General features: G+C 41.7%; 2 protein-coding genes across 6 annotated transcripts in view; both read right to left on the bottom strand.

Annotated features, from left to right (window-relative positions):
- LOC124613056 (multiple PDZ domain protein-like) overlaps positions 1–68972 on the bottom strand; it is a 1056684-nt gene extending 987712 nt beyond the window's left edge. For 2 of the 5 annotated variants that reach the window (XR_006979603.1, XM_047141640.1), the window contains exon 1: positions 68809–68963. Coding sequence is in view for 4 of the 5 variants with exons in the window: in XM_047141640.1 (XP_046997596.1) it covers positions 68809–68851 (43 nt within the window). In the remaining variant the exon portion in view is untranslated. Of the gene's footprint in view, positions 1–68808 lie in introns of all 5 variants that reach the window. The other 3 variants (XM_047141637.1, XM_047141635.1, XM_047141636.1) reach the window with 3 other exon arrangements.
- A 40099-nt stretch (positions 68973–109071) lies between these two features.
- LOC124613057 (multiple PDZ domain protein-like) lies at positions 109072–240190 on the bottom strand. The gene is made up of 11 exons (XM_047141641.1): positions 240110–240190; positions 219178–219270; positions 205871–206045; positions 190837–191038; positions 164029–164133; positions 149632–150112; positions 146363–146467; positions 146152–146277; positions 145582–145764; positions 132932–133096; positions 109072–109185 (listed from the first exon to the last, which is right to left on the bottom strand). The coding sequence occupies exons 3-11, from the start codon at positions 206040–206042 to the stop codon at positions 109087–109089; spliced, it is 1638 nt and encodes a 545-aa protein (XP_046997597.1). The 5' UTR covers positions 206043–206045; positions 219178–219270; positions 240110–240190; the 3' UTR covers positions 109072–109086.
- Between the last annotated feature and the right edge of the window lie 42424 nt (positions 240191–282614).

Here is a 282614-nt window from a genome sequence, read left to right on the forward strand (position 1 = left end):
CTGTCACAGCGGCGTGGAGGTGGCCACTGACAGCTGCTCAGGCGCAACACAGGCGCACGCCTTCCATCATCCGCAAAAAAGACGAGCGCAGCTGCGGCTCTGCGTTCCGCGCGTCATCCACCTGCCAAGGATGCGGCCTGGGGCGATCCGCGCGCACGTGAGTCTGTGACAGCACGCGTAGCCAGCTGACGTTGTGGCACGGAGGGGGGAGATCACGAAGCCCTGTCTCAAATCCCTCAAGCACTCGAAGTCTTGCGTGGAGTTTCCAGTTGCATGATGATTTTAAGAGAAAATGCACAATGGGGAATTTTGGAGCAATATCTCTGTTTCCCCGACCGGAAATTTCTTCTACCCTCAGAATTCGAACCGACTACCTCCGGATCGTCCGCCACCGTACTTGTTTGTGTTACGGGACTGGCCTATAGAATTGGACAGCATCGTTACCACCACTTGTGAAACAAGTTAGTTTCGCTGCTGATAAAAAGAGTCATGGACTTGCAAAGCTCTATGATTTTTCTGCGCTGTTGATTGCGGAATGCTTCGTCATTCTGCCTGTCTGAACTGATTCACAGTGCATACGTTGCCTACTCAAAAAGCGCCATCCATCACCATGTGCATCCCAGTAGGTGAATGTAACTTCTCTCAGAAGTGGGTTGTTTAACATATAACAGCAATCCTTTATTTGATGGCCAATGCCGTGAATCCTACAAACGTCTCCGGCAGAATGCCATTACTTGTGAGTCCCTACAATCGAGCTCTTTCGAACCTACTCAATACTTTCCGTGGACGCATTCTGACAGCAAACATATATAAACGTTGACACGATGAACATGAATTTATAAAACCTCGGATGCATAAGCTGGCATTATGCAGGTAGTGGAGCACTAGGTATCATCATCAGTCCGTGTTACAGACGTTTCCAGTAGCATCTTTCCCGTTTTTTTACACATGGAGCGATGACTGTCTTATGAAGATTGTTGTGAAGACTCGGGCACAAACGAAAATAATAATAGCACTCATACAAAATGCCATAGAAAAAAAAGTAGCCTCTTGTACAGAAAGAAGTCACTTATGCAGCCATAAAAAATATTTCACCGCCTCCCTTAAGAATTAAATGGGCTGCAAAATAATGAAACTTTTAAAAACACATTGAAATCATTTCTGCTTGACATCATCATCTACGCTACAGACAAAATTCGGTGTAGATTGTATGCAGGTGGCACCGTTATAATTACCCAGTTTTTGTTGTAGTCTAAGATTCCTGCTAAAGTAAACTGTTCATTTCCTCGTGTTTAACAGTAATTTTTGCGTTACAAATTACCAGTGTTGTTGGAGTGTGTTACCGCTGAGGAGAGCATGGGATGAGCGATGGTTTCGTCTAGAAGGTACAGTTTAATAGGCTCGCCGTTCATCAGACCTTATACTTTACATCTCTCTTTGTCAGACCCACCGTCAACGTGCCCATCTTGCGGAAGTTATTGGCGGGCACTGCTGTCTTTTGCCTTATCTCATGTTGGTGTGCAGCAATATACATTTCTTGAATTTAAATACGGTACAGTTTAGCACCCAAGAATTGTGTAGTGCTACAAACATGAGATTAGGCAAAAAAACAACAGTGTTAAACGCATATGGTGATAGAAACGCGCACTTCCTTGTAGTTGAAAGACGAATTGTAGATGAAGATCTAACTACGGACACAGTGTGCACAAACGAGGAAGTACATATTTGTAATTTTCGGAGAAGGATGTGTAAGAATTGGGATGGTAACTACATGGAACACACCGTGTGGTGTTAGTGTCAACTCAAAGATGGCTGTCATCGAAGAGAATGAAACATATACTACACTACTGACCATTAAATTTGCTACACCAAGAAGAAATGCAGATGATAAAAGGGTATTCATTGGACAAATATATTATACTAGAACTGACATGTGATTACATTTTCACGCAATTTGGGTGCATAGATCCTAAGAAATCAGTACCCAGAACAACCATTTCTGGTCGTAATAACGGCCTTGATACGACTGGGTATTGAGTCAAACAGAGCTTGGATGGCGTGTATAGGTAACAGCTGCCCATGCACCTTCAACACGATATCACAGTTCATCGAGAGTAGTGACTGGCATATTGTGACGAGCCAGTTCCTCGGCCGCCATTGACGAGAGGTTTTCAATTGGTGAGAGATCTGGAGAATGTGCTGGCCAGGGCAGCAGTCGAACATTTTCTGTATCCAGAAAGGCCCGTACAGGACCTGCAACATGCGGTCGTGCACTATCCTGCTGAAATGTAGGATTTCGCAGGGATCGAATGAAGGGTACAGCCACGGGTCATAACACATCTGAAATGTAACGTCCACTGTACAAAGTGCCGTCAATGCGAACAAGAGATGACCGAAACGTGTAACCAATGGCACCCCATACCATCACGCCGCGTGATACGCCAGTATGGCGATGACGAATACACGCTTCCAATGTGTGCTCACCGCGATGTCGCCAAACACGGATGTGACCATCATGATGCTGTAAACAGAATATGGATTCATGCGAAAAAATGACGTTTTGCCATTCGTGCACCCAGGTTCTTCGTTGAGGACAGCATCGCAGGCGCTCCTGTCTGTGATGCAGCGTCAAGGGAAACCGCAGCCATGGTCTCCGAGCTGATAGTCCATGCTGCTGCAAACGTCGTCGAACAGCTCGTGCAGATGGTGGTTGTCTTGCAAACGTCCCAATCTGTTGACTCAGGGATCGAGACGTGGCTGCACGATCCGTTACAGCCAAGCGGATAAGACGCCTGTCATCTCGACGGCTAGTGATACGAGGCCGTTGGGATCCAGCACGGCGTTCCATATTACCCTCCTGAATCCACCGATTCCATATTCTGCTAACAGTCATTGGATCTCGACCAACGCGAGCAGCAATGTCGCGATACGATAAACCGAAATCGCGATAGGCTGCAATCCGACCTATATCAATGTCGGAAACGTGATGGTACGCATTTCTCCTCCATACACGAGGCATCACAACAACGTTTCACCAGGCGACGCCGGTCAACTGCTGTTTTTGTATGAGATATCGGTTGGAAACTTTCCTCATGTCAGCACGTTGTAGGTGTCGCCACCGGCGCCAACCTTGTGTGAATGCTCTGAAAAGTTAATCATTTGCATATCACAGCATCTTCTTCCCGTCGGTTAAATTTCGCGTCTGTAGCACGTCATCTTCGTGGTGTAGCAATTTTAATGGTCAGTAGTGTAATAATCTATCCTTTCTGTACATATAGGCTTTTTCTAGTTTTAACCAGTACTATCTCCTGTATTAATATCGACCTCTATTGCCCCAACTATCTCAAATCGTAAGCGACGTGTCTCTAGGTGAGTGGCAGGTGCTAATTCCCGTGGTAGATGGAAGAGTAACAACTACAGACTACGACTGTAACAAACTACTGGCTTATTCATAGTAAAGTAAGAAAACCATCTCACTTCAGTATTTTTCTAAGAATCTCGAACTTACCATTTAAAGAGAAAAGTAGCTACTTCAAATTATAACATCTACACGTTATTGCTGTAAGCCCCGTGGTTCCACACGCTTTTTATATAACGACAACTAGCTCTAAATACTGAATACACAGCCAAGAAAATTCCAAGTGAATGCATCTAAGGGAAACCTTTCAATACGACTCTTTCGCGGATTTTGCTTTATTTATGGTCGCACGTCTGCATTTAGATTACCAGTCGACTCTCTATTCAGTAATAGTACATGACAACAGTTCCCATACTTTATATTAAGTAACAGTACTTGCGAACTGGTCCGGAGCTCATAGTCTTGCGGTAGCGTTGTCGCTTCCCGCGCACGGTGTCCCGGGTTCGATTACCGGCGGGATCAGGGATTTTCCCTGCTTCGAGCTGACTGGGTGTTCTTGTGTCGTCTTCATCATCATCATTCATCCCCATTACGGTCGGAGGAAGGTAATGGCAAACCACCTCCTTTAGAACCTTCCCTAGTCGGCGGTACGGGTCTCCCGCATCGTCCCCTACGCTCCTCGGAGCATGGAACCTCATCATCATCGTCACTTAAGAACTCACGGTCTTTACGCCACTGCTCCGCTACTGTTCAGAAGAGTAATTGCTCTTTGTCCTGACTCTCAATGGCGCCGAGAATGATGGTCAGTAAGCTGCGCGCAGTAAAGAGAGCTTTATCTCAGTGACAGTTATAACGCAAGAGCATCTCAAAACCATCTGTTACACAACTCTGAGTGGAACTTACCGAGTTACTAAGAGGTTAAAAAAAAAGTTGGGATGTGCGAACGGAAATTACTGTTAGGGTAACACCAAGCGATTTACGGCAGAAATAGCTGACAAGGCAGCAGGCTCATATTCGGGACGAAAGCGGTCGAAATTTCCACCTGTCCACGCAAACATGTCCATGTTTCGACTTTAGTAACGTGCATATCTACATACAATGGCGCGTGGATGGCGTGCTAATCTATAGGACGCTAAATCAATAGCTTTCCAATGTAATTAAGACTGAAACATAAAGAATTTCTGAACATTTCATTAACAACAGGCTCTCAAGTGATTACAATAAAATAAAACACGTATACCCAAATTAATACTATGAAAACTATTTAAATAACGTAACATAAAAGTGCGCCCTTACCTTTAGGTGGACAGATGAATACGGACGAGGGATAGGAGGCAGTTCATGCCTCAACTATTTTTGTAGTTGAAAATCGAAAATTACAGAAACGATAACTGTAGAACAATTACAGTGGCAATGTACAATTTTATCTTGACAGTTTCAGAAAAAATTAATTAATTACAACAGACAAATCACTGAGCTCTCAGATGGAGACTCCTCTCGATAGCATGTGAACAGTACATTATTCCGTCACTCTCGGGAACGTGGTTAAACCTGCCTCAGTGGCATGGGACACGAAAGCAAAAGCAATAGGTAATGCAATATTCAATTTACTGAAAGCACTTACGCATCCGCAGGGATCGTTAGATAGCTGAAAATTTGCAAACTGATTTTTTTAGGCATATTTGGTTCTCAAGATTTCGAGGTGACCTTACTCTCTCGCATTTCTCATTATTAAAGCTGACTGTGTAGCATTTTTCGCGCTACTGTTGAAAGCGTATCCAAATGGGCTGTCACAGCAAACAGTAGCAGCTTCTCAGACTCACAGCTTTTACAAAAAGCTAAGTGTCTGAATGACTAAATTCTTGCAGTGCAAATAATGAAAACGTATTAAACATCTACATCTATATATATACTCCGCAAGCCACTGTACAGCGCATGGAAGAGCGTACATTACACCAAAATTGTCAGTTTTCTTTCCTATTCTATTCAAGTATTGAGCGAGGATGAAATGTCTAATTAACTGACTCTGTACGCGCACGAATCTCCCTTATCTTTTCCTCGTGATCCTACGCGAGATATACGATGGTGGCAATAGAACGGCCACACAGTCATCTTCGAATAGAGGTTCTCTATACTTACTCAACAGGGTTTCACTAGAGCTACGTTGTCTTTCTTCCAAGAATCCAACTCTAATTCTCGGAGCATTTCTGTCACTCTTTCGTTTGTGTTATATCGAGCTATTACGATCCCAGCAGCGCGTCGCTGATTTCGTTCGATGTCTGCTGTCATGTCTACTTGATAAGAACACCAAACACTGGAACAAAATACCAGAATTGGTCGCACTAATGTCTTGTGTGAGAGCTCCTTCCAGGTGCACCGCACTTTCACAGACCCTCCCAACAAACCTAATTCTTTCATTCGCCTTCCCTAATACTCATTTTACGTGTTCCTCACAGTGTTATAGGCTTTACCTTGTATTTAACCACATTTAAATAGAGCTGCCGTTCATTACACCGTACGGAAATTCTGTGCAAGTCGTTTGGCAGTTCCTTAAGAACGTCCAACGACTATACGTTGCTGTACACACCAGCACAGTCAGCGAACAATCGTATATGCTGCTAATCTTATCTGATAAATCTTTCATATGTACTGAAACATTATAGGTCCTATTACGATTCCTTGGTGCAGACCCAATGTTACTTTCGTTTCTGTGTCTAGTATATCGTACTGTGTTGTATTAGTCCAATATGACTGCAACCAATCACATAGCTGCGAAGATACTCCGTATGATCACTGTCGAACGAAACCTAAGAAGAGGTACTCTAGCTGTTCACCTGCATCTATTGTTTGCAAGATGCCGTGTATAATAAAGCAACCTGTACAAAATCGTAGAGGCTTTGGTGGCCACTCGCTGACCTATTGCCTGTTAGTTTTCGTCTCGGTTCTTCGGCTGACGTTTGTTTAGCGATTTTTCCGATGTTTCGCCAGCACGAGTGGGTGGCATTGTCAAAGACTTTCCATACGCTGCTGTTGGTGGCCACCAACAACAGGGGGCGAATCTTTGACAAGGCCACCAGTCACTCGCGCAAGTGAAACATCGGAAAAAAATCATTAAAAAATCGTCGGCCGGAGAACACGAGACGAAAGCCAACAGGAAATGCGTTGAAGAATCTTGTTTCTGACACGAGTAGTTTTTTTCTGAATCCGTGCTGATTTTGTGAAAGGAGATAGTTTTCCTCGAGGAACGTCGTAATATCTGGGCTTAGTACATGCTCTAGGATCCTGAAATTGACATGCTTTATCGATATTGGTTTATAATGCTATGCATTCTATCTATTACCGCAATTTGTGAGCAGAGAATCTCGTGCCATAGGTAGTCTGTTAATAGACAGTGCAATAGATAAGCAGAGGACGCCTAGGTGTCATCTTGCCTTGCTCTGGTAAAAAACAAAACGCCATTAACAATGAGCCTCTCATTACGGAATCGGAACACTTGTGCCAGCCAGCCTTTCAAGAGGGCTGTGACTTGCAGCTCTCTGCGCCTAATTTCTGCGGAGTACGAAGAAACTTGGAACAGAGGCAATCGCCGCAAGAGGGTGAGCAGGCGCTAAACAGGCGGCAGATGAAAGGCGGCGGTTTATTTCCGAGGCCGTTAAACCGCTGCCCGTGGCCGCCTCAGCTGGCACACAGGTAGCTTAGCGGCCGACTCCGTCTTGCCGCGCCGCCTCCGTCCTTGCCTTCATCTCTTCTAAACGCATGACGCTTTCTGACACTCAGCAGATCACAGTTACTTTACGGCAGTACACAGGGATATTCGAAAGTACTTATACAAACATCGGGACTTCACCGTCACCAAACAAGGAAGGAAATTCCATGTAAACTGTCAAAAAATCCATCGGTTTCGATTTATTAATGAGAACTTACGGAGGAGACAAATTTGAAAGACAGGGAATAACAAATTTCCACAACCAGCACATATGGACCTATTTAATCTTTGTGCTAAAGTCCAAGTTAATCATCAGTTTAAGATTAATGTGTGTGCTGGAACTGTAGATGACTCTGCTAGGTCCATACGCTCTCCTAGCACGAATTAAGAACACCCTTCAAGATTGACTACAAGAAGTGCCCTGAAAATAAGAAAAAAAAAACAAGTATTTTCATGTAATTCCAACACTGTGTTGATATCAGAAACAGCAACGCACTATATTTATAATTTATTAATTCATGTTACCGTCAGAGTTGCATACAATAATTTTTATTAGGGATTATTTCCGAACATTTTCGTTCATTCTCAAACGAGTACCTACCTCAAAAGTACAGTGCTATTAACAAAACATGAAATACAAAATATTTTAATTTTATAACATTTTGTGTGCACAGATTACAGTAGTGCAATAAATCTTTTATGACATACCAATATTTGTAATGTTTGACTGTACACAATAGATTTGTTTATACCTCAGATCAATCTAACAAATATTATCTGACTGTATTATAAATGTCTTGATACATTCGAAATTCGATAGGCAGATTCAGTTGTGTATTATGTGTTTATGTGCTCTGTCGTTCCAGAGATCATAATGCTAAAGCTAAGGAAGCAAGATTAGAGTTTAACGTCCGTCGACGGCAAGGTCATCATAGACGGAGCACAAGCTAGAATCACAAAAGGACGAGTTAAGGCAATCGGCCGTGCCCTTTTCAAACGAATCATCCCCGTATTTTCCAACAGAGATTTTAGGGAAATCACAGAAAACCTAAATCAGGATGGTCGGATGCGGATTTGGACCGTTGCCCGCCCGTCCTGTGTGCTAGCCGCTACACCACTTCGCTCGGTGCGTTACGCAGATATTGTATTGGTAAGGGTCTCAGACACAGTCGCAGTTAGCCAATGACCGTGCAGATCAGTAATTTATAAAATAATACGACAATGTCTGAGATCTTCCTCAGTACAGTATCTATGTACTTAGATTTAATATTACGACCTGTGGAAACACAGATCATACGAACACATAATAAACAACTGAAGACAACTACCAACATAAGATCAGTATAATATGTATTATTTGACTGTGCTATGATTGTCTTATACACTCAAAATTTTGTAGGCCTCTTCAGTTGTTCACTTGTTTATTCATGAAATAAACGACTGAAGACGCCTATAAAATTTTGAATGTATAAGACAATCATAGTACAGTCAAATAATACATGTTATACTGATCTTATGTAAGAACAAATCCATTATGTTCAGTCAAACTTTACAAATGCAGATATCTCATAAAAATTTGTTCTATTACTGCAATGTGCACACTCAAATGATAGGAAATTATTTATACTACCGTAACATTTTGTATTTCATGTTCTGTTAATAACTTCGTACCATCTAACGTAGGTAATTGTTTGAGAGCACTTGTAACTTGTCATTAATGAAAGTATCATATGCAACTCTGGCGGGAATCTTTTTCACCGAGAGTGCGATCTCCGTTCTAAGGGAGCCCTTTGTGCTAAGTCTGAACGGTGCTTTGCGCGTGCATAAACCAGAGAGACGACAGAGAAGCGATTCTGGCTGTTGGAGAAAGCCAGTGGCGGGAAACCAAATCGTCACCCCAGAACTATGCAAATGAGCATCGTCAGATTGGCTACGAATACGAAAAGTAGAGCCCACGCCCGGTTGGCCGTTTTCTCCGAAACCCGAGGTTTTTACATAATTCCCACAGCAAGAGCTCTGCCTCACACGGCCACGAGTTCTTCTGGTGTCACGATGTTTACCCGTATGAACAGTGACCAGAACACAAGGCCTACCGTTTAGGCGCCCTCATGAGACAGTTTAACCGCATGCTACTGGCACAAGATGGTCGATAGAAGATGCTACCACTTAGATTAAGTAGTGTGTAGGCTTAGGGACCGATGACCGTAGTAGTCGGAGGAACAGTTAATGATCTTGTTGCTCGCTATTTTTGACAGATCATCCAGAATTACGATGGCAGATCCTAATTCCTGTCGCGTCTGGCCACCGACGCCTCCTCGTTGCTGCTAAGGTAATCTGCCATGTGCTATCACTATGCAGTATCTCTCTCGCTCGCTCTCGATTACTTGTTTTATTTCATTGTTTTGTGTATGTACTCTGATTACTTATGTCTTGAATAGGTTAACACGGTCTTTTGGGACTGTAATAAAAGTCTTATTTACCACCAAACACGTGTCGCATTATTTTAAAGCAACTTCAGTGGTCAGATAATTTTATTTCTTGTATCATTCTTAACGTTAGTCTTCACATATGCGTTAGACTTTTGCACACACCACTTTTACTGACACACACAATACGTTTTCAGTTTTTTGTCTTGCAGGTCCATTGCCATTTCACCATTTCGTGCATTTTCACGAAAAATTTTGTGACAATACCCTATAGAAAAAAAAATGGTCACTTCCTGTTGTAAAAATTTTGACAATACAGTACTTCTTCGAGTACTCTCCATCAGCACAAAAGTAAGAGCAACCTGCTTTTCTACGGGCAGGGAAGTTCGGACAGGGGGATTAGTGGACCTTTTCCAGACCGACCATTCCTAGCGCAAGTTCAGCCTTTTCACTAGAAAACTACACCTTTTTATGTATTCCAAAAGACACTGCACCGTGTATGGCGAAGGCTACAGTGTATTAACATTACCGATTTTCTGTTCTGCTCCGTTCCGTTCACGTATGTAACGGGAGAACAATAAGTCTCTATCTACGGTAAGTGCCCTTTCTTTCCTCTCTTATCCTCATGGCCGCACGTGAATTATAAGGTGGAAGATCAGAGTTGTAGATAGTTCACTTGGGTTACTGATTCTCTAAATTTGTGAGAACAGCGCCACCTTTCTTTCAAATACTGTCATTTATACTCCACCGACCGAAGTAGCGTAGTGACAATACAGTAGACTCGTATTCACGATGACGGCTGTTCAAGGCCCCGTCCTGTCATGCAGATGTGGGTTTCCCGTGACTTCCCTAAATCGCTTAAACTTCTTCCTTTGAAAGCGTGCGGCCCATATTATTCCCAGTATTTCTGCAACTGGAGTGGTGCCCCGTGTTCTTCTCGGATGACAGCAGATTCAGACTGAGTAGTCATTCTGGACCTACTTTGATATGGCGAAAGGGTTCAAGTGTTAGGGTGTGGGCAAGCATAATGTTGCATGGGCACACTCGCCTCCTAATATCTGAGCGTGGTACACTCATCGGTCAACGGTATTGCGGCACGGTACTCTTTCCCCATGTGCTTCTTTTCGGAGGCGCATTCTGCCCTGTCTTTATTTTTATAGACCGTATCGTACAGTGCCGGTGGAGTAGTTCTTGGAATGAGAGGATATTCTGTTAATGTACTGGCCTACACGTTCCCCCCATTGTAGCACGTGATACGCAGCATCGACCATCCAGCAGCTGGTGGAGAAATGTAACTCCCTATCTCAAGGTCTCCTTACCAACAACGTACCCAGCACGGGAGCACGCCGGTCGGTGTGGCCGTGCGGTTCTAGGCGCTGCAGTCTGGAACCGCGTGACCGCTACGGTCGCACGTTCGAATCCTGCCTCGGGCATGGATGTGTGTGATGCCCTTAGGTTAGTTAGGTTTAAGTAGTTATAAGTTCTAGGGGACTGATAACCTCAGCAGTTAAGTCCCATAGTACTCAGAGCCATTTTGAACCATGGGAGCACGTTGCAGTGCATGCACTGCCGTCCGTGGTGATCGCAACCCTATTATGAACCATGTCCCGCATGTTTTAATGTCCAGAAGACCATCGTAAATCACAGTGACTTCATTCTAATTACTGTCTTTGAACAGAGGTGTTTTTTCTGCTCGTCTCACAGCGTACTTCTTTCAGTTACCTTACTATACAGTAGCAGTGCTTTCCATGTATGGTCCAAGTTTTATCGAGCCGTTTTACTTGGCAGTGATACGTCATCTGAAAATTACTTTCGTCCTTAAGTTTCGCAACATCAGTGCATTTCAGACTCCACTGGCATTAGGCAGCGACATCAACAGTATCTTCTCCAAAATATTTGCTAATCGGTCAGCAGAATGTCTCCAACGACATCGTCTGAGACACTGATTGTACGATCCTTACGGAAGTAATGCGCTCAACATGGTCTTTTTTCCGTAGCGTTGAAAAGCTTGGTCCTCGCCGTTAATGTCCAGTTAGTCCGCTGTCGTGTGACACGCGGCGGCGGCGGCGGCGGCGGCGGCGGCAGCAGCAAAACAATATATCACAGCGGGTCTGACATGAAGGTGGTCTGTCGTACAGAAGGCGGCCACTAAAGTCATCCATCACGTTTAAAAAAGAAACGAGAAGTGCTATCCGTCGACTTTTTCTTCGAGACTTGGACATAGGAAGATTCTGTCCAAAGAGCTGATTTGTAGCTGTGACCGCTGCTGTAATGAAGTAGTGAAATAATTTAGTGTACCGGGAGTCACAGCGCAGATGCCCGCCTTTACTCTCGTATGTTTAGTTTAGACTTTTTTATTTCAGTGTAAAACCTCCTGCACGGATTAAAACTCCAGACCAGGACTGGAACCTAAAATCATGCTTTTGGCAAGCAGTTATCTTACGACTAAACTATCCAATCTCAGCTCACGACGTCTTCTATGAAGAATAGAAATGGAAATTTGCGGTATGGTCTTACGGGACCAAACTACTAAGGTCGTCGGTCCATAAGCCTACACACTACTTAATCTAACTTTAATTTAAGCTATGGACAACACACTCACCCATGCCCGAGGGAGGACTCGAACCTCGGACGGGGGTTGAAGAATAGAAACTGTGAACGCGATTTGTTAGTTGTATCTGGATAGCTCATTCGATACGACAATTTTCTGTGAAAGGCAATATTCTGGGTTCGAGTCCCGGTTTGGCACACAGTTTTAATCTACCAGGAACTTTAAGCTCGCTTTTACTCCGCTGCAGAGTATAAGTAAAAAATAGATTATTTATAACAGCCTTGTTGTTGCAGCCACCTTAAATCTCTGTAGGCGGATACTTTTTGATAGTTGTGAGTGGTTCCAGTGAGTGATCAATTCTGAATATGAGGAACTGAGCATTGATCAATAAAAAATCTTCAGTTCAGTCCAATCCTTGTTCTAACATTCCGTAACTATTTATTTAATTTTTCGATGCTACAGTGCGGAATCGAAGCTTTCCGGAATTGTTCACCACGGCGTCAACTAACGAGTAGATACTCTTTATCTGCAGAATTCTGGATTACATGCATGAATTAAATATCACCTCGAATAAATCAGTCAGCTACTATGAAAGATGGTGATGGCCATAGTCCTTCTCTGCACATTAACCCTTCAATGCGACATAATTATTTTCTACTGCGATGGATCACTATGGTGGAGAGTTTGGTTGGCTTCTAAGTGTGCATGGTAGCTGTTCAGGAAACGTCCCACACAGAAAATAACCTCGTCGTCATTCTGGAAATGCTTGCCACGAAATCGTTCCGTCACCCAGGGAAGGTAGAAATCATTGGACGCCAATTCGAGAGGATATTGGCGCTGAGGCGAAACAAGATACCGCGAAGAAACAGCACATATCACTGTGTACTATATAGAATAAACCGCGACGTTGTCGTGGGCCGCGCGGTGTAGCCGAACGGTTTAAGGCGCCTTGTCACGGTCGGCGCGGCTCCCTCCGTCGAAGGTTCGAGTTCTCCCTCGGGCATGGGTGTGTGTGTGTTGTCCTTAGCGTAAGTTAGTTTGAGTTAGATTAAGTAGTGTGTAAAGCTTAGGGACCGATGACCGTAACAGTTTGGTCCTATAAGACCTTACCACGAATTTCCAAAATTTCCGTTGTCGTGGAATAAAAACAACCCCTTGAGCAGTTTAAGGCGCCCCTTCGCCTTGACAGCCTCCCTTAACCTCGTCAGGAGATTTCGGTATAACGCTCCTGTTGTCCGATACGATCACAATCTATTGGCACCACACCATTCAAAACAATTAAGCATAACAACATTAGCCACTGATGGGTGGATCCTCGCCTTTTTCGACGGTGGTGAGCCCACAACTCACCGTTACTTTCTTAGTTCCTGTGTCTCTACATCTACATCTACATGGATACTCTGCAAATCACATTTAAGTGCCTGGCAGAGGGTTCATCGAACCACCTTCGCCGGACGGTGTGGCCGAGCGGTTCTAGGCGCTTCAGTCTGGAACTGCGCGACCGCTACCGTCGCAGGTTCGAATCCTGCCTCGGGCATGGATGTGTGTGATGTCCTTAGGTTAGTTAGGTTTAAGTAGTTCTAAGTTCTAGGGGACTGATGACCTCAGATGTTAAGTCCCATAGTGCTCAGAGCCATTTGAACCGTTTTTTTTTAACCACCTTCGCAATTCTCTATTATTCCACTCTCGTATAGCGCGCGGAAAGAACGAACACCTGTATCTTGCCATGTGAGCTCTGATTTCCCTTATTTTATCGCGATGATCGTTTCTCCCTCTGTAGGTCGGTGTCAACAAAATATTTTCACATTCGGAGGAGAAAATTGGTGACTGGAATTTCGTGAGAAGATCCGTCGCAACGAAAAACGCCTTTCTTTTAATGATGTCCAGCCCAAATCCTGTACCATTTCAGTGACACTCTCTCCCATATTTCGCGACAATACTGAGTCACAGTGCGACGGCAAGACCTCGTCCAAGGCGATTGGACGGCGAAAAAAAGTCAACTGGATTGATATGACATAGCTGAAACATTTCCGCTGATGCCTCGATCTGGCGGGCATTTTGAATGGTTATGAACAGTTGCGGAACCCAACGCAAGGCGACTTTAGTCACATAAGAAAAATCGTGAATGATGTTGAAAAACAGATCCATGAATGGTTCAAATGGCTCTGAGCACTATGGGACTCAACTGCTGAGGTCATTAGTCCCCTAGAACTTAGAACTAGTTAAACCTAACTAACCTAAGGACATCACAAACATCCATGCCCGAGGCAGGATTCGAACCTGCGACCGTAGCGGTCTTGCGGTTCCAGACTGCAGCGCCCTTAACCGCACGGCCACTTCGGCCGGCACAGATCCATGACTGACTGACTTTGTCCACTAGCGACAAAATTGTGATGCGTCTGTCTTCGAGCACCAAGACCTCCACTTCTCTTCAGATTCCCAGTTCTTTGGCAGAAAGATAAGTTGCTACTTCGTTCGTCGTCGTTTACACTTGTCTGGTCGCACTGAAAGTGTCTGCACCACCTGACCACGATGTCATATAAAGGTGCATAGTTGCCGTTCATATACACTAGCTCAGTATGGATTGTTACTGCGTCGTTCCCCATCAAATCGAGAAAACTATTTACCGCACGGTACTTCACTTTATTAATGGGGTGTAACATCTTGTTTAATAAAACACGATTGTTTCCGGTAACGGCTGTCTTTTTTTATTTCTTATGGCTGTAATTTCAGATATCACCATTAATCATCAGAAAGAAGTTTGAAATACAAATATCTATACAGCTCCTAGTCCTAACATCAAGGGAGTACGAACGATGTCCAGCTCACAAGATACACGAATAATCGCAAAACCAGACATATACCTCAATAACTACACACGGGGTGTGGCTGGAAAGTAATACGTCCGAATTTTTTATTGAAAAACTCTTAAAGATTTTCAAATAACACAAACGTTATTAACATTCTACATTTTTATTCTTCAGGACCAGATATTGATTTCTCAAAATAGTCACCCTGGTGACGAACACATTTCTCCCAGCGAAACAACCAGTTTCTAGATATCGTCACTATAAAATGTTTGACATTACTGGTGGAGCCAGAGCCCCACCTCTGCTTGCACGGCTTCACCACTATCAAAGTACTGTCCTCGAAGTTGTTTTTTAACTTTTGGAAACAGATGAAAATCAGATGGAGACAAGTGGGGGCTGTACGGAAGATGATCGATGACAGTGAACTCAAGGCCTCGGACTGTTGCAGATGTTGCAGCGCTTGTGTGGGGTCTGCTGAAGGAAGGAGCGCTCCATATGTGGACGAACTCTTTGAAACTCGATTGCTGTTTATCACACACCGAATAGTTATGTTACACACCGACATGTTACACGCTACAATTCGGTGCCCTCTAGCGGCAGATGGGTGTAAATGTGTGGACATGAAGAAGTAAGATGCAGGACGTTAATAACGTTTGTTTTATTTAAAAAGCATAGAGTTTTCACACACAAAAAATTTCGGAGGCATTAATTCTCAGCACGCCCTCGTCATTTCTCAGGTTCGTACGGTACCGCTTTTTTCTTTATTGTTATTTAATTCCCTCATCCCAGAGAATTGAGAGTGAATTGCCATCAGAAAAACATCCGCTCTTCAGCCACAAGAAGTTAAAAGATACGAAGATGTAATAAAAATTTAAAGTACGAACTATTAACAGATGCTTTAAAATATATAAAAGGAGCATTTATCTGGAAATATTTAAAAACACACATGACATTTAAAAAGAATGATTTGCGATAAAGTTAAAGTAAATATTGCACGTATTACGCTTTAGTACAATTTCATGGGAGGGACCTTCATTTCAGAGGATAATGGGGAGGTGAATTGGATCATTGGGGTAGGCGAAAGTGTTTACGGTGCTGCTTTGTTCAGGCAGACTGGGTTGTAGGCAATGATTCTTGGGAGAACACGGAATTCCGGATACAGATAACTAGGATGAGGTCCTGGTGAAGGCCAAGAGGAGGAAAGAAAAGGAAGGGACGGGAAGGGAGCGGAGTCCTGAAATCGGAAGGAACGCGTTAATCTGATAGGAAGGGTGGTTTAGGCATGAAGCAGTGTACATGATATAGAGGAGCAGTAGAGAGAGAACAAAGTCTCGTGGTACACCTTCAGCAGAATAAAATATAGGGACGTTGGTGTTGTTAACAGTGACAAATGATGTACGGTTACACCGAAAGGGACCAATTGGCCAGACATAGTTAACAGGAGGTGCGTATGTCTGGAGTTTGGAGAGGAGAGCCAGAATCGCATATAGCCACAGGTTTTTTTTTTTTTTTGTGTCACGGGATACAAAAATGACGGACTTACAACTATCAGGCAGATGGGGAAGAAGAGGAGTTAGGTACCGGAGTTTCTCATCGGAAGAAAATTTGGGGTGGAAGACACACTGGTTTATAGGGAGGAGTAGGTGCCAGCTTAAGTGGTTACGGATGGTTGAGAGACAGTGGTACCGAAAACCGTGCCAAACTCTGGCGGTTTCATTATGGGGTTTACAAGGTTATATGAAAAGTAGGTTTCTAGATGTTATCCACGATTCAGTATAATATAATACCCTGTATAGACGACATGTTGTGAAGAGTTGCAAGGGTTGCTAGGAAGGAAGAGGGAGCATTCGTTTAGACGTCTATAGGCAACGTAACCGTGATAGTGAGCAGCGCTGCTTATCTCGTGGAGAGTTTGTTTAATGTCGCATGTGGCCATTAGTGTGCTCAGTTCTGTCTGTGTTATGTTGTTCAAGTAGGCCTACTGGAAACTGGGGGCAAAGGACGCGACAAAGGTCCCTGCAAGTTCATGGGCTATAAGGAATAGGAAGTAATAGAAGAAAGGATCATCAGGAACTGAGAAGATATCGGAGAGATAGGATACGAAGCTTTACTCATGTTGACAGATATGCGGTTGTTATTGTGGAAGAGAGGGTAGTAGGGTTGCTGATGGAAAGCTTTCCAATATACCAAGGAATTTATAAGGAGTGTAGAGTTAATTCTGGTACATGTTTGGTGCCAGCCCCGGAGTTTCTTAGCGTTTAATAGGTTTCTAATATATATCTGTCGTTGTCGGTGGAGTGTTAGTGTCTCCCCGTCACGGGTGTGTAGGAAGAACCAATATAATCGACGAGTTTCCTTGAGGAGGAGTACAGTTCGTGGAGAGATAATGCGATAGTTAGGACAGACAGGTTTGGTTCAGATATGGAAGGATATGACGCCTAAGAAGCTCTACTCTAGAAAGGAAGCGGTATAGGAGACATCACGTGGGCGGTAGAAGGTCATTGGGTGTCTTCCGATACGGGCTCGACTGATTCTCGGTGGCATTCTAGTTGTTGTGGGAGAAGTCTTGAATATCCTTAGAATGGACGTGGAGATTTGGTGTGTGGGGTTGGGATAGTGCGTAGGGAATAGTGAGATGGAGTTCAGTTCGGAAATGACTATGGATGTTAAGGTCGGCGGAAACACAGGGTACTGCCTTTTTTCTTTATTTATATTTCATCTCCTCGTCCCACACTGGCGGAGGAAGGTCTGTCAGCGGTTACAGCTCGCCGCTCATCAGCCAAACGATTTGAAAAACTTCACACTCATTAAAAATTTTATAGCTCTTTAATAATCGATGTTTTCACAAAGCAGAACGCAGTTGGTTAGTTGCGTTGGTTAAAATATAAAAAGTAGATTTGTTGATTTTTTTTAAGATACGTTTACAGAGATGTATGAAAGGATGACTTTACATAGACCGTCCGGGGTAAGGCACTGTGGGATTTGTAGGTTTTTGGGTAGTGTGTAAAATTGGTTTTATGTGGGAGGATGTTAGGTTGAAGGATTTTGGAGGGTGATAACGGAAGAGATTCTGAACAAAGTCTTAAGGAGTGGGTGAAGAGCGTTGGTGAGGACGGGAGTACAGTTTAGATGTATATATATCTGGGCGAATTTCATGGTCGGTTAAGGTGAGGTTATAAAAGTTTTCATACGGGAAGATGTGGTGAGTGTGTAGTTGTAGTGTTGGGAGAATGTGATGATACAGTCGTGGCAGGGTACGAAGATCAGAGAGAAGAAAGGAAACTAGACGTTGGTTAATGTCAAGATGGCGGGTAATGTTAGATATTGGAAGGTGTTGAATAAAGAGACAGGTGGAGAATTTCATTAGTTGATATAAGATTCGTGTAGGGAAGGGTAAGCCGATCCGAAAGGCTTGGCGGAGTGCGTGGTGTTGAGACTTCTGCCTGATGATGAATAGTACTAAGTATACAACTTTGCTTCCGCCGTTTTTTCTCGAAGTTCGGGGCATTATTGTGAAAAACTTACAAATAAATTATGAGTCATAGTATTTCCCATCGCTGGCCACTACATTCTCCCATCTTTCGGACAACATACGAATCCCGTGGCGGAAGAAGTGGGCGTCTTTTGTGGGGGATCCATGAATCGATTCAATTTTCCACTTGTTCATGTGATCGGAAGTGCTGGTCAGCCAGACTGTATGCCACTGATCGAAAAAGGTGGTAGTCGGAGACAGCAACATATGGAGAATACGGTGGGAGGGATAGGACTTCTCATTTCAACGTTTCCATGTATATTTTGACGGGTTTTGTGACATGGGGTCGATCACTGACCTGCTGCAAAATTACCTTTACGTGTCTATCGCTGTATTGTGGCCGTTTGTGTTTCAGTTCTGAGCTCGAACGCATCAATGACTTTCGATAATGATGTCCTGTGACTGTGTTCGTCTGGTTCAGTACCTACGAAAACTTCGTCTTCCCCCACCATGCCGGTCTTCGACATCAAAATCACCATTCTTAAGGAGTTGAAAACATTATCTGCACGTTCTTCCACTAATAGTTCCCTCACCATTGGTCTTACCCAGTATTTTAAGAGCCAGAGCCGCAGATTTCTTCATGTTAAAGCAGAAAATTAAAACTTCCCGCAAAATGGCGAGAAATGGGTATAAGTTGACGAACTTAATCGAGAATAACCTTATGATGCAATCAGAAATCGACTAATATTTTATGGCATTATGTTTTCAGATGCCTGAGCTTATTGTATTACACCTATGACCAACCACCTGAGCCCCACTTTCCGCTACTGGCGTATATTGCAAAACGGCGGAATGAAAGTGGTAAACCTAATAACATTCGAAACTGAATCGCGTTAAAGGAAATATTACTAGACGTAAGCGGAAACAACCATGTTTAACAGTTACATGAAGACTGAGAACCCATTCCGCATCAGACCATTTTATTTTGGATCCACCAGCGGCGTGTTACGATACTGATGCGCGGGAATTTCAATGTGTACCAGAACTACAGATGTGTGCGTGCAAGTACACGAAACCTTAATTACGTGAACTTTATTTTGTCAATATGATATACAGGGTGGTGGAAAACGTCTGAAAATCTTGCAAGGGTGTTGCAGGATAGGTTGCGCTCAGAAATAATTGTTAGAAAAAAAATTCGATACGTTGTGCCGTTTCCGAGTTAGGCACTTTCGCAAATTCAAGCGGCACGCTTCGCCAAACGTGTTCTTCGATAGGTTTCCTAAAGCTGAAACAAGGGAGCGATACAAAAACTGGACATGGGACGGTAGCAAGGACAGAACGCGAGCCAAAGGCTAAGCAGTCTCGTGCACCATCATCTACGCTATGAGAACAACTGAGGGCCTTTTGGATTTGCGCGCGCAGCGGCCTAACCGGCTAACTCCAATGCTGATTGACTCGGAAACGGCGCAACATCGTTTTCTTAACAGTTACATCTCAGCAAAACCTATCCTGTAATATCTTCAAAAGCTATTCAGCCTCTTTCTGTCCACCCTGTATAAGGTTACGACTACCCCTCGCTGATATTTGGTCTCCAAAACTTATCATACCTCTAAATTCGTATTCCATAATTCTGTTGTACTATGCTTGTCGTGTATGCTGCGTTTCCCACCAAAAATATATCTTACAGAGCGCCCATCGTAAGAATGGCCGCCATTGTCCGAAGCAGTAACTAACGAAATATAGTACGGCACTTGCCGGCGTAAAGTGTCACAGCGACGGGATTTATGACTTCCGAAATAGCTACTTGGATAGGAGTGGGAATGCGCAAGGCGAAAATCCAACTTCGTGACCCAGCCGTTGGTATAGTACGTGGCGGCATTCATCGAGCGGTGGGCCGAGCTTAATAATACATTCCGCTGCAGACAGCGTGCAATAATTGTGAAACGTGTTTTACGACTTTCCTCTGCAACGACTATTCCTTGGCTTAAACGGCACTGAGGATTAGAAAAGGGAAAGGAAAGACGGGACGGGGAAAGGGGGGGGGGCGTGGGGAGGGGGCCGGGGGGGGGCGTGGGGAGGGGGCGGGGGGGGGGGGGGAGGGGAGGAAGGGTGAGGCTGCCTCAGTAGCGCTTTTTTACATCTTGCAGAACTGTAGCGACAGGAAATTACCGACGTAGGTATTCAATACGGTAGGAGATAAATTCCACTGGTGGCCATTAAAGCTGCAACTTCAGGAAGACAGCAAATAACGAAATTTCATTTCCAGTGCGTGTGCAGTTGTTGTTGTTGTTGTTGTTGTTGTGGTGGTGGACTTCAGTCCTGAGGCTGGTTTGATGCAGCTCTTCCTGCTACTCTATCCTGTGCAAGCTTCTTCATCTCCCAGTACCTACTGCAGCCTACATTCTTCTGAATCTGCATAATGTATTCATATCTTGGTATCCTTCTACGATTTTTACCCTCCACGCTGCCCTCCAATACTAAATTGGTGATCCCTTGATGCCCCAGAACATGTCCTACCAACCAATCCCTTCTTCTGGTCAAAACTCTTCTTCTCCCCAATTCTATTCAATACCTCCTCATTAGTTATGTGATCTACCCATCTAATCTTCAGCATTCTTCTGTAGCATCACATTTCGAGAGCTTCAACTCTCTTCTTGTCGCCGTGCGGTTCTAGGCGCTACAGTCTGGTACCGCGAGACCGCTACGGTCGCAGGTTCGAATCCTGCCTCGGGCATGGATGTGTGTGTTGTCCTTATGTTAGTTAGGTTTAAGTAGTTCTAAGTTCTAGGGGACTGATGACCTCATAAGTTGAGTCCCATAGTGCTCACAGCCATTTGAACCATCTCTTCTTGTCCAAACTATTTATCGTCCATGTTTCACTTCCATACATGGCTACACTCCATACAAATACTTTCAGAAACGACTTCCTGACATTTAAATCTATACTCGATGTTAACAAATTTTTCTTCTTCAGAAACGCTTTTCTTGCCATTGCCTGTCTACATTTTATATCCTCTCTACTTCGACCATCATCAGTTACTTTGCTCCCCAAATAGCAAAACTCCTTTACTACTTTAAGTGTCTCATTTCCTAATCTAATTCCCTCAGCATCAGTTAGGTAGGAAGAATACATTTGTAGATGTATTTGGGGAGAGTTGAGGATGCGAAATTTAGTACACACTATTGTCACATATGGCTACAACAACGGCTGTAACCAGGCAGGACAGTGAGTCGAACTCGAGATACGGGTAATTCATAACGTGCTGCTTCAGTTCAGATGAGGCAGTAGTTAAGACACTGGACTCCGTTTGGGAGGAGTTGTGTTTAATTTCCACCCATCCACCCAAATTCAAAGTTTCTTGTCGTTTTTCTTAGTTGCTTAATGCGAATGTTGAAATAATTCCTTCGAAAAGGCGGATTTCCTATACCGTGTGCTTAGACTCTTAATAACAGTGCCATCGGCGGGGAGGTTAAGCTCTACCGTTCCTTTCCCTGTCAATACCGTGTATATAGCCGTAGACGACGGTGACACGGGGTTGTCGTTCCGGGCGGTAGAGTTTACTCGCAGCACACGGGTCTCGCCGGTGTACAATGCACGAGTAACGAGCGACGCGTGACAAACAATGGACGGCTGATGGCCGACGGCTCAGCTTTGTTCGGCGCGAGGGCGACACGGGAGTCTATGCGCCCACGGCGTATCCATCACGGTCCGCGCGGGGACCGGTAAACGCACACCGCGCCGTAGTCTTTTTCTCAGGCGTTGTGGGGAAAACAGGCCGAACAGTGCAGGAGCTGCGTATCTGTCCACTCGGCAAACAGGGCTCTGTGGCTTTAGGACCCAAATCACTGTCGCACTACTGACATCACTGGAGATCAAATACACACATTTGTCAACCTTATTTCGATTTTATTTGCGCGCACTTTTAACACTTTCCGATAAGGTTCCTCACGTATCTCGACACAAGATTCCTTTATATTCACTGTCTTAGGACAATTTTTCCCTCCTTATTCTATACTAATAATAAAACAGTAAAACCAATGTGTCTGTCTATCTGAACACACCTAATCTCTGAAACTGACCATTTTCCTGGGGTTTTCACAGGAATCTTGAACGTAGCTTAGGGCATCGTTGTTGTTGTTGTTGTTGTTGTTCTTGTTGTTGTTGTGGTCTTCAGTCCTGAGACTGGTTTGATGCAGCTCTCCATGACACTCTATCCTGTGCAAGCTTCCTCATCTCCCAGTACCTACTGCAGCCTACATCCTTCTGAATCTGCATAATGTATTCATCTCTTGGTCTCCCTCTATGATTTTTACCCTCCACGCTGCCCTCCAATACTAAATTGGTGATCCCGTGATGCCTCAGAATATCCCTACCAACCGGTTCCTTCTTCTTGTCAATTTGTGCCACATACTCCTCTTCTCCCCAGTTCTATTCAATACCTCCTCATTAGTATGTGATCTACCCATCTAATCTCCAGCATTCTTCTGTAGCACCACATTTCGAAAGCTTCTATTCCCTTCTTGTACAAACTATTTATCGTCCATGTTTCACTTCCATACATGGTTACACTTCATACAAATACTTTCAGAAACGAGTTCCCGACACGTAAATCAACACTCGATGTTAACAAATTTCTCTTCTTCAGAAACGCTTTCCTTGCCATTGCCAGTCTACATTTTATATCCTCTCTACTTCGACCATCATCAGTTATTTTGCTCCCCAAATAGCAAAACTCTTTTACTACTTGAAGTGTCTCATTTCCTAATCTAGTTCCCTCAGCATCACACGACTTAATTCGACTACATTCCATTATCCTCGTTTTGCTTTTGTTGATGTTCATCTTATACCCTCCTTTCAAGAAACTGTTTATTCCGTTCAACTGCTCTTCCAAGTCCTTTGCTGCCTCTGACAGAATTACAATGTCATCGGCGAACCTCAAAGTTTTTATTTCTTCTCCATGGATTTTAATACCTACTCCGAATTTTTCTTTTGTTTCCTTTACTGCTTGCTCAATATACAGATTGAATAACATCAGGGATAGGCTACAACCCTGTCTCACTCCCTTCCCAACCACTGCTTCCCTTTCATGCCCCTCGACTTTTGTAACTGCCATCTGGTTTCTGTACAAATTGTAAATAGCCTTTCTCTCCCTGTATTTTACTCCTGCCACCTTTAGAATTTGAAAGAGAGTATTCCAGTCAACATTGTCAAAAGCTTTCTCTAAATCTACAAATGCTAGAAACGTAGGTATGCCTTTCTTTAATCTTTCTTCTAAGATAAGTCGTAAGGTCAGTATTGCCTCACGTGTTCCTACATTTCTACGGAATCCAAACTGATCTTCCCCGAGGTCGGCTTCTACCAGTTTTTCCATTCGTCTGTAAAGAATTCGCGTTAGTATTTTGCAGCTGTGATTTATTAAACTGATAGTTCGGTAATTTTGACATCTGTCAACACCTACTTTCTTTGGGATTGGAATTATTATATTCTTCTTGAAGTGTGAGGGTATTTCGCCTGTCTCACATACATCTTGCTCACCAGATGGTAGAGTTTTGATCAGGACTGGCTTGCCCAAGGCCGTCAGTAGTCCTAATGGAATGTTGTCTACTCCCGGGGCCTTGTTTCGACTCAGGTACTAATAATAAAACAGTAAAACCAACGTGTCTGTCTATCTGAACACGCCTAATCCCTGAAACTGACAAATTTTCATGGGGTTTTCACAGGAATCTTGAACGTAGCTTAGGGCATCAAAATCGGAAAACGGAAAAAAAGATACCGTAATTTAGAGTTTCACATAAAATTGTCTGTTCAGCTTAGTAGTTTGGATATTTAATCAAGGCACAGTACAGCGAAGAACCAATACATGGTGTTGCTAGTTTCTAGTACAACAAAGAATCAATACATGGCGCTGTTAGTTTTTTTTTTTTTAACACAGTGACGCATTTATTTTCGGAAGTTTACGTCAGTGACAGAATTTGGACTTCAATCTTACCTTTACGGATACAAACTAACAATGTATTAACTTAGCTAGGATATTCGGATGTACTGATTTCGTTTGGTGTTTTAAAAGCTTAACGACATTGCTTTGCATCTTTCGAGAAGTTTTAGTGACATTCTCTGTCAGGGAAAAATAATTTATTAAGATTGCTTTGTTTTGGTACCTAAACAATAGCCGGCCGTAGTGCCCGAGCGGTTCTAGGCGCTTCAGCCTGGAACCGCGCGACCGCTACGGTAGCAGGTTCGAATCCTGTCTCCTGCATGGATGTGTGTGATGTCCTTAGGTTAGTTAGGTTTAATTAGTTCTAAGTCTAGGAGACTGATGACCTCAGATGTTAAGTCTCATAGTGCTCAGAGCCATTTGAACCTACACAATACATTTGGTCTTCGTTTTCTTTATGAATAAAAATGTCTAGAAAACGGTTGAGACTTTCTGAATACACCAGAACGGCTAAAGGACTGAGGACTATGATGATCGTGGGGCGAGACTCGCTACTGCCCGAAAACACCAAGCTTTATCTCACCTTCCGGAAGCTAGGTGCGATGTTACTCTGACCGAGAGAGTCATGCTTTATCTCGCTCCTAATTACCATTCATTCACAGACGTTTAAAGTTACTTCTCTCCAAAGTTACATCATAGAAGCGGAAATATTGACGGACATCGTGCAGGTGAGCGAGTTTTTATACCCTGAAACCGCTTATTCCTGAAAAATTCACCATTTCGATTCAAACCTGAACAATTCCCAGTGAGCTTATGTTATGCCACGACTACAAACAAAGAATAAGGCGGGACACTACGCGTTGGGAGCGTGGACCTCGGTTTCGGTACCAAGCTCTACAAGACTCTATCCCGCGCTAGCCAAGCAAACAAGCACTTTGTTCACGCCCCTTAATCGTATTGTTTTAAACGTTGCATATGAAGAAGCTCTATAACCCAAAAATGACTTCAAAGTATGCGAAGTATTGGGCGCAGCTATAAATAAATATCTGGGCAACGCCAGATTTCTCAGCGTACGAAATATTAGTCACCCCCTCCAAAGAGTATACAGGTTGCTTTGGAACACTGTTGACGGTCTACAGCTGATAGCAGGCGAACATGTACTCACACCTACAACCGGTTGGCAGACAGCGAGTACAAGGGGTAGACAAAGATATGAAACACAGCACATTACCATTCGTAATGCGGTGTAGGAAAACCGTTGTCTTTCAGAATAGCTCCCAGTCCTCTCGGAATGGAGAAATACAGGCCCTGTATGGCTTTTAATAGAATCTTATACAGTTGTTATTGCGAAACAGAGGCAAGTTAATGATGTCAGAGTTGGACAGTGCTCAATCGTGCACCGTTTCTTCAAGGTAGACCACAAATGCTTACTAATATTGAGCTCTGGTGAGCATGGCGGAAGGGGGAGGTGCGACTATTCATCCCCGTGCGCACACAATTATTCCTGAGCAATGTGAGATCGCCAGTGGTGAACAAACACTGTACCATGGGATCTACCTGATTACCGAAAATGCTCACATAATCCCTGGCAATAATGTCACCTTGAATAGTAAACATGTGGCAATACCAAGATACGGTTGCCCAAATCATAGCTGAAACCCCACCATGTTTCACTCTTGGGACGTAAAATGCGCAAGATATTGGAAACAGTATGAAACGAGACTTATCCGACGAAATGACTGCCTTCCATCGCTCCAGCAGCACATTTTCCCGTAACGGGTATTTGTACCACTAATGAGTAGTTTTGAATTCCCAACTGCCCTGACGTTCCCTGATTATGGAGCTTCCTGATTTCGTCCACAGGGCTGGCGAGTCCGACTTTCAGTTCAGCAATGACTTTTACGCCTGTCGTCCCCTTCTATTTCGTCACAATCCTCTTCCATAACCGTCTGTCTCGACCACCCAACGCACTCTTCCGGCCGCGTTGAGACCTAGCGGATGACGTTTTCCCGCTTACCGCTTCTGTGGTACAAGTCTTCGATGCGGTGCCTCTTGAAATGCCGAACACTTCGGCTCCCTTGGTTACGGAACCACCTAACATACACACGCCAACAATTTGCCAACGTTCGAACTGATTTAACTCCGACAAAATGCTCTCACAACCACACAAGACACTGTTCTGACTAACACTTGCATCACATCGAGGACATTACATAGGTGTCGTTCGTGATCAGGCACGTCAGCGCAACCAGCAGGCTTGGCCAGCATCTGCATTTGTGTTCAAGTATTCGTTTCTTACGGTGTTTCCGTATTTTTGTCCAACTCTACACAGAAACGGGTCGGAGTCACGCCTTCAGTCGCCACGACATCTGAAGTGGCGCGAACCCGTGGTCTCCGGAGCGGAACAAAGCTGCTCGCATACCGACAGCAACTCAGCCTTCTTTTCATCCGCGCATGTTTACCAGATACGCTTGGCTAGCACTCTGCTTGGACTTTCGTCTGGGTCCTTCAGTATTTCACAGTGTTCTTTCTTGCCGTAACCACCGCGAGGCAGAAGCTTGCGTTGTGCGAGTGTAAAGAACTTGTATCTAGTGTTCGCATTCACATAAAGGAGCACGCGCCGGCCGTGGTGGCCGTGCGGTTCTAGGGACTTCAGTCCGGAACCGCATGACTGCTACGGTCGCAGGTTCGAATCCTGCCTCGGGCATGGATGTGTGTGATGTCCTTCGGTTAGTTAGGTTTAAGTAGTTCTAAGTTCTTGGGGACTGATGACCTCAGACGTTGAGTCCCATAGTGCTCAGAGCCATTTGTACCATTTTTTGAAAGGAGCCCGCCCAGCTACCGGGCAGTCTAACGCGCTGCTTCCCGAGCGGGAAGGCGTGCCGGTCCGCAGCACGAATCCGCACGATTAGTATCGAGGTCCGGTGTACCGGCCAGCCTGTGGATGGCTTTTAAGGAGGTTTTCCATCTACCTCGGCGAATGCGGGCTGGTTCCCCTAGTTCCGCCTCTGTTACAGTCTCTGCGCAAACAGTCTCCACGTACGCGTACACCATAATTACTCTACCACGCAAACATTTGGGGTTACACTCGTCTGTTATGAGACGTTTCCAGGGAGAGAGGGGGTGGGGGGTGGGGTTGCTCGCCGAACCGCACAATAACCCTGGGTTCGGTATGGGGCGGCGGTGGCCAGTGGGGTGAGTGGACTGCTGTAGCCTGTTGTGGGGTTGTGAACTACTGAGGGTACGGCGTCGAAGCCTCTCCGTCATTTATAGGTCTCCGGTTCCATACACAATTCAACAAAGTGAACGGCAACTCCGTTCATGTGTGTCAAATTGGTTCAAATGGATCTGAGCACTATGGGACTTAACTGCTGAGGTCATCAGTCCCCTAGAACTTATAACTACTTAAACCTAACTAACCTAAGAACATCACACACATCCATGTCCGAGGCAGGATTCGAACCTGCGACCGTAGCGGTCGCGCGGTTCCACACTGTAGCGCCTAGAACCGCTCGGCCACTCTGGCCGGCTCATGTGTGTCCGTCAGTTTTATGGAATCTATGCAGTAAGACGAGTCGACGCAATAGAATATCAGACAGGAGTTGTCGCGTTTGAACGTGCCCATGACCACACAGTGACTGAAATCGCCCTATTTGCGGAGTATCCAAGCATACTGTCCAACTTGTCAACAAGGAATGCAGTATCACTCACAAATAAGAATAGTTGTAAAAAGATCCTAACAGGACAGGAGATGAGTTGTCACGCCTTGACAATGACGCTCGGTTTCAAATTCGACAGAAATTAAAAATTTTATTTCAGGCAGTTGTCAACAGCATCGATATACTTGGAGAAATGCATGATAAACATTGTGCTGTCATAATACTTTTCTTTACTGCCGGTTTCGATTATGGACCGTCTTCACAGTGCTAGCACAAAAATGGAGACAAAGTGAACACTGTGACTCTTAAAACGCATTACACTTTCATGAGAATTATTAATCGGAAAAATTAAGTGTACTGTACTTACGAAAAATACCAATATCATATGGTATACATGTTTTATGCTTGGTTAATCCTGTATTTCGACGTGAAGTATCAAATTTATTATGCTTATACATGTTATTTAACCAGGAAAGTATACGCCATTGCTGACCTGAAAACACAATAAATTTGATACTCCACGCTGTAATACAGGCTTAATCAGTCAGAAAACAACGTTGAAAACATGAAACCCTGTAATAGCAGTAAGTGCGCAGCACCACTGCCCAGGCACAAGAAGACCCAGCAGGCTAGCCGGCCGTAGTGGCCGTGCGGTTCTAGGCGCTACAGTCCGGAACCGAGCGACCGCTACGGTCGCAGGTTCGAATCCTGCCTCGGGCATGGAAGTGTGTGATGTCCTTAGGTTAGTTAGGTTTAATTAGTTCTAAGTTCTAGGCGACTGATGACCTGAGAAGTTAAGTCGCATAGTGCTCAGAGCCATTTGAACCCAGCAGGCTAACACACAAGCGTTGATCAAAGAAGCTATTAGCGAAAGTTAAAGATTATATGTTAAAGAACGATATGTGTACACTACAGTACAGTCACAGAGTGATACACATGCACTAGAATTACAATAAAAGAAGATACAGTCGTCAACGATTTTTTAAAGATTCCATACAATATTACGTAATGTAATAGTCACATAATACTATTATAATGTCACGTGATACAAACAAACCGACCATTTCGTAAGAACTAAAACATATGAAAAAATACATAGATATGTAATGTTGAACAATTGTATGAGGCAATCCAACAACTACAAATCATTCAGACTAGCAGCAACAAAACATCTCGAACGCCAAATCCATATAGAGATTCGTGGTAGCTGGACTGCGTCATTTAAGTGTTCAACATTACATGTCTATGTATATTTTCAGATGGTTTTTGCCAAACGGTCGATTTATTTTTATCACGTGACATTATAACATCATGTTACATTACAATTGCAACATGTGACTGTCAGATTACATAATATTGTACATCTCTATGTATATTATGATATGCGATAGTTTTCATCAAATGGATCGTTTGTTTTTATCATGTGACATCATAATAGTATCATGTGACTATTACATTAGATAATAATGTACGGAATTTTAAAAAATCGTACACAACTGTATCTTCTTTTATTGTAATTTGAATACATGTGTATCACTCTGTAACTCTACTACAGTGTACATATATTACGTAACTTGTTATTTGATCTAAAATCATTGACTTTCCCTTATAGCTTCTTTCATCAACTCTTGCGTGTTAGCCTACTGGGTCTCCTTGTGTCTGAGAAATGATGTTGTGCACTTACCGCTGTACAGGTTTCCATGTTTTCAACGTTGTTTTCTGCTTTGTTAAGTCTGTATTTCGACGTGAAGTATCAAATTTATTATGTTTTCAAGTCAGCAATGGCGTATACTTTCCTCATTAAGCAGCGTGTATGCCATGCGAAATTGTTACGATGTATATTTTTCGTGAGTACACTTAATTTTTCTGCCTAATAATTCTCAAGAAAATGTAATACGTTTTGAGATTCACAATTATGCATTTCTCCAGGTCGACAGAAATTGCTGCGATCAGTGAACGCAGGTCAATCTCGACCGGACTCCGAGCGAAAATTGTGAAGATACCCGCAGACAATGGATATTCGGGGTCGACCACCTCGCAAAGGCCATTCCTCACACAAAGCTGCATGTCTTCAATGGCCAGACAACACAGAAACCGGACAGTATCTGACGCAAGGCGTGTAGTGTGATCCGACGAGCTGTGATTTTGTGTATTTTGGAACGGTGCAAGGCACCGTGTGGACCGTCGGCACGAGGAGGCGTTTAGCTCGCACTGTGTGGCGGGCGTAGTTCAGGCAGGAGGTGGTTGGTTCTATGATGTTTCCCGTACTGTGCCACTTATTCATATTAGTATGAGCATCAACCAGGATGTTTATTTCAACGTTCTCGGTATCAAAGTGTTGCCTCTTCTTGTACTTCGTAATAATAAGTTGCTGTATACACTTCCGCCTTCCAAGATGACAACAGCATTGTCCACAGAGCTGCATGCATACGTTCCTGTTTTGATGAACACTGAAGAATCCTACTGCACTTCGACTGGTCCGTTAAACCACAATATATTAACCTAAACAAAGTGACTTCAGCATACTTGAAGAAACTTGTGGACTCTCTTCCCCGATGAACTGAGGCCATTCTCAAGGCCAGATGCGGTGTTAAGCGGTAGTAGTGTGATGTCTCCCGGGAATGACTAATTTTTTGGGCGGTGTTCTCACATAATACGATCTTACCGAGTGTCGGACCTCATTTTTGGACTCCATATTAGCTCAATGCTTTGTTCTCACGGGTCGAAATTGTCGTGTGTAAAAGAACTTCGGGGTTAGCTTAAGGGAATGTCACAGGGTGATTACTGCTTACAATAGATATGAATGGTCTAAAGGATAACCTCAGAAACCACGAGAAGCAGGCTACTTTCGAAGATGTTGCCAATAGGAAGGTTGCGACACCAGACGATTGCAGCAAAGTACAGAATGATCCTACTGAGCGTCTAAGATTGTTGCAGGAGCTCTCAGTTGACACTGAACGTTAATAAATGTGGCGTGTTAGGCATTAACAGGAAATTAATCCACTACTATGAATACATGGCCAGGATTCGAAACTGTGTCTCCTCCTCATTAGGCATATGCGCCAACATCTACGCCACAGTGACATAGGCACAACTGTGCGGACTCCCATAGCACATCTCCCTCCTCAGTCTCAATTCCCATTCACGCCTCAGCCCACTTGGTATTTCCTCCAAAATCGTTCGATTCCAATACAGTTAGAGAGACTCTGCACTGCTGTTCAAGTTTAGGGGGAATACCAAGTAGACTGAGACGTGACTGGGAATTTGGACTGAGGAGGTAGGGGTGCTACGATAGTCCGTGCAGTGTGGTGCAGTGGTTAGCGCGTCAGTCTACTGACAACGAGACCTGCGTTCAAATTCTAGCCTTGGTACAAATTTTCATTCGTTGCTTCAGTCTGCCTATTAAAATACCAAGGAGTTATGGTCCGGGGAAACATGAAATTAACTGGAGGAAAAGCAGCTGCCAGGCTGAGCTTCATTGCAAGAATCCTAAGGAAATGTAATTCTTCCACGAAAGACCGGGCTTCGGAATTTCTGTTCGACCGCTTCAAGCGTATTGCTCGTCAGTCTGAGGCGTTGCCACGTTGTTTCAATGTGAGACACAGAAAAGATCTAAAATTGGCGCTTTTCGTTGTTGGTTTGTTTTGTATACGCGAGAACGTTATCGTAGATGCTCATCAAACTCCAGTGGTAAATGATACAAAAGACACATTGTGCGTCATTGAGATGTTTTCCATGTACATTTCGTGGAATGGCCAAGACGGGATAATCAGAGAAATTCTAATTAACGTAAAGTGTCTTATCGACAGTCGTTCTTCCCGGTAACATTCGTGAACAGAAAAAGAGACGGTGAGGGGAGGGAGGAAGGGGAGGAGTGGAAGGCGAAAATGTTAGTTTTCTGCCACACACAGCGCCGTAGCTTGCAGAGTGTTAAAGTGGGAAAGAGACGAACGAGAGATATATCTACGTGCTATATCTGAGCAATTATTTTGTTGTTAAGATCACGACAACGCGAACTCTCTTCTGCACCCAGAAGAAAAATTTGCAGCAGGGCTATTCCAGGGACACGGGCTGCCAGAACCGAGCAGCGTCAAACTTTTAATGGATTTCGTCAGAGGGACGGCTTTTTCGAACTCTCTACGTGTTTCCGAATGTATTTTCTTCCACCGTCCAAACAGATTGTGGTTTTTCAATGTAGCATTGGAAAGTTTAATTTTCCTTGATTAGTCCGAACCTCCATTAGCAAAAATTACCCCAATTCCGGTTTCTTACATACTTCAAAAGAACTTTTGTGTTTTGCACCCATGCCTCCACCTGTAATCCATTTCTTTGAATGCAAAACGCTTCTCTTGTAGCGTCTACGACTGTAGTTTCAAGAAGCGATCAAACAAGTGTTCTGGAAATCATCTCTTTGTGGGTGTATTACATTTTATTAGCATTCTTCCAATGAATCACAATCTGGCATCTGCTTTTCCTACAATTATTTTTATGTGATTCTTCCATTTTTCATCGCTTCGAACGGTTACGTACAGATATTTTACGTAGAGTTACCTGGGAGTCACAGTTCAACCTTGGTGGAAAGGTCAAAGAATGCGCTTAGCATTTGGCATATTTTTTCCTGCTTGAACTCTACTTCATGGTCGATCTGTGAGCCCATTCTGCGTGGCGACGTATCGAATAAGAAGCACATCTCAAAATACTGTCTTAGAAGCAAATGATGACTGAGATAACAATAGCAATCTAGTCTGTTGATTTATGCTCGTAGTCTTTCGTAACCTGAATCAGTTTCCACAAAACTTCTGACTAGATAACATCGTGTCGTGTGTGAATTCCTAAGGGAACAAACTGCGCCGGCCACTGTGGCCGAGCGTCTCTAGGGGCTTGAGTCCAGAACCGCGCATGAACGTGTGTGATGTCCTTAGATTAGTTAGGTTTAAGCAGTTCTAAGTCTAGGGGACTGATGACCTCAGATGGTTCAAATGGCTCTGAGCACTATGCGACTTAACTTCTGAGGTCATTATTCGCCTAGAACTTAAAACTAATTAAACCTAACTAACCTAAGGACATCACACACATCCATGCCCGAGGCAGGATTCGAACCTGCGACCGTAGCGGTCACGCGGTTGCAGACTGAAGCGCCTAGACGCGCACGGCCACACAAGCCGGGACCTCAGATGTTAAGTCCCACAGCGCTTAGAGCCGTTTGAACCATTTTTGAACAAACTGCTGAGGTCATCGGCCCCTAGACTTACACACTACTTAAACTAACTTACGCTAAGAACAACACACACACACACACACCCATGCCCGAGGCAGGACTCGAACCTCCGGCGGGGGTGATTAGGTAACACCTCATGTCGTAAAACGTAGAGGAAACAAGCAGATCCCTCTAGATTCGTCAGTGCGGGGCAATTAAAGTGAATCCTTAACGTCTGTCAACACAGGACATCGGCTCCCTTTCTCTCCAACCTCAACATTCAATCACTTATTTGCATCCTTTTGAAGAATTACAAGGGAAGACGGGTATGTCTAAGTTACACTGCACTGATCCAGTAGTTTTACATGACCTGACGAATGTTGCTGCCAACAGTGCAAACTACACTAGCAACGTATCTAATCAAAGTAAACAGTTTTAACATAAAATTTAATGAAATGGTGTGGACATCTCAAGGCACAAAAATTACGCTCAACAGAGGAACAACCTGCCACAAAGATGATGCGACTAGTAAGAAAGAGTGGGAGGGCGCCTGCAACGCTCTTCCTACAACGCCCCACCTGCCAGCCCCTCTCCAAAAAGGCAAGCCACACTCACGAATGTAGTTTTAAGCCGCGTGTGAGGGTTATTATATTCTAATGCATGCTATTAAACGACTAAAACATGAACGTAACTATTTCCTATGATATTTTTCCCATTTCATTATGTACATATGTATCTTCAAGACATAATTGTTAAACATGTCCCCTATATCTCTTGATGATATATACTGATTATATGTAATTATGAGTGTTGCAGTATTAGAATACGACTTCTTGTCTGTTTTAATACAGGCACTGCCTAATTACGATCGTGAGATCATAAATTGTTATGGAATAAAAGTTTTTCAAGAGCGGCTGCAGTAAATATGAATTATATTGCACAGGTTTCCACTTGTGTCAGACTGTTTTCTTTATGGTCGATGAAATACTTTAAAAAATCTCTATTCCGTCGCTCTTTTATCGGATAGTAATAAGCTTTCCACACTTTTCTATAAAAAGCAAGAGAGAATAACGCATAATTTGCGACTTGCTACCATGAGGTATTAATTACATTTACAGTCATTCCTGTTCGCGGATTCAAACAATCAAGCCAGTGATTGCCCCCTCCCTCCCCCTCCACACCTCCGCCAACGCGAAAAATGACTATCTTGCGTAATCGAAGATGGAGATAGTACCGCAAGATCGCTGCTTCAATTACTTGTCCTTTATTTTTCAATGTTTAACAAGGCCTGTTCTAACACAAACGAGCTGGCATCCGGTGGAGAAATCTGTTTTGAAAACAGAGATACGAGTTTCATAATTAGTTAACTGAGAGTTCGATGTACAGTTTAAACTAGAGGCTAAATTAAGTGAACCACGCGACACCACAGAAGATTAATCGCCCGTCAGATGCGGCCTCAGCCGTCTCTTCGGTGTCTCTGGAGAGTTTTGGGCCACGTGCCAGCACTCCCTCTCAGCCTCTGCACTATGCCGAATCGCGAGCGGATTGCATTAATGACGCAAATAAGGCGTCAATGATACGGGAGTGTGGTGCAGATCCGGAAGTTTCTTTCTATTCCCCCCCTTCTGTTAACTATATTGCAATAGCGGTTGCTACTAGGCTGTATCTGTAGGGGGTAAGGGGTGGTTTTCTGGTGTGAGGAGGGCAGTAGGGGCAGGGGGACCGATTGTAAAGTGATCAATGGGGGCGGGGAGGGAGGGAGGGAGGGGCTCTGGATGGGGAGGAGTGGGGGAGCGCAGAAAAGGGAGAGGAAGAAAGAGATGAAAAAGCGCTGAGCGTGCAACTGTGTGGCAATATCGAATGATCTGCTATCGGGATGTTTGTTTATATTCAATGTTTTCGGTTAATTTAAAAAAGTGCGCCGCTTGCTATACTGACATGCCCGTTAAGGAGAATATGCTTCTCCGGTTACTCAAGCGTGCCTGCACACACACACACACACACACACACACACACACACACACACAGAGGCACGCGCTTACACGCATATGCGCACGTACTGTCAGACAGACACAAGTACAGATACACACACATTACAACGCACCTGCTACCTCCTTCTCTCTCTCACACACACACACACACACACACACACACACACACACACACACACAGAGAGAGAGAGAGAGAGAGAGAGAGAGAGAGAGAGAGAGAGAGAGAATTATTAAAGACGGTGGCACTTCTAGACACGATTCACAGGTGAAACAGTCGACAGACGAAAAATACTTAGGGTGGCGAGCACCAACCAAGAATAAGTGAAACTAAAGTAGTAAGTTATTAAGAGAGAAGGAAATCGGCGGCTTCCAGTCGACAGTACTGAACTAAAGGAGTAAATTACTCAAACAGAAAATTTTTCATTTACTTCCGAAGTAAATTTATGTACTCCATTACTGGTGGGGAGCACCATTGAAGAATACGCTACTACATTAGTAAATTAAGAAGGAAATAAGGCCAAAATTTACTCCTAGGCAGTAGTAGGAGTAAAATAAGAGAGCAAGGTGCCATCTTTGAGTTCTGCGTTTTAAGTGTCGAATTCTATGGATTATCTGGACTACGAAGAATATATGTAGATGGAGGATTCCCAAATGTCTTAGGGGCCACAGATTTATCCGTACTTTGTCCTTCTGGAGCACAAGCAGAACTACACAGAAATGGCAAGAATTTCTTTTCTATCAATACACAAATAATCTGTGATGCCAAAATGAAGATTTTGAACGTGGTAAGCCGTTGGCCGGGTTCCACGCATGATGCACGCGTTTGGGACGATAGTAGAGTTACTGCAAAATTTGAAAATGGACAATATGATGGGTTGCTTGTTGGAGACAGTGAATATTATCTCTTCAAACATTTCTCGACGCCTGTGTTCTGAGCCCACACAGGAGCCGAACGGCGCTACAATAGAGCCCTTATTGCTACCAGATGTGTAATAGAGCGACATTTCGGTGTTTGGAAGAAACGTTTCCAAATTCTCACTAAAATAATTCGATTTAAACGAGACAAGCGTGGGAATGTTATTGCAGCTGTTGCAGTTTTACACAACTTTGAAATAGAAGTCAGAGATGTGTTTCATCCTGATGCTGTGCAGGTGAATGACATCGAACAGTATGCGTTTCAGCCAAAATCAGAAGCTACAGACCAAGCTGTCAGAAGGTCTATTATACTTAATCACCTTAGTTAAAATTGCTAGTAAAATTAGAAGTTAGTGTAAAGACTTTTCCATCTTAAATAAATGAGTAAGCCACGCCATTGTCACTACCGCAGTGCTTTATTTATGTGTAATTTTATAGCTATGTTCTCTTTTCCTTTCTTATTTTTTTGTTAGGGGATTAACATTCTCATTTCATTTATTAATTGAGTACACAAAGCCATACAATGTTTCGATTATTCCTAAAAAAAGACTTATTTTATAATATTGCAAATTCTGATAAATATTAGAATGTAGTGTTAACAAAAAGTAATACCGATGCTGAAATAATAAACACAAGAACCCATTTGAAAAAATATCAAGGAAATAAAAGATATTTTATACATATGAATATTTTTTCTTATTCATTCTCAAAAGTCCAAATTTCTCGAGCACATTGGCTAAAGAACTAGAACCTGAAGTTTGCTCCATTGCCTTCTAGAACTTATTCGTAATTTCCATTTTAAGGTTATGCTCTTCTTCCATGGTTTCTCTTTGTCTTTCTATTAATAACATTTTTGCATTGTATTCCTCTCGTATTAGATGCACTTTTACGAAAGGAAGCTCATCTACATTTTTCGACACTTCTCCATTCTTCACTACAACCGCATATTCTCTCCCTCTTCCGCTGGGCGCATCTTCTGATACGCTCCCACCAGAGAATGAAGGCCGAGGTTCACGACTATGGGATAAAGTTCCACCCAGTAGTGTCATTGCTACCTTCTGAGCAATTCATCATCGAACTTGCTTGAAAGTATCATATTATCTTCAGGCGTGTCATTGTCGTTAACGCCAACTACCCCTCGAAATCTTGTGGGTTCATATCAACAACTATTTGACTTATATCGTCGATATTCGTCTCACCTACTCCACAGCCAGTTTGAAATTGTTCTCGATTACATTTAGCTTTCATTTTCTTTGCTTTCGCTTTCATGTCCTTCCAAATTACTTTAAGCTGCTCTTGTGATCTTTGTGCAGGAGCTTCTGCGTTGTATTCAAAGTGCATTTTTTCCCAAGCATCCTTTTTCCTTTTTAACATGTTGACATTGTGCTTTTTATATTCAATGGTAGTTAAGCACTTTTTCATTATTCCAGAAAAACGCTCTTTTTCATTTTCTGGTATGTTTTTTGAACGTTTCTTGGCTACCTCCATGTTGCTGCTAGCACGCAAACTGGCGCTTAAATTAACGTGTCACCAACCAATGGACGTTGGTAGCTGCAGATGGCGGGGCTAACAATAAATTCATACATTAAGAGCACATTTCTTTTTCATAATACACAGATCTTACCATTAATTAGTACAATAGCATTTAGATTATCGAATTTTAAAAATTCAATTTAATAATCCTTTCTAGCTTCTAAACTTATAGCGATGAACATAAATTACGCAATAATGTCTGCCGACAATCAATATTTTCCAAGAAGGAACGTAATTCACGTGCCAGCAGTGTGCAGAAATGGCTTACTTCTTTAGTAAAAGGCGTTACTGCTTTAGTTACAACTAAAGAAGTAAACAGAAATTGAGCTCTCCAAGAGTTACTAAAAAGTATATTACAACAGAAGCAATTTACTAAAGTAGTTCAAATGGCTCTAAGCACTATGGGACTTAACACCTGAGGTCATCAGTCCCCTAGACTTACAAACTATTTAAACCTAACTAACCTAAGGACAGCACACACATCCATGCCAGAGACAGGATTCGAACCTGCGGCCGTAGCGGTCGCGCGGTTCCAGACTGAAGCGCCTAGAACCGCACCAAAGTAGTCCAGACTAAAGAAGTAAGAGTTCCGACAAGAGTAATTTATACTAGTTTGGTGCTCGCCACCTTTAGAATTTCTCGCAAAGTGAAAGCGGTTGTGTGAGTTGATATTAATACCAAGTGTTACATGCTGCAGTAACGAGATCCATGAAAACGAAAATCAGCACGAATACGTAAAGACAGCGTGAAATTCAGTGGTATTATTATTTTCAAAGCGAGCTGGCGCGGCTAAACACCGTGAAAGGCAAAGGAGCTCTATTTAAATGAAAGGAAGTGTATCTTACCGTTCAAAGCACGAAAAATTTGATCAGACGGTTATTACTCCACAGACATTACAGTAAAACAAAACAAAAACATGCCACAATACGGCAAGAATACTGTAAATGCTTTTTTAAAATATAAAGCGAAACGTATCCGGATAACATGGAATTATCAAACTGCCGCTCGAAAAACTGCGTTTGTTTCACTTTTGAAAACAAAAACGTGGTCGTCAGCGACGAAGCACAAGTTTATTTTCAGGAAAAATAGGGAATGAAAACGGTGGCTTTCTTTCAAAGGAATTACCCTGACGTTCACCTTGAGCGATTTAGGGAAGTCACAGAAGCGTAAGTTTAATATATATACTGTGTAACGGAACTGCATAATCAGTCATGCATAATTACGTACTTCTCCTCTCCTCTTCCATACATCAATGACAGAATGCACGCGGGGTACGCTGATGAGCGTCTTTGTCTGGGAACATAAACGGATAACAACGTGAGCTGATGAGAGAAACTGAGATGTCAAGTACGGATGACCCGCTGGCAGCAGCTTCCCACGGCTCTTTCTCAGAGCTCTCTTACAGCCGCTTTATCGAGAACGTAATGGGAGACAGAAGAATAACTAAAACGGATTTAGGACTACTCTTTTTTGCAAAAGATAATCAGTTTGCTTACATGATACAATCCAAGACGTATCTCTACGCTTCCCGTCTTACCGTAAAAGATACACGGGCACAAGGACACTATATTTAAGTTGCATCTATGTTCCTGTGTCTTGGTAAGCTGCCATCAGTTTCTAAAACTACCAGAGAATAAAGCTATGGATTCGTTCTTTGCCATTCTCCTTGCAGCGCGAACAGCAAATAGTGTGCAAATAATCGTGTACTCAATGAGATATGCCCAAGTCAGGAGAGGAACAGCAAAAATACATCCGAGCGCGTTGCGCGTAGTAATGGCAACAGTTGTTCTGCTTCTCTGATAACGTCCTGTGGCAGCGAGGTCGAGAGATAGAGCGCACTGTCACTCCGATTCGATAACCTCTGGGGAAGTCGATCTGATTCGAGAAAACGATTGTTCTGGAACGTGTAGCTACGGGCACTGGTTTTCTGCCAGCTGTAAACGTTTCCAAACGTTTTGCAGAAGCCACTGTACGGTGCGTCACGGAGAGAACTGTGTATCGGTATTTTTCTTCCCTTTCTTGTCCCACCAGAGAACACCAAAAATTACTTCATTACTCCTTATTGCATCGTAATCTTGTTGATCTTGATCTCATAGTTCTTACGCATTGTAAATGAGTGGACAATAGAAATGCCTAACAATCTGTCCACTATGTTTTCTTCTCTTTTTAAATGTCCCATAGCGTTCCACGAAAAGAACGTTGTCTTCCACGGATTCTCATGCAAAATCCCTGGGCATCTCCTGTAACATTCTTGAAGACGTCTGTAACACTCTCGTACAGTACGGAACAGATGATTAGCATCAAGGCTCTGAATTAATTCGATCTCTCTCATTAATCCGACCTGCAGACGATTTAACAGTTGTCGCAATGACACCAGTGCAATACGGTTAACGACTGGAATTTTGTTTCCAGTTAGGATGAAAGGAGGATGAGTACCATTTAAGATCCTGTCGATGACGAGGTCATTAGAGAAAAAACACGAATTCGGATGAGGGAAAGATGAGAAATGAAATTTGCCGAGACCTTTTCAAAGGATCCGAGCCGACATTTCCCTCAAGTTACTGAAAGAAACAATGAAAAAGCTACTAAATATGGAGAGACGGACGGTGATTGAACGGCCGTCGTCCATAAGACGAGACCAGTCAGTATCTTGCCGTTGCGCCACCTTGTTCGGCTTCCGGTGGCGTATTCCGCACGCCAAAACAAGGAAAAAGGGCATTAAATATAATACCAATTCTGCGTTTTGGAGTTATTGATGAAAGGATAGTTTAAAGAGTTGTCAAGTCATTAACTCCTATCAAATAAAAGAAAATTTAAAACTTTCTCAGGTCATTAACTCTAACTGAATATTCAAAATGTTCTTCGCTTCATTCTTCAAACGCATGCACTTAACGTATCATGAACGTCGCATTCCTTCGTACCCTCCCGGGCGGTGTCAAACGATTTCTCACACTTTCTTGACATGTGCATGAAAGTTCTGTTTAATAGTAATGCATGTTGCAGAAAACACACATTTTACGTGGACCTACGGAATGATAATCGAAGGCTTGAGGTCTGTGGAACGTACAGACCATGAAATTGGGCCGCCCCCCATCAGTTCATTCAAAATGGTAGATAACATCCATTGTGATCGCACAAATGTATGTTAAAAATTCGCAATTACATCTTTTCCAAATGTTTCATCACTTGTAAAAAAGATAGAAGATATAGTTTACGCAACAAATCAATGGTAACAGTTCCCATTTGGTGGGTGTTCTGCTAGTGTACTGTCTTGCAAGCGTCGACTCCCGTATGGACCTTGTTGAACAGCCTGCTGACCGCGTTCTCCCTAGTCCGATGTCCACGTCAATTTCGGTCTACCTGGATTCATCACTGACTCGGCTGCCTTCTGTATGGAAATGCATTTTCATACAGATGTGTAGTCTCATGTTTATTACGAGTCGGCCAGCCGTCGTTAAACGGAACTCTAATTAGTAACTCACCACTATTGGTTATATTAATACTTCTGCTACACTACACACGGTAATTTAGTGCTTAGTAAAGGGTTTAAAGAAGCACTTTCAGGCTATTTCTCGTCCAACTCTCGAATAGCACGTGGAAAGAATGAACACCTAAATCTTTCCGTGCCGAGCTCGGATTTCTTTTATTTTATTACGATAATCATCTTATTTTATTATTTTAAACCTCCGTCGATCTTATCTGATACGCATCCATTACCACACTGCGATACTCCAGAAGAGAACGGACAAGCGTAGTGTACGCAGTTCTTTAGTAGACCTGTTGCACTTTTGTAAGTGACCTGGAACCCTTTTTGGGGAACCTACGGTATCATTTCCGTTTCTCTCGATGACTTCCACCAGTTACTAAGAACTGTTACGTTGATGACATGAAATACGAACCAAGATGCACATATGACTGTGAGAGCCGGCCGCTGTGGTCGAGCGGTTCTAGGCGCTTCCGTCCGGAACCGCGCTGCTGCTACGGTCGCAGGTTCGAATCCTGCCTCGGGCATGGATGTGTGTGATGTCCTTAGGTTAGTTAGGTTTAAGTAGTTCAAGTCTAGGGGACTGATGACCTCAGATGTTAAGTCCCATAGGGCTTAGAGCCATCTGAACCCTTTGACTGTGAGACGATATTCCATAGGCACGCACTTTGATTAAGTGCCGTTTGTAAGGAGCAGTGTCACTAGCCTTCTGGAGATACAGAACTGATTCGAGATCGCCAGTCGCTAACACTCATCACTTTGTATGGACGCTTTGAAAGCAAATTTTCATTATTAATCCAAAAACAAAAGATTTTAGGTCACATGTTACTACAGACTTTATTTTGGTGTGAAGGTTTCATTCAAAATGTTTGTATGAGTATTTTTTATACATCCCTTACGTGTTGCGCCTCTCATCGATACCTTACAGTTACTAAGTGACGCAGTCATCCAAAACGCTCGACCCGCTCTGCGAAACCGCGGGGTTCAAACCATCGTCCTGCCGTCCGGACGAGGATTCCTCATTGTTTTCCTAAAACATTCCAGACAAGTGTCAAGATCTTGTCCGATGCGAGCTTGTACTCTGCCCCTAATTACCTCGAAAAGCGTAAATAACATGGATGTCGAGCGGCCCAAACACAGACAATATTCTAGCAACCTCATGATGGACAAGAGGTTAATCATTTATTTTCCTTTCTAACTGTTACCCTTAAAAATTTGTGTATGGCGATTAGGTCACGTAGTATACGCTACATTTAATGATGCTCAAATACACACTGTCGATTCACATTACGGGGACCAGTATGGTGTATACAGGGTGTTACAAAAAGGTACGGCCAAACTTTCAGGAAACATTCCTCACACACAAAGAAAGAAAATATGTTATGTGGACATGTGTCCGGAAACGCTTACTTTCCATGTTAGAGCTCATTTTATTACTTCTCTTCAAATCACATTAATCATGGAATGGAAACACACAGCAACAGAACGTACCAGCGTGACTTCAAACACTTTGTTACAGGAAATGTTCAAAATGTCCTCCGTTAGCGAGGATACATGCATCCACCCTCCGTCGCATGGAATCCCTGATGCGCTGATGCAGCCCTGGAGAATGGCGTATTGTATCACAGCCGTCCACAATACGAGCACGAAGAGTCTCTACATTTGGTACCAAGCCTGCGTAGACAAGAGCTTTCAAATGCCCCCATAAATGAAAGTCAAGAGGGTTGAGGTCAGGAGAGCGTGGAGGCCATGGAATTGGTCCGCCTCTACCAATCCCATCGGTCACCGAATCTGTTGTTGAGAAGCGTACGAACACTTCGACTGAAATGTGCAGGAGCTCCATCGTGCATGAACCACATGTTGTGTCGTACTTGTAAAGGCACATGCTCTAGCAGCACAGGTAGAGTATCCCGTATGAAATCATGATAACGTGCTCCATTGAGCGTAGGTGGAAGAACATACTGACGAAACTAAAATGAGCTCTAACATGGAAATTAAGCGTTTCCGCACATATGTCCACATAACATCTTTTCTTTATTTGTGTGTGAGGAATGTTTCCTGAAAGTTTGGCCGCACCATTTTGTAACACCGTGTATAGGTTATGAGGAACAGTGGCGAAATACTGTCCGTTAACACTCGGTACAGTAACCGATGGGAGCGATCATATAGGCATTTCCCACTAACGGTCGCTCCCATTAGCCACTCCGCCGTGTGTCAACTTGCAAGGAGACCGTGCCTTCTCGTCATCAACGGTTTCGTCAAAATTTATGGTATATTCAGGGCTTGATCAGAAATGTGAGTGACAGAAGATGGCCAGGCGTTAAGAGAAATAACATTTTTGGCGCGCGTCGTATGATACTCGAGTTATCTATGACAGCGTAGTTTTCAGGCAGCGGTTGACGCAAGCCGAAAGTCGTAGTGTCGAATACCTACGTAGTAATCTTTCTTTTATTCATTTTCAATTTTTGCGTTACGTATAGTGCCAACAAACAGAAATAATGCTCGATATGTGGTATTTATTAATATTTTCCTAACAGGCACGAAAACAAAAGGCAAAATGGAAACTTGTGATTACAAATAAATTTCTACAACGAGAACTTCGTATATAAAAATAGAGACTTTCATTATTTTACAGTTGTTGATGTACACTTTCTGGGGTGTTATTCATCGTAATTTATTTGCAATCTCAGGTTTTTCTTTTGCCTTTCCTTGCCATGCCCTTTATGAAACTATTAATAAATACAATATACTGAGCATTATTTCGGTTTATTTGCTTCATTAGTAGCGTAAAAACTGAAAAAATTAAAAAAACGTTTCCACGTAGGTACTCGATCCGAAGACCCTTCAGATTACCGTTCTGTACTCTTACCGCTGCGCCAACCGCTTTCTGCAAAGTACGCTACCATAGATGGCTCATGCCTCGCCCGATCCGCGTCGAAAATGCTATCTTTTCTGAACGCTTAGCCACCTGGAGCTCCCATTTCTGTCACTTTCATTTCTGGCCAAGCTCTGCATCTATCATAAATGTGGACAAAATCGGTGATGACGAGAATACGCTGACCCCCCTGTTAGATTGCGTGGACCCCATATACCTTGATAAGTTGACTGACGAACTATGTACTACGCTCACTGTTGTCATGCGATTCAAAAGGAGGTGAAATCGTTGGTATCGACAATTGAGAGGTACAACATAATATCGTCCGCCATACGCTAAGCACATGTTTGTCCAAGCGACAAATAACTCTTTCGTGCTACTGTAGCAACATCAAGATTTTTATGGAATACTCTCGTATTCTATCCTTTTATATTCCAGCTGATTGTACACTTTCTAATGGAATTTCTGTGGAGATGCAGTGTCGCAACATTAAAGAGACGAGGCCTCAACTTATACGGGCACTCCAAATTTCATCAATGCCATTTTTATTTCACAAATACGATCATATTTATCATTTACATGGCTGGTGCCTAAATATCGCGTTAGACCGATTTTCGGATCGAAATACGAAAATGGAATTTCGTTGAAAAAGTAATCACTCAAAATATGTTAATTTACGAGGCAAAAAACAGAGGAAAGCACGGCAAATAATTTCTATAAACTTTTATGTTCACAAAAATAGAATGGGCAAGAAATACCTAAAGAAAAAGATTCTGAACCTTCTCCTATTAATGAAAACTCGCAGCTGGCCAACTGAAAGTAAAGAAGATCTAAACGACGCTAATAACTATAGAAAAATCGTTTGAAATACATCGAAATGTAGGCCCATAATTCCGATACACAAAAACAAATTCCCCAAGTAACACGCCCGACAAGATGGACTGAAGAACGTAAGAAGTAACAAAATGAACAGATGATGAGATATTGCGAGGAATACATGAAGGGCACTAAATAAGTTCACTCGCGGTCTCCTGTGTGGCACAGCGTATCAAATTACATGTAATCAAAGGACATCAGTTCACTGAAGCACAAATATTAAATACAATAAACTTTCCAAACATCACTGAAGCGTATTTAGCGGCTCATTCACCCTTTGAGTACCAATAATGTAAAGAAAACCTTAACTATAAAAATTGTCACAAAATTGACTTACCCTAATAGTATGCAAAGAATAAAAGAAGAAACTGGCAAAAAGTAAACAATAATTTCAATAATTTTCAGGAGATAGTTTCACTTTGAAACCAATGGGACATCCAGTTTTAACCACGAAACATTTTTTGATATTTATTTGAAACCGGTTTCGCATTTTTCTAGACATAATCCCACGTCTCGAAACTTCCATGAGCTGATAAGCCTACAGCAAATTACAGTTCTCAATAACAAGCAAAAAAGTTCTAAAATTTAATAAATGTACATCAAAAGTACATATTGCCTCAGTTGTTTCATATCGAAATCGTTCATAAAAGCAATAGTAGAAACTCAAATTTTCACTGTCAATGATCTCCTCAATATGATCACAATTTTTTTTTTTTTTTTAAAAAAAAGCCATAGTCTGCTCCAACTACCTTCGCACCAACTGTTGTTTCGAGCGCTGTTACGTGCCTGTTCCAATGCACTATTTTCATAGAAGCACCTCAGTGTACCACTACATATCTGTCTTGCAATAGCATTATCAGAGCTTTCATGCGAAAGACACTAGCACTTTTCAGGCAGGAACCAGTGGTACTCAAATTGTTAAAACGTATAGAGTTACAAAGTACAGTGTACACATCCTTTTAATATTTTCAGTTATTTATTTACATAAATATGTCATACATCAAGACTACCGAAAATTGATGAATATTGCAACTACAGGAGCACAAAAACACTGCCGTTTGATAACAAAAATATTTACGGATATCTTGAGGTTCCTCCTGGTAGTCGTGGAATAGCACAAAAGCAGTCACACAAATCGAGAGCTTGGAAATCGAAGACCACTTACAAGTCCAAATGAAACAATTAGACTGTGCAAAACGAAGTGATGCTCACAGCACTTGCGCAACCGGTGTTTTGCGTTAAACGAATCGAACGCTATACACGTAGCCGGCCGAAGTGGCCGTGCGGTTAAAGGCGCTGCAGTCTGGAACCGCAAGACCGCTACGGTCGCAGGTTCGAATCCTGCCTCGGGCATGGATGTTTGTGATGTCCTTAGGTTAGTTAGGTTTAACTAGTTCAAAGTTCTAGAGGACTCATGACCTCAGCAGTTGAGTCCCATAGTGCTCAGAGCCATTTTTGAGCTATACACGTTCCTTTATGCTATGTCTGTTAAAAAGTTCAATAATGTAATTATTTCATTGTTAAATGACAGTACTAGAACAGATCGTATACTTTCTTGGATCACGTGGTAGCCTGTGATGTAATGTTCCGAAAATAAGGCCGCCCTTTGACATTAGGCTGCCAATTACAGCAAATTTGTTAGTGGTATTGATGTCCTTATACATGTATTTTTGTCAGTTTCAAGTAAAAAATGAACAAAGATGCTTTCTACAGTGCCTCGGTTGCTTTGTAATCAGACAAATATTAGACTGGTGTGATCTTATGTTAATAATGTCCTAAATTTCTACCGTAAGTATTTTACAAAGAAAAAAGAGAGAGAGAGAGAAATTCAGGGGCGCGGCGTTGACCTCTTGATCGCTTCTGGAAATATTCCAAGATGGCAGATACGGAACCGCGCAGAAAGTCGGGGGTGGCTGGAGCGAACACAGGAGAAAGGAGTCGCAGCGCGCCCGAAGCCCAGCGTTTCGTCTATTTAATCCTATTAGCGGAAGTGGCGGCTGGAGTGGGCGTCCAGATTGTAGCGAATTCCGCGAGGGGGAAGGCGGACTCTGCCAGTGTTGGGACGCAACTTTTAAAAACCCCTTTTGGAAGTCGGAGATGTGCACACAGGCGTCGTCAGTGGATTCGGACGCATTTAGAATGTGTTCATAGAACTTGGGTGAGTCGGTTTGTTCTAGCATTTCAACCATACTCGATAAACATACAGGCTGCTACAGGGATAAGAATATCACACCTTTAGAAACCTTTGGGGGTTGATGGCGGGAACTATGGATAGCCTGTAGTAATCTCAAGCAAACGCAGTACCCCCCCCCCCCCCCTTTACAGTTCCTGTGGTCGGCCGGAGTGGCCGAGCGGTTCTAGGCGCTACAGTCTGGAACCGCGCGACCGCTACGGTCGCAGGTTCGAATCCTGCCTCGGGCACGGATGTGTATGATGTCCTTAGGTTAGTTAGGTTCAAGTAGTTCTAAGTTCTAGGGGACTGATGACCTCAGCAGTTAAGTCCCATAGTGCTCAGAGCCATTTGAACCATTTGAGTTCCTGTCTAGAAAAAAATTCTGTGCGGAGGACGCGTAAGGCACAACTTTCCTGCATTTATAGCATATAAAATACTACTTACGCTAACTTTTAGAATATTTAGAGGTGACAAAAAAATACTTTTTGTGACAAATGTCACACGTACACCGTTTTCCCTCTAGACGTCCATTAACGATTTGATGCTAGTGATGCTGAGAGGCGGTGTTGAAACTGCTGTGTGATGAATATTGTTTTACAGAGGTTGCTGAAAATGTCATCCGTTTACATTAATAGAACACTGGCATCTTGGTGCTAATAACTGTATAATACGTTCAGCGAGTAAAAGTTTCGTAAAAGTTTGAAACTGTTTGTTAAATTTGTTGCAAATCACAAAGTGTTTTTTTTCTCAAACACTGGATTAATAAAATCTGGGTATTTGGACGTCATAGGCTACACTTCTTTTTCGCCTTCACCCTGAACCCTTGATACGTAGATGGTTCTCATCCGCAAACGATAACTTCAGACAGTGATATGTGCATCAAGTTTGTTTGAAATCGGTTCAGTGATTTCGGAAGAGTTGTGGAACATAAAGGCATATGTACACACACACACACATTTTTACAAAACGTATAAAATCTTTTTTGTGACCCGATTTTGAAGAAATATAGTCTATACCGTGCTCTTAGCTGCGCTGAAGTTACCAATGAAAACCTCATAAGATCCTTCTGGTAGTTTTGGAGATTAGCGTGTTCACACAGACAGACAAAGTTTTATTAAAACTTTTAAATCACGACAAATTTTTTTTCGTTGTCTGGTTTTGATGAACTAAATCCTGTACGGTGCCGCAACCTATTCTCAAATTACCTGCAGAAACACCATGTAAATTCGTCTAACAGTTTTGGGGATTAGCGTGTTCAAAGACAGACGGACAGACACGACGGGTTTTACAGATTTATTATTATCACAGATAAAATAGCTGCATACTTAAAATGTACCTGTCTTCACTATCTTTAGTAAGCAGTTGTAACTGCTGCACTGTTTCGGGAAAAAAGGTCACTAAAAATTAAATTTCGAAAAAAGCAAAACTCTGGAACACCTGGAGCAGTTCAACGGAAACGTGATATCCGTAAACACTTGGAGAAAAAGACAATCGTAACACCCCTAATGCTGGGGTGGGGTGACAACATAGCAGAAACAATCAAAATCAACCGATATTGCATCGAATTAACTGCTTTCGCCATCACTAACCTGACTGGCGAGAGTCTCGATGACAATTTCATGATACAACTTCCTAAAACTTTCAAAAATGTTTGGTCAACTTTTTTGTTTACTTCTATTTCAGAGGAATCACTCGTCTTCCTAAACACACAAATACGTAATTACTCATTTACACATACAGTCTGAAAGGGTCAACAATAAGGTTGCGTTTATAATCAGGTAGCGTCGTCAGTTGCTCAAGACGACCTACAGTTATGCTAAACAAATAGGTACACATCCGTTTTTGTACTTGCAATAATATGTTCACTCGCAGTCCTGCAACGATAGCTAGACAAGCTTTTTGTAATCAAGGCTTTTGTTCATCAATACCTTAGAGAATTTCAAAAATACATTTTTATACTACTTAAAATGATAAATCTGTCCTCAACCCGATTACTGAACATGGCAATGCTTTGTTGGGCATGGTGGAGTTGGAGGTGGTATTTCCTTCCATTCCTGTGGCCGCTGAACTGACTGACTCAGCTGGTTTAGGGTGTTCTACACTGTACTGTGGACTCAGAATCATTGGTACATGTGAAAAATAGAGCGTACACAATCATTTAAAAGTCTAGGATCAGGTGAAAATTGAACCTCTACGTTCGGATTTGTAGTATGACGCTTATCTACTCAGCCATCCTGTAACGCATTTCTAAACATGCAAATAATATAATTTTGATTTTATTCTGAACATACATTTTATTCACGTCCTATCTGCTAGAAGATTACGATAACTGTTAATGCCGGCTATCTGTTAGTTTGTAATAAAACTTGTGAGTACCTATAGCAGTGTAACCACAATCTTCGAGTAATACGGAAACGCTGTCTTAATCTGTGGTGCATTTATTTCCTCATTTACAATTTGACTATCATAGGTAGATTTAATATGTACCAGAAACGAATGACAAGTGTTTACAGCTGCCGTGGAAAAATGTTTAATTAAAGCCAGCTGCAGCTTGGAGAGTGGCTGTTGATTTGATCCCAACGAGAGGGTATCAATGCAACTGTTTTTCGTATTTCATTTTATTCTTTTTCAGTTCTTTTGGTTCTGTTTAGAAGTTACAATACATCAGTCACGTACCTAAGACTGGTTTCAACCCGACAACCTATTACTAGGTACGATTAAATCAGATGTGGTATTCCTTTACCTTTTCTCCGTGTGAGAACCGGCCATCGAGCTAGTTGTAGGGGTGTAGGAACCGAAAAATTTTACAACTTTATATTTTTCACAGACAAAACGCAGTTCCCCAGGTAGGTAAGTTTCTATAGAAACGCCTTAAGAAAAAAGATAAAATTCAGAACTCACAGGGCGATCGGAGCCGGTTGACTGAATCACAAATTGAACACCCTCAAGTGAAAAATTAATTGAAATTCTATATAATAAGCCGGCCGCAGTGGCCGTGCGGTTCTAGGCGCTGCAGTCTGGAGCCGAGCGACCGCTACGGTCGCATGTTCGAATCCTATCTCGGGCATGGATGTGTGTGATGTCCTTAGGTTAGTTAGGTTTAATTAGTTCTAAGTTCTAGGCGACTGATGACCTCAGAAGATAAGTCGCATAGTGCTCAGAGCCATTTGAATCATAGCCATTCAATATAATACAGTCATCTAGGGTAAATAAAGATCGCTGTATATCGAAACTGTACATGTGCCCATTGCATTATCTGCGGAAAAGGAAGTACACACACACGCACACACGAGATGAACATAGTACTATAGTTCAATTGGCGAACTTTTAAGCTATAACGATTACAACATGCTCACATCTTGAGGATCGCTTCTGATGGGTTTTATAAAATAAATAAATAAACGTGAAATGAAACTATATTAATAAAGCTCAGGTCTCAAACGTTATATCGTCAACAAACCGCTACAAGTATCTACTTGATAAAAATATTGATCTCTCTGTCAATAAATAAGCACACTGCACCCATACACAAGGAGAAGCGTAGTACATACTAAATTACTGCGTATTAAAAGCTTGTCTGAGAAGACTGTGACTCACTTAGGTTTGGTTTTCCATTACGAGTGTCTCAGTGCCCTTCAGCTGTGAGAATGAAGTTTCATTAATGGGTGCTTCTCCCCCGTACAGATGACGCAGACCGTGGGCTACTACAACGTGCGACATGTGGCTGCCCAATGTGCTAAAGTGACCACTTAGGAGTATTTTTACGTAGGTCCTAAACGGAGGTCGCTAATGGATGCTGGGATGCAAGTGACTCTTAATATCTGTCGTGGCTTTGTACTTCTCGGTGTTAGAGTTTGGCTAGCGTACTTCACACTCTTCTATTATTTTTAGAGAACTTGCCATCCATAGAAATTTCTCACTTCAGAGTACGCGATTGCGCTGCAGAGTTGCCGTTTGATGGCGGAACGTTAGGTTCACCACCTAAACACTAAATATCAAACAACACAAACTTACTTCTGCGTTCTAATAGAGGTTAGAGGAAAGTGAAAACGCAATACAACGGCTTTCCATTGAGGATGTCAAAGATACCGTGGTTAAATGAATATACGTATAATTGCATTTTTGCTAGGAACAATAGAGTTCTTATCCGAGTTAGTGAACACATTTAAATCTCAAGTACATGGTTATTTTATGTTGTCCTGACTGGTTATGGTTGTAATAGTTATGTGATAGTTTCGCTGTCAGGCTCGCCGGACAGGTAGTACATGACGCTTGTGACTTGTTACGTTGTCAAACGTTATCAGGTCATTTCGCCATTTACGCGAATTTTTTAATATTTATTCATGTTGGGTATCAGGTGCTAGTGTCAGAAGTGACAAACAAAAATATTAAAGTGATGGAGAGTAGCTGAACTGAGAACAGATACCTGTTAGATTCCTATATCAGGAAAGAGGCAACAGCGAAAGTGTAAGCTGTCAGTTTCACAGGAAGAAGGACTGCAAAAAATGTGCGGGAAAAAGTTATAGACATAATGCAGATCGGCACAAAGAGCCCTTTTTGCGCGACATATTGACACGGAATCGGGAGCAATGTTTACTCAACGGTGCGTCTAGGACATAGCGCTGTATGGAGAGTGAGACACAGCATGATTAACAATCGGTGACACCGAATGAAAGCGACACGTGGCATTACAGAAGAACGTTAAAATGAACTGGGCGGATAATATGGGAAACGAAGATATACATGGTTTTTCAAAAGTATTCATCAGATTTCAGAGGACTATATCATCCACACTAATAAAGAGAGAAAATCAGGTACATTTTAACTTGCGTACTGAAACGTTACCTGGTTGGGCAGTGTAAATTGTTGGTTAATGTGTTTCCCGGTAAGTGTCTACTTGGTGCAACTAGCTCTCTCGTTCACTTGCCCATTCATTATCCAATGAATGTAGAGTCAGGAACGAGAGGCATGTTGAATCCTCCTTTCGGATTATTGCAATTCATTTACATATGTGCGCGAGATTTCCGTCGACAGTACAACACAGCACCTCCTATAGGGCAAAGAATCTTGCATTGCACCGCTGATCTAATGGTATGTCATTTTTTTGTGGTGGTTTGACTCCGTCTATGTGCTTCCCCATCCAAAAACCTTCAGTTAAATGCAACGTCGAATAGCAGCAGCAGCAGCAGCGAACGCAGTAGCTCCAGACAGCAAAACTACGAGACGAATTTCACTCTCGTCTAGATGTTCGTCGTGCATCCGGTGGAGGCCACACCGAACATTTGTGGAAGCTAAATAAAAACCTTTATCCTAAACATCATCATAGCATTAACGTACCACAAGAATTTATGTACATGGACGTAAAAGATATACCCTTGTACAATCATCAGGTTCTTTTGATAATAAAAACTTGCAGTCCTACTTGTAAATTAAGATGCACCCCAATGTTCTGTCTTCATTTGCATAGAAGTCGTTGTCTTGTGAAATCGGATAAATCTTTTCTTAACACCCTGTGCTATAAAAAGATGGAAAAAGTCTGGAAGATCGTTACCAGAAGCTACGCTGCACGCACTAGATTTGTAGAGATGAAAAAGTATCAGTCAAGTGAAGTGAAGTGAAGTGGAATGTAAGGGAAGAAAGGACATTTGTGGTGCTCTCCACGATGCATTGAAGCCGAAGTCATTAGAGAGGTGGCTGCAGACTAGTTAAGCGATTCATTCATACCGGCGTCCATCTGAAATGATTTAAGAATACATTAATGTGCATGACGCGACGAGCATTTTAAGACGAGTACAGTGTCTTAACCACTGCAACATGTCGCTCGGTTAAGTCTGTGGAATATAAATCCTGGTGCCGGGGTGTACCAACGCATGTTACACGAGTGATTTTTTCGTCTAAATTGTAACTCGTGGTGGGTGCGTCATGTTGCTTGTAATTTAGTGACGTCAATAGTCAACTGACTGCGCCGACTGTGGAATTGTAAAACACAGAGTACAGTAAGCTCTAGACAGTGCACGCGAAGGAACAGGGGAATGTGGCATCGTCTAACAACGGAAGTTAACGAAATCTAGCCGTGCTCTCTCATGTTATAGTAATGAACTGTGTGTCTTCTTAAGGTTTATTTTATTGTTTGCTTTATTTTCGTGAGGAACTGCAAGAGGTACAAGGGGACCTAATACTGTTCTCCCACAAGAGAGACCAAATATCTGACAGAAAAATCGTATTTAGGTTTTAACGGTACCTGGATAAAGAAGAAGCTTATAGTGGGCAGAAATAAGAACATAAATAGATAAGAAATGCTTTTAAATGAAAACTGCTTCAACAGTGAAATAATCAGATATATTTGACGAGAAAGTAAGTATCGATTCCATTAAACCTTAGAAAGAAAATAAAACACAAATGACACAGTAAAAAGGCGTTACCTACCGCCTTGTAAATATTGTTCGATGTGCTTGTATGTCTCTGTTTTCTCGAACACATAAATGTCGACATTTCGGAATGTTTGGACGATACTTCTCCTATTCTTTCAGTGTTCTACAGTATAGACGATTTACCACAGGGCCTTTGCCAGGAACATCCACTACAAATTTTCCTTTGGTCATAATGAAACTCTTGCGTAAATGTTTCTCGATTTTATTACGGTACACTGTATTGTAAAGTTTCCAGTGAATTCCTCTGTCATCATTGTTGGATTTAACTATTGTACTAATAAGCAATGTGGGACTTTCGTTGTGTACTTGGCTGAATTATATCACATAGACGTTACGACACTTCCACGCGTTACAGAGATGTTTTCGATTTCTGTGATGGAAGAACATTACTAGCGGCGCTGATTCCGTTAAGATGGTGGATAAAGCAACTTATTTCTCTATAGATGATCAGCTTACAGGACTCAATTTCTTCGGAACTACAACAAATAAAATAAACAGAACTTTGGACAGAAATGGTATTCAATACATTTTCTGGTCACCAAAGAAAAATAACCCTAGATTACTAAACCCTCGTAATATTTATAATCGCTGTACGGTATAAAACAGGACATTTTGTACTAAATTTGATAATAAGGAACATGCCACTGGAGATATAGTAATTGTAATTAGCTCATTCATAACCCTTTGAATAAATGGTGGAATGGTGGAAGATAATCTTGGTCTCAGTGTTTCCGGTTTATACTCGTGTAAAATTTCTTTGATTGTGGTAGCAGTTACAATGGTCAAGTCACACGTACAATTTCAGAACGGTGCACACAGCACCGATGACACATTAAATATGTCGATTTTGACAAATATGCTTTTGCCGAACGTAGCCTCATGTACAAGCATGTGTTTTTGTTCGATGAAACGAAAATCTTATCTGACGTATCTACCAACAGGGACTCAGTCATCACAGAAGCCATTGAGATCAGAACGTGCAAGAACGACTTTAACCAGTACAGCAGTTATACCCTGAGTGATGAGGGAAACTGACGCTCGATGCTAAGAGGATACAGAGAAATGCGCTGAGATTCCTAACGGCCAGCCGCGGTGGCCGAGCGGTTCTACGCGCTTAAGTCCGGAACCGCGCGACTGCTACGGTCCTGCCTCGGGCATGGATGTTTGTGATGTCCTTAGGTCAGTTAGGTTTAAGTAGTTCTAAGTTCTAGGGGACTGATGACCTCAGATGTTAAGTCCCATAGTGCTCAGAGCCATTTGAACCATTAGATTCCTAACCTGTAACGGAATCAGCATAACTGGTAATGATCCTCCATCACGTAATTCGAAATAATCTCTGGTAGTGTATAGAAGTTTCGCAACGTTTACATGACATAATTCAGCAAAAACGTAACGGAAGTACCGCACTGCCTGTACCCTGCGCGTAAATACGACTCTAGTTATGAGAGATCGTCCATGCAGAACATCGAAAAATTTTAACAGAATTAGGGAACTAGCAATATAAAACAATTTTTCCTATGAGAACCTAGTTTTTCGCGGTATCATTATTGTATGATCTGACGACGCCCTCCCCTGTCCGCAATAACGGTGAACCAGGCAGCAGCTGCGTCCAGGAAGTAACGGCAGAGCGAGGGGAGCGAGAAGTGTGAGACCGCAGCGAGCTGCTAATTAGCAGCCGCGGTGTCACAGGGTACGCGGAGGAAAGCGCTTCCATCTCCACAATATCCTACGCAGCCGGTCTCGGCACCCCACTCTCGCTTAGGAACACGCTACAGCGGGCCGAAGCGATGTGCGGTGGACACCTCCGGGACTGCGCGTTCACTGGGTCGCACAGCACAAATTCCAGCGTCGTATTCTCCGCTCCGTTTGTGTGTTTGCTACGGGAGTGCGTTCACTACGCCGTGTCGTACGAGTCAACCAGCGCAAAATCCGGGCCAGCATTAGCGAGGGGGCAATGCATTCTACGCTTGCGGCTGGCTCGGCTAACGCCACGGGTGAATTATGATTAGCGAATAGTGCTACTGGGTACACGTCTATTCGTTACCGAGTAACAAGTATTCGCCGTCCGCTGTGGCCGAGCGGTTCTTACGGCTTCAGTCCGGAACCGCGCTGCTGTCGTAGGTTCGAATCCTGCCTCGGTCATGGTTGTGTGTGATGTCCTTAGGTTAGTTAGGCTTAATTAGTTCTAAGTCTAGGGGACTGATGACCTCAGATGTCCCATAGTGCTTAGAGCCATTTGAACACGTATTCCCGATCATAAGTGCCGTTTCGTTACCCGGGTTCCCGGGTTCGATTCCCGGCGGGGTCAGGGATTTTCTCTACCTCGTGATGGCTGGGTGTTGTGTGCTGTCCTTAGGTTAGTTAGGTTTAAGTATTTCTAAGTTCTAGGGGACTGATGACCATAGATGTTAAGTCCCATAGTGCTCAGAGCCATTTGAACCATTTGAACCGTTTCGTTAATGCCTGAAACTTTTCGTATGTTTTCTTCACAGCAAACATTTCATCCTGCTTTCGCTGTCCTCTCCAAGCTCTCTACCTCAGCGGACTGGAGTAACGGAAATATTTTGATACTCAACTGTCTTTTTTGCCTTACTTTCATACCGACTAGGTAATTCTCGTATCCCACCATTTTCATATTCTCAGCGAAGCAAGTCATTACCGACGCGGAGTATCGTATACATTTTGTCATTTGCCATATTTTCTTTCCCGCACACAATTGGTGTCCGACTCGGGCGGAGTCGGTAGTGTTCGTAATCCTCCAATTCCTTCTTTCCGTAGGCTACGGTTTCCACCATGCGGAAAATCACCGGATTTTCGATGGCCCATAGCGTAAAACGAGAGTTTTAATAAATAGGGCCACGACAAGTGGGCGGAGCTAGGGACCCCTGCCGCTGTGCAGCAGAACTGCCGCCGTCTGCTGTTACTGGTCTACTCGAGATAGTCGCGTGGTGATATAATTTGAAATTATTTTGATATGACAATGAATTCAATTCTTGCAACTTCATCTGTTACCATTAGTTCCAGCACAGCCATGGTCATTATTCTTCAGTCCGAAGCGGAAAAAATAAAATAAATAAAATCTGATCAGGAAAGAGGACCCACTCAAAAGGTAGGTTAAAGAACAAAGTTATACCCTCAACATACTAGGTAATAAAAAAAAAAAGTATTTACGTATAACTCATATACACTCCTGGAAATTGAAATAAGAACACCGTGAATTCATTGTCCCAGGAAGGGGAAACTTTATTGACACATTCCTGGGGTCAGATACATCACATGATCACACTGACAGAACCACAGGCACATAGACACAGGCAACAGAGCATGCACAATGTCGGCACTAGTACAGTGTATATCCACCTTTCGCAGCAATGCAGGCTGCTATTCTCCCATGGAGAAGATCGTAGAGATGCTGGATGTAGTCCTGTGGAACGGCTTGCCATGCCATTTCCACCTGGCGCCTCAGTTGGACCAGCGTTCGTGCTGGACGTGCAGACCGCGTGAGACGACGCTTCATCCAGTCCCAAACATGCTCAATGGGGGACAGATCCGGAGATCTTGCTGGCCAGGGTAGTTGACTTACACCTTCTAGAGCACGTTGGGTGGCACGGGATACATGCGGACGTGCATTGTCCTGTTGGAACAGCAAGTTCCCTTGCCGGTCTAGGAATGGTAGAACGATGGGTTCGATGACGGTTTGGATGTACCGTGCACTATTCAGTGTCCCCTCGACGATCACCAGTGGTGTACGGCCAGTGTAGGAGATCGCTCCCCACACCATGATGCCGGGTGTTGGCCCTGTGTGCCTCGGTCGTATGCAGTCCTGATTGTGGCGCTCACCTGCACGGCGCCAAACACGCATACGACCATCATTGGCACCAAGGCAGAAGCGACTCTCATCGCTGAAGACGACACGTCTCCATTCGTCCCTCCATTCACGCCTGTCGCGACACCACTGGAGGTGAGCTGCATGATGTTGGGGCGTGAGCGGAAGACGGCCTAACGGTGTGCGGGACCGTAGCCCAGCTTCATGGAGACGGTTGCGAATGGTCCTCGCCGATACCCCAGGAGCAACAGTGTCCCTAATTTGCTGGGAAGTGGCGGTGCGGTCCCCTACGGCACTGCGTAGGATCCTACGGTCTTGGCGTGCATCCGTGCGTCGCTGCGGTCCGGTCCCAGGTCGACGGGCACGTGCACCTTCCGCCGACCACTGGCGACAACATCGATGTACTGTGGAGACCTCACGCCCCACGTGTTGAGCAATTCGGCGGTACGTCCACCCGGCCTCCCGCATGCCCACTATACGCCCTCGCTCAAAGTCCGTCAACTGCACATACGGTTCACGTCCACGCTGTCGCGGCATGCTACCAGTGTTAAAGACTGCGATGGAGCTCCGTATGCCACGGCAAACTGGCTGACACTGACGGCGGCGGTGCACAAATGCTGCGCAGCTAGCGCCATTCGACGGCCAACACCGCGGTTCCTGGTGTGTCCGCTGTGCCGTGCGTGTGATCATTGCTTGTACAGCCCTCTCGCAGTGTCCGGAGCAAGTATGGTGGGTCTGACACACCGGTGTCAATGTGTTCTTTTTTCCATTTCCAGGAGTGTATATCAGTAATCATGTTCAGTAGCGAAAGTAACGAGTAACAAATACTTTGTGTCGGCATGTGTCTCGACAAACCGAGTACACACTGCATAAAATTTACTCGTTGCTTTTACTGCCCTATCAGTCAACGAAACGTCGCGTATCGAACGTCCGCATTTACGAGGGGGCGCAGGCATTTAGTGGTCGCATTTATGGTCGCAGGTTCGAATTCTGCCTCGGGCATGGCTGTGTGTGATGTCCTTAGGTTAGTTAGGTTTAAGTAGTTCTAAGTTCTAGCGGACTGATGACCGCAGAAGTTAAGTCGCATAGTGCTCAGAGCCATTTGAACCATTTTTTTCTAAAAACAATTAGATAATAACAAGCTTTCACTTTCCGAGATAAAAAACTATTAGTTTAGTCTCGTTATTGCACGATGAATGTGCACGTCATTCAGATGTATACGGTCGCCTTTTTTCCAACCTCTGCACACAATAATTCAGAAATGTAGTAAGGCTTTTATATTCTTTTGAAGACGGCGATTCTACTACATCATTACTTCATGTTGCAATACTCCAGGCAATACAAAGCCCCACAACATGTAAAAACTGAAGGTAATGACGACCATTCCACAGGTGCTGTTCTTCGAGATTTAGAAAGTAAAAAGAATGAGAGATTAAAAAATGCCGGTTTTCAAATAAATTACTTCTTCAAAATGGCTCAAATGTCAAACAGTTCTCATTACAAGGCTAAACTGAAATCGAAATAAAGGTACTAGTACTTCCAAGACAAACGAGAACTGCTAACGAATCTCCACAATCCGTTCTGTGCAAGTGACATCACGAGTAAACACAATCTCAAGATTTTATAAAATAAAATCGTCTCTATAGCAGCACCTGTACTGAATGCCGACAATGACTTATTTAAATGAAAAATATATAAAACGGAAATGCTGTGTGGCTAGGGCCTCCCGTCGGGTAGACCGTTCGCCTGGAGCAAGTCTTTCGAGTTGACGCCACTTCGTGTCGATGGGGATGAAATGATGATGATGATGATGATGATGATGATGATGATGATGACAACACAGCTCTCAGACCCTGAGCGAAGAAAATCTTCTACCCAGCCGGGAATGGAACCCGGGCCGTCAGGTACGACATTCCGTCGCGGTGACCACTCAGTTACCAGGGGCAGACGTGAAAAATAATTATAATGAATCTTTAATATCCACCACAGGCTACTGGATTCGTGGGAACGCACTCGTTTTTATAATAATACACAGCACAGTCACATTAATGTGACCAACGACTAAGTTGACGTCAACGTGCAATAACCACTTACAGACGGCAAGTGGCAACACGAGAAGTGGAGGGCATATAAAGCCTGTCGGTGGGAAGCGGAAAACAATACAATCGTTGTCATAATGCGAAAATGGAACGATTTACCTGTCGTCCAATAGGGCATTAGCATTCGATTTCTGGCCAAGGGTGGAAGAATTTCCTAAACGGCTACATTTGTGAACTGTTAGCGTGCCGCAGTGATTAAAGTGTACCGTGCATGGCAAAATGGTGCTGTCCAAAACCGGCGCAGAGGCATTTGTGGTGCTACACGGGCTATAGATAACAGGTGTGAACGACGGCTACAGGGCGAATGCATGTGCAACTGTTGACCAAGTGACTGGCCTGATGAACCGAGGGACTACCAAAAGTGTCTCCTCTGAGACTGTTCATCGAACGCGAGGCCTACGAGAAAGACAGGCCGCGGCGCGTACGTCGCAAAGGTAGGCCGAGTTCGCTCACTCGTTCGCTCAACACAGCAGAACTACTGCGTTTCTACACCTGTTAACTCGTAAATGAGTGTGTATGTAAAAACGAGAATTGCATCTTCTACTGGAATACACTATTATGGAATCTTACTGCTATTAATCCTACAATGGTAGAAAGTGCATAGGCCTACTAATAATTTGTTACAGCTGTACTAGGGTACAATAAAATTAAAATCATGTCAAAATGATTATCAGTTGTATAAGGTACCACATCCTGCACGAAATTAGGACTGTTACGCAGAAGAGATTAAATGCTACAAACAAGCCGTTATACCATTTATGTCGAGAATTGTTTATAAATTTTGTTGTACGAGTAGTAATCAGTAAGACTTTGTAATACCAGATTCCAGTAGAAGATGCAATTCTCGTATGTACACACACACACACATTTACGAGTTAACAGGTGTAGAAACGCTTTCTGTGTACCGAGTTAAGAGAGCGAGCTAGCTTTTTTTTTTTTTTTTTTTTTTTTTCCTCTCGTTGCATCTGCTCGGGGCGGACGTCGTAAGACATCCGTTTAAGTTCGTTGTCGATCAATTAACTCAGTTTTTTTTATTATAGAGGGCAGCTAACCCTTTGACCGAACACGCTGAGCTACCGTGCCGGCGGCTTAGGCCTACCCTGGTGACGTACGCGCCGCGGCCTGTCTATCTCGTGGGCCTCGAGCGAACGTCGCTGCTTATGACCCTTCGCAGCAGGTGCCTGATTCATTCAGCCATCCTGACTGCTGCTAATCGGTGACAAAGGCTGGAATTTGCACGCCAGTACCGCAAATGAACGTCCATTGTGTGGCGAAAGGTGGCCTTTTCGGATGAATCACGTTGTAAGGTAGTCACATTTATGTACGTCATCGATGTGCACGTCAGAAAGAGAGAGCACGTTACGTTACTGTTAAACATTTGGTCTTGTCGTGGCCAGTGTTTGCCTCTGCGCAGTCTGATACGTTCTTAGTTGAAGTGTGGTAGATAAGGGACGTATTTAGGGCTGCTGTGTGGGCTTGTAATTGTATCTGTTAGATGAAGAAAGGACAGCAAGGATGAATATGTTGAAAGGTGAAAGGAATATAAATTTTTAATAATGAGATTGGTTTTGAAGAGGAAAAGTTTGAGGTAAGACTGCAGCACTGCGCACCTAATTTATCGGAATGATTATTGTCAGCTAGCTAAGTTGCTCAGAGCTGATAGAAAGACCATCCCACTTCCCTGAATCATGGATTAAGATATTAATAGATTAAACTGTTTGATTTTTATAGAAATTCTCTGTTAACTTTATAGAGGAAGGCGGGGCAAGACGGGGAGGTGGGGTAAGACATGGAAGGGCTATGAGCTAAAGTTAGAGTGCTGCCATCTGTGGATAGCTACGTCAACATCACCAATACACAGGTCCCAGTGTGTTGACATTGCTGAACCTTACTTTCGCGGCGGTTTCTGTGAACTTTGCAAGGTATGTACAATTGTTATACTGATTTGCAATGTTTTACACCATTCGAGGTCCTAAAACATGTGTTTCGTGAACATTTGTCCAGACTGTATATATATAGCACTGAATAGTACGTCTTATTAACAGTAAACTGCTGTGTCAGTAGTCAATGTTCACTAAATAGTGTTCATGTAGGCGTAACATAACCTGACAGCATGGTAGGGGGCAAGACGGGGTGGGGCAAGATGGGGAGCCCCTACTATTTGTCCGACCATTACGTTCTTATCGTCTCATGTGTTTACCTCGCTGCGGGTTTTGAACAAACATTATACGTTGAATACAATTGTAAATCGCCTCTGAAGAAGGCTGAATACAGTGTATTAGCTGCGGACGCTGGGCCCACGAGACTGTGCCGGGATAGAAATTGATGATGACGAGGCTGTCCACACTTGTGCACTATGTGAAAGTAAGAGGCCTAAATGAAACGTAATACCTGATTCGACAATTCGCAGAACCATGTTTCGAAACCTTATCGTCACATGATTTCACTATTCCAGTCCTTATTTAAGCTTTAGAGATGAATTCATGCTAGTTCCCCATCTTACCGCGCATATGGGGCTAGACGGGGAATTGGTAGTTTATGTTTCAAATCCAGATATTCCTAACTAAATGTAACAAGTTTGCAGGTTTCTTTGTATGCTATTGTAATTCAATGGTTAGGTAAACAAATGATAATCAGACCTACTTGAATTTGTTTATTTTTGTCCCTTTTGTAAGGGTAGATTGTTAGCTTCCCCATCTCGCCCCGCCTTCCCCTACCTTTTTAAAATCATTGCTCACTTTGTTAGGCATAATATTGTTCAGACAAATGTTACGTGTGGAGATCACTCGAAGTCTTAAAAAATGGCTCTGAGCACTATGGGACTCAACTGCTGAGGTCATTAGTCCCCTAGAACTTAGAACTAGTTAAATCTCACTAACCTAAGGACATCACAAACATCCATGCCCGAGGCAGGATTCGAACCTGCGACCGTAGCGGTCTTGCGGTTCCAGACTGCAGCGCCTTTAACCGCACGGCCACTTCGGCACTCGAAGTCTTACTCTGTCTTTAGAATATATACTTTGTTCTAAAATCGTTGTCTTGGAATATCATTTCATAGGAACAGTTACTCTCACCGGGCGTGAAACGTATGAAAACATACATCCTGCAACACTCGTCGGAAGGGTCCAAGTCGAAGGGCATTCCCTTGATGATCGCGTCATTCTGGAAGGCACAATAGAGCAACTCAGCAATGCATGAATCCTTGGCACCATGTCCACACCTACATGCAGTTTGTTTATCCTCGGCACGATGGTATCTACCAGCATGACAAAGCAATGGGTAATTTCCAAAATTGTATACGTCATACATATATAACGTAACAATATTTATCGTTAAGTATACATTCATGGTATCCAGTGTCAAGGTTAGCTTAGGGTTCTTGTGCTGTAATCAATATATATATACGGGAGGACGACAGATCAAAATTCCCTTAAGACCTTTGATTTAGATTTCCCATATTCTCCATAAAAGGCTTAAAGCGACCACCGAAATGGTTCCTTTGAAACGACACGGTCGATTTCGTTCCCAAATTCGAGTTTGTGCTCGGTCTCTAATGACCTCGTCGTCAACGGGACGTTAAACTTCAAAAAATTCTATACGTTCCGCCAATTACGAATTAATTAGCACTGAAGTTAGTCAACCACGCTGTTGCGCGCAAATTCAAGCGGCCCGCCAGATACAGTTAGTGTCCGTTGTTCTCACAGCGTAGATAAAATGAAATGAAATGTCGTGTGGCTAGGGCCTCCCGTCGGGTAGACCGTTCGCCAGATGCAGGTGTTAGCTCGGAGACTGCTCAGCCTTTGGCTTGGGTTCCATCCTTGCTGTAACGCTCGCTTGTTCGGTTTTAGTAACGCAGGCGAAGAAAAAGTCTGACGACACCGTCTCTGGCTTCAATTTGCACGCGCAGCTGCCTGACTGGTTAACTTCAGTGGCAGTTAACTCGAAACAGGTGCGACGTCTCGAATGCTCCTCTTAACAATTATTTCGCGGCACAACCCACCCTGCGAGACAGTTAGAAGCTTTTTTGACAATTTCTGAGCAACCTTTATATCTACCTGCAGAAAATATTGTTAAAAAACCTCTACCACGCCTTGTTGATAATTCATGCGCGAACAAAGACTGACCTGATTTGAGTAAAATAGCAGCTGTTAAAGAGATAATCATCAAGGTTATTAGCCTTGTAAGCATTGGATTGTAGTGTCTTTTCTCAACTGATGATTTATATTTTTCGAATTCAAGACTCATTTAAATTACTCGTATAATTTGAAGCTTTTCAAACCAAGATCGAAAATGGAATAATCATATTAAAATTGTGTTATATTTCCAGAATGAGATTTCCACTCTGCAGCGGAGTGTGCGCTGATATGAAACTTCCTGGCAGATTAAAACTGTGTGCCCGACCGAGACTCGAACTCGGGACCTTTGCCTTTCGCGGGCAAGTGCTCTACCATCTGAGCTACCGAAGCACGACTCACGCCTGGTCCTCACAGCTTTACTTCTGCCAGTATCTCGTCTCCTACCTTCCAAACTTTACAGAAGCTCTCCTGCGAACCTTGCAGAATTAGCACTCCTGAAAGAAAGGATACTGCGGAGACATGGCTTAGCCACAGCCTGGGGGATGTTTCCAGAATGAAATTTCCACTCCTTTCTTTCAGGAGTGCTAGTTCTGCAAGGTTCGCAGGAGAGCTTCTTTAAAGTTTGGAAGGAAGGAGACGAGATACTGGCAGAAGTAAAGATGTGAGGACCGGGCGTGAGTCGTGCTTCGGTAGCTCAGATGGTAGAGAGCACTTGTCCGCGAAAGGCAAAGGTCCCGAGTTCGAGTCTCGGTCGGGCACACAGTTTTAATCTGCCAGGAAGTTTTGTGTTATATTGTTTGCAAACTACTTCGCCGAGGAACATTTGAAAGTTCATGCTCGATACCATGGGAAAAGATCAGGAGACGAGGTCCCGGCTGAAAGTAACATATTTGACAACGTTCATGAACACGACAGATCTTAGAGTAGTGGTGTATTGTTAAGGGACCTATAGAATTTGCTCTATTGAGGAATGTATGTATTTAATAACTGCAAATAGCTCGTGACAAAGACGATGAAGTTAACTGTCAAAATCTCGAGTTCTTTTGTTAATTTGACACGTCAAGGAGCCCGAGAACACGGGTGTATCGATTTCCTGTGATCATTTAACTGAAAAACTCCGCCGTTACTATAGAACATAATGTTGTCCCTGAAATATCTTCAGATATTTTGTTACATTTCTTCTTTTCCCCTATGATTTGTAATTTAGAAATTCTGTTACTTATTATCAGACATAGTTCCTTGTCCGTATGTTCAAGCAAAATTTATTGTACTCCCAAGTTATCGTAATGTATACAGTATGAAGCTCAATCACATTCAAGTCTGAATTTCTGGAAACACACACACACACACACACACACACACACACACACACACACACACTCGCTTCCAAGGTATTATTTTTATAACAGTTTTGTGGCGTTTATTCTACTTCTATACATGCAATCTTCCAGTTTCCCCTCAATAAATGGCACAATTAACTCGTACCAAAATTGACGGATCCATTTTCCTTTTCATTGGAGGGAAGGAAAAATAGTCGTATATCTTTTTCCGGGGCCGTAATATTCTTTACCTCGTCCGAGTGTACCTATGCTCTATTTTAATATCAAGGCATCAGAATCACTGTGCAGTCTATATAGAATAGATATTATCTAAATTTACCCAACATCCTTTCCGAAGAAGTAAAACGGAAGGAAAGTAGAACGCTTAGAATCCAAGGTTCCGCAGAGACAAAGCATCTGCGGAAAAACTGCAATCACAGTGGTTGGATGGTAATTCGAGCACTCAGAATCTCAATAGAATTCTCGTAATTGACTCAGAAGTAACTCTTTAGTTCCTTTCACCTCCTCCTTTAGCCATTCATTTCCAAAGCCGTCTATGTGTTCCACAGATGTGTGACGACTGTTGTTTTTCCCCACAAAAGTGAGACAATTAGTTAGACAAACTTGTCTCGTAACTAGACAAGATAAACGTTATTTGTCACGGCAGTCAGCATTTGCATCGACTGTGGCAAAATCAGAGTAGATTGACTACGTTTTTTACATCATTGGTAGGGAGACATCCCCTAACACATTTCAAGTAGTAAGTGATAGATCCCCGCTGTAACTGATCAATGCAAATAACTGACCACTCCAACATGAAAATATTGTGAATAACGAAAAGCTTCGAATCAATCGTTACTGTCAACGACTTGCCCTGCCACATACAAAAACGTTACTACAGAAATAAAACGAATGAAACTTGGGAGTTACAATATACATTTTGTTACCGGTATATAATGTTTGATATCGCTAAAACCGACATCGAGGCGACCGTTTAATACCGTATCGCCGTGACATCTCTTTCGTTAAAACAGACATAGTCTAACACGAGCTGAAAGTACTGGATTATCTGACGGAAACGACATGTATGTCACGAGTCATATATTGAACACAGATTTTAAACTGCATTCGATCACGCCGTTCTTCCGAGTGGAGCGAGAAGCATATTGTAACAAATCAGTTATTAACTGGTTGTTTTAGTGTCACAACAGTGTAGTAAATCGGAAAGTATAATATTTCTTCAGTTCAGCAAGGGAGCTACAGAACTTCCTTCACGCGATTCCAACTTTGTTGTAATTGAGGCTTCGAATTAGCAAACGTTCAGCAACGAAGTTAAGCAGCATCACGCACTATATATTCCTGGAAGCAAAGAAATTAGATGTAGAATCGATTAAAGTGGGTACATTCCACAGAATTTCGGTAGGAAAAAACTGATACTAAGGGAAAGCGTCTTATTTCGGTTTTCAGGAAGTCAGTCATCCACTACCTCAACAGAATTCTTTCTTTTTATTCATTTGTTGTCGTAGTCAGCCTCATTAACATTTCATAACCATAATGATATAGCCTTAAAAATAAAAGAAATCAACAAAATATGGAAATGAAGGCCGAAACTACATGTCCTGGTTGAAATCAAACTACAAGTTGTCATTATACTACCCGTCATATGCAGGAATCGGATCACAGCTATTAGAACGAGCACATGTGACTTCAGCCATCATTCCATATTTTGTGGCCTGTTAGCGACTGTTGTGGCTACATAATGACAATGAGCATTTGATAATGAGGCTTTAGCCTAGAGAGTGGATACTATTATTATTATTATTTTATTATTTGTTGTTGTACTCAAGCCGAAGAGTCGTTTGATGAGCTCTCCACACAAAATCTTTTCACCTCTGCCAAACTACAACTATCAACGTCGTTTTGAACCTGCTTACTGTATTCAAATCTTGGCCTCCCTTAGCGTTTTACTCCACACTTCCATCCCTTTCCAAACTGACAATTCCTTGATGACTCAGCATGTGTCCTACGAAACGATCCCTTACTATGGTCAAGTAGTGGCACAAATTCCTTCTCTCTCCGATTACATTCGGCATCTCACCGTTAGTTACTAGATGGTCCAATATAATCTTCAGCATTCTTCCTAACAAGGGAACCTCCCCATCGCACCCCCCTCAGATTTAGTTAAAAGTTGGCACAGTGGACAGGCCTTGAAAAACTGAACACAGATCAATCGAGAAAACAGGAAGAAGTAGTGTGGAACTATGAAAAAAATGAGCAAAATATACAAAATGAGTACTCCATGTGCAAGATAGGCCACATTTAGGATAGTTTGAGTTAAGGAGCGCCGTGGTCCCGTGGTTAGGGTGAGCAGCTGCGGAGTGAGAGGTCCTTGGTTCAAGTCTTCCCTCGAGTGAAAAGTTTAATTTTTTATTTTCAGTTCATAAGACAAACTCTTATGTTTTCATCACTTTTTGGGAGTGATTATCATATCCACAAGAAAACCTAAATCGGGCAAGGTAGAAGAATTTTTTTTAGCCATTCGCCAAGTGTACAAGTTAGGTGGGTCGACGACATATTCCTGTCCTGTGACGCACATGCCGTCACCAATGTCGTATAGAATATATCAGACGTGTTTTCCTGTGGAGGAATCGGTTGACCTATGACCTTGCGATCAAATGTTTTCGGTTCCCATTGGAGAGGCACGTCCTTTCGTCTACTAATCGCACGGTTTTACGGTGCGGTCGCATAACACAGACACCAAACTTATTACAGCGAACAGAGACGTCAATGAACGAACGGACAGGTCATAACTATGTGAAAATAAAGAAAGTAAACTTTTCACTCGAGGGAAGACTTCAACCAAGGACCTCCCGTTCCGGAGCTGCCCACGCTGGACACGGGACCACGGCGCTCCTGAGCTCGCATTATCCTTGATGCTGCCTATCTTGCACATGCAGTACTCATTTTGTATATTTTGCTCATTTTTTTCATAGTTCCACACAACTTCTTCCTGTTTTCTCGATTGATCTGTGTTCAGTTTTTCAAGGCCTATCCACTGTGCCAACCTATAACTAAATCTGAGGGGTGTGCGATGGGGAGGTTCCCTTGTAAGAACCACATTTCTAACGTTTCTACTCTCATCTTGTCGGAATTGTTTAACATCCGCGTTTCACTTCTACACGAAGTTACTCTTCAGGAAACATCTAACATTTACATTTATATTAGGTGTCACGAAATATCTCTTTTTCAGAAATGCTCTTCTTGCTAGCGCCAGTCTGCTTTTTATATGCTCCTTACTTCGGCTATCGTCGATTATTTTGCTGCCCAAACAGGAAATCTCGTGGACTGCTTTTAGTATTTCATTTCCTAATACTGTCCCTCGGCATCGTCTAATTTAATTGGACTTTATTAGTGGACAGACTGGTTATGACAGAATAAATAAATAAACAAATCGAATGTGGCTGTGGAGGATTTATTTCCTGAAATATTAGTATTAGTTATGGATCCACATTGGTTTTTCCTATAATAGTGGAAAGCACAAAGAAAGGTCTCCGCTTGTTCCAGTAGTGTCCATGTTTTCAATGAACCATTACGTGCAGAGTTCCGTAAGTAATATATTAGTAGTGCAATGCGGTAACGCATAAGGAAACAAAATTAATACAGCTGAAACGGAGTGAAACTGTGACGGTCGACAAGAGCAGTTTGCATGCTGTACGATTCAGGCACGCATGTGTGAAGTATACGTTTTCTTTCAATGTTTGTCCTTTCCTTTAAAAAAGACATGTTGTAAAAAGACACATGTTACATTCTCACTATCGTCAAGACTATAGCTAAGCAGCGGTTAAAGCGACTCGTGCTTTACTCGAAGCGGCATGCAGCTTATTTCCTGCTTGGCATCAACGAGAGGCCACAGGCACGCCCCCTTTCGCCGCGCCCACGCTCGGCGGACCTGGATTTTCTCCTCGGCCAGAGAAGCAATTATCTCTCAGTACTTCTGTCGCCGGCAAAAGCAACAGCATTCACACGCAGAAGCAACAAACAAACAGAAAGAAGTTCTGTCCCGCGTGAGGAGGTTAAGCCTTAAGCGTCCAGTACCGAGCTCATAGTCGGCCTCGGCGTCCTCGGCTATGGTCTCCATGGCGAGCGCATGGCAGCCTGCGGCGCCAGGCGGGGGCGGGAGCAGGAGCGGGGGCGGTCCCAGCGCGGCAGTCGCTGTCTGCACCGGCAGGCAGCGCGGCTCTCACATGACGCGACGCTTCCGCCGCGCGCGCCGGCCACTCACTGGCGCTACTCGCCACGCGACGCGGCGCGCAGCCCCGGTGCCCGGACGCCGGCAGCGCCGCCTCGCGGCCGAGCCCAGAAGCGCCGGGGCCCATTCAGCGGCCGGCCGACGCACTCCGCGGAGGACGCCAGGAAGCCGCGGTACGCCGCCTCGCCACGTTAGGACGCGCGCCGATGCACGGAGTCCGAGCACAGACCAACTTAACGATATACTCTCTAAATTGCTGCTAGTCCCCGATTATAAGAATGCGGATTCACTGGACTGCTTATTATCCGCGTGTTGTTGTTGTGGTCTTCAGTTCTGAGACTGGTTTCATGCAGCTCTCCATGCTACTTTATCCTGTGCAAGTTTCTTCATCTCCCAGTACCTACTGCAGCCTACATCCTTCTGAATCTGTTTAGTGTATTCATCTCTTGGTCTCCCTCTACGATTTTTACCCTCCACGCTGCCCTCCAATGCTAAATTTGTGACCCCTTGATGCCTCAGAACATGTCCTACCAACCGATCCCTTCTTCTAGTCAAGTTGTGCCACAAACTTCTCTTCTCCCCAATCCTATTCAATACCTCCCCATTAGTTACGTCATCTACCCACCTAATCTCCAACATTCTTCTGTAGCAGCACATTTCGAAAGCTTCTATTCTCCTCTTGTCCTAACTATTTATTGTCCACGTTTCACTTCCATACATGCCTACACTCCATACAAATACTTTCAGAAACGACTTCCTGACACTTAAATCTGTACTCGATGTTAACAAATTTCTCTTCTTCAGAAATGCTTTCCTTGCCATCGCCAGTCTACATTTTATATCCTCTCTACTTCGACCATCATCAGTTATTTTGCTCCCCAATAACAAAACTCCTTCACTACCTTAAATTGCCTCATTTCCTAATCTAATTCCCTCAGCATCACCCGACTTAATTCGACTACATTCCATTATACTCGTTTTGCTTTTGTTGATGTTCATCTTATATCCTCCAAGACACTATCCATTCCGTTCAACTGCTATTCCAAGTCCTTCGCTGTCTCTGACAGAATTACAATGTCATCCGCGAACCTCAAAGTTTTTATTTCTTCCCCATGGATTTTAATACTTACTCCGAATTTTACTTTTGTTTCCTTTACTGCTTGCTCAATATACAGATTGAATAACGTCGGGGAGAGGCTACAACCCTGTCTCACTCCCTTCCCAACCACTGCTTCCCTTTCTTGTCCCTCGACTCTTATGACTGCCATCTGGTTTCTGTACAAATTGTAAATAGCCTTCCGCTACCTGTATTTTACCCCTGCCACCTTTAGAATTTGAAAGAGAGTATTCCAGTCAACATTGTCAAAAGCTTTCTCTAAGTGTACAAATGCTAGAAACGTAGGTTTGCCTTTCCTTAATCTTTCTTCTAAGGTAAGTCGTAAGGTCAGTATTGCCTCACGTGTTCCAACATTTCTACGGAATCCAAACTGATCTTCCCCGAGGTCGGCCTCTACCAGTTTTTCCATTCGTCTGCAAATAATTCGCGTTAGTATTTTGCAGCTGTGATTTACTAAACTGATAGTTCGGTAATTTTCACATCTGTCAACACCTGCTATCTTTGGGATTGCAATTATTATATTCTTCTTGAAGTCTGAGGGTATTTCGCCTGTAGTCTGGCGATTTTTGAGAAAATCGTCCCCGGGCGCCCCAAAAAGAAAAAGCTAAGGCGTATCTGTGAAATCCTACACGACAAATTTATGGACGCCAATGCTAAATCAGCCTTATGGAACAGCAGAGAGCCGGATTCCCGTGGCCTCGAGTTACAAGACGTGATAACGGAGCTTCAGCTTCACGTGCAAAATCTGCCCTGCTATCTAAGGAGGACGGGCTAGGGCACCGTCAAATACTGACATTATCATGACGCTTAGCCCTGTCTGTAGATCTGCACAAAACTGGCACGTGACTCAGCGTTTATTTCCAGGTGCCCACGAATTGATTCATTTCGCCCTAAACGAGGAGCCAATAGCTGGAATTAAGTTTCAAAAGGCAGAAGGAAACTGACGTGGCTGTTTACAGTAAGTACGGCCCCTTTAATTTGCGTCATGCAGTGCAAGTAATGCCCTCTATTTTACAAACAAACCAGTCTTGTTTCTTTCATATGTAATAATTTGAAACCCTCTTAAGAAAATGAAATCAACATATACAGTTGCATATCACCTTCATAATAAATCAAGAAATGCCGACATACAATGTGTTTGTTCATGTACAGGTGGTGAAGCGATCCACCAAATATTATGTAAAATGTATGTATGTATTATGTATGTAAAAATAGGCTCATACAACTGTCCTATACAGAGCTGTTCCATCACAATCAAAATAACAATTTTTGAAGACCATATTGAGGAAATATAGTTACATATCGATTCAAAAATCTTCACGAAGATTTAATCTAACTTACAGTCGCTCTTACTATAGTTGTTAAGTGATCCACTAAATAATCTATATTAAAGAAATATAAAAGTTCATACGTATTGTTTTATGAAGATCTGTTAACATCACAGTAAAATATCGAAATCGACATTAGACCAGGTACAATTAATAAAAACATACTAACTTCTCTGCTGACGTAAATTTTTTACGTAACGTATGGTGTAGCTCCAATTGCGCTGCCCTGTTTGCAAAGAACGATATAACAAATTGCCTTATACCTAGCTCCTAAGGCTATTAGAGGGATAGCGTTTTAAAAAATGGTTCAAATGGCTCTGAGCACTATGGGACTTAACTGCTGAGGTCATCAGTCCCCTATAACTTAGAACTACTTAAACCTAACCAACCTAAGGACATCACACACATCCATGCCCGAGGCAGGATTCGAACCTCCGACCGTAGCGATCGCGTGGTTCCAAACTGTAGAGCCTAGAACCGCTCGGCCACACCGCCCGGCGATAGCGTTTTATTTGTTTGATGGTAAAACTGGTATAGGACTGAATAGTACCAAAAAGAAAAAAATGGAAGACAAATCGATCCAATGATAATACTATCACGCCTACTGTTGTCATGTTATACTGAAGGTAGGTCATACGTGTTTTTTTGTTTTTTTTGTTTTTTTTTTTAACGCAATCGAACAACCTTCGTTTTGCAGCTGTCATTGTAATATTTGGCCGGCCGGAGTGGCCGAGCGGTTCTAGGCGCTTCAGTCTGGAACCGCGCGACCGCCACGGTCGCAGGTTCGAATCCTGCCTCGGGCATGGATGTGTGTGATGTCCTTAGGTTCGTTAGGTTTAAGTAGTTCTAAGTTCTAGGGGACTGATGACATCAGAAGTTAAGTCCCATAGTGCTCAGAGCCATTTGAACCATTTTGTAATATTTGATCTGTAATGGGGATGGTTTGCAGTGATTGCCCTGGTTGTAACTGGATTGCTGAGCCTTTTTTTCTGTAGTTTTGCATATGATTTGAACATTGATCAACGTATGAGTGATTCCTTTCTGTTGTAGTGTCACTGCCCATATCTTCAAGATGACATGGGAACCATTGTCAGAGACTGACTTTTTCTGCTTGCCACATACAGGGATACATTCTCGAACAAATGCTTTTACGGCGGCTGTGGCCTTTCCGCGTCGTAATGAGACTAATTTCACGAACTTCGAAAGTCCTTCTGCTATTATAAGCAGATGAATATGGCTGGAAGTTAGGGGGCCAAAGAAATCAACTGCCGTTCTTCCTCATACGCACTATGCAACACTGTTACACATGACGGGTATGTTTGCTATCGTCACGATTTTAGCCTTTCGGCAGTCCTTGCATGTTCTCAGTATCTTCCTAACCCTTCTCGCCATATTTGCAACAGTTGTTATGTGTGGGACGCATTTCGTGCCCCATGATGCATCAAACGCAGATGAGCATAACGAATGAGCTTATTCACCCTGCTTTTCGGAGTGTACACTTTTCATTCCACTTCTTCGCTCGCTGTTCGCTTGAACAAGACTCCATATCTAATCAGGAACTGATGCCTTATGGGTGCGTGTTTGCCACTTTCCCATTGGTCGATGGGATTTTTAAGCACTTCATCCTGACGTTTTGTCTTTGGCAAGTCATGTAACTTTTCCTATAAATAATTATCAAAAGGCACTCGTTTCAGATTTATGACTATAACTTGTCGACTTTCATTTGTTATCCCTAACTATTCTCACTCCCTACAAATAATCCAGAGAGAGCATCAGCCACTACTTTCTACTCTCCAGATAGTAACATATTTGAAACTTACGGTATTCTAGCAACAACACCCACCTCATTAGCCGTCCATGAGTGAGAAATGTCCCCAAACCAAATCTTGAGAGTATGGCGATCGATCCACATCGTCTTTTGTTTCCTTAGCAAACAGTGCTGAAGTGCTCTATGGCCAGTGCTCAACAGTTTCGCTCATGTTTAGTGAGCACTCTTCTGGCAAACACTATAAGTCCTTCTAATAATAATTTCCGGGCATGCAGCCGGATCCCGTCGACATTCTGCCACGATATTTCGGCCCAGAGACGTCCGGCATCATCAGGTGAGACGACCTCCCACACTACCACAGGTGAGGGATCAGCCTCAATGCGGGCAGTATCCCGGGCAAGTTCAGAAGTCACTATAAGTCCTACTGACAGTTTTCCAATTCCACTCCTCTAGTTGGAACACATGGGCGCCAGTACCATAGGATAAGTTATCTGAGGTCTGGTGAAATGGCAGCGCCAGATCAGTATGGTACAGTATCAAAGCAAAACACTATTCCTGCTTGACACGTTCAATTTCCACTTAACAATACCCATTCCAGGCCCGAACTGCTTTGGTATCCGTTAACGTGAGCAGGCAAGGTGTGCTTAAGGCTTGTCTCTTCGGAAACCTACGATAAAATCCCACCCAGACCATGTGCCAGTGCTCCCTGCCGCCGTTGGATAAGCAGCTGCAGCAGCAAGTCGTATACTCCTAGCTCACTCATTTGTTATATAGTTTAATTCTTAATTTCTTTGCGTGTTTTTGGTACTTGCATTGTTTAATTCATGAATTTCGGGCGTATTATAGTATTTGAGAGTTGTAGCATCGCGTTTTAGTACCTGAATAGTGTAAAATCGCTTAGTCTCCTTCCGCCGCCGAGCAGTGTGTCAGCAGTGCGCAAGTAGCAGCATTACTGCATTTACTAGGCAATCTTGTATTTCAATAACCGTTAAAATTTGTGTCGATTTGTTTGCGCTCTCTGTAGATTAGTTCAGACGTTCTTTGCACAACAGTTTTTAGCATGGATAGGGACTGCAACTGCTGTGTTCGGATGCAGGCTGAGTTGGCATCCCTTCGCTCCCAGCTTCAGGCAGTGTTAGCTTCGGTCACACAGCTTGAGGCTGTTGCCAATGGACATCACTGTGGGGATCCGGAAGGGGGTTTGTCGGGGACGGCCAGCTCGTCCCACGCATCCCCCGATCGGACTACGACTGTGGTTGCCCGGGATACTGCCCGCATTGAGGCTGATCCTCACCTGTGGTAGAGTGGGAGGTCGTCTCAAGGTGTGGCAGGGGGCGAAAGACATTCCGGAGGGCTGGACGGAAGGCCTCTCCAGTTTGTCTGACGAACCGGTTTCAGGCTCTGTCTCAGGCTGACATGGCTGCTTGTACAGTTCCAGAGGTTGCCCCTCAGTCTGCAAGATCCGGGCGGTCGCAGAGGGTGGGCTTACTGGTAGTTGGGAGCTCCAACGTCAGGCGCGTAATGGGGCCCCTTAGGGAAATGGCAGCAAGAGAGGGGAAGAAAACCAATGTGCACTCCGTGTGCATACCGGGGGGAGTCATTCCAGATGTGGAAAGGGTCCTTCCGGATGCCATGAAGGGTACAGGGTGCACCCATCTGCAGGTGGTCGCTCATGTCGGCACCAATGATGTGTGTCGCTATGGATCCGAGGAAATCCTCTCTGGCTTCCGGCGGCTATCTGATTTGGTGAAGGCTGCCAGTCTCGCTAGCGGGATGAAAGCAGAGCTCACCATCTGCAGCATCGTCGACAGGACTGACTGCGGACCTTTGGTACAGAGCCGAGTGGAGGGTCTGAATCAGAGGCTGAGACGGTTCTGCGACCGTGCGGCTACACAGGTAGCAGGGGTTGTGTGGCGTGGGCTGGGCGGTTTTTTAGGTTAGATGGCCTTGGGCAAGTACAGAAAGGGCAACAGCCTCAACGGGTGCGGGGCAAAGTCAGGACATGCGGGGACCAAGCAGCAATCGGTATTGTAATTGTAAACTGTCGAAGCTGCGTTGGTAAAGTACCGGAACTTCAAGCGCTGATAGAAAGCACCGAAGCTGAAATAGTTATAGGTACAGAAAGCTGGCTGAAGCCAGAGATAAATTCTCCCGAAATTTTTACAAAGGCACAGACGGTGTTTAGAAAGGATAGATTGCATGCAACCGGTGGTGGCGTGTTTGTCGCTGTTAGTAGTAGTTTATCCTGTAGTGAAGCAGAAGTGGATAGTTCCTGTGAATTATTATGGGTGGATGTTACACTCAACAACCGAGCTAGGTTAATAATTGGCTCCTTTTACCGACCTCCCGACTCAGCAGCATTAGTGGCAGAACAACTGAGAGAAAATTTGGAATACATTTTACATAAATTTTCTCAGCATGTTATAGTCTTAGGTGGAGATTTCAATATACCAGATATAGACTGGGACACTCAGATGTTTAGGACGGGTGGTAGGGACAGAGCATCGAGTGACATTATACTGAGTGCACTATCCGAAAATTACCTCGAGCATTTAAACAGAGAACCGACTCGGGGAGATAACATCTTGGACCTACTGATAACAAACAGACCCGAGCTTTTCGACTCTGTATGTGCAGAACAGGGAATCAGTGATCATAAGGCCGTTGCAGCATCCCTGAATATGGAAGTTAATAGGAATATAAAAAAAGGGAGGAAGGTTTATCTGTTTAGCAAGAGTAATAGAAGGTAGATTTCAGACTACCTAACAGATCAAAATGAAAATTTCTGTTCCGACACTGACAATGTTGAGTGTTTATGGAAAAAGTTCAAGGCAATCGTAAAATGCGTTTTAGACAGGTACGTGCCGAGTAAAGCTGTGAGGGACGGGAAAAACCCACCGTGGTACAACAACAAAGTTAGGAAACTACTGCGAAAGCAAAGAGAGCTTCACTCCAAGTTTAAACGCAGCCAAAACCTCTCAGACAAACAGAAGCTAAACGATGTCAAAGTTAGCGTAAGGAGAGCTATGCGTGCAGCGTTCAGTGAATTCGAAAATAAAATTCTATGTAGCGACTTTACAGAAAATCCTAGGAAGTTCTGGTCTTACGTTAAATCAGTAAGTGGCTCGAAACAGCATATCCAGACACTCCGGGATGGTGATGGCATTGAAACAGAGGATGACACGCGTAAAGCTGAAATACTAAACACCTTTTTCCAAAGCTGTTTCACAGAGGAAGACCGCACTGCAGTTCCTTCTCTAAATCCTCGCACAAACGAAAAAATGGCTGACATCGAAATAAGTGTCCAAGGAATAGAAAAGCAACTGGAATCACTCAACAGAGGAAAGTCCACTGGACCTGACGGGATACCAATTCGATTCTACACAGATTACGCGAAAGAACTTGCCCCCCTTCTAACAGCCGTCTACCGCAAGTCTCTAGAGGAACGGAAGGTTCCAAATGATTGGAAAAGAACACAGGTAGTCCCAGTCTTCAAGAAGGGTCGTCGAGCAGATGCGCAAAACTATAGACCTATATCACTGACGTCGATTTGTTGTAGAATTTTAGAACATGTTTTTTGCTCGAGTATCATGTCGTTTTTGGAAACCCAGAATCTACTATGTAGGAATCAACATGGATTCCGGAAACAGCGATCGTGTGAGACCCAACTCGCTTTATTTGTTCATGAGACCCAGAAAATATTAGATACAGGCTCCCAGGTAGATGCTATTTTTCTTGACTTCCGGAAGGCGTTCGATACAGTTCCGCACTGTCGCCTGATAAACAAAGTAAGAGCCTACGGAATATCAGACCAGCTGTGTGGCTGGATTGAAGAGTTTTTAGCAAACAGAACACAGCATGTTGTTATCAATGGAGAGACGTCTACAGACGTTAAAGTAACCTCTGGCGTGCCACAGGGGAGTGTTATGGGACCATTGCTTTTCACAATATATATATAAATGACCTAGTAGATAGTGTTGGAAGTTCCATGCGGCTTTTCACGGATGATGCTGTAGTATACAGAGAAGTTGCAGCATTAGAAAATTGTAGCGAAATGCAGGAAGATCTGCAGCGGATAGGCACTTGGTGCAGGGAGTGGCAACTGACCCTTAACATAGACAAATGTAATGTATTGCGAATACATAGAAAGAAGGATCCTTTATTGTATGATTATATGATAGCGGAACAAACACTGGTAGCAGTTACTTCTGTATAATATCTGGGAGTATGCGTGCGGAAAGATTTGAAGTGGAATGATCATATAAAATTAATTGTTGGTAAGGTGGGTACCAGGTTGAGATTCATTGGGAGAGTTCTTAGAAAATGTAGTCTATCAACGAAGGAGGTGGCTTACAAAACACTCGTTCGACCTATACTTGAGTATTGCTCATCAGTGTGGGATCCGTACCAGATCGGGTTGACGGAGGAGATAGAGAAGATCCAAAGAAGAGCGGCGCGTTTCGTCACAGGGTTATTTGGTAACCGTGATAGCGTTACGGAGATGTTTAACAAACTCAAGTGGCAGACTCTGCAAGAGAGGCGCTCTGCATCGCGGTGTAGCTTGCTCGCCAGGTTTCGAGAGGGTGAGTTTCTGGATGAAGTATCGAATATATTGCTTCCCCTTACTTATACCTCCCGAGGAGATCACGAATGTAAAATTAGAGAGATTAGAGCGCGCACGGAGGCTTTCAGACAGTCGTTCTTCCCGCGAACCATACGCGACTGGAACAGGAAATGGAGGTAATGACAGTGGCACGTAACGTCCCCTCCGCCACACACCGTTGGGTGGCTTGCGGAGTATAAATGTAGATGTAGATGAAGGCAAGTAGCTGTTTGGCGATTTTTGGTGTGGGTATCTCTACGATTCCTCCGCATTTCGTCAGGTCCGGCAGGACGCCCGCTCAGTTGATGATGTGCCACATAAATTTCATTTCTTCTTGACTGAACACCGACTTTCTCGGAATGCAAGTGAGATCACTCTCTTTGTACAGGACTGAGTTATGTTCATGACAGCTCACCGCAGCGAATTTCTCTGATAAGTTTGGACCCAGGAAACGCCGCAGGGCATGCACAAAAGCAGATGTGCTCACGTTAAGTCCTAATAACAGTCTCGTTAATTGATAACTCAGTCTGCTATGCAGGAATGCGGTGTACTGACAACATCTAGCATGCAACATAATCTGCCAATACCTTGCTATTAGATCGAAACTAGTCATCATTCTAACCCCGTGAAATTTTTGTAACAAATGTTTCATCATTTCAGGTCCATCTCTCTCATCCACCAGTATCTTATTTAACTTCCTGGCATCTAATATTAGCTGGACACTCCCATCTTTTTTAGCTATCGGCACTATAGTGTTATTGCAGACTATTGGCTTGGTGCAGGTTCAGTTACTCTATCAACTAACATACGTCCAATCTCCTCTACTGTTGCAATTTTGGCTAAAGGTATCAGCTATGCTCATGTAGAATATGGTTGGTGTGGAAGCACCAAAAACTTCTAAATAATATCCTCAATTTCCCCTGGAGGGCTGGAGGACACAACCCTGTAATTGTGCAGGGTATTAGCAATCTCTCGTCTACCTCCTTCCCCAATATCTGCCACCCAAGCAAATTTCACAGCTGTCTGCTTTCCGAGAAGTGTACAAGCCTTTTATACACAATTCGGTTCCGTTGCCTATTTTTTCTCGACGAATATGTGTGCTATCTGCGTATGGCCCATGGCGTTGGTGACATATCCAAACATAATAATTATGCATCCTTGCCCTTGTCCTTTTGCATACAAGTGTGTAACAACTCGGTAAAAACCATTGTGTCGGATTTCGTTTGTCTGTCACAAGTTTGGCTTGCATCTTACTTAGAAAATCCAACCCCAGCAAAATGCAAGCATGGAGCTGTGGTATCACTTGCACTGGATGCTATACGCGGTGACCATTAATGCTAAACTCTATGCAAGCCTGCTTCCTACTTAACGACATTTTCTTTCCAACTGCGTCTGTCACTCGGACTCCTTACATCGGCAGCACTGACAACGTCCTGACGCATAACTGCTTCTATGATGTTTTTTTGCAACCACATAAATATCACCGCTAGAGAACAGAATCACTGGAAATTCTCTCTCCTTTGTTATAATTTGTATCACCGGCTGATAACTCTCCCGTGTATCGGTTGCTTGCTCTTGCATAAGACCCTCACGAATTTCCGTTCAGAATTCGATACCCAAATGGTTCAAATGGCTCTGAGCACTATGGGACTTAACATCTTAGGTCATCAGTCCCCTAGAACTTAGAACTAGTTAAACCTAACTAACCTAAGGACATCACACACATCCATGCCCGAGGCAGGATTCGAACCTGCGACCGTAGCAGTCGCGTGGTTCCGGACTGCGCGCCTAGAACCGCGAGACCACCGCGGCCGGCAATTCGATACCCCTAACCATTAAGGGCCGTATGGTGTCCTCAGCTTCCGCAAGGCCCACCCAAGCGCAAAAACTGGTCTTCAAGCTAAAATATGATACAATCCCACTGAGGCTCCCATATAGAGGTAATACTGGGAGTTTCAGAGAGAGAGAATTTCACCCTGAAAGGCTCTCCGAGTTAATGGATTCTATTGTCTGTTACTGAGGAGACCATTGCTGCTGTCAGGAAGAGACTTGTTGCCAAGAAGTTTGTGAATCTGCGCCAAACACAGCAGCGTGCAGAAGCGAGTTGTACAACCTTCAAGATTTTGAGTGCAGATCTTCGACGAGCAAGCGGCTGTATATGATAGCTAAAATAGAGCTATTTATTCCGATTATTCTGAAAGAAACCTCACCAGTACACAGTGTGGGTCAGAAAACTTTCTTTTACTAAGTAGCGTAAAGTTTCTTGGCCATACCAAGGGCCTCTACTCTTAAATTATTTCTGAATACTGTTGTCCTTGTTTAAAATTCTGCAATATTTACTGGTTAAAGAATTTGGGAAGTCAGCCATAGTGGTGCTGTCGTCTGTAACACTATCATTTCTAACACAGAGTGAATGTGCTAATTTTCTATTGCTACTCATCTATGTTACATACGATCAGAACTTCTTTACATTTTCTGGTACACTTCCAGATAGGATTTCCTTGCGGAAATTGTTAAAAGCATATCGAAATGAAGTCCCCATTAAATTTCGAAATTCTGTGATCCGTAGACAATCTTGGACATGGTGCGGTCTCTAGTATGCTTACTCGCTGCTTCTGAAACAGTGTCCTAACATTTATTTTTTGTGTATCATCTCTTATTAATGTACCTGGTATAAAACTTTTGACTGCAGTCATCACTATTTATTCGAATTTGAGCCACTCATGGTCGACGCTTAAGCAGTTAAAATTAATGGAACACGCATTCTTTCACAGAAATGTATAAAAGCAAATTTTTATATGCTCTTGGGGTTTTTTTGGTGAATTTTTGATACTCCGATACTTAATCTCGTTACGGCGAAAATTTAGTCATTAATACCTGCATCTGCTATGACGCTAACTATTTGCTTCAGATTGTTAGACGCTAAGAGGTGTAACACGTTATGACAACCGCTTGCATTTCGTGTAGGCTCCAGAACTAATTGTAAATAATCGTCGATTACACTCCGCTACGAGTAAATAATGTGCTCTCAATGTGGTAACGTCGGTGATTAACATTTGATTTACCCGTATGCGACATGCGACGAGCGCAAAACGCATGCAAAGTGGTGCTCAAGTACACTTCTTTGTGGTAGTTTAATCCTTATGCTCTAAACAGTTGAGTCGTCACTCGTTAGGTAAGACATGGTCGATTTTATAGCTGCATATGACATCACAGTTCAGTTTGTAAATATCACAAAAATCGTTAAAGTCTATGGGCATAACCAATGCACCTCAAAAAACGGCTCATTTACTCAGTTCGTCGCAGCATACATGAGCTCAAGTCTTCGAAAGAACTCTGTCTTCCACGCAATAAATTCAACTTATAAAACTAATTGGATTAGCTGACTAAGTCACACTGGAAGTATGTACTACCGACTATTTCTAGACATAAAATTTTACGACTTGTTTAATCGCTTCGTCCTGATTGGCTTGGCCGCTGTAAAAAGCTCGTGTCGTCGCAGACAGCGACTCCGACATCGACCCTGCGGCCCCGAGTCACGTGTCCACGTCTAGAGGCAGGCAACACAGAGTTTCGTTGTGTTTCTGAATGACACAGATAAAAGAAGGCATTTAACTTCTGAAGTTTTCCCAGCGTGAATGGTTGATGGTATAGTTCCTGGTGTTCAGTCATGCCCATTTTTCGACTGCTGACCTAGTCTTCTTCAGCTGGTTCTCTCTCTCAAGGCTATCTCTTTCCTCGGTGGCGACAATATGGACAAAACAACGCAACTGGGAAGCGTAGCCCGTTATTACTTACTGTAGGGAATTTGGGGACAGAGGCTAAGTGTATGTTTATACCGACACGTGAATAATAGGTTTGTGGTTTGAAATAATTACACTCTATCCGTCATAACACAAATTATACGACGGAATCTGGAAAACCAAAGCAGTGAACTTTCTTTCAAGTGTTGCTTAAGAAGAGAGGAGATGAATCGTTAGACCATGGGATGTACAGAAAATCTACTAAAGAGTACCTATACTAAAGAGTGCAGCTCTTAAGTGTATCTTCTCTATCTCTTATGTTACTTCAACCTAGTAACGGTACCAGAATGATTAGAAATCCCAAGAATCACTCTTACAAGTAGCTTGTGAGCCACTTCTTTCGTAGATGAATTACATATCATTAAGATTCTTACATTGCAGCCTCGCATATATTTATCGTCAATTTAGTTTTAAGGGGTCATTTCACTTTACGTTAATGCTGGGCATTTTAGGGTTGTTACTCTTGATTCTCGTTACAGGATTTTAGTTGTAGCTTTTAGATTTGTTGGTTGGTTGGATGGTTGTGGTTGATTTGGGGGAGGGGACCAAACAACGAGGTCATCGATCCGAACGGATTAGGGACGGATGGGGAAGGAAGTCGGCCGTGCCCTTTCAGAGAAACCGTCCCGGCATTTGCCAGGAGCGATTTAGGGAAATCATGGAAATCCTAAATCAGGATGGCCGGACACGGTTTTGAATCGTCATTCTTCTGAATGCAAGTCCAGTGCGCAAACCAACTGCGCCATGTCGCTTGGTAGTTTCATTCGTAAAGTGCTGGGAAGGTTTATTTAACATCCATCATTCCGGAACCCTATTTTCACATCCTTCGCGAGTTCTACTTTTAGACCTCAGCTTGTAAAATCCAAAATTCTCTTTTTGTGGCTACGTAGCGTGAAAGTTTTGCCCTTTCACGTCGGCTAGATGCGCTACCAACATTAAAGTTTTAATTAACCAATAAAAATAATACCTCAAGGTGACACACAGAAATAGCACTGATTCTTTTTATTAAGCTGTATTGTAAGATACAGTACGACCGCTATTATCCACTGTCAGAAATGAAGAAACTATCCTGTAGCTTGTGTCACGCGCGAATTATTATCTCAGAAGTGAGAATGTGCCGGCCGCTGTGGACGAGCGGTTCTAGGCGCTTCAGTCCGGATCCGCGATGCAGCTACGGCCGCAGGTTCGAATCATGCCTCAGGCACGCATCTGTGTGATGTCCTTAGGTTAGTTAGGTTTAAGTAGTTTTAAGTCTAGGGGACTGATGATCGCTGATGTTAAATCCCCTAGCGCTTAGAGCCATGTGAACCATTTTTAAGTGAGAATATGGAAGAGACAACAGCTCCAACGAGTAAGCTAATCAACAGAAATATGGAAAACAAGTACGGCGAAAAGAAGGAAAAAGGTCCTAGAAGAACAATAATGCGGCACTAACTGGTTGTGTTACACCGAAACCGGAAGGAATGAGCTAAATACGATCTAACAGGACTTCCAAATTCGTTCCTAGTCGTAGCCTGCTGTTACTAGGTACTAGGAGATCATCAGCATATGCAATTACGACGAACGACTCGGGTTTTTGCTGTAGGCTGTTCGAAAGTTATTCGAGACTGATTTCCCAATCTGCCCTGCAGCTTCTTTTTCGTCCTGCTAAGGACTAGCAGTGTAATTCATGAGAGAATGGATTGCAATATCCATCTGGGGTTTCGCAGTTTAGTAGATAAAAAACGATTTTCTTTCAGGCTCCCAGTATATGCGGACTTCTGCCGCAAGCGACGTATTACTACTGCGTAACGAGATTCGATAAACCAAAGCCATAGCTCGACAGGCAAATCGCGCTTTGTTCAGAATGCTAGCATCCGAAACCGGACATCCTATTTCGTTTGCCGGCCGGCTACCAATCTTAATCTCCCAGTAACGGCTCCGAAGCACACGCGTCCCTCACGAGTGAAAACTTCTGCATTCGATTCACTCGGCAGCCGCCCGCCCGCCAGGCTACGCACGCGGCTCCACCGCAAAACACGCTTGCGCAACGCGGCCAGTGCGATCGGAGCAGGGCAGCGCCTCCCCGCCATACTCAGAAACAAACACGGGACGATGCGCTGTTGTTTGTGGACGCCGTCATTGCTGCCGGAGTGCCCTCCACTTTATTTTCGCCAGCGCCGTATTTTCCTGGCATCTCCATTTGTTTTGGCGACGGCTGATGGAATTATTTTCCAACCGGAGCGCCGGGGATTGTTTACCTAGAACGAAACAGACCTGGAAGGCGGCAAGTAAAGGTCGCTAAACATCGTAAATAATCCGACTACATTAACAACTGCTCGTCTTCCGCAAAGCGCGCCTTCAGGAAGGCGGTCTCGAATATCCCGCGATTCCCGTCGAAAGAAACATAAGGGTTTAGCGCCGCGTCGGTGACGGGGTCATTACAGACGGAGTTCACACTCAAACTGGTAAGAGGTGCAGGAGGAAATCCTTAATAGTCCGATTTAAATTACTTGCCATATGGCGTTTAAAGTCCAAAGCAGCGGCGTATGCGTAACGCGACTTGTTTGCAGGCAGCCGCAAAAATCAAATGGCTCTAAGCTCTATGGGACATAACATCTGAGGTCATCAGTCCCCTAGACATAGAACTACTTAAACCTAACTAAGGACATCACACACATCCATGCCCCAGGCAGGATTCGAACCTGCGACCGTAACAGCCACGTGGTTCTGGACTGAAGCGCTTAGAACCGCTCGGCCACAGCCGCCGGCGCAGGCAGCCGCACCAACAATTCTCTCTCCGCGGTAGTGGAAAATTGCTTTAAAAGCAACCCTCTACGAAAATCACGAAAAAAACCCTGATAGTCATATGGTACAGACTTCAACAGTATCTCTACGCATGTGGAATTTTCCCGTCCGAAGAATAACTTCAAAGTTATATCATATCTGGAACACCATTAAAATCAGTGTATAACTCGTATTTGTCGCTGATTAACAAAACATCCCTCTCTTCAACCGGATCTAAGTTGCATGGTGCTTTGCGTTTGATGTACTGGGAGATCAGAATCACCTGATAAGCTTTGCAGGGGAGGTTGTGCTGAAAAATAACTATTGAAAAAATATGTTCCGTTGCGCGGTTTACGAGTTATTTAGCACTGCAGTTAGCCAATCAAGTCCCTGCGCGCGCAAATTCGAGCACTTAAACGCGCTAAAATGCGATAAAGCACGAAGTGAGTTACCACTTGTTCAAATGCAATGAGCAAAAGCTACATTTGTTCGGTTTGAGGAAACCAAATGAAGAATAAGTTTGACGATACTGTCTCAGGCAGGCTGGTTGAATTTGAGCATGCGACTTCCTGATTGGCTGCTACCATGATCGCTAAGCAACTTGCGAAACGGGGTAACTATCGAATTTTTTCCTTAACAATTATTCCTCAATACAACCTCCTCTGTAAATCCCTTATTTGCTTTTCTGACGGCTTGTGATTTTATATACAGGGTGGTCTATTGATCGTGACCGGGCCAAATATCTCACGAAAGAAGCGTCAAACGAAAAAAATACAAAGAACGATAATTGTCTAGCTTGAAGGGGGGAAACCAGATGGCGCTATGGTTGGCCCGCTAGATGGCGCTGCCATTGGTCAAATGGATTTCAACTGCGTTTTTTAAAATAGGAACCCCCATTTTTTATTACGTATTCGTGGAGTACGTAAAGAAATATGAATGTTTTACTTGGACCACTTTTTCGCTTTGTGATAGGTGGCGCTGTAATAGTCACAAACATATGGCTCACAATTTTAGACGAACAGTAACAGGTAGGTTTTTTAAATTAAAATACAGAACGTAGGTACGTTTGAACATTTTTTTTCGGTTGTTCCAATGTGATACATGTACCTTAGTGAATTTATCATTTCTGAGAACGCACGCTGTTACAGCGTGATTGCCTGTAAATACCACATAAATGCAATAAATGCTCAAAATGATGTCCTTCAACCTCAATGCATTTTGCAGTACGTGTAACGACATTCCTCTCAACAACGAGTAGTACGCCTTCCATAATGTTAGCGCGTGCATTGACAAAGCTCTGACGCATGTTGTCAGGCGTTGTCGGTGGATCACGATGGCATATATCCTTCAACTTTCCCCACAGAATGAAATCCGGGGACGTCAGATCCGGTGAACGTGCGGGCCATGGTATAGTGCTTGACGACCAATCCACCTGTCATGAAATATGCCATTCAATGCCGCTTCAACCGCACGCGAGCTATGTGCCGGACATCCATCATGTTGGAAGTACATCGCCATTCTGTCATGCAGTGAAACATCTTGTAGTAACATTGGTTGAACATTACGTAGGAAATCAGCATAAATTGCACCATTTAGATTGCCATCGATAAAATGGGGGCCAATTATCCTTCCTCCCATAATGCCGCACCATACATTAACCTGGCAAGGTCGCAGATGTTCCACTTGTCGCAGCCATCGTGGATTTTCCGTTGCCCAATAGTGCGTATTATGCCGGTTTCGTTACCGCTCTTGGTGAATGACGCTTCGTCGCTAAATAGAACGCGTGCAAAAAATCTGTCATAGTCCAGTAATTTCTCTTGTGCCCAGTGGCAGAACTGTACACGACGTTCAAAGTCGTCGCCATGCAATTCCTGGTGCATAGAAATATGGTACAGGTGCAATCGATGTTGATGTAGCATTCTCAACACCGACGATTTTGAGATTCCCGATTCTCGGGAAATTTGTCTGCTACTGCTGCGCGGATTAGCCGCGACAGCAGCTAAAACACCCACTTGGGCGTAATCATTTGTTGTAGGTCGTGGTTGACGTTTCACATGAGGCTGAACACTTCCTGTTTCCTTAAATAACGTAACTATCCGGCGAATGGTCCGGGCACTTGATGATTTCGTCCAGGATACCGAGCAGCATACATAGCACACGCCCGTTGGGCATTTTGATCACAATAGCCATACATGAACACGATATCGACCTTTTCCGCAATTGGTAAACGGTCCATTTTAACACGAGTAATGTATCACGAAGCAAATACAGTCCGCACTGGCGGAATGTTACGTGATACCACGTACTTATACGTTTGTGACTATTACAGCGCCATCTGTCACAAAGCGAAAAAAGTGGTCCAACTAAAACATTCATATTTCTTTACGTACTACACGAATACCTAATAAAAATGGGGCTTCCTATTAAAAAAAAAACGCAGCTGATATCCGTTTGGCCTATGGCAGCGCCATCTAGCGGGCCAACCATAGCGCCATCTGGTTTATCCCTTCAAGCTAGATGAGTTTCGTTCTTTGTAGTTTTTTCGTTGATGCTTATTTCATGAGATATTTGGCCCAGTCACTATCAATGGACAACGGTTAATTTCATGTGATTATATATAATCACACGCTATTAGCCGTTATGCGAATCTCCTACTGGAACGGCTCACTGAGGCTTGGCAAACACACTGGTCTGCGCAGCGGCATCGCAATAGTACCCAGTAATTCCAATGGGGCTAAGTAAGAAATTCGTCAGTTGTATGCAGTTTTATGTGGCTGTGAACTACGGACAGTCAAAAAGAAAGAGGAAAAATAATTGGTTAGTCCGGTCGTGGAGAAAAATGATTAAAGTGAATCGCACTGACAGAATGGGGCCTGAAGAGTACTTCGGAAGACGGGAGAGTAAAGAAGAAAAACGGAAATAATAAGCGTGAGGCAAACATCTTGGTTAGGACAAGTATAGCGTAGAAATTGCCTGTAACAAAGAGTCATCGGAGGAAAAATTGTTACGAGACGGAGAAAAAAAGGCTTGTAATGTTGGATGACATTAAAAATTGAGGAAGTTAGCAGATTTAGGAAAAGGCACGGTAAAGCAAAAGTGGAGAGCTTCCGGTCGATAACCGTCTTTAAGATTTATCAAAGAAGAAGAAAGAAATGAAGAAAATCGGTCATGTCCATTTTACATGAACCATACCTGTGATTACTTTAAGCGATTGAGAGAAACCGCGGAATATGGATTGAAGGTGATCTGAAATTGGCTTCTCCTTGATATGAGCACAATGTCCAACCACTGTGAAACTCCGTTCGGTCGATAGGTCGTTCAACAACCTCTTCCTGCCAGAAACGCAAAGTGCGTGTGTTTGTGGTGAGTTGAGGTAATATTTATCACACATATAACAAGGTTTTTTTGGCCATATGTAAGATTAAATACACGAATTTTAGAAATCTGCTTACTTTGGTAATAAATTCCCTCAACAGGCAGAGTGAGTTTAATCGCCAATACTTCCAGAATGTCTAAGGCTTTCAAAAAGAACTTTATAGCTAAATTGGAAAGTTTAAATTAAAAGAAATGATTACGCGGAATAATTCGTTGCTTGCTCGTGAATTTTTATCCAAAACGATACTGTAATTATGCTCCAGTCTACATATTCTACGGGCATGGCCCCATTTGACTCTTTTTCTGTCCGCGAAGGTAAAGAAAGTATTAAAAGACGTTGTTTTACAAGCGTAGATGAGATTAACAACGGATCGCTGACAGAGCCACATACTATCCTACACATCGAGCTACATAAATACCGGGTGATCAAAAAGTCTGTATTAATTTGAAAACTGAATAAATCACGGAATAGCCGGCCGGAGTGGCCGAGCGGTTCTAGGCGCTTCAGTCTGGAACCGCGCGACCGCTACGGTCGCAGGTTCGAATCCTGCCTCGGGCACGGTGGTGGTGGTGGTTAGTGTTTAACGTCCCGTCGACAACGAGGTCATTAGAGACGGAGCTCATGCTCTGGTTAGGGAAGGATTGGGTAGGAAATCGGCCGTGCCCTTTCAAAGGAACCATCCCGGCATTTGCCTGAAGCGATTTAGGGAAATCACGGAAAACCTAAATCAGGATGGCTGGAGACGGGATTGAACCGTCGTCCTTCCGAATGCCCTCGGGCACGGATGTGCGTGATGTCCTTAGGTTAAGTTAGGTTTAAGTAGTTCTAAGTTCTAGGGGACTGGTGATCTCAGATGTTAAGTCCCATAGTGCTCAGAGCCATTTGAACCATTTGAAATCACGGAATAATGTTGATAGAGAGGTACAAATTGACACACATGCTTGGAATGACGTGGGGTTTTATTAGAACCAAAAAAATACAAAAGTTCAAAAAATGTCCGATAGATGACGCTACATCTGATCAGAATAGCAATAATTAGCATAACAAAGTAAGACAAAGCAAAGATGATGTTCTTTACAGGAAATGCTCAATATGTCCTCCATCATTCCTCAACAATAGCTGTAGTCGAGGAATAATGTTGTGAACAGCACCGTAAAGCATGTCCGGAGTTATGGTGCATTGGCGTCGGATGTTGTCTTTCAGCATCCCTAGAGATGTCGGTCGATCACGATACACTTGGCGACTTCAGGTAACCCCAAAGCCAATAATCGCACGAACTGAGGTCTTTGGACCTGGGAGGCCAAGCATGACGATTGTCATGCGCAGTCACTGACGTTTTGCTGTCCAGCGCCATCTGTCGGACCTTTTATGAACTTCGTTTTTTTTTGTTCTAATTAAACCCTATGTCATTCCAAGCATGTGTGTCAATTTTTACCTCTCTATCTACATTACTCCGTGGTTTATTAAGTTTTCAAATTTATACTGACTTTTTGATCACCCGGTATTTGGGGAATTACAAAAACCGTTGGCGTAAGCGTTCGATATCTAATGAGGACGGTTTAGAAACGGATAACACCTATGTAGACGATTAAATAAGTTTATCTTTTAAAAATCTAAAATCAATTATTTTTTGAACTGTTTTTTTTTTTTGTAGGACTCTTGATAACGATTACTCTCGAAACCGGCTTAGCTACTAAATAATTTTGTTAGGCTTAACTAGAATTAAGTTTCTAGTGAAAAGTAATGTGCTCACTGATTCTCTCAGTCAATAAAACGGCAAATATGATCTACTTTTCCGTGCAACTGTTCTTTCAAGCAGCTTGCCGAATTACAGATTCTTCGGCAAACATCATCAAAGTTCTTATTTTTTCCCCCTGAACTTTAACCCTAGAAACACTAACGCATTTTCAATTATGTGCTCTACCAACAGCGGAATACTTGATGACCACCACAATTTTCTTTAAAAAAAGAACAAATTACGTTAATTGTTGTTGCCTTTTATTAACATCGCACTTTTAAAGCGTAGGTGATGTGTAAGTAGGGTCCATAACCTGGAAATATCGAATATGAGATTCATTATGAAAAGTTACATCTACTACTATGACTTAAATGTTTGGATTAAGTTTAAGTGAAAAATTTAGAACAATTATTGACTGTTGTAAAAGAAGCCATTAAAAACAATAATTTCTTTATCAAAATTTTTGTATGTAAAGTACACGACTAGATCAAAATATTTCAAAAAAAGGGCATAAAGTCAATTCGTTTTCCAAATTTCTGCTCGGTTCCCTTCCTAACTTGAGGTAGGTGGGCACTTTTGACGTCTGGCTTCCCTATGCACAATTAGACAGAGCGCAACTGACGCCTGGGTAAGCTGCGACCGCCTAAGTGCAGTGCGTGACAAAGGAAGCGGGCGGGCCGTTGTCCGGTGCTCGGCCGCTGCCGCTGGCTGAGGCACGGCGTCGCGACGCCGCAACACGCATCGATCCGCCGCTGCCGGCGGCGCCCGACGCCGGACGCCACAAAAGATTGCGGCGTCGGGCCGAGGCGTCGAGCGACGGCCGGCCTGCCAGCCCTGCCGTGTCCGTCACCGGCCGCAGCTCCGCACACAAGACACGCCGGCCGCTGTTTACTTCCTCCAGGCGTTAGCCGCCGGCTTCCTTTGTAACAATGCCCGGCAAACAGCCTTCCGAGTGACCGCCGACTTTCCGTTCCTTGCCCCGGCGTGTGACTAACGCGAAGGGAGACTATTTTAAAATCGCATAGGCTCCAGCTCGTCGAACAGACATATCGTCGTCAGACCGTCACACTAACTCCTGCACGGAGGACAATTCTCCCTGATGGAGAGCAGCTGAAAGTTGAGTCACCAATCCAGGTGGAGGCACAATTTGGTTTTACAGACACTGTTCGTCGATATTGGTCCCTCATTCTGTTTGCAATTCTCTCGCTCAGCGCTAAGTCCCAGGCAATTGGAAAAAAACGCAAGTAACAATCGTCGTAAAAAAAAGGGGGAGGGGGGTTTAGAACTGACCCGCAAAATTACAGACCAATGTTCTCAACGTCGATTTGCTTCAAAATTCTTGGGCACGTTCTTAGTTCGAACATAGTTCAAATGGTTCAAAGCACTATGAGACTTAAACACCTGAGGTCATCAGTCCCCTAGACTTAGAAATACTTAAACCTCACTAACCTAAAGGCATCACACACATCCATTCCCGAGGCAGGATTCGAACCTGCGACCGCAGCAGCAGCACGGTTCCGGAATGAAGCGACTAGAACCGCTCGGCCACAGCGGCCGGCTCGAATACAGTAAATTTCCTTGAAACAGAAAGTTTTTACTAATCGACACGGATTTAGAAAGTGCTGCTCGTTCGAAACTCAGCTTTCTCTTTTCTCTCACGATATCTTGCGAAACCTTGGATGAATGGCAACAGGCAGATTCCAGCCGGCCGACCGCTACGGTCGCAGGTTCGAATCCTGTCTCGGGCATGGGTTAGTCAGGTTTAAGTAGTTCTAAGTTCTAGCGGACTGATGACCTCAGCTGTTAAGTCCCATAGTGAAAAAAAAAGACAGATTCCATATTCCTAGATTTCCCGAAAGCGTCCGACAAAGCGCTCCACTGCTGACTGTTAACGAACACCCGAACATACTGAATGGGTTCCCACGTATGTGAACGGCTAGAAGGCTTCTAAAGAAATAGAACCCAGTGTGTTGTTCTCTACGGCGAGTGTTCATCAGAGACAAAAATATCGCCAGGAGCGACCGCAGGAAGTGTGATACGACTGCTCTTTTCCTCTGTATACATAAATGATCTGGCAGCTACGGTGAGCAGCAACGTGCGACTGTTTGCTGGCAACGCTGTAGTGTTCAAAAATGTTCAAATGTGTGTGAAATCTTATGGGACTAAACTGCTAAGATCGTCAGTCCCTAAGCTTACACACTACTTAACCAAAATTATCCTAAGGACAAACACACACACCCATGCCCGAGGGCGGACTCGAACCTCCGCCGGGACCAGCCGCACAGTCCATGACTGTAGCGCAATACACCGCTCGGCTAATCCCGCGCGGCCGCTGTAGTGTATAGAAAAGTATTGTCGCTTGGGAGAGGATAGAGGATGACTTAGACAGAATTTCTATTTGATGTGATGAATGGTTTAAATGTAGAAAACAGTGAGGTAAAACAGGTGAGTCCGAAAAACGACTCTGTAATGGTCGAATACAGTATTATTGGTGTGCTGTTTGACACATTCATGCCAGTTAAATACTAGCCGCAAAGTTACAAAGCGACAGAAAATGGAACGAGCACGTAGGTTCCGTAGTAAGGAAGGGGAATGAACGACTTCGGTTTATTGGGAGTATTTTAGGAACGCGCAGCTCATGTCGTATAGGATATAGTAAATTCGTAGACTACTTCGCTAATGATGGTTCTTGAAACTTAAAGTTCTTGTCAGTTCAGGTCTTTTTTTTTTAGGATTCCCTTGGTGGTCTCCTATGAGTCAAAGAAACCTTTTACCATTCGCACAACCCTTTTTTGTATCCGTTCATTGCCCACTGTTTTATTTCATATGGGTTTCGGTCCATACAATATTCTAGGATGATCGGCAGGGGTTTTTGTAAGCAGTCTCCTTTGTAAATTGACTGCATTTTCCCAGTATCTTACCAGTGAAACGAAGTCAGCCACCTGCTTTACCTACGACCGAGCCTACGTCATAATTCCACTGCATGCCCTACCAATTATTACGTCCGTCTCTGTAGCTGAGCGGTCAGCGCGGCTGACTGCCACGCGGAGGACACAGGTTCGATTACCACTACTGCCAGGGTGGGCTGGAACGGGTGCACTTGGCATCGAGAAGCCAACTGAAGTGCTACTTGGCCTAGTAGTAGCGGCTCCATGACACGAAAACTGTCATCGGTCGGGAGAGAGGGTTTCTGACCCACACCCGGACATTTCGCATCCAATTACACCATTCACAGAGGATGACACAGTGGTCGCTCGGTACAGATGGATCCGCCAGTGCTTGTGGACGGAGTTTATATTCACTACTTACTACGTCCAAGTAGTTATATTAGTTGATTGAATCAAACTGTGACTCACTGATGTTGCAGTCATAAGCTACTACGGTTGTACGAGCTGTGTAGTGCACAATTTTAAAAATGTCAACATTTAAGGTAAGTTGTCCATCTTTGTACCACTCTGAAATCTGAACAACATCTGTCTGAATACTTGCGCACCTTTTCTTTATTTTATTTTGTTTACTTTATTATGTACCGCTGTATCACCTGCAAAAAGAAAAATACAAAGATTTCATTAATATCATTAACCAGGCCATTAATATACAGTACGAACTGTGAGGGCGCCAAATACAGTTCACTGGGGGACCCCTGAAATAGCTTCAGTCAGTGACTCTCCACCCAAGATAACATACTGTATAATGGCTCTGAGCACTATGCGACTTAACTTCTAAGGTCATCAGTCGCCTAGAACTTAGAACTAATTAAACCTAACTAACCTAAGGACATCACCTCCATCCATGCCCGAGGCAGGATTCGAACCTGCGACCGTAGCGGTCACTCGGTTCCAGACTGTGGCGCCTAGAACCGCACGGCCACTCCAACCGGCACATACTGTATACTTCCTACCAAAACCTTCAGTCCATTCGCAAATTTCGTTTCTTACACCACAGGACTGCACATTTCTTTTCTTAATACGCGTTGGTGTCGTCAAATGATTCCCAGGAATAAGGAATACCGCACCAACCTGACTGCTTTGACTCGGAAGGTCTTCTGGTACTCAGTCGAGCCAACGTGTTTGCGGTCGACAGATAGGTAGCGGGTTCAAAAAGGAAAAGAAGACAGCGATTTAATATCCGGTCGATAACCACGTCGCTCGACACTGTGCACAAGCTCGAAGTAACGAAGGAGACTGAAAGCGTCATTTTCAACCATTCTGGCATTCGCCTTAAGCGATTACAAGATAATCCGTTTAACTAAGAAAAATAACCAGATAGGATTCGATTGTAACATTTGTGGTGAACAATTGGGAGACATCCTATATCTCGAATATTTAAGGACAATACTAAAAAACCGTGAAATGTGATCAATACGTATCGTCATTATTAGAGAAGTCGAATGGAAGACAGATTCGTTCTGAAAACGGCGGTGACTTGGTAAAGAACATCGCGTGTAAAACGCCCTTTGCGACGAATTCTGAAGTACTGTCCCAGCGTTCGGAGTCCTTATGAAGTAGAAATGACATCGGGCTCGAAAGAATTCACTGACTCTCTTCTGCGATCATGAAAGGAAGCCACGTACTGTAAAACGGCCAGTAAAGTACATACCTGGTTGTACATGAAGAATCAATTAAGAGAAGGTGCGGAAAAACCAAAATTTTGGAGGCCGCATGGGATTTTGAATCACAGTCCTCTCGAATGCGAGTCCATTGTCTTAATCAATGGGCTACGTCGCTCGGTAGTAACCAGTTCCAATCGCAGCAGTGGAAAAAATTTCTTGTTGGCTCACAAGGAAGGAGAGATGGAGCCATACAATAACTGACGAGAAGAATTATGTACCAGCGTCCTCACCAGACTGTACTGAAATGACACGAAATGAAATGATCGTGGGGCATTGTTGGCCGGGAGGCCCCAACCGGGGAAGTTCGGCCGCCGGGTTGCAGGTCTTTTATTTCAGGTGACGCCACATTGGGCGAATTGCGCGTCGGTGATGATGAAATAATTATGAGTACAACACGACACCCAGTCCACGAGCGGAGAAAATCTCCAGCCGGGAATCGAACCCGGGCCCGCTGCATGGTAGACAAGCATGTAACCACTCGGCAAGGCAGGCGGCTACTGTATTGAAATTTGGGGGTAGTTTTGCGTTGCTCTTGAAACACACAGGTATTTGTGAGTCGCATCACATGTGAGGAGATTCAGGAGAAATATAAACGAACATACACTGATGAGCCAAAATATTATGAACACTTGCATAATACTGTGTTGGTCGTTCTTTGGAACGCAATACAGAAGCGCTTCTGCGCTACGTGGATTCGACAAGTCCTTGCTAGGTTTCCAGAGGTACCTGGCACCAGATATATACGCACATGTCATGCAATTCCAGCAAATTACGGATATTTTGTGGGCGCGGAGCTGGCGCTCAAGAGCGTTCCAGATTTGTTCTGTCGACTTCAGATGAGACGGATTTGGGGGCCAAGATATTGACATGACCACTATCACTTTCCTCAAACCACTGTAGCACTTTTATAGCCTTGCGACACGAAAAGTTGTCCTTATGGAAGATACCACCGGTGAAGACATCAAACATGAAGGGATGCAGCTGGTAAGCAATAATGCTCAGCCTGCGATTACCACCAAAGGTTCCATGGAGACCCAGGTGAGTATCCCCAATAGAATAACGCTGCGCTCATCCGCATACCTCCGCGCGCCGTGCATGTTTGGAGCAGTTACTCGCTTGGATGACTCCTTATCAGATCATGACCATCGACATGATGTAATAAGAAACGTGATTCAACCGACTAGGTGACAAGTTTCTACTGATCCACGACCCGATCTCCATGACACCGTCCCCAATAAAATCGCAACAAACGGTTTCGTTGGGTACACGTAGGGGTCATCTGCTGCGGAGCCACCTGGCCCATAATGTTCTCTGAACAGTGTGCCCTAAGCAGTGATCTTTATACTACCTGGATGTATAACTCTGATCTGAGACCATGGAACTTCGGCGTGCCTGGAGATTATAGTCATCCGCATGGTCTGCCATATTGTTGTTAGGCAAAAACGTTTCTTGTACGTGAAAAGAGATCTTTACTTATATCAACATGTGATATAGTAGGCTGATGAGCTGATGTGGGAATAGAGAAGAATTTCCATTTCGCATTCTCGTGCCATTTCGTGGCAGCCATATTGTAATTAGGCAAGACACGAAATACGAGCATCTTTGGTCAGCACGCTCAGGCAGCTGGAGTTCGACATCCAGATAGTACAGAGATCACTAGCTCTTACATTTGACCTGTACCAGCATTACTCAGTCGTCAGATCTGTCACAAATGCCGCTTATCCAGCTTCACACAGCGGACAAACCTCCGAACCCCACGATTTGTGATGAACCGCGAATGACCAACACCTTACTGCTTACTCATTGTTTCACCGTCCTTCAACCCCTTTCCATATATGTTCATGATGGTAGAACGCGAACAACGACCAGATAGGCCCGTTATCTAGGTGTAGTCATCGACGGGAGGTGGAACTATGCCTCACACATTGATACTGTATCACAAAGATCCCTGGTAATGCTAAATAACCTTATCGGAATTGGTCACAAACGTTTCCATCTGTCCTAATCAAACTATACCACAATAGCATCCTAACATCAATAGTAGGATACGGATCAGGGGTCTGGGCACACAGGCTCACGAGGGTTATGCCTGCCATGGCCGTAAGAAGGGTGCAGTGAAATATCCTCCTGCGTTTAGTAGGAGCATACAGAACAACTCCAGGGGAGAGGGGGGGGGGGCGCTTCTAGTGCTAATGGGGACCTGTCCACTGGACCTCAAAATTAGGGAACAGGCTGCCCGGTATTGGGTGAAGAAAGAGAGGAGGGAGAAAATAATGTAAATAATGGGGGTTTATGTCGGGGACAAGCTTGGAATAAAAAGAAGAGGGATAGAACTATGGCAGGATCAATGGACTAATGAGGAAACGGGGCGCAGAACTTATGGGCTGCTGCCGAACATAGAGGGATGTTTAAAACTCACATACTTGAAACCAACCAGAGGACTGCTGCACTTCCTTGTTGGACATGGGCCCTACCTGACATACTTGTGTCGGTTTGGGAAGCGGGCTGCACCGAAGTGTGACTGTGGTGCTGTGCAAGGCACTCCAGAGCATGAGTGCCCCCTCTTCGACGATGTTACAAATCAGCTTAGACAACAACTCCCTAACAACGACACGCACCACCTGCTCAGGCAAGAGGACACATTCAACGTCCTAAACAAACTTTCGGATTAGATCTCTAGAAAAGTCCTTAGGGAATTTTTGAGGAACAACCAGTAAATCATCACACTGACTTAGACTCCGTGCACCTTCCTCGTTCCGCCGGGGCCTGAACTTGGCCAGCCGCATCACGGCTTGGATCCGCCTCGTCTTGGATTAGGGGGGAGGGTGTTCACCACCACTGATTAAGACACGCACCAATTATGACGATAGATATTAGAAATAGGTTAGTTGTACAAAGAAAGGATAAAATTTTGGTATAGTACTGCAGTGCCAGGGGCATGCCCACTGGGGTTAGCTCGGTGGGCAAGGCCAACAATAACTAGGTTTATAGATTACTGGCACACCTGTAACGCCGCAGGTAGTGTAGTCAGTAGGATAAAGGTAGCTGTAATTAATAACAATAAAGTTCTGAAAAAGATAAAAAACAATAACTTGCACTCAGCCATATGTAGAAATAGAGTAACGTAGATTAGAGTTCCTTGTAGTGTTGAACGAATAAAATGTATTTACCTGTAGTGTAGAAATAATAGCTGCAGAAATGTAAAACATAACATTAGGACCCACTAATTTACTTAGGTAGTGGGTTAATATATACGATTATAATAATTTGAATAAAGAATATTTTTCAAAAAAAAAGAAGCGACCAGTTTCGGCTTTTACGAAATGCTCATTCACAGGCGACAGATCATAACCATCTGATTTTGTCAAAGTGATTTGTGTGAATAGACTTCTTCATTTACGACCCCTATCGTTGTTGGAACGATTCCCCTGTTGTCTCTGCTCCTATTATCCACAATGAGACGACAAATATCATGGGATAGCCATATGCACATGTACTGATGGCGGTAGTATCGCGTACACAAGTACAAACGGCCAGTGCATTGAGCGGCGCTGGAGCTGTCATTTTTACTCAGATGATTCATGTGATTATGGGCGTACGACGGGAATTAACAGACTTTGAGCGCGGAATAGTAGTTGGAGCTAGACGCATGGAACGTTCCATTTCGGAAATCGTTGGGGCATTCAATACTGTGAATTTTACAGTGTTGAAAGTGTGGCAAGAATACCAAATTTCAGGCATTACCTATCACCATAAACAACAGTGGCTGATGGCCTTCACTTAAAGACCACGAGCAGCAGCGTTTGCGTATAGTTGCCAGTCCTACAAGACAAGCAACACTGCGTGAAATAACCGCAGAAGTCGATGTCGGAGGTACGACTAATGTATGCATTAGGGCAGTGCTGCGAAATTTGGCGTTAGTGGGCTATGGCAGCAGACGATGAACGCCAAGTGGCTTTGCCAACGCCATGATATCGCCTGCAGCGCCTCTCCTGGGCTCGTGACCATATCGCTTGAACCCTAAATGACTGGAAAACAGTAGCCTGCTCAGATGAGGCCCAATTTCAGTAGGTAAGAGATGATGGAAGGTTTGGAATGTGGCACAGACCCCACGAAGTCAAGGACCCAAGTCGTCGACAAGGCATTGTCCAAGGTGGTGGTGGCTCCGACGACTTGCTGACTCCACGCCACGTCGAGCTGCTGCACTACCCCGGGCAAAGGAGGGTCCAGCACAACATTAGGAGGTGTCCCATGACTTTGCCACCTCAGTGTATTCTCCTTACCTCGTCACGGGCCAGTAACGCCGTCAAGCGGCATTCAGTTCGCCGTGGGCAGTTGTCATAATGTTTTGGGACAGCAGTGTATGTAGTGACAAATGAAAATTTGTGCCGGACGGAGGTTGGAACCCGGATCTAACCCAGATCTCAACGTACGGGAGCAGTTGCTTCAACTATTTAGGCTTGGCTTCTGATCACGCCACCACAACTGACTCAAAATTTCTTCGTCACTGGTGTTTTCTTCCTATTATTTCCATACATCAAAAGCAACACGGGAACCCGGCGTTCATCTCTTGAGTCAATTAGTGAGCAAATGATACCGCTTTCCCACGACAGTTCCGATATAATGGGAGACTACAGGCAAACTTCGAATCGCTTCCTAAAATATAACTCGTAATCATTTGCACAGTAAAAAACTTGTAATGCATTTGTTGCCTTCACTTTCAATTTATTATACACAGTTAGAAGCTACAATAAAAAAGGGCCGTAGCATGTGAAGGATGCGCCAAGATCAGTTAGAAGCTACAATAAAAAAGGGCCGTAGCATGTGAAGGAAGCGCCAAGATCTGCCGGTATAAAACAAAGCGCAGCGCGCTAGCTTGCGAGACGGGTAGGTGTTGTGCAGGATTGGAATCTAAATTCGCGCGGCGCATTACCAACCGCCGCTGCTGCGCTGGACAGCTTGAATGTAGTTTTATGGCGGTTTCGCACGCTCCTTTAGGCAAATGCTAGGCTGTTCTCCAATTTCCGCCACGAACAATTAAAATGTCAACACAAACAGCACAAAGTTTACACAAGTCATGGATAGGTGGCGCACCGGCTTTCCCTCCGTTAGGTAACTAAGGACTGTAGCGACAAGAATGTTATTCGTTCGCACAGTTAAATGAAATAAACTTGCCAAAACTTCAGCGCAACGCATCCCCTACTAATAACGAGAATAACTCTAGATAAAAGAACAAGATGAAAGTTGTAAGAGTTGTAAATGGCACGGAGCGGCCTTAGAGGTACTTCGGTGAGTTGCTATTCACAACGATTGTCACACAAAATGAAAGCAGGGCAAATACATTTAGACGCCGGCTCTAAGTGCCTCATTGCTGCTTATAACGATAACTGATGACTAAAACGACGAGACGCCTCTTTGTCTTCTGTGTCTATGCGAGAGAAAGGTAGTTTGTGAAAAACAGCTAATTGCTTCATTAAGAAAACGAGGCCAGATACTCTCCGGTTTACAGAAACGGATTTAATTAACGCGAAATTCGACACAGAGGCGGAAAAATCAAGCGTCTCAGCCACGACGCTCTACTTCCCGACCTGTATTCCTGAATGAGAAAGTTTAGAATAAGCAATGGGAAAAAGAGGTAATGGCTGAAAAGATATATATACTGGGAATACTTTTTCAGTTTTGAATTACAAATTGGTTGTTAGGACACCGGCTAAGCGGGCGGAGGTGTAGGGTCCCGCTACTCTTCCGCACTATATTTTTGCATTCTCGCAGTTTATTATTAAAACGTACGCTACAGTTCACCATGGCCTATGATTTTTTTTTCATAGCACATGGACATATACTGCGTGCTTGTACTGAAATAACGATTTCGGAAACAGTTTTTGTTTTGAGATATAACGTTTCATGAAAATGTGGAAACTTATACATTTCAAAATACGTTTGTCTCTGTGGAGCGACAGGATGCGAGTTCTGAAGGAGGGGGGATCTTGACTGAGAGGCCAAGCATTTTAATATTGTACTTCTGTATGCACACGACAGGCATATTTACTTTGTAACAAACATCGCGAATTTTCTAGCTGTTACTATTTTGAGAGTGACTTTCAAAAATTCCATTTTGAAGAACTACATTCAATCCTCAAATCTCCTTGGTTAACTGTATTATGTATCGATAATCAATATTTACAATTTTGTTTTTCGCGTTGATCATGGAAGTTGTTAGTGACGTCATTGTTTCCCCAACAGGATTGGGTCTTTGCTTTTGCGTGTGGATGAAACACGCAAGAACTTCGTTTCGCGCATTACGCAGTGAGATAAACACCCTGATTATGTAATTTAATTATTAATCTGTTGACATCCAAGTAAATATGTCACTTCTTTGGAGGAAAACAAGAGTAAAGAAAAAGAGACTATAAATTTTCAGTTGAACTACAACAGAAACATACGTCTAAGGGAAGCAAAATTCGTGATTTTTTGCGCATACATCAGTGTGGTCCCTAAATGTGTCAGCGAATTAGAAAGACATACGGTGGGTCATTTCAAAAATCCTCCACACAGCGCATGCGCGACCATTATGGTGGCGTATTCAAGTTGAAATTCATGTCAGTTGTGAGCGAGACTTTAGGCATGACGGTCATACACGAGTTTGCTGATTCGCGTGGCTATGTCGTGAGTAACTCAGCTTTAAAATGGAAGCTGAACTCAAGACAGGTCTGATTAAACAAAATGACGAGCGTTTCTACCCAACTGAAATTAACAATGCTTTGAGAGGGGAGTATGGGAATAGTGTAGAATAGTGAAGTGGATAGTGGCACAGTGTCACGGTGGTCGGCTCGTTTCCGTGAGGGTCGGGTAAGCACTGATGACAGCCCAAGAAGTGTCAGGCCATCAACTGCAACAGACTATACCTCTCAGGTTATTATTAAGACATTTTGAGGGAGGATTGACGATAAACATGTGAGAAAATAGCATATGAGGCCAGTATGTCTGTCACTTCAATTTACAGAATCATAACTGAAAAATGAAAGATATGAAATAACGCTGCCAGATAGGTTCCGCATGATCTAAGTGTAGATCAGAAAGCAGGTCGCAGAAAAATCGCAGAAGAATTGCCTCAACGTTATCGGACGAAGGAGAACAGTTTACGAGAAGAACTGTTGCGCCTTATGAAACACGGATACCAGGTTTTGAGCCAGAACTGAAGTCTCAGTCGTCCGATTCTCCACGCCCGAAAAAAATCCGTCAACAATCAAAGGTGAAACCTACGATAATCTTTGCGAATGACATGGAGTCATAGCTACAAATAGAGTGCCGCAGGGGACGTCTGTAATAGGCGCGTACTACAAGCTGTTTCTGCACAATTTTTACGCTCGAAAATTCGTCAAAGAAGGCCTGACATGCTTCCAACTGCTGTCGTTATTTTGCACGATAAAGCAAGACGGATTGCTGCCCTACCGGTGAGAGAAACGCTCGACAAGTACGCATGGGAAATACTTCCGCACCCACCATGCAATCCTGACATGAGCCTCCCAGACTTTGTTTCCCAAATCGAAGGAACAACACTGTGAAAAAGTTTTGATGCAATTGATGGCGCTTCCATTGATGCAAAAACAATGAAGGTGTCTTATCCGGAATATAGAAGTTGCCACAATGTTGGGAAGCAGTTGCAAGCAACGATGGAGATTATATTGAAGGCCTGTAAAGATACTATGTAACATTAATCATTTTTTTTTCAATTATGTCTTACAGCGTACAGAACTTTTGAAATGAGCCTCGTATCAGCACTGAGAAATACAATAAGGCTGCAAGAAGTGAGTGAAATGATATTCAAGCTTCTTTTCATTCCAAAATTCTTAGCTGTGAATAAAATGCTTCAGCCTAAACAAGCTGCAACACCATTTCATGTTGACGCCGATCATTCATACAAGAATATGGACTGTAGATCGAACGTGAATAAAACACGTTTTGAAGGATGTGATACAGCTAAAATGTTAAATGACAAAAAACCAAACACTGTTCTAAACAAAATTACTGCACCACACTAAAAATTGTGGCTGGAATGCTTCATCAGAGAATACTGTATTTTGGTTTAGGACCTGAAGCAGGCTATCATAGTATGATTAAAATGTGCCCTGTTATGAAAACGAGACAAATGCGAAAAACTAAGTAAACTGTTTATTAATTCAGGTGTAATCGCCATAGCTGTTAATCCATTTACCCGACTGTGACGTAAAACGGTCAGTGCCTTCGTGGAGAAGTATTTGGGTTGCCTACGGAATCACGATTGTACCGAGGCGCGCACTTCTTCGTACGAAGCAAATCGACGGCAACGAATGTTATCATTCATGGCTCCGAAAATATGGGGAGCGATCGGTGGTGGTGGTGGTTAGTGTTTAACGTCCCGTCGACAACGAGGTCATTAGAGACGGAGCGCAAGCTCGGGTTAGGGAAGGATTGGGAAGGAAATCGGCCGTGCCCTTTCAAAGGAACCATCCCGGCATTTGCCTGAAACGATTTAGGGAAATCACGGAAAACCTAAATCAGGATGGCCGGAGACGGGATTGAACCGTCGTCCTCCCGAATGCGAGTCCAGTGTGGGGAGCGATCGGGATTGTATGGAGGACGTGTAAGTGGTTCCAGCGGAACTTCTGCAGTGTAGTAGAAACAAACTTGACAACATGTGAATCTGCCCTGAAGAAAGCCTGGGTAAAGCATGGTTCCGTAGGCAAACATTTTTCCATGAAGGGATTGACCGTCCTGACTTACAGTGGGAGTCCATTTCCGGACACATGTTCATAGGTTCCTCCATTACCAGTCAGGAATCCAACCCTGTAGTTTGTCGGTTTTATTAATGTTCGCCCTGTACTGACAAGTACACAAACAACACTTATTATACTGAGAAGTGTAGCACCTTAATACGATTTAGTAAATTTGATAAATGAACTGTGCAACTAATTTTAAACGGGATACAGTATGTGCCGAAAACTTGTAACATGACGTCGCATTGAGGGAATGTTCCGCAGTAAATTTCACAAAAACTGTTTGAGCAATTACGAGAGACAGTAGTAACTTGCAGAATGAACCAAGAATGTCAAGATATTTTGTATTAAAATGTGGTCATGACCGGCCTCTACGTTACTGGTCTATACACTGTAGAACAGAAATTACATGTCTGACGTCAGCAGATGCAAATTAGGGCCAGTGGCAATCCTACTGTCAGTGCTCCGGCGCACCGAACGGCTTAAAATGGTTTACAAAATGTTTATATCCTCGTCGGAATGGCGGTTATCGCTGAAACAACCGGTTTTCGATTATATCGTTTTTTTAACGGCATTCAAAGCTCAGTCTTAAAACCGCTCAAAATAACCGATTTCGGTTATTTATTACTATTATTTCCTGGAACAGACGTAGCAATCGAATAAATACTGAAAAAGTTGACTCATTGAATTAGAAGATACATAGAATCAAAATATTAAATTAAATAGGCAAATAAAACTTAGTCCGTCCAGCATTCCCTGCTTCTCTCGAGTAATTAGTGGATGAATACTACAAAAAATCCCCAGTTTTCTAATTTTTTTATACTCTGCTCAAAAATAATGTAATCGAGGATCATACGACTATTTGGGTATTGTGAATAGTCCGCGTTAAATGGAGAAAAGCCGGCCGAAGTGGCCGTGCGGTTAAAGGCGCTGCAGTCTGGAACCGCAAGACCGCTACGGTCGCAGGTTCGAATCCTGCTTCGGGCATGGATGTTTGTGATGCCCTTAGGTTAGTTAGGTTTAACTAGTTCTAAGTTCTAGGGGACTAATGACCTCAGCAGTTGAGTCCCATAGTGCTCAGAGCCATTTGAACCATTTTTGAAATGGAGAAAACTGAGGTTGTAGAACTCTATTTTTATGTTAATTTGTCCAGTTTTAAAAATTACAAACAGATTAAGACATATTACGCAAAGACCAGCTACTTTCTGGTTTTATTGTTAAGTGGGAATGAATTGTTAAGTTTCTAGTTTACGCCTTATATGATGTCGCAGCTTTGTTGTGGCTCCTCCAGATCTCAATCTTTTAAAACAAGTAGGGCATTGAATTTCATTGATACCACACTACATAAAATACTTCCAGAATGAGGATCGTGCCAGTCTGTAATGTAACTAATATCCGACACCAACAGCGCGGAACTACCATACAAACCACATAGGTCAAGTCTCGCACACGCTATTATAGCTTATTTAGCCTGAACCTTCTTTTATCTGGGAGTAGGCATTAGGAGTGATTTAAAATGGAATGATCATATAAAGTTGATCGTCGGTAAAGCAGATGCCAGACTGAGATTCATTGGAAGAATCCTAAGGAAATGCAATCCGAAAACAAAGGAAGTAGGTTACAGTACACTTGTTCGCCCACTGCTTGAATACTGCTCACCAGTATGGGATCCGTACCAGATAGGGTTGATAGAAGATAGAGAAGATCCAACGGAGAGCAGCGCGCTTCGTTACAGGATCATTTAGTAATCGCGAAAGCGTTACGGAGATGACATAAACTACAGTGGAAGACTCTGCAAGAGAGACGCTCAGTAGCTCGGTACGGACTTTTGTTGAAGTTTCGAGAACATACCTCCACCGAGGAGTCAAGCAGTATATTGCTTCCTCCTACGTATATCTCGCGAAGAGACCATGAGGATAAAATCAGAGAGATTAGAGCCCACACAGAGGCGTACCGACAATCTTTCTTTCCACGAACAATACGAGACTGGAATAGAAGGGAAAACCGAGAGAGGTACTCAAGGTACCGTCCGCCACACACCGTCAGGTGGCTTGCGGAGTATGGATGTAGATGTAGATGTAGATTCACAGCCGAGATTTTGGGATGGAAAGAAGCTATAAGATCCTTCCAATAGGCCATGCCACAAGGTAACTGGGACGTTATTGTCTCAGCAACGCTGTACCAATTCTTAAGCCATTTGCTTGTTGTTTGTTTCTGTCGGCATTGTTACTAAAGTACCACTGATCAGTTTTCCCAGTTTCTACAATAGCACAATATTTCAAAGCAATGGGAATTTTACGAATAATAGTTACTCGTTCTTAAAAAAGCTTTATTTGAAAACCAAAAAATTTAGCGCTGCGTCTATGGCTAATTGATATTTCGTTTTTTCTTCGTTATCAGTCTTCTTTCTTTTAGTGTTCAACCCTGAGGTTGGTTTGCAGCAGAGCGCCATTCCTCTCTTCTGTCTGCCTTCCTCTTCCATTTCCACGTAATGTGTTACATCCAACGTCATTCATGATCTGTTGCATGTATGATATCCTCGGTCGCCCCCTCCGATTCCTTCCCTCAATAGCTCCTTCTGCTATTGTTCCAGGATGTAGGATGTGCCCTACAAGTTTGTCTCTTCTTGTTTGGATGTGCCTCTACAAGATCTGGTTTCCTGTTCTTGTCTAAGCACCTCTTCATTTGTTACTTTGTCTCTCCAGCTGATCATCATCACACTTCTATAGCACTACATCTCCAGGGCCTGTAGCCGTCTTCTCTCTTCTCTTCCAACTGTCCAAGTTTCACATCCGTATAGGGCCACACTCCAAGTGCAGACTGATGTTGTTGCTGGTAAGTTCCTTCTCCGATTAAATGCTATTTTGGCCTTTTGTATTCTGGTCGCAATTTCTTTCTGGCTTCTACCATCTCTTGTGATTTTGTTTCCCAGGTAAGTAAATTCCTCTATCAATTGCCAGTAAAAAATAAAACAACCGAGATCAAACAAATGCCGAAAAATACCGGTCACTCAGAACTAAATTACCGGTATCGGTTCTAACCGGTCGGTTTTTCCCATTCTCTTATCGCTTTCAACGGCGCAGACCTCCAATTATGGAGCGCCAAATTATGTGGAGCGGGCACTGGGGAGAGCTGTTTGAGGCGCGGGGCAGTACAGCGGCCGCTGACTCAGGCCCTCGTGGCCGCAGACGGCATCGATCCGCAGCTGCAGAGGGCCGCCGCCGCCGCGCCATCCTACCTGCTGGCCCTAACACCCGACACTGCCGCAAAGCCTCCGCAGCTGTGGCCTAGATATGGGCAAACTCGTTCATCCTTGGGAACTAGTTCACTGCTGATCGTTCTTTTTTGGGAATCGTTCATTTTTACTCGTTCACCGTTCATTTGTGCTTGGTATATGGTTCTTATGAAAAACTGAAAACTAGTAGTGTAGGTGACTGAAGGATGGAGGACACCAAGAGGGGGCTTGCCTCCCCCCTGGAGTATAGAGTTTTTATTCATTACAGAATTCTTACACACTTTTAGCAGTAATTTCTTTGATTCTGGAGAACCTCTCGTTTAGCCAACTGTAGCCTTGTGTGGCTGATCGCAGGGAAATAATATAGGGTGGCGCACGGAAAACCGGCCCCGAGTACAGACTGCTCGGCCAATTACGGGCGATGTGTTGCCCGTTACGAGCAGATACAACAAACAGACAAACATGTAATAATTAGGCAGTGAAGAAATAACAAGCTAATGCAAGCAACAATTGCGAAACCATCGATGACGATGTGTAGAGAGCTGGAGAAGAGAACATGAAAATCTCACGCGACGCGCGTGGGCTATAGCTCATGTAGTCTTGTAAACCTGTTGGTGGCTGTTTCCCAACTTAATAGACCACAAGTGTCTTGTATAAAATTCTTCGTTTCGACTCCCACTACATAGCTATGCTACGTTGTTAACAATAATCGTTTACACCCTATATATACTTCTCGTTGTCTCTGAGTTCGTAGGCGAAGTAGAGACTTTATGGATGCATAAAATAAAATGTGGCTTTGTCATCATACTCGCGTCACACGCTTAGTAAAAATTAGGTTTTTATGTTGCATTATTAAAGTTAATGCAGCAATATTAATAATATTTAAGTTTTCAGTAATAAAGTTTTTGGTTTGAAAGCTCCTTCTGAACAAATGTTTTTGAGATGATAAGTAAATACGATTTTATGGCAATCTACGTCTTTTCAAATGGAGAGGCACAGCTTTTCTTACTGAGCCAAAATGACCCACAACCCACTTTTTTCAAAGAAACCAAACTAGCAGATAATGCAAATTGGAAACAACCAAACTTAAAAATAATTAGAGCCTTCCTAAATGTAACGTTTTGTATATAAAAGATACACGAAAATCGTTTTATACGAATTTTCTTACACTAAAAATTAAGCAAATTATTGAAAGTTAGTTGCTAAATCAAGTCGATGAAACCAAAAAATATATGAATTAAAAAAAAACTTGCGTTGTTATAAGTATGTCTTCTGCTGTTCATCGATATAATGAAGTGAGCTGATATGCCCTTTTGTTACCTGAAAAGACGTACCTATTACACACGACGTAATTTTTATGTAATTTACGTAACTACAAAATACTTTTTGATTACCGGTCGTGGACGCTGAATAGCCAAAACCAAGTGCAAGTACAGTTTGAACACATGTAAAATGGGCGAGCGCAGTGAACGAAACGAACTACTGGATACTGAACTAACTAGGAGCAGTCGGCAGTGGAACTAAGATAGGTGGTCGGTCATTCGAAGAACGACGAGTGCGGCCGAGGGAGACCGAGACTGAGACGAGCACGCGACCGAGGCTGGAACGAAAACTGCCGAAGTGACCGCCGCGACGGAAGTGAACTAGTAAACTATGAACCGATCGTTCCTTGGAATTCGTTCCTCGGTCCTTTCGTTCATCTTGATGAACCGTTCCTTAGCACCCATTCGTTCGCGAACTACCCATCTCTACTGTGGCCCCAGCACTCTCCTGTGCGGTCCGTTTCAAACTTGCCCGGCAGCCGTCTCAAACTCATCTAATCAAACGGTACTGTGTTCACTGCATGCCGCCGAGGCAAGATTTCACGTTATTCGGCTGTTGTCCAGTGCATACACCAGGCTGCAGCTCCCTGCATTTCATTCCTTCCCAGTCTCTCAGCACATTCTCAGGAAAATGGAATCTGAACAAATGATACCGCGGGTTTTAGATTATCTTCGTTTATAAAGATACTCGCATTCGAACTACTCCGAGTACACGCCGCAGAACTCGACCCTACTGAAAGAGGAACAACAAATACCCTGCAAGAGGAACAACAAACTAACCACTACAAACTGTAGCTCCGCTTAAAATTCATGAATTTCGTAAAAAAAGGGAGGAAATACTGCTACATCCGTACAAAGTCATACTGTATTTGAAGAAATTTGCAATAAGAGTTTTCATAAGTATGAGTATACAAACATTTATGGCGATTTTTAAGTAAGGCTGACAGTCAGAGGCGAAAATGTACTTCAGAAAGTACCAAATGCCTATGAGGCCTGCACAAGAAGACATAATATCTAATTTAATTATTAGAGGCCGTTGGAGTACATACGACAGTGACACTGATAATATTTCTGTACAACGGATAACTGTGCAACTATGAATATGATCTGAAGGTGAACGACAGTGCCTGAAACTTTTACTGCAATACTGACATAATACACAGCGATCGACAGACTGAAAATAAGTGTTTTTCGTATAAATAAGCACCGCAGATCACTCCCTACTGAAAAGTATGTCTTATTTCGAAAAGAACGATATTTAAGAAAAAGCAGTTTTCAGTAAATGCTATCTGTCATGGTCGCAACACAATATTTTAAACTGTTGTACCAATATGATGAAAATGGCGCTGTCTTCTGAAATACAATAAATAATCCATTGTTTTCAGAATTAAGGTTTAAACTAAAATTAGTCAACACAATACTGCTCTTCATATTTAGCAGTACATACTTTCAGCAACATTCCGTGCCTATATTGGTGAATGGTCTTCATTTGCCACGTGGAAAACATTTCGAAGACAAATCGAAAGAAAAGACTGTTGTTAGCTATAGTCACCCTCATGCCCAATGTTAAAGAGGACTGAAAAGTGGTTATCTCCCGTAAATTCCTGAGAGCTTATTTTCAGATAGACTTAAGTGATACTTTATTTTGGGTCACATATAATTACAACAAAATAAACTGAGTGTAATGCTGTCATTTCGCGTTACTCACTAGTTGTGTATCCAAACTCATCTTCCTCCTCAGGATCTGCTTCAATCTCCTCTTTACTCCTTTTGACATTTCCTGCACTAGCTCGGTGAATCTGTCAGGAAAAAAAATAAATAAAATATGTCAAAACCGGGATTATTCACTAGCGGCCAAATGATCAGGTTTATCATATATATCCGAACCACAACCACAGAAAACTAAAGAATGAATGACGTGACAGTAAAAGCGCGCTACAAATTATTTAGCTACACTACTGGCCATTAAAATTGCTACACCAAGAAGAAACGCAGATGATAAACGGATACTCATTGGACAAATATATTATACTAGAACTGACATGTGATTACATTTTCACGCAATTTGGGTGCATAGATCCTGAGAAATCAGTACCCAGAAGAACCACCTCTGGCCGCAATAACGGACTTGATACGCCTGGGCATTGAGTCAAACAGAGCTTGGATGGTGTGTACAGATACAGCTGCCCATGCAGTTTCAATACGATACCACAGTTCATTAAGAGTAGAGACTGGCGTATTGTGACGAGCCAGTTGCTCGGCCACCATTGACCAGACGTTTTCAATTGGTGAGAGATCTGGAGAATGTGCTGGCCAGGGCAGCAGTCGAACATTTTCTGTATCCCGAAAGGCCCGTACAGGACCTGCAACATGCGGTAATGCATTATCCTGCTGAAATGTAGGGTTTCGCAGGGATCGAATGAAGGGTAGAGCCACGGGTCGTAACACATCTGAAATGTAACGTCCACTGTTCAAACTGCCGTCAATGCGAACAAGAAGTGACCGAGACGTTAACCAATTGCATCACATACCATCAGGCCGGGTGAGACGCCAGTATGGCGATGACGAATACACGCTTCCAATGTGCGTTCACCGCGATGTCGCCAAACACGGATGCGACCATCATGATGCTGTAAACAGAACCTGGATTAATCCGAAAAAATGACGTTTTACCATTCGTGCACCCAGGTTCGTTGTTGAATACACCATTGCAGGCGCTCCTGTCTGTGATGCAGCGTCAAGGGTAACCGCAGCCATGGTCTCCGAGCTGATTGTCCATGCTGCTGCAAACGTCGTCGAACTGTTGGTGCAGATGGTTGTTGTCTTGCAAACGTCCCCGTCTGTTGACTCAGGGATCGAGACGTGGCTGCACGATCCGTTACAGCTATGCGGATAAGATGCCTGTCATCTCGGCTGCTAGTGATACGAGGCCGTTGGGATCCAGCACGGCGTTCCGTATTACCCTCCTGAACCCACCGATTCCATATTCTGCTAACAGTCATTGGATCTCGACCAACGCGAGCAGCAATGTCGCGATACGATAAACCGCAATCGCGATAGGCTACAATCCGACCTTAATCAAAGTCGGAAACGCGATGGTACGCATTTCTCCTCCTTACACGAGGCATCACAACAACGTTTCACCAGGCAACACCGGTCAACTGCTGTTTGTGTATGAGAAATCGGTTGTAAACTTTCCTCGTGTCAGCACGTTGTAGGTGTCGCCAACGGCGCCAACCTTGTGTGAATGCTCTGAAAAGCTAATCATTTGCATATCACAGCATCTTCTTCCTGTCGGTTAAATTTCATGTCTATAGTACGTCATCTTCGTGGTGTAGCAATTTTAATGGCCAGTAGTGTGTATATAGGTGCAAAGTCCAGTATCTGTTCCTTTATTTTTCGATAAAAATTTATCAGTAAATGAAATAAATACAATGTCCACTCTCGTATGCCGGCCCGGAGACTTCGAGAGGCCGCCGGAGAGTATAGTGCTCGCTCTCGGTCGCTAGGCGGAGCTGTTACCACCGAGGGCACCTGCATTGCCTCCCGCGGAGAGACAGACCATTCCGTCGGCCAATTACAATTCGTGGCCGCCCTGGTAAGCTCTGCCGCAGAGCGACACGCATCTCGATCATTTCAAGCTGACTGTGGGATGGAGAAGTCGGCGGACAGACGAGATGGAGCGAAAGGAGTGACTGATCGCTCTCCGGTGCGGCCTGCGCAAATTGCCGCAGCAAAGGCAATCCCCACTGCAAGCTGGCTTCAGCAGTTGGTGGAGGAACAGAAGCCGGTCGAGCAAGCTGTCGCAAATCTATCAGACACGATGCGGATGCAACTCGCCAACTGTGAAGACTATCGGGCGGTGACGAGTGAGGCGGAAGCACGCTAGTTTTCTTTCTACACATACGCCGCTATTTAGAAGAGGTTCGACAAGGAAATGTTTAAGGATTTCCCGCGTTGTGCGGACACTGACGTCCTGAAAGAAGAGCTGGAGGAACTTTGATTTAGCGTGAGTTCGGCGACACGCATAGAGTCATCTCAGACACAGAAAGTCTCTCTCTCTCCTCGTTATTGCAACCGATAACCAGAAGAATAAGAACCTCTTCCATGCGACGTGTGTGGCCACACAGTAATCACAGTAGAACCACATCGCACAACAGCGACCTACCTAAGTGCTTCTGCTGTCAACGGATAGGGTATGTGACACGCTACTGCTCCTTCAGAGACGTACGTAAAGTGTGCAGGCGACCATGCGAGCACAAAATGCCCATATCTCAAGGCGCACGCATCAAGATTCAAGGACTGTGGCGGCTAGCAATTCGCAAGCTACCTAGGTTGTGGAAGCTTATAACGCAGCGGCAGTTCGCCAGCGTGGCGTGCCCTTAAAGCAGTAGGCTGATAGCTGCGCTCGACATCCGCATCCACTGATCCACTGATAACGATGATTGATGATGATTATGTGTTTAAAGAGAGTAAACTACTGGGTGTTCAGTCTCTCCTTATCATGAGAGAAACATGTAAAAAGGTTGAGCCATGGTAAAAATTGCTGTTTTAAAGAGCGCGCCGCAGCGCGTAGTGTGAAGCAGTCGCCCTCCGTTTCTGGCGGTGGCGCCGCTGTGGCAATCGCAGCTCTGGAGTCTCCCTCTGGTGGGAAAGGGGAAAGGTTGCCTGTTCACGTGCATTTAAGCGGCTCTATGAGCTCGCCAGAGGGTCAGTCTTGGCGAGTCTAGAGTCAGTCTGGGGTCAGTCTCTCGTCCGAATTTGTGGGGCAGTTAGTGTCTGTCTGTCGTCTTGAGTGTTAGTATGTCTTTCGTTCGGATCCATCTTTAAAGCCGGATAAATGAGAGTCTTTCCACTCCGCCAGTAAGAGAACTCAGCGAGTGGTAGTTCGGTCGGGGCTTAGTTCCTGCATCTGAGTCTGTGCGTTAGGCCGCTAGTCTGCTCGAGTTGCTCAGGCAATGGTCACTGGCGGTTGGTCGATCGCGCACTGAGAGACGAGATGACTTGTCCGCCTTGAGCGTCGGCACATGTGAGGTCGTCACGTGAGTCCAGTGGGATGCGCCGTATAGCGAGGGTTAGTGGCTTCGCGGCCGACACGAGAGCAACAGGAGTCAACCCACGACATCAGTCTGGCCGGTGCGAGCTGCGACGCCGTGGTGTAACTGGTCCTCCGAGCGCTTCTGGGCCCCTTCAGTTACCATCTTGTGGAGCTTGGCTCGGTCCTTTCCTGGTGCAGGGATGTCGTTTTCCCAGTGGGCGTGTTTCCTCTCCATGGTTGGGTCCGAGCCAGTATTTCCGCCGTCGTGTGTCTGGAAATGAATGGGAGACGCACCAGCAGTGCAGTCGCGACGGGGCAGTGGGCAGTCGGTCGGTTGGTGCGGACCAGGAAAGACGGGACATTGGCGCGCCTTCCTGCGCCTGTTGAAGAGGCTGGCAGCGGACGGTTGGGGAGAGCGATTTATGGGTGCTGCTCCAGGTCTTCTCCAGAAATCGCAGTTTATTAGAAGTTAAGTGATTGGTGATATGTGGTTTCATTTACTTGTTTGTTTTCTTGGTCAGTCTCTCGTCCCCAGCTTGCTCGTCTGTCTCTCGTCCGCATTTGTTAGGCGGTTAGTGTCTGTCGGTCATTCGGAGCTGCCTCTGTCATGTTTGTCGGATTTGGTGTGTTAATGAATTTATTGTTTGGAGTGAAACGGCCTAATTCCTGAAATATGTTTTGATCTTGCCTATCATCTTGAGAGGCGGTATCTTTGTACTGTAGAGCATCTTGACTTGTAGAATTTTATATAAGATTGCATTTTATGGGCTTTTATTTAAATGGTCATTTTAGTATATAAAGTTGCCACCCTTCCACCGTAAGAAGTTAAAATCACCTTCGGTGGCAAAGTTAATTTTTTTAATTTTAGTGTTTTGTACCATTTCCATCCCTCCTACAGGGTGCATAATTTGTGTGCTTGTGTGAATTGTTAAAACTTTTAGTTTAAAGTAATCTGGTGTGTTGCAGATTTGCACCAGTGTAGTCTTTCAGAGGTTGTTGTGAGCGGTCGTAACTACAGTCGTGTCAAAAAGGGAGTGGCAAGGTTCTCAGCCCGAAAGCTCATACAGTCAAAAATTGTTTCTTTCTGCCTCTGAATAAATTGTAACTTGATATTTAGAGGGTGCTTTTTGATTATAATTTTAAATCTGTTTCTTTTAAAGTGAATGAAATTCCCATTTGTTAAAGGCATTTGATTATGATTTCATCAGTTACTCCCTAGCAACACACTCACACAGTGTGATTAAATGTGTTAATGTTCTTGATGAATCACTAGTAAATAAAGTAAATTCTTAAGAATATTTTTTGAAAATAAATCCACAGTTCAAAGGTAAAAAGTGAAAAAATTGGGACTTGATTGCTCAAACTATATAAGCAAGTTAAGAGTTTAAAAGGGCATGACAGTAGTTGTAACATGATAGGTGAAAGAAAGTAGAGATGACACAGGCAGCATCTCGCACAAGAGGATATAAAGGCACAACAAGAGGAGAGGGGAAGAAAGTAACCTGCAGTCGCTTGATGGGAACCCACCACAGAGGGAGGGTCTCGCCCCCACAACCACCCCTAACAAAGGAAGCAGAGGAATATTATAGGTTATAGTAAAATCCACTCTCCATCATGAAATCTAACACTTCGGTTGTGGCTGTCACGTCATTCGCAAGCACCTGAGATAGTGAGGTAGGCAAGTTGAGAGAGTGCCATAGATAGACCAGCAGGGTGCACTCGACAAGAACGTGTGCTGTTGTCAGTGGACTACCACAGCTGCAGTGAGGAGGATCCTCCTGATGCAGAAGAAACTCGTGGGTGAGTCTTGTGTGGCCAATGCGTAGCTGCCACAACACAATGTCTTCTTTCCAAGAGGGCCAGTAAGATGTATGCCACACCTTAGAGGACCCTTTAATTGCTCTCAACTTGTTTTGAGTCATATTAGCCTGCCATTCCAATTCCCAGAGACTCAAAATATTGCGCTTAAGTCCTAATCTTAATTCTGTGCACGGCATCCTGACATCAACCTGGTCTCCTGTAGTTGCTTCTTCAGCTAAACAGTCAACGAGTTCATTTCCTGGAATGCCTATGTGGTGCAGTGTTCACAAGGTCACTGTCTTTCCAGACCTGTAGAGGTCAACCAGTAGGCCTGGATGTCAGTGACCAAGAGCTTTTCAGGACAGCACAGGGTTATGACTTTTAAGCAAATCATGGAATCACTACAGATCAGAAAGCTCATTGAGGCCTGGGATTTGACGTACCACAAAGTCTGTGAGATGGCAACAAACTCTGTAGTGTATACACTGCAGGCATTTGGCAGAGAGTGCTTCTCGTGCCCCCTTGCACGTGCAGAAGTGTATCTGACCCTGTCGTTGACTTTTGATCCACCTTTGCAGATGCATATTGGGTTAGAATAATCGTGAAGGACTGAAAGAAGCAAGTGTCAGAGAAGGGTAGGATCAGCATCCTTTTTGCAGCTACAAAAGAGGTCCACCCATTTCGAAGGGCAAGGTACAGGCCACGGGGAGGGGGAACTGTCGAGAGGGAGCTCTGCACTTTCGCCGGGAGTCTCTTGGATGCTATTGAAGTATCCACTGAAGGATGGCACTTGTGCCATTAAAGCACCCTGCAGCATTCTCTGAGAGCTGTGGCTATATCTTCAGACCACCGTGGCACTAGTGGTCGTAGGGATGAGCTGGAGGAGTAGGGTATCATTGCTGCTACAGCATGAGTAATAGTATAAATAGTATTCTGTACCAATTTGTCAATATCTGTCACATGACTGGTTGCAAAAATTGGCTGCAGAGGTGAAAACCTATCAATTAGCTTTCCAAAGCGACCAATGTAGAGCACATTCTAGATATTTTTTAGTGGAGAGGGTGAGAACAATAGGAAAATGGTCGCTCTCACAAAAAACACCATGGACGCACTACTGAATCAGGGGTAATATACTCAGGCTGCAAACTGCAAGATCAGTAGCTGAAAATGTTCTGAGAGTCACACTGAAATCGGTTGCAGCTCCAGTGTTGAGTAGACAGACATCCAATTCTCAAAGGAGGTATTCTAGTACTCAGCCACTGTGAGACAATGTCGCTGCCCCAGAGATGATTATGAGCATTAAAGTCCCCCAATAAGAGAAAGGGGGCAGTGGAGAGGTAATGCACCACAGTACGGCATTTTCCCCAAATGGTCCACACTTTGGGAAGTGGAGGTCAAATCCAAAAAGGGGATCAGTATTTAAAAAGCCAAAAAATGTGAGGGAAAAAGTGTTAAAGCAAAGTGAAAAGAGCAAAAACCTTCAAAATTCTGAAGAACGGTCACAAGAACAAGATAAAAAACTTGACCCACTAAAAAAGACTCCTATTAGTCGCCTCTTACGATAGGCAAGAAAGGGCTGCAGGTCTATTCTAGCCTCCAGCACTGCAGGGAGGGGGAGGAGGGTGTTGGTTGATAACAAAATACATCTGACACCAAACTGTAGCAACCTGGGGTGAATGGGGCCACTATTGTGTAGAGGTGGTAGAGTGACAAGGTGTTGAGGCAGTTGTGCTGGCCAGTGATGACCAGGAAAACTCAATGCAAGTCTTGCGCTACAATGATTGTAGTGCTGGAATGACACAGACATACACCCCTGCAGGCATACGGTCTGCCGACTGCATTGTCAGCTGCAGAAGCCTGGGGTGGTGTGATGGACATTTGACATCTGTGTCCTGCTTTGCTGGCACTGTTCTCTTCAATCAGCAGTGCATGCCCCTGTTAGCACTGTGCAGTTGTGAGTGAGAAGTGTCAGCGACACAAATGTCTGTCCAGAGTCTGGTAGAGATCCGTTGCTATGGGAAGAGAAGCTTGCACCTGTACTGGTGGATGGCAGTCACACTTCCCAGGCCACAAACTGGTGCCAACCAAGGCAGAAGTTCAGATGTTGCTACAGAGCCTGAACATGGTTCATGCATTGTACTGCTCCCCCACGGGTGCAGAATTAACTGTGTGGCCTGGTGTGGTGGAGATGGCTGCAGAGACTGGCATTGGCTGCTCATTCATCCATAATATAGTGGAGACTTAAGTGGCCCTGGTGTTGCGGAGGGTGTTTCCAGACTGTGCTAACTGTGCTAGAATCCAAGGGTATTTGTTGTGGTTAATGGCGCATTTGTTGAGCCAATACACCACTTCCAGGCACCTACAAACCAAAACCTTCATGGCAAAATGGTGTGGAAAGTTCTCTCAGGCTGGTTTGTAGTTGCACTACTTTTCTGCGATGTCATCAAAATTACATGCCTTGGTCTGGCACCTTGTAGTAGGTAAATAGGCTTGTTTATGAACTCACATACTAGTCCTCCATGCCTGCCTGCTCACCTTGTGCACTGCTGCAGTGAAGCTGCTTTTCTACCATTAAATTAGCGATGTTGTTACAAATAGAATATTACTTTTCACACAGTCAAACACCTTGAATAAGTCAGAGAAGACTCCAACTGTTGATTTTTTTGTTTATTTAAAGATTTTATTATGCACTTAGAAAATGTATACACAGCAGATGAAGTAGAGGAGCCCTTTTGAAACTCGAACTCTGTTTGATTAAGTATCCTATACTACACAGGGGGGTGACAACAGCAGAGTACGTCACCTTTTCAAAAATTTTAGAAAGTGATGTAAGAAGTGACACTGGGTGCTATTTCTAAAGGGGATCAAAAAGTTTCCATTCAAAGGCCATACAGTCCAGAACTGGTGTGCCAATCAGGCAAAACTGCCTTGAGCATTGAGGCAATCATCCTACCAATGCAATAGCTTGAAGATACCCATTTGGTAATACCATGTCCTGCTGTATGAATAAGTCTGTAATTGTCTACTACACATCCTCACAATTTAAGGCTTTTTTAAGGGACCAAAGGTGTGATATTTATTTATTTATTTATTTATTTATTTATTGTTCCGTGGGACCAAATTAAGGAGAAGTCTCCATGGTCATGGAACGAGTCAATACATGAAATTATAACATGATATTAGAAACAGATAAAATGAAATATACATAAAAAAAACATATTCAGGTGACAACCTGAGAGAGATCACGAATACACAATGTGTGGTCTCCCACTTGAGTTATCTTAGCTTCTGCATTACAGCATTTGTGATAGGGGGTGAGTGCTTTATGATGAAGCAGCAGTACCCTTTGCCACAGTTTACTCAGATGGCTGTCTGCTGGTGTTTGCCCTTTGGCAGACAAGAAAAAAATAAAACAGGTTGGTCTTGTTTTGATGCACTTGGTAATAACATCAGCATTTTTCATGTTTCCACATTTACCACACACATAATGGAAAGACATGAATGCCATACTGTTCCCTTGTCTACATGTTGGAGTTAATATACTTGCACCAGTCATGCTACATTGCATATATGCTGCAGCAATGCCCTCAGGTGAAAACTTTTTTATCACTCCTTATATTTTTATGATGTCTGATCAACACTGTAGAATTGCTGCAGAAACTGAAACTGAGTATTTATATGTGGTAAATTTAATTTGTAGTAATAAAGTTTCTTGTTTTTCCTATGTTTGTTTTAATTATTATACATATGACAAGTAATGACAATATTATGGAAAGGATAGTGGAGATGTTGAGTCGCAGATAGGTGAAACAAAATATCTGTCAAACAAGTAAGCTTTTGGCCAAAAAGACCCTCTTCCGAATTAAACAACATACACATATATACACTTCCACAAATGCAGCCCACACACATATGGCTACTGTCTCTGGCTACCATGGCCAGACTCTGTGAATTGCGTTCATGGAGAGAGAGAGAGAGAGAGAGAGAGAGAGAGAGAGAGAGAGAGAGAGAGAGAGAATATGTGTGTGTGTGTGTGTGTGTGTGTGTGTGTGTGTGTGTGTGTATGTGTGTTTGTTGTTGTTGTGGTCTTCAGTCCTGAGACTGGTTTGATGCAGCTCTCCATGCTACTCTATCTTGTGCAAGCTTCTTCATCTCCCAGTACCTACTGCAGCCTACATCCTTCTGAATCTGTTTAGTGTATTCATCTCTTGGTCTCCCTCTACGATTTTTACCCTCCACACTGCCCTCCAGTACTAAATTGGTGATCCCTTGATGCCTCAGAACATGTCCTACCAACCGATCCCTTCTTCTAGTCAAGTTGTGCCACAAACTCCTCTTCCCCCCAATTCTATTCAATAGCTCCTCGTTAGTTATGTGATCTACCCATCTAATCTTCAGCATTCTTCTGTAGCACCACATTTCGAAAGCTTCTATTCTCTTCTTGTCTAAACTACACTCCTGGAAATTGAAATAAGAACACCGTGAATTCATTGTCCCAGGAGGGGGAAACTTTATTGACACATTCCTAGGGTCAGATACATCACATGATCACACTGACAGAACCACTGGCACATAGACACAGGCAACAGAGCATGCACAATGTCGGCACTAGTACAGTGTATATCCACCTTTCGCAGCAATGCAGGCTGCTATTCTCCCATGGAGACGATCGTAGAGATGCTGGACGTAGTCCTGTGGAACGGCTTGCCATGCCATTTCCACCTGGCGCCTCAGTTGGACCAGCGTTCATGCTGGACGTGCAGACCGCGTGAGACGACGCTTCATCCAGTCCCAAACATGCTCAATGGGGGACAGATCCGGAGATCTTGCTGGCCAGGGTAGTTGACTTACACCTTCTAGAGCACGTTGGGTGGCACGGGATACACGCGGACGTGCATTGTCCTGTTGGAACAGCAAGTTCCCTTGCCGGTCTAGGAATGGTAGAACGATGGGTTTGATGACGGTTTGGATGTACCGTGCACTATTCAGTGTCCCCTCGACGATCACCAGTGGTGTACGGCCAGTGTAGGAGATCACTCCCCACACCATGATGCCGGGTGTTGGCCCTGTGTGCCTCGGTCATATGCAGTCCTGATTGTGGCGCTCACCTGCACGGTGCCAAACACGCATACGACCATCATTGGCACCAAGGCAGAAGCGACTCTCATCGCTGAAGACGACACATCTCCATTCGTCCCTCCATTCACGCCTGTCGCGACACCACTGGAGGCGGGCTGCACGATGTTGGGGCGTGAGCGGAAGACGGCCTAACGGTGTGTGGGACCGTAGCCCAGCTTCATGGAGACGGTTGCGAATGGTCCTCGCCGATACCCCAGGAGCAACAGTGTCCCTAATTTGCTGGGAAGTGGCGGTGCGGTCCCCTACGGCACTGTGTAGGATCCTACAGTCTTGGCGTGCATCCGTGCGTCGCTGCGGTCTGGTCCCAGGTCGACGGGCACGTGCACCTCCTGCCAACCACTGGCGACAACATCGATGTACTGTGGAGACCTCACGCCCCACGTGTTGAGCAATTCGGCGGTACGTCCACCCGGCCTCCCGCATGCCCACTATACGCCCTCGCTCAAAGTCCGTCAACTGCACATACGGTTCACGTCCACGCTGTCGCGGCATGCTACCAGTGTTAAAGACTGCGATGGAGCTCCGTATGCCACGGCAAACTGGCTGACACTGACGGCGGCGGTGCACAAATGCTGCACAGCTAGCGCCATTTGACGGCCAACACCGCGGTTCCTGGTGTGTCCGCTGTGCCGTGCGTGTGATCATTGCTTGTACAGCCCTCTCGCAGTGTCCGGAGCAAGTATGGTGGGTCTGACACACCGGTGTCAATGTGTTCTATTTTCCATTTCCAGGAGTGTATTTATCGTCCATGTTTCACTTCCATACAAGGCTACACTCCATACAAATACTTTCAGAAACGACTTCCTGACACTCAAATCAATACTCGATGTTAACAAATTTCTCTTCTTCAGAAACGCTTTCCTTGCCATTGCCAGTCTACATTTTATATCCTCTCTACTTTGACCATCATCAGTTATTTTGCTCCCAAATAGCAAAACTCCTTTACTACTTTAAGTGTCTCATTTCCTAATCTAATTCCCTCAGCATCACCTGACTTAATTCAACTACATTCCATTATCCTCGTTTTGCTTTTGTTGATGTTCACCTTATACCCTCCTTTCAAGACACTGTCCATTCCGTTCAACTGCTCTTCCAAGTCCTTTGCTGTCTCTGACAGAATTACAATGTCATCGGCGAACCTCAAAGTTTTTATTTCTTCTCCATGGATTTTAATACCTAATCCCAACTTTTCTTTTGTTTCCTTTACTGCTTGCACAGTATACAGATTGAATAGCATCGGCAAGAGGCTACAGCCCTGTCTCACTCCCTTCCCAACCGTTGCTTCCCTTTCATGCCCCTCGACTCTTATAACTGCCATCTGGTTTCTGTACAAATTGTAAATAGCCTTTCGCTCCCTGTATTTTACCCCTGCCACCTTCAGAATTTGAAAGAGAGTATTCCAGTCAACATTGTCAAATGCTTTCTCTAAGTCTACAAATGCTAGAAACGTAGGTTTGCCTTTCCTTAATCTTTCTTCTAAGATAAGTCGTAGGGTCAGTATTGCCTCACGTGTTCCTACATTTCTACGGAATCCAAACTGATCTTCCCCAAGGTCGGCTTCTACCAGTTTTTCCATTCGTCTGTAAAGAATTCTTGTTAGTATTTTGCAGCTGTGACTTATTAAACTGATAGTTCGGTAATTTTCACATCTGTCAACACCTGCTTTCTTTGGGATTGTAATTATTATATTCTTCTTGAAGTCTGAGGGAATTTCGCCTGTCTCATACATCTTGCTCACAAGATGGTAGAGTTTTGTCAGGACTGGCTCTCCCAAGGCTGTCTGTAGTTCTAATGGAATGTTGTCTACTCCTGGAGCCTTGTTTCGACTCAGGTCTTTCAGTGCTCTGTCAAACTCTTCACGCAGTATCATATCTCCCATTTCATCTTCATCTACCTCCTCTTCCATTTCCATAATATTGTCCTCAATAACATCGCCCCTATACAGAACCTCTGTATACTCCTTCCATCTTTCTGCTTTCCCTTCTTTGCTTAGAACTGGGTTTCCATCTGAGCTCTTGATATTCATACAAGTGGCTCTCTTTTCTCCAAAGGTCTCTTTAATTTTCCTGTAGGCCGTATCTATATTACCCCTCGTGAGATAAGCCTCTACATCCTTACATTTGTCCTCTAGCCATCCCTGCTTAGCCATTTTGCACTTCCTGTCGATCTCATTTTTGAGACGTTTGTATTCCTTTTTGCCTGCATCACTTACTGCATTTTTATGCTTTCTCCTTTCATCAATTAAATTCAGTATCTCTTCCGTTACCCAAGGATTTCTACTAGCCCTCTTCTTTTTACCTACTTAATCCTCTGCTGCCTTCACTATTTATTCCTCAAAGCTACCCATTCTTCTTCTACTGTATCTCTTTCCCCCATTCCTGTCAATTGTTCCCTTATGCTCTCTCTGAAACTCTGTACAACCTCTGGTTCTTTCAGTTTATCCAGGTCCCATCTCCTTAAATTCCCACCTTTTTGCAGTTTCTTCAGTTTTAACCATGGTTTTAATCTACAGTTCATAACCAATAGATTGTGGTCAGGTCCACATCTGCCCCTGGAAATGTCTTAAAATTTAAAATGTGGTTCCTGAATCTCTGTCTTACCATTATATAATCTATCTGAAACCTTCTTGTATCTCCAGGGTTCTTCCATGTATACAGCCTTCTTTCATGATTCTTGAACCAAGTGTTAGCTATGATTAAGTTATGCTCTGTGCAAAATTCTACCAGGCGGCTTCCTCTTTCATTTCTTAGTCCCAATCCATATTCACCTACTACGTTTCCTTCTCTTCCTTTTCCTACTGTCGAATTCCAGTCACCAATGATTATTAAATTTTCGTCTCCCTTCACTACCTGAATAATTTCTTTTATCTCATCATACATTTCATCAATTTCTTTATCATCTACAGAGCTAGTTGGCATATAAACTTGTACTACTGTAGTAGGCGTGGGCTTCGTGTCTATCTTGGCTACAATAATGCGTTCACAATGCTGTTTGTAGTAGCTTACCCGCACTCCTATTTTCCTATTCATTATTAAACCTACTCCTGCATTACCCCTATTTGATTTTGTATTTATAACCCTGTATTCACCTGACCAAAAGTCTTGTTCCTCCTGCCACCGAACTTCACTAATTCCCACTATATCTAACTTTAACCTATCCATTTCCGTTTTTAAATTTTCTAACCTACCTGCCCGATTAAGGGATCTGACATTCCACGCTCCGATCCGTAGAACGCCAGTTTTCTTTCTCCTGATAACGACGTTCTCTTGAGTAGTCCCCACCCGGAGATCCGAATGGGGGACTATTTTACCTCCGGAATATTTTACCCAAGAGGACGCCATCATCATTAACCATACAGTAAAGCTGCATGCCCTCGGGAAAAATAACGGCTGTAGTTTCCCCTTGCTTTCAACCGTTCGCAGTACCAGCACAGCGAGGCTGTTTTGGTTAGTGTTACAAGGCCAGATCAGTCAATCACCCAGACTGTTGCTCCTGCAACCACTGAAAAGGCTGCCTCTCTTAAAGAACCACACGTTTGTCTGGCCTCTCAACAGATACCCCTCGGTTTTGGTTGCACCTATGGTACGGCTATCTGTACCGCTGAGGCACGCAAGCCTCCCCACCAACGGCAAGGTCCATGGTTCATGGGGGGAGGTGTGTGTGTTTATATTGTCTAATTCAGAAGAAGGCCTTTTATGCACAAAGCTTACTTGCATGATGGTCTTTTTGTTGTGCCTATCTGCAACTCAACATTTCCGCTATATGATGAGTAGCAAACTATCCTTTCCATAATATTGCCATTATTCCATCCTGGATTTTCTTTTGTTTGACATATGACAAGAAAGTTTATTGTAAAATACTATACAGGATGCGCTCAAACTGCAATTTATCCTGTACCTGTAATTGTAAAAGTATGTTGACGTATCCAATATCGCTCTGAACAACCTTCCAAGAATGAATGAATGAATAAGCATCTTTGGAGTCACCCTTCATGTGGAGAGGCCTAACAACAGCACATTTCAATCTGTCTGGGAATTACACATTACATAATTGACTAAGAACATTAAATATTAAGAAGCCAGAACTGTTTAGTGTCCTATTGGAGATATTATCCACCCCATACGAACTTTTACTTGTTAAAGTCATTATGATCTTTCTTATTTCAAACTGGGATGTAAGATTAATTTATATGTCCTCTGCCTTGCTTCTTTGGTGTACTGCGTTGCTTTCTTTTTTAAACTATTCATACCAATTTTCTTAACTATTTTTAAAACATATTTATTAAAAATTATTGCTCCACGTAAACTTTTTCACAGTGCTCCTGTTCTCTTCTTAATAGAAATAATGCTTTGTTCTGTGGCTGCTTTCTATATCTCTCTTTTAACAATATTCCATACTTGCTTGTTTCTATTGTATGATCTGTCAATTTCAGTCAAGATGTGCATACCTCTGGACATTTTTTTCTTAATATGTTGCAGTACTGCTTATAATATGGAAGTATTTCTGGATCATTGCTTGTTCTGGCTATTTTGTACATGTCCCTTTTCCATTGTGAAAATAGTGTGATACATGTTGTCATCCAATATTTCTTTAATAGTTTCCCATTGTAGCATTTAATTATCTTTTTAGTAAATTTACTGTCAAAAATTGGCACAAACTTAAATTTAAAGCAAACATTAGAATCTTTGCAAACTCTCCCACAGTCAACATTTTTTAAGCTTTCTTTAAAATCTTTAGTAGTTCTGTCATCAGTCACCTCACTGAACTGTACATGGAACTAAGTTATGCACTGTGATTAACTGCAACATGATCTGACAATCTATTTTTTTTTTAAGCATGCATTTCTTTATCATCTGCTCATTATATGAGTACACTACCTATCTTAAGCAATGTATACTACCTATCTTAAGTAATATCGGCAGGCAAATGTATTACTGATACTAAATTACAAGTGGTGAACTTCCACTCTTGGTCACTTTTCCTGTCAGATTCCTTCAAGAAATTTACATTGCAACAATCACATATCAACACCTTCTTTCTGCCTGAGGGATACCAAAATAAACTTTCACAATTTTTCATTAGTATTTCCTAGTTACACTTGAAGATTTGTATTAGGTAACAATCACAAGTATTAGGTTCCCTATAATTGATTTACAACCACATGCTTTTACATCTTGATATGTACAGAACTTACTTATTTCTATTCCTTTTTTGTGACAGTGGGAATTCCTCCTTGATCCGCATTGGATATACATGAAGAGGCAGCTAATTTATAACCACTTACATTAAGATTTTCTAGCCATGTGGTTACCTGGTTTTTAGTTAGACAAATGATATCTATTTCTTTCCAACTACTAAAATCTTCCAAACAGATTAAGAACTCATTCATTTTTTCTTTACCCCAACCTCCACCCCCCCCCCCCCCCCCCCACACACACACACACTTTCCTGTAATATTCCCATGAATCAGGTTGATTTCACCTTTCTCCCTGTCACTATAAGATGAGCTGGGAGTCTCTGTCAGTTTAATTTCCTTTAATACTGTCAGTCTGAACTATGAATTTGACCCAAAGTCAGTGTCTCATCTCAACCCAATAACCATACATGACTTTGTTTCTATGAGCTGTTGGCCCCCCTTACATTTTCCACTAGTAATAGATTTGCTAACTTGTGCAAACAGAGTTAGGGAATCCCTAAAAGCTCAAAAGAAAATTAAAAACATGTGTTCTTTTTCACTCCTACAAATTTTCTAATTAACAGCATTCAACCCAATGATTAACATGGGTGACACTGACATGAATAATAAATTTAATTTCACCTGGGCTCATCTGGATAGATTATGACATTTTATAACAACTTAGGAGTTTCTCTGGAAATTAATGTCACACTGTATAGTACATTTTTACATATATTCTATTTCTTGTGTAAAAGATGGAAAATCTTTTGGGCAGAGGAATGGAAATTTGTGAAAATCTTTTGGGCAGAGGAATGGAAATTTGTGAACCTGTGCTGTATTTTAGAGATAAAGCTATAAAGGACTCTAGTGATTAGAAATAAAGTTAAACTATTTTCATTTTCATCCTGTTTCATGCACAAAGTGTTGAATTGTAGACGAGAGAAGTCTGTCTTGAAATATTTTATTACCCACACTGGTATCAGTTTGGTCACCAAGCATAATATTAAAATGTTTCCTTGATTGGTTCTATACTCTGTCTTTCAGCAGACATTCATAGTAGCATGAATTAAAGACAACTTCATGTAACATATCCCATACAAAATATTCCTCTTACCTTTTAAACACAGTATTCACTCATGGAACCCATGGTTATATTGGAGTTCTTTAAAATTTTGTCTGTGATACATGTTATACCATTTTATAATACTCCCTTTCCATTGCTTCTTTTGTAAAGACGTTACTTGCTTCCACAAAGAGGTACAGGGTGTGGCAGAAAAAAAGAGGCTATTTTAGTTAGTCTCTAAAAGTCGAATGGTATTATTGGCAGCACTGAATGTTTGTAATATATTTCAAGTAGGTATGGCATTTGCTGAGATGGAGTGCTGGATCAGGCCTGAACATGCTGTGGCTGTGAGGGCCTTTTACAAAAACAGTTATATATTGCTGCTGCTAGATGGGAATACTGTAGTCATTTCAAACTTAGATGGAACAATCCTGTACCATTATCACATGCAGTCATGTTATGGGTGAAAAGTACTGATGCAAAAGGAAGTGTGTTTAAGCAGAAATCACTAGGAAGACCCAGAAGCTGTCATTCACAGGAATAAATAGAGGAAATGCAAAATGCTGTAATCAACAGTCCAAAGTGTTCTGTGAGGCAAAGTGCAGCAATAGTGGGAGTGTCCAGTTGTAGCATGCATATAATTTTATCGAATGATTTAAAGTTGCAACTATACAAGTTATAGATTGTGCAACAGTTAAAAGAAAGTGATTATGAAAAGCAAATTGCTGTTGAATTGTTGACCAAACTTAAGGACACTGAAGGCTTCTTAAATTTGCTAAGGGTGAACAACGAGGCACATATTCATCTCTCCAAGGTTATGTCAACAAACAAAGCTGCCACTAATGGTGTGTGGACAGTTGTCAAGAACTCTGTCAATGCCCCTTACACAGCCAGAAAGTCACAGTGTGGTGCAACGGGCAGAATCAGCCGTTCCTTTTTTGAGGATTAATATGGAGGAGCAACGACAGACACATTCAAGTGGTATGCTCCCATGCTCCACACATTCCTCACACCTGAATCTGAACAGTTTCCTGCAAAAGAATACTGATTTCAGCAAGATGCTGCTATGTCTCATTGTCTTCAATTTTCAGGGTAATCAGATCATTTCAAGGATGGGGACATTTTGTGGCCTCTCAGATCTCTTGACTAATCAATCAGTGATTACTTCCTATGGGGCTTGCTGAAACACATGGTGCATGATAAATGTCTACACACAATGGTAGAACTAAAAGGCACCATTAATGCAGAAGTCAGGAATATTCTTATACAGGTGCTTGAATGTGCTGTGAACAATTTACATTGCAGATGGTCTAAGAATCAATGTTAAAATGGTAGCCACCTCCAAGACAACATTTTCAAAACATTAACATACATGAAATGGCAATACAAAAGGATTTTGTTGCTGTGATTAAAAAGTTACACAGTATAATCCTGAGCCTCTTTCACTATATTCAAATTGGCCAATTTTTCGGCCTCACCCTGTTTTTACCTAACATTCTCATGTTCTAGGCTGTATAAGGCTGCTCTTTTATGCAAGTAGTCTTCATACCGTTACAAAATTGCTTTTCATTACAATTACTTCTGCATATTTATAACAGCCAAAATCCATGCAAATGGTTTCACAGTAGTTTCTGTCAATGGACACAAGTTCATACAAATGACATATTTTGCTAAATAATGTTATATCATTAACTTCAAATATGTATTCATTAATTTATTTATTTATCTAGTAAAATCTTTTATACATCCAATATATCAATAACAATTAGCAATTTTTGAAAATATAATTAATTTCAAGAGATAAAAAATGTACTCACCAAGCACCAAAGGTATTATGTATGCAGGCTCTCAGAGCCAGTGGCTCTTTCTTTTGGCAGAGAGGTGGAAGGGGAAGGAAAAGAGGTGAAGGAAAAGGACTGACAAGGTTTAAGAAAAGACGTTAAGTTCAGAAAAGTCATTCAGAACTCCAGGTCAAGGGGGAGACTTAGAGGATGGAGTGAGAAGGACATCTCTATGTACAGTATCTGCCATCAAGATCCCACACCTGTGACAGAAACTGACCTGTAGTCCCTCCTTAAAATGTCAGACCCCTCACAAGACTAACACCTCAATCCATAGAACTTCTTACCCCACCCAAACCATGCAACCCCACAAACCCGATCATCCTGGCCATTCCTTAGTTGGTGGCTTCAAAGCACTGACCAGATGTATTATATCTGCCTTAGTTGATTAACACTTGAAACCCATAGCACAAAGACTTCCCTCCTATATTACAGACACAAACCTTTTTGTCTGAAATTGACACCCATCCCACACACAGCATACACCTTGCTTGTCACCAATGATGCCATCTCCCTCTACACCAACATCCCCCAAGTACATGGTCTGTCTGTTGCTGAACATTTCCTCAGTCAGCACCCACTTGATCCCAAACCTATGACATCCTTCCTGCACATCTTAATCAACTTTACTCTTACCAACAACTATTTCACATTTGAGGGGAAGACATACAAACAGATCAGGGGTATGGCCATGGGAACCAGGATGGCTCCTTCCCAATCCAACCTTTTCATGTTTTGCTTGAAGGGGGCTCTCCTGAGATCCATAACCCTTCAGCCCCTGGTTTGGTTTAGATATACAATGATGACATCTTTGCCATATGGACTCATGGTGAGGCCAACCCATTAAAATTCCTGTAATCTCTAAATGCAATCTCCCAATTAAATTTTACATGATCCTATTCCAAATCCCTGGCCACTTCCCTTGATGTTGATCTCATCCTCACCAATGGCCAGCAACACAATGTTGTTCACATTAAACCTACTAACAAACAACAGTACCTACGCTTTCACATTTGCCATCCTGTTCATGTCAACTGTTCCCTCCCATACAGCCTTGGCTTTCAAGGCAAATGTATTTGTTTGGATGCACACTCTTTACAGGACATAATTACCCCACCTGCCTAGTTCAAAAGCAAATTTTCCAGGCCATTAAATCCAATCCTGGTAATGCTGACCCCTAAAAGAACAACTTAAGAGCACACCACTTGTCACTCAGTATTATCCTGGTCTTGAATGTACTAATCAGCAACTTCAACAAGGCCATGACTTCCTAAAATCATGTCCTGAAATGAGATCCATTCTGTCTGAGATTTTGCCCACCACACCTAAAATAGCTTTTCATCGACCTCCCAATCTCCGCGATATCCCTATCAAACCCTATGTTCCTCATGCACCCCATCTCCCTACACTATGGCTCTTACACCTGTAATCATACCCAATCCAAGATTTGCCCTATGCACCCTCCTACCACCAATACCAGCTCTGTAATTGACAAAACATATGCTATCAAAGGGAGAGTCACTTGTGAAATGACACATCATACACCAGCTGTTATGTAAACACTTTCGACCTTTTACATCGACATGACTACCACCAAGGTTTCATTCAGGATGAATGGGCATAGGCAGAGGGTGTATACTGGCAACACACAATATCCTGTTGCTGAGCATGCACTAAAAGATGACAGTTGTGGCCTTAGTGCCTGTTTCACCACACGTGCCACCTGAATTCTTTCCAGACACCAGTTTCTCGAAACTCCACAAATGGGAACTGGCACTTCAACATGTCCTTGGTTTTTGCCACCCACATGGTCTTAATTTACATTAATATAATTGGTCTCGGCATTTCTTCAGAGTAACTACTCCTTCCTTCACTTAATTTTAGTTTTCTACATCTTTCATTTTCTGACTTATCTATTTTTCACCGTCCCCCTCCCACCTCTATCACATACAACACACCTAGCATTTGCTCTTACTAATTCATGCTTGATGTTTTAGCAGTAATATTTCGAGATCCAGGTTTTCAAATCTCATCCAGTGCCATCCCCAACAATCAATCTTTCCTTTTCCTCTACTCTGGTAAGTCTTCCCTGACCCAGGGTTCTGGGTGACTTTTCTGAACTCTACCTGTTTTGCTAAACCTCACCAGTCCTATTTCTTCATCTCTCTTTGTTCCCCGTAAATCCTTCTGCCAAAAGGAGGAGCCACTAACTCCAAAACCTTGCATACATAATACGCTTCAGATATGTGCTCTCCCCCCACTGCTTGATAAATAAATTTTTTATCTGTCCAGTTACATTTTATACATACAATATATGACAGATATTGGATAATATTCTACAGTATAGTTATATCAGACAATTATTCTAGCTTGATGCACATATAATCAGACACACTGTAAAAACAATTCTTTAATAAAAAGAATTGACAGCTTTTTTGAATGCCATTACTTGACTGGTGCCCTTCATAATTTCTGGCAGCTTATAGTACAATGCTACACTGGAATGATATGCACCCTTGTGACACAAACTTGTGCTGGAACAGTTTTTATGAATACTGTCCCTTAACCTAGCATGGTCCTCATGCATAGCAATGTTTGGGATTAAGACACTCTCCTAATACATCATGCTTTTCCTTACAAACATTACAGTTTCAAAAATGCAATTGGAGGGAAGAAGAAGAATATTTATATCTCATGAAAAAAGATTTACATGAACTATTGTTTATTTTTTACTACTCTCCTTATCTCCTTTAACTTCCTGAATGTTGTTAAGGTATGAGGGGAATTACCCCACAAGGTAACACCATATCTTAACAGCAAGTGTATCAGAAAAACACAGGTTTTACAGTTTCATGAGTTGCATTAATGGACAGCACTCTGATTACAAGACGTTAACTTACAGAGTTGTGAGTTCACACAGGCAAAGACTTAGAAATTTTGTCTGCCGTATTTTGAATTTCCTGATTGTTCATGCAATTTAATGGCTTCTCTGCGTTTTTATTTTCCTGGGTCTGAAAGTGTAAAGCAATAGTTTTTTGTGCATTTAGGAGAACCTGTTTCTACAGAGCCACTGTAAAACTTCATCTGCGATGACATCTGCGGAAGTAGTAAGATATGCATATTTTGCTTCAATAAGCAAACTGGTGTCATCTGAAAATGGCACTGCTTCTGCTTTCTTTACACATGAGGGCAAGTCATTTACATTCACTGGAAAAAGAAATGATCCTAAGATGGAGCCCTACAGTACACTATGTGACCGTAAGGTTGGCTCTGAAAGGTAGCTCTGGGTAATACTACCATGTTTGTGTTTCCCTCTGTAATCTGAGGTTGATTGATTAAATAAGATTTCAGCCAATCATCTGGTACACCTCACACACCATAACAGTCAATTTTGTTTAGGAGAAATGAATTATTTATAACATGAAAAACCTTTGGCAAAGCTGAGAAAATATCAGAGATTCTGGAGTGTTTGTTACTTGCATTTAAGATGTGGCTGACAACATTAGAAGTAGCAGTCTCGGGGGAATGCTGTGCTCTGAAATCATACTGATAATATATTATTCTGACTGAAAAATTTTATTAGCTAAGCTAGAAAGAGTTGTTCAATAAATTTTGAAAAGCAAACCTGTATTTGAAACTTCCTATGAGTCTCCCATCTTTAGCAGTTTTCAGAAAATTTGGCAAAATTCCTCTGACAGAGAAGACTAGCATATGTCTAATAAGAGTGTGAAAATAAAGTTCGCTGATATTTTTATCATGTGGTCAGGGATCTCATCTACCACTGAATGACTAATGAGTGTATGACTTACAGTAGCTCATATTGACAGACAGGTCAGAGGAACATTCTATTTTTGTTGACTTTAAGATTTGCAAGTTACTGGGTGTTTTTCACACCTAATTTTCCAAATTTTTGAGCCATTAAATTCTTTGTTATGGCAGCAAAGTACAAATCGAACAGATGTGCAACCAACTTCAAGTCAGTAACAAGGCTGTCTTCATAGGAAAGAGCGATATTATTATGAGTTTCCTTCCTCTCAGTAAGTTTTTGCATAGCTTCCCATAATGACTAATTTCTGTTTGATGATTTCCTGACAGATCCATCATTTCCTCTTAATCTTGCCCCTTCGACCTGCTTCAGAATTAATTTTAACTTTTGAAATAACTCAGAAACTTCGTATCATGGTTTGCTTTTGAATGTTTAAAGCAAAAGCAGAAAACATTCTATATTTTTCTTGCAAAAGTTCCTCTTATATACAGGAGACTCATCCTGAGATGCAGGGCAGTTTAGGAGCGATGTCAGTAGCTGTGCCAGTTGACCACTATATCCTGTAATGAATGTCTGTGCTGAGTACCTACACACATTGCCACAGACTTGGTCAAGTAGTGGCACTAATTTTTGTCATGTGGGTTGAAGAGTTAATGGTTACATGCAGATTATGACTTATAATGACATTAAGGAAGTTCTCTCTTTCTATATTACTATTTGCAAAATTAATATTAAAGTCACCACACTGTACTACAGTTCTTTCCTAACTACTGAGTTTTACTTAAAGACAGATCAAGATACTTAAAAAATAATTAATATCGCTGTTTGGTGATTTATAAATATACAAAATTACTATTTTCACTATAGTTAATCACCCTCCATTTTGCTAATTTGCAAGCAGAATCTAATATCTTATAATTCAAGTTTTGTTTGACATAAATGCAACTTCTTTAAGTTTAGAAATAGTTATGCAAAAGGAACTTGTAAGCTTAAAGATCTCAGTTTTTAAATTTTGTAGATAGTCATTACATGGGGTTGCCTCTCAAGTTTTTACAAAAACAATGAAAGAAAAGAGAAAAAGGCAGTAGTTTCTACTTTAAGAGAGGACAAATGCTAGCAACATATTTTTTATTTTGCATAAGGGAACAAAAAGAAGTTGTTCAGTGATAAATCACATGATTACAAGCAATGAGGCATTAATTTGATGTTTTCCTCCATCAAATAGTCAACAGTTTGGGGTGTTGTCTGCCAGCTAACATTATCATGATGTAGGATGATATGATACTGTCTGTCGGTATCCCTGATTTCACTGATGATTAGTGGGAAAGAAATTTTGTATACTAGTCAGAATCAACTCAAACAATGGACACTCCAGGTAGGATATTAACAGTGTACGGAAAGACAGAGTGCTACTTAAAATAAAGAAGACATGACATGTCTTCTTCACGGTAAGTAGCGAACTGTCTTTCCTTACATTGTTGATAGTCAGAATTAATTGTTCTCTTTAATCATCTAAAGCAGTGATCACAACATGTCCACAGTAACCAAAGAAATAATAAAGAATAGCTATTTTGTATCCATTTACTATTATATTCTGCATGGGGACATGAAGCTCTTAGCACTTTCATTCAGACAGTAGAACCACTAAATATACAGTGAGAGCTCTATTGTGTATAATATATATAAAAAGAAGGAATGAGAAGTGAAGAGAAAAATCATTACCTCTTGCCCCTTTTTTGTGAAAATGCGACCCTCCAGGTCTCGCACATCCTCTTCATCTTCCTCACTGTCTTCACTTGAAGAATACTTTCGCTCAGATCTTTTATTTTCTGTTACTTCACGGTTACTCTGCTGCAATTCCTGCTTCCCTTCATCTGACAGTCCCACCTACGATGAAAAAGAAAATTTAATTTAAACATTCAAAATAGAAATTAAATTACAATTAAGTTTACAATGTAACACACTCTTGGTAACTTCTTTTTGTGTAATTTTGAAACAACATGGTGAAAAGCTTTCTCAAGCTTTTTCATATGATTAAATCCATTTTAACTCTTCAGTTGAAACTTTCGAGCTGAGAGGCCGTGGTCGATGTATAAAATTTCCACCTGATGTTTCGTCTCCATCTGCGAGAGACATCTTCTGAGGTTGTCCGGCTGTCGTCCAGCTACTGCAGTAGCTGGACGACCTCAGAAGATGTCTCTCGCAGATGGAGACGAAATGTCAGGTGGAAATTTTATACATCAACCACGGCCCCTCAGCCCGGAAGTTTCAACTTAAGACAACACTGGCTGTGGAAGCCTACATTCCATTTTAACTGTATCACAGTGGGCATTTCAAATTCGCCTGGCTCAAGGTAAAGCCAGAATAAAATTTCAAACTTTTACTTAGGAAGAACTTCAGTTTTCAGTTGATTGATCAACATGGGTCTTACCCCCTTGCAGAAATTTAAGTATATCATTTATGCATTAATACAAACTAAAATTTCTGTGCTCTTTGATCAAATGTGTAAATGCAAAGCAAAGTTCTGACTTCTACGTATGTTGCCAATTGTGCTGATAGACTAAAACTGCCATGTAATTGTGGTATGAGGGGCATACAAATATAGCTTGGTTAGTTTTGTAAATGTCTATCAAAAAATAAGGCATTTTGTTTAACCACACCATTACAGGTGAGTATGATTCTATTAGATTTTATCAGTACTTTTGTTGAAAGCTGCAAATGGATATAGCTAGTTCTGGTTAGTGAGACAGGTGGAGTGGACAAAGGAGGAAACCGTGTTCCATGTTTTAATGCATTTTTTTCATTTGAAGAGATGCAGACTACACTGTGGCATTAAAAATGATTTGGTTCTTTGGTGATGAATTTAAACAGGCTCCTCTAGGCACAGGATGGTAGCCTACACTTTCAGGTTGGGCAGAGGAGGCTACCATACAGGAAATCATCGTAAAAGTTCTAGATAGAGTAATGGAAAATTGCAACAATGTGTTCAAAATAGCTGATACTGCAGCACCTTCATTGAACAAGAACACTACACATGCTATATGAGGAACAGAAAAGGAAAAAGTTATGAGTGATGTAACTGTGTACTTATAAACAGAAAGGGCTGTGAAACAACATTACAGTACAAAATCTGAAAACATTTAGATTCAATTTGCATGATATTTTTGCATAGCAAGTGACTGTATTTGAAACTTGCATTTCTTTTATCATCGAATCCAAGTAACAATCACAATTATGCAATACTATGTCAAATACACCAAAGCCAAAGAAGGTAACCACAATATTTTATTCTTTTATTGCAGTTCTTCTTTGTCTGGTAGGAAAGTGATAAATCACTGTTTATCACGATTTATGGGAGAGCATAATGGAATTGTGGAAAAACCTGAACTGGCAGATGGTTGAAGCATGATGCCAACTATTACCAAAGCTTATTTACAGTGGTTCAGGAACAAGAACTAACAGAGGAATCTTATAGAATATACTATAGCCTCCTCATACAGCTTTCATAGGGATTATGAAGACAAGAGTGGACAAATTAGAGCATGTACAGAAGCATTGTAGTTTTCTTTCTTTGCATATGCCATACCATGAATGGAATGGGTAGAAACTGTAATATATATTACAATGAGAAGTACCCTCTACCATGCACTTCACAACAGTTTGTAGAGTATGAATGTAGATGTAGATTTAGAATGACTAAACCTGCCACACTAGTAAGTGCTTTTGCACCAACATAGATTGCTACACAAGGTAAAGATGACACATTGAGTTGCTGTCAGGCACACCAAAAAGACTGTTACACATTTAGCTTTTGGCCAAAGCTGCCTTCAGGAAACGAAACACAAACACACACACACACACACACACACACACACACACACACACACGCACACACCAAGCAACAACCACACCTCACACACAGATGACTGCCATCTCTGGCAGCTCAGGATGTTGTGCCTGTCTGCAACTCAATGTGTCATGTTTACAGTGAGTAGCAATCTATCTTTTCCAGTATTGTTGATATTCATTCCTGACACAAATTAACGTAACCCTAACTGATCTACTCTACATCACTTCATTCATACAAGCAAGCATGTGTAACTCCGCAATTACTCATATCTTGATATCGGTTGCTTGACAAAACTGAACTGTTTTATGAGGTCTAAATTCTTGCACATTTGTTGCAGTATTTTTGGCTCTCCTAGTATATTTTTGACACTGCTATTTTTATTCTACCTTATAATGTTATGACAGTACATTAATTTCAATTGCACAAAACAATGAAAGATGGAAGGATTCCAAGGCAGGAGGGAGAAGAAAACAGGGTCAAAATAGTTGGAGGAGAGAAAAAGGATACATAGTGAAAAGATGAAAGAATTCTGGATGAAAAAGAAAGAACAACAAAGAAGGAAGCATTGAAATTGGTGTGTGGTCCTTAGATGGCCCAAACAAAAAAAGAAAGAAGAAGAATGTATATACAGAAAAATATATACTTCTCAACATAATTTTCTTCAGTAACTTTACATTTGACCTTAAAGACGTCATTTATTTCATTCCACTGGGAATGAGGATTTTTGTCAGTTTATGCAGCCAATTCACTTCAAATTTCTTTTTTTCTATGTTTACACTGCTGAACTATGGATCTTTCTGCTGGGCAACATATGTTAACATAACAATGGCAAGAATGTAGATTTCTTATCACTATAAAGAAATGAAATTATTTTTGCATGTTTCATTCCTGTAAATGATAAGTGTTATTTGACTGCTGAATTTTTATTGTACAGGTACTTGTAAACTGGCATCCTATCATAGCTACTTTTAAATTTTACCTTGGATCTTTTGAATCTTAAAAATTTCAAACCTCCATGTTGCCACCCAATGACGATCGAGAAAAGTTTTTCCTCTGATCCTTGCTTTGACACTTGGCACTGAACTATAATGAATATTATGAACTTTAAAGTGTCTGTAAGTCATGTAGTTCCCATTTACATCAAGTTACTTTTTGATTAAAGTCACATTTCAGTCATGTATCTCCAACCAATAGCTGGCTGCTGAAAGACATATTAAAATATTTGTTGTGTTGTTTTCCATTTCCATTGACATAAGCTCTACAACCTCTTCTTCCTCTTGTTTCTTTTTTTTTCCCCTTAGTTGCACAATTGTATCGCATAGTTATTATGTCTCTGTTCTCTGTACTTCACACCTGTAGAATTTAGACTGTGTCATCTATCCTATTTCCCATTTGTGACATACATAGATATTATTTATGAGGGGGAAGATTTGTCTGATGTGATAGAAGAAGAAACAGGAGTTGATTTAGAAGAGATAGAGAACCCAATATTAGAACCAGAATTTAATAGAGCTTTGGAGGGCTTAAGATCAAATAAGGCAGAAGGGATAGATAAAATTCCATCAGAATTTCTAAAATCATTGGGGGAAGCAGCAACAAAATGACTATTCACATTGGTTTGTAGAATGTATGAGTCCGGCAACATACCATCTGACTTTCAGAAAAGCATCATTCACACAATTCCGAAGACAGCAAGAGCTGACAAGTGCGAGAATTGCCGCACAATCGGCTTCACAGTTCATGCATCAAAGTTGGTTACAAGAATAATATACAGAAGAATGGAAAAGAAAATTGATGGTGCATTAAATTATCATCAGTTTGGCTTTAGAAAAGATAAAGGCATGAGAGGCAATTCTGACACTGCATTTAATAATGGAAGCAAGACTAAAGAAAAATCAAGACAATATCCGTAATGGATAAGCATAAAATCAACACACATTCACAGGAATCATCAACCTGGAGAAAGCCTTTGACAATGTAAAATGGTACAAGATATTAAAAATTCTGAGAAAAGGAGGAGTAAGCAGTAGGGAGAGATGGGTCATATACAATATGTACAACAGCCAAGAGAGAATAATAAGAATGAACGACCAAGAAGGAAGTGCTTGTATTAAAAAGGGTGCAAGACAGGGATGTAGCCTTTCACCCCTACTGTTCAATCTGTACATCAAGGAAGCAATGATGGAAATAAAAGATAAGTTCAGGAGTGGAATTAAAATTCAAGGTGAAATGATATCAATGATATGTTTCACTGATGGCATTGCTATCCTGAGTGAAAGTGAAGAAGAATTACATGAACTGCTGAATGGAATGAACAGTCTAAAGAATACAGAGTATGGATAGAGAGTAAATTGAAGAAAGACGAAGGTAATGAGAACTAGTAGAAATGATAACAGTGAGAAACTTAACATCAGGATTGATGGTCACAAAGTAGATGAAGTTAATGAATTCTGCTAACTAGGCAGTAAAATAACCAACGACAAATGGAGAAAGGAGGACATAAAAAGCATTCTAGCAATAGTAAAAGGGGCATTCTTGGCCAAGAGAAGTCTACTAATATCAAATATTGGCCTTAATTTGAAAATGAAATTTCTGAGAGTGTACGTCTAGAGAACAGCATTGTATGGAAATGAAACATGGACTGTGGGAAAACTGGAACAGAAACATTTGAGATGTGGTGCTACAGACGAATGTGGACTGATAAGGTAAGGAATGGGAGGTTCTGCGCAGAATCGGAGAGGAAATGAATATGTGGAAAACACTGACAGGGAGAAGGAACAGGATGATAGAACATCTGTTAAGACATGAGGGAATGACTTCCTTGGTACTAGAGGGAGCTGCAGAGGGCAAAAACTGCAGAGGAGGACAGAGATTGGAATACATGCAGCATATAATTGAGGACATAGGTTGCAAGTGCTACTCTGAGTTGAAGAGGTAAGCACAGGAGAGAAATTTGTGGCGGGCCACATTAAACAGTCAGAAGACTGATGACAAAAAAAATTAAAACACATAATCATTGCCTTTGATGTACTTCACTTTTTTCTTGTGTTGCAGTGACTGTATTTCTGGCTTCCATTTCTCCACTGTGAAATTATCTTTATTAATAGTTCACATACCTGGGACAAATATGTTCATTTTTTATGCATAAAGTTGACAAGTTATTCTGTCTTGTTATTTAGTTTGGTTTCTGTTTTCATAAACTTCTTAAAGTCCAGTAACAAACTAAAGAGTTGTGCGGTTGTGAAGTCTTTTGCAATGGAGGTCTTGGATAAGAAGTTTTCAGTTAACTTTCCACCTCCAATTTGGATAAAATCCCAAGGTTCTGATGAGTGCTTCAATTATTGTCATATGAAACTACGTCTGTCAGTAAACACTGAGACTCCCACTTTTATACCCAGAGAATGACATCTGATTGGCCAGACCACATAACAGTGGTATCAAAGAGATGGCAAATGCTGAAATAGTACCCTCCAAGCACATAGATCATGTTTGTGCTCACTGTCCATTGTCACTTGTAGCATCACCACTCAAGTCAGTTGGTGAACTATGTCATCTTGGATTTATTCATTAGGTATTGCTTGGTCACCACTGTTTTTTCAAAATTTCTATACTTAAGGGGAAGCTGATCAACACAGTGATCAACACAGTGATCAACAATAGTTCATATAGATTTCAATGAAATGCTGCACACTTGCAAGGAATATTATAAATCTCTGGTACTCTCAGGCAGATATTATATTTAAAAGGTTGCAAAATTTCTCCAATTTTCCTGGATGACTGCCTGGCCTCTTCCTTGCCTGCTTAAGAGTCATTGCTGAATGACTTTACCAGTCTTACTTGTTGTTAAACCAATGAATGGAAGGTGCACTGTGTGTTGGTCCTCCGGGCATGCTTGAATGGCGTCATGTCTTGGTTTCTTTGATGAAGCTGACATAGTGGCACAGACTGAACAACCACTACTTCTGAACACCACTGTAAAATGGTTAATTTTGGAGTCAAGATGTACCTTGCCAAAAACAGTCCCTGTTCTGTGTATTAAGGTGCTCAGCATAGCTCCCTTATGAGATGGATCATGAAAGCTACATCCACTGAGGTATAGGTCCATGTGTGTAAGTTCTTGATACTTCGAATGGTCAAGCCATCCATCTGCTTTCTGTTCAACCAACATATCTAAAAAAGGCAACTTTCCGCCTTTCTCCATCTCTGCTGTAAATCGTACGTTTGTATGTGTACCGTTCATATGGTTGATGAACTGCTGCAACACCTCATTGCCTTACATCCAAATTAAAAATGTATCGTCAACAAGTCTGAAGAAGCAGAGTGGATGGAGAGCAATGTTCAATGCAAATTCTTTGAAGTCCTCCATGAAAAAAATTAGCTATGGCCAGTGACAGTGGTGAACAAATTCCTTTTCCATCTGTCTTTTCATAATAATTTTCACTGTACAAAATATATTCAGTTGTCAAGATATGTCAAAACATTTCAAATTTCAGGAGAGAAATAGTGAGTGAAAAGCATTACTCTTTCTTCTACTGTTACCTTTGTAAAAATGGAGATCACCTTGAGTCTATCCATTACTTCTCTTGGGCCTATCCTCATCTGCTGATGCTACAAACATTTTAGAGTTCTTAATATAGTGTCTACAGTGGCTGTCTAAAAGTGCCCATAATTTAATTAAATACTGTTCTGGAGGCTGTATGAGAGCTGATAGCACTAACATGTATTTCAGAAAAGCCATACAAGATTTGGTGCCTAGGTGCTTATGGTCTTAAATTTGCCACAAGTTCATCAGAGGCCCAGAGTTCTTTAATAGCTCCCCCATCTTCCTGCTAAGTACCATTGTGAGGCCTCATTTAAGATTACAGTATATGCTATTCTCTAACAATGAGGACACTTTTTGTGATAATCTGTAGCTTTGAGTATGATCTGACTAACTTTTCATCCTCCTTCCACAATTTCAATCCTTGTTTCTCCGCCCTACTAATACTGAACCTGGGGGATTTGGCTGTTGCTAAAATCCAGCCACTAGCAAGCCTTACCTTATCCTCCTCTTTCGAAGGCAGATGCTTTGTTGCTTGTTCCACTCCACTAACAAGCTCAGCAACTGGTAGCATTTGTGGAGCTGGAGCAAAATTCAGACCTTTACTCAGAACCAACATGATAGCCTCATTGAGCTCCTTGTTGGAAAAGTTGATGACAGGCAGTGGATGCCACTGGACCTAGCAGTTCTTTGTTCACAGTTAAGTGCTAACATTGATTGTCCTGTTTCACTGTTACCTTGATTAATCATCTCATTGATGTGTCTACTCATTTCCAGTCCCATGATGAGGCAACTAGTGACAGAAACACATGGTCAATAAACACTTAAGGACTGAGCATTGGCTTTCAGTTCATAACTCACTTGATGTAATTTATCCTTGGTAATTGCATGGCTCCTCTTCGGTGAAATTTTGTTCACTGTAGTAATTCTTTTGTGCCTGAAACAGTCACAGCTGCTAAGTAATCTGACTTCTCTTCAATGCTGTCATGATAGGGTCATGTATATATTTTTCTCTGTGATCCTTGTGGTTGTTCTGATTATATATCACAATGGATTATACAAAAGAGGATGAAGCATTCTGTTTACATAACTGAATAAACTAGGTTGCCACTAGGAACTACGCTGATGCTCAGGGAATAGTAAAATTAGATACTGATGAAAGCAATGTAATGTCATCATGAATTATCCAATAAGTCTCCAATGGCCAATGTCACACCAAGTAAAATCTAGGATATTAGCTATGTCTTTTCCTCCTCCTCTTCTTCTTCTCCTTCTTCTTCTTCTTCTTCTTCTTCAGAACCTCACTGTTTCAAACGATTTTCAAATATCTTCCATCATAACTACTCAGATGGCTAAACACTGTCAATAGAGGAACTGTTGTATCCCCACTTATTTAGACATTATTTGCCAAAAAGGTAAGTGACTTGGTTATATTTATTGGGCTCCTATTGGTACATCATTATTACTGCTAAGTTCTGTGGTGGTACTGCCGTGAGCGAGGAATGGTTTCAAAAAAACTCATAACCAAAAATGTTGATACTATGATAGTAAAGCAGAGTCATACAAACAATTTCCAGATTTGCTGAATTTGGAATTTCAATAATTTACAGGGAAGGAGCAAGGAAGATTGAAGCCAAGATAATCAGTTACTGTCATTTTAATTACACAGGCCAACGATTTTTTTTTTAAACTTTTTTCACTTTGATAGCTTTTATGAGATGAATCCAAATCTAGCCTTAGTTTTTTTGTATCATCCTTAGTTTTAGAGCAATATGCTTTTTATTATACAGTATAAAAATCCTATGCTATACGGTAAACAAGGAAATTAATGAAACATTTTGTTACAACATACGCATGGTTTGCATTTACAGTAAGCTACTTAAAACAATGATATGCGTTAACAGACATTTCACTTGTCAGCTGGAATTGGTTTTTATACTCTTTCTTGTTTTTCTTTGAAGCTTCTTGTGTAGCTTTTCTATGATGAGTCACTTGCTGAACTTCTCAGTGAAGTGACCAACAGTAGTCCCCCATCATGTTGGTGTTCCAGCAGCCTTGGTAGCGTTTTCCTTCACTAGTTTTGGATGAATCAATAAACAGCCTCCAGTCTTCCTTTTTTTTATTCAATATCAAACTCATTCATCAGACCAGGAATGTCTGAGCAGTACACTAAATCATCTTCTTGTTGAAAAAACTTGGAAAACTGCTGCTCTCTCTTTCAACTGCCAATAAGGTCTTGTCTTTTAATCTAGAGCCAAACAATTCAGCTTTTTCTTTCGTTAACCCAGATCCCTAACCAAATCATTAAGCTTGGCCTGAGTAAACAATTAGAGCTCTAGACTTTCTGTATTACAATGGAATTCATCGTCATCTGGTTCATCTGAATCAGATTGTACATCAGAAAATACTTCTGTTGGAGTAGAATTTAAATCATATGGTGGTTCAGGAATCGGCAAATCTACACCATGCCCTACTGTTCGGACAGTGGACAGAAGGTTTGGGTAGTTTATTACCTTCTTGTTTTTCGAATTATGACCAGTAATATCAACAATGCAAAAGTAGCAATCATCGGAACAAAATAGGAACAGCAAGTCTAAAGCCTTTTTTCTCCATTTTGGACCACTTTCTACGATCTTCAACACACACGTAACATATCCTATGCGGCGCCCATGATTTATCTTGATCACCAAGTTTAGATCCAAAGTACGATACATAAACCTTTCCCACAAAGTCTGTAATGTTTTTGGTGTTTTTTAATCACAAATTCACTGCAAATATAACAAAAACTGTCAGCAGTGTTTTAACAACCACGATTAGACATTGTATTGAGCACATGTACAGGAAACGGGAAAGTGAGATTAGATTGACAGTAAACAAAACTCCATCTGTTAAAACAAAAATAGAATCAACCTTTTTTTTGCCAGCAAGTATTTTTCAGCAGTGCTACCAATGGCATCTACACTCATTACACTTCCTCTTTAAATTATTTTAACTATATAAAAGCTGTCAAATTCTTCAAAAATTAATTTAATAAATTTAACTGTAAAATGTGAAGAAATTGTGGGTGATACAGATTTTTAAGTATCATATTTGGATTTGCCACCCTAAAAAAGACAAGAATATGGTATTTTCAGCAAAAAAGTTTTTCCATCGTTGGTCTGTGTTATTTAAAGCATGGAGGAAACTGAGCTCATTTGGTGTGAGCTCATTTGAGGGTTAAAATTCAGGTCTTTACAAATTTGCCTTATGGATTTCCAAGTTAGAAACAATCCTTTAAAAACGCAAAATGTATATGAGTACTACTATTGTTATTTTGAAGACACGACTTCTCAGATGTTGCAAGCCCAGTTTTATGTAATGACTAGCCAAATGTACTGTGGCGTAAAGAAGCCTTTCAGAGTTTTCTTAATTTTGAGAACATATTGTGTAAAGTGGACTACTGCATAATTTTATTCACTGTAGCCCATATCATCACAACACTAACATCTACATCATGTGGTTGGCCTCTTCAGAAACTGATTATTTCCGACATTTCAATGCCCCAAACTGTGATGATGAATGTACTATTTATTCCATTAAATTTACAATGTATGAAACACAAAGTGAATAGAGAAAACATCCCGTAAGACAGTAAATGACTGTGACACCAATTTAGAGGCTAGTTTGACCACCACATGGCTTTGCTAGGAGATGGTAGACGGGAATGCACCCTTTTCTAATCTTTGAATCAGCTGTCATCCAGTTGTGGGAAGACATCAAAGTCAGGTATTTTTTGCAAAGTCTTATTAGCAGTGAGAGTCAACTATCACAGAAAACTCTCAACACTAACCAGCACGTGAACCTCCGATATTACATCCACTGTCAGAGTAATAAACTGAGCAGTCAGTTAAGGTAATGTATTAATATTATTTGCAATAAAATTCAAGTAATTATTTTACAAAATAACATTAACCCAACAGCATAGCGTATAACTGAACTTTTTGTACATGGAGTAAAATTTAGAGTTCATGTGCATAAGAATGCGAAAATTTCATTCATCACACACTTAATATGATTGTTATCAATACCAAAATACACTGATGCGACAAAAGTCACGGGATAGTCATATGCGATATGCACATATACAGAAGGTGGCGGTATTGTACACGCAAGATACAAAAGGATAGTGCATTGACAGAGCTGTCATTTGTAGTCAGGTGACTCATGTGAAAAGATTTCCAATGTGATTATGGCCTCAGAACAGTAATTAACAGACTCTTGACTGCGGAATGGTAGTTGGAGCTAGATGCATGGGACATTCCAATATTCCGAGATTCACTGTGTCAAGAGTATGCCAAGAATACCAAATTTCAAGCATTACCTCTTACCACGGACAATGCAGTGGCCGACAACTTTCACTTAATGACTTTGAGCAGCAGCATTTACGTAGAATTCTAAGCAACACTGTGTGAAATAACCATAGAAATCAATGTGGGACATATAATGAATGTATCCTTTAAGACAGTGCAGAGAAATGTGTGTTAACAGACTATGTTAGCAGACAACTGATGAGAGTGCCTTTGCTAGCAGCATGACATCACCTGTATGGCCCTTCCTGGGCTCATGACCATATCAGTTGTACCACACTTGACTGGAAAACTGTGGCCTGGTCAGACAAGTCCTGATTTCAGTTGGTAAGAGCTGATGGTAGGGTTTGAGTGTGGCACAGATCCCATGAAGCCATGGACCCAAGTTGTCAAAGAGGCACTGTGCAAGCTGGTGGTGGCTTCATAATCATGCTGGCTGTGTTTGCATGGAATGTAATGTGTTCTCTGGTCCAAATGAACCAATCATTGACTGTAAATGGTTTTGTTCAGCTACTTGGTGACCATTTGCAGCCATGTTCCCAAACAATGATGTGCCATGTCACTGAGCCACAATTGTTTGCAATTGAATATTCTGGCCAATTCAAGCGAAAGTTTTGGCCATCCATATTGCCTGTCATGAACCTCGTTGAACAATCATGGGACATAACTGAGAGGTCAGTTTGTGCACAAAATCCTGCACCAGCAGCACTTTTGCAATTATGGAAGGCTATAGAGGCAGCATGGCTCAACACTTCTGCAGAGGACTTCCAACGACTTTTTTAGTCCATGCCAGACCGAGGTTCTGCACTGTGCCCAGCAAAAGGAGGTCCGCCACTATTTTAGAGGTATCCCATGACTTTTGTCAACTTCATAATCATTGCACTGTGTATAGCACGCACTTTAAATATGTTGTAGTAACCGTAGAATCAGAATGAAACCACAGTTTTGGCACCATTCTGATAAAAGAGGAACTAAAATATAGGTACAAAGCAAGAAGTTACACAAATAATGTAAATTTAGTTAAAAGCTGACAAAGAATATATATACTAATGCTGTTACAAATACCGCAAAAGTTGAGGGAATTACTGAGGTAAATATCAAAATTTGAGTTTTCAAAGTTGGATTTTCTTAATCTGAAGCTTAAGCTGACACATGACTTAGTTTTCACTTTACTATCATCTTATTTTCCCAATTTTCCATCTCAATTTCAAAATATGAGGCACTCTGCTCTGAAAGCTCATATTTTAATTTTTTCCTAACAGTTGTATGACAAAAACCATCTTATAAACGTAATTATGTTTATCTGTCTTTGTTCATGTTCTAAGCATTTTTGTCAACCCTAGAAAGAGAACTAACATAGAAGAATTGTCATTTCTTATTAATTTAGATGATGGACAGTTCCAAAGCCAAATATCATTTCTGAACTGTGCTTCAAGAACTGGAATATATGACAGAATTCTGGCATTTACTCTCATATGCTACACAGTGGCACAGGATAAATACAGATGATCACATTTTATTGAAAAATTAATTGCACTGTAGAACATAAAGAGCATGGCTGAAGAAAAATAAATAGTAATGATAACAACAACAACAACAACAACAATAATAAGAAGTTCAAATTTTTATGACACACCTGTATAACTTCTGGTGTAGGAGTCCTGGCCTGTGGGACTTGAGGGGGGGCACTCTTTAGCAGCTGTCCGGTGGGGGAGGGGGGTGCGGGTGCCCTCCTGCGGGTTGACCCACCAACTGCTCCTGCAGAGGAGGATGTGGGCGCAACTTCAGTCGAATGACTCTCAACTTCTCCGTCCACGCTCTGGAATGAGGCACGCGGGACGTCCACTCACGCTACACCTTACTGTTCTCATATTCTTAGTAATTAAGTATCTATAACTTATGACATATGAAAGTGGCACTGTCTATTTTCCACATGGTAACCACTTTAATATGTGCAACTCATGTGGACCACCTCACTATCTCATCCCAGAAACGCTATGACTCTTTGAAGCTTCATTCATATTGAAATTCAATATAAGATATAATCTATGGCTTAAATAGACAATATGAAAAACTTCCTATGCTTTTGCTCTCTAAAGAGCTTGGCAACGTAGGCTAATTCTTCTTACAGTCTCAAATTACATTTGGTCTATTTTAAATACTTGTACCTTTCCTGTTCTAATATGTAAACTTCCAAAACACTCACCCACTGTATCAGGGACTGCACGAGAAAGCAGACTGGGTTACCCGCACTTCGGATCACCTCAACAGCTCTTTCATGGCTTGCATGGCGTAAGTCAATGCCATCCACTTCCAGAATTCTGTCTCCAGTCTACAAAAAATTAAGTAAATACAATAAAACAAGGGGGAAAATCACTCAGCTCTCATATGATTTTTTCACACTGAGGAAGACGTACCTTAAGTTCACCTGTGCGACCTGCTGGACTTTGTGGCAGAACATTTTTTATGAAGATACCTGAGATGGCAGACCCACTGTCTGGCCCTGCATTGTATAAATCAACCTGCAGGTAAAAGCAGAATTTTACTCCACCAGAACTAAGCCAAAGCCTTCCCAAATAAAACAGTTCCACATACATGGCTGACACAGCTTTTCTATTCTTAACATGTTTACTAATACTATACTACTAGAATTAGTGTATTTATTGAGGGTAGTAGTAGTAGTACTAGTAGTAGTAGTAGTAGTAGTGGTATTAATCAAAATATTGCACTTCTTTATGAATCTCAAAATAGTAAGCCATGAAGCCCATATAGATACTAATACCTTTTCAAACTTGCTTGAACATCCATCATTGTTGATGCTGAGTGCTAGGTCATTTGAGTCATCAATGATTTTCTTAATGCACTGATTGTTTGACATGTTTAAACAAATTGAATTGTGAAATGAGACGTGATATGATAGGTAAATGAAATGAACATGAGATCACATGGTATTCACCACTGGTAAAGGTATTACAATTACAAAAACTTCAGGATGGAAACAAGGACACAATAAACAAAAGGAAGGAAAGATAACCACTCACCTGAAATGACTGCTGTGTGGCATAGAGGCATTTGTAACAGGACACAAATGACACTAGCTTACGATGTGGGTGCGCACACGCGTGCGCGCATAAGCGCATGCATGCATACACACTCACTGACGCTAGCTTAAGATGTGGGTGTGTGCACACGTGGGCGCGCGCGCACACACACACACACACACACACACACACACACACACACACACACACACACACACACACACACACACACACACACATATTTATATGCATGCGTGGGTATCTGTTTAAGCATTTGGGAAAACTGACACTTCCTTATAGAAGAAATCATTTCTGATGAACTATTTTTTCCCCTTCATTATATGACATTCTTATATAGAAGTAAGTGGTCACTTAAATATCTGTAAATGGAAACAAGTAGTTGTATATATTTATTTCAAACAAATTTCGAAAACAAATCCACCAACAGCCAGGCCAACGACCTACTGGAGGTGTAATTTCACTGCTCAGAGTACCAGTACTGTACCTTGGAAAGGACAGACTAGAAATATGATGACCAATGCTAGGAACAGGTATAAGAGATGAAAAAATAAAAATGTTCTGAGAAATGGATCATAGAACATAACATCCTTTAATAAAAAAGATCAAGAGCTTATAGAAGAACTGAAACATCATGAAACCTCAATACATAGTATCAAAGAGACTTAAAATAAAGTCAAATGGCAGAAGGAATATGACTAGTACCTGCTCATTTATAGTGGAGTCAAGAAGGAGACAAGAGTTAAAGCAGAAGTAGGGATACTTATCCACATGAAATACAAAGATGTTATTGAGCTGTGCCAATACATCTTTGAGAGAACAGTTTAACTAAAACTGAAACTGGCTCATCACGAACTGAGCATTATCTCCATGTACAGCCCTGATGATTGTAAGTTTACAACAGAAAGAGAGGCTTCCTATGAGCAGTTACAAGAAGTTATCAATATGATATCTCCAAACAAACTTGCAGTCATAATGGGGGAATTTTATGCTCGTACTGGAAATAGTGTCCATCCATGGGGTTAAACAATGATTTAATGAAGATTTTCTGAATGATAATGGTGAGATTATGATCAACTGATGCTCAAGAAATTAACTGAGAATAAATACTGTCTTCTATGACCAAAAAGAGCAGTACAAAAATATTTTTCAGAACACAAGAGATCTTAATTCTATAAAAGATTGCATTGTTACAAACAGGAAAATCCATCCTCAGTCAGTGCTAGATGTTAGAATTTTAAACTCTGCCAACACATGGAGTGATTACAGTCTACTCGTGGTGAAAAACAAATTGCATGTAGGAAGGAACAAGACCATCAAAGAACCAATCTTAAAAGAAGAAAAATTTAATAAGCATTGATATGTTGATAGACGCAACAAAAACACACAAACACACACAAAAAATTTCAAGCATTCGCAACCCAAGGTTGCTTCATCAGGAAAGAGGGGAGGAGAGGGAAAGACGAAAGGATGCGGGTTTTAAGGGAGAGGGTAAGAAGTCATTCCAATCCCGGGAGCAGAAAGACTTACCTTAGGGGGAAAAAAGGACAGGTATACACTTGCACGCACACACATATCCATCCGCACATATACAGACACAGGCAGACATTTGTAAATGCAAAGAGGTTGGGCAGAGATGTCAGTCAAGGCGGAAGTACAGAGGCAAAGATGTTGTTGAATGACAGTTGAGGTACGAGGGGCGGCAACTTGAAATTAGCGGAGGTTGAGGCCTGGTGAGTAACGGAAAGAGAGAATATATTGAAGGGCAAGTTCCCATCCCCAGAGTTCTGATAGGTTGGTGTCAGTGGGAAGTATCCAGATAACCCAGATGGTGTAACACTGTGCCAAGATGTGCTGGCCATGTACCAAGGCATCTTTAGCCACAGGCATTACCAACAAACAGTCTGCCTGTGTCCGTTCATGCAAATGGACAGTTTCTTGCTGGTCATTCCCACATAGAAGGCTTCACAGCGTAGGCATGTCAGTTGGTAAATCATGTGGGTGCTTTCACACGTGGCTCTGCCTTTGATCATGTACACCTTCCAGGTTACAGGACTGGAGTAGGTGGTGGTGGGAGGGTGCATGGGACAGGTTTTACACCGGGACGGTTACAAGGGTAGGAGCCAGAGGGTAGGGAAGGTGGTTTGGGGATTTCATAGGGATGAACCTCGTCTTTCCTTTCGTCTTTCTCTCTCCTTCCCTCTTTCCTGATGAAGTAACCTTGGGTTGTGAAAGCTTGAAATTTGTGTTTGTGTTTTTTATTGTGTCCATCAACATACCAACACTTTCTCGTTTGGTAAGTTACAGCATCTTTGTTTTTTATATATATGTATATAAAGTTTCATATTCATATGTCTTAAAGTTTAATAAATATATGCATTCGAAATATGTATATTCTAATTGAAACACCCTGTATTTCTTTTCAGAGTTCAGTGAATATCTCAAATATTAGGAGGAAGGGGGCTTGGAGGAAGCAAGATCTGGACTTGATTCTTATTAAAATCTGTAGACAATTACTGTAAATTAAGAATTTATTTATAATATTGTATCCTGTGTATACTGACAACAACAAAAAGCAAATAGTGACACAATAAAATAATAAATAGGCTTAAAATTTGTATGCTTACCTTTCCACCAACAATACTGATACCAAGACTGCAGTTAGGCTCCCGCAGTACTTCAACAGACCTCTCTGGTCCCCAGTGCTTTGCCAAAAGCACTGATGGAGACGAGGCACCACGCTCCACGGCTGATGCAGAAGGCACCTGTGTCGTCACAGTCATGCTGACTGATGGACTAATTGTTACACTATTAGGCAAACTCTCCTGCTCACACGAGTCTCTTTTCTGTCTATTCAAACTACAAACACTATCTGCACTGGCACTTATTGGTATTGTAGGGTCCACAGCTTTATTACAAAAGTCTGTTGCTGACTGTTCACAACGTTCAAGCAAAGGTGATAAATCAACACAAGAAGAGTACTCTGATTCACTCACAATACGAGTCACTGTTGTGCTCACAGGACTTTCTGCCTTTTTAGTCTGTTGAGGTTTGAGAAGTGCACTGTGCACTTCGAGGGCGTCTGCTGCTTTCTGTATATACGGTGAGCTGCAAGGGAAGAACTATTACTAACGATAACTTCTTGAGTCAAGATATCAGAACAACCAACAATGATGTAACAATAAAATTACACAAGGCAAGGGCATCAATACACAAGGTGGAATATGAATTAATATAATTACATAAAAACCACAAGAGGGAGAAAGAATAACAAAAAAAAAGAGACAAAAGAGGACACATGAATAAAAAGTAGTGTCAGTCATCTAATTGAAAATGCACCTAATGAAGTATCTGAAAACATTTGGCAGATAGCTCAATGAAAATGGATAATCATTAAATTCAGAGAAGACTCAATAACTACAGTTCAGTACTTCTTGTTGAGTTTCTCATGCTTTAAATCTATCTATCTATCTATATCCGGATCCCGCTCCAGCTACTGCCGCATCTGGGTGCTGACAAGTCCTCTTCATTTGGCTCGGTCCTCCCACCACCTTTCTTCCTCCACTTGCTGCCAGGCCACACCTCTCCTTTCCACAGATATTCTCACTCCCATTTTCCACCATGTTTTTGGGTGCCCTCTAGGTCTTTCATCCATCTTTAGTTCTTCCATAATTTTGGGGAGTCTCTGCCCATGCATCCTCTTAACATGCCCATACCGTCTTAATCTCTTTTTTTCAATTTCTTCTCTCATACTTTCTTGTTTAAGATCCTTTCTAATCTCTACATTCCTTACTTTGTCCATTCTTGTTTTTCCCTTAACTGCTCTGAGAAATTTCATTTCCCCTGCTTGCAGTCTGCTCCAGTCCCTTTCTGTCATTGTCCATGTTTCTCCACCACAGGTGACATTAGGGAAGTAATAATTCTTTTACATAAGGAGTTTTGCTTTTTCTGAAACTTCCTTACTCCAAATCAGGTGTTTGAGTGGCAAACAGGTGCAACAAAAATACTACTAAAGATGTGAGCTTTTGGCCAGAAGGTCTTCTTTTGAAATAGACAACATAGTTACAATACACGTGCCCACTGTCTCTGACCTTAAAGGCCAGACCCAGCCAGAGAGAGTGTTCATTTGGGTGCACACAGTGTTCACGTGAACGTGTGTGTGTGTGTGTGTGTGTGTGTGTGTGTGTGTGTGTGTATGTGTGTTGTCTATTTCAGAAGAAGGCCTTCATGGTGAAAGCTTATGTGTTTAGTAGTCATTTTGTTGTGCCTGTCTGCAACTCAACATCTCTGCTAAAATAAATAAATAAAATTAAAATGAACATGACGAGCAATCTGTCCTTTTCTTAATATTGTCATTATTCCAGCCTGGATTTTCCACTGTTAGAAGCAGATATTTTTAAGTTTTTGGGGCTACATAGAGATCAGAACCTTGATTAGAAACACCCATATACTACAATTAATTAATAAATTACTTTGGCTACATTTGCAGTTTGAATGAATAGTTTTTGTTATAAGTTTTAAAAATGGAAATTTGTATATTTCCATTAACTAGTGAATTATGGATTTTGGGGGGGTTGAGGGAGGGAGGAGCATCTCAAATTACAGTTGTCAGAATACAGGAGTGGGTTTAAGAATTACATCTGGTGTCAATCGTAGAACATCTTGCGAAGACCTCCCCAAAAAACTTGGAATTTTGACAACTGTTTCACAGCACATACCTTTATTCACTTTGTCATTACCAATATTTCTCTTTTCTGAAAGAACAGTGAAAATCATGAATACTGTATAATATAGGGGCCCAAAACAACCTCTACAAAGACTTCAATGGCACAGAAAATATATTAGTACAGAAAGAAGTCAAATGTATGTGTTCTGCAAACTGCCAGAACATACCAAGTATCTTATTGATAACATGATGAAGTTGAAGAACAGATTAAAGAATACAACTCCACTAAAAAATTCTTCACAGAAACTCTTAAAACTTATTGTTTAAGGTTTATGGTAATTAATATTAGCATTTACTACAACAATACTTCTAATATTAACTTATTTCATTCTATTGTAGTTAAATACAATATACCCACTTTACTTCTTTCCACATATAGATGAATGGGATAGTGATATGGCTAATGTAATGTAACATAACAATGAAGTGAGAAAAAATTGAAATACTTAAGAGGTAAATTAATAGCAAAAATAAATAATGATAAATGAACAATGGAGCAGAGGAGAATATAGACAAAGAGTGGAGGACATAATGAGTTACAGACATTTAGCAAGAAGTTAAGAGGTGGTGGCTATAGGAGTGAAAAGGAGAGGGAGGACAGAAAGCTGAAAATGAGCACTTGGAATATGAGTGAAGTTTATCTACTTTTCTTACCTACGTCACTTTTGTACAACTTCACTGCCACTTGAATTGTCAAAGGCTTTACACTGCTTAAAACACTTCTTAAATTTCCTCATTTGTTTGGACACTATGAGTGAACTGGTGTCCACAATGTACTACAATACTAGGAATTATTTTGTGGTACATCAGTAGGTTTATAGCAACACATTTTACATCCAGTTCATTCAAAACATTTACAATTTGTAGGCATCACAACTTGATCTCCGCACACATCTCTCTCTACACCCTGTATTCCAAGAAATTTACTTTAAGTTATTGTCCTCCATCCCTTCTTCTTGAAGTACTGGCCACACGGTCTCATTTTTCCTTCCTTACAACTAAACTATCTTATATTTTCTCCCAAATAACACCAATAATTATATGCTTTTATTTCCTTATATACTAGTAAATTTTCCCTGCCAGTCACATACATCTATTCCTCTTTTACTCTGAGCCCATTCACATTATTCCTAATTCTACAACACACTACCAAAACCTGCAACCTTTTGTTTTTGTTTTGGCTTACCAGAATTTATTTTCTATTCAGGTGCAAAATATACTGTATTTAACTTACTTAAAGATCAGTACCACATCTTTCTTTCACTTCCTTGCCAAACTTTCTTCTATTCATCCTTTTCTGCACACTGAATTAAGAAACAACTGTTTGTCCACAAAAGCATACAATTTTTCTTTAAATAGGCCATTACTTTTAGTATGTACTTTACTGTGTATGACTTTCTCATTCTGGATTTCCATTTTAGACTTTGGAATTAAAAAGATATTAATATTATAGTTAATTAGGAGTAAAGGAGATCACTCAACAGCAGAAGTGCTGAGACTTCCACATGCAAAAAGAGAATGATAACTTTAGCAGCCATAGAAAAAAATCTTTCTATGAGCAAGAGTGTATGTGCATGGAAAGGGGGGGGGGGGGGGGTGGCATTGGATTAGCAGAGATTGAGGCCACGAGGATTATGTAAGTGAAGAATGTGCGGGAGGATGGAGAGAATGGGGAGGATTTTGGGTAGGGTCTCCCTCATTTCTGGGCACGATGATAGATAATCAAAGCTCTGGCAACTGGTTCATATATTTTGCCAGGAAATGAGAAACATCCTATCCAAGATTCTCCCCACCCTCCCCATCATCCTACACATCTTTCACCTCCCCAACAGTTCCCCTTCCTCTGCCCTGTCACCCTCTCCCAATCCATGCCTCCACATCATCTTCTTGGTGTGCTGAACCATACTAGCTCCAGCACCTGTGTGCCATATGCCTAGCCCGTGCACTTGCCATCTCTCCATCCTGCATTTCTAGCCTGAAAACCTGCTGCCTTCATCTGAACCACTAGTTACTCATTCCCAATATTTTGTCCCACTTCCTGCCTCTTTCTCTGTCTAACCACCCCACCAGACACAACCCCCACACCCATCCACATACTGAACTGCAATCATGGCATTGTCCGTCCAGCCAGCATAACATAGTACCTAAGGCATGCAGAGTGTGTGTGTGTGTGTGTGTGTGTGTGTGTGTGTGTGTGTGACACACATTCATTTTGTTTTTGCCTGTGTATTTGTACTCCTACTTGTCACAGGATTTCTTCCAAAAGTCAGCAAAGTTTTCATTCTCTTTAGCTTGTGCCTGTCAACAACTCAACACTTCTGCTATTCAGCTAGCAGTCTCTGTAACTCATAAATTATATACTTTGTGCCAGAACTTTCCTTAGTATTAATATTATGCTTAAAATTGTCAGTTTTTGGACTTTTTTTTTGCAAGTGTTACTAGATAATTTTGAAACATTTATACATATATATATTTTTTCAGATAATCACTGCATGTTGTGCATTTTACCAGCATGCTTATTTAATCTATATGATAGTTCAGGTTTATGATATATGTTCATATAATTTGTTTAACTATTGTAAAGATAAGTGACAATGTTAAATGCTGTGAAATGAAGCTTGCACACTAATGTGAAGCCTACTTACCGATAGTAGTCAGGAAATATCCTGGTAGTGCAAAGGATGCAGGAAATAAAGCATAGTTTTTACAGCATAGCCAGAAAGAGAGAGCATGTGTGATAACATTGTGATTAGTTGCATGTGAAATACACTAGGCAAATCTATGAAGTGAGAGTGAATAGTGAGGCATCTATTGGGCACAAAAGACTTTTGTAAATTGTAATAAGCACAAATGTATGAATACATCAAGCCTACTTTAATGTCACAATACAACATTTTGAAACAGAAGGAAAACCTGTAATTATATGGAGGACTATCAATTATAATCAATCTATCACAGATAATGCAATCTATCACCACTTTAGGCAGAAATACCATACTACTGTGCACTTTTTAAACTATCATGTTAAGAGATATAGTAACAATTTTCAAACTTTTAATGAGAATCTATGTACCATGTGGATATGATTGTGGAATATCTTAAGTTATTATGTGAGCTATTTGGGACTGTGAAACATACCCACATTTAATTACTCCAACAAGTCTGGTCATTCCTGGCAATACATACATTGTGCAATAAAAATTCTAGTGAGCATTAGTTATTCACTGGTTCAGACAGTGAAACTTTGGTCTTTAATGACTACATCTCTGCATAATGAAATTAATATCAAGGAATTGCTCTATGTGTAGTGCAAGCTGATTTCACAGATCACTAACAATAAATTATTTCCATATCATGTCCAACAGAATTTAAAACATTTTTATTTACTTCATAACTGTTTATATTATCTTTAACAGTATTATCATTATATTTATATTATTTCTAAAAACAAAAACATCATGTCAGTAACTTTTCTGCATTAATTTTTGCCTTCTTGATGTGTTCACAGATTATCAGTCCCATTAAGTTGATTTAAAACATAAATAAAGAACATTAGTTTTAAATGACTTTGTGAATAAGATCACAGATCCTCTGAGAAAAGGGCAACCATTAAATCTGATATTCTTTGAAATAGTCTGTTCTTGTACAGTAGCATAAACAGAAAAGAACAAAACTACAGGAATTATCTAACCACTGTATCCATCAGCCACAAAAATGAAGAAAGGAATAGTAATATTAATTGCTGGTGGTTCACCTAGAAGTCCTACAGCATTGTACTTCAGCTACTTGTCCTACTCTGGTATTTCTTCTATAGGTTGCATATGCCATCCTCATCCTTATCATGCACATATTAAACATTCAAGTAAGTAAGAAACTTTCAATAGGCTTGGCTTTAAAAAGCTGCTGTTCTGTCATTACTTACTTTATTTAATCACTGCAGTACTTCAGCAACGTATAGTATAGATACTCCCCAACTGTACCAAACTTGATGCAACCATATTACAACTGAGTTTAATTATTCTGCTCTTACATATGGTGTGCACTATAACATGTGCAAACTATAGCCTATTATGAGCCTGTAACATTGCTATCAATAGCATTAAGCTGTTATGTGCAAGTGAAGAAAGCAATGCAAACATGAACCACTGGTTTGAAAATAGTGTTCTGTTCACTGCAGATAAACAGAGCCTTAGCCAAGTTAAAGCCAAATAATCTGTAGGAATGAAAGAGTATTGGCTCTGTTTCTATAAATTAATGAACATTTGGTTAAAAATTGCCTCAGATGTAAAGTAAATCAGTGATGCATGCCATTCACACTTTTAAAGAAGTATTTCATGTATACCTGCCATACTTCCTCATAAATTCAAGTAATACTATGCAGCACATCATTTGACAATGGGCAATCCAGGTGAAAGGGAGGCATTATATGCTTAAACATCTCATGATCTAATAGTGTGGTTTCAGTTACCTGAGACTGCGGTCATGTGTGTGAGTTGTGTTTGTGTGAGTGTGCGTGCGCATTTGTGTGTCTATTGTTGACGAAGGCCTTAGTGGCCGAAAGCTATAATTGTGAGTCTTTTCGTTGTGCCTATCTGGGACTCAGCATCTCCACTACATGGTGAGTAACAACTTTTCTTCTCATAATGTCATGATCTAATAGCTATGTTACAGTTGGAATATAGATGCTGTTACCATGTGCCTTTCCAATGTAGGGTAGGTTGCAAGCCTCAACAATACAGATAATTCTACCATAGGTGCAACCACAATGGAGGAGTACCTGTGGAAATGACAGACTAACCCAAAGATTACAAAGCGGTCAGTGGCCTTACCAGTAGTAGCAGGGCCATCAGTTTGGATTATTGACTCATCCGGCCTTGTAACATTAGCGAACATGGTATTGCAGTGCTGATACTGTAAACAAGAGCATGCGACTCTACTGTGTGGTCTAATGATGATGGCATCCTAATATTCAAAACATTCTGGAAGTAAAATAGTCCCCCATTCAGATCTCTGGGTGTGGACAACTCGGGAGCAGCTGCCATTACGAAAAATATAACTGGCATTCTGCAGGTCACAGTGTGGAACATTAGATCCCTTATCTGGGTGGGTATCTTAGTGAATTTAAAATATGAAATGGATAAGCTGAAGGTAGAGGAGGAGGAGGATATTAGTGTTTAACGTCCCGTCGACAACGAGGTCATTAGAGACGGAGCGCAAGCTCGGGTGAGGGAAGGATGGGGAAGGAAATCGGCCGTGCCCTTTCAAAGGAACCATCCCGGCATTTGCCTGAAGCGATTTAGGGAAATCACGGAAAACCTAAATCAGGATGGCCAGAGACGGGATTGAACCGTCGTCCTCCCGAATCTGAAGGTAGACATAGTGGGAATTAGTGAGGTTTGATGGCAGGAAGAACATGACCTCTGGTCAGGTCATTACAGAGTTACCAACAAAAAAATTAACAGGGGTAATGCAGGAGTAAACCTGATAAAGATTAAGATATATGAATTTGTGTACACTACCATAAGCAGTATTTTAAACAGATTATCATAGACAACATGGACGTGAAGCCAACAATAACCACAGTACAGGGTGGTCCAAAAGTCCGGAAACACCCTGATAAAATCGAAATAGAGTAGCAAACAAGGAAACAGAGTCCCTACACACGAGGAACAGGAAGGGGAAAACTTTATAGGCTATTCCACCAACATGGCGGCCATCTTTAAAGCCGCTATCTTGGATTCAACTCCAAAATTTCAATTGGGAATGTAGTCAAGTGACACATCAAACAGATAGAGAATTTCACCAGAAAAACAATGCCATTGTTATTTTAAACATAGCTTTATTCATTTTCGTGTTATAGCCAATTACTTGAGGCAGCAGTGGGACACTCATCAGCGTGAGTATTACGTACTGAGAAGTCATAAAATGGAGTCTGAAACGGTGCAAAGTGACTATCCCATGCCTGATATGTTACATGTGTTTAACTGTTAGGTATAATTTACTCATGCTAACGTTTTAATCATTGTTTCCTTATTTACAGGTTACAAAATGTCCTTAACACATGAAGAACACATTGAAATCATCTTGATATCAGGAGAAAGAAGCACACGGGTCATTGCTGAGGATTTCAACAGTCATCACCCAACCAGACAGCCCATCATTCACAGTGCAGTTGCCAAGCTTTTGGCCAAATTCCGAGCAACAGGTTCTGTCTCAGATAAACCTAAGGCTGGGAGACCAAAGTCCGCCTCCGATGAAGCAACAACAGTGAGCGTGTTGGCGTGATTTAGCAAGAGTCCGCAACCGAGTACTCGTCGCCTGTCACAAGAATGTGGGGTTAGCCATACCTCCATACTGTGAATTTTATCGCAGCACAAATGGCACCTGTACACAATTCAGCTGCTCCAACACCTGAACGAGGATGACCCAGATCATCGGGTACAGTTCGCAGAATGGGTAACACAGCAGCTGCAGATAAACCCACGTTTCCCCTATCAGGTGCTGTTCAGTGATGAAGCCAATTTCTTTATCAATGGTGAAGTGAACAAGGAGACTCACAGATACTGGTCCGACACAAATCTGCACTGGAGTGGTGCTTCCAAAACGGTCAACTCACAAAAAGTGATGGTCTGGTATGGTGTGTAGGGTACTAAAGACGTTGGACCTTTTTTTACTGATGGTACATTAACAGCCAACAGTTATCTGAGGTTATTGGATGAAGAAGTGTGTCCGTCGTTGTTAACGGTGGACGGGACATTTCCTGAATTCTTCCAGCATGATGGAGCCCCACCACATTATGGGCACAATGTGCGAGCATACCTGGATGTGCAGTTCCCTCAAAGCACTGGTTTATTCTGTGAAAATACGGGATTTGCATTATCTAAAGCAGCGCATTGTTGATGCATGTGGTCAAATTCAGCCAGATGTATTGGTCAAAGTTCATCAGGACTGGGTTCGGAGCATAGCATTAACAATCCAACATAGTGGACAACATATCGAGCCGTTCCTATGACTGTTAATGGTCTCTCGGGACTGTGTAACATCGGCGTAATGTCTCTTCGGCACATAACACACATTCTGCCGAGCGTCCCACCGCTGCCACATGTAACTGTCTATAGCCCAAGAATGAATAATGCTATGTTTAAAATAACAACGGCATTGTTTTTCTGGTGAAATTCTCTATCCGTTTGATATGTCACATGACCACATACCCATTTGAAATTTTGGAGTTGAATCCAAGATGGCGGCTTTCAAGACGGCCGCCATGTTGGTGGCATAGCCTATAAAGTTTCCCCCTCCCCGTTCCTCGTGTGTAGGGACTCTGTTTCCTTATTTGCTACTCCATTTGAATTTTATGAGGGTGTTTCCGGACTTCTGGACCACCCTGTAGTACAAGTTTATATGCCAAATAATTGTGCAGATGAAGAAGAGTTTGAGAGAATGGATAATGAGAAAAAGGAAATTATGCAAACAGTTAAGACAGATGAAAATTTAATTATGGGTGTCTGGAATTTAACAGTAGGAAAAGGAAGAGAAGGAAAAATAGTTGGAGAACATGGTCTGGGGAAAAGTACTGAAAGAGGCACACCTGGTTGAATTTTGGACTGAGCATTATCTATAATCATCACTAATACTTGATTTAAGAATAACAGAAGAAGGTTGTGTACCTGGTGAGACTCCATATATTGGAAGACTTCAGAGTGATTCTATAATAGTAAGAAACCACATTTAAAATTGTAAGATATTTACAGGTGTGGATGAGGACTCTGGTCACAATTTATTGGTTATGAAATGCACACATGACCCAAAAACGGTAAAAAGTTAGGAAACTAAGAAGGTGGGACCTGGATAAACTGAAGGAATGAGAGATCATTGAGAGTTTTAAAAGGAGCATTAGGCAATGCTGGACTGAAGCAGGGTAAAGGGTTACAACAGAAGATGAATGCGAAGCTTCAAGATAGCAAATAGTGAAGGCAGTAGAGAACAGTAACTAAAAAGACAATGACTACTAGAAATCCTTGGGTGATACAGGAGATACTGAATTTAATTGATGAAATGAGAAAATATAAAAATGAATCAGGCAAAAGGAAATACTACAATATGGCTAAGCAGGAATGGTTGACAAATGAAAGGCTGTAGAGGCATGCATAAGCAGGAGAAGACAGGTGGCAAAATACAAAGAAAGAAGGCAAGGGTGGAAGGAGTATATAGAAGGCCTATACAAGTGAATCAAACTTGACTGCAATATTACAGAAAGGGAAGAGGAAGCAGATGACAATGAGTTGGAAAATATGATACTATGAGAAATACTGGACAGAGCATTTAAAGACCTAAGTTGAAACAAGGCCCTTGGAGTAAATGACTTGACCTCAGAACTACTGAGATCCTTGGAAGAACAAGCCATCACAAAACTATTCCACCCAGTGTGCAAGATACATGTGATATGCAAGATATCCTCAGACTTCAAGAAGAATGTAATAGTTACAGTTCCAGGCACTGAGAAGTGTCAGTACTACACAGCTATCAGTTTAATAAGTCACAGTTGGAAAATACCAACAACAATTAGTGACAGAAGAATGGGAAAAACTGGTAGAAGCCTACCTTGGGGATGACCAGTTTTAATCCCAGAGAAATGTAGGGACATTTGGGGCAATACTCACCTTAAGACTTACAAGATAGGTTCAAGAAAGGGAAACCTATGTTTGATGTGTTTATAGATTTAGAGAAAGCTTTTGACCATTTTGACTGGAATACACTCTTTGAAATTCTGAAGGTATTAGGGATAAAATACAGGGAGCAAAAGGTGATTTACAACTTGTACACAAACCGTATTGCAGTTATCAGGGAAGACGGTTATGAAAAGGTAGTAGTGATTGAGAAAGGAGTGAGACAGGGTCATAGCCTATCCCCAATGTTACTCAGCCTATACACTGAGCAATCAGCAAAGGAAACCAAGGAGAAATTTGGAAAAGAAATTTGGGTTCAGGAAGCAGACATAAAAACTTTTAGATTTGCTGATGACACTGTAATTCCGTCAAAGATAGCAAAAGACTTGGAAGAGCAGCTGAACAAAATTGACAGTCTTGAAAAGATATTATAAAATGAATATCAAGAAAAGTAAAACCAGATTTATGGAATGTAGATGGATTAAATCAGACAATGCTGAGGCAATATGAGTAGGTAATGAGGCACTAAATGTAGAAGACAATTTTTGCTGTTTGGGAGCAAAACAACGGGTGATGGTCAAAGTAAAGAGGAAGTTAAATGCAGACTGGCTATAACAAAAAGTATTTCTGAAACAGAGAAAATTGTTAACATCCAAAATATATTCACGTGTTGTGATGTCTTCTCTGAAGGTATTTGGAGTGTGAAACATGGACAATAAGATGTTTAGACAAGAAAATAGAAGCTTTTGCAATGTGGTGACATAGAATAATGCTGTATATTAGATGGGTAGATCAAACTACTACAGACAAGATACTAAATCAAACTGAAAAAAAAAGAAATTTATGGTAAAACTTGACTAAAAGAAGGAATTGATTGTGAGGACACATCGTGAGGCATCAAAGGGTAGTACATTTGGTAATGGAGGGAACTGTGGAAAGGAGAGGGGGGGAGGTGGGGGGGGGGGGGGGGGGCAAGATTGTAGAGGGAAACCCAGGCTTGAATACAGCAAGCAGATACAATGAATGCAGGTCACAGTTGTTACTCAGAGATGAAGAGGCTTGTATAGAAGAGAATACCATGGAGAGCTGCATCAACAACAACAACAAAAGACATTGTCTCTGAATGTCACATTAACATAAAAGAAATTGTCACAAACTAATGGTGCGATAACTGTCTCCTTAGTGTTGAAAGTACCAAAATATGTAACTGAAAGTTAATTATATTTTCTGCAACAAATTTTCAGTTACATATGAAATATATTCATTAGCACAGATGATAACTGAAGACACAAGCTTTGAGCTGAAATACAAGTGGCAAATGTTGGACACATAACTCTCTCCCCCCTCTACCTCTCCCCAAATAAATAAATGTATGGTCAACAACAGATTTATAGTAAAATGCAGAAATCAAGTTTGCAAATGCTATGTTTCTACATTATCAGCACTGGCTCATGGAGAACCAAGATATTTAGTTTTTGCTGCTTGTAATTAGCTGAAAGGATAACACAAAATGACTTTGGCCCACATAAGTACAGCTCTGTGCTGTAGTAATCAACAGCGAAGGATATCATTACTTTAAGGGAGAATTCTGCTGCATCAAATATATGCACAACAGTGTGTTTTGGAGACATTGTCTGGGACTTTAAAAATTCTTTCACAACAAGGTCGTCAGGATACTGTCATGATGTCCAGACAACAACAGTACTTGCATTAAGCAGTTGTGGTTTAGAGGAAATAGGCCAATTTACCTAAGAGGTCAAGGCTGTAAGGAGAGCAGCATTTTGTAGTGAATGGGTGACAGTGGTCAGTATGATACTACTGCTTCATACTATGAACTGCATTTTGGAACTCTGTATTTCCACTTTTGTGAAAGGAGAAATACCTCACTAGCAGAAGATCTGATCAATTGCAGTAGCACCAACACACAGAAATTCAAATTACGCCCAATCTACTATGATATTCTCCTGATTCATAAGTATGACTCACTACACACGAGTTTGTCAAGTCAGAATAAATGTTCAATTCTCCAAACAAAAACTGCTTGGCAAGTTTACATGTTTATGGGCCACATGAGAGAAATAAATGGTAGAAGCTATCAAAGTAAAACTCATTTGTTATTTTGTACGGCTCATGGTCTTCTCAAAACAAACAATTCCTAAATAGTTAATAAAACAAATTTTTCAATCAAGTTAAGGCATTTCTCTTCTATATATTAAGAAGATGATAACCAAATACTTTATTGCTGTGTTATAAAGGAAAGAAGTGGCAGCATTTCAAAAACAAAGGAAAATGGATGAAATAAAAAAAACTTCTACACTAGTGATTTACTTTAAAAAATACAGTTTTTGTGTTATCATTCTGTAGTTCATAACTGCACAGTACTTGTGAAAGAAGGAGAATTGATAGTAATAAAAACGTAATCAAGAGAGAAATTATTTAGATACAAGTGAGCCCATTACCAGCTCAGAGTACTGTGTGCAGCTATTTTTGAAATCTGTGATGATAGATACTTATTTGTGAATAAAATCTGATCAAAGACATGGTGTATTACTGTGTAAAGCCACATAGAATTGTCACAATGCCAAAAAACACTCTCTTGACAAGTTAATAAACTGACAGTACTTTGGTAAGTTTGCCTCTTCAATGGTAGCAAAGGTGGGCTATGCCAGGAACTGGAAAAATATAGCAATAAACAGAGAATAGTGGCAACAATAAAAAAACTTGGTTGTGAGAACTCAATGTCTTGATATTCAATAATAAAAAAGCTGGAAAGCATGTCACGCTCAAACAGCCGTCGATTGCAGTGACTCATCCTGACATAACATGACAAAAATAGAATGCATCTTTCTTGATGTAGCAGACTGTGCAGCACTTTGAAACTTTCTGGTATGGACTACACCAGGACTTAATCTGGAATCTTGCTGGCTTCTGAGTTCAAGATCAGATCTAGCACATAACTTTAATTGGCAAGAAAGGTTCAGAACTTACAGAACAAGTCAAAATGAGTCACATACAGAAAACAATGAAATGAATGCTTCTAAATTGTTATTTAAGTTTTATTTTTCTACAAGAAACTTAACTTAAATCTCCACAAACCTCTAAGAATATTTAAAAAGAGGACACAAGGGTTGTAGACGGAACTTGAAATACTAACTGAAGTAATTTAGGGTAATTATTTATAGCAATTTATAACCATATGAACTGTTTTCCTACTGCAAGTATTTGCTGTAATGGATAATTTTTACTAATATCATTTCTAGGGTGCAAAAGAAATTTCTAACATGAAGTAATTTTAAAATAAAGCTCACAAGAAGCATCTCTTGAGATAATAACAGTGTTTTGATTTTCATTGCAAAATACATACACACAGTTATTAATGCATTAGGAAACATATGAATACATTTACTAACATGGAGTGTGTAAGAATGAAACTATTTTTGTCAAAATGTGATTAATAACAGCTAAAGCTCCTTGTGAAACACTGTCACATACTGTTATGTAAATACTCCACCACCAACTAAATCCACAGTGATAACTAGTATTCCAATTCTGGAAATTATGTCACCCACACAAAAGCAGATTATAACTGAAACATTTAGAAGGGTATCTGAATTCTTTTTGGCAATACATACCTGGGGGATATCTGTGTAATATGTTTGATGGGAACGGTGCTCACTTCAGTTTGCAGTAATGATTTTCTATAGGCTGTGGCAGCTTCACCAGGAATGTAGGTCACACTGAAAATTATGAAATGAGGTTCTGACTCAATGTACATAAATTCACTAGAAATTAAAAAAAAGAAAAACGAAAAAATGCAGTGTAAAAGTGGCTACATTGATCATGTATGAAGTTTTTTATCTTTTTAAAAATGTTGCTTCTCTATATTTGCTGACAGAAGTTTCAATTATTGCTGTTTTTCGTGGATAATTGCCCTTGGAAGACAATGTATATAAAAGACACAATGATTTCTCTCCTTATCTGCCATACCTAAATACGTAAGTGGCACATAAACTTCTTTTTTTTATTTTCTTGCTAACTAAGTGAACATTAATCTTCCTCCCTTAATTTGTTTACTAGAAAACTGTATGAATTAACTCTAGGAAGACAAGAACCAAATATGAAAATAATCTGATGCAATAGCAGCTGAGATGTGGGAGAAATTTTACACCCACAGTAGTTAACATTAATTGTGATGTTTGATAAGAAGCACTACATTGGTTATGGAGTGAAAAATTTTAAGCCTGTGCTGCCACGAAATCTTGTGCACCTATTAAGATACCACTACAGTAAAGAAAAAGCTTTGGTATAATACAAATAATAAAAAAAAGTGGGGGGGGGGGGGGGGGGGAGGGAGGGACAGGAAACAACTCATTGTATAGGTGAGACTTTGAGTAGTCAATAAACACATAAACAATACTAAGGAGACTGCTGTGCCTTTGGGAGAATTCTTCTAGAATACACATACACCTGCATGGTTACTAAGTCCCAGGCAACCATACTGTGCTGGAAATGCAGCTTGTGCTATCAACAAATCAAGGTCTCAGTTATAGAGGGAGTTGTTACCTTTACTCCTTCCATTACAGGTACCATTACACTACCAGAAAGCAAAAGATGACTCTTTTCATGTATTTCAACATTAATATTCATATTAATGTAGTAAAAGATAAAAAATATTATGTGCAATTAGTAGTAGTCAAGTAAAATTAAAATCTGAGCTATATAGAACACATCTCTATATGAAGTATCAAGACACACATATTTTCCTTGTTCTTCGATAGGAAGTAAAGGGCAAATGGTAAATAATGCTATGAAGACAGTGGCAAATATGAACACAGAGAAGCTGTTATTCCGGTATCAGCAATATAATGTGCACTGCTATATGGCTAAAAGTTCCATTGTATAGTAGAGTACGACCAAGATTTTAAAATGTTTCCTCTCCTCTTCCTCCTCTGCCCCCCCCCCCCTCCCCCACCCCCAACAAGTCCCAAGTCTGCAGAATCACTTTGCAACTTCTTTGATCACCAAGTCTACAGTGTTAATTCTATGACATGCATCCTTCAACAGCTGCGAATAACACTCCAAACAGCAGCTACACTTGTGGGCCTGAATGAGTTACTTACATCCTGTCTAGGTGCTGTACAACCATAAAATTTCATCATATTCGATGGCATCTGGAAACCTATGTCTGGTAAGAGATTAGCAGAAAAAAATATTTCACTAATATTATAAGATGAACAGAAAGCAATAATTTATCCAAACAGTGCACCAAAATGTTTTACAACACAAGTAACAGCATATACAATGAAGTGCCAAAAACACTGGTATAGGCATGCATATTCAAATACAGAGATATGTAAACAGGCAGAAGATGGTGCTGTGGGCGGCAATGTCTGTATAAGAAAACAAGAGTCTGACACAGTTGTTAGATCGGTTACTGCTGCTAAAATGGCAGGTTATCAAGATTTAAGTGAGTTTGAGCATGACATTATAGTCAGCGCATGAGCGATGGGACATAGCACCTCCAAGGTAGTGATGAAGCAAGGATTTTTCCATATGACCATTTCACGAGTGTACTGTGAATATCAGAAACCTGGTAAAATATAAAATCTCCAACATCACTCCTGCCAGAAAAAGATCCTGCAAGAATGGGACCAACATTGACTGAATAGAATCATTCAGGATGACAGAAGTGCAACCCTTCTGCAAATTGCTGCAGATTTCAATGCTGGGCCATCAACAAGTTTCAGCATTTGAACCATTCAAAGAAACATCATTGATATGGGCTTTCAGATCAGAAGGCCCAGTCGTGACTTGTGTACTCTTGCTGACTGCATGATACAAAGATTTATATCTCACTTGGACCCGCCAGCACCAACAATGGACATGTTGCTTGGTTGGATTAATCTCATTTCAAATTGTATTGATCAGGTGGACGTGTACGGGTATGGAGACAACCTCATGAATCAATGGACCCTGCATGTCAGCATGGGACTTTCGAAGCTGGTGGAGGCTCTGTTATGGTGTGGGGAATGTGCAGTTGGAGTGATATGGTACCCCTGATACAGCTAGATATGACTGTGACAGTTGTCATGTATGTAAACATATTGTCTGATCACTTACATCCATTCATGCTCATTGTGCATTCCAAAGGACTTGGGCAATTCCAGCAGGACAACACGACACCCCACATGTCCAGAGTTGCTAAAAAGTGGCTCCAGGAACACTCTTCTGAGTTTAAATACTACAGCTGGCCACCACACTCCCCGGACATGAACATTATTGAGTATATCTGGGATGCCTTGCAAAGTGCTGTCCATTATTGAGTATATCTGGGATGCCTTGCAAAGTGCTGTCCAGAAAATATCTCCATCCCCTCGTACTCTTATGGATTTATGAGCACCCCTGCAGGACTCATTGTGTCAATTCCCTCCAACACTACTTCAGACATTATTCAAGTCCATACCATGTCGTGGGGTCATACACGATATTAGGCAGGTACCAGTTTCTTTGGCTCTCCAGTGTATATGAGGATTATATCTATTTCATAATTACTGAAACAAATGTCAGGGCACTCATTTTCAGCTGTCCCCATCAAGATATATCAACAACACCTGTCGGCAGCTAAGGGTTTCAATTAATTATCATTTAATCTGGAGAAGCTGCACGGCCATCAATGGTATCTGTTCTTTCAAGAACAGTTACTATCTTCATATATACTGAAACAAATGTGTTAGGAAATATTCTCTAGACAGAAGGTACTAAAAAGAAACTTGCATTTCAAACTAATAAGTACTTCATCACAACATCACAATAAAAAAATGAAAACTTTAATGAGCAGAGTGATAGATATTCAAATAAATTATTGTGGCATCCATCATTAAAATGTTTTTTCTAAGTCTCTAATGTGTGGAACTGATAATTTTATATGTGGATGCTTTGCATATTAAGAGTTGTTAAAAGCTGGTACATTTTTAGCAGGAAAGGGTATTTTATTTGCAGCAATAAATGATGTGAGACAATCTGGGCAAACAGGTGTATGAAACTGATAATAGAGGGAGGGAGAGAGAGAGAGAGAGAGAGAGAGAGAGAGAGAGAGAGAGAGAGTGGGGGGTGGGGGAGTGGGAAGATGCTTTTTCTGCTTCTTCATAACAGACAGCTTAAAATTATGCATGGAAGAAATAAATACAGTGATGTGATTAACAGGGTAGCTCATAAGCACAGTCAAATGAAAGCAAAAAGACTGATATTTGGAAATGCAGGAAGACTGTGTCATAGATGTATAATGTTAAAATAAATTACAGGAGTATACTATAGAAATATGATAGCCAGTTATATCAGTGAGAAGTAAGTAGAAACAGAAAAATGAGAGTAATGACAAGGAGGTTCCTCATACACACATACATACATACGTAACACTGACAAAAAAACCATACTACACTTTGACATTTTAAGGTGCCAGGTACTGTGCCAGATATCAGTGATGTCCACGGACAACATTTTAATGATGTGACTCGTCTTCATAAGATGATACCTGAGAAAGTCCATCGAATGGAACAAGTCCAGTATTTATACTTACTCCCAACCCCTTCCTTGGTCAGTTCTAGACAATTTGCATATGGTCAGTTCCCACAAAAAATGAACTGAGGGGTTCCATCTTTGGTCTGGTGCATCTGGCCACAAGATGGCGCTATGTTGTTGGACCAGTGTGCCAACCCTGAAGTAGAATTGGACCAAAATCTGCATTCCAGCTCACAGCCAGGTGGGCCATTCCAAAGGTGGAAAATCTCGGTACATTCCTAGGGGGAATGGACCACAGACAAAGCACCTAGAATTGACCATGGAGGGGAAAGGCAGTAAATTTAACTACTGGACCCATTCCACTCAAAAAGCAATCACAAATAGTACCTGATTCAGACATATCACGTAGTCAAAACATTGTGGATGGACGACACTGATATCTGGCAGAACACCAGACACCTCAAGGTGTCAGCAGATCAGTGGATACACCTGAAGAATTACATACTACACTTTAGTGATAGATGTATTTCAACACAGTTACAAACTAACAAAAAAGTATTATTATCTTTGTGTACCTCTTCTACCATAACAGAAAAGAGAATGATATATAAGAGCAGTACACTTTATGCAAAATGAAACTATAGATAAAGATGTTTGTGAAATACAAAAATAATCATGACAGTAAACATAAACTATTACTTACAGCTCTATAAAGATACTTTATCACTTCAACTGCCCCCCTTATTTGCACTTAAACCAAACAAAGTGAACAGATAGATAAATCTTATGAGTAGTTGACATTTCTCTCTCCTGCTTTACTGTTTCACAAGAATTAAATGCCCGCATCTCGTGGTCGTGCGGTAGCGTTCTCGCTTCCCACGCCCGGGTTCCCGGGTTCGATTCCCGGCGGGGTCAGGGATTTTCTCTGCCTCGTGATGGCTGGGTGTTGTGTGATGTCCTTAGGTTAGTTAGGTTTAAGTAGTTCTAAGTTCTAGGGGACTGATGACCATAGATGTTAAGTCCCATAGTGCTCAGAGCCATAGTTCACAAGAATTAAATGAATAACATGTGACTCTCTTTTATGGTTAGTTACTTTCAGTCTCATCTTTGAAGATACTCTTCATCTGGACTCTGTTAGGGGTGAACATAAAGTTTTAAATATTGCCTTGAAAAAACCAGACTGCGACCATGGAAATTGGTGATAATGTTAGTCCTTCTCTACATATTCATCCTCTACTACAACACACTTTCCTTAATAGTGGATAACTTGACAGAAACCTTTGTTTTAAAAGTCTGTATTTTGGCTGCTCAGCAAACCTTCCACCTCGAAAATCACTATCCTGAAAATGCAAAACATACTGTGGTTTCATCATCCCAGAAAAGAGGAGTAAGTCACTGAGTTCCATGTCAAAAAAATATGGAGGGCCAAACAAAATTCAACAGTCCAAAGAAGCAGCATGTGCGAGCTGGTGTATTGTTGTGAAGCAAAAAATGACCCCTTGAACAGCTTCCCATGAGCTTTGTCTTCACAGCTTCCCATGAGCTTTATCTTCACAGCTTCCCATAAGCTTTATCTTCACAGCTTCCTACAATTTTGTCAGGAGATATTGGTATTATACTCTCGTGATGGTTTGCCCTTCAAGCATAATCTGTTAGCACCACACCATAGCAGTCTTGATAAAATCATTCAACATCACCTTGTCCAGTGATATTGGCGGTAAATCCACTTATTTGCTCCTTTGTTTCAGGATCATAGTGTTACACCCAACACTCATCCATGGTGATTAAGCAGCTAAAGAATTCATCCAGACTAGCTTAACACCACTGCATTATTTCTGCTGCTGTCTTGGTATAGTTGGCATTTTGAAAGGGTGTGAGCAGCCATGGAACCCAAAGGTCATCCCTTGTCTTTCATGATATAAATTACTCTAATATTATTTAACTATGTAAAAATATAAGAAGTACAGAAAAATAATACTTTTCTTTGATAACAGAGGAGCTAAGGTTAAATGAAAATTGCAAAAAAGCAAAAATGGAAAAAATGGAAATTACATTTATTGCATAAATTATGATTAAAATACCAATCTCTGAATCAGGCCTTGAGCTATAGACTGCAGATTCTTTAAATCATATAAGTGAGGATCTAATCTCCAAAATAAAACTTTAATACATGTATTAGTGACAGAGTTTAATCAAAATCAACTATGAAGTCAAATGTACATGGATTCCACCAGATAATTTATTAATTTAAGTCACAGTACAATTCAGTGGCAGTATGTCCACACTCACATCAATCACCATCAGTAACAGTCTGCATAAAAACAATAGTAAGTTCAATAATGTGGATAAATCCTCTTATAATTCACATAAAAGCACAAGAAAGCAGAGATCAGACAACGATTTTAAAACCCACATGCATTACTCTTTGTAAAGTATCGATATGAGTGCTTTCTACAAAGGAAGTCCATATTTTATTAATTACTTAACACTATAATGGAAAATTGTCTACTGACAGCAATTTCCACACCATTCATGATTTTATGACCCCCTCACAGCTTCAATTTGCCACACCTCTCTCCCACTTTACAGTTTTGACAGAAGCTCTCTAGTACATGTTGCAGAACTAATGTAGCACGAAAAAGGATGATGTGAATAATAAAGAAAGAGCCAGAAGCTCCATTACAATGTATATTTTGTTATAAAGTGAAATGTCCATTCCAAATATTTCTGCAAGTTTAATGGAAATATTGTAGGTCTTCTAATAATTGTCCTACATGCAGTTCTCTTAGAATAGCTTTATAAGGCATTTCTATTCAACCAGTGAAGATTCCTTTCACAATATGAACATGTGTCAAATATGATTAATGTAAATTTAAATTGTAATTGCACAAAAAAGGAACATTTTCCAATCCTTCCAACTTTTGTATTACATCTGTATTTGTACATGAAGCAAACATAAAGCAAGCCTTGAACTGGTATCTCCTGATAACGTTACCAATTTCTACAAAGCCCCAGTAAGGGACATTAATGATAACTCCAAATGTTTGCCCCAATCAGCTACTATTATATTCAAGGAAGGGCACACACTGTAGTAACTAGAAAACTTATGTCAATTAGTTTAATGAAAAATAGTGCATTAGTAGCTTTGCATGTAAATGGTACAGAGCTTGTTTAAACGCTTAAAAAACAGTCAAAGTGTTAAATGCTGAACATTAACATGATTACAGCAGAGTCCCATTAATCCGAGCTAATTGGGACCAGATCTTGTTCGAATTACTGATTTGTTCGGATTAGCTGGAGTTACGATGACGAGTTTCTAGAATGAAGTATACCAAGCAGATAAATAGGTACACCATGGTAACAATTGGGGAAAAGTGTGGGAACAATGGCTCACTCTCATTCCCTGCTCTTGTTGTTATACATTGTGGAGACCTCTGAATGTCTGAGGTCAGTGCACTGCCAGTTAGCTCACAAAGCATGTGGTTATGTTAGCTATCAATCACTGGCACACGTAACAGTTGTATTGTATTCATTCAAGTGTAGTGGTGTACATATTTTCATATGGAGTAAATGGAAACATACAGCGTTAACTCTCAAAGAAGAACTGAATGCTTTGAAGCGGATAGACAATGGTGATAATGTATCTAAACTGGCAACCATTTGTGATTGGAAGAAGAACCGAGTGAAGCTCGAACAGTCCTGTCCAACGTCTTCAGGAAAAACACTCAAAATTCGGCAGACTTTGAAACAGTCCCAGTACAATAAAGTGGATGAATCTCTTTTCCTTTGGTTTATGCAGAAGTAGAAAGGGGAACTCCTCTGAATGGAGCACTGGTTTGGGAGAAGGCGTTTACCTCAACAAGTTAATGAAAGGTGATGAGTCTTTTAGTGCGAGTACGGGTTGGTTGGGCAGATCCATCAGCTAACAATTACTGGAGACAAGCTTTCTTCTGACCATCATGCAGCAAAGGTATACTTGGGTGAGTTAGAAAAAATGATAAGAGAGGGAAAGTACTCTCCCCAACAAATTTATAATGCTGACAAGACTTGCCTTAATTTTAGGGCATTGCCAACAAAAAGCCTGGCATCAAAAGCAGAAGACCATGCTCCTGGTCTTAAAATGTGCAAAGATCATGTGACTCTATTAGTGTGCAGCAAAGCTGCTGGTAATCACAAGCTGCCTTTAATGCTGATCAGCAAATCCGCTAGGCCCAGAGCTTTTAAAAACTGCAACATGAAGTCCCTGCCCATATATTATCGCAACCAGATAAAAGCATGGATGGATGGTAAGCTGTTTGAAGAATGGTTTCATGGTCAGTTTGTTCCCTCTGCTCGATGGTTATCCAAGGAAAATCATTTGTCTCCACATGCAATCCTTTTGATTGATAACGCGTCATCTCACCCCAGCACTGAGGAATTACGTGATGGAGAAATTGTGGCGAAGTTTTTGCCACCGAATGTTACATCACTTCTACAGCTGACAGACCAGGGCATACTGCAAACATTAAAACTGATTTTTAAGAATGCTGATCCAAGATTATAGCATTCCTTTAGTGGACAAAATAAAAAAGACCAATGTGAAGGATGTTGTTAATTGGGCTGCTGAGGCATGGCAGAATATTTCAGAAAATACTCTGAGAAAATGGTGGAGGAAACTGTGGACATCTCTTGAATTTCAGGAAAACCTAGCTGAGAATGAAGAGGAAAATCTACTACAAATGATACAGACAATTCCTGGACGTGAAGAAGCTATTGAAGGAGACATGGATGAGTGGATGGCAGCAGATGGGGCATGTGTGAAGAACCTTAATGATGCTAATTTAGTTGCTGCTGTGACTCAAGACCAGGAAGAAGTGGACTGCTGTCATGGATGTGACAATGACACTGAAAGCAACAAAGGAGAGCTGGTGCCACACAGTGACACATCAGAAGCCCTTGACCTCACGCTACATTATTTAAAGCAACATCCTACTGCTACACCTGCTGATTTGATGTTTATGAGATGATGGTGAAACTATGCGTCATATAACAGACTGTCTTCATTACACCAAAAACTAATGATTGAGTTTTTGTCATCTAAAAAGTAGGGATAAAATGTCTGCTGTATTTTAGTAAGTTTGACAGCTTTTCTTTCGTTGTTATGAACTGTTTAAACCTAATCTTTTCTTGCCAATTTTTCTTATACATGTTTACTGTACTGTGTAAATTAAAATAGTGTGTATGTACAGTAGTTTACTGCACAGTTTTGCATACTTAGACTAGCATTTTTCATGTTCGGATTAACCGAACATTCAGATTAGCGGTACTCTGCTATATATCATTCCATCATAAGGCTAACCTCCAACAAAATTGCTTTTACTAGCTCATTTTTGCTTTAGTTAATAGCTTCTTGTCATTTTTACTAATTTAGAAAAATTGCTGACAACTGTAACTATAGCTTACTTATTTCACCTTGAACAAATTGTTATTGATGCATTCTATCCATGAATATTTCTTTACCCATTTTTATAGATAAAAACATAACCATTTCACTTGCTTATGTGGTGAATTACACATTATTACTTCATTGTTGATCGTATTTGTACAACAATACAACAAGTTCAGTGTTAATGGTTAAGGCCTGACGTCTGTTGTTTATGCGTGAATTCCATCAGTTCAAAGCTGCAAAGCTTTGTTCTTTGTTGGTGTGATATTTAAAACTTTAATTGTTATTGAGTAACACATGTATTGTACTATTGAAGTTACTTTGACAACTGACTTGGGCTACACTGTAAGTAAGGCAAATACCATACCATAATTGCAATAAAAGTGTCCTAAGGCAGATTCATGCTTCAACTTACTGATTAGTGATAAAGGCCTAATTATGACAAGTGAGTTACATAAATTCAATAAATTATCAGAAAAACATTCAATAAGGGATTTTAGCATCTCATAAAATGTCCATACAGAATAACTTTTTTTTAAATCCTCAAATATGGGAAATCTCTCACAATACAGGACAGCTGATAAGAAGAGGTAGAACCATAATACTGAAGTAAAAGATCATATTTCTTGCTGTCATAAAATCATAAAAATAGCAAGGAAGACTTCTACTTGCTTACATATTTTGGAAACTGCTTTTTCAACCTATTGAATTACTGTATTTACTCGAATCTAAGCCGCACTTTTTTTTCTGGTTTTTGTAATCCAAAAAACCGCCTGCGGCTTAGAATCGAGTGCAAAGCGGAAGTTCTGAAAAATGTTGGTAGGTGCCGCCACAACTAATTTCTGTCATCGAATACATGCAGCGCTTCGCAGGCACAAAGATAAATACTGGCACCAAAACCTCTGCGTCAGTAAAAAAATTAAAAAAAGGAGGAAGACGAGCTTTCTTTCTCCGCCCTGAGTTTCGACCACTGCCTTTTCATACATTATCCAATGAAGTAAATACAAATTCCATATTGTTCATCTTCGAATGTAGCAGCATTTCAATGTACTATGAAAATCCGACTGGCAAGACTGTCTGGGATGTTTATCAGTATGGCCAACTCTGCGTTCTGAATTTTTTCCTACCTGTGAGAAGAGATGGTTGCCAATAGGAACTTTTATGAATTGTGAATCACATGCAGTATTCTCTTCACCATAATAATAATACGAATATAAACATTTTGCCATGTATTCTTTCGTGTTTGCTGCTATCTCATTTACATTCTGTCTGCCAAACTAGAGTGAGACAACAGCAAACGCGGAAGAATATACATATGTTTATATTCGTATTATTCTTATGCCGAATAGTGATACAGTCAGAAATGAAGCGCGGCAATTGATTAGATTTTTTAAATTTAAGATGATTCTAATTTCTGTCCAGAATGTAATGTACTAAAGAGGCGTCTGCAAAGATTTTCAAACGGAGAAAAATTTTCACTATACTCTCGTTCAGAATATCTTCTCTCATACGCAGTCTATTATTTGGTTCTTGTTGATCATTATCAAAGAAAGCAGCAGTGTAAGTAACAACAAATAGCAGTCTCTTGCCATTGTTTCGCTAATGAGCCAATTCCTCTCTCTCTCTCTCTCTCTCTCTCTCTCTCTCTCTCTCTCTCTCTTTTTTAAAAGCGGCGGTAGTGCGCACAAAAGCAAGCCATGTCGCGAGCAGCGACAGGTCGTAAACACTCATTATCAGAAAGCGACAAACAATGCATGACACAGTACAGTAATGCATTTTCAGCTTTGAGTGACGTAAACACCTATAACAAAGAGAACGGCACTTATCAGATCAAAGAAAAATAAGCAATCAATTCAAACCAGACGAAGCATGTGAAAAAGGAAGGGTACCCGTATAAATACGGACGGAGTGCCTGATGCATAGCAACGGCTACCTGGTAAAGCTTAACTATTAAGCCTATGACTCGAACCAAACTACTATAGCTGTATCGTCATTCATTCGACCTAAATTGTGTCTCATATTACAATGGACCAACTTTGTTTCGATTTGGAAGTGCGGTCTAAACTTTTCTCTTCCCTTGAATTTCCAGTCTCAGATTTCAGGTGCGGCTTAGATCCGGGAAATTTTTTTTCCTCGATTTCGAGTCTCATTTTTCAGGTGCGGCTTAGATTTGAGTGCGTCTTAAATTCGAGTAAATACGGTACTATTTTTTTAAGCTGCCTGGCCTCTTCTTTGACCTCATTTAACACAGGAAATAAACAGGATGAGCAGGCAAGGCAAGACAAAATGGCTGCAGACAAAATTTGTAAAAAATGACATCAGGAGGACTTATTGAGCAATAGGAAAGTCAAAACAACCTCTGGTGAAATTGAAAGGAAGGGTGTCAGGATTAAGAGTGCAATAGGAATTCCAATGTTAAGTACAGAGAGAGAGTGGATAGGTCGAAAATTTACACTGAAGGTCTCTATAGGGGGAGATTTGTTTGATGAAATGACTGTATGAAATGAGAGTTGACGTAGAAGATACAGGGAATCCAACAATTAGGGGCAGAGTTTAATAGCGCTTCATCATAAACGCCATCAAGTAAGACAGGAATGAATGATAAAATTCCTTTGGAATTTCTTAAATCACTGGGGAAACTGGTAACCAAAGAACTATTCCAGTTAATACATAGAATCTACAAGCCTGCTGACGTACTATCGTACTCTGGAAAAATATCATCCACATAATCCTGAAGATAACAAGGGCAGGTAAGTGTTATAGCCATCACATAATCTGCTTAACAGCTCATGCACCCAAGTTTCTGACAAGAATATTATACAGAAGAATGGAAAAGAAAATTGAGGATCTGTTAGATGACGATCAGTCTGGCTCACAGTAATGTAAGGACACCAGAGAGGTAGTTCTGACATTGTGATGACTAATGGAAGCAAGACTGAACAAAAATTAAGACTGTTCATAGGATTCGTTGGCCTGGAAAAAGTGTTTGACAATGTAAAATGGTGCAAGATGTTTGAAATTCTTAGAAAAATAGGAGTAAGCCATAGGGAAAGATGGATAATACACAATAAGTACAAGAATCAAGAGGGTACAATCAGAATGGAAGACCAAGGATGAAATGCTCAGATTACAAAGAGTGTAAGAGAAGGATATAGTATTTCACCCCTATTCTATACATAAAAGAAGCAATGGAAGAAATACAAGAAAGGTTCAAGAGTGGGATTAAAATTCAGGGCAAAAGTATATCATTCACAAGATTAACAAATGACAATGCTGTTCTCAGTGAAAGTGAAGAAGAATTATAGGATATGCTGAATTGAATGAACAGTCAAATGAGTCCAGAATATGGATTCAGAGTAAACTGAAGAATGATAAATGGAAATGTCGTGTGGCTAGGGCCTCCCGTCGGGTAGACCGTTCGCCTGGTGCAGGTCTTTCGATTTGACGCCACTTCGGCGAAGAATGATGAAAGTAATGCTAACTAACAGAAATGAGATTAATGATAAACTTAATTTTATAACTGAGGACCATGTAGTAGATGGAGTTAAGGAATTCTGCTATCTTGAAAGCAAAATAACATGACAAACAAAACAAAGAGGACATAAAAAAGCACATCAGCACAGGCAAAGAGGGCATTCCTGGCCAAGAGGAGCCTGCCCTCAAACACCAGCTTTAATTTGAAGAAAAAATATCTGAGACTGTATGTTTGGAGCACAGAATTCTGTGGTAGAGAATCATGGACTGTGGGAAAACCAGAAAAAAGAGAATTGAACCGTTTGCAATGTATTGCTATAGAAAGTTGTCAAAAATTTTATGGACTAATACAATTAGGAATGAAGAAGTTCTCCATAAAATCAGTGAAGTAAGAAACATTTGGAAAACACTGAAAAGAAGAAGGAGCAGGATGACAGAACATGTGTTAAGACGTCAGGGATAACTTGCATGGTACTAGAGGGAGCTGTAGAGGGTAGAAACTGGAAGGTAAGAGAGATATTGGAATATATCCAACAAACAATTGAGGATGTAGGTTGCAAGTGCTACTCTGAGTTGATGAGGTTGGCACAAGGGAAATTTATGGCAACCTACATTGAACTAGTCACGATTGTTGCTTTTGTGGGGTTGGTGATCTTATCTGTCACTTCACTGTACTCCATACTGCTGAAATGTTAAACTATGAGTTTAAGTGCAGTAACTGACATTTTAATAACTGTCTGTATTATACTAGATTAATTTTTCTAGTGCACAAAAACAACAGGATTTCTATTTGTCCTATCTATTGCATGTATAAAGTTTCCTTTTCTGTTTGCAAGTTACTTTAATCCATGGTGTGTTCTTTTCCTATTTTATATTTCCTTTCAATGTAATTTTTATTTATATTGTTTGGAAACATTTCGTAATTTTCTCCATAGTTAGTCTGCCTGAATCCCATGGAAGTTTCTGCGTGCTGTGTAGTGCTATGTTGTTTTTCTTAATTCTTTATTGTTATCCGAGCATGCATTCAGTGCCAGGGACAACATTTATTTCTTTACTTCCAGATTTGTCTATGAAGACTTGTGTATCATTCCCTTGCTCAATACAAACTGGAAAACTTACTGTTGAAGTAAAAGTTGTGGAGCAAAATATTCACTTCTAAACCAATTATGCTTCCAGAATATGTCAATAATCATACACTGCAAGCAATACATTTTATTAATTATTTCTTTGTGTCCGCAGAAAGCTTAGTACAGAATTATGTTGCTGTGCTTATAAAACTAATGTGAACTTTTGTACATACAGATGGTGTTCATCTAAAAAGAAGAAGTCAGTTGCAAAATAATCTTTCAAATAAAAAAAATAATGCAATGCAATGCATTCTTTAGTAGTAACAAACTGCACTGAGTAAATGTTTTAATACATAATTGAGATTAGATATTACTGATTTCACTGTTATGTATGTTTAGCTACTATTTTGTACTAAGGTGGGAAATGATTTTTTATTTCAAAATATGTGGCATACTGAAATAAATGCAGACAACTCAAGTATTAAACAAAGTAATTAATCAATGAAGAATTGAACACATTTTTGGTTTAATGTTTTTTTCCGAAGCAAAGCATTGTGTAATTTTTTTACACACTAGCAAGAACATTGCAATATATGTTATCTGCAGGAGGATAAATAAATAAAAGCATAACAGAAAAAATGTCACCAGAAAATAAGTTTCTCACAACATTTCAATATGAGAGCACTGTATCTGTAGAAGTATGTAACTTTTGTGTAATTTAATTCTGGTAGCCATAGGAAGTGTATTGTTTTTTATGATGTACATTCAGTGAAAACATTTAGAATCCAAAATATTACAACTGAAATAATATTGTTTTCAAAAGGTAATCAGTTTTGTAGCATATAAAATTTTTAATTGCTGTGACACAAAATGCACAGACTTCTTTGTGATACAGGCCAATTCTGAGTAATTCTGTGTGTTTTGTTGTATTCCAAACTATTTCTACTGTTTGATTCTAGAAATGAATTAATAAAAATGTTGTCTGTGGAATTTTTCAGTCACACTTCACACAACAGTTAAAAATCCAATATCAAGTAATTACCTGAATTATGTACTCCAGTGGGAATAAAAAAGGAGACACATGTTATGTGGAATAAAGGCAGCAGAGAGAGAATGCTGAAAGCGACTGCTGTCACAGAGCAATAGCAACTGACATCACTGCGACCGACACAAAAGGAAGACGGAAGGGCAGGCATAATCCTATTTTATCAGGTTACTGGGATGTGTAAATTGGATGTAGAGTTCAGTATGGCTTCTCTTGGAGCTCAGAGGTGACTGAAGTGGCTCCCAGTGTCAGTGCACAGGACACAAATGTTTCAGTATTGTGAATTAGTTCTGAGTATTGTATACAGTTTGGAAATTTAATAATTACAGCATATCACGAACTGCATGTGAAAAATACAATCTTGAAAGAAAGATACAAGAAGGACAATTAATGAGAAAAACACAAAGAATGAAGAGCTTTGGCTTCATAATGTGAATTTTTGTATGTTTACTATTCATTATCCGTACAGTTCCAGTTCTCCAATCTTCTATGCAATGTTTCAAATAAAAACTCTATTTTAGCAATACTAACAAACAGGCACTTGTATTCATGTCACAGTCTTAGCTACGTATGCAACCATTGCACTCATAAATGAGTTCTATCAACAAATAAAGAATGGTTTTTAATCATTGAATAATATTATAATTCAGCACAAAATATTACTTGTGAATTTAGCATCATACATTTTCTGTGGCTCATAACTAAACACCCTAAAGTAAGATTTCCCCACAATCATGGTTGCATGGCAGTTTTTTTTTTTTTGGATTTCAAAGTATTATCCAAAACTATGCTAACAGCATGCTCTATTAACAATGTCATGAATCTGCAAAACTAAGTAAAACCAAAATTCTATTTCCAACTCCATCCCCCTCCTCCTACCAAAAACATACATATACATTAAAAAATAAATAAAACAACTTATCTCCAAAAACATCCATGCCATCAATTAGTAAAAGGCACATAAATCAAAGTAATATACATTTTTACTTGGGACTAAGGGAAATACATTACAATTAGGTGTGTTCTTTATCTGGGAAGCAAGAATAATTATAATATTAATATTTAAAAATGCCATAGAATTAGCAGCCATGGATGAATGGCTGCAAATTTTAACAACTGAATTGGCTTGTTATACTAAGATCGTTTCACATTATTGCTATCAAAATCTGATGACAATAAAATCACATAACGTATTTTTCACATTTAAGGTGAAAAGCTAATGTACATCCTATGTAATGTAAAATACTTCATTAACTTTTACCATCTCATCACAAAATCAAATGTCAAAAAATGTAATGCAACCTATTTAATCTTTTCCAGTGCAATCAACAGATGGTGGAGGGCCCACTTATGAATAAAATGGCATTAGCCACAGGGAAATCCTGTACCTTGATAGAACAGCACACTCACTGAATAAATTATAGGAAAAAATGAATTGATCTAAGTAACTAGCAGTTGATTCTCAATCTTTAAAATGCTGGTCATGAGCAATACTTCAGCATTTCATTTTTAACATTACTGAAAAAGACACACCAGAGGTGTGATACAAAACTTCTTGCTGTGCATTATTGTAACTACTTACAAAAATGAACTGCATTAAAGACTGTGCTAAAGAAATGAATACAAATGAAATTGGCTTTGCCTTCACTCTTCATCTCCATCATGCATCATACATATCAAAATTAGTTGTATTCAACTTCCTTCTTTAAACATGATTAGTCATGCCATTATTATAGTCTGTATGCAGCATCTCTTTTCTCTTTTAGGTCTGACACTGAGAGGTTCTCTTCTTCTTCTTCTTCTCCTCCTTCTTCTCTCATGTGTTCTACTATCCACTTTAGTTTTCTATAAACTCATTTTAATACAGTATTGCTAATGGTATTTTTTTCCAATTACATTGCCATTCAGAAGTCAGTACAGTATTTTCAAAAACCTATTGTGAATTACAGTCCAATTAGTAGGTATCCTGTAACTAACTTGTACCTTGTCCTGTAATTTCATACAAAGTCGTAGTAAGAACGACGCTTCAGCAGCAGAAATTATGTATGGCACAGTTGAATTGCACAGTTTTCTTCCACTAATATACTGGCACATTTCTACATAGCAACATAAAAGTATGCCTAGTCATGACTAACTCAGCTTCATCAAGCACCTGTATTTCACTTCAGCAGATTCATGAGCAGCTGAACAATTCATCCTCAAATCTTAGAATAATACATGCAAGATATTTTGTACAGTCCTGGATGATGGACACATAATGAAGGATACTGAAAGTACTTTACATTACCATCTTCCATAAACTTGAAGTACTTTAGGAGATAGAGAAAACTACAAGTTCCATAAACTTAAATTGTCTTCCCTCCCAAATCATCACAAGGAAGAACTGACTGAGCTACAAGGGAATCATATCATGAAAAAGTATAGGTATAAGTCACAGTTCTGACACTCTGCTTTCTTACAACAGCACAAAATTAGCAATTAAAAATACCAGCCATGAGTTTTGTTATCTATTTCAGAATCAAAACTGGTTATTTAACCCACACCCAGACAATAATTTAATATCTGTCACATACAGGCATAGAAAACATTTCTTTGGTCATTTCTTAAACTATTTCACTGCTAAAATATCAGTGCAAGAAAACTGATCCACATATCGATACAAAATCTACACACATAACACAAGCTTACAACAGCCAAGTCTGGCCTCAGCAGCCAGAGACTGTAGTCAGGTGTGTGTGAATTGCATTTGCACGAGTGTGTGTGTGTGTGTGTTTGTTTTGTTGTTGTGGTCTTCCGTCCGAAGACTGGTTTGATGCAGCTCTCCATGCTACTCTATCCTGTGCAGGCCTCTTCATCTCTGAATAACATCTTTCTGAATCTGCTTACTGTATCCATCTCTTGGTCTCCGTCTCAGATTTTTACCCCCCCAAACTTTCCTCAAATACTTAATTGGTGATCCCTTGCTGTCTCATGTGTCCTATAAACTGAACCCTTCTTCTGGTCAAGTTGCACCACAAATTTCTCGTCTCCCCAATTCTATTCAGTACTTCCTCATTAGTTACATGATTGACCCATCTAATCTTCAGCATTCTTCTGTAGTACCACATTTAGAAAGTTCCTATTCTGTTTTTATTTAAACTGTTTATCACCCATGTGTGTATTTTATCTAATTCAGATGAAGGCCTTTCTGGCTAAAAGCTTACTTGTTTGCCCATCTTTTTGTTGTGCCGATTTGCGACTCAACATCTCCACTACATGATACGTATCAATCTATTCTTTTCATACTACAGTCCCAAGGTTACAACAGGTCCACAGTAAATATCTGAAGTCTTAATCTTACATACAATCAATCTGAACTATTCCAGACAAGTAAAAAGTGATATATTGGTATCAGAAGCACAGACCGGTTGGCATTCAATAGAGGAAAATTCATGTGAGAAATTCCTAGAAGTTCTCTTGGACATCCTGGTGTGGCAGCAGCACACAAACAAGTTAACAAAAAAACTAAGATACACCTTCCTTGTATTTATAAATCTGTCTCTGTGTTGACCTGCAGGCAGGATTACCAGCATGCCCCAAGATACAAATTAGGAGTGGGGTGATAGGTATATATGGAGTAAAAGATGCAATTGCACCTCAGTATAGCAGGTCACTGAATGGTGTTATCTGGGACTGATATTGAAATATAATGTCACTTTGACACTCACTTCCAGACTGACACCTGAATGTCTGCTGGGAAAATCTAGTGTCTCATTTTGAATGCATAATTTATATACTTCCACTCTGTCTTATGGGAGATGCATCTGAAGTCAAGGTGCAATAATAATATTGTGTGGAGTCAATAACTGAACATCTTGGAGAAGTCTCTTCAGGATGTTCATATTCTGACACTCATAATATGTCAATACATTTGCACCCTAAGTGCATTTGTGGTTAATAGTAAGAGTGATTTCAGGACAAACCGTGAAATTTACAATCACAGTTCTAAAAGTAAAAATAATTTTGAAATAGACTTTGTATTATAATTTAAAAATTATTCCAGTAAAGTTTGCAAACTTTAGCCTACAGAGCAGATATGGATGGATCGTCTCTGTGAAGAGCTGAAATAATCCTGAAACAAGGGTGTGAGGAATTGTAGTTGATGAAGGCATTAGCCAAACTCTAGTGTGGTCAGCTCTCCATGAGTAGCTACTTTATATCCATCAATAGCAGTACATGCCAACATTTCAGACACGAAACTCCCAAGTCAGGTTACAAGTATCAAAAGGAAAATACTCCCAAAAAATTATACAATTCTATCTCATAATTTTGTGTAAAATTACATTTCTGCAATGTCTTTCAAGACAAAGCACTGCAGTTCCACTATTCACTGCTCCTATTTTATTTACAACTGATATGTGATTTACACAGAGTGAATGATTGATTACTACAATAACTACTCATGAACATATCGAAATCCTTAAGTGATTATTAAAACAAGACAAAATTTGCTTCAGTATAAATATTTGATGGGAATTCTGGATGTCTATAGATTGTACACTTTATCAGACACTTTAAAGGAAAAAGGAAAGAGAAAGGAAGAAGACAGGAAGATTATCCAACTCATTCTTTGAAACTAATAACACAGTGGTAGCATAGATACTTGTACACAAATTTTTATTTAAATCAATCTACGGACACGTTAAAACCATACAACTACTTTCTTTTTTCTTTCTTTCTTTCTTTTTTTATCCTACTTTCAGGTGAAGAAATGGAGAAAGTGGGAGACCTGCAGAGGGAGTAGAGAGGAGGCATAACTTTGTGCCACAAGTGCTGTGGGAACCAGTGAAGAGCAGAAGAGGTAAGCTTCTTTTGGCTTTATGCAGCACCACCAACAAAAGAAACAGGACAAAGTTTTGACACTCATGTAGAGCACCGGTATCAGTTAATATTAGTGTACAGAGCTGAAAAATTCCTTAAATACCATGTAATCTAAGTTACAATTATTTTCTAAACTACTGAGGCATGTTGTGGTAAAATTTCCACAACATAAATGCCATTTCCAACAAAAACGTGAACTATGGCTGACACTATGTTAAACAAGTTCTTTGACTGCAAATGTACTGATTGCTAATGCAGGGATACTGCTTGCCATTTACCATACAATTTATTATTATGGACTAGATTTGAAACTGGATTCGGAATTTCTTGGTAAGGAGAGTGCAGCATTTTACCTTGAAAGACAATTCCATTGGCATCCTAGCTCTTATAAAATCACTGTCATTTTTACCACAATCAGCTGATTTTGGCTGTTTGACATTTTCAAATGTGTACTCCTATATTCATAAACTTACATTGTCACTGACTATAAATTTATAGAAATGTACATATGTCACTTTAGTATATAACTGTTGTCATAGTAAACATGAGTGATAACAACATTCCATACTTGACACTGCTTTAGAATAACATTACCGCCATAGAGGCATATACAGGGTGAGTCACCTAACGTTACCGCTGGATATATTTCGTAAACCACATCAAATACCGACGAACTGATTCCACAGACCGAATGTGAGGAGAGGGGCTAGTGTAATTGGTTAATACAAACCATACAAAAATGCACAGAAGTATGTTTTTTAACACAAACCTACATTTTTTTAAATGGAACCACATTAGTTTTGTTAGCACAGCTGAACATATAAACAAATACGTAATCAGTGCCGTTTGTTGCATTGTAAAATGTTAATTACATCCGTAGATATTGTAACCTAAAGTTGATGCTTGAAACCTCCGACATTCAGTTGCGTGTTGTAACAAACACGGGCCACGGTCGGCAAGCAGCATCTGCAGGGACATGTTTACGATGACAACCGTGTTTACTAGTGTGGCTGTAGTGCACTGTTGTGGTTTGGTCTAGCTGTCGCAGTGTCTGCATGTAGCGCTTGCCGCTATTGTTATTCTGCATTCGTCTCCGCACGCAGACCAACTGCAGTACACCATGTTACCAGACGTCTGTGATAGTGTAGTGTTGTAGGAACTGTAACCATGGTGTATTCGAACTCTGAAAAGGTGGAGATGGTACTCATCTATGGCGAGTGTCGACGAAATGCAGCTCAAGCCTGCAGGGTGTATGCAGAACGGTACCCAGACAGAGAGCATCCAACGTGCCGCACATTGCAAAACATCTACCGCCAACTGTATGCAACAGGTATGGTCGTAGCACGCAAACGGATCTGTAACAGGCCCATCACAGGAGAAGTGGGTGCAGTTGGTGTGTTAGCTGCTGTTGCCATGAACCCACACATGAGTACACGGGACATTGCGAGAGCCGGTGGACTGAGTCAAAGTAGTGTCATGCGCAAACTGCATCGTCACCGCTTTCACCCGTTTCATGTGTCGCTACATCAGCAATTACATGGTGATGACTTTAATCATCGAGTGCAATTCTGTCAATAGGCATTAACAGAGAATGCGTTGCAGTTCTACCTGTTTACCGATGAAGCGGGTTTCACAAACCACGGGGCAGTGAATCTACGGAACACGCATTACTGGTCCGTGGACAATCCTCGCTGGCTCAGACAGGTAGAGCGACAGCGACCGTGGAATGTAAATGTATAATGCAGAATCATTGGCGACCACCTCATTGGTCCTCACTTCATTGCAGGGGCCCAAACAGCTGCAACATACATCGCGTTTCTACAGAATGATCTGTCAACGTTGCTCGAAAATGTCCCACTGGAAACGCGTCAACGTATGTGGTATCAGCATGATGGTGCACCTGCACATTCCGCAATTAACACTAGGCTGACCCTTGACAGGATGTTCGACGGGCGTTTCATAGGACGTGCAGGACGCATAAATTGGCCAGCCCGTTCTCCTGATCTTACACCTCTGGACTTCTTTCTGTGGGGTACGTTAAAGGAGAATGTGTACCATGATGTGCCTACAACCGCAGAGGATATGAAACAACGTATTGTGGCAGCCTGTGGTGACATTACACCAGATGTACTGCGGCGTGTACGACATTCATTACGCCAGAGATTGCAATTGTGTGCAGCAAATGATGGTCACCACATTGAACATCTATTGGCCTGACATGTCGGGACACACTCTATTCCACTCCGTAATTGAAAACAGAAACCACGTGTGTACGTGTACCTCACCCCTCATGGTAATGTACATGTGCGTCAGAGTGAAAAAGACCAATAAAAAGGTGTTAGCATGTGGACGTAATGTGCTGTTCCAGTCTCTTCTGTGCCTAAGGCCCATCACCGTTCCCTTTGGATCCCTACGTAATTCGGTGCTCTCCGATACACACGATCATACAGAGGAGGAGTGGTACTCAAGCGTCAACTTTAGGTTACAATATCTCCGGATGTAATTAACATTTTACAATGCAACAAACGGCACTGATTACGTATTTGTTTATATGTTCAGATGTGCTAACAAAACTAATGGAGTTCCATTTAAAAAAACGTAGGTTTGTGTTAAAAAACATACTTCCGTACATTTTTTAATGGTTTGTATTAACCAATTACACTAGCCCCTCTGCTCACGTTCGGTCTGTGTAATCGATTCGTCAGTATTTGATGTGGTTTACGAAATATATCCAGCGGTAATGTTAGGTGACTCAGCCTGTATACATAAACTTAAAAACTCATAGCATATCACACAGAACATTGCCCTATCCAACTTGATTCAACACCGTTGAAAGTGGTGAATGAATCTGGAGAGAGAAATGTTCTTTGCTACATATTGTGAATTTTTATGGTTACTGATGTATGTCACTACAGCAGTAATGCTATTTTAATGTGTTGAGTAGCATGAAATATTGTTGTTACTTATGTTTACTATGACAGCAGTTACCTATTACACTGATAGATGCACATTTGTATACACCCATAAAAGTTGATGGTGTAAACTTATGACTATAGGGGTACAGACATTGAAAATAGCAAACAGACAAAATCAATTGATTGTGGTATAAATTACAGTGATTTTGTAAGAGCAAGGGTAGAAAATGGGAGTTGTCTTTCAAGATAATATGCTCCTACCTCCCTACCAAGAAATATTCAATCCAGTCAGAAATTTTAATGTAATTGGATAAAAATCTACTTACCATACAGCAACAAGAAAACACACATATAAAAAGTATCAAAGTTCACAAGTTTTCAGAGCCAATGGCTTCTTCTTCTGACAGTAGGGTTGAGGGAGAAGGAAGAGAGGAGTATGAAAACTTGTAAACTTTGAGAGGCAATGGCTTCTTCTTCTGACAGTAGGGATGAGGGGGAAGGAAGAGAGGTTAAGAAAGAGGACTGATGGGGTTTAGGAAAAGGGGTTGAATTCACAACAGTTGCCCAAAACATAAGGTCAGGGGAGACTTTACGGGGTGTAGTGAGAAGGAAGACTGTTGTTGAGGACTACACTGGATGAAATTTGAAAACCTGAGACTTTAAAGGTGGAAGATAGGGTAATAATATGCAAGACTGAGATTACTGCCAAAACATTCTTGCACAACTTATTAAGAGCTAAAAGCTAACTGCATGTATTTGGTAGAGGTGGGAGGGTGGTGGGGTTGGGAGGGCAGAAGATGGACAGGTCAGAAAATGAAACATGAAGAAAATTAAAAAGAGTGAGGAAAGGAATAGTTACTGTGAAGAAATGCAGAGACCAAAGAAATTAATGTAAATTATGGCCAGCTGGGTGTTGAGAACCCAGGAAATGTAGCACCAGTTCCCACCTGTGGGGTTCTGAGAAACTGGTGTCAGGGGAGAAGAATCCAGATTGCATGTGTGGTGTAACAGGCAGATGCACCTGTTATGTAGTAGAGCATGCTCTGCAACAGGGTACTGCGTGTTGCCAGTAGATACCCTCTTCCTACGCACATTCATCTTAACTGATAACGTGATAACAGTCATGCTGATGTAAAGGTCGAACAGTGTTTACTTAACAACTTGTATACGACGTGTCATTTCACAGGTGACTCTCCCTTAGATAGTATACATTTTGCCAGTTACAGAGCTGGTATAGGTGGTGGTAGGAGAGTGCATTGTGCTAGTCTTACAGTGGGGACCTTCACAGGAGTAGGAGCCATAGGGTAGAGAGATGGGTGCAGGAGGAACATATGGTCTGATAAGGATATTGCACAGATTGGGAGAGTCACAAAAAGCTATTCTAGGTACAGTGGGCACAATGTCAGACAGATGGACCTCATTTACTGAAATGTTTTCATCTACCTTTCACCTCTCAATAATGTCAAGAGTCGCCAGAAATGACACATAGTTTGGATCGCATGTTGAACTATAGATCCCCATACTCCAGTTTGATAAGTGGGGTAGATTAGTGACCTGCAAGTTGCCAAAGTGATGTCTAATTGAAGGATTTGGTCCAGGCCAATGAGTCACGTAAATTATTATTTACTTGCCACTGTAGCTGTTCTTATGCTGGAACCTGGAAGCTTTAATCAATTTTCACTTTCTACTAAATGACAGAAAGTAATTCTTCCAACAACAGTTACACTAATCTGATGGCGTATGGGAACACCACATCCACAAAAATTGTTCGTACATTTGATCTGATATTGCATAAACTGAATCTGGCAGTACTAATGACAGTTCTGTATAAATCTGCTTGACAGAATGAACCACTGTCAAGGCACCCCTTTATACAATGACTTTCCCTACTTCTCCAAGCCATGTCGTCATAGCAAGGAATAACTGCCTAGACAGCAGGTACCAGAACACATAACCAAATTTCCATCATCGTCCTACCTTGCAGACACTGTGGCTATCATCATTTGGCTTCTACATACATGTTGGGTAACACATCACTTTACCAAAAGTGATATGTTACATCACAAACCACACAGCTGTCACTGCTGATATCTTCTTATAGGTCATGGGTGGGAACATATTCATGGTTTTTGAAGGCAGGAATGTTCAACTCCACTTGGTATAAAGCCAACAGATGTTTCCAATGCAATTACCTACTGAAGCTGACATGGAAGTAATCACACTTTTTCACCAGAGATTTTTTGTCACAAGGTGATTTGTCACCAACACACCAACAAAATCTCTAATTAAATTTTTGTAATATTTCAGTAATGTGATATTTTGCATATGTGATAGATTGTGTGTCCCTTATTCATAAGCTATTATAACCCCCATAATTTGCTTCTATCAGTCTGTAATTTCAGAAAACTGTAAGCGTACTATGACTCCTCATGTGATTTTGGAAAAGATTCTCACTCAATGAGACTATTAGAACTGTTCAGTGCATTCTTTTTGTCACTTGGTATTCTGTCTCTACTGTGAGTGCAGATTTAAGTCCATTAAACATTACAATTAATGCAATAAACTGTAAATGGACAAATTATTTTAAAGCTTGCTCACACTTTTAATAAAGTGAATTAATTGAAATATAATTTCCTTGTACTGACTGACACCACAACTTCCACACAACATCATCATCTTACAGCATTCAAAAGTAGCTGGAATCGAAAAAATACAGATGCTTGCTATCATCTGTTGTCACATTAGCTGAGAGAAAATCACTGCTTACTATCATTAAAAAAATTATTCATTTGTTCAACTTGTTCATTAAGAAACACTAGTGCCATGTTTCAAACAAACTGATACGTGAATTTCAGAAGAATAAATTGGTAAGTAAATTTAAATGACAGTAACATTTTTCTTCTTAGTTTGCTTAGGATCTAATTCTATTTCAAGCAGATAAGAAGCTGAGTTTCTGTTACAGAAAGTACTCTTGCTGTCGATAGTAGAGTTCGTGAAAGAAGATCTCTGACAGCTCACAGCACTGTTGCCATCTTTCATTTGTGAATCACATATCACAGCAGATAAACGCAATTGTCATCTATGGAGCCACAACAGAGCTGAGGTGTCCCCACTGAGATTCACACAAAATCATTTTACATGATTGTTGAGGTAACCAAGCAAAGCAGCCATACCAAGCACACTGTAGCTGTCAGGGAGCTTCTTTCACTGACTATACCACATATCCACTGCACTAGTAATTGCATCTCAACAAGAATAAAATCAGTATCTTGGACTTCCTATTACAGCAGCCTATTTGACATCTTTTCACTGCAAACAGAGTTTGACAAGCCATCTCACCATACTACAATGAAGTTAAGACTTACTCAGTGAGCACAGACAAATTAGTATACATTGCCACTAACACTGCTTCTAGAAACCAACTAACAGTGAGAAACATAGATTTAAGTGATATATTCAGTTTTAAGAAAGATGCATTATCATTGACTGAAAACAGTGAAACCAAAACATCTGAAATATATACAGTTGTTTCTTAAGGGAAGAAAGATATGGAAAACATACATTTTTAAGTCATCACAGCTGGCTACAGAAATGCTGATGTGGTGAGCATGGGAAGAGAGATCAATGATAAAAGATAAAGGCACATAACGTACAGGGAACAGAGCAAACATGCTGAATCAAGTGGATCCAAAGCATTTGTGTATATGGATCTGCAAAGGAAAAACTGAAGGAAGATTAGTTTTTGAAGTTTTATCAAGAGGTAATCTGTTAGAGACAGGATCTGCAAGGGCAGATAGATGAAAGAAGGAAAGACAGAAGACCAGAAAAACTTTATTTTCATAACACGTGAGGAAGATAGAAATGAAATTACCAGCAGAATAAAACACAACAGGCAGTAAAAAAAAAAGAGCTGCATGGATATGACAGCACTTTTATAATGGGAATTCTGTGCAGAAAATTGCAATATAAAAAGAACACAATGTGTGCAAGCAGCAGAAGGGTTACAGCACAAAGTAGCTCCAAAGAAGCTGCTAAAGGGCATAATGGCATGCATAAGCTGTGAGACAGCAATGCTTGGGAATGAATTAATTCAGCATCAATTATCTCATAAAACCATGACTAATAAAAGCACTCACCTGATATCAGTGTTAAGAAGCTGCGCTCTCCGTAGGATTGCTCTCGCTTGTGAGTTTGTAACTTTGCGAAGACTTTCATTGTTCACGGATAGCAGATAATCTCCAGGAACAATGCGACCATCTTTCGCCATAGCACCTCCAGGTGCCACAGACACCACTAGCATTCCATTCACACCCTTGTCCACTGAGTCAATGCTCAATCCTTTTGAAAAAAAAATTCTGAATTTAGCTCAAAAAAGATAAATGAGAATGACAAAGTTAAATTTAAAACACAAAATTTACAACTGCATAAAAATACTAATATTCATGTTGCAAATAATATTGTGAGTGATTACAAAACATCTTAGGATGTCATTCGTATAAGTCTACTTTGATGGAGACACTCACTGAATTGTAGCAAAAGGATGAACCATGAACCAATTTAACTAGTTAAAATCCTCTTTGTGGCAGGCTCTCTGGCACTCGTATTTGACTTACAGCACAAGAAAGTTCAGTAAGTATGACACATCATCATCTGTAATGCAGTGCTATTTCAGCATCCCACTCAGTGTGTGTTGATCATAATCTCGTTCTTATTTCTTTATTGTATTCAGTTACAGCAACAAAACAATTATCCTGCATTTAATGGGCATACTTTATACTCATTACTTCTGTGCATTATGTATTAAACACAACATAGTGTAATTACAGAAAGACAATGAACAAATGAAACATTTATTTATTTCATGTTCTGGTGATTCACATTGTGAATATGTTACGGGACATGGAACAACGTCAGTTTTACAAGTTTGTTGTGGTTACCTTATATGGTGTTGTGTAAATAATACTAATTATCTCATGTTGAAGAACCTGCAACTTACATTCTTGTACTCAAAAATAGAATTATTTACAAATGTTTACAATAATAAATAGGCATGCACACAAGTAAGAAACTGGGAAAGTATCTGAGTGTTACAGGTACATGGATACTACAGTGAGACTCAGGAACTCTTCTACAGTGTAAAATGACACTTGCCATAGGAATATCTTGGCATTTTTTAAATAAGAACTCATCATCCACTAAACACTTCATCTGAAAAGGAAAGACATTAATAATCTTACACTGACTGTACCACACTCCAGTTTATATGCACAGAGTGCATGTTGTATTTTCTTCTAGTATCATGACTATGATTCACATGCTTAGCCAAAATAATCACTTTTTGATAATCTAGTATAACTGAACAGATAAAAAAATGTACATGCCAAGTGGTTGCAGGAGAAAATATCTAAAAATTATGAACATTTGCAAGCTTTAGGAGCCAGTGGCACCTTCTTCTGACAAAAGGGTTGAACAGGAAGTAAAAAATATGAAAAAAAAGAACTGTGAGGTTTAGGAAGTGGAGAAAATTAAGGGAAAGTCACCCAGAACTCCGGGTCAGGGGAGACTTACTGTAAAGGGTGAGAAGGAAAGACTGATTGTTGGGGACTGCACCACAAGAGAGTTTAAAAAACCTGATAGCTCAGAAGTGGAAGGGTAATGAACGAGGCAGAGACTAGTGTCAAAACATAGTGAAAGACTTACTAAGGCCAGCGTATCGTAAGTGGCAGGCAAGTGGAGGTGTTGGTTGGTTGGTTTGTTTCAACAGGTGGATGTGTGAGGTGGTGAGGAGGTGGGGGTGGGGGTGAGGGGGGGGGGGGGTGAGGGGGGGGGGGAAGAAGAATAGACAGATTAGAAAGTGAAACACATAGAAAATAAGAAAGGAATACTTACTGAAAATAAATGCCGTAATTGAAGAAATTAATGTAAATTAAAAGCTGGAGGATGACAAGAACCAAGAACATATTCTGACACCAGTTTCCTTCTGTGGTGTTCTGAGAAACTGATGTCATGTTGTCAGGAGGGAGAATCCAGATGGTGCATGTGGTGAAAGAGGTACCAAATTCATTACTGTCGTGTTGTAGGGCATGGTCTGCAACAGGACATTGTGTGTTGCCAGTATACACCCCTGTCTATGCCCATTCGTCTCAATAACTTTGTGGTAGTCACGACAATGTAGAAGGTCTAACAGTGTTTACATAACAGCTATTACATGACATATGTCGCTTCACAGGTGGCTCTCCCTTTCATAGTATGTATTTTGCCAGTTATAGGGCTGGTACAGGTGGTGGTAGTGGAAGGGTGCATAGGGAAAGTCTTACAGTGGGGATGGTCACTGATGTAGAAGTCAAAGGTTAGAGAAGTAGGTGCAGAAAGAGTCTAGGCTCTGACAATGATATTGCAAGGATTGGGCTCGGAAGGGGGATGAAAAGCATTTCTAGGTATGGTGGGCAAAATGTCCAGATGAGTGAACCTCATTTCAGGGCCATTTCTGCCTATTTCCGCTATACCAGACTTCTCTCCTTCTTTAAAATCCTGCAGTTACCTGCCTCTCAAGTTCCCTTGTGTGGTACCATCCATCAAGCCAACCACAAACTGCAACAACAGGCCATGCCAAGGCTACCTTACCTTCTCTTAAAGTACCTCAACGGTGGTTTTCCCATTCCTGTCCATCTCCAGCTCCCTAAACAGCCACACCATCATCCACCACTCCTCTTCTAAAGACTGAGCTTGACCAATCTTAACATCCTCAAACCTTCACCACTACTCTCCAGAGAAATGGTACAACATGGTCACAAGAACCAGCCACAACAGTACAGTGTTCTCAACTTTCTTCTCAGACAACCTTTGACCTTAATTATCTGTGTTATCCAAGGCTCTCACTTTCAGCCCCAAACCTGTACTTAATCATGCTGCTTTGGTTAAGAACCTACTTTCCTTTACATAAAATGTCAACTGGAAATATCAGTTTGCAACTCTATCCCATAACCTTTCCAACAGCAAACCTGACATTGAACACTGCCCTGAATAGTTCTGATCACAATCCCAACTTGATCCACCACCACTACCTCAAAACCCCTTACAAGCCTTCCAGGAATTCCTAAAATCCAGCAATTCTTTACAACCCTTTCTAAGTTCCCTACAACATAACACTAATCTCTCCTCTGCAGAACTCCACGCTCTTCGTTCTCTAAAAACTGATGACTTTATAATTACCCTCCCAGCGAACAAGAGATCCACCACAGTGGTACTTGCCCAATGAAAGTATGTAAGTGAAGGCCTATGCTGGCTTTCTGTCACTTCTACATACAGCATCTGTCATCATGATCCCTTCCCTGTGATACACACTGACCTGCAGTCTCTTCTTATAACCTTAGGCCCCTCACAAGGACAACCACCTCAATCCATAGAATTTCTTACCTCACACAAATCACATACTCCCTCCTTTTATCTTCTTACTAATACTGATAAACCCAATCACCCTGGTTGTCTCTTAATGAATGACTTCAAAGTGCCCACTGAATGTACATCTGTCTTAATATAAACAGCTACAACCCATAGTACAAAGATTTCCTTCCTACATTAAAGACGACAACCTCTTTCTAGTTTGTCTGTGCCCGTCCCACTCCCACCACACACCTTGCTTGGCATCACTGATGCTACCTCCATCTATACCAACACTCCCTATGTACATGACCTGTCTGCAGCTGAACATCACCTCAATCGCACCTGTCTGAATCCAAACCTATGACATCCTTCCTGCTCACCTTGCTCAACTTTACAAACAGCTACTTCACCTTTGAGGGACAGACATACTAACAGATCAGGGGCGTGGCCATTGGAACCAAGATGGCTCCTTCCTATGCTAGCCCTTTCATGGGATCCATAAAGACTTCAACCTCTGGAAATTTTTGGAAATTTGTGCAAAGTTCTTATGGGACCAAACTACTGAGGTCATTGGTCCTAGGCTTACACACATCTTGGTTTAACTTACACTAACTTATGCTAAGGACACCATACATATCCATGTCCAAGGGAGGATTCGAACCTCCAATGGCGGGCGAGCCGTGCGAACCGTGACAAGGCACCCGAGACACAAACCAAGACAAGGAAGCTCAGACCGCATGGCCAACCTCTGGTTTGGTTTAGATACACTGATGACACCTTTGCCACACAGACTCACAGTGAGGCTGACCTGTTAAAATTTTTGGACATCTCTAAATAAATTCTCCTAGTTAAATTTTTTATGGTGCTATTCTGAATCGCATGCCACTTTCCTTGATGTTGAGCTCTTCCTCACCTAAGGTCACACTCAACTCTCAAATTAAACCTACTAACAAGCAACAGCACTAACATTCTGACAGTTGCCGTCCTTTCCATATAAAATTTTCCCTCCCACACTGCCTCAACATTCGAGGAAATAGTATTTGTCCAGACACAGACTCTTTACAGCAGTACACAATTTTTCCCACCTCAGTCTTCAGTGAATATAATTACCCCACAGGGCTAGTTCAAAAGCAGGATTCCCAGGCCATCATGTCCAATTGTGGTACTGTTGACCCCTCCAAAAAACAACTTAGGAGTACACCTCTTGTCACTCAGTACTACACTGGTTTGAATCTATTCATCAGCTTCTCCGACAGGACTATGATTTCCTAAAATCATGTCCTGAGGTCTATTCTATCTGACATTTTGCTCCGCCCTCTCCTCCAATCTCCACAAAATCCTGATCAGACTCTATGCTCCTTCTGCAATCATTTCTCTACCCTTTGGCTCCCACCCCAGTGATCACCCTTGCTTTAAGATTTGCCCTATGCTCCCTTCTACCACCAACTACACCAGCCTTGTAACTGGCAAAACCTATACTGTCAAACAGGGAGCCACCTCTGAAATGATGCATGTCATATACCAGCTTTTAAGTAAACACTGTTTCACCTTCTAAAATGTTAAGTTATGTTAACTGGGACCTAGAAACGATGGAGAGGCTCCCTCCCCACCGCAGCCGCAGTGGTGCGCAACCCCACAACGACTATCGCAGTCCACTTCACCCCTCCACCGCTCCACACCGAACCCAGGGTTATTGTGCGGTTCGGCCCCCAGTGGACCCCCCAGGGAACGTCTCACACCAGACGAGTGTAACCCCTATGTTTGCATGGTAGAGTAATGGTGGTGTACGTGTACGTGGAGAACTTGTTTGTGCAGCAATCGCCAACATAGTGTAGCTGAGGTGGAATAAGGGGAACCAGCCCACATTCACTGAGGCAGATGGAAAACCACCTAAAAACCATCCACAGACTGGCCGGCTCACCGGACCTTGACACTAATCCACCGGGCGGATTCATGCTGGGGACCGGCGCTCCTTCCCAAAATGGTATGACTACCACCAGCTTTCAGTTAGGATGAATGGGCATAGATAAGAGGATGTATATTGGCAACACTCAATATCCTGTAGCAGAGAATGCTCTAAAACCTGACAGTCATGACTTCGGTGCCTGTTTCACCACAAATGCCATCTGGATTTTTCCCACAGACACCAGTTTCTCAGAACGCTGCAGGTGGGAACTGGGTTCTACCCTCTCATCTAGTCTTAATCTACATTAATTTCTTTGGTCACCACATTTATCTTCAGTAACTATTCCTTTCTTTGCTCCTTTTTAGTTTTCAATACAGTATTTATTTTATGACCTATCTATTTTTCCTCACTCCCTACCTCAATCTGTCTATCATTTATAATACACTTAGCTTTCTGCTCTTGTTAACACTTGTACTATGTTTAGTCAGTAATCTGTGTCTTGCTTGTTACCTTATCTTCCGCTTCAAGTGCTCAGGTTTCCAAATCTCATGTGGTGCAGTCCCCAAAGATCAGCCTTTCCTTCTCATCCCATCCAGTAAGTCTCCCCTGACATAGGGTTCTGTGCAACTTTCCTGCAACTCGCTCCATTTCCTGAACCTCACCAATCCTTATCCTTCATCCCTCTCCCTGCCCTTCAACACTTCTGCCAGAAGAAGCAGCCACTGGCTCCAAAAGCTAACACATTTCCTTAGCTTTTGTGTATGTGTCTTCTGTTGCTGCTTGGCGAGTATATTTATTCTCCATCCAATTATCTTACACACACTATTAGGTCTAGAAAGAAACTTTTTTCCCTGATTAAACTCATCAGGGAGAATGTATAGCTACTGCGCAGTAAATGTGACAATTTCAATTTCCTTAAAATGATTTATGCATTTGTTTCTGTGGTGGACTCCACTCATGATTCTTATGGCTCTTTTCCTATGCATTTCTCCAAAATATTATTCTGTATGCCATAATGGCATGGAAATAATTATAATTAGCTGATTTAATGGTTTTGATATTTCTGTAAGAGTAAACAAAGTGTAAAGATAAGTTGTAACACAATCTGAATGGGGTTTGCTATCAATATCTAAACCTAAGTATTTTTAAGTATCCACCCTAACTATCTGATGGTCACAGTTTATCTCATATTTCTTCATCTTTAGTAGTTGTGTGAAACTGAATAAAGTTTTTTTATACTAAATAAAAGAAAGATCATTTACATTAAACCAGTTCACATGATTCCTAAAAACCTTATTCGCTGACAACTGAAGTTTGTTTAATGAATTACCATTATGTAACACAGTGTCATCAGCGAAGACGTGAATTTACAGTACCCTGTACAAAGAAGTAGATAATTAACAAAAGTAACAAGAAGTTGGAGGCCCAGAACTGAGGTCTGAGGCACTCCATGCACTTTCACTACTATTTTTGACAGGTCAGCTACACAAAATTCCAGTGTTTTCTCATTTTGCACTGATGATCAAAAGCTAAGAACATAACCACAATAATAGCATCGTTATATATCAAACTTGAATTTCACATACTGCACTCCCACCCCCTTTCCTCTCAGGATCTGGAGTACAGATTTTTATTCATTACAGAATTCCCACATTCTTCCTGGAGTCAGTTGAAAACCATCAGTTCTCTGTAATAATCTTTAGCGTCACCTACAAAATTTAGTTTTTGCATGCACTATACCACTACACCCATTCTCTCATCCCCTGAAACCTGTCTCGCACAGAGATCACCTGAACCACGCTCTCTCATGCTTCTGATCCCACATATACTTGCTTACCAGCCATGGGGAAGTATCCCTTGCGTTGCACAGTACAAGTTAACTAGACTGGAAGAGCACTTGCCCACGAAAGGCAAAGGTCCCGAGTTTGAGTCTCGGTCCGGCACACAGGAAGTTCCATCCAAGGCTAGGGGTTTGAGTCCTCAAATAAAGAATACATATCCTGTAATTCTTGCTGCTTCTCGTTAAGTGATATTCTGTTACTAAATGTTTAATGCAAAAGAGCCAGCTTCGAAACCGTGGCCAAAAGAAGTTTGACCCTGTCAATTTCACTGACTGCTTCACAACCTATGCCATCTTGTTTGTCATCTGTAATGTCATTTCCCAAAATTACAATCACAGAAATGAAATCAAACAGTGGAAAAGCCATAATGGGACTGTAACAATATTATGAAAAGGAAAGTTGCTACTCACCATACAGCGGAGATGCTGAGTCACAGATAGGCACAAGAAAAAGATTTGTCACAAATAAAGCTTTTGGCTAGTAAGACCTCCGTCAACAATAGATGACACACACACACACACGCACACACACACACACACGCACATGCAAACGCAACTCACACACGACTGCTCTCAGACGTCTGAAACCACAGATATTGTTTCTCTTTCAGTGCAAAGCTCCTACTCAGTTTCAACTCGGCCCTGTTCTTGATCATGGCACCTGTACTAACTCATACCTTTTTTTTTTTTTCTTCAAAGGGCTGATACCACATATCTTTGGATCAATAATGAAATGTTTGACACCAAAATGAGTGAGGTCACAGTATGTAAAGAAGGCTTCAGACACTCATGCAATCATCTAAATGGTCACCAAATTGCTGTATGTTCCACTGAGAAAATGTGCTGTTACTGTAAAACTGACTCATTCCATATGACAATATGAGACTGCAACTATGGTGTATGGACCATCCAATAACTAAACCAGCTGTGATGGTTGCTGACCCTATTCCAGATGAAATTAAAGCACCATGTGCTTCCCTTGTGATAATAGCTTGCAGGCAAGTTGCCTGTGAGATGCATGTGAATGAAACCTCTGGCAGCTCACATCCATGTCACCATCTGTTCTTCACCCAGTTTCTGCAGAGTACCCCAAAGATGATGTACACTGGCTTTAACCAGTGTGGGAATTGGGCAAGGCCACTAGCTGTTTCGGATGGTTCAAGATATTAGCTCAATCATTGTTTTAACTGCTACAAATCGTGATGCTCAGCACTGGATCACTGACTAGATGCAGTGATGAACTGACCCTAGTTCTCAAACCCACCACACCCGTGAAGAAAAGCATGTGGAAAACACAGAAATACAGGACAATGGACAGTGTAACAAATTAATAAATGATGGCTCATTCAATAAATTCAATGTTGTGGTTGATGTGTGTAAGAAGCAACACATTTGTGTAGTTTAGATGATGAGCCATTCTGACCATTTCAGGTGTGTCACCACTAACATCTCCACCATGTAAACAGTACTTATATGGATCTGAAAGTTGAAGACCAAGCATGACCCAGCCAAATGTGTCACCTACTAATTGGTCCAAGCCAGTGCACATCATCTGTGGGGTACTATAGCACTGTTCTGCAGAAATTGAGTGAAGCGAAGACAGTGACACAGATATGAGCTGCTACAGATTTCATTCACATGTGCTTCATGGCCAACTTTCCTGCAAGCCACCACCACACAGAAAAGACTTGGTGCTTTAATTTCATCTGAAATAGGGTAGGCAACCATCACAGTTCATTTATTTATTAATTATGTATTAATTATATATTATATTAATATACATTAATTAATAATTAACACAATAATATAATAATAATTAATAATTATTATATATTATATTAATTACATAATTGAAATCTCATATTATCACATGGAAAGAGTCAGTTTTATGGTAGCAGCACATTTTCTCAGAGAAAAATATGGCAATATGCCGACCACTTACAAGATTGCATGATGATTGTCTGAAGCCTTTTTTATGTGCAGTGGCCTCGCTACTTTCTACATCTTACACTTCAACATTCCATTCACCCAAAGACATGTGGCATCAGCCATTTGAATGAAATGATATGACGACATGAGAAAGCAATTAGTACAGGTGTCGAGTCAATAGCAGGGCCTAGTAGAGACTGAGGACGAGTTATGGAGTGAAAGAGGAACTGGTTGCAATTTTGGGGACCGGTATTAGGGGTGACAAATGAGATGGCATAGGTTGTGAAATAGTCAATGAAACTGACCATGCTGTTCTGAGCAGTATGCTCTACAACTGGAAGGACAAGCTTCTCACAGTTCCGAAGCTGGTCCTTTTGCATTGATATATAGGAAGCTGCTGGTATCAGAAGGGCTTAAGGATGGGCCAGAATATTTAGTAAGTCAGATGAACAGTGGACTATCACTGTGTGAGGAGCAGAAAGAATTTCAGGAAAGATATTCTTTATTTCAGGACCAAATTAAAGAGTCAGAACCATAGCAGTGGATGATCTTCAGTAGTTTTAATCCAGAGTGGTACTTTATAATCCAAAGGATGCTCCCCTGTGGCTGGTTAGTAAGTGTGTGTGTAATCATATGCATGAAAGGATATGGGTCAAGTGATCTTTGTTTGCATCAAGTTTCAGGGAATAAGTCACTGGATGTAGAGTGTACTAGATTTCAGCGAGGCCTTTGCCAGCACCTTTGGTATAATGATGAAGCAACTGCATGACACTGTCTACGGTGTTCTGTAAAAGACAAAATTGTAGAGAAGAGACTTCTTGGGGTGGCAATTACTGAAGGGAAATTGTTGTTACTGTCTGCCTTGGTGGCTTGAAATTGACAGGGGTTCTTATGGGGGCCATCGAAAAGGTAGCTGTTGAAAGTCCAGGAAGAGAGTTTATTGAGATAAAGAGGATCAACTGAAATGCAATGGCAAGAAGATAATGAGGTTATGAAGGTACAAGAACAGACTATTGTAGCCAAGTGACCAGATTAAAAAGGTCCAGTCAAATTAGTATGTCTACAAAGGATTCCTCTATATGCTCTATGAATACATTGACAAATGAGGATGTCACATGAGTGCCCATACTGTATATGTGTCACAAACATATTTGCAGGTATGCCTTTCAGAGGATAAGTAGTGGTAGGTGAGAGTGTAATTGATTGTATGTGAAAGGAATAAGTCAGTACTCTTGGAGTGAGTAGGATGTTGCACAGGCAGTGTTTGATATCCATAAGGCCACCAACATAGGGGACAATAATGCCTATAGAGGTGGCATAACCAATGACAAGTAAATAGCCTCATTGGATAAGGGCTGTTGAGCATCTGACTGAGAAAACAAAGGAGGACAACGGGCTGGAGAGACTGGATGATGTGGCTGGAAATCCTTTCCGCGATAACTTACAACTTAAGCTTTAGAAGTTGTAAAGAAAAGCACATATTAAAAGAACATGGACATGTATTGGTCTGGAAGTTTCCAGGACTGGCCTTAGGATTTAAACAGGTATTGGAGGTCATGGTACATTTTGGAATGAGATCACTACTGCAAAGCTGAAGGTGGAGGTGGAGGTATGTGACAGTTGCAGAGACATTTTACTCTGTAGTAAGTGGCATCCATCACGACAGTTGAGCAACGTTTATGTTCACGGCAAATGGACAAATTGTAGTGGGGTTTGAAGTTCTGTATGTCTACTCTTTTAGCCATCAAGTAGTTGGTGCCACTGAGAAGGGTTCCAGGATTGAATGTTGAGGTAGGTAGCGGTGAGAAATCCCTGGAAAACTATTAGATGGCTGCAAAGTGGCAAAATCAAACTCTCTCTCTCTCTCTCTCTCTCTCTCTCTCTCTCTCTCTCTCTCTCTCTCTGTGTGTGTGTGTGTGTGTGTGTGTGTGTGCGTGTGTGTGTGTGTGTGTGTGTGTGTGTGTGTGTACTCATCTGACTTCAAATGTTTAATGTGAAACATGTCACATTATGACTCAGACAGGCTTCAACCTTGTAAGAGATAAAGAATAGTTTTTATTAAAAAAATACTTTCAAATAGTTGCAGGATAACCCATCCTTTAAGTGCATTAATCATCTACATACACTGTACATCTCTACAACAATAATGATTTGGTTTAAGTACAAGGCCTATAGTTTGGAGAAAAAGTAAGATAGCGCACAAAGGAACCAGGAGATTCCAGCATCTGTAGAATATGCCCATGTAATTCTGAGAAATGACAAAGTAAAACATAACTACAATCATGGAAAGGATAGATTTCTACTCACCTTAATGATGACATTTCGAATTGCAGACAGGCGCAACAAAAAGACTGTCACACATTAAGCTTTTGGCCAAAGCCTTCATCATCAGAAAAGAAAAATACACGTGCAGTCACACAAGCAAGCACACCTTAGATACACAAGACTGCCATCTCTGGCTGCTCAGACTAGATTGAAACTTAAATGCATCAAACAAGAACAAACTATCTGTAATGGTGCAGGGAATGGGGAAGCATAGCAGGGTACAGATGGGGGGAAGAAGAAACAGTGCTGTCTGGTGGAAAGTGCAGGAGCTAGAGGTGGCAAACAGGCTAATTGGTGCAGCATCAGGAGGCTGTGGTGGAGAGAAGGAGGAAGGGGGGAAAAGGGAGTTGAAAGGAAAGGAGGAGAGGAGGGGGAAAGATCAGTGAGTGCACTGGCACTGTTGGGTGGGGGTGTGGTGTCAGTACATTACCATAGATTGATGCCAGGATGATTTTGGGAACAGAGAATGTGTTGTAATGATATCACCCATCTGCACAGTTCAGAAAAGCTAGTGTTGGAAGGAAGTACCCAGATGGCCTCATTTGTCAACCAGCCGTTGAAATCAAGCAAGTTACGTTCAACTGCACACTGTGCAACAGGGTGGTCGCCTTTGCTCTCGCCACAGTTTGGCATTGGCCATTCATCCTGTTTGATAGCTGGTTGATAGTCATACCAATATAAAAAGCTGAACAGTGATCACAGCAGAGCTGGTACATGACATGGCTGCTTTCACAGGTGGCCCAGCCTCTGATGGCGTATGATAAGCCTGTGATAGGACTGGAATAGGAAGTGCTGGGTGGGTGGATTCGGTAGGTCTTGCACTTGGGTCTTCCACAAGGATATGATCCCTGTGTCAAGGGGTTTGGAGTGGAAGTGACACAGGAATGGACTAGGATGTTGTGGATGTTGGGTGGGTGATGGAACACCACTTTAGGAAAGGTGTGAAGGGTCTTGGCTAGGATATCCCTCTTATCAGGGAATATGGTAGATAATAAAAGCCTTGACAAAGTATGTGGTTCAGTTGTTCTAGTTCAGGATGGTACTGAGTGATAAGAGGGCCACTCCCTTGTAGCTGTTTCCTGGAGGTGGTGGCAGGATTTGTGGTGTGTGGAGATATGGCATGGAAAATCTGTTTGTGGACTAGGTCTGAGGGATAGTGGATGTCTGTGAAGGCCTTTGTAAGATCTTTAGTTTATGTGAAGGTGGTGGCAACTGTCAAAATGCAGATGCTGTTGGTGGCTAGTGGGTCTAATGTGGATAGAGATATGGATGCACCCCTCAGAGAAGAGGATGTCTAGGTCTAGGAAGGTGGCACACCAGCTGAGAACGACCAAATAAAGTGGATGGGAGATAACATTCTTCATGCCCATGGCTTTGCCACTATTGAACACTACCTCTTCCAATGTCCTTCAGACACCAAAACCACTGCCTCATTCCTCATACTTCTTGCTAACTATATCCTAACACACAACTACTTCTCCTTTGAAGGGGAGGTACACAACAAATCCATGGTACAGTCATACACATATGCATGGCACCATTCTGTGCCAAAATGTTTATGATCCGTCTAGAGGAAACCTTCCTAGCCTCCCCAGGCCCCAAACACATGATCTAGTTGAAGTTCATTGATGATATCTACATGATCTGAACTCAGGGGCAGGACAACCTACACTCATTTCTTCATATCCCAAGACCTTCCCCCCTACCCACTTCACTTGGTCCTTCTCACCCCAGTGTGCCACCTTCCTGGACTTTAAAGTCTTCCTCTCTGAGGGCTCCACCCACACCTCCATCTACATAAAGCCTCCACCCACCAACAACACGTAAAGTTCGATACTTGCCACCCCTTCCACATATGCCGAAGGTCTCACAAAGGCCTTCACAGACAAGCACTATCCCTGAGACCTTGCCAACAAATAAATTTCCCATGGCATATCCCCCTCTACATCCTAAATCCTCACACCAACCCCCCATGAACCAGCTACAAAGGAGAGGCCCATCATCACCAAGTACCACCCTGAACTGAAACAAGTGAACTACAGCCTTCGGCAGGGCTTCAGTTATCTATCATCATGCCCTGCTATGAGGGAGATTCTACCCAATATCCTTCCCAACTTTCCTAAAGTGGTGTTCTGGCACCCATCCAACCTCCACAACATCCTAGTCCATAACTATGCCACTCCTAATCCCAACCCTTTGCCACAGGAATTATATCTCTGTGGAAGACCCAGGAGCAAAACCTGTCCAGTCCACCCACCCAGCAATTCTTATTGCAGTCGTATCACAGGATCAGATGCCACTCCACATATGAAAGCAGCCATGTTATGTACCAGTTCTGCTGCAATCATTGGTCAGATTTTTATACTTTTAAGACTTCCAGCCAGATGTCCAATAGGATGAATGGCCACCACCAAACAAAGACCAAAAGCAAATGCACCATGCTGTTTCACAGCTTGCAGCTGAACATAACTTGCTTCATTTCATGGATGACTTCACAACCCAGGCCATCTGGATACTCCCCTCCACCACCAGCTTTTCTGAACTACACAGATGGGAATTATCCTTACAACACATTCTCCACACCTGACATCATCCCGGCCTTAACCAAGGGTAACCTACTGACCCCACACACTCCACCCAACAGTTTCTGGTCCCTGTGCCCTATCATCTCTTCCGAACTCATATACCCTCTCCCTCATTGTGTACTGCTTCTGCCAATGTACTCACCGACTTCCCCCCTTCTCTGCTGCTCTTATTTCTGCTCACTTCTCCCCATTCCCTCCCTCCACCATAGCCAGCCAATGCTGCATCAGCTAGTCTTCTCTGCCACCTCTAGACCCTGCACACTACAGAAGGTAGCACTGTTTCCCTTATCCCATCTGTCCCCTGCTATCCCTTCCCCTTCCCCACTCCTCTGCGGATTGTTGCTCCCATTCATTGGGTTTCAGTTTCAGCCTAGCCTGAACAGCCAGAGATAGTTGTCACATGTGTGTGGGGAGGTGTGCTTGCATGTGTGAATGGGTGTGTGTTTTTCTTTTCTGATGAAGGCTCAGGCCAAAAGCTTAATGTGTAACAATCTTTTGTTGTTCCTGTCTGCAACTCAACATGTCATCTTTACAGTGAGTAGCAACCCATCTTTCCCATAATTGTTGATATTCCAACCTGGACTTTCCACTGTTTAGTGTAAAACATATGACAAGATAAATACAAGAAATGTCAGATCATGGTCATTTTAGACATATAGTGTTAAGCAGCAAATAAAACAAAGTGAGCAAAGTTAATTCTTGAATTTATTAGAATGTGTTAACAGTAAACATAATTTAGTACAATGACCTATTACTGCAATTGTTTCACCAGAAGCATATTAATATAATAAAAAAATAGCTCTTCTGCAGAAAAGGAATTTTTATAAAATCTTACTTGTTTTGGTATGATTTTATTTATAATAGCCTTTTCAAGAACCATACATTGAAAGCTTATTTAATTTCTCTACTGGTTTATTTGATGAAATCTATGAAAGTGAAAGAGATTTCTGCAGTCCTGAGGCACATCATGTTACAAACTGTGCCATTTCATATAACTTGAAAGAAAATTTAATATTTTTATGAGAACCCATTTCTTTTACAAGTACATAATGTGACCCATTGCTTATTCCTTGTTTTTGTATTTTCATTTTTTGCTCTTCTTATTTTAACATCTGGAAAATTTTGCACATTGTGATAAAACTGTCAGACTTTCAGTCAATAAAATATGTAGTGTTAATCACTTATTTTCAGAATACACTCACCAAGTGAATCTGCTCCTTTGTGAATGCGAATATCGAGCTCAAGAGATGATGGTAGCTGCAGAACATCAGACCCCCAGCCAGCCACAGCTTCTTCATCATCAAGTTCTTCATCTGTAAGATCACCAGATGCACTCTGGGATGTAATCAGTCTCTCTGTAGCTACAGGAACCATCAACTGAAATGGTATTTCTGTGTCAAATTGTTTTCTCTACAAATTCTAAAATATGCCCAACAATAGATCAAGGCAGGAAGACTACACTTACTCACTTAACAATCACTGAAATCAACATGATGAGGCACGCTTGAGCGAAACGTATGACCTAACACAACTAAGTGTGTACTGAATCAACAATTATATTGGGTACATAAAAAAATCTACTCACCAAACAGCAGCAGAACACACACATAAAAGATCATTATAATTTGGTAAGCTTTCAGACCTAGTGAAGGTTGAAGGGGAAGGAATAGGTGTGAAGGAAAAGGACTGAAGGGGTACATTTTGGAAAAGTTACCCAGAACTGCAGGCCAGGGAAGACTTAGCGGATGAGATGAGAAGGAAAGACTTATTGTTGCGCACTGCATTGGATAAGATTTGAAAGCCTGAGAGCTTAAAGGTGGATGACAGGGTAATATCCAAGACAAAGATTAACTGCTTGTACATCATGCTTGAGTTAATAAGAGAGAAAAGCTAAGTGCATTGTTCGTAAAAGAGGTGGGAGGGGGCAATGAAAAATAGATGGGTAAGACAATGAAAAATGTAGAAAACCAAAACAGAATGAAGAAAACAGTAGTTACTATGAAGAAATGCTGGGACGGAAGAAATTAATGTAAATTAAGGTCAAGTGGATGGCGAGAACCGAGGACATGTTGTAGCACTAGTTCTCATCTGCGGGTTTCTGAGAAACTGGTGTCTGGGGAAAGAATTCATATGGCACATATGGTGAAACAGGCACCAAGATCATGACTGTCATGTTGTACAGCATGCTCTGCAACAGGATATTGTGTGTTGCCTGTAATTGTATACACCATCTGACTACACATATTCATCCTGTCTGGTAACTGGGTGCTAGTCATGGCAATGTAAAGGCTGAATTGTGTTAACACAACAGCTGGTATGTGACACAGGTGACTCTCCCTTTCGAAGTATATGTTTTGCCTGTTATAGGGCTGGTATAGCTGGTGGTACGAGGGTGCATAGGGCAAGTCTTGCAGCGGAGATGGTCACAGGGGTAGGAGCCATAGGTTAGGGAGATGGGTGCAGAAGGAACATAGGGTCTGACAAGAATATTGCAGAGATTGGGAGGGCAACAAAATGCTATTCTAGATGTGGTGGGAAAAGTCTCAGACAGAATGGATCTCATTTCAGGGCATGATTTTAGGAATCATGGCCTTGTTGAAGTAGCTGATTAATACATTCCAGACCAGGATAATACTGAGTGACCAATGGTGTGGTCCCAAATTCTTTTTTGGAGGGAGCACCAGTACCAGGATTGGATGTGATGGTCCAAGAGTTCCGCTTTTGAACTAGACTGGTGAGGTAATTACATCCAGTGAAGGCTGAGGTGAGAATGGTAGGGTATTGCTGTGAAGAGTCTGAATCCAAACAAGTATGTTTCCCTCTAACGCCAAGGCAGTATGGCAAGCAACGTTTGACATGGAAAAGATGGCAACTGTCAAAATGCAAGTAGTGATGTTTGTTAGTAGATTTATTATGGACAGATGTATGTAGCTGGCCTTCAGTGAAGACAAGATCAACATCAAGGAAAGTGGCATGGGATTCGGAATAGGACCATGTGAAATTTAATTGGGAGAAGGTATTCAGAGATTCCAGGAATTTTAACAGATCAGCCTCACTCTGAGTCCGTATGGTAAAGATGTATCTAAACCAAACCACGGGCTGAAGACTAAAGGATCCCAGGAAAGTCCCCTTCAAGTGACCCATGAAAAGGTTGGCATAAGAAGGATCCATCCTGGTTTCTATGGCCAGACCTCTACTCTGTTTGTATGTCTGCCCCTCAAATGTGAAGTAATTGTTGATAGCACCTGCAACCCTTAGTAAAAAGACTTGCCACCTACATCAAAGATACCAACCATTTCCTGGATCGTCTAAAATCCGTGCCTGTCCCACTCCCATAACACATGTTGCTCCTCACTACGATGCCAACTCCCTTTATACCATCATCCCTCACGTACACAGTCTGTCTGTTGCTGCTGAACATTTCCTCAGATAGTGCCCTGCTGATTACAAACCTATGACATCCACCCTACGCACCTTAATCAACTTTATACTAACCAACAAGTAATTCAGCTTTGAGGGGCAGATACACAAACAGATCAGGGGTACAGCCATGGGAACCAGGATGGCTCCTTCCTGTGCCAAACTTTTCATGGGTCGCTTGGATGGGGCTTTTCTGGGATCCATATGTCTTCAGCCTCCGCTTCGGTTCAGATACATTTATGACTTCTTTACTATATGGACTCATGGTGACATACACCTGTTAAAATTCCTGGAGTCTCTTAATACCTTCTCCCAATTAAATTTTATATGGACCTATACCGAATCCTGTGCCACTTCCCTTGATATTGTTATCACCCTCACCGAAGGCCAGCTACACACTTCTGCCCACATTAAACCTACTAATAAACAACACTACACATTCTGATACTTGCCATTCTTTCCATGTCAAACATTCTCGTCCTTACTGCATTGGCATTAGAAGCAAACATGGCACATAGGTTATTCATGCAATCCCAGATGGAATTTGGTGCAATGGTTGATAGAAGTGATTGTAAAGGCATTTCCCATTTATGGTCACTTCCATGAGCCCCACGATTGGAAATCGAACAGAAAGGTATGAAAAGGTTATGGGTAAATTTGGAGAGGATATGGAGGCCAACAGGAACGGGAAACAACTCTTGGATTTCTGTGCCAGTATGGGCTTAGTAATCACAAACTCCTTTTTTAAACATAAGAACATTCACCGGTATACTTGGGAAGGCAGGGGAACCAGATCTGTCATTGACTATATAATAACAGATCAGGAATTCAGAAAGGCTGTGAGGGACACACGAGTATTCAGGGGATTCTTTGATGACACTGATCACTATTCAATCTGCAGCGGAACTGATATTGTGAGACCGAAAGTGCAGGAGGCCAGGTCCATGTGTAGGAGGATAAGAGTGGAGAAACTTCAGGATAAGGAAATCAGACACAAGTACATAACAGTGATCTCAGAAAGGTACCAGCTAGTTGAATGTAGTCAATTGCAGTCACTGGAAAATGAATGGACAAGGTACAGGGACACAGTACTAGAAGTGGCCAAAGAATGTCTTGGAACAGTAGTGTGTAAAGGTAGGATGAAGCAAACAGCTTGGTGGAATGACAGTCAAGGCAGCCTGTAAAAGGAAAAAGAAGGCATATCAAAAATGGCTACAATCTAGAACTCAGGTAGACAGAGAAAGTTATGTTGAAGAAAGAAACAAAGCCAAACAGATAATTACAGCATCCAAGAAGAAATCTTGGGAAGACTTTGGAAACAGGTTGGAGACCTTGGGTCAAGCTGCTGAAAAACCATTCTGGAGTGTAATTAGCAGTCATCAAAAGGGAGGTAAGGAGGAAATGACAAGTATTTTGGACAGGTCAGGAAAACTGTTGGTGAATCCTGTTGATGCCTTGGGCAGATGGAGGGAATATTTTGAACAGTTGCTCAATGTAGGTGAAAATACGATGAGTAATGTTTCAGATTTCGATGTACAATGGGACAGGAATGATGATGGAAATAGGATCACATTTGAGGAAGTGGAGAAAATGATCAATAGATTGCAGTGCAATAAAGCGGCTGGGGTGGATGAAATTAAGTCGGAACTCATCAAATACAGTGGAATGGCAGGTCTTAAATGGCTACACAGGATAATTGAAATGGTGTGGGAGTCGGGACAGGTTCCATCAGACTGGACGAAAGCAGTAATCACACCAATCTTTAAACATGGAAACAGAAAAGATTGTACCAACTACAGAGGTATCTCTTTGATCAGCGTTGTGGGTAAAATCTTCTCAGGTATTGTTGAAAGGAAAGTGCGGGTATTAGTTGAGGACAAATTGGATGAAAATCAGTGTGGGTTTAGGCCTCTTAGAGGTTGTCAGGACCAGATCTTTAGCTTACGGCAAATAATGGAGAAGTGTTACGAGTGGAACAGGGAATTGTATCTATGTTTTATAGATCTAGAAAAGGCATATGACCGGGTTCCTAGGAGGAAGTTATTGTCTGTTCTATGTGATTATGGAATAGGAGGCAAACTTTTGCAAGCAATTAAAGGTCTTTACATAGATAGTCAGGCAGCAGTTAGAGTTGACGGTAAATTGAGTCCATGGTTCAGAGTAGTCTCAGGGGTAAGACAAGGCTGCAACCTGTCTCCACTGTTGTTCATATTATTTATGGATCATTTGTTGAAAACAATAGACTGGCTGGGTGAGATTAAGATAGGTGAACACAAAATCAGCAGTCTTGCATATGCGGATGACTTAGTTGTGATGGCAGATTCTATTGAAAGTTTGCAAAGTAATATTTCAGAACTAGATCAGAAATGTAAGGACTATGGTATGAAGATTAGAATCTCCAAAACGAAAGTAATGTCAGTGGGAAAGAAATATAAATGGATTGAGTGCCAAATAGGAGGAACAAAGTTGGAACAGGTGGACGGTTTCAAGTACTTAGGATGCATATTCTCACAGCATGGCAACATAATGAAAGAACTAGAAGCGAGGTGTAACAAAGCTAATGCAGTGAGCGCTCAGCTACAATCTACTCTCTTCTGCAAGAAGGAAGTCAGTACCAAGACTAAGTTATCTGTGCACCGTTCAATCTTTCGACCAACTTTGTTGTATGGGAGGTTGAGGTTACGGATATGAAAGTAGCTAGGATGATTGCAGGTACTAGTAGATGGAAACAATGGCAGGAGGGTGTCCACAATGAGGAAATCAAAGAAAAACTGGGAATGAACTCTATAGATGTAGCAGTCAGGGCGAACAGGCTTAGATGGTGGGGTCATGTTACATGCATGGGAGAAGCAAGGTTACCCAAGAGACTCATGGGTTCAGCAGTAGAGGGTAGGAGGAGTTGGGGTAGACCAAGGAGAAGCTACCTGGATTCGGTTAAGAATGATTTTGAAGTAATAGGCTTAACATCAGAAGAGGCACCAATGTTAGCACTGAATAGGGGATCTTGGAGGAATTTTATAAGGGTATGCTCCAGACTGAACGCTGAAAGGCATAATCAGTCTTAAATGATGATGATGATGATGATGATGATCCATGAGCCCCCTCTCCCCCACCCCCCAGTGTGCCAGCTTGGACTGCGTGAGTAGTAGGGGTTATCTACTGCAGGCCACCATTTTAAACAACATGCACTGAATGGTGTGCTCCAGAACACTTGTACCTGCATCAGCATTATACTATGCCATCAGATCGGCTGTAGACTGCCTGCAATCCAGTTTTACAGAGCAAGCAAGCCTCTGTACTTCATATTCTGTCATGAAGTATAAGCAGACAGTATTTTGTCATATGCTTGTGCTTTTACCCTCCTTCAGCCACTTTCCATAGGTGATCACTACAGTAGCACACCAACAGATTTGTCATTTTTAAGACTCTTGTTCCCAGGTGCCAAGCCTAATAATCTGCCTTTTGTCAAAGTCACTGGAGAGATTTACGGAAAGAGGTATAGTTCAGAAAAGCCACCCAAAACCCCAGATAAGGGGGGACTCGCCGGACAGGATGAGAAGGAAAGACTGATTGTTGAGGACTATACCAGACAAGATTTGAAAACCTGAGAGCTTAAAGGTGGAAGACACAGTAAATATGGAAGACAGAGATTACAACTAAAACATTGTGCACAAGTTAATAAGAGTGAAAAGCTAAGTGCATTGTATGTAACAGAGGTCAGAGGGGGGACTGTGAAAAATAGACAGCTCAGAAATTGAAAGATGAAGAAAACTAATATGGAGTGAAGAAGGGACTAGTTACTGTGAAGAAATGCTGAACAGAAGGAATTAACATACATTAAGACCAGGTGGGTGGTGAGAACCAAGGACATGTTGTAGTGCTGGTTACCACCTGTGGAGTTCTGAGAAACTTGTGTCAAGGGGGAAGAATCCTGATTGCGCATGTAGTGAAATAGACACCGAGATCATGACTGTCTTGTTGTACAACATGCTCTGCAACATGATATTGTGTGTTGCATGTACGCACCCTCTGCCTATGCCTATTCATCCTGACTGACAACTGGGTGGTACTCATGCCAATGAAAGGCCGAACAGTGTTTACGTAACAGCTCGTATATGATGACGTTTGGTTTGTGGGGTGCTCAACTGTGCGGTCATCAGCACCTGTAAAAAGCCCCAATTTTTACACAGTCCAATTTTTTTACACAGTTCATTCTAGCCACTGTCACAAATGATAGTGATGATGGTGATGAAATGATGAGGACAACACATACACCCAGTCCCCGGGCAGAGAAAATCCCCAACGCGGCCAGGAATACAACTGGTATATGACGTGTTGTTTCACAGCTGGCTCTCCCTTTCATAGTATATGTTTTGCCAGTTACAGGGCTGGAATAGAGGGTGGTAAGAGAGTGCATAGGGCAAGTCTTGCAATGGGGATAGCCACAGGGGAAGGAGCCATAGTGTAGAGAAAGGGGTGCAGAAGGAGCATAGAGTCTGACAAGGATACTACGGAGATTGGGAGAGCGACAGAAAGCTGTTCTAGGTGTGGTGGGCAAGTTGTCAGACAAAATTTATCCCCTTTTATGGCATGATTTTAGAAAGTCATGGCCTTGTTGAAGTAGCTGATTAATATATTCAAGACCTGGATAATACCGGGTGACAAGTGGTGTGCTCTGAAGTTGTTTTTTGGAAGGATCCGTCCACATCAAACCTGCTAACAAACAACAGTGCTTACATTTTGGCAGTTTCCACCCTTTCCATGTGAAACATTCCCTCCCATATAGCCTTGGCACTTGAGGCAAACGTATTTGTTCAGATTCAGACTCTTTACAGCAATACTCCACCATTCTGACCTCAGACTTCACTGGAAGTAATTATCCCAACAGCCTAGTTCAAGAAGATTTCCTGGGCCATCACATCCAATTCTGGTACTGTTGAACCCTCCAAAAAAACAACTTCAGAGCACACCACTGGTCACTAAGTATTATGCTGATCTTGAATGTATTGATCTGCTAGTTCGACAAGGCCATGACATCCTAAAATCAAGCCCTGAAATGAGCTCCAGTCTGTTTGAGATCTTTCCCACCACACCTAGAATAGCTTTTTGTTGCCCTCCTGATCTCCACAATATTCTTGTCAGATCCTACACTCCTTCTGCACCCATCTCCCGACCCTATGGCTCCTACCCCTGTGATTGTCCCCATTCCAAGACTTGCCCTATGCACCCTCCTACTATCACCTATTCCAGCCCTGTAACTGGCAAAACACACACTATGAAAGGGAGAGCCAACTGTGAAATGACACATGCCACATACCAGCTGTTATGTAAACACAGTTCAGCTTTTTACATCAGCAAGACTGCCACCCAGTTATCATTCAAGATGAATAAGCATAGGCAAAGGGTGTACACAGGTAACACACAACATCCTGTTGCAGAGCATGCTGTACAACAAGACAATCATGACCTTGGTGACTATTTCATCACATGCATCATCTGAATTCTTCCCCAAGACACAACTTTCTAGGAACTCCACAGGTGGGAACAAGCACTACATGTCCTTGGTTCTCGCCAGCCACTTGGCCTTAATTTACATTAACTACTTCTGTCTCAGAATTTCTTCACAGTAACTATTCCTTTCTTCACTCGATCTTACTTTTCTACACCTTTCATTTTCTGACTTGTCATTTTTTATGCCCCCCCCCCCATCCCCCCACCACTGTTACATATAACACACTTAGCTTTTCACTCTTATTAACTTATGGAAGATGTTTTAATAGTAATCTTTGCCTTGCATATTACCTTATCTTCCACCACTAAGCTCTCAGGTTTTCAAATCTCGTCTGGTGTAGTCCCCAACAATCAGTCTTTCCTCCTCATCCCATCTGGTAAGTCTCCCCTGACCTGGGATTCTGGATGACTTTTCTAAACTGTACCCCTTTCCCTAAACCTCTCCAGTCCTTTTCCTTCACCCCTCTTCCTTCCCCTTAAACTCTTCTGCCAGAAGGAGAAGCCACGTATTGTCAATAACTGGTTATTTTCATTATTATCTCTCTTTCTTTTCTCAGACGTTATGTCTGGTCAAAAATGGAAAGTGACACAAACCTTGATCAAGCGTGACTTCCTTTTAACTGTACGGTATATGTTACATTGCATTCAGGAACGTTCGGGTAATTGAACATGTATCAATAATTACAAATTTCTGTAGTTGTATATATATAAGTTTGGATGTAGCTGTAATGTGTTGATGTACTGGTGGATATTGTGTGGTATGACTCCTGTAGTTGATAGTATAATTGGTATAATGTCAACTTTATCCTGATGCCACATGTCCTTGACTTCCTCAGCCAGTTGGATGTATTTTTCAATTTTTTCTCCCTGTTTTCTTCTGTATATTTGTTGTACTGGGTATGGATATTTCGATTAGTTGTGTTAATTTCTTCTTTTTATTGGTGAGTATGATGCCAGGTTTGTTATGTGGTGTTGTTTTATCTGTTATAATGGTTCTGTTCCAGTATAATTTGTATTCATCATTCTCCAGTACATTTTGTGGTGCATACTTGTATGTGGGAATGTGTAGTTTTATTAGTTTATGTTGTATGGCAAGTTGTTGATGTATTATTTTTTCTACATTGTCATGTCTTCTGTATTTGCTAGTATTGTACATCCACTTGTGATGTGATCTACTGTTTCTATTTGTTGTTTGCAAAGTCTGCATTTATCTGTTGTAGTATTGGGATCTTTAATAATATGCTTGCTGTAATATCTGGTGTTTATTGTTTGATCCTGTATTGCAATCATGAATCCTTCCGTCTCACTGTATATATTGCCTTTTCTTAGCCATGTGTTGGATGCGTCTTGATCGATGTGTGGCTGTGTTAGATGATACGGGTGCTTGCCATGTAGTGTTTTCTTTTTCCAATTTACTTTTTTCATATCTGTTGATGTTATGAGATCTAAAGGGTTGCAGAAGTGGTTATGAAATTGCAGTGGTGTAGCCGATGTATTTATATGAGTGATTGCTTTGTGTATTTTGCTAGTTTCTGCTCGTTCTATAAAGAATTTTCTTAAATTGTCTACCTGTCCATAATGCAGGTTTTTTATGTCGATAAATCCCCTTCCTCCTTCCTTCCTGCTTAATGTGAATCTTTCTGTTGATGAATGTATGTGATGTATTCTATATTTGTGGCATTGTGATCGTGTAAGTGTATTGAGTGCTTCTAGGTCTGTGTTACTCCATTTCAGTACTCCAAATGAGTAGGTCAATATTGGTATAGCATAAGTATTTATAGCTTTTGTCTTGTTTCTTGCTGTAAATTCTGTTTTCAGTATTTTTGTTAGTCTTTGTCTATATTTTTCTTTTAGTTCTTCTTCAATATTTGTATTATCTATTCCTATTTTTTGTCTGTATCCTAGATATTTATAGGCATTTGTTTTTTCCATCGCTTCTATGCAGTCGCTGTGGTTGTCCAATATGTAATCTTCTTGTTTACTGTGTTTTCCCTTGACTATGCTATTTTTCTTACATTTGTCTCTTCCAAAAGCCATATTTATATCATTGCTGAATACTTCTGTTATCTTTAGTAATTGGTTGAGTTGTTGATTTGTTGCTGCCACTAGTTTTAGATCATCCATGTAAAGCAAATGTGTGATTTTGTGTGGGTAAGTTCCAGTAATATCGTATCCATAATTTTTATTATTTAGCATGTTGGATAGTGGGTTCAGAGCAAGGCAGAACCAGAAAGGACTTAATGAGTCTCCTTGGTATATTCCACACTTAATCTGTATTGGCTGTGATGTGACATTATTTGAATTTGTTTGGATATTAAGTGTGGTTTTCCAATTTTTCATTACTGTGTTTAGAAACTGTATCAATTTAGGATCTACTTTGTATAGTTCCAATATTTGTAGTAGCCATGAGTGGGGTACACTATCAAAAGCTTTTTGGTAATCAATGTATGCGTAGTGTAGCGACCTTTGTTTAGTTTTAGCTTGATATGTCACCTCTGCATCTATTATCAGTTGCTCTTTACATCCTCGTGCTCCTTTGCAACAGCCTTTTTGTTCTTCATTTATAATTTTGTTCTGTGTTGTATGTGTCATTAATTTCTGTGTAATGACTGAAGTTAATATTTTGAATATTGTTGGTAGGCATGTTATGGGGCGATATTTAGCTGGGTTTGCTGTGTCTGCTTGATCTTTAGGTTTCAGATAACTTATTCCATGTGTAAGTGTATCAGGGAATGTGTATGGGTCTGCAATGTAACTGTTAAATAATTTAGTTAAATGTGAATGTGTTGAGGTGAAATTCTTTAGCCAGAAATTTGCTATTTTATCTTTTCCAGGGGCTTTCCAATTGTGAGCACAATTAATTGCTTGGGTGACTTCATGTTGCAAAATTATCACTTCAGGCATTTGTGGTATCATCTTGTATGCGTCTGTTTCTGCTTGTATCCACCGTGCATGCCTGTTGTGCTGTACCGGGTTTGACCATATGTTGCTCCAGAAGTGTTCCATGTCTGTTATGTTTGGTGGATTGTCTATTTTAATGTGTGTGTTATCTATTGTCTGGTAAAATTTCTTTTGGTTTGTGTTGAATATTTGGTTTTGCTTCCTTCTATTTTCACTTTTTTTGTATCTTCTAAGTCGTTTGGCCAATGCTTGTAATTTCTGCTTCTTTTCATCTAATTGCTCTATCACTTCTTGTTGTGAGATTTTACCTAACCTTTTTCGTTTTTTGTCTGACATTTCATTTCTTATAAATTGTGTTAGCTGTCCGATGTCTTTTCTCAGTTTTTCTATTCTGGTCTGTAGCCTGTGTTGCTATGCTGGTTTTGTGGGTTTCTTCTGTGTGTTGGAAGGTTCTGATCTCTGCCTAGTGTGTATATTTAGTGTAGTGAGTGCTCCTATATAAACCAGTAGTTGTAACTCTTCCATAGTTGTATTTTCATTTATTTTGTTGTGTATGATTGTGTTGATAGTTGTTATTGTTGTTTAGACTTGTGGGTTATTTGCTGGTCTATGGAAGAATGGTCTAACCTCTGTATTTGTGTCTTTGTATTCTATATGTGTCAACTGAAATTTTTCTTCTATATCTAACATGTGTGTCACTTCGTGTTCTATTTGTGCTTGTTCTGGTGGCTGTCTTAAGATTTCGTTTTCCTCTGATTGTTTAATTGATGTGTGTTGTTCTTTGTTTGTTTGCTCCGGGATGTTTGAGTCCATTACTGTATTTTCTTCTTCTTCTGAATGCACATTATTTTGTTCCAGTATTTGTTGTACTTGTTGTTTGATGTTTTCTAATTCTGACTGAGGTATCCTGTTATTTTTTATTATTACACGGATCTGATCAGCTAGTTGTTGTTCTGTTAAAAATTTTAATTCTGGGTATCTGGTAATAAATGTTGTGTATACTTGTGATCCGTATCCAGTTGCGTTGGTTCCTAAGTTTGTTGTTTGGTAATAACAGAACATGAGGTGTCTGTTAACTTCATCTGACCATCTCATCCTCCGTCTTTGTTTTCCTTCTAGTGTGGTTGCAAAACACCTCTATTTGGATTTAAATCATTTTCCGTGTGGCTAGCAGTGTCGTTACCATTGTGGACGGGCATAGGGTTCAAGCGTCGTCCCCGACCATGACAGCGCTTGTCCGAGGCTTCATTAGTTCTGTCCTGAACCAACTACTCACACCAAAAGGGGGGCTAGCCCTATTAGTGGTTTGTTCTTTTCGTCGCCTTTTACGACTGGCAGAACGTACCGGAGACCTATTCTTTTCCCGGGCCTTCACGGGTATCATTATTATTATTATTATTATTATCATTATTATTAAAGTAATAAAATGGATCAGAGGTATCGAATCCCCTGTCTTCGTACAACAGTACACTTCTAAACATTATAATAACGGAAAAAAAAGGAAAAAAAATTTTTCATTTCATTTCATTTTTTTCGTTATTACAATGTTTATAAGTGTACTGTTGTAGCAAGACAGGGGATTCGATACCTCTGTCCCATTTTATATGAGCCATGATTGTATTATGATGGTCATTTGTATACCCTTTTCTGCGTATCTTTAGTTTACATTACTTTCTTGTCATATCCTCATTAAGTTTCTAGTAATGTAATATGCTAAGTTAATCTCCATGCACAGAAAGCAGTTGGGCCACTGTCTTGACAAAATGTGACAGCAAGGAACATCAGTGTTACAGTTAAAAGGATTATTTATTCCAGCTTTTCATCACAATGGCAACATATAATTAATTTTTGCAATCAGCAATGATCATATGTAGATCTTCATTTAATATAAAAATAAAACATGCGGTACATTTCACGGGTGAATTTTTTAAGACTGTCGTATTTACATGCTCATGTACACTACGTGAATGTAGACCTTCCCAGCCTCTACTGCTGATGAAATCTTCTTGGGCGTCCATCCAGATTGCTGCATCTAAATTCCACTGTTTCTGTATCACTCTCATCGAAGCATTGCAGAATTTCAGTGCAGCCACGTGGAAGGAAGTCTGAGAAGATTAAAAGAACACTGTCTGGAGGGAGGGGGAAGGGGAAGGGAGTGGAGTGAAACACCCAGGAGACATGGTCAAGTGTTATTGTAACTTTGTTCACTACACACCGTCATCAACTATGTAAATGATCTGAGCTGCCATTCTCTGCAACAGATAGAACGGCCACAGATGTGTATTAGTTGCTAATGTCAGTGTTGATAGCAGGCACAATGGTGAATGCAATGTGATGAACAGTATCAAATATTGAGCAATCATTGCAAAGGACACAATGATGCCACATACTTGTGTGAGATAGCGTTTTGGTTTCTTAACTTTCATCAATGTTGACAACTGAAGCTCTTAAGAGTAAAGCCAACAGCCAATACATCAAGTGTCCACAAAAGCTTCAACAATTATATTTCATCAGTCTCATCTGACACAATGTTTGCAATCCTCAGCAACACATTGCACTGAATTAGAATGAGATAGTTTGCAGAAACCAAAGTAATACAGTGTGTGTAAAAATATAATTTGATAAAAACTACTTTCCAGTAATGAATAATGAGAGATTATCTATCACCATTGCTTACCTGCAGAAGATCACCACTTAGCTCGTCATCTGTACTCCTAGCTAGTTCCTCTTCAGTGGCAGGTGGTGGACTCTGAGGTAGTGGCGGAGGTGCCTGGCAGACAAGGAGGAAAAAAAATTGGAAATGCTAGGCTACATCATAATCACTGAAACTGGCAGTTTTCTTGAACACTTTATGGAGAAGTAAACATTAAATTACACTGAATGCTGTAAAATCGGATAAGTTGAAACAGTGGGTGAACTTGAAATGTTTTGTCAAGAATTCAGTCTTTTCTTTTAGATTGGCAAGACTGTGAAGTTGTTTATATTGTAAATGTGCACTGTAAATTCTGTTTAGTCACCAAAGAACTGGAAATACTTGAAATATTGTTAATTTGTCATAGTTAAGTTGGTTTAAAAACTTACTGAAATCATGGAATGTGAAGTCATGAAAAATAACAGTGTTGAAACTTCTTTTGTAAGGCTAAAGTACGACGTATATGTGGCTGAAACAATGGTCAAATATACTTTCATTCATGATAAAGCAGATGATTGCTGTCATATTTTACTTTATGTATATGTTGATTTTACATGATATTTTTATTAAAATGGGTCCCGTGTGTAGTAACTTGAAAAAATATTTTAAGTCCACAAAAGCATGTAACATTTTTTATTTCCACCTGAAGATCATGCAATATGTAATTCTTTTTAGTGAAATTTGTATTTTTGAAGTTTTATACAAGTGTGAACCTATCACAATTCTACTTTCGTACTCAGGGAATTAGTAAACTATAATGTGAATTGATGTGTATAATTTTTAATAACTTTTAAGAAGTATTTTTGTTCAATTAAAATTTAAATTTTCATTTAAATTTGAAAAAGTTTTCATCTCAAGCCCATATTATGTTGTTTATCACAGCAAAGTTCATGAAAATGCTGCAAAATGACATCTCCCATCACTTTAGCTTAATTGGGAGAGTCACTACTGTGATTTGAAATTATGCCAGTGTAGCATTTTTTGAGAGCTTCGCATTGCTCTATTTTCAGAATGGGTCGATGTATTGAAATAAATTGGATTATTTTTCCTAGTCTGTATGTAAGCTAACTCTGTGTCAAATGTCATCAAAATGTGACATAGTGAGTTAAAACTCATGTGAAAGTTTTGTTGATTTGACACAGAATGTCCCTGCACTCTTTTTTTTTAGATATTCCCATTTATTTCTGTTAATCTCACTTTGCAAGGGTTCAAGAACTTGACAAGCAACAAGTTGTTGAACCAGGATGTTGGAAACTCCCCCGGTCGCAAGCCAAGTATATTTTTTATGGATTCTTTCTCAGTCAGACATTTTCCTTTCTTGTCGGCACGTTTCTATTATGATTCCACTTTGAATCACTCAAGATGGGTGCTCCTAGATGTTTTTTTTCCCCAATACTGTCACCAGTAATTGTTGAAAGGGTACAATGGTGCCCATCAGATTCACATTCATTGGCTTTACCAACTCACAACCAAAGTGTCACCTACCAACACAACATAGACCTCAGGCTGCACTACAGATCAGTCTGTCACCACAACCAAGATTACGGGGGGGGGGGGGGGGGGGGGGGGAGGCGGGGGCTAGGGTCTAGTACATAACTTTAGCCGACAGCTCTTTTGCTGAATGCTGCTGTTCATACCAGTTCGCATTTGTGTGATGAAAAGTTAACACAACAAATCGTGAGTTGGCTTTGGGTAGCTTATTAGATTGTTTATTCGAATTTCCTACGCTTTATAAATGAATACGGCTGGTATTTTGTGCTGTTGGGTCCCAAGTTAACCATATCCTCGGAAATTGCTGTAAATTAGGAAGCGAGACCCACATGCTGTAGATTGTTGCAACGACGAACACAGACCTCGAGCTATGTTACACATCAATATGTTACAACAATCGTTTTCTTTTGCTGATATTCGATGGCTTCACCAGCTCGCAAAAAATTAATCACGTTCTAACCTAACTTAGAATTCGGACTACACTACAGATCAATCTGTGGCTACGATCTTTTTGGTGTTCACGTTTGTTGGCTTCGCCGACTCTCAAATACATCATCACATTCCAATGACTTCGGCTGCAACAAACTAAGTCAGCACAACCAGTTTTTTAGAGGGTAGAACCACATATTAAGCGACAATGATAACTTTAAATGTGATTGGTGCTCGTTTCATTCACAGCGATTTAAGCTGCGCTATAAAGAGCCAATCGAACGACAATCATAGAAAACTCGAAAAGAAAAGGAATATACGAAAATCAGTAAACAACCTTAAAACCCAAATAGCCAGATCAATAGCAAGTAATCTCGTACTATTCATTGTGAGACCAAAATTAACTCGAATCTTCCGCCGAAAGAAACCATAGAGTCAGCGATTCTCATTGGCTACCATACACCACGGTGAATATTATCACCCGAATGACTATGACCAAAGGTGACGAATTGTAAACAGCAGCATGCAACGGAAGAGTCGCGGACGCAGTGATATGCGCTTCAGCGACAATGGCTTAACATATGGATCTTTCGCCTATTTTGCGCAGTAAGTCAGACTTTCTTGAGGACCATCTGCATGTTCCTGCTCCAAGCGTCGCTCCTCTACAGGTCTTCCAGCATTTCGATATTAAACCTCGTTTACACGACGACACTAGGTTCCACACAACCAAGGCAGTTAGGATATTCGCGTCTACACAATGCCTTTTTTGTATTCAACTTTGCGCATGCGCATAAATTTCCAATAGCGCAGCTACACATGCGCATTTGTGCATGCGTAATTTCCTGGAAATGAAGGCCGAGCATAAAGCGCATTGCTACCTGTCTTCGGAGGGAATGTTGGCGTTCTTAAGCAAGCGACGGGCAGGTGGGGTCCTTTCGTATTTTGTGTTAAGGTTATGATGTAGATTTATGTGCAGTAATGTCTGTTGACTCCCTTTAAGTTTATAGATGATTAGAGACAAAGTAAAAGTCGTGTGTAATGCCGTTTCTGAAGAGTATTAGAATAAAAATTCGAGATGTGTTGCCCTGAGCAGCACTTATTAGATAAAAAAATCTCCGGTCACATTTCTATAAACAATAAGATACCGTAAGTTTTGAAGTAGGAAAAAAGAAGAGTAACTCAAAAATGTATTGGGACTGTGGACGAATAGTCATGCTAGTGCGACTTGAAAGCACAGCTGAAAAGCCTAACATCTGAACAAAAGAAGTGATGGGGTAAGTGTAGCTCCAAAACAATCTACTAAAAATAGAAATGATGCAAAAAAATACGAAACTGAAAAACACAGCCTCCATTATACTGGATTTTTGCATCTATGAAATTCCCAAAACTGTCGAGTCCAAGGATGCAAATCTGTATATCATGTTTCATGATTAAATACAAACGACGCACTGAAAGTAAATTAACCTTCACATAACGACTAAGAAACTCCCTTAAGTATTTCTCAGTTTCAGGAATAATCACTTTTACATTTATTTATTTATTCGTATTCCGTTAGTCCAGTAAGCAAGGAAACTGCTTCGATATTGAGCGAGCCATATACGTGAGAACAGTACTTATAGATGCTAATAGATACCATTTGTAATATTGTATAGGAACAAAATATGCTAATAATTACAAGCTTAACGCATTTAGAACAGTGCGTAGAGGTATAAAGCAATCAAACAATAAATTACAATTATTCAACATAGCAGGTTACAGACTTATTAGAACTGAAATGGTGCGTTCTGAAATGAGGAATAAATAATTCAAACGAATACATAAGTCGCCAGTTACTAGCTGACAAAATTATATTGTCTGTTTCCCAAGCTGAAAATTTAAAATCTCGTCGTGACCTCCTCCTGAAAGTTGCAGAAAAAACGTTGTTATCAGTTTGTATTTCACGTACCTCTGATGTTTATATACTTCTTTACCTACAGTCGCCTCTGCGTTTTCTTTTTCTGTCGCCTTTTCATCACAATAAATGCAGGAACGATGGCCTCGCTGTTTGGTGCCGTCTACCAAATCAACCAACCAACCAATAAATGCAACACAAGCTTCCAAACAAAGAAGATTGGCAGTGTGCTTGCGCAATGAAGCTACGTGTGGATAAGAGAGCATTCATGCGTTCTTTCCACAAATTTTTGTGCAAGGCCTTTTATTCCCGTGCGTCTGCGTTTGCGCACGACGAAAGTGGCATCGTGTGGACATACCTGGATGCATGCAACTGCGCCATCAGACCACTGCGCATGCACAGCGCGCATTTTCGGAACTCGTTGGTTGAAATCTGCACGCAACTGCACTTATATTCGAACAGCGTCACGGAGATCTTTGCGTTATCCACTAGGTACTTATAAAACAGACGGGTCTAGCGAACAGAGTTAAGGAGATTGGATTTAAAAGAGATAAGAAGAAGAAGAAAATTCGTTACCTGAGCTGAGATATTGCCACATTCAGTGATGAAACACGGTGAGCTAGTTGGGAAACGGATGCATGAGGCGGCACCACCTCCGTTATCTAATTTTCAAATATTATTTTGAATTTCTCCCTACAAAATGACAAGTTGAAATACTTAAATTTTTTCCCGTAAACACTTTTGCAATATTTCTGCTAGCCCTATTGAGTTTTGCAAAAGATATCGGTACTGTTCTCTTCTATACAGGGTGACTTGGTAGTTTTGCCTGCACAGGCGCACCTGTGGAGTGAAATCGGACGTGGGATAACGAAACTGTAGAGATTTGTTTACCTATGTAGGAGACCGACCGAAACAAACACATCAAGGCATTCGATAAATTACTTACACAGGTTTTGCATGTGCAAGCAAACCTGTGTGTGTGTGTGTGTGTGTGTGTGTGTGTGGACTGTTCAGTTATATCAGAATGCGTAAGATTAAAAAAAAAAAAAAAAAAAGATGTAGCACTACGAAGTCAAAAAGGGTGCATCAAAGTTGTTACTGTAATGTAGCGTCGTGAGCAAGGACGTTCGGATCTAACCTCCTTCACAGTAAGTCTTGCGTGTAGAAGGCGAAGATTGTAACGGTTGTGCGATTGAACAAATGTTGGATTTAAAATAAATGGAAAACGTGAAAGAAATGTAACCTTCTGCCACCCAACAGACTGTAATTTACAAAGATAAGAATATTCAAAACAGTTATCAGGGAGCGGTACAAAATTTAATTCTGTAATTTCTTTCAATTGCGAGAAACTTGGAAGTTATTTGTATAATTGTTCGTCATTGTTGCGACAAGGCCTCATATTTAACGATGACTAGTATCGAATGCTTGCGTTCATTTTCAAAGCACTACGTACATCACATCGTACAATATCAAAGTATAAAACACCAAACGTTAAAATACAGGAATTATTTTGGGCATTTTCTAAATTGAGGATGAAAAATAAGAAATGGAGGGCATTTGTTGTCTTTAATTAGTTTTAAAGGAATTGAAGGCAAAACATGAAAATGGAAGACTGGCCACAGAAAATGAGGACGTCTGATGTTTAATAGTATAATAGGAGCTCTGCATTGTTATGCCTTTCGATGTTTGTGATGGTGGACGGGGAGGATTTTGGAGAGAGCGATAGTACTAAGAAAGAGCCGTCGTCATCTTTCAGTTCTCGCATAGGGCGGCAAAGCACCTAGCCGTGCTATGTATCGGTTATATACAGGGTGTTACAAAAAGGTACGGCCAAACTTTCAGGAAACATTCCTCACACACAAAGAAAGAAAATATGTTATGTGGACATGTGTCCGGAAACGCTTACTTTCCAAGTTAGAGCTCATTTTATTACCTCTCTTCAAATCACATTAATTATGGAATGGAAACACACAGCAACAGAACGTACCAGCGTGACTTCAAACACTTTGTTACAGGAAATGTTCAAAATGTCCTCCGTTAGCGAGAATGGCGTATTGTATCACAGCCGTCCACAATACGAGCACAAAGAGTCTCTGCATTTGGTACCGGGGTTGGGTAGACAAGAGCAATCAAATGCTCCCATAAATGCAAGTCAAGAGGGTTGAGGTCAGGAGAGCGTGGAGGTCATGGAATTGGTCCGCCTCTACCAATCCATCGGTCACCGAATCTGTTGTTGAGAAGCGTACGAACACTTCGACTGAAATGTGCAGGAGCTCCATCGTGCATGAACCACATCTTGTGTCGTACTTGTAAAGGCACATGTTCTAGCAGCACAGGTAGAGTATCCCGTATGAAATCATGACAACGTGCTCCATTGAGCGTAGGTGGATGAACATGGGGGCCAATCGAGTCATCACCAACAATGCCTGCCCAAACGTTCTCAGAAAATCTGTGCTGATGACATGATTGCACACAATTGCGTGCGGATTCTTGTCAGCCCACACATGTTGATTGTGAAAATTTACAATTTGATCGCGTTGGAATGAAGCCTCATCCGTAAAGAGAACATTTGCACTGAAATGAGGATTGACACATTGTTGGATGAACCATTCGCAGAAGTGTACCAGTGGAGGCCAATCAGCTGCTGATAGTGCCTGCACACGCTGTACATGATGCGGAAACAACTGGTTCTCCCGTAGCACTATCCATACAGTGACGTGGTCAACGTTACCTTGTACAGCAGCAACTTCTCTGACGCTGACATTAGGGTAATCGTCAACTGCACGAAGAATTGCCTCGTCCATTGCAGGTGTCCTCGTCGTTCTAGGTCTTCCCCAGTCGCAAGTCATAGGATGGAATGTTCCGTGCTCCCTAAGACGCCGATCAATTGCTTCGAACGTCGTCCTGTCGGGACACCTTCGTTCTGGAAATCTGTCTCGATACAAACGTACCGCGCCACGGCTATTGCCCCGTGCTAATCCATACATCAAATGGGCATCTGCCAACTCCGCATTTGTAAACATTGCACTGACTGCAAAACCACGTTCGTGATGAACACTAACCTGGTGATGCTACGTACTGATGTGCTTGATGCTAGTACTGTAGAGCAATGAGTCGCATGCCAACACAAGCACCGAAGTCAACATTACCTTCCTTCAATTGGGCCAACTGGCGGTGAATCGAGGAAGTACAGTACATACTGACGAAACTAAAATGAGCTCTAACATGGAAATTAAGCGTTTCCGGACACATGTCCACATAATATCTTTTCTTTATTTGTGTGTGGGGAATGTTTCCTGAAGGGTTGGCCGTACCTTTTTGTAACACCCTGTATATCTGCACCTCTAATATTTGACTACACTACATTCGCAGTGGAACAGTTTACCAGTATTTCGAATGTTCCACTGGAATTATGTTACAGTCAATAATGATAAAAGCAAGTATGTCATAACCGACGTATTGCACTACTGTACATACAGAATTCTGGAAAACAATTTATATATTTTAACTTTGTATTTTACATTTTTATTAAGACAATCCCCCACGCGACAGGTTAGCCGAGGGCGCTAATGTGCTGCTTCCTGGACTCCGATAGGCGCGCCGGTCCCAGGTCGAATCCGCCCGGCGGATTAACGACGAGGGCTGGTGTGCCAGCGAGCCTGGATGTGGTTTTTAGGCGGTTTTCCACATCCCATTAGGTGAACACCGGGCTGGTCCCCAGGCTCCACCTCAGTTCGACGGCTCACAGACATTTGAAAATCCTTCGCACTATTTCATGGTTGGTTTACACTAGATGCAGACAGCTGGGTACTCTAACTCCCTTCCGGAGGGTACGGAGTGGCGACAGGAAGGGAATCTGGCCACCCTCTGACATTAACATCGCCAAATCCGTAGTAAGACGGCCGTCCCCGCGTTGAAGTGGGACGAAGGCCGAAAGCAAATAATGATGATTAAGACAATCCCTTCTGATGTAGACAGTGGTTTGAAATTGAATGCTGGCCTTCGAAACTAGTCACCATTAGAGATTATATGCAACTGTAGCATAAAATTAAATACATAAAAAATAAATTCAGTTGTTGGTCTTCTATGCCAATGTATTGTTGGAACTATACAAACCCTAAAGATGAGGTTTATCTTTCATGTGATGAGGTGAATTTTCTCACAAAAATATCTTTCACCTCAATTAGCGGACAACTTGCAAAAGGAGCTACAAATGTGCATCTTCATGTATTCATAAGTATTTATTTTAAGAACAAAGTAACATATGAATACATCTTCTTTTTACTTCAACTGCCCCCTACATCATTACTTGTTTTCTTTATTGTAATTTCATTGTGGATGTCTGGCCACAGCTGTTTCTGCTTTTCAGCCATATGGCAAATTGCTGCAGTGGCGGACACACAAGTTTCACTGCAATTTTATGAGAATTATATGAACGAATTACAATAAACTGTTTTATGGTGACAATATACAACCGAATATATAAAAAATCACAGAAATAAGTAAAACAATAAAAAAATCTTTTTATGGGAGTAATTGTATTTTAAAGAGACTGTTTCTAACACCGGACACACTGCATGAGAACCGAAATATTATAAATGTCAACATGAGATTAAAATTAAATAGAACAGTAATCTCAATGTCGTAATAGGCATTCAGAATTACAATGTATTGTTCTTTGTTGAAACCTTGTGTTCTTTGAAGGTTGGTAAATTGGTCGCACCAAAGGAAAATTCTGAATACCGTTTCATCAACCCTAGGAAAACTGCAGTTCTTTTGTTCCTGTCGAACTGCTGTGGCAGTTCGAAAGGTTCCGTTAATTCACAAACTTATTTCATAAATTCTGTTTTGTTTAGAGGCAGGAGTAGTTGTTTAAATGTGTAAAATTTTTGATTAGCTCATGTTCCTACTGATTGTATATTTCCCAGTAACACGTTCTCCTAAAGAGCTCAAAGCGACCTCGAATAATTGAATGCTTTGGGAGAAACCAACACAGATTATGAAAACTGCCTTTCCAGTCAGTTATGTATCAAACCGGCGGCCAATCATATAATAATGGGAAACACAGAACCGAAGACACTTGGCCTGTAAATATATTACACTACTGGCCATTAAAATTGCTACACCACGAAGATGACGTGCTACAGATGCGAAATTTAACCGACAGGAAGAAGATGCTGTGATATACAAATGATTAGCTTTTCAGAGCATTCACACAAGGTTAGCGCCGGTGGCGACACCTACAACGTGCTGACATGAGGAAAGTTTCCAACCGATTTCTCATACACAAACAGCAGTTGACCGGCGTTGCCTGGTGAAGTGTTGTTGTGATGCCTCCTGTAAGGAGGAGAAATGCGACGACAATCACGTTTCCGACTTTGATTAAGGAGGGATTGTAGCCTATCGCGATTGCGGTTTGTCGTATCGCGACATTGCTGCTCGCATTGGTCGAGATCTAATGACTGCTAGCAGAATATGGAATCGGTGGGTTCAGGAGGGTAATACGGAACGCCGTGCTGGATCCCAACGGCCGCGTACCACTAGCAGTCGAGATGACAGGCGTCTATCCGCATGGCTGTAACGGATCGTGCAGCCACGTCTCGATCCCTGAGTCAACAGTTGGGGACGTTTGCAAGACAACAACCATCTGCACCAACAGTTCGACGACGTTTGCAGCAGCATGGACTATCAGCTCGGAGACCATGGCTGCGGTTACCATTGACGCTGCATCACAGACAGGAGCGCCTGCCATGGTGTACTCAACGACGAACCTGGGTGCACGAATGGCAAAACGTCATTTTTTCGGATGAATCCAGGTTCTGTTTATAGCATCATGATGGTTGCATCCGTGTTTGGGACAACGCGGTGAACGCACATTGGAAGCGTGTATTCGTCATCGCCATATTGGCGTATAACCCGGCGTGATGGTATGGGGTGCCATTGGTTACACGTCTCGATCACCTCTTGTTCGCATTGACGGCACATTTCAGGTGTGTCACGACCCGTGGCTCTACCCTGCGAAACCCTACATTTCAGCAGGATAATGCACGGGCCTTTCTGGATATAGAAAATGTTCGACTGCTGCCCTGGCCAGCACATTCTCCAGATCTGTCACCAACTGAAAACGTCTGGTCAATGGTGGCCGAGCAACTGGCTCGTCACAATACGCCAGTCACTACTCTTGATGAACTGTGGTATCGTGTTGAAGCTGCATGGGCAGCTGTATCTGTACACGCCATCCAAGCTCTGTTTGGCTCAATGCCGAGGCGTATCAAGGCCGTTATTACGGCGAGAGGTGGTTGTTCTGCGTGCTGATTTCTCAGAATCTATGCACCCAAATTGCGTGAAAATGTAATCCCATGACAGTTCTAGTATAATGTATTTGTCCAATGAATACCCGTTTATCATCTGCATTTCTTCTTGGTGTAGCAATTTTAATGGCCAGTAGTGTATGTAATCGTTCAGCGTATCGCAATGAAGATGAGGTGCTCAGTATCTTGAAGTACCTGGAAGGATAAGTTGTCTTCAAATGGGAGAACGTGACCAGTTCACTAAAAGGTGAAACAAGAAATTGTCAGCTTGGTACAAAAGAAGTGGACGATCTGGATTACTGTTATTTGTAAAGAAGGTCTCAGATCTCCATCGCCTGAAAAACTGAGTACATTGTTAGAGTCGGGGCGTATTTTCGCAAATATTGTTTAAAGCAACATCACCATTATTCTTCAACTTGCATAACATCTTTCATTCCCAAATTATAAGAGCAGGACAGACAGTTATAGGTTTTCATCATTTTCAACCAAGTATTCCAACTGGCTGAGAGTGGGACTCTCAGTTGGGAGTGGATTTCCAGCTGTGGCATTCACCTGATGTCCAAGAAAAACCTCCTGTAAACCTTGGTCGGACTGGCAGATTGGAACTATATAATTTATTTCTAAGACAACACTGTGATGTCCATTGCCCCAGACGCAAATAAAAAGTGTGGAACCCTTATGGGATCGCTTTGTTGTTCGTCTGTGTTTCCGTCCGACTGTTAAGAACCATTTTTCTCAGGAACAAGTAGACGCTACATTTTAAAATTTGTGTCTTATATTAAGGTCTATGGTCCGTTGGAAGTGCAAAAATGTTAAGCTTCTAAGTCAATTCGGTCAAAAGATACGGCCATTTACGTCATATATTTTGATATTCGAAAACCCATTCATCAAAACCTGTAGGGCACTTCCAGAGTTGATGTAGAATAATGAAATTTGGCAAGCAGCAGATTTCACAGTAGAAGTAAAAAATCTCAATATTGTTAAATTGTTATTATTTCACATAAAAATACCTTTTTGCCATTAGAACATACATTGCAATCATCCGTCAAAGGAGTAATAGATGTACATTACTGCACGCAAACATAAAATATAAGCCGTAATCATGTTTTAGTAACTAAACAAAAGTATTTTATAAAACCTTCTATATCCACATATATAAACTGAACTCCCCCGGCCGGCCGGAGTGGCCGTGCGGTTCTAGGCGCTACAGTCTGGAACCGCGGGACCTCTGCGGTCGCAGGTTAGAATCCTGCCTCGGGCATGGATGTGTGTGGTGTCCTTAAGTTAGTTAGGTTTAAGTAGTTCTAAGTCTAGGGGACTGATGACCTCAGAAGTTAAGTCCCATAGTGTTCAGAGCCATTTGAACATTTTTGAAGTTCCGTGCCCGCTTCCTTTTGTACGTCCGTGCTAGTCTGAGGAACTACTACGCAGATTTTGATGCTATCTTAGAATTCTCAGGACCGGTAGCTTGCCAGTACCTATATCGAAAACGGCCAAAAATCGTTCAGATTCTCAGTTCCAGGATGTATGAACTATGTATATACAAACGATTAAGTTTGCATGGAACGTCCAGTGCGCGAGTGCTGCTAGTAGTTGGCCAACTTTTTCTTTTGTGGAAGCTACAATGGCTTTAAAAAACGTCATGATTCGCCGTCAAGAGATACTACAAAAATTTGTTCATTAGACAAACATTTACGATCTAGAGACCGTCATCAGGTATCGTAATATATTTACAACAGATTACAAGACGGTACAAAAATCACTGGCGCATTTCATTTTAACGTCGCTTGTAAGCTGCTGTAAACATTTTACGATGCCTGATTATAGTGTGGGGACCATATACTGGTTATAAATAAGGAGTTTCTCTGTCCGTAGCTCTTGGCGGTGAAAAATGACTTTATTTTGCTATTTGTAAGAGCTATGGAACACCACTCCTTTCAAAAGTTTTACATTGATCTGATACTTATCATAAACGATAAACATATGAATCTGCGAGAAACGGTAAGGCTGCCTATGCAACGTTGTGCTACTTTGAGCAGTCTCATTATAGTTTTAACCCTGTAACTATACAGCGGTTCCAGCTTTATTAAGTAGAACAGTAGTTGTACAGGGGGCACAAGGGAGGGGGCGATAGCAGCGTGTAAGCCGGGAGTGGCCTATCCGTTAAATTTATCCCATCTTGGCATGAATAACATCATGCAGGCAACTACAGAACAGGCAACTTCTCTTTTCTTGCACATTAATGGGTAAACCAAATCTCTGCGGCGCTGGGGCGTAGCCACTGATAGGGCAAGCTCTCGTGTACGCTTATTGTGAACACCTCACAATATTTTTGAAGTAATAAAACAAATTTGCTCCACGGAAGTGGCGGTTATGGTAAGCGATATGGCAGATAAATTTTTATTTTACTCCAAGAGCGCACCTGACATCTGATCTAGGGGAAAAGGATCACCCACAAAAGTTTCGTGGAGAGGGAAGGAGTAGAATGCAGTAAAATCTTCTTGAGTTTCTAGCCGCATCAATCCGCAGTGTGTAGTGTGTGCACAAAATAACTTGGCCTGTACCTGCGGAGCCGGCCGGTGTGGCCGTGCGATTCTAGGCGCTTCAGTCTGGAACCGCGTGACCGCTACAGTCGCAGGTTCGAATCCTGCCTCGGGCATGGATATGTGTGATGTCCTTAGGTTAGTTATGTTTAAGTAGTTCTAAGTTCTGGGGGACTGATGACCACAGATGTTAAATCCCATAGTGCTCAGAGTCATTTGTACCTGCGGCTAGTGAGTATGCAAACAATCATGTTAACAGGTTATGTCAATACGTCGACTAATAAAGACGTTAAGGACAATAGTTCCTTACTAGAAGACTGGAAAATTGGCCAAGTGCGACTAGAACTCGCACACAGACGATTCCGGGGGTGAGTTACGAGGAAAAGTACGTGTTTTGATGGGTGGTAGCATTAGTGATTCTGAACAAAAAACTTTATGTGGATATATGCCCCGTTCCGAATGGTTTCCGAGATAGAACACTTCTAATGTACATTTCTATTTATTTTCCGTGTTATTCATTGTTATTGTTCACAACGTACCACAGTACTATAGACGAAGTTGGGATGAACATTTTAATACAGGACGCTTGTGGTCTATCAAGTCGAAAAACTACCTCAAACAGGCCTACAAAAAGCACCTAAGCTACAGCGCACGGGCGTCGCGCAAGATTTACAATATTTTCGCGATCTCTCCGCGCCAGCTGTTAGTCCAAGACAGAAAATAAGTATGACCTATTTCTGTAGCAAATATAATTCAGTTAAATTGTGTACTGAGACACGTTTTCGTTGGAGTGTGCGGTTTTCGAATTATTAAAGATAAACGTACAAAGTGATATTAAACGTGTTCTGTCTCGTAAACCATTCGCAATAGGGCATATGTCCACATGAAGTATTTTGTTCACAGTCACTAATACCATCGCATCTCAAAGCATGTACCTTTCCTCCTGACTCACCCTATATACAGGGTGTTACAAAAAGGTACGGCCAAACTTTCAGGAAACATTCCTCACACACAAAGAAAGAAAATATGTTAAGTGGGCATGTGTCCGGAAACGCTTACTTTCCAAGTTAGAGCTCATTTTATTACTTCTCTTCAAATCACATTAATTATGGAATGGAAACACTCAGCAACAGAACGTACCAGCGTGACTTCAAACACTTTGTTACAGGAAATGTTCAAAATGTCCTCCGTTAGCGAGAATGGCGTACTGTATCACAGCCGTCCACAATACGAGCACAAAGAGTCTCTGCATTTGGTACCGGGGTTGCGTAGACAAGAGCAATCAAATGCTCCCATAAATGCAAGTCAAGAGGGTTGAGGTCAGGAGAGCGTGGAGGTCATGGAATTGGTCCGCCTCTACCACTCCATCGCTCACCGAATCTGTTGTTGAGAAGCGTACGAACACTTCGACTGAAATGTGCAGGAGCTCCATCGTGCATGAACCACATCTTGTGTCGTACTTGTAAAGGCACATGTTCTAGCAGCACAGGTAGAGTATCCCGTATGAAATCATGAAAACGTGCTCCATTGAGCGTAGGTGGATGAACATGGGGCCCAATCGAGTCATCACCAACAATGCCTGCCCAAACGTTCTCAGAAAATCTGTGTTGATGACATGATTGCACACAATTGCGTGCGGATTCTTGTCAGCCCACACATGTTGATTGTGAAAATTTACAATTTGATCGCGTTGGAATGAAGCCTCATCCGTAAAGAGAACATTTGCACTGAAATGAGGATTGACACATTGTTGGATGAACCATTCGCAGAAGTGTACCAGTGGAGGCCAATCAGCTGCTGATAAGTGCCTGCACACGCTGTACATGATGCGGAAACAACTGGTTCTCCCGTAGCACTATCCATACAGTGACGTGGTCAACGTTACCTTGTACAGCAGCAACTTCTCTGACGCTGACATTAGGGTAATCGTCAACTGCACGAAGAATTGCCTCGTCCATTGCAGGTGTCCTCGTCGTTCTAGGTCTTCCCCAGTCGCGAGTCATAGGATGGAATGTTCCGTGCTCCCTAAGACGCCGATCAATTGCTTCGAACGTCTTCCTGTCGGGACACCTTCGTTCTGGAAATCTGTCTCGATACAAACGTACCGCACCACGGCTATTGCCCCGTGCTAATCCATACATCAAATGGGCATCTGCCAACTCCGCATTTGTAAACATTGCACTGACTGCAAAACCACGTTCGTGATGAACACTAACCTGGTGATGCTGCGTACTGATGTGCTTGATGCTAGTACTGTAGAGCAATGAGTCGCATGCCAACACAAGCACCGAAGTCAACATTACCTTCCTTCAATTGGTCCAACTGACGGTGAATCGAGGAAGTACAGTACATACTGACGAAACTAAAATGAGCTCCAACATGGAAATTAAGCGTTTCCGGACACATGTCCACATAACATATTTTCTTTATTTGTGTGTGAGGAATGTTTCCTGAAAGTTTGGCCGTACCATTTTGTAACACCCTGTATATATATATGTGGTGGTGTGTCATGTGGAGTATCATTTAATGTCCCCCTCCGAGATAAACAAATTGCAATTATTACTGAAGACATTGAAATACCTCGAGAACTACACATCTGACCAAAGAGCAGTTGTAATTCCAATTTGTTTATCCCGAAGGGGGATGTTAAATGTTACCCCACATGGCACACCACCACGTCCCATGTTCAGGTGGCGGGGGCAATTTGAAAATCTTCAGTGGGAATACAGGTTTTTATTGTTGAATACGGTTCTACGGCAAAATCTACATATTTTTTGTCTGAAGCAGTTTCTTCGTTTCGCTGTAATCGGAGAAATAGAAATGGGTACGCAATCGTAATGAGTATCCAATGGTATGTGGGACCCCACCTCCATGCTGCGAGGGTAGGACAGGCCAGTATTTCATAACTTCTAATTGGAAACACCATTCGCAACGTGTATTCCTCCGAGGTGTCGAACAGGGAACTACTCGATGCGCCATTTTGGCCGTGGCTCTAGGCAAACGCTACTCTACTTTTCCAATTAGAGTAAATCTTCAAACGTACTACCGCCAACTTCAATACACTTAGCAATCCGCTTTTCAAGTGACCGCACACAGAACAAAAGCATATCTGCGGGAATGTCAGCATAGGGCTTCTGATGCGGCCGACCATGCCTTCACGGCCTGTTGGCATTTGCTGATACACCGTATCTTTTACATATCCACACAGAAAGAAATACGGCGACGTGAAAGACATCGACCTAGCGGGCCAATGAACAGGGTCACCTCTGCCAATCCACCGACGATTATAAACACGGTTTAATACCTCCCGTGCCTCAATTGCACAATGCGCTGGGCAACCGTCACGCTGGAAGCACGTATGTTGTCGAACGTCCAGGGCAATATCCTGCAGTAGTACAAGTAGTTCCTGTTCTAAAAACTTTCGATATTTGCGTCCGATCAACGTGCCGTCGTTAAAATACAGACCAATTATTTTGTTCCCCATGATGCCACACCACACGTTAACCGACCAAAGACGTTGATGGTCGTCTTGCCGCAAACAGTGGGGATTGTCTACACTCCAGTAATGCATGTTATGTCGGTTAACGCTACCCTGCGAAGTGTTGTAATGTTTAGAGCCTCTATCTGTTCTATGTCTGCACGATACGGGAGCTTCGGTCGCAGTGTACTGCCTGTTAGGACAGGTCGTAGTTCGCTACACGGCCACGGTGGTGCATCGAGTAGGACGAAGTAATACAACGTTGCGAATGGGGGTGTCCAATTAGAAGCTATGAAATACTGGTCTACTCTACCCACGCAGCATGAAGGTGGAGTCACACGTGCCATTAGATATTCAAGAGCCATTAAGTAGCATTTCGTTAATTACGATTGCGTATCGATGTCTATTCCTCCGACTACTGCGCCGTCTGTGGTGAAACTAAGAAATGCTTCATACAAAACGTACGTAGATTTTGGCGTAGAATCGTAATCTGCAATAAAGAACGGGTGTCCGAAAGAACAGACACCATATCCATATAAGTATATAGTCCTGGCAACACCGGCCATGACCTCCTCCTTCTGTGCGGATGCACACATATTCCCCGAACTCTTACGGAATTTGGTAAGAATGTCTTCCACGAGTAATGAGTGTGTTGGGATGGGACACTACGAATGTAGTGCGTGGACATACAAGGTGAGAATGTGGGTCTCGTGGGAGGCATGTGGAGATAGTGCCTGTTGTCCTCTGTGCCCTCGGTGGCTCAAATGAACGCCGGCACGGTAGCTCAGCGTGTTCGGTCAGAGGGTTACATGCCCTCTGTACTAAAAAAACTGAGTCAATCGATCAACAACGAACATAAATGGATGTCTTACGACGTCCGCCCCGAGCAGATGCAACAAACAAAAGCGAACAAAATGAGATTAAAAAAAAATGAATAGAGCGTCTGCAATGTAAGCAGGAGATCCCGGGTTCGACTCCCGGTCGGGGCACACATTTTCACCTGTCCCCGTTGATATATATCAACGTCCGTTAGCAGATGAAGATATTAATATAATTCTAACTACGGATTTAGGATAAAGAGTAAATTGTGACACTAGCAGTCGGCTTTGACCGGAGACGTGATGGACATATAACAGCTATTTAATCAACGTAGAGACTTTTACGTCACATCACTGGCGATATTTTGAAAAATACGCATGACAGACACTTTTGATTACGAGAATTTAATACACCAGAAAAAATAGTTACATTGCAACTATCACGATCTAAAAGTGGGGCCAAAAGGGTTTTTGCATAAGGCGGAATTTCTCTCCTATTTTTCCTAGCAAGCACAGTTGGTAAGAGGCACTAAAACATCCAACAGGTGATTATATTGATCAGTCACATAACTTATAAAGAAGAGAAACATTTCTTGGAGAGATCTTCCACAGTTGTAATGAGCGCCAAGACGCACAGTACTAACTAAAAAATTGTTTATTGTAAATAAACTTTGCTAATAGGCCTGTCGGAAAGTGCATAGGCCAAGTGAAGGCTGAAACAAGCAAATTCGAATATATGTACTTTTCAGTAGCAAATCTTATAAGAATTTAACAAGAACAACTTCGACTATTTGTCGGAAACAAATAAAATCGAGTATCGTAAAAACAGACAAACAGCTTTACCAAGAGTAGGCACGACACGCACTACGGATTAAAAATAAAGTACCTGTCGTAAATAATTCTAAGCTAGTACTGGAAAATAAACTTTATTTTCGTAACTCAAGTTTATACTGAGATCCGAGGTTACGAATCTAGGTATTTATCGGTAATAAATCGAAATGGTTATCGCAAAGAACATAAACTATCTATCCAAAAGAACACGAACCTAGTATCGTAGAAAACAGCCCTATGGCTGCATGGACAGCACGATAAGCAGTACGAATTGACTAAATATTATAATTCCCTATGAAACAGAAGAAAGAGTATTTTGTTTCTCATACAGAGCAGAGATTAAAAGTTTAATTTCTCTCGAAACCATAAAGATATAAGAAGAGGAGGTGACGGTACAGACTTTGACTGTACATTGCTTTGAAGCCGGCTCCGCCATATCAGATTCCTCAACACATTAGCAGACTACTGCTTATGTTACTTTTCGCTCTTAATGTTTCTAGCAACTAACATGGCGGACGTCAGCTTCAAGTTTGTGATGTGTGACAACTCCCCTTATTATACCACCACTCTCGAAGCCTAGGAAAATGTGACAACAAAAAGCGCTATAAGCAAACGGAATTCAAAATCGCGCAAGAAGAAGTGCCATTACCATTACGTCATTGGTCAAAGCCGACAGTTTCGCAAATTTTTCTTGACCCCAAATTTCTTACTTCTGTGTTTCAATTAATAATAGTAGTAATACTACTACTACTATTACTACTACTACTAATAATAATAATAATAATAATAATAACCAAAAGTGGAGACCCAAGAAGATGAAGAAACAATTGACTACAGCAGCAGTTTTATTCATCCTTAAATCGCTTTTACAAGGATATTGGAGATTTAAGAACAACAAAAATAACGTAATTCATATATATCGGCATTGACAAGCTTACAGGTCTATTTTGACAAGGATGAGACAGATAGTCGGTCGTTGCCTGGAAGTAGGGACCATCCTGGCATTTGCTTTAATTAATTTAATGAAACCACGGAAAACCTATATTATGATAGCTGGATAAAGACTGGAGCCTCCCCCATCCCGAATGCAAGGTAATTCCGTTTAAAACAGTGCTTCCTAATGTACAATAGTTTTGCAAAGAAGTTATTTAATAATGTAAAAGTGCTGCACTTCTCAAAAAATGTTCAAATGTGTGTGAAATCTTATGGGACTTAACTGCTAAGGCCATCAGTCCCTAAGCTTACACACTACTTAACCTAAATTATACTAAGGACAAACACACACACACACACACCCATGCCCCAGGGAGGACTCGAACCTCCGCCGGGATCGGCCGCACAGTCCATGACTGCAGCGCCTTAGAGGGGATGCACTTCTCGCTCCCAGTCAGTGGACACACTACGCACACTGTCCACACATTATTTCGTAACGTAGCACTACACACACTATCACCGAGCAAGGTGGCGGAGTGGTTAGCACACTGGACTCGCATTCGGGAGGACGGCGGTTCAAACCCGCGTCCTCCCATCATGCTTTAGGTTTTCCGTGATTTCCCTAAATCGCTTCAGCCAAATTTCGGATGGTTTCTTTGAAAGGGCATGGCCGATTTCCTTACCTAATCCGATGGGACCGGTGACGTCGCTGTTTGGTCCCCTCCCCCTACTCAACCAACTAACACACTGTCGGGAGAGGTCAGGACCATAGTGACTATGTTTGGTTTACATTAAGTGTACAGCAACTTGCCATTTGCTAGCCTGAAAACTGAAGATCCTTCTACACTGTTGCAAGAAGATCGCTCAGACAGGCCCAGCGATGAGGTACGAATCATCCACTAGAAAGTTTGAGGAGTTACCGTATGCTGTGTCAACGAACTGATAGGACCACAAGCCAGAAGTAGTTCTTCGAAACCAACATACTTCCAACTTCAGAAAAATCAAATGCCGGAATACAATACAACGGAAATCACAATTATGGAGAATAGGAAAGTCTGGATCATTGACATGGGCATCACAGGTGGTAACGGAATCTACGAGAAACAACTTGTAAAACTTGGCATGGACAAAGACTTGAAAATCGAACTACAGCGACTCTGACGTAAAGCAGTGAAAGTGATCCCAGTGGTTCTCGGCACACTGGGAGCAGTGTCAAAAGATCTGAATGGGTACTTGAAAACAACCAACACTGATAAAACATCCGTCTGCCAACTACAAATTATCTGTCGATATTAGGTAGTCTAGACGCCAGAAAGTGTCACACTTGTGATAAAATACGAGGGGTGTTCAAAAGAAAAAGTGCGAAACAACACAACTTAGGTCTTTGTTCAAAAGTAATCACCAGATCCTGAGGACATCTATCTCACTGTTTCACGACCCGAAAGATTCCCTGTTCCCAGAATTCCTATGGCTGTGACAGGAACCCGTCCTCCACCAATGTGTCGCTCAGTTCGTCGTGCAAGTAGGGGTACTTCCCTTGGAGACGCTTGTTTTAATGGACCAAACACATAGAAGTCGTAGAGTGACATGTCCGGGCTGTAAGAGCAAATGCTCAAGCTGCTTCCACTTTAACTCGGCCATTAGACTTCGTGTGACTTTGGAGAGGTGTGGACGTGCTTTACCGTAGAGCAGAATCACTCTCTCCGTGAGAATCCCAGGCCGTTTGCTCTCGATGGACGCATGTACGGAGATTCTCACATTACACGTCACTGTTAATGGTTTTTATGTGTTCGAGGAATTCGATGAGAATCGGACGGTAAGTATCGCCTTGCCTGCTGAGGGCATAGCTTTGTATTTTTTAGGGTGAGATGACGGCGTACAGCTTCCATTCCCTAGATGTCTCACTATATTATCTGAAAGTGGCATATGCAAGTTTCAACCGGGTTGGTTGTTACGACGTTTCGTACCTTTTCATTTGGACACACCATTTATGAAATCTAACGTAGTGAAATAATTTGCTGTGTTTACTGTTGTAATCGACAGAACTTCGTCTATTGACGTCAAGATGCACCAATGAACGCACAGACTACTTGAATCGTGAGTGTGCGTAGCACGCGTCATGTTCACCTGAGAGATGCACTTGCAGAGTAGCAATTGCGGCTATATCCAGTAGGAGTTCGGAGTTCCATTACCTGTCAACGGTGGGGAGCTGGCCGTTCGCGTCGCTAGGAGCAGCCCCTTAACGCGCAGAACGACGTCCTTCGCTCAGATTAAGCCCTGTAACTACCAGCGAAGGTGCCGTGCAGTCGGGATTAATAATGGTGTTCTTACGTTCGGGGCACCGTCACGTGTCCGCAGCCTTGGAAGGTCTGCAGCAGAGGCAAACGGCCTTGGCAGAGAACTCTGTGCGTTTGGAAGCTGCGCATTAACAGCTTCGTAAACCGAGTAATACTCCTGCAAACGCGTCTACCACTGGCTGCAATGGCGTCACTCTCTTCCAGCTGGAAGTCTGTGTATAAAGGGGCATCCTGGACCGTAACGTATAGTTAAGTGTCGGGGCCTGTAATATATACCGCATTGGAGGCATTGCAATTGTTATGCCACACTGTTCAAGACGGTTGTTGTTGTAGTCTTCAGTCCGAAGACTGGGTTGATGCAGCTCTCCACGCCACCCTACCCTGTGCGAGCCTCCAATCTCCGAATAACTACTGTATCCTTCATGTTTCTGAATCTGCTTACAGTGTTCATGTCTTGGTCTCCCTCTACGATTTTTACCGCTCACACTTCCCTCCAATACTAAATTCGTGATGTGGCAGAATGTGTCCTATCAGCCAATCAATTCTTTTGGTCAAGTTGTCCCACAAATTTCTTGTCTCCCCAATTCTATTCAGTACTTCCTATTAGTTGCGTGATCGACTCATCTGATCTTCAGCATTTTTCTGTAGCACCACATTTTGAAAGTTTCTATTCTCTTTTTGTCTGAACAGTTGATCGTCTATGTTTCAATACATGGCTATATGGAGACCAATACCTTCAGAAAATACTTCCTAACCCTTAAATCTATATTCGATGTAAACAAATTTCTCTTCTTCAGAAACACTTTTCTTGCCATTGCTAGTCTACATTTTATATCCTCTCTACTTTGGCCATCATCAGTTATTTTGCTGCCCAAATACCATAACACATCTACTGCTTTAAGTGTCTCGTTTCCTAATCTGATTCCTTTAGCATCACCTGATTTAATTCCACTACGCTCCATTATCCTTGTTTTACTTTTGTCAATGTTCATCTTATATCCTCCTTTCAAGACGCTGCCCATTCCGTTAAACTGCTCCTTCAAGTTCGTTGTGTCTCTGACATATTACGATGTCATCAGCAAAGATCGTAGTTTTTATTTGTTCTCTCTGAACTCTAATTCCTACTCCAATTTTTTCTTTGATTTCCTTTACTGCTTCTTCAATGTACATACTGAATAACATCATGGATAGGCTACAACCGTGTCTCACCCTCTTTTCAACCACTGCCTCCCTTTCATGTACCTCGACTCTCGTAACTGCCGTCGTGTTTCTGTACAAGTTGTAAACAACCTTTCGCTCCTTGTATTTTACTCCTGCTACCTTCAGAATTTCGAAGAGAGTATTCCAGTCAACATTGTCAAAAGCTTTCTCTAAGCCTACAAATGCTAGAAACGTAGGTTTGCCTTTCCTTAACTTATCTTCTAAGATAAGTGGTTGGGTCAGTACCGCCTCGCGTGTTCCTACATCTATTAGGAATACAAGTGGATCTTTCCCAAGGTCAGCGTCTACCAGTTTTTCATTTATACCGTAAAGAATTCATGTTAGTACCTTGCAACCATGACTTATTCAACTAATACCTCGGTAATTTTCACACCTGTCAGCGACTGCTTTCTTTAGAACTGGAATTACTATATTCTTCTTGGAGTGTGAGGGTATTTCGCCTATCTCGTACATCTTGCATACCAGATGGAAGAGTTTTGTCATGGATGGCTCTCCCAAGGCTCCCAGTAGTTCAGACGGAATTTTGTCTTCCCATGGGGCATTGTTTCACCTTAGATCTTTCAGAGCTTTGTCAAATTCTTCCAACAAATAAATTATGGTCAGAGACCACATCTGCCCTTGGAAATTTCTTGCAATTTCTAATCCAGTCCCTAAATCTCTGCCTAACTATTATATCATGAATCTCAAACTTTCCGATGTCTCCAGACCCTTCCACGTACACAACCTTCTTTTATGATTCTTAAATCAAATGTTATCGATGATCAAATTATGGTCTGTACAAAATTCTACCAGGCGGCTTCCTCTTTCAATCCTTTCCCCAGTCCATATTCAACTACTTTTTTCCTTCTCTTCCTTTCCTACTATCAAGTTCCAGTCCCCCATCAAGACCAAATTTTCATCTCCCTTAATTATCTGAATAATTTCTTTCATTTTATCACACATTACTTCAGTCTCTTCATCATTTGCAGGGCATATAAACTTGTACTTCTGTGGTAAGTGTGGGCTTCGTGTCTATCTTGCCTACAATAATGCGTTCACTATGATGTTCATAGTAGCTTACCCGCATTCCTATTTTCTTATTCATTATTAAACCCGCTCCTGCATTACCCCTATTTGACTTTTTATTTATAACACTGTAGTCACCTGACCAGAAGTCTTGTTCCTCCTGCCACCAAACTTCACTAATTTACACTACATCTAACTCAGAGGCATATCTGTAGAAAACTCGTGTAGGAAACTCCGGGTATCTTTTGTGGAGTATGATGTTGCCATGCCTGAGTTGTTCCGACGTTGCAATGTTTCTTTGGACGTGCCATAATAAAATACATGAAATGTATTCGCAGTTGCGAATATGGAATGGCGACAATGAAAATTTGTGCCGGACCGGGATTCGAACCCAGATTTCCCGCTTATCGCGTGCGGTCAATCCATTTCTGGAGGGGTTTGTATTTAGCACCGAGCTTTGGGAATGTATCATCATGCAGGAAAAGAGCAGCTAAGAGCTCAGTACGTCGCTGAAGACGACGTTACTGACGACAGGGAACTAGTTCAGATGTAGAGGTTGTTGAAATCGTCCGCAGGGACTTATCTGTTATCGCTATTCTGAAGGTGAGGTCGTCATCAAGTTAACTAGTTTGCTTGTTTCCATTCCTACGTGGCTTACAGCCTCTCATTTCTTCCAGCAGATCTTCAGATAGCTTACGATACTGGCAACTGCTTCACTTTTCATACAGTTCGTTGCTAAGAAGTTAAGTTAATGTTTTTCGAAAGCTATTAAAGGAAAACGTTTTTTAGCACAACTAGTTTCATCATGTATGAAAACTTTTACCTTGAAAATTTATGTTCTTTTGGATGCTTCTAACCAATTATCAAAGCGTCTCCCCCCCCCCCCACTTCGATCTTGGTATTCACAAATATGGTTTTTGAAGATGTCAGCGGGTGATAAAGTTCACTGTCCACCGATTTTTTGTTTGACATAAGAGAAGCAAAAAAAGTCGTCACGTGAATACTAGCGTTGAGGCATCAAGCCTATGGTGTTCTCCATCAGATAATTAATTGTTTCACTTGCTGTTTGATAGCAGGCATTGTCATGATACAGAATGAGGCGACGACTTCATTTGTTTTTCCTGATTTCGTCTATGACTTGGACAAATACAATGTTGTGTACCATTTAGTATTAACTGTCCTTCGATCCTCTAAAGCAGGCTCGTCCAAACTGTGCCCCTGGGGCGCTAGCGCCCGCGATCGCCCGCGGCCCGCGCCCCGGCGAATTCGTATGTTGTCGCAATGGCCGAGCCGTGTCGCTTAGCTGGCCGTGCGGACCGCCCGAACGCCAGCCGATACATATATTTGTTCGCCCGTTTTCCCTTCGGGCAGAGGACGTCTCACAAGTGCTTCAACTAGAGCTGATTGACCTACGCTACCATATCCGCCTGAAGGATCGCTTTCTCATGTGTAAAACTTTGGATGACTTTTACAGCTGTCTTCCACGAGAGAAATATCCTCTTTTGCACAAGCAAGCGGCCAAAGTTCTCTCAATGTTTTGTTCCACGTATATTTGTGAGCGCTTTTTCTCTCTTTTAAAGCATGCTAAAACTGAGAAACGTTCATTCCTTGGCGATAAAAATTTGGCCAGTTCTTTGAGGTTAGCAGTCTCGCGGAATACTGTACCAAGCCTAGACAAAATCGTTTCCTCAAAAAAGAAAAGTGTTAAATGTTAATTGTCTTCTTTAACAATGTTTACTGTAAGAAAGAGCTTTATAACCTTAATTCTATTTTAATAAGTTTTCAAACTTGGTCAGTTAAAATAATTACGTACAAAACAGCAAACTAAGTATCCGATTTCTAAACTCTGAAAAGGGATACAAAAAATTGTAGCACGAAGTATAACAAAAAATACTTACTTGTAACTACTGACAGTAAGAATGAGAGTCTGTATCCCTTACATAAAATTAATTCTAAAATAGATTATTTTGTTTACGTTGGGTCAGACCGCGGGACAGTCCAGGGCGCAATTCTTGGATGAGCCTGCTCTAAAGCAATGCCCGCTACATGTCTAATGTGATCAAAGAAACTGGCGATCGTTTTCTCGAAAGTGCTTCGCGTAGGAAACACGTTGTTTGTTTTTGTTTTTCTGGGTATACCCGGAGGCAGAATCTGCATCATACCATTTAGTGACTGATAAACGACATCGTCAAATCCCCATATTGGTTAATCCTTACCTTTTGGATGCCTTAACACCATCAGGAGATTTTCGGGTGGCTCACTGCTTTCCTATATTAAAAATTAGGTTCGGATTGTTGTTATTCTAAGCATTATGACATTCAAATAGCATTTAGGTCAATGTTCTCACAAAATATCTGTTATTTGTACGTAATTAAAGCTTAAAAATCGTTAAATACTATGATTTGGTCACGTGATCGAAAACACTGTTATTGGCTGAAGCTGTGGTGACGTCACATATTAGGAGCAAGATGAAGCTATACGTGTGTAATAGGACCTTGCCGTTGGTGGGGAGGCTTGCGTGCCCCAGCGATACAGATAGCCGTAACGTAGGTGCAACCACAACGGAGGGGTATCTGTTGAGAGGCCAGACAAACGCGTGGTTCTGTAGGGGGCAGCAGCCTTTTCAGTAGTTGCAGGGGCAACAGTCTGGATGATTGACTGATCTGGCCTAGTAACACCAACCAAACCAGCCTCGCTATGCTGGTACTGCGAACGGTTGAAAGCAAGGGGAAACTACAGCCGTTATTTTTCCTGAGGGCATGCAGGTTTACTGTATGGTTAAGGATGATGGCGTCCTCTTGGGTAAAATATTCCGGAGGTAAAATAGTCCCCCATTCGGATCTCCCGGCGGGGACTACGAGGACGTCGTTATCAGGAGAAAGAAAACTGGCGTTCTACGGATTGGAGCGTGGAATGTCAGATATCTTAATCGGGCGGGTAAGTTACAAAATTTAAAAAGGGAAATGGATAGGTTAAAGTTAGATATAGTGAGAATTAGTGAAGTTCGGTGGCAGGAGGAACAAGACTTTTGGTCAGGCGAATACAGGGTTATAAATACAAAGTCAAATAGGGGTAATGCAGGAGTAGGTTTAATAATGAATAAAAAAATAGGAATGCGCGTAAGCTACTACCAACAGCATAGTGAACGCATTATTGTGGCCAAGATAGACACGAAGCCCACGCCTACTACAGTAGTACAAGTTTATATGCCAACTAGCTTTGCAGATGACGAAGAAATTGAAGAAATGTATGGCGAAATAAAAGAAATTATTCAGATAGTGAAGGGAGCCGAAAATTGAATAGTCATTGGTGACTGGAATTCAGTAGTAGGAAAAGGGAGAGAAGGAAACGTATTAGGTGAATATGGATTGGGGCTAAGAAATGAAAGAGGAAGCCGCCTGGTAGAATTTTGCACAGAGCACAACTTAATCATAGCTAACACTTGGTTCAAGAATCATAAAAGAAGGTTGTATACATGGAAGAAGCCTGGAGATACTAGAAGGTTTCAGGCAGATTATATAATGGTAAGACAGAGATTTAGGAACCAGGTATTAAATTGTAGGACATTTCCAGGGGCAGATGTGGACTCTGACCACAATCTATTGGTTATGAACTGTAGATTAAAACTGAAGAAACTGCAAAAAGTTGGGAATTTAAGGAGATGCGACCTGGATAAACTGAAAGAACCAGAGGTTGTACAGAGTTTCAGGGAGAGCATATGGGAGCAACTGACAGGAATGGGGGAAAGAAATACAGTAGAAGAAAAATGGGTAACTTTGAGGAATGAAATAGTGAAGGCAGCAGAGGATCAAATAGGTAAAAAGATGAGGGCTGGTAGAAACCCTAGGGTAACAGAAGAAATATTGAATTTAATTGATGAAGGAGAAAATATAAAAATGCAGTAAATGAAGCAGGCAAAAAGGAATACAAACGTCTCAAAAATGAGATCGACAGGAAGTGCAAAATGGCTAAGCAGGGATAGCTAGAGGCTTATCTCACTAGGGGTAAGATAGATACTGCCTACAGGAAAATTAAAGAGACATTTGGAGAAAAGAGAACCACTTGTATGAATTTTAATAGCTCAGATGGAAACCCAGTTCTAAGCAAGGAAGGGAAAGTAGAAAGCTGGAAGGAGTGTATAGAGGGTCTATACAAGGGCGATGTACTTGAGGACAATATTATGGAAAGGGAAGAGGATGAAGATGAAATGGGAGATATGATACTGCGTGAATAGTTTGACAGAGCACTGAAAGACCTAAGTCGAAACAAGGCCCCTGGAGTAGACAACATTCCATTAGAACTACTGACGGCCTTGGGAGAGCCAGTCCTGACAAAACTCTACCATCTGGTGAGCAAGATGTATGAGACAGGCGAAATACCGTCAGACTTCAAGAAGAATATAATAATTCCAATCCCAAAGAAAGCAGGTGTTGGCAGATGTGAAAATTACCGAACTATCAGTTTAATAAATCACGGCTGCAAAATACTAACGCGAATTCCTTACAGACGAATGGAAATGGAAATGAGCGTTTGGCGTCATTGGCCGGGAGGCCCCTCGCGGGGCAGGTCCGGCCGCCATATCGCAGGTCTTATTACATTCGGCGCCACATTGGGCGACCTGCACGCCGGATGGGGATGAAATGATGATGAACACAACACAACACCCAGTCCCTGAGCGGAGAAAATCTCCGACCCAGCCGGGAATCGAACCCGGGCCCAGAGGACGGCAATCCGTCACGCCGACCACTCAGCTACTGGGGCGGACAGACGAATGGAGAAACTAGTAGAAGCCGACCTAGGGGAAGATCAGTTTGGATTCCGTAGAAATATTGGAACACGTGAGGCAATACTGACCCTACGACTTATCTTAGAAGCTAGATTAAGGAAAAGCAAACCTACGTTTCTAGCATTTGTAGACTTATAGAAAGCTTTTGACAATGTTGACTGGGATACTCTCTTTCAAATTCTGAAGGTGGCAGGGGTAAAATACAGGGAGCGGAAGGCTATTTACAATTTGTATAGAAAGCAAATGGCAGATGAGGGCAAATGGCAAATGAGGGGCATGAAAGGGAAGCAGTGGTTGGGAAGGGAGTGGGACAGGGTTGTAGCCTCTCCCCGATGTTATTCAATCTGTATATTGAGCAAGCAGTAAACGAAACAAAAGAAAAATTCGGAGTAGGTATTAAAATCCATGGAGAAGAAATAAAAACTGGGAGGTTCGCCGGTGACATTGTAATTCTGTCAGAGACAGCAAAGGACTTAGAAGAGCATTTGAACGGAATGGATAGTGTCTCGAAAGGAGGATGTAAGATGAACATCAACAAAAGCAAAACGAGGATAATGGAATGTAGTCGAATTAAGTCGGGTGATGCTGAGGGAATTAGATTAGGAAATGAGACACTTAAGGTAGTAATGGAGTTTTGCTATTTGGGGAGCAAAATAACTGACGATGGTCGAAGTAGAGAGGATATAAAATGTAGACTGGCAATGGCAAGGAAAGCGTTTCTGAAGAAGAGAAATTTGTTAACATCGAGTATAGATTTAAGTGTCAGGAAGTCGTTTCTGAAAGTATTTGTATGGAGTGTAGCCATGTATGGAAGTGAAACATAGACGATAAATAGTTTAGACAAGAAGAGAATAGGAGCTTTCGAAATGTGGTGCTACAGAAGAATGCTGAACATTAGATGGGTAGATCACATAACTAATGAGGAGAAGTTGAATAGGATTGGGGAGAAGAGAAGTTTGTGGCACAACTTGACTAGAAGAAGGGATCGGTTGGTAGGACATGTCCTGAGGCATCAAGAGATCACAAATTTAGCATTGGAGGGCAGCGTGGAGGGTAAATCTCGTAGAGGGAGACCAAGAGATGAATACACTAAGCAGATTCAGAAGGATGTAGATTGCAGTAGGTACTGGGAGATGAAGAAGCTTGCACAGGATAGAGTAGCATGGAGAGCTGCATCAAACCAGTCACAGGACTGAAGACGACAACAACAATAACAACAACAACAGGAGTGTTAGCTGAAGTTGCTGGGTTTTTACGAACTTTTTCTGCAAAAAGTTTAGCTAATTATTGATGGAAAATGCAATTACAACTTTTAAGTAATTTAAAGAGTTTTGTGAACGCTGATAGTGGAAACCTTCCTAAAGTTGATGCGTTTATGCTCCATCCATTTAGGGCGGCGATATGTCCAACGACGGACATTTTTTTCCGTGCTCCCTGCAACAGCATTCATCTCGCTCAAAAGTAAGGAATTGTAGAACTCTCGCAAAAGGCTCCATATCTTGTAATTAGCTTGTCGACGTAGATTACAATAAAACTATTCTTGGCATATCTTAGTGTTGTGGTTGGCAGGAGAGCCAACACCGTGTTACTAGAGGAGGCCGAAATGCATGCGTTTTAGCTCACGCAGGCTGGCGTGAGGTCTGGAACAGGACAAGGAAATCAGTATTTAGAAAAACGGACGTAGCTGGTGGAATACTTAACTTTAATCCATTAATGATGAACGTCGGTTTTGGCGGTACATGATTCACAATATCAGTAGTAACTGATAATGGCGCCTTGCTAGGTCGTAGCAAATGACGTAGCTGAAGGCTATGCTAAACTATCGTCTCGGGAAATGAGAACGTAAGTAGGCAGTGAACCACCGCTAGCAAAGTCGGCTGTACAACTGGGGCGAGTGCTAGGAAGTCTCTCTAGACCTGCCGTGTGACGGCGCTCGGTCTGCAATCACTGATAGTGGCGACACGCGGGTCCCACGTATACTAACGTACCGCGGCCGATTTAAAGGCTACCACCTAGCAAGTGTGGTGTCTGGCGGTGACACCACACTTAGTGCTGATCTGCTCTTTACAAGGCTCTCAGCACAGATATCGCTCGTTGTATCAGTGGATAATGCAATTGATTGCGGGTAAAGAGTACACAGGTTCTAATCCTAGAAGGGTCATATATCATTACAAGATTTAAGCGAAATACGAAAATAGTGTCAGCAACAATTCCTTGTTCAATTGTTTCGATGGCGAGATCTACTATACATACAGGTAGCTTCACATTAATCTTAGTCTGAGAAATGGCCAACTGAGGATAAATGCGTTTACTTTGCGTACAAATAGTACAAAGCAAGGGGAAACTACAGCCGTAATTTTTCCCGAGGGCATGCAGCTTTACTGTATGGTTAAATGATGATGGCGTCCTCTTGGGTAAAATATTCCGGAGGTAAAATACTCCCCCATTCGGATCTCCCGGCGGGGACTACTCAGGAGGACGTCGCTGTCAGGAGAAAGAAAACTGGCATTCTACGGATCGGAGCGTGGAATGTCAGATCCCTTAATCGGGCAGGTAGGTTAGAAAATTTAAAAAGGGAAATGGATAGGTTAAAGTTAGATATAGTGGGAATTAGTGAAGTTCGGTGGCAGGAGGAACAAGATTTTTGGTCAGGCGAATACAGGGTTATAAATACAAAGTCAAATAGGGATAATGCAGGAGTAGGTTTAATAATGAATAAAAAAATAGGAGTGCGGGTAAGCTACTACAAACAGCATTGTGAACGCATTATTGTGGCCAAGATAGACACGAAGCCCACGCCTACTACAGTAGTACAAGTTTATATGCCAACTAGCTCTGCAGATGATGAAGAAATTGATGAAATGTTCGATGAGATAAAAGAAATTATTTAGGTAGTGAAGGGAGACGAAAATTTCATAGTCATGGGTAAATGGAATTCGACAGTAGGAAAAGGGAGAGAAGGAAACATAGTGGGTGAATATGGATTGGGGGAGATAAATAAAAGAGGAAACTATCTGGCAGAATTTTGCACAGAGCATAATTTAATCATACCTAACACTTGGTTCAAGAATCATAAAAGAAGGTTGTATACATGGAAGAATCCTGGAGATACTAGAAGGTATCAGATAGATTATATAATGGTAAGACAGAGATTTGGGAACCAGGTATTAAATTGTAAGACATTTCCAGGGGCAGATGTGGACTCTGACCACAATCTATTGGTTATGAACTGTAGATTAAAACTGAAGAAACTGCAAAAAGGTGGGAATTTAATGAGATGGGACCTGGATAAACTGACTAAACCAAAGGTTGTACAGAGTTTCAGGGAGAGCATAAGGGAACAATTGACAGGAATGGGGGAAAGAAATACAGTAGAAGACGAATGGGTAGCTCTGAGGGATGAAGTAGTGAAGGCAGCAGAGGATCAAGTAGGTAAAAAGACGAGGGCTACTAGAAATCCTTGGGTAACAGAAGAAATATTGAATTTAATTGATGAAACGAGAAAACATAAAAATGCAGTAAATGAAGCAGGCAAAAAGGAATACAAACGTCTCAAAAATGAGATCGACAGGAAGTGCAAAATGGCTAAGCAGGCATGGCTAGAGAACAAATGTAAGGATGTAGAGGCTTATCTCACTAGGGGTAAGATAGATACTGCGTATAGGAAAATTAAAGAGACCTTTGGAGAAAGGAGAACCACTTGCATGAATATCAAGAGCTTTGATGGAAACCCAGTTCTAAGCAAAGAAGGGAAAGCAGAAAGGTGGAAGGAGTATATAGAGGGTCTATACAAGGGCGGTGTACTTGAGAACAATATTATGGAAATGGAAGAGGATGTAGATGAAGATTAAATGGGAGATACGATACTGCGTGAAGAGTTTGACAGAGCACTGAAAGACCTGAGTCGAAATAAGGCCCCGGGAGTAGACAACATTCCATTAGAACTACTGACGGCCTTGGGAGAGCCAGTCCTGACAAAACTCTACCATCTGGTGAGCAAGATGCACGAGACAGGCGAAATACCGTCAGACTTCAAGAAGAATGTAATAATTCCAATCCCAAAGGAAGCAGGTGTTGACAGATGTGAAAATTACCGAACTATCAGTTTAATAAGCCACAGCTGCAAAATGCTAACGCGAATTATTTACAGACGAATGGAAAAACTGGTAGAAGCCGACCTCGGGGAAGATCAGTTTGGATTCCGTAGAAATGTTGGAACACGTGAGGCAATACTGACCCTACGACTTATCTTAGGAGAAAGATTAAGGAAAGGCAAACCTACGTTTCTAGCATTTGTAGACTTGGAGAAAGCTTTTGACAATGTTGACTGGGATACTCTCTTTCAAATTCTGAAGGTGGCAGGGGTAAAATACAGGGAGCGAAAGGCTATTTACAATTTGTACAGAAACCAGATGGCAGTTATAAGAGTCGAGGGGCATGAAAGGGAAGCAGTGGCTGGGAAGGGAGTGAGACAGGGTTGTAGCCTCTCCCCGATGTTATTCAATCTGTATATTGAGCAAGCAGTAAAGGAAACAATAGAAAAATTTGGCGTAGGTATTAAAACCCAGGGAGAAGAAATGAAAACTTTGAGGTTTGCCGATGGCATTGTACTTCTGTCAGAGACAGCAAAGGACTTAGAAGAGCATTTGAACGGAATGGATAGTGTCTTGAAAGGAGGATGTAAGATGAGGCTATAATATGAACATCAACTAAACCAAAACGAGGATAATGGAATGTAGTCGAATTAAGTCGGGTGATGCTGAGGGAATTAGATTAGGAAATGAGACACTTAAAGTAGTAAAGGAGTTTTGCTATTTGGGGAGCAAAATAACTGATGATGGTCGAAGTAGAGAGGATATAAAATGTAGACTGGCAATGGCAAGGAAAGCGTTTCTGAAGAAGAGAAATTTGTTAACATCGAGTATAGATTTAAGTGTCAGGAAGTCGTTTCTGAAAGTATTTGTATGGAGTGTAGCCATGTATGGAAGTGAAACATGGACGATAAATAGTTTGGACAAGAAGAGAATAGAAGCTTTCAAAATGTGGTGCTACAGAAGAATGTTGAAGATTAGGTGGGTAGATCACGTAACTAATGAGGAGGTATTGAGTAGGATTGGGGAGAAGAGAAGTTTGTGGCCCCACTTGACGAGAAGAAGGGATCGGTTGTAGCATTGGAGGGCGGCGTGGAGGGTAAAAATCATAGAGGGAGATCAATAGATGAATACACTAAGCAGATTCAGAAGAATGTAGGTTGCAGTAGGTACTGGGAGATGAAGGAGCTTGCACAGGATAGATTAGCATGGAGAGCCGCATCAAACCAGTCTCAGGACTGAAGACCACAACAACAACAACAGTTCACTCTTTTGGAAATCATTGCTAGTAGTGAAGATATCACCATATGCCCACAGTCAACGAGGTGTAGGATGATGAGGTTTTGTATACTGAGTGATGAAACTTCAGAAGTTTAAACAATAAGGATCTTAAGTGGACGGTACAAAGATAAACAACCATTGTTTCTAATAAAGTAGGTTGTCACATTAACTAGATAACATTTTTTGAACGTGACGCGTGTAAACAGCGACTACAAACATAAGTTAAAATAAACTTATTTGTAAAACGACTCGACAATTCTCTCATGTTGAAACCAAATCACAATTACAAAACTTCACCACAACGATAAAAAACAAGGTATAATTTGCTTTCATTGGCGTTTACATGCGCTTAAATTCTTTCGGGCTGGATTCGAACCAGCGGTCTACGGATATCATCTCTCAAAATTCGAACGTCTACCTCTCAGATAACTGAGCTACCGAATAATCTAGGACTTTAATTTCGTTGAATGGCGCTATCGTTCGGGGTGAGAGTGGGAAAGCTTATCTCCGAGGTAAATTAATGTTTACTTCAGAGTGAAGACTTTTTAATTACGTTCGGGAACTTGGGCATCGACGGGGTGACATTTTGCCGGTGCAGTGAAACCACATTTTACGCATCTTCACATTCTTTGGAACACGTAAAAACAATTTTTCAAGAGTTTTTATAGATGCGTTTGTACAGTGTGGTACTACACACCATTTGTAACCCATTTTCCGAAATGTAAATTCCAAAACAAGACGCCACTGTGAATTATCTTTATGGCAGAAGGAGCAGCGAGCTAGCCAATGACTCACAGGCGTCACATGACTCGAATGGAGGGTTTTAGTGGGCTTTCAAATTATTTGAATTTTATTTCCATTTCTATAACAGAATACTAAAATTCAGGAGAAAAAAAAAGCTTAAAATGGCGTAATTAATTATTTAAAACGATTTCGAGAAAACAGTAAATACCCTAATGCGAATTATCTGACACACAAAAGGGCACGATCATTGTCTTTTGGGACAAGGGTCGAAGCATTTCAAATATGTCTAAGTTTGTAAACTGTTTGCGTGTTATTGTGATTAAAGTATACAGTGCATGGTAAAATGGCGTTATCCAAAACCAGCGCCATGGCAACTGCAGTGTACTATGGGCCGTATCTGACAGCGTTGAACGGTGGCTGCAGAGATGTGTACAAGTGAATAGATCTGCAATTTTTGAGCCCAGTTGAAAGAAGGGACAACGAACAGTGTCTCCTCAACGACCATTCCACAAGCATTGCTGCTTATGGGCCTCTGCAGCAGGTGCCTTGTTCATGCACCAATGCTGACTACTATTCATCAGTGACAAAAACCAGGATTTTCATGCCGTACCACAACTGGACATCCACTGAGCAGTGGCAGTTGGATGATGTGGGGAGGAGGAAGTTTAGCGAGAAGCACAGAGTGAATGGGGAGAGGAGATGGTCAGAGAGAGATGGGGAATAGGAGTATATGGACAGAGAGGGGAGGGAAAGCATATATGTATATTAGACATCTTCTCCCAAACTCCTTGATCGATTTCAACAAAATTTGGCATATACACAGCAAACTTCACGAGCACCAGCACTGTAGGGTTTATAATCTCCTAGCTTAGCTCCAGTAGAACTGCAGATAGTGGCAGATGTGTTTTACTGCCCCTGCTGTGTAGGCTGCCTTGCACTATAGTTTTGTTGTGTGGAAATAGTATTTTCCTGCCTTATCAGCCCGTTTTGTGGGGAAGTCTACTCGTCAGAGGCAAAAAAGAGTTTTCCAGTCCCTGACGTGTAAGCTGTATGGCACAACAGGTGTGCTGTGTTTGAGGAGTGTTGTCCTGATTCATTGATATGTTTTACAGGGGCTAAACGTTTGGATGGATGGACACAGTTGGGGGAAGGTTGTGATAGAGACAGCAAAGGGGGGGGGGGTGGAGGGGATGAACACAGAGAGGGCAGGAGGAGGTGGGTAGAGAGAGAGAGACAGAGAGAGAGAGAGAGAGAGAGAAGGGCAGTGATGAGGTGGAGAGTGAAAAGGGGAGGAGGAGACTGATGCAGAGAGAGGGGGAGGATGAGATGGATGGAAAGTGGGCAGATGGAAAAGGAAGAGAGTGGTAGCAGATGGAGAGACAGAAAGAATAGGGACAGATAGAGATGGGACGATGACGTGGACAGAGAGACAGGGATGGAAGAGGTGGACACAGAGGAGGGGGAGGATATGTGTGTTATAATATGCATATGCGAGTGAAGCCACAAGGAAAAGGCTAGTATATATAATGTAGATGATCTTACTCGTATCTTCCTTGTGCGGTTGCACTGAAATGCTGCTCATATGCATATCCAAGTACACTCCTGGAAATGGAAAAAAGAACACATTGACACCGGTGTCTCAGACCCACCATACTTGCTCCGGACACTGCGAGAGGGCTGTACAAGCAATGATCACACGCACGGCACAGCGGACACACCAGGAACCGCGGTGTTGGCCGTCGAATGGCGCTAGCTGCGCAGCATTTGTGCACCGCCACCGTCAGTGTCAGCCAGTTTGCCATGGCATACGGAGCTCCATCGCAGTCTTTAACACTGGTAGCATGCCGCGACAGCGTGGACGTTAACCGTATGTGCAGTTGACGGACTTTGAGCGAGGGCGTATAGTGGGCATACGGGAGGCCGGGTGGACGTACCGCCGAATTGCTCAACACGTGGGGCGTGAGGTCTCCACAGTACATCGATGTTGTCGCCAGTGGTCGGCGGAAGGTGCACGTGCCCGTCGACCTGGGACCGGACCGCAGCGACGCACGGATGCACGCCAAGACCGTAGGATCCTACGCAGTGCCGTAGGGGACCGCACCGCCACTTCCCAGCAAATTAGGGACACTGTTGCTCCTCGGGTATCGGCGAGGACCATTCGCAACCGTCTCCATGAAGCTGGGCTACGGTCCCGCACACCGTTAGGCCGTCTTCCGCTCACGCCCCAACATCGTGCAGCCCGCCTCCAGTGGTGTCGCGACAGGCGTGAATGGAGGGACGAATGGAGACGTGTCGTCTTCAGCGATGAGAGTCGCTTCTGCCTTGGTGCCAATGATGGTCGTATGCGTGTTTGGCGCCGTGCAGGTGAGCGCCACAATCAGGACTGCATACGACCGAGGCACACAGGGCCAACACCCGGCATCATGGTGTGGTGAGCGATCTCCTACACTGGCTGTACACCACTGGTGATCGTCGAGGGGACACTGAATAGTGCACGGTACATCCAAACCGTCATCGAACCCATCGTTCTACCATTCCTAGACCGGCAAGGGAACTTGCTGTTCCAACAGGACAATGCACGTCCGCATGTATCCCGTGCCACCCAACGTGCTCTAGAAGGTGTAAGTCAACTACCCTGGCCAGCAAGATCTCCGGATCTGTCCCCCATTGAGCATGTTTGGGACTGGATGAAGCGTCGTCTCACGCGGTCTGCACGTCCAGCACGAACGCTGGTCCAACTGAGGCGCCAGGTGGAAATGGCATGGCAAGCCGTTCCACAGGACTACATCCAGCATCTCTACGATCGTCTCCATGGGAGAATAGCAGCCTGCATTGCTGCGAAAGGTGGATATACACTGTACTAGTGCCGACATTGTGCATGCTCTGTTGCCTGTGTCTATGTGCCTGTGGTTCTGTCAGTGTGATCATGTGATGTATCTGACCCCAGGAATGTGTCAATAAAGTTTCCCCTTCCTGGGACAATGAATTCACGGTGTTCTTATTTCAGTTTCCAGGAGTGTATGTTGTACACTTCATGTCAATTTAACGTTTGTTGCATGCTGCCATCATGGCACTATTGTTTTAATGAACAGCAGTGTAATTTCATGCGGAAAACGGCACCCATGGTCGACCTGCGTCACGCCGGTAGTCGGCCACATACATCAGAAAGTCGCTGCCAGATGGCGCCATAAGCGACCGAGAGGCCGTTGTAACGCTCGTACGTGAAGTGAAAATGAATGTCTGGAAGCGTTGCAGGCTACTGCTGTGGCAGGTAACAAAGTTCTCAAGCGTCTATTGTGTTCTGCGGCGCGCAGAGTGCGTTTCGCAATAGCACGAGTTTGTTGAGCTTCTCTCGGGCAGTTAGAACAGTGCTGTCGCTTGAGTAGGTGGACGAAAACGAAACTCGGCGACCTGTCCAGCAATGATGCCGGCCTAAACCAAATACCTACGAAACAAAGCACCTGTTATCCAATGCCTAGGGACTCCCTAGCTGTTTTCGTGTCATTTAGAAACATTTTCTTGTCTCCATGCATTATCTACACAATAAGAGATTTGTATGACCACCATAATGCAAAATACGTTTTATGCCTTAGCAGACCTAGTAAGAATCCGTCATTGTAACAGGGGTTTCATTCTGAAAAGGCCTCCTACCCGAAGTGGTAAGGGAAATAAAATGTAACAACTTCATTTATGAAGTTTAACAGTAAGTGTACGATCAAATATTTGAATAGTTTTCTTATTTATTTTCTTACATGTCGCCAAAATGGCACATGATGAATTTCAGAATGCGGCATTCCATCTTCAGCATGAGCACTTATTGTAACATCACACTGCGCTATATACTAACGTGGTAAGAAACTTGATGCCGAATAATCAGTTTCCATTGCAAAATGAGTTCAGGTATCTTAATTTTAGAAGGCCGTTAGGAAGGTATCGGTTGTAGGTGTTTTAATATGTTTACCGAGAGGAAAATAGCTTTCGCAGTAATTTAGATTATAAACGGCCACGTGGCCTACTGATAAAAACTCTTTAAATTATTGCCGCACACGCTATCAAATGTATTTGCGACTTGCCGGCCGAAGTGGCCGTGCGGTTAAAGGCGCTGCAGTCTGGAACCGCAAGACCGCTACGGTCGCAGGTTCGAATCCTGCCTCGGGCATGGATGTTTGTGATGTCCTTAGGTTAGTTAGGTTTAACTAGTTCTAAGTTCTAGGGGACTAATGACCTCAGCAGTTGAGTCCCATAGTGCTCAGAGCCATTTGAACCATTTTTATTTGCGACTTGCATTAGCACTGTTCACCGCGGTGAAGGACTGGACATCTGCAACGAACAATAAGAGCTTTTACTGTTTCCACTGGAGATTTACGTTCCGTGTCTCTTTGTTACACGAGAATTATTCGTCCTGATCATAAAACAAATTTGATTGATTACCGGCTTCATTTCCAGGTGCGAGGGTCGCATACAAATATCAACAAAAATGTTGTCCAATGAAGACGGATTATTACTCTACAATATTCGTAAATTCCAGTACGATCACGGATTTGGAGCGACATCGTGTCATATTCTAGAAAGAGGCACCTGACTCTCTCACCTCAGATAACTTTTTACTCAGCGATATGTGTACTCTCTCTTGATGTTGACGAACGGCGACAAAGGTCTCAAGAAGCAAAGACCAGCGCACTTTCGCAACTTTATTAACCACCATTGGATTTTAGTCATTTCCTCCACCAGAACTACGTGTCTGAGAGATCCAAAATCAGTGATGTAACTCTTTCGTAGGTTTGATTAGGAATTAGGGAGCAGTTATGCACTTAACATCGAGATTTTTGGCCTGCATAGGCCACTTTCCACGGAAACTATCGCAACCGAGGCAAGCGACAGTGTAATGAGGTTTACACTACTTTCGAACGGAGTGTACAGTGTTCAATGCAGATCTGGTTCGCGCGTCATCCGAATGACCACGACAACAGCACAAGATGGTGGCACAACCAAGTCACTACAAGTTGGTTGTGCCACCATTGCCTCAGTGGCTTTGTGTCATTATTTCTCGTAATTTTTGTCAGATGTTTGGTCATAATTCCTATTACATACTCTCCAACTGATGTTTTTACATTTCAAAACGACGACGTAGTTCGTTGAAACCGGTAAAGGAACCCTTTCTTTTTAAAGAAAAAATTTTATATACTGTGACTTTGGCTTCACTATTGTAGTGTCAAATAAACTTTTAAATTATATTTTAACCACACTCCTTATGACAATCATGTCAGAATATAGGAACATATTGTTAAACCTAATACTGAACAACACTAATTATTGACTGCTGCATCGAATGAGTCGTAATATTCCACTTAAAAAAACAATTTTTTTTCCGTATAGCACAGTTCCCGATGAATAGCATGTACATCTACATCAATACTCCGCAAGCCACATGACAGAGCGTGTCGGAAGATACTTCTTGTATCATTGACTCCCCCTTCCCTGTTCCATTCGCGAATGGCACGTAGGAAGATTCGCAAGACGTACCGGTACGTGGGAGCAAGGAATATCTTCTCCGACTCTTTCCGCTGCGTACTGCATCGGAATTTCAATATTTGCTAGGGCTCACTCCATCTACACATGGCGAAAATCTCTATAAATCCCTTAAAACGACAGAATTATCATTTTAGAGCAAGTAGGAAAAAATTTAGTCATATTCTGTACCCCAGCTGTGCGGTTGGCAAGCTGAGGCAAATCTTATAACAGTCGTGCTTACACGACGAAGGGACTTCAAAAACTAAGTTAATGCAATATTATGGCAAGCCAACTAACTTTTAGTGAATGCTGCACTACAGCTAAAAGTCACACAGATGTAAGACACTTTTCAACATAGTCACCATGTCTCAATAAAAAACGCTCAGAACGTTCTGCCCAACGTTCAATTCCTCGACTGTAGACACATGTTTATTGTTCATAAAGCCGTTTGAAAACAGCTGTGCGAACGTCCTTATCATTGGAAAATCGTTTTCTTCCCGATGTTCGTGTTGTTTGCCAAAAAGACTACGTGGACGTTATCCGCTGCGATCGATGTCGATGTCCTTCCTTCCTGATCACTATCATTCAAGTCTGTGCGGGTTTGGTCAAATTGTTGGAACCATTTCGTTACGGTTGAACGCAATATTGCATTTGTTCCATAAAACACTCGAATTTCCTGGTGAATCTGTGTGCAATTTTGACGTTTTGCCCACAAAAATCGCACTGTCCCTGGTACGTTTGGAAAACGTTTCCAACTACCGCGCCGTTTCACTCATACAACGTGACGCACCTGTTATCCGTACCGCACCAGAACTGAAACCTGGAGTATCTACTCTCTTCTGACAACCCGCCAGTTTTGTTGCCGCAGTAGTGTTAGCGTGGGACGACATGTGTAACTTACTTTCTGTGGTCCCTGCGCATTTTATCTAGCAACACGTCACTTGTTTTGTAACGCAAAAACATAGGACAAGCACTCTCTGTTTCCAAAGGGAGAAGATACTTCGCGTAGCGAACGCTGTGTTACAGGCTGACACATGAGTCTCTTTCGGTGCAAAATGCGGAAAGAGGGAAAACAAACACTCAGATGACAGCCTTTCGCTGCAGGACGACGTGAGCGGGACACGCTGGTAAGCAGAAGAGAACACAGGCAGGGACTGAAGGGTATACGAGTTAACGTACGAGTATTTGTATAACAACGGAGCGAAGCACAATGCAAGATAACGTCCCGGCTGTCTACGAACGCCAAAGGCGCCTTCCGTTTTTTCGCTACAACCACACTATTCACAATTTATCTTCAGAGCTGAGAAGAGAATGAAGTCAAATACAGGCACCAAATGGAGGGAAGGTTACATTTATGTTACGAGCAAAGCAGAAGTGTTGGTTCAACTTTCAACAGCGACATGTGTGGCAAGCGCACACACACACACACACACACACACACACACACACACACACATGGAACAAACTGCTACGGTACTTATCGTAGCGCATTATTAGTAGTAGCAAAGAGGGGAACGTTTGGGTCATTGTTATGATCATATCTATCTGCCGCAGTATTTATTAAGGCTAACTGCATGCATAGGCCCTGTTCTGCTTAATGCAATTGAAAGTCGCTGGTACAGCAACGACTGAACTTATTTAAATTGCTCCTTGTAATACTACTATAGAGACGTATTTTTCGCTATGCAGAAAAAGCAAAAGATGTAGTGGAAGCTCGTGACGTTACTGCCTAAGTACAGTTAGGTAGCTCTTTACCTCATTCGATACGGGTCCAAAATATGCAAAAGAAGTAATACTGCTAAGATTTGAATATAATCTTGCCAACAGTCTGCTATTGTGGAGATGGTACGTGCATCTGGTTTATTCACGAGACAGTTACACAATTGAAAAGCAAATTGAATAAATATGAAAGAAAAACCAATTATATCGGGTATGGATTTTTCTTTCATCTATGTATGAAATTTTTATCATAGAGTAAATCTATGGAATTCTAATTTTAATAAAGACCTTTTTAATAATTTTTCAGCTCATACAGGGTGAACCTGAACTGCGAAAAAATTTCGGAGGTTGTTCACGGACATTTTATGAGTATTTTCGTCGAAGCGGCCCGTGGTCTTCTGTGGCTTGTTGCAGAGTGATGATGTAATTACTCCTACGCTTGTCCGTCCTCTGTTAGGGTACCGCTGTGCGGTATTGGATTCTTATCAAATGCGACTGACGCAGGACATCGAAAAAGTCCAAAGATGGGCAGCTCCTTTTGTATTATCGTGAAATAGGGGAGAGAGTGCCACGGATACGATAAGCTAGTTCGGGTGGCAATCATTAACACAAAGGCGTTTTTCGTTGAGGCGAGATCTTTTCACGGATTTCCAATCTCCAATGTTGTCCTACGAATGCGAAAATATTTTGTTGACACCCACTTATATAGGGAGAAATGATCGTTTTAATAAAATAAGAGAAATCAGAGCTTGCACGGAAAGATTTAAGTGTTGATTTTTCCCGCGGTCTGTCCGAGAGTGAATGGTTGGGGAATGAGAGTGAAAGTGGTTCGATTAACCCTCTGCAAAGCACTTAAGTGTGATTCGCAGAGTAGTCATGTACACGTGTATGATTTATTAGGTCTGCTACGCGATTAATTCTCATTCAGTAATAATACCTTCAGTACAGTGAAAAATCCTGGAAAATGCAATCACCAAAACGCACAGCGCAAAACACAGAGTAATTCAAATGAAACACGTACAGCGCGAAGTGATTGCCGTCGCTGGGGAACAATTCCCTATAGCACCGTTGTGCCACTCTTCTACTGCAACCAGTGAGCCCATATGCAAGGTGTATACCGGTCCACTCTTCATTAGCAAACCTACCCATAGTACTGCCGTGTATCACTGTGAACATACAGCTAACGCAACTGGAAAAAAGGGCCAGAGAAAGAAGCCAGCAGTGCTGAATGAAAGCTTGAGGACAAAAGTTAAAGTGTGCATTGCTGTTGCAAACAGCAAGTATCGTGAGAGAATTGAACAAGTCTGTTTACAAACAAGACAATGGTCCATAGCGCCACCATTTTCTCTGTTGAACAGATGTAATCAGCGCAATACAGATACAAGAATGATTCAAACGAAATACAGTTGCTTTGTAATAAGCCGTCGGAGGTCACGGATTCCCTACACCAAAAATACGCTGAGAATATCCCTGAGCAATCTCCGAAATTTTGTCTGTGGAGTTCTTGTTCACCCTTTATAACTAAATTAAAAGATTAGTGGTTACATAAAATTGTGTCGTGTTTTTTCAACGCAGCGCCAATCAATATGTCACTGTTGGGAGACCATTTCATAAGTATAATGATGATGTTACATTGCTAGATTGGTGGCTACGCGATCAGTTTGGCTTTTCCAGTGTTCAAATTCATAGCACTCCGAAGCTGATAGTTCGATGCTACAAAGAAGTCTGGACAACGAAGAAACGACATTCCGTCAAAGAAGTTCAGTATTTGACATTATAAAGTTTTGTTTCAAAACACACGAACGTTTCTTCTCTAAATACTGCCCATAATTATGACGTACATGTTTTTCAATTCCACATTACTTAATTCATAAATTGACCTTGCATATGAAGACCATTCTGTGCCGAAAACGGTTATGATTGTATCATAAAAAGAGATTGTGTGAAACACACTAAAGCCGGCCGCAGTGACCGAGCAGTTCTAGGCGTTTCAGTCTAGAACAGCGCGACCGCTACGGTCGCAGGTTCGAATCCTGCCTCGGGCATGGATATGTGTGATGTCCTTAGGTTAGTTAGGTTTAAGTAGTTCTAAGTTCTAGGGGACTGATGACCTTAGATGTTAAGTCCCATAGTGCTCAGAGCCATTTGAACCAAATACACAAAACGTTGTAAGCCTGCACAAGTCTACTTGGAAAAAATCAAATATCAATGAATCGTGGACCTACAGAATTCCTGTGCAGCAAACTTCAGAATCTAACTTGGCTCCCAAGCACAGGTTGGCCCCTGTGACAGACCTGTCTTGTGTGGGAGTGAGGGTGAGTTTGCTTTCGGATCTGCCGCTCGCCTGCATGCAGATATTCCTAAACTGTCTCATGGGGTTATCTTTCGCGCTGTTTGCAACGATGCGACCCGTCAGACCCGAAATATATTTATAACAGAGGCCGACAGGGAACGGGAAGAACTATAAAGTGCGCATAATTCAGGAGAAGAGAGGAAAAATAAATAATAGTAAAAACGGTAGTGCAAAAATCCTTTATTACCTCACGTTGTTTTAAGAGCAGTAATTATTTAGTGGAAAGCACCAGAAGTTAATTAAAAATTCGAAAAGTTATTTTTAATGCTGTTAATTTGAGGGGTAGAGCAGTCCAAATCCGCTTTGACCTTTCTTAGTAGAAACGAGAATTAGTAAGGCAAGTGGACGAAATATACATTGATTTATGCTGCCTTTATAGACTAACAGAGCGGAAAGCTTCTCTTTAAAATAGTATCCGCAAACATTTCAGCAAACACCTCAACACTTGAGAAACAGCATTAGATAGTGAGGAGTCCTTTAAAACAGGAGTATAGTGTTAAAACTCACCTATTCAAAATGTGCAATTTTTTTGATAAAGTGATTCTCATAAAATTCCAGTAACTTCAAACCACGTGTAAAAGAAACATATTTTCTACGCAATTTCTAGCAGGATCGGTTTATTAACCAACAAAGTAACAGAGTAAAATTTATCTATACTTGCCACGATGCGTCACGTGGTCGTCCGAGCTTTAAAAGACACCCTAAAACATGATTCCATTTCATCTCTTGCAGAAGCCGAAGTATGTTATTCAAGACAGTATCAGCTGCGCTCTCTAGCTGATTCCCTCTCCTTGTCACACCAATCTTTAACTTCGCCCTTTGGAATGGGTACAAATTTCATGCAACTGACTTCAATCAGTAGCTGACCGGTTCGGAACCTAGTACGGCTTCGGTTTCTCGTGAATCATTACAGGCGAATGTTATATCGCTTCCTTAGTGTCAGTTCATACTCTGGCCGGAACCACTTTCCCCTGTTTTAAGAAGAGGAATATAAAAGACTAAACAAAGTGTTATCGGTTTCATAGTCGCTGCAATATTGCAGTAATAAATTGTACTAGATACGGGGTGCTTTCATTAGCCAAGACAAAGCTTCACATTTTTAAAAGGCTCTGTGCCTGTAAAGCGAAGGTGTACGCGGCGATCGTTATGAAAACCACCTCGTAAATACTATCTTCGTTGTCAGAAACACTTGCTTATCCCACTGGATATTTCTAATTTACAATGTCTTATGTAGGACTTTCTTTACTTCAAAAAACCTCCCCCCCCCCCCACACACACACACACACAGTCCCCGTACATCTAAAGTGATCTGTTGCTGCAGTTATATTCTATTTACGGTGATAAATCTTATCAGTCAAATGAGAAGCATTATGTCCTTGCGTGTGCTATTGGGAGAGAAGGATGGTTATGAATTGAAGAGCTTACCTTCCTTCATTGATTTAGAAAAAGCTTTTGAAAATGAGAACTGGAAGGTAGTCTTTAGAACAATGAAAAAAGAAAAAGACTTGACTGGAAGGACAGAAGAATGATTAATCAACTGTTTCAGAACCAAAGCACAAAAATAAGCATCAGTAACACAAAAGAGGAGGCCAAGTTTAGAAAAGAAGTTAGATAAGTATGATTCCTGTCCAAATATTTATTTAATGTGTTCGTTTAGTAAGCTGTTCAGATCACGAGGGAACAGACAAGAGGATTAAAAGCCAGTGGTGAAGTGCTGTTACATTGTATTAGATTTGCTGATGACGTCGTGATAGTCGCAGAATCCGAAAAAGGAATGAATAGAGTGTTTCAAGTCCTATCACACACACGGAAACAACGAAAATAAAAAGTGAACAAACGGAGAACAAAAGAGATGGTAATATGGGAAAAGCTAAAAGCAATAAAAAGCTTCATTACGTCAGAACCGAAGAGGTGAAACGATTTTGTTATCTCAGTAGTATAATCACAGATAACACACAGATGCTTAATTGAAGTCAAGAGAAGGAGAGCATTGGCGAAGCAGGCACTTACGACGAAGAAAAACATTTAACTGGCGAACACACGGATAAGGTCAGGAAATCCTTTGCAAAATCATTTGTATGGAGTAAACTGTTCTATGTAAGTGAAAGTTGTACTCTGGGTAAACTGGAGAAGAACTGACTTGTAGCTGCTGGAATCTAGATATGGCGGAAAATGACAAGAACGATCTGGACGGAAAGAAAAACCAGTCTGAAAGCCTTGAGGGAAGTAACGGAGGGAGAAGATTATTAAAGGAAATCGAAAAGAAGAAGAAAAAATTTATTGGGCATGTCATGAGACACAACACCATTATTAAGTCTAGAAGGAAAAGAAAGGAAAGGGACGGTCAACGATGAAGCATTTGGAAGGCATCTGGAAGTGAACAGGATGTTGTCACTAAAAGGAACTGAAACGAACAGTCTATGACGGAAGAGAGTTGTTACATCGACCAGGCATTAGCCTGTAGAATATACAGTATATGTAGGCAAAATTACGATTCTCGTTGTTAATGTGACTTATTTCCCGCGACAGGGACACGTGGCTCGATAGATTTCTCTCAATGCGTGAAATTCAGTGTGCTTTCAAACTATAAATTATGTTCGTTATTTTGCGCAGAACTGAAGTTCTTTCCTGTGCACGCTTCTAGCCGTACACTACTTTGAGTTACTTGCGTTCCTCTCTCTGTCCATATAGAATTTAAAGCTGTTCATTAACGGGTTTGAAGTGCTTCTGACAGCAAAACATAACGACAAATGGCAACTGTTTAAAGGATTATGTCTTTTAGGTATCCAAATATCGGGACGGCATATCATTCGATCGATCACCTAATTGCGGACATTCTTCTGTAGCATCACTCTTCAAAAGTTACTTTTCTCTTCTGGTCTAAACTGCTTATCCTCCACGTTTCACTTTCGTGCACTCCATACAAATGCCTTCAGAAAATCCTAACAGTTAAATTGATTATGGATATTAACAATTTCTCTCTGTCAGAAACGGTTTTCTTGCTATTGCCGGTCTGCGTTTTATACATGGTGATCAAAAAGAAAGAACAGATTTCAGTTGTTTATTACAGATGAAGTATGAGATTCAGAAACACATTGCGCATGTCACTGAATAGAGGAAGGTTCAAAGTTTTATGTTCCCAGAGACACTATACCATACACTCAACAAGAGCACCATGCATTGCTCGAAAAACATCGAAACGGTAGTCCATTTCATTCCATACACGAATCAACATGTCCCTGTTTATTGAAATGACAGCTTCAACAATTCGATTTTGCAGCCCTTGAAGAGTAACTGTCACAGTGGGATAAAGACTCTGTCTATTATGTAGCCCACAGGAAAAAAAAAGAAGCAAAGAGTGAGATCTGGCGACCCGGGAGCCAAACACAATAAACAACATCTTGTCGTCCTGCTTTTCCGATCCAACATTGTGGTATGGTGTTGTTGAGACAACGCCGGAACTCAATGTGAAAGTAATGCGGGGCGCCGGTATGCACAAAAATGAAATCATTGGAATCTTCTTGAAGTTGAGGAAACAACCAGTTTAGCAGCAGATCCAGGTAGGACATTCCTGTCATAGCTTCCTCCGCAAAAAAGAAAGGTCCATAAACTTTGTGAACAGAAACGGCACAAAACATATTCAGTGTCGATGAGTCTCTTTCATGTTCGACAAGGACGTCAGGATTTTGTGACCCCCAAAATCTTACATTGTGGCGGTTTACTATACTCGACAGATGAAACGTCTATTCGTCCCTAAAGATGAGTCGTTCGGAAAAAGTGTTCTCTGCCATATCTTACACAACACTGGAAATCTCTTCTGAACAGCACGTTGAAAGGCATCCCAGACATGCTGTACAATGTACATATCTGGGGAGTTTGGTGGCCAGCGGAAGTGTTTAAACTCAGAAGAGTATTCCTGGAGCCAGTCTGCAACAACTCTGGGCGTGTGGGATATCGCATTGTCCTGCCGGAATTGCCCATGTCCGTAGGAATGCACAATGGACAGGAATGGGTACAGGTGAACAGACAGAATGCTTACGTACGTATCACCTGACTGAGACATAACTAGACGTATCAGGGTTCCCATATCACTCCAACTGCACACGCCCCACATCATTACAGGGCCTCCACCAGCTTGAACACTCCCCTGCCGACATGAAGGTTCCACGGATTCAAGAGGTTGGCTCCATACCCGAACACGTCCACCCGCTCGATACAATTTGCAACGTGACTCGTCCGACCAGGAAACATGTTTCCAATCATCAACAGTCCAATGTCAGTGTTGACAGGCCCAGACGAGGGGTAAAGCTTTGTATCGTGCAGTCATCAAGGGTACACGAGTGGGTCTTCGTCTCCGTAAGCCCATATCGATGATGTTTCGTTGAATGGTTCGCACGCTGACTCTTGTTTATGACCCAGCATTGAAATCTGCAGCAGTCTGCGGAAGGGTTGCAGTTCTGTCACGTTGAACGATTCTCTTCAATCGTCGTTGGCCCCTTACAGGATCTTTTTCCGGCCACAACGATGTCCGAGATTTGATGTTTCACCGCATTCCTGATTTCACGGTACACTCGTGAAATGGTCGTACAGGAAAATCCCCACTTCGTCGCTATCTCCGAGATGCTGTATCCCATCGCTCGTGCGCCGTCTATAACACCACGTCCAAACTCACTTAAATACTGACAACCTGCCATTGTAGCAGCAGTAAGCGATGTAACAACTGCGCCAGACACTTGTTGTCTTATATAGGCGTTGCCGATCGCAGCGCCGTATTCTGCCTGTTCATATATTTCTGTACTTCAATACGCTTGCCTATACCAGTTTCTTTGGCGCTTCAGTGTATATATCGTGAGTGCAATGCGCGCAGCAAATCGTGCTGAAATGCGAGTAGACGGTTTAACATTAGCATTGGAAGTAATTATATATTTCTCTATGTTTATTGAGTTAATTTTATTATACTGTGGAATTAAGCTGTTATGCCTAATGCCACTGTAAACTGATCTGAGGATATGTAAACATCTAACTAACTAACAAATTTATTATGAGGATCGTTTCCGTACGTTTTAAACTGCAAAGAAATTTAGTATCGGAAGGGAGGATTAGAGAGAGCTTTAACGTCCTGTGAACGACTAGGTCATTAGCGACAGAGCACGAACTCCGTTTAGGGAAGGAAACCGGCTGTGTGCATTTCAAAGGAACCATCCTCAAAATGACCTACAGCGATTTTAAAAGAAATCTAAATCTGGATATTAGGACAGGGATTTGAACCGCATATCTCCACTGCGTCATCCCCAGCGCTATCGGTGTTGCAAACACATGGAATCTCAGGGATCCGTCCATTAGAAGACTTGGCGGAAGTCGCGGGCCGGAAATAGATCCCTGGTCCTTCTGGGTTTCGGGTAAACGATATGCTCATTTGTCTTTTAATCAAACATCGCTGCTCCGCACTTCCGCAGCAATCTCCCGGGAACTGCTGTCAGAAAACGCTGCAGGAACTGAAATCAAGTGTTTCTAGTTACTGCTCTGATAAAATATTTACAGAGATCCGTCTGCTGCGAGACGTTTCCGACAGCGCCGCTCTATCAAACTTTATGCTGAATAAATTAACAGCAGTTTCCACAACGCGGTAGCTGGGCAGACGCCGCGGCTCACCGTTTCCGCTCTCTCTGGTACAGAACTAAGTTGCACCTCCATAATCGTATGCTGCAAACTGAACATGGATACTGTAATATACCCGTCAAAGCCCCAGCACGTTTGAGAAATATTAAAATTTGTCACCTTCGGTAGTATCTTCGTTTGCTAAATCAGGTAATAGCGTTAGCCGAAAATATACCATGGCGCGCCTCTTTCATCTAGAGTTAATATAAGCCAGCTCGAAATGAGTCCAATCGAGCTCTGTGATTTTGTTAACAAGGAGACAGAACGCCACCAGTTTGAAAGTAATGCTTCTGAAACCAGCTGTAGAGGCTGCGTTAAACAACGACGGTCATAAACACATCACATTCAACAATAAATCTCCTGACGTTTCAAAGTAGCGTATGCTTTTATTGTAGTTGTTGTCTTCAAGACTCAGCCTATTTTAACAAATCTACTTTAACTAATGTTTCTTCTGGTGATTTTCAAAAGATGAGAATTTTTACAAAAAGGAATGCTTTCTTACTGTTTACCAACATATTTTTTAATTACTAACCCATTACTGGCTTCTTAGACCAACATGAGCGACAACTGGTTCTCGCAACGACATGTCGAGTAACTTGGAGCGAACAAAGATATTAGGCAATACATAAGTTACGACATTTGTCTATTTGAATTTGATTTTAAACAAAGATTTCGTACGAAAACAAACTAAACACTTAAAAATAGAGTGGATTTTACAATTATAATCATCTAGTTTTCTCATAAGATGCAAGCAAGTCCGTTGGGACAAACTGGTATACAGATGATGATCTGCACACACAGTGGAAAATTACTTGCAGATCGGTCAGTTAGAGCTGTGGCATAAATAAAACTTAATTTAACGGAAGGTAAAAAATTGTACTTTTAAAGATAAACTGGTAGTCCGCCGTAGCCCTGCTTCATTGATCAACGTATAATGTTTCACTGTGCTCACACGTAACATATACGTACTGTACCAGTTTGTTCCGACGGACTGATTATATCTGTCTGTAGAAGACTATCACAGTTATGATATTGCTGTTATAAAATACACAGCTGTATTTTCCGGATTTTAATTGTTTTCGCAACAGTGTCTGAAATTTTGGCCGTCGTCATTTGGGACAGCGGAATATTCTTTGTCGTTAATGACTGGTTACTATTATTGTGAATAGAAACACATATCCTATAAATACAGGAATAAACTTCGGGAAACAGCTCTTTCACCCTCCGTTAATCTGTAATTATTATGATAATTATGATCAAAGCAGCATGTCAAACGAAGCGCACAATATCTGCAGTGGTGGGTCTTCTTCCACTGATGGAATCGCATGCTGTTTAATTATCACAACTGCTTTTAATAGTAGTCATTGTTATCACACTAGTTACCTTGTTACAAACTAATAAAGACATAGCGAATTACTATCGCTCTTTCACCCAGCAAACGCTAGAAAGAGGAATACATTAAACGTATTTGTTAATGTACTACGGAAACTATATGTACTCACCGTACGTCCTTAGGACAAACCATATCAAATACTTACGCCCACTGCAAGAATTTAATGTCCTTTGTTAAGGGGAAAAACTAAATTTACGGCATTTAACGCCCTAACACCGTCAAAATACAATCGTAAATAAGCTGTAAGCTATAAATTAAACTTCGAGAGATTAAACTAGTAAGCCGTAAGCTGCATAGATTTTAAAAGCCTGGAAAACATTGGCTGGACGTATAATTTCCTCCGAAACGACAGGAGACACACAAAACAAGAAACTTCTTTTAAAAAATTTCTTTACACATTTGCAGAACATTATCAAAAATAAGACTGAATGATCCGTTTAGCCGCTAAGCCTTGAAAAAATTGGAATTTTCTTGTAGTGACATGGTATAAATGGGTAGCATCTTGAAATGGTGACAAATTTCAAAACGGCAACAGGAGTAGCTCTACACAGACATACTAGCTGTGCTCATGCCAAATTTCATCCCAGTCCATTGTAGTTTATGCTTGAGTATAACGCGGACACACGCACACGCACCACGCACGCACGCACGCACGCACGCACACACACACACACACACACACACACACACACACACACACACATATTTATACGTGAATATAGACTAGAGATTGGAAAAAAACGTACAACGAGCCAAATATGTTCTGTTAAAAAGTTTTTGTTAGCGTGCCACTATACGTCACTGGCTGATCTACGTGGTTTCAGGGTACCGTCGATATTATTCAAGAAGAAGAATGAAACTTCCTGGCAGATTAAAACTGTGTGCCCGACCGAGACTCGAACTCGGGACCTTTGCCTTTCGCGGGCAAGTGCTCTACCAACTAAGCTACCGAAGCACGACTCACGCCCGGTACCCACAGCTTTACTTCTGCCAGTATCTCGTCTCCTACCTTCCAAACTTTACAGAAGCTCTTCTGCGAACCATGCAGAACTAGCACTCCTGAAAGAAAGGATAGAGCGGAGACATGGCTTAGCCACAGCCTGGGGGATGTTTCCAGAATGAGATTTTCACTCTGCAGCGGAGTGTGCGCTGATATGAAACTTCCTGGCAGATTAAAACTGTGTGCCCGATAGGAGTGCTAGTTCTGCATGGTTCGCAGAAGAGCTTCTGTAAAGTTTGGAGGGTAGGAGACGAGATACTGGCAGAAGTAAAGCTGTGGGTACCGGACGTGAGTCGTGCTTCGGTAGCTCAGTTGGTAGAGCACTTGCCCGCGAAAGGCAAAGGTCCCGAGTTCGAGTCTCGGTCGGGCACACAGTTTTATTCTGCCAGGAAGTTTCATATCAGCGCACACTCCACTGCAGAGTGAAAATCTCATTCTGGAAACATCCCCCAGGCTGTGGCTAAGCCATGTCTCCGCTATATCCTTTCTTTCAGGAGTGCTAGTTCTGCATGGTTCGCAGAAGAGCTTCTGTAAAGTTTGGAAGGTAGGAGACGAGATACTGGCAGAAGTAAAGCTGTGGGTACCGGACGTGAGTCGTGCTTCGGTAGCTCAGTTGGTAGAGCACTTGCCCGCGAAAGGCAAAGGTCCCGAGTTCGAGTCTCGGTCGGGCACACAGTTTTAATCTGCCAGGAAGTTTCATATCAGCGCACACTCCGCTGCAGAGTGAAAATCTCATTCAAGAAGAAGAATGTCAAAATCAGTTTCTCTACCAATAACAAACTCCAACAAAGAGTCATACACTCACTCCCACACAATAGCATACCCCACAAAAGATCTGGAATTTATAAACTCAAGTGTAACAACTGTCCTAAATTCTACATTGGCCAAACAGGTAGAGCTTTTGAAACAAGATTCAAGGAACACCTTGATGCCCTACGTCTGAAAAACCTAAGCAAATGTACTTTTGCCACCCATCTTGCAGAAAACAATCATACAGTTGAGAATATAGAAAACAATCTGCAGATATTACACCTCTCCTGGAGGAGATTGAGATTCATACACATAAAAATAGGTGCCCTGATCTCATTTTGAATGAACAGACAGAGTCGGTTAACACCCCCTTCCTAAATAACTTTGAAGAAGCTTTCACTTTTTAAAAATAACTTAAGCCTAATATTCCATCAAAAACATTTAGTATACAGTCCCTAAAAACTGCTTAAAAGTCATTGAAAAAAATTGCATAATGAAAACTTGTGCATTGCATTTTATGTCATATATTAGAATTTATCTCCTACTATTGTAACAACTAATTAGTAACACACAGTAATTCTGTACTACATATAATGTTTGTAATCTTATTTGTATGTAATTTTATTTATTCCGTTTTACATTAATTTCATACAATACCAAAGAGATATTTTACTGTACCCATATCGACTATACAGGATCTGTAAGTTAACATCGTTATGACTGTAAGCTCTTTGCAGATATTGTTCTCGTTTGTAATGTGAAGCTGGGCCACGTTTTGTAACGTTATTCGTGTGTGCTGCGTGTGTAATTAAGATGATGAGGTTGAAAGTGACGTCCATTGACTGGAATAGCACTCACATAGTGCATATTGAAAAGTGTATTAAGCTTGCATTCGAAAACATAAACGCACGAATATTTTGTCGCCGGCCGCGGTGGTCTAGCGGTTCTAGGCGCGCAGTCCGGAACCGCGCGACTGCTACGGTCGCAGGTTCGAATCCTGCCTCGGGCATGAATGTGTGTGATGTCCTTAGGTTAGTTAGGTTTAAGTAGTTCTAAGTTCTAGGGGACTGATGACCACAGATGTTAAGTCCCATAGTGCTCAGAGCCATTTGAACCATTTGAATATTTTGTCAGGCAGAACTACACAGCTCGTAAGTACACTAACCTGCAAGTTTACTAATGTTTATAAAAACCATCTCATGAGCAATTAGATCTTGTAAAAGAAGTAAATCTTTCGTAAAAATACCATTACCGATATGACAACAAAAATATTTCTTTCCTTTCCCAGTGCAGCAAAAGAATAACACAAACAAAACTAGGTCCAACTAAGAATGCTTGTAATCTGCCATCTGAAGATGGATTTGTAAAGAAAAATCCGAAACCGGTCATGGTCTGAAGATAATAAACCTTTTTAAACCATACATGTGGCTGGTAGCTGTTCTTTATATAAATTATAAACCTTAAGTACAACAGCCACGTTTCTTAACATGTCGACTTTCGACAAAATAGCGTCTTATTTGTTCGTTCGAGTAATGTGAACACAGTTACATAATAGTAATGACTGACTCTGCACGCGTGTTACCCACATCCAAAAGATACCAGAACCACCATCCAAATGATTTAATCATTGACTTCTGAATGTCGATATATATTACGCATAGAAGAAGCGTCAGTTAAATCAACGACAATTCAGAAAGACTGAAGAAGCAGGGAAACTCTGAAGACGTATAAAGAATGAAGAATAACGACTGAAGAAAGAAGGAATCTAGAAATAACGGGACGTATCTCTTCGGTAAGAGAGCAACACCTTTTGTTTTTCATTAGTTTGCTTTTTGAAACTTAGAACATAATATTTGCTTTCCCAGCGCAAAAGTCACCTGTTCAGAAAGTTAGGAATCTGCCGTCCTAAATCAATAGCATGAAGTCGCAATACGCACGAAATTCTGACGGCAGTTCAGAACCTCATATAATTAAAATTTAGGAGACAAGAAGAATTGTCACATCCTGTACGGCGAATGTTTATACTTTTTATCCTACTGGATGAGCCGTGGGAAAAACAGGATAGGCGTCCCGTGCTTGAAAACAATGTCACCCTAACAATATACTCCCTCACTTCACAGTGGAATGCAGGATAGCGTTCCTATTTCAGTGGTCCGATATAACAAAGCGTTCCTCAAAACGTGTCCGCTAATGACGGCAACATCGACTCGCTCTAACCGGACAACAACACAGTAACATGTCTGACGACGTGACTATGTCCGCAGGAATGCGAAAGGAGGTTTCTGGCCACGTTTGTATAGCGATTTGTACACTCGCCACGACGCGTTTTGTCTGCGAAGAAAATCGTAACACGAGTATTTTGATCGGTCACTGGAGATTGTATTGACGTCTTCGAGGTAATCCTACTCTGTGCTCGCTGGAATTTGACTCTGAAGTGTGCCGAAACTCAAAGAGTCCACCCTAACCACTCGGTCAGGGAATGAAACTTTAAAAAAAGAAAAAGAAAAAGCCTGGTCATTAAAGATAAAGAACCGTCTCTGTCGGCAAAGATTGAGAGCCCAAATCTTAATGAGGGAATTGGCTTTGTATTCACCGAATGTGGTTTGGAAAACCTCTGTCGTCTTTTAGGCTATAATACACTACTGGCCATTAAAATTGCTACACCACGAAGATGGTGTGCTACAGAGGCGAAATTTAACAGACAGGAAGAAGATGCTGTGATATGCAAATGATTAGCTTTTCAGAGCATTCACACAAGGTTGGCGCCGGTGACGACACATACAACGTGCTGACATGAGGAAAGTTTCCAACCGATTTCTCATACACAAACAGCAGTTGACCGGCGTTGCCTGGTGAAACGTTGTTGTCATGCCTCGTGTAAGGAGGAGAAATGCGTACCATTACGTTTCCCACTTTGATAAAGGTCGGATTGAAGCCTATCGCGATTGCGGTTTATCGTATCGCGACATAGCTGCTCGCGTTGGTCGAAATCCAATTCCAGAATATGGAATCAGTGGGTTCAGGAGGGTAATACGGAACGCTGTGCTGGGTCGCAACAAAATCGTATCACTAGCAGCTGAGATGACAGGCATCTTATCCGCATGGCTGTAACGGATCGTGCAGCCACGTCTCGATCCCTGAGTCAACAGATAGGGACGTTTGCAAGACAACAACCATCTGTACGAACAGTTCGACGACGTTTGCAGCAACATGGACTATCAGCTCGGAGACCATGGCTGCGGCTACCCTTGACGCTGCATCACAGACAGGAGCGCCTGCAATGATGTACTCGACGAACCTGGGTGCACGAATGGCAAGACGTCATTTTTTCGGATGAATTCAGGTTCTGTTTGCAGCATCATGACGGTAGCATCCGTCTTTGGCGATATCGTGGTGAACGCACATTGGAAGCGTGTATTCGTCATTGCCATACCGGCGTATCACCCGGCGTGATGGTATGGGGTCCCATTGGTTACACGTCTCGGTCACCTCTTGTTAGCATTGACGGCACTTTGAACAGTGGACGTTACATTTCAGATGTGTTACGACCCGTGGCTCTACCCTTCATTCGATCCCTGCGAAACCCTACATTTCAGCAGGATAATGCACGACCGCATGTTGCAGGTCCTGTACGGGCCTTTCTGGATACAGAAAATGTTCGACTGCTGTCTGGGCCAGCACATTCTCCAGATCTCTCACCAACTGAAAACGCCTAGTCAATGGTGGCCGAGCAACAAGCTCGTCACAATACGCCAATCACTACTCTTGATGAACTGTGGTATCGTGTTGAAGCTGCATGGGCAGCTGTACCTGTACACGCCATCCAAGCTCTGTTGGACTCAATGCCCAGACGTATCAAGGCCGTTATTACGGCCAGAGGTGGTTGTTCTGCGTACTGATTTCTTAGGATCTATGCACCCAAATTTCGTGAAAATGTAATCACATGTCAGTTCTAGTATAATATATTTGTCCAATGAATACCTGTTTATCATCTGCATTTCTTCTTGGTGTAGCAATTTTAATGGCCAGTAGTGTAGAGTAACATCGTATGACGTTGTTGGTTGGGAGACCTGGAAATGCAGATTCGTCCACCTAACTGGAGTGATTTTCCTGTTCTTTGTGCACAATGGCGCCTTTATTTCGCGAAGTGTGAGAGTTGTGTTAAGTGTAGGCGACTGTAATGAGTGTGAGTAGTGTCGTTTCGTGTTCTGTGTTCGATGATGATGAAAGAAGGGAGAGAGTGAAACCCGGTACTGATTCACAGCATACTCTTTCTCGAAAAGTACCAAGGGGCTTAATTTGCCCACCCGGTGGACGGATCGTCATCAACAGAGTTGCATGCCCTCTCTTCATGAGAAACTGCGGAGCGGTTTGAAATTTTATCTATGAAACTTGCGCAAATATTGGTGATCAGGAACGTTTCGCAATCACGCCTCCTCCCATTTGTCGTAAGTCATAACGAAAGTAGCCGACAGCAGCGGTTACCCCTTCAATGTACTGGCCACACCCGACGTTGCGTAACTTCGGTGATGTGACGAGAACCGATGTATTCAACGAGGTAATTGGCGATACTGAGGCTATGAATTGGTGATATTTACATTTTCTTTCGCAACTATTCTTGCAGTTTTGGCTGATAGTCTTCCAGGAAGAAACCAGCTTTTATTGTTTTCTTTGATGCATACACAAATGACATTTATTTTATTCTACTTTCGCGTATTTCCACATACATGCATTAGTGTGTAGAAAATTAATATGTGCAGTGCAAGGTAAAGCTGGTCACCTTTGGTTCGTCACCACTTACAGGTTCTAATGGCAGTACCTTGTACGTCGGTAGTATTTATGAGCTCGCAGCAAGAGAGAAAGGAAGGCAAAAATTCTATCAGAAATAACTCCAAAGTATTCCGGCGCTTCGTTGTGGCAAAAAGAAGAATTCTAAAGCCACACGCTTATATGTATCAGAAATTAAAAACTTTCATATCCATAATAATGAACAATCGTAATATTTTGTTACATGAGCTGTGTTTGTGAATAACTATTATTACGCATACGAAAGTTTTCTAGTTTCTGATAGTCAGTCAAATTCTGTAAATGAGAGTACTCATTTGGCTGCAAACTGACTGTGAAATTAACAGCACATTTAACAGTTACTTTGAGACTGCAAAAATGTGTGTGTGTGTGTGTGTGTGTGTGTGTGTGTGTGTGTGTGTGTGTGTGTGTGTGTGTGTGTGTGTATTGCTCCAGAAGGTATTACACAGCGCGTAGTCGAAGATATTTCGTACAAAGAGTAGCGATTTTCTGTTCAAAATGGCTCTGAGCACTATGGGACTTAACTGCTGTGGTCATCAGTCCCCTAGAACTTAGAACTACTTAAACCTAACTAACCTAAGGACATCACACACATCCATGCCCGAGGCAGGATTCGAACCTGCGACCGTAGCGGTCGCGTGGTTCCAGACTGTAGCGCCTAGAACCGCTCGGCCACTGCAGCCGGCGCGATTTTCTGTCTCGTGACCGAGACAGAAACATGGCAAACTGCGAGCAGGACCCACGCTCTGAGAATTCCATGCAAACTTAAATATGTACATACATAGTTGATCCATCCCGGTAACTGACAATCTCGACCATTTTTGCCTGTTATCGATATCGTACTGGCAACATATCGATCCCAGGAATTCCACGATTTTCGAGAATGTTTTAATTTTAAGTTAAATTTTTTGCGTAATTTCGCATTTGCTATTGTAATTTTTTTTAATTTATTAATTTTGGAGTTACACTAACATGCTATACTGATAATCAAGACCAACTGTTTAAAGTTTTTAAAATTGTGTATTGAATAATGTTAGAGTTAGTTGAATCAACTTTAATGATCAGTGAGCAAAATTTTTTGCGATCCTGTGCGCTAAGGCATCATTTACGTTTTTAAACTATAATAATGAAATTAATGTAATTATGCTAGAAATATACTAATAGGTATAGAAGTAGATGTAGAGGGATTCTAAACTCTGATACTTCACTTCAAACCATAGGGAACTTCGAAATTTAATCCAGGGACTAAAATTCCATCGGGTCTAAAAGCAGTAATTTTAGTAACACAAGTTCCCCCTCCCCCCTAAAATAGTCTCCGAAACGTAAAACACTGGTACCTTTAAGGTGAAAGTTATTACGTATTTACAAGACTAGAGCGTCTTCATCGTTGTCTTCATTCATAATCAGGTGACATTGTGGTCAAGCGCGGCCTTTGTAGTTAATATGAAAATCGAATTAAATTAAAATGATTACTTAAGTACTAAATTTGAATCAAATTTGTAGGTGATGACTGGAAAAGGAATAATAGTACCGCATTCCATATCAAAGTTGGAAGAAAGGTTGTCTGTAAGCGTGTTAGCCTTTGTAGTGCCTTGGTTTATTAAGGGTAGCACGCCACTGGAGGAGAAATACAGTAAAACTACATTTGGGGTTTGGTTTTAACATCTATGTCGATATCGCCTACATCAGTCAGACGAGAAATGTAATCGTTGCCATTATTCTCGTACTTCGGCGGTGGCTATGCATTCTATAGCAGCACTGCCTAGACGTTGTGGCGACCTGTAAACAGCAATTAACCGGACCTCGAACATTTCAAAATGCACACACGAATACCGTTTGCAGCGAACGGGTTATTTAAGCAATACCTTTTACAATTCATACGATCCATATGTCTCAGCATCTGTTAGAGTGTGACGTACATACGCAATATATACTGAACCTGGATTTGTATTAACTACTGCCGGACCGGCTACTCTGCTTACCTCACCAAAACAATCAAGTTTAAAAATGTTGCTACACCACCCGCAGGTTTCAACAGACAGTCCGGCATTGGAGGAAAGAATGATAGGATATGTGATGATGCTTGGCGAAGGGGTATGGACCTTAGTATGTGACAAATTTCAGATTGATACGTCTACCCATTCCTGGGAAAAAGCTGTCTTAACAATTGGACAGACAGAAAGACGGTGCAACAAGACTAAAAAGTGATACTATAAGGGTTCCGTTTTTACGGATTTACATACAGAACCCTAAAAACGACTGTCTATATACTCCTGCACGCGGCTACTACTGTCGATGGCAACATAGCCCATAGTACTTCTCGAATACCGGTTCTCTAAATTTACACCATAAGGCTTTCACGAGAACAACCGTGCCTTTCTTCAGCCGATTCTCATTTAGGGCATATAGTTTGTCCAATGGGGTATTTTTTTGACAGACGCTTACAGCATATTAACGTATTAGCAATTACATTACAACACACTGATCGCGGATCTGCATGTATTATTTCGTATGAACATGAAATATCGTAAATCGGAGCAAATTTACGGATCATCTGATACTCCGAAAAATGACTGTGGCGATATGATATCATTTCGTACTTTTGTGTTCAGCAGGTATGGGTACGCATCAAAGAGAGTTAGGTCACAGTCATCTGACATTTTCAGTATAAATAACAACACAAAGAACTCTCGGTGTGTACAGTACATTTGAATTAACCAAATTTTACCAGATGCAGATACATGCTGATCACTGAATGTCAAAACTTTGTACACAGGAACGTATTTAAATGTTAACGCTTCGGAGAGTTTCCAGAGATGCATAGAGCTATAATAATTTATTGTAACCAGCTGAAGCTGATTTTTCCATACCGCCCAGCGTAAAAGCAGAAGCCTACTTGCCGAAGATTTATACCACAGATGGGGTGTTTCTTCGATCCTCCGGTTCTTACTCCAAGCTCTGAAAATAACTTGCAATTTTATTCAGCAGGCTTGTTTTGTGTGCTCTGACGTTTATGATTAGACGTTTCTCTGCTCACAGTCAATCAATTTATCAATTGGTCACAGGAGTTTAACTATGCGTTACATACCTATTCTGCAACGCCCGTATCTTAGCAGGTCTCTAACCTCAGATGCAATCGCCTTGCGATAGTATCTGCGTATAAGTTATTTTAGGTATTATGCACTGGTAGCCGGCCGCGGTGGCCTAGCGGTTCTAGGCGCTCAGTCCGGAACCGCGCGACTGCTACGGTCGCAGGTTAGAATCCTGCCTCGGGCATGGATGTGTGTGATGTCCTTAGGTTAGTTAGGTTTAAGTAGTTCTAAGTTCTAGGGGACTGATGACCACAGATGTTAAGTCCCATAGTGCTCAGAGCCATTTCAACCATGCACTGGTAATCAAGGAGAAATATGATGCATTGCGATCAAATGTAATTTTTGATTGATTCTCGTAGTTCAAAGAGTTAATTAAATGTAAAAGAAACACAAAAGACTCAGCAGTAAATAAGCAACGGGGAGAGAAAAAAAACAATGTTTTCTGGTTAGTACAGTTATTCAATTTACGGTGTATACAATAAAAACATCACTGGAACTTAATACCCAATCTCCGTCACCAAACTTTACCCACACGTCTCCAATGAATACATTATTGAGCAAAAATATCCGGACAGCTGTATCTAATGCGGAAGTGAGCACTGGATGACGCGAGAGGCGGGCTCGCCAGTACAGGAGGACGCTGAGAGTATTGACAGCGGAGAAGCAGGAACAGAAGAATGGGTCGGTCAGGAGATTTCAAACGTGGACTGATCACTAGATATCACCTTAGTACCAGATCCATCAGTGACATCTCAACCGTACTAAAGCTGCACGAGTCGACTGATAACGATGTGGCTGTGAAGCGGAAACGCGAAGGAATAACCACAGTTAAACCAAGACCACACAGGCCTCACGTAGTGACGGACTGGAATCGTCGAGCACTGCGAAGGGCGGTTGTAAAAAATCGCATCGGAAGTCAACGGAATCACTCGTGAGTTCCATAGTGCTGCCAGCGGTGCAGCCAGTACAATGACTGTTGGCAGGAAGTTAAAAAAAGAACGGGGTATAATGGTCGAGCGACTCTCCCCGGATGCGAGTCCAGCGTGCTGACCAGTGCGCCACCTCGCTTGGTGGGTACTGCAGAGGAACAGTTCTGAGAGGAAGATTTGCTCTTTCAGCATGAATATGCATCCTATAATGAACCAGCATCTGTGCGGCAATGGTTTGTGGATCATAACATTCGCGAAACGGACTGGCCTGCCCTGAGTCCCGGCCTACGCCCTGTGGAAAACCTTCGGGATGGATTAGAATGCCGACTTGCCTCCAGACCCCGATGACCAACAACACTACCTACCATGGTTTCTGCTCTTCAGGAAAAATGGGTTGTCACTCGTGCACAGACATTCAGACACTTCGCTGATAGTGTCCCCAGCAGAATTGAAGCCGTCATAAGGGTGATGGGTGGACACACCACATTTTAATGTCCAGTAACATGTGTCCGGATAATTTTGACAAATAGGGTATATGAAGGAAGGTAGGTTAAATGTCCCATCGACAACGGGCCTTAGAAATGGAGCACAAGCTCTGACTGTCCTGAAATATGAGGGAGGAAAACGAGTACTGTGACATAATGCTCGTTAATATTAGCGTTGAAATGCACAGGCAAGTGGGACTCTCACGCTAGGCTCCATCACTGTCACAGTTTCCGACTGTCTACTTGTTTCCACATACATGTATAAAATAGTTTTCCTTAGCCCCTTAAAAATGGCTAGAAGTTAACATGTAACTCTATTCACAACAATCACAACTGACCATGCATTTGTGTCGTCCAAAGAATTGTCGGTTTATTGGGAGAGTTTTGGGAAAGTATGGGTCATCTGTAAAAGAGACCGCATATAGGACGCTAGTGTGACCTTTCTTGAGTATTTCTCGAGTGTTTGGGATCCGTATCAGGTCGGATTAAAGGAACCTATTCAAAGTCAGGCAACTAGAATTGGTCCCCGTGGGTTCGAACAACACGCAAGTATCACAGAGATGCTTCGGGAATCATGGAGATGCTTCGGGAATTCAAATGGGAATTCCTGGAGAGAAGGCGACGTTCTTTTTGACGGACACTATTGAGAAAATTTATAGAACCAGCATCTGAAGCTGACTGCACTGCGATCCTACTTCCGCCAACACACATTTCGCTCAATGACACGAAGATAAGATACGAGAAATTAAGGCTCACACGGAGGCACACAGACCGTTTTTCCTTCACTCCATCTGCGAGTGGAACAAGAAAGGAAATAATTAGTAGTGGTACAGGGTACCATCCATCATGCACCATACGGTGGCTTGAGGAGTGTGCATATAGACGTAGATGTAGAATCGTGCTGACTCACCACAGCAGACAAAGACTATCGTAGAGCAAAGCAATGCTCGAAGTTTTTTAGGACTGCCATGTCGTGGTGGCAACAGAGCATGCCCGTAAGAGGCAAACCATCACACGAGCATACTACTGAATTCTCCTGACGAGTTTACCGGAAGCTCTCAAGAAGCATCGTCGCAGGGAACTATCCAAGGGAGAGTTTCTGCTCCACGATAATGCCTCCGCTCATTCTACACTGGACACAGCCAAACATGCTGCTTCTTTGAGCAGTCACATTTTGCCTCCTGCCTTTATTCGTCTGACATGGCATCCAGTGACTTACTCGTCTTTCCATGGATAAAAAAACAGCTGCGAGGATGTTTTTATAACATGAATACGAAGTGACTTTCGAGATTGGAACGTTTCTTGAACAGCAAAAAAACAGTATTTTACAATCAAGGTCTCTGCTATGTTATCCACGGTTGGGAAAAATGTGTTGCATTAAAGTGCAGAGAAGGTCTAACACCATGAGCAAGTTTCATGTTCGCAAATTGAGTTTTTGAAGTTATGAAACTTCATGCCCAGCCGTCGAATATAAATAAAAACGATATCATAATAGTAGCCTACCAGGAGTGATCATTAAAACTCCCTTTATGATAAATGCTTATGAAAAAGTGATACTTTTATGCGTTTGAACACA

This window comes from Schistocerca americana, chromosome 4, assembly GCF_021461395.2.
Source record: "Schistocerca americana isolate TAMUIC-IGC-003095 chromosome 4, iqSchAmer2.1, whole genome shotgun sequence".
NCBI classification, from domain to species: Eukaryota; Metazoa; Arthropoda; class Insecta; order Orthoptera; family Acrididae; genus Schistocerca; species Schistocerca americana.

Bases quoted from the DNA above. Each gene is read 5' to 3' on its own strand.
- LOC124613057 (XM_047141641.1), bottom strand. From the start codon at position 206,042: ATGGTTCCTGTAGCTACAGAGAGACTGATTACATCCCAGAGTGCATCT. The intron at 145,765-146,151 runs GTGAGTGTTTTG...GCCTCATTCCAG, and splicing joins TGCAGTCCCTGATACAGTGG to AGCGTGGACGGAGAAGTTGA. The intron at 133,097-145,581 runs GTGTGTCATAAA...TTTTCATCGTAG, and splicing joins CTACACCAGAAGTTATACAG to GTGGGACTGTCAGATGAAGG.